The sequence below is a fragment of the Glycine soja genome, chromosome 3 (genome assembly GCF_004193775.1).
Source record: "Glycine soja cultivar W05 chromosome 3, ASM419377v2, whole genome shotgun sequence".
NCBI classification, from domain to species: domain Eukaryota; kingdom Viridiplantae; phylum Streptophyta; class Magnoliopsida; order Fabales; family Fabaceae; genus Glycine; species Glycine soja.
Window position 1 is genome coordinate 38,381,098 of NC_041004.1, and position 261,966 is coordinate 38,643,063.

Consider the following 261,966-nt stretch of genomic DNA (forward strand, 5'->3'; position numbering starts at 1 on the left):
ATGAAAATAATTAACTTTTTTATATAAATAATTTTTATATAATTTTTTTTATGACAAATACTTATTTAATAAAATTTAGTTAAGCTATATATCTAAACACACCATTGTTAAGTAAAAATAGTGATAGATAGATACTAGATACTAAAATATTGTTGGATGGAGAGAAATTGGACTTCAATTTTTAAATAAAAATATTCAGATTTTGAATTTTAGGAATAGAAAAAATATAATTAAAAAATAATCAACTAAATTTTCTTGTAAAAAACAATTATCAATAAAAATAATAAATATTTATACCAACAATAATACAATAAAAAATAAAATAAAAGAGATAGATAAGGAGAAATATGCAAGAATAATAATATTTTTTTATTGATCTGGTATTGATATATGAAATAATCTTATTAAAAATTATGATTAATTATGATTAAATACGATGAGCATATGTATAAAATGAATGTGAATGAATAATGGCGTTGTTGTGGACGCCGAAAAGAAATAAAATGGGAGGAATAAGTAAAAGGCCAAAAAGGCAGAAAGGTTTGAGACCGTTTCCCTTGGCAACTAGAAGGCAATGCGTGGTGCTGTTTGGTGGGCCCCACTCAGAGCCTCTATTGTTGGACGAGGAAGGGAGGCTCAGTTGGGCCCCACACGCACACACAAGGAAACCCCTTTTGAATTATTGTTACAATGAGGCACCACTGTGTTCTAGTGGTTGAATTTTGTTTTTGTTCATCATAGCAAACGACGTCGTAACGGATCCACTTCGGTTTGGCTCGGATTCTAAAAGGACTCCAAAAGTGATTTTTTCTAAACGTATTATTCTTTTGTTGGAAAAGGTCTGCACTTCGCTGCCCGTTATTCTCTTCGTATTGCACTATTGCTGTGCGAGGACGACATAAAGTTGTTTACATCGTTTTATGATTTTATCGAATTTTCGGTCTTTGTAAACTTGTTCACTTTTTAAAATACTCCTTCCAATTTTAAATCATTACTATGCCTTGCATTTTATGTTAATGGCTTGAATTAGTTAAGTTTTTAAAACACTCCTTCCAATTTAATGATGAGTTTTTTTTTTTACTAATTTTTAAAAGTCTTGCTACTTGTTTAAAAGAAATATTTATGTCCACTGTTTAAAAGCTTATCAGGAAAAAACTATTTATATGCACTGTAGTCTAAATATATAAAACTATTTATTGGAAACATAACCAAAATATATTGCTTTCTGCAAATAATTTTTTAAAATGAATAAAAAATCTATTAATTATTGGTTCATGATAAGCTTTAATTAGATTGTTTTCTATCTACAATTTAAAAGAAAATCTTTATTAGATTCCTTCTTTTAGAAGCTTTATTAGATTCTTGGGTAACAACCAGAAAGGAAATGAATATTAAAAGAGAGAGGATAAAGTTACGAAACTATACTGTATAGCCGAAGAAGTTCTTAAATTAAATAATGAAATCATTGGAACAAAAAATAGTTTATATATATATTTTTAAAACACACACACACTGCGTTTTGAATAATCACTAAAACTTGAGACTTGAGAGCGCAGCTAAGCTAAGCTGATCATGCAAGACATAAAATTAAGAAGTGGGACCAATTGTGTAGAGGTTTAATCCTATTCTCCATTAGCCTAAAGGTAAAAGGGTAGACAGTACACACTACATAGTACACACACAAAGATCATGTTAAAAGTTAAAACGATTTTTTTCTTAAAAAATAATATTTGGTGAAAAAATTGAGCAAAAAAGACCATTCTAGAACCAATAGTAAAAAATAACTATAAACTTATATATATGCAAGCAACATAATTTCCTGCTAAAAGTGTATACTCGCATTAACGAAAAACCAGCCTTTTTTTTAAAAAGAAAAATGTCAATTTAGTTTAGAATATCAATTTTCAAGGCCAATTTCTCTTCACACTATGTACGTTCCCATCATAAGAAAATATTCGTGACATAAGTCTACATCAAAGTCTAGCATATACTTTTGAGAGATCCGTGATCCTATGTACGTAGGTATTGAAATTGAGTAATATTTTTTTTTGGGTTAAATATGTTTTATAGTCTTTTACTTCTTATATGACATAAATTTTAACTAATTTACTTAAATAAAATGGTTAATTTAATTAATAATTTATATCATTTTTAAAAAATTATCAAGTCTCATAATTTCTATTATCTCATCTGATTAATAAATATATAAAAAAAACGGTAATTGTGCAATTTATCTTCTCAAATCATAACAAAAGAGATAAAAAAATCATCTTATTAATTTACAACATGTATTATTTATTGACTAAAATATTATGAAATAGTTAAGGATATTTGGTATAAAAAAATCAATGCAAGGGAAAATTTGGATAAAGTCTTATAAAAAAATAAACATAATTTTCAAAATATTTCTATATAAAGGAACGAATCTAGTATGATACGACATTTTCTTATTTTATTTTTAGAGACTAATGCGACGATCCTTTACATTTTCAAAAACTATAATGATAATATATCCTTTCACATATATAACTAACCGAACACGAATTCTCAATCTGAATGTTACAAAAAAAAGAAAAATCTCTATCTACAAATGAAACCAATTAAAAAACGTATTGAAGAAAGAATTTACTAATTTTATAGCCCCCCGAGTGCACGCAAACATTAACTTTCAATATGCTTGCCCAACTACTTTGGGAACTTTGCATTAGAGACAGAGAATCAAGTATACAACCCAAAGACAAAGAGTACTACTTTTTGTTCAAAATCCCATATGAAGTATGGACCATCCAATATAGGTGGAAGTGCCCATTCGTCCTTTTAGGGATGAACATTGCAAGTGCCCTAAAGATGCCTTGTTAGTTTGTCACAGCCATTAATTCATGCATAAAGTGCCATACTTTGGACGATACTTCTAAAACAACATGGTTGACACGAGAAAAAGAAAGGGAGAAAGAAAAGATAAAAAAGTAATGTGCATCATCAAAAGGTAAGAACTATATTTTAGAATCCAATCCCCAATAATCATTATTTTTTTTATCTCTTTTTAATATTTCAAAGTTTATTGTAGTTTCTCTTTTTCCTAGCTAGCTAGTCAAGATTTTTCCGCTAAAAATAATGAATATGCTTAACTTTTCCTCCTAAAGAAAAGAATTCGTAAAACAACTTCATGGAATAAGGTATATATATAATAAATACCATAGTCCATATACAATTTTTTAAAAAATGATTAATGACCTTTAAAAACTTAACCTAAATATATTTCATAAATGATCAGATTATTTTAAAAAATATATTATCATATTATTAATTAGAATTTTAAATTTGTTTTGAAGGAGAATTTAAAATAATTTATTAAATCTAATAATTAAAAATTATCTTTCATATGAATATGTAGCTCTTTAATTAGTTTTTTTTATATAATTTTAATTCTTAAAATTTAATCAGTGACATGACAATACAAATTTAGACCAGCATACGTACTACTGGAAAGGAAAAAAAAAAAAGCTTTGAAAATTTATCGTTACAACTTTATTTTAAATTACTTTTATTTTTATGATCATGCATTGCTTAGCTATCTGGATTAATTCTTAAAGAAAATAGGCAGTTTAACATTTAAATTCCCTAAATTTATATGAATAAGTTACATGTTCAAAGTTTATAAAACGCATAATATTTTTTATTATTTTTAGGGGCTTATATCATACATAAAAGATGAGTAAAAGGAAATATGACTTTTATGAATTTAGAAATAATAATAATAATAATAATAATGTAAATATAAATGAAGTAAAATTTAATGATTATGTTTACAAATTATTCAATAAAAGATTAATTATTAAGTAAATGATTCATTATAGTTTTTTGAAAGCAAGGATCCTTTATATTGTCAGCAGTTTATCCTTTCTAGAAATTTCCTACATTTTGAAGTAGGAAACGATTCCAAATCCTTCACGGGGGCAACCAGTAACCCTTGACCTTTCTTGTGAAAGAAGCCTCTCGACAAAGTTGATGCGAATTCCATATGCATTTCTAAAATTCTGAAAACAATTTCGTAAAATTGTTAATTATTCAGTTAACTTTGGTCTTTGGTTTTTTATTCTAAGATTAAATCTCGTGCTTAATCCAATACTATACATCAATTAAGTTCAACTTCAAATTAGTATATATATTTTAGTATTGATATTTCAAGTTATGTGGTATAAAAAATTAATTTAATTTTCATGTAAAAAATTGTTTAATATATATGTTTGAAAAATATTATCAATGAGTTAATGAGATAGAATAAAATAAAGAACTTAATAGTTAATAACTTTCTTTAAATGAGGTTTTAGATTTAAATCTTTGTAAGTGAAAAATAAAATTAATATAATAAGCGTTTTGTTCCCCAACTAAGTGGGTTTCATTGACTTTATTTAGGCCCAATATAATTTTATATATGGAGAATTTCTGGCTAAAAATTAAAATAAAATAAATTATAATACATTATCATATCCTCAATCATAATTATGATACATTTATGCAGTTTATTTCGAATGTGTGATTTAATTTCAGGTGCATCTGAGTAAGCTTTGAAAAAAAAACACTTCTATCAAATTATAAAACTCATCTATAAAATATTTTGTATTATTAGTTTTAATTATTTTTTCTAAATTACGATTATTAAATAACACATTTTTAAACCCTTTTCCTGGTTTTCTTTAGAAATTCAACTTATTTAATCATTATAATTTTTTAAACCTTTTTAATTATTTTTTATAAAAAATTAATAAACCCTAATTCCAAAGATCTAAAACAATTAAATCATGCAATAAGTAAACTATATGATCAAATTATGATTTAAAATCATTTTTTGAACAACAAGTTGCTTGGGTTTACTACTGAGAAAGAAGTTAAATAGATATACCGTTTTCTCCTATTTTGTTAAAGTGTAAAAAAAAAGGTTGAAAATCTATTTAACAGAGCTTAGCAGTTAGCAACAATAAGTGATTGCCAACAATAAGTTAAAACAATTGATGTTCTTTTTCTAATTTTGGTTCGAACTAAAATTCATAACGTATTGTTGATAAACATTTTAATGCTTGCCATATATTTTTTTTTTTACCAGCATAATTAAAATGAATGCAAATGCAATAAAACTTGATAGGTGTCTATTATATACATTGAAAAATTGGATTTGACTTGTCAATCCGAAAAAACGACATCTTACGTCTTTGTTCGTGGGGTCGTTTGTCGTTTCTTAGTTATTACCCTCAGAAACGTTGTGCACCTCCCTTTGTTCATGCATGTATTTGTCATTGAAGTTGGCACATGCGTATAAGAAAAATTATTAAAAAAACATTTATATATAAATTTTGCTGGAATTAATTCTAATATATTTTAAATTGAATTAAAGATATATTTCTGTTTGTGTTTTGTTCAGTGAAGCGCTCATAAAAGTCCATGGCTTCTAATTTGGAGAGAAAATCCGCAAAGAGTATAGAAAAATTGTGTCTTAAGTTCTCTATATATTTTAGATATGGTAGAGAAGACATGTGTTGCTTTTGCTTAAATTTGGTTCTCGTTGAAATTGCAAAATTGCTCATACAATCGCGAGTTTGTATGATTCTGACCAAGCCTGCATGAGTTTGAACAAGCTTATGCAAAAACAATTTTGCTAGCAATTTGACTCGATGGAGGTATTTAGACTTGTAAACATGTATGATTCTACGAGTTGTATTGCAAGTTTGACAACCCTACATTCAAAGGTCTTATTTTTCTTCAATAATAACATACATAAAGGGAATGATTTATAAGTTTCATCTCTCTCTTTGGAAGTGAGCCATTTGTGAAATTATGACGATGATAATTTTATAAAGGTTGAAAAATATTGGGGCAATTTTTTTTTTCAAAAGTGCAAATGTTTTAAGAAAGAAGGAAAGGAGAAAAATGTCTGATTCAAAAAAATTAATAAAATAATAATTAACATTTAATGATAAAAAAATATGTTTTTTTTCCTTTTCTTCTGGGTGTTGTTAGGTGCACCTATCATTATTGCTGGTGCATCCAACACTTAACATGAAAAGACAAAAATACTCTCATGTATTTTTAAAAATATTTTTGTGCACCTAGCTCATTCAGGTTGATTCGCATATCCAATGAGTTGATTCGCATAGATTTTAGTTGATCCGCAAGTAAATTTTTAAAACTTACGGGTCAAGTTGATCCCCAAGTTGATTTTTAAGACTTACGGATCAAGTTGATCCGTAAGTCTTTTACGAATCAAGTTGATCCGCAAGCTTCTTACGGATTAAGTTGATCCGCAAGTTGATTTTTAAGACTTACGGATCAAGTTGATCCGTAAAAGACTTACGGATCAACTTAATCCGTAAGTTTTAAAAATCAACTTGCGGATCAACTTGATATGTTAAGAGAGAAAGAAGACAGGGATAATTTTGCCATTTTTAAAGAATTTTGGGTGCACCAACAATAATACTAGGTGCACCTAGCAACACTCTTTTCTTTTTGGTTGCAAGGTTAGATGTTGTTGGTTGGTGTCTATAATTAGGGTATGACAAGCACAGGCTGCCAACCCAAGTAGGAGTTTAGGAGTAGGACTATAGTTGGGAATATCTAAAGATCCAAGCCTCGAGTCTCGTAACCAATAAACTATAATGTGCGATGTGTGCCAAGCAAGGGAACTCTGTTGATTATAGATTTATAGGCTGATAAAGAATGCTACTGTGTTGAGTTTACCTAAACAAGTCATTTGGGCTTTAAATGAGATGGTTAGAACTTAGAAAGGTGCCAATTTGACCAATACTGGATTCGAGACTTTGACTAAATACTGTTGTAGCAAAGATCCATAGTGCCTTTGATGTGCATAATGCACCTTCATGCAGATAAATAAAGGGGGAATCATTTAGCTGATACTTGTATGGAATTGTTGTTTAGGGAGACATATATCAATTATTTTTCTACATTTACCTTTAATAAAAAATTGACCACAAGAGAAACAGTATTATAGTAGAGAGAGAAGGGAGGTTGGCCTTGCCAAATGCCTAGAGCATTATATGAGAAGTATCATATGCGTGATCAAAATAGCAAATGTCCTCCTCCTCTTCAATCAATACAGGAAAATCTTAACCCATTAGCCCTTCACATATCAATTTGATATTCACATTGGTCATCACAATGGTAAAAACTTAGAGGATGAGTTATTATTTTTTAATGTGATTTTTCTTATAAATTTCATTCTAAAAGTTACCATTTCATTTAAAGAGTAACCCACTGAGGTTCACCTAGTGATAGATGTAGGAGTAAATGCATGAGTACTTAGTTCAATTCTCGTTGTCATCACTGTACATAAAACAAAAATCTCATTTAAGGCGAATATTTGAATTCTTTAAGTTATTGTGTTAAAGGGCCCAAAAGCCCAAAAAGATAAAAAAAACTACAATCCTCTCCCTATAATATAGGAGTTTGCTGCCTCCTATCCCGCATAAATGATAAACATAAACCGGCTAGAAATTTGACTTCTGACTTCTGAGGCAAAGGAAATATTGTCCACTTTCCAGGGTTAGAAAGAAAAAAAACTGAACTATAAATTTCAAATTTTTGAGTGATGTTGTCCTAAGGTTTCTGATAGTCCACGAAGATGGATCATTTTGGAATTTTTTGTTAATGTTGAAGAGTAAGGATGAAATACTATAAGAAATACTCTTAACTTTTAAGTTGGTCCGAAAGCAAAAAGGCAGAGAAATGAACAAACTTGGTTGAATGCCATAAAAATGTTTTTTTTTTTAAATATAATTTCACACTAATTTTTTCAACGTAAACACTTTTGAGTTTTGTGAGACATTGAAGTCTTCAACCTTCAATACACAGGTGATGATTATCAGAACTAAAATGGCTTTACGGGTGGAAGAAAAATTCATTTAGAGTTGAAATCTGTCCTCATCTGGACAGTTTTAACATATCTATTTATTACTTGGACACTAAAAAATTCGAACACAAGAAATCATAGCACAATAAATTCTAACCCCGGAAAAAGAAATCATAGCACAGTAAAGTAACAAAATAGAAAGGGGGGAGGGGATGAAAAAATTAGACAAAGAATTTTAAAATAATCAATAAATAATGTTCACATCTATATGTGTAGAATTTATACTAAATTCCAGAATTCAAACAGAAATTAATACAGATAAATGTTGAAGACCTCAACATAAGAAATGAGAATTTTTTGAAAGCATTAAATCCAAATTATTTCCCTTAATACTATCACGCTCTCCAATCTCAAATAAGATATGCACGATAGAAGAAAATATCTTCTTGCAAAACCTGGTATGGCCTTATTATTGAATCCACTCCACCCAACAAACACATTGAACAACATCAAGTCACCAACATCGTTTATTAATGATCAACATTCTTTGCCATGCTCCCTGGTTCAATGTTCACCATCTTTAACTCTTATACCCTCTTTTCAATGTACTAGTCTTTCCAACATTTGATGTAGTAGTTCTCATCTTCTTCTTAGAATGCTGAATAAAATCAGAAAATTGGTCTGTATGGTTTTCCATCTTGTTATTCTTATTCCCACTAGTTTCATCTGACACAGAGTGGCTCTGCCCCCTACCAACATTTGACACGGTTCTGATTCTGTGCCTAGCACGTTCAATGTACTCAGTGAAAGTGTCATTGATATCTACTACTGTTTTCTTACCTTGTTGCATTCCAAGACCATGCTGTTCCTTCAAAGGGCCTGTGGTACTTGTATCTTTGCCATTATTATGTTCACCTTTGAATACACCAACTCTTGATCCTTGAACATGCCATGGTTCAGGTTCAACCTTGGCAGATATTCCAACTTGAGGTGAAGCAACTTTTGATACCTGGCCGTGCACCATTGGAGTGGATGTGGGGATTGAGTTATCAAACTTGATGGGGATTTCTCCTTCACCTTTTATATTCTTAGCCTTCATCATATTTTGAGGGAGGTGAGTGGAGGGTGTTAATGATGGAGAATTTGGATGAGTGGGGACAGGTCTAGGTTCTTGGTAATAGTGTTTGATGCGATGATGAATGACTCTGAAAGCAGGATTGGTTGCAAGTGCTTGACGGATTTTCCAGCATATAGAGGAGCGTGAGGTGGTGTTGTTTTCCATAGAAAGTGAAGGGTATGTTAATATGTTATGGTAGGCTCAAACTGGCTTATAGGCTTATACTCTAAACTCTAAGCTCAGAAGATTAGTAGTATTGGTTAAGTGCAGCATGCAATAACTGCCAGAAGCTTGTTTTATAATACTGTTTTATGTGTGTGTGACATTGAGAGGTGTGAACATGACTTGTATAACTCTTTTTTTGATGAACAAATGTTGGCCATTGAACAAGTAATCATTTTTTGTTTTTTTTTTTTTTTCATTTCTTAACCTTCCAACTCACTTTATATGTCGGTCTTGAACAATTAAATGAAAACCAAAAAATCTTTTGAATTTTGATTTTTTTTTTCTCTCTTAACCATCCAACTCACTTTATATATGTCCCACTTGAATAACTAAAAAGAAACTAAAAACATCCTTTGAATTTTGATTTTTGTAGGTGGAACCAATTGAGAAAAAAGAAGCCATCTGAGTAAGATTCCTAACAGCTATTATTGATTGAGCTTTATTTCTTCTCTTATTTTCTACGGGATGTGATGGCAAGGATCAATTCCTTCTCGAGTTCTCGTCCCTTACTACACTCAAAACTAGTAAAGTCACGTTATGGCTTTTGTATGTCAAGCACTTAATTGTAGCCACATTTTGCTGATTAGTTAGTCTCGTTCGGGAAAAAAAAAAGAGAAAGAAGAAAGAAGCACGAGAGTTTTCAAAGTGGCACTTGGCATCAGATTCAACAAAGACCTTTAGTACTATTGGAGAAATAAACAAAGCTTAGGTTCAAATTGCAATGCAAGAATCACATTTATGATAGCTTTCCCACGTAGTTCACGTGGTTTCACTGGTTTTGAGAGGGAAATAATATTGGATTTTTGGTGGAAAACAACTCATACAATTGTTGAAATTAAGCCCAGAGTATGTTAGTGTCCCTCATAACAAAATAACTAGACAAGGAATCCTTAATATAATATTGCTAGATTTCTTTTGCTCTTCAATTGTTGTGCACAAAAGCCAATAACCCCAAGTCCTAATTTTTGTCCCGAAAAGACGAAAAATTGTCGAGTTTAAAGTTCGTTATAGTTTGCGTTTAAAAGTGGATATACCATTACTTTATAATTAATAATAACTTTATGAAACGTGTAAAATTGATTGTGTGTAAAATTTTTTTAAGCTATCCGTATCCCCAATATATCCTTTGGTGTCACATTATTAATAGAAATTGTGATTACAGTAATAACTTTATTAAATGTCAGCATCTTCTAATGATACGACAACACAAGTTCTGCGGTTATGCATGCATGCATTATATAACACAAAATAGCTTTTACTAAAGTTAATGATGCGGTAATCCTAATTTCTAATTATATACGGATACATTTTAAAATCGCAAGCAGTTCTCATTAATGAATGGTATATTTGATTGTTTATGGATAATCAACGGCTAATATTAATTTTTTAAGCGATCAGCGTTTCACAAAAATTAAATATGTTAATCATGAAATCATCCAAAATTTTAAATAACTAAAGAGAGATATATATTCAAGTTCTTTATCGATGGGAAAAACAAGGATATATATCTGCCAGCAAATGGAATATGCTGTGGCTCTAACTTGATCATATACGATTGGGGTGGGTCAGGGAATTGCTTAAAGAAACGAATATCAATGAATCAATTTGTCGTATCACCTCCGGAAAAGGGCAAAGTCATCCCTTGGAGCTCTAGAAAACAATGCAGTGATGCATCACCAATGAATATATATGATTGCAAATTTGGTTAACTTTTTATTTTATAATAAATCTTTGTTAAACTAATATACTTTTAAATTTTTTTATAGATTAACATAAACTTAACACATCTTTTGTTTTGTTAATCAATATTGTATTTTTTTAATTTAAAAATAAAAAATTACCCTTAACTTTTTTTTTTTCTCCCAACAGGTTAGTCTAAAGATAAGGCTAAAATTATTATTAATTTTTATAAAGCAAAAGATCATATATGCTGATTAAATAATTTTCTTAATTAAAATAAAAAGATTTCTCTCAAAATTTATTTTACTACTCATAAATCTCAATCTTAAACTTACCTTTGGAGATTAATATGAGAGGTTGATTTTCCTATTCTACATCCAGTCAAAGTTACTGCGTACGGTTCAAATAATAGTGGAAAATTAAACTGCGATGAAAAAGAGTTTATTTTTATTCCCTATAACAGATAGAGAATTTTTAATTCACTTCAATAGATCTGCATTTTGCTTGCCCAACTATATAATTATAAACTACTTTGGAGCTAATATGATCAAATTCACCTTTGTAATTAATAAGAAACATTTACTCCTTAAGATGCCAAAAGCATTAATGGCAGTAACACACATGAATCATGTTCTTGGTATTTGTTTTAAAGAACTGCCCTCTTACAGATAAGAGAAGAATAGTAGAGTGTTGATCAGAAAGCTTTCAGAAAATATTATTGCAATCGTCTGAGTTCCATTGATACAGCCCAACTATTTATACTGATGCATTTAAGATTCCAACATTTCATGTATGCTTAATTTAATGCTAGCTGATTGCTGAATGAAGGAGATGTACTATCTGCATTATCTGTTGCCCTCGAAATAGACGATATAGATAGTATTAGGGTGATATAAGCGGAAATATAAATCAACGTTAATCAATTAAAACCTCAATGTACATACATCATCAAATATGCAATCATCCAATCCAAATTATCCCCCTCAGCTAAACATTTCATAATATGTTTTAAATAGAAAAATTAAAGAGTATCTGATTGCATGCTTAGGAAGTCCATATTGCACTATATACTAAATACTAAACACTAAACACTAAAACAAATATTGGACGTACCACACGTCAAAGTCACCCTTAACATTACTAATCCAGGCTAGCTCTTTGAAGGAGATGTACTATCTGCATTATCTGTGTGCCTTTTTTGAAGTTTATTTATAACCACGACGACGTCGTATTTTGTTTCAAGATGTAATCAATAACATCCATAGCCATGAAAAGAGCACCAATTATTGCCAAACTCTTAGCTGAAAATTTTAGAAACCTAATAAGAACATTTCAGTCAACTGCCAAAAAGAGACAAAAAGGTATACCAATCCAAAAACACGTAATATGCATGATGCATCTATCCATCAATAAATTAAACAACCTCGCACATCCCTCAAGATTTGCAATGAGCTGATCGATTGTTTTTCGTGATTCTCCTAACTCATAAAATGGCCCATTGTATGGTCGCTGAATTCTAATGGTCCCAGTGTCATCTTTAGCAGCCTTTTAATTAGTACAGTTTAGAGATATTAAAAAAAATATTAAAGACCAAAATATGAATATTTACACTGCTACAAAAAACACATTCAACGTCGGTGCTTCTCGGAGTTCAACGACGGTGCACGGCCGTCTTTGAATGAGATGTTGTTGTAGGCCTCCGGCCAGTCTACGACGGTCTCCTTCCACCGTTTTAGAAACACACGATTCCTGCGACAGGGATGACTGGAGGCCCGTAGTTGCAGGTTCGCCTTCGAAGACATTGCCGGCACGAGGAACGACGTTGATAGGTAAGTTTTTAAGGTCGGGCTATGGCGGCACCGACGTAGTGTATAACAATCAATGCTTGAAAGGTAAAGTCTACTACGTCGTTGCACCGGCAACGACCGCCGTTGAATGGTTGGCCAACTACGTCGTTGCTGCCGTAAGCAACGACGTCGAAAGGAACCTTGCTACATCGTTTCCAGGAGAGGAACGTCGTCTCCATCTGAACACGAGTCCTCTCTAACTTCTTAGCCGCAATCTCCTTCTCCATCCTCAACAGATTACATTCTGCTCTCAACATTTCCGCTTGAAACTTCCACTTTTCTTCCTCCAAAGCCGACCCTTTTGGACTCTGACTTCTGCTCTCAACCTATGAAGCACCAACACCGACACCGACATCGGACACGACACGGACACGGACACGTGGACACCTGAAATGTTGAAAATGTAGGACACGGACACGGATATATATATATATATATATATATATATATATATATATATATAATTCAATAAAATAAAATTACATAAAATTAAATATGAGCGATATGCATAAAAGATCTAAATTGAAAATCAAGATTTATATATTCATCATCATCTCAAAAGAACTTTTCCTACGATAATGAGTCACAAAAAATACTAAAAATTATAAAGCAAGATGATGAATTAGCAACTTCAAGTCTTCAAGAATTCTACAAACTAGCCATCATCATTGAAAAAGACACCCTCTAACTCTGGTTCATCTAAAGACAAACTAGCAATTTCAAGAATACCACAATCATCAAGTGACCCAAAATCATCTCCAGCTACATCCCACATTTTAGTTTCCTCTTGATGATATTGTGGAGTATTCCTTGAGAGAAGTCGTAGGTTGCTATGAACAAATACTAAATCTTCAGCTCTATGTGGTGTCATCTTGTTTCTCTTTAAAGAATGGATAAATGAATATGTACTCCAATTCCTTTCACAACAAGAAGATGAACAAGGTTGCGCAAGTAGCTTAAGGGCAATCTTTTGAAGAATTGGAGCATTAATGCCATGAACTAGCCACCAAGCTTTTGGATCCATTTGACCTCTATCATTTAAAGAATCAAGATCATCAAAACCTTCTCTTCCATCCGAGAAGTTGGCAAACTCAATATTCACTTTCCTTCTTACATCCACATCAAGAAAGAACCTCTTGAAGCATTTTAATCTTTCACGAGTGAGTTCCATGTCTTGATGTGGAGGAACTCGATTAGAATCTTCACTTAACCATTCATGACTATAATATCTACAATTAAAAATAAATATATACATGATTAAAATTTATGTAATTCTAAAAAAAATGTAAGTAAAAAAGTATAGAGTCAATTACCTAGGATTTAAAGAATGAGCTAAACAATGGAGAGGAGTGCTACTCTTAGTCCAACGGTCAATTAATATGGAGTGCACTACCTCATAAAAGGTTGATCCTTCACTCTCCTCATTTCTCTCATATTGATATATGGCATTCTTCACCTTTTCAATCATTGAATCCCACATCTCATATACTAGATGGAGAGATGAAGCTTCTGTATCCGTTCTTCTAAGAACATCATAAATAGGGCTAGTGAAAGAAAGAATATAATCAACCTTATCCCACCATTTATCATCTAACAAAGTATCTTTCACAAATTTAGCCTTTGCAACATCATCTTCCTTATAAGAAGACCATTGGTCACTAATGACCATCTCTTGGAGTCCTTTCTTCAATTGCTTGAATCTCTTGAGCATTACAATAGTGGAGGCAAATCTTGTTGGAGCAATGGATAACAATTTCAATGAATTGAATGAATTGAAAATTGATAGTCTCATAGAGTGACTCATGACAAAGTTTTTCACAAACATTGCATCATCCGCAATTTGGGTGATCCAAGAACATTCTTCATAAGCAACATTATTTTTTTCTGTATTCTTGGCTGCACATATGTTCTTCAAAGCAAGATTTAATGTATGGACAACACATGGAGTCCAATAAATGGAAGGAAACTCAGCCTCAATTATTAAACCTGCTGCTTTACAAACGGCTGCATTATCCGTCACAATTTGCACAACATTTGAGTGTCCAACCTCCATAATTACCTCCCTCATATGTTTGGCAATGAAATCCTTGTCTTTGATCTCATTTGAACAATCAATGGCCTTTAAAAACATAGGTCCACTCTCTGTGACAACCATGAAATTAATAAGAGATCTTCTTTGCGGGCCACTCCATCCATCACTAACAATGCTCACACCCTTCTGGCTCCATGCATTTTTAATTGGTTGTAACAAATTCTCCACATGTCTTCTCTCGTTTTGAAGTAATGTTATCCTTAATTTATTATAACCTGGAGGTTGGTAACCACTGATCTGATTGTTGGCAGCATAGGCAAATGCCTTCCTATAATGAGGATTTCTTGCTAAATGAAAAGGCAATCCCGAAGAGTAAAACATCCTCGCAATTTCATGATCAAGTGTCTCTCTAGCTTGCAAATTAAAGGCATTTTCTACAGATGATGTCTTTCTCTTTTTTGGATCAACACCAAGAGTGTTTGTATCCATTTGGTGTTGAGTAGAAACCGGAGGCAATGACACAGATTTTGTTTTTGACCTCTCCACCCTCAATGTAGCCTCATTGTCTATCTTCTTCAAATCTATAAGTTTGGCAACTGTTACCTTTTGACAAACTCTAACTCCTTTTCCTGTCATCTTCAACAAGTGTGCCCTCACTCTAGTGTAAGACCCATTAAAGGTAAAATCACAAATATTGCATTTTATCTCATAAGTTCCACCACCAGCTACACTTTTTATCTTTGTAACATAGGTCCATAAAGGTTTGGTATCATCATCTTGTTCTTTAGCTTGACTAGGACTAGAAGCACTCATCTCTACAACAATTTAAAAAAATAAAAAATTAATGTAAATAATTTCTAAATAAAAAACAAACAACAAAAAGCAATTTGTAATCAATGTTGACCGGGAATGTGAAAATAAATACATTCCAAAAACATGTACATGACAAATACATAACAAATTTATCTCCAGCTTAACTAAAAAGAATAATAAAGATTTAGAAGTTCCTCGTGCTGCATAGTTCATGTATGGTTTGTTTGAAATTTGAAATAAGATGGATAAATAATTAAATAGTGAAGTTGACTATTTCACAGCAAAAAAAGTAAATGCATTTAGAAGCTCCTAGACGTTGGCATGTCATATTCTAATGAATAAGCCTTTGTAAAGTGGTATGTGTGTGTGTGTGAGAGAGAGAAAACATCCTTTACAATAAAAAACATAAATTACTATCAATTATTTTAACTTTTTATAAAATCATGATTCAGTATTAGATCTTTATACAATAACATATCTCTATGACAACTTTAATGATCTGTGTTTGATTATAAAAAATCAGGTTGAAATATAAACTAACACGAATTTAAGTAAATATTTGACTATTTACTTTCACATTGAAAAATTAATTTTAAAATTTAACTTTAGAAAGAAATTCTAAGTTGAGCATCTTTACATAACTTTTGGATTTAACAAAAAAATTCATTTTCAATTTTACTATTAACTTATTTTTTAAATAAAAATATCCAAAACACATGTGCAAATTGCTTCAATACAACTTGTCTCACAACATTAAAGCACAGGAACTTAATTACGCACAGTACCTTGCAGCCATCCACATTTATAACCAAGAAAAAAACACACACCACACGATTTGGAAAGCGAGAAAGCTGGCCATCACTAACTTTAATTAAAGCATTTTAGAAATATAATCCATTTTTTTAAATTAACCGTAGAAATATCGTCACTCTTTAAATCTCTGAGTCTTTAATTCAGAGAAGCTAAATTCAAAATAGAAATATCAAGAAAGCAACATGTGGGGATCAAAAGTAAAGAGACTACCAAAAAGCATCAGGCATACGTGTTTTTTCAATGAAAAGTTGCTTTTTATAATAAAATAAAAGTAAATGCATTTAAAAGGGAAAAGTTGCTTTTACGTGCTATGTGTGTGTGTGAGAGAGAAAATAGCCTTTGCCTGCTATGTGTGTGAGTGAGAGAGAGAAAACAGCACGTGATGAAAAGTTGCTTTTTACTATAAAATTAAAAAAATGGAGAAACGTGTAATATCCAGCGGGTAATAGCCAAAGAGAAAGAGTGTGTAAATTTTTAAAGAGTAAAGTGGAAAACCAGAGGCATAAGAGGCATGGCAGCAAGAAAAGAAAAGAAGAGTTTGCGGGGAAGGAAAACCAGGCAGCAAGAAAAGAAAAGAAAAGCTTGCGGGGAAGGAAAGGAAAACCATGCAGCAAGAAAAGAAAAGAAAAGCTTGCGGGGAAGGAAAACCAGAGGATAAATAAGAAGCAAAGCTTACCTGCGCGGGGAAGGAAACCAATGCGGCAATGGCGGCGCTTGCGGGAAGAAGAAGGAGAAGACACAGAAAGGCATGTATTTTTTTTGTAAGCATTTTAAAATAAATAATAAAAAAACCTAAGGCTCTTAATGGGCCGCGACGCGCGTGTCTACGTGGTGGGCCGCGTCCAACCAGAGGTGTCCTCCTATTCAACCGCGTCCGGTGACGGCGCCGGCGACGAACACCGCGTCGCACCGGAGTCGTACGCGCATGGGTGTCCAGTGCGAGTCCGACACGGGACACGCCGGTGATGAGCCGCGTCCGTGCTTCATAGCTCTCAACTCTCTCCCTCCGCCTCTCACCCTCAGAACTTTTGTTGTTGTTGTCCAACACCACTATTGGAACAAGTGCACGTCTTTCTCGATCAATGAGAGCTCCCAACCTGTTAGTAGTATTGGATTTAAGGTCCCTCCGGGAAGAGGGTCTCCGACGGGGGTAGTGAAGGATCCTGGGGGTGGGAGGAGGAGGAGCGTGGTGGCACCACCTAGGTCTTCTTGATGCTGCAGTTGCCATGTTTTTTCAAGTCTTGCAACAGCAGAAACAAATGACTATATAATACACAGAGAAGGAGTAAGTGATAAAGAGGTGGTTGGCATGCAACCTCTTCTGGCACTTCTCACATTGCATATCAGCAGAAAGAACAATTTCTTGAACCTGTTCTCAGCAAAAGAACCCAAACATCACACACAAAGTCATGATCAATCTCAAAACTGAAAATACAATAAGGTGTTCACAATACCACTGGCAGGGACAAAGACTCCATAGATGCCAGAGTAGTCCTAGTAAGAGGAAAGCTCTTCGAGATTTTTAGACCAACTTTCTCAAGCTCCTTTTTGGAACCATTTTCAAAAGCCATAACAGCATTAACTTAGCAAAATGGAGAAAAATGGAGAAAGCATTTTGGTGGGATGCTTGTTTTTGGTGGGCAGAAAATGGAGAAAGCATGAATATTCAATATGCCTTCCTAAGTTTTACCAAAAATTTTTAGTTAGAGGAAATTCGTGAAGAAACTAAACTGAGATTATGATTATGTCATGTCATACGATTTATTTTTTTCTAGAATGATGATGGAAAGATCAGAAAACATCTCATGCAAGTACCAATCTTTTTTTCTTCTTGAATCCAGTTATATCATAGAATTGAGCTTATAAACTGTAGCATATACTATACAAGTCTACAGTTACAAAAAGCCAGAAAATTATTCATCTTCGAATAAGATATTTCTTTGCACAATCCATGCAAAAAACTTCTCCACGATCCAGCAAGTGAATTTTCTTCTTTGACACAATGTATCCACAATGCAACATCTTAGAGATTGAAAATCAAGACAGTATGGATTGTAGGCATATTGAATATCTTATCTAGCCAAGATATAAAATGAACAAAACAAAAACTTCCAATCTTACCTTGTAGCAAGCTATTCAATCTCTCCATCCATCAGATTCCTTGTGAAATGCCTTACAAAAGGTTCCATTTTAATAAAGAGAGCTACATTTTCAAGGATCATAAAGAAACATCAAACAGTCCAAAAACAAAAAAGATCAAAAGAGATGCAGCAACCATCAGCCAACATTTACGTAAATTCACCAATAACAAACCAATGATCGCAAATGCTACAACCCAAGATTCATGTAAAATAATAAAAATAATGATGATAACATGATGCCCAAGATTAATATACATAATAGGTCTCATAAATCTATCAAGAACTTATAAAGATTAGTAATATATATAAAATCATCAAGGCATGCATCTATAATAAATTGTACATTAGTTGAAAAAACTAACCCAAGAAACAAAGAAAAACAATAACATTATGAAGAAAAAAGAAGAGAAGAGAGGACAAAGAAAACACAAAAGGAACTAAGAATGAAGTTTGTGCAGGAGAATAGAGATCCAGTCAGAATAATATCTTTCTCTCTCTGTTTGGTTTGGCCTCTTGCTTATTCTTGTGGTCAGTATTTCTCTTCTTTCTTTCTTCTTTTTCAATGAGCTTGGATTTGTATAACAATATGTAATTCAATATTTTTCCATAGTTAGCTTTTTAACACTGATTTCTATTATTATCATGTTTTAGATTTATTTTGAAGAACTCTGTGTTTAGATTGGATTGGAAAACATACCTAGTTCAAGCTTTCTTCGTTGATTTATTATGCAGAATAATCAGATTCCTATGTTTCCCAATTTAGTTTTTTTTTTCAGGGATAGCAATCTCAATACTCATTACTCAACCTCTGAAATCTGTCTTCAACTTATTCTGATTACTGATCTAAGCTTCAATTTTATTTTCTATGGCTGAAGAATGAAAACCGAAGCCTGAAATCAGAAGTACTAATTACTAAAGTACAATTTAATTGTGTCTTGATATTTTTGGTTAGAAGAGTTATAGTCATAAATGATAATACTTCATATGAAAAGTTTTCAGAATTAAATTTGAAAACAAAAATGACTCTGTTTTGATTTCTTTTTTCTTTGGCAGATATACTAGTTTGTATGATCATATTTTCTCGAATTGTCTAGCAAGTTTAGCTCAATTGGACGCTGAACAAGATATGTGAATTATTATAAATCTACTAAGATTATCTTCAATTTCTACAAATAAAAAAAATATTTTATAGAATTTTGAGATTATGGGTAGAAGTAGAGGAAAAGGTAAAAAGTTAACTATTAGCAATGAGGAGGATGCCATAAGTGAAGAAGAAGAAAAGGTTCCTAAGCAAAAAAGAAGAGGGAGGCCACATAAACTGTATAAGGAAGACTTTGATGAAGAAGAAATTGAGGAAATATTAGAAGAGGATGCTACTAGTGGTGACAACGTTATGAATGTAGTGTCTAGCAAAGAGATGAATGGATGCGGTTTTCATTGAATTACTTATTTCTTCTCATGTTTTCAATGGATGCTACCAAAGTGACAAAATCTGCATCTCATGTTTTCTGTTTTCTAGTATTACTTGTTTCTTCTTGATCTTTCTTAATAAATGGATGCAGTTTATGGTTGGTTAGAATGCAAAATGCAGTTTACCTGAACAATCTCAGCATTCAGCAGCAGAATTCAGCAGTCAAGATTCAGCAGATTGCGGAAAAGTGGAAATTGCAGATTCAGCAGCAACCACTGCCTCTAGTGTATGAAGATCAGCTACACCAAGCATCAAATCCTGCAAGAAAATGAAAGCAAAATAAATAATTTAATTCACTAATTGCAAGTTAGTAATATATAGACAGGTAGGTAGAGGGATTATTGATATACAAAGAGAGATAATAGAGTGACTGACACTGACCATTTCACTACCGATTCATTTCCAGTTAGCTCTTCAATATCATAATAGAGTGACAACTAAAGCACGCTCACTAGGTTCAACAACTCTAAACCAACATGCATCTCAAGACAGTCTCTTCCATATTCCAGAATATGCTCTTGAGAAATAACTTTGCCTGCCACCAACGCAACCTTTTATTAATAGGGACTAAGAGAACATGCACTTGTGTCAATAATAATACGTGACATAATTTATGATTTCATGTTTATATAAATTAAGAATCACAACAAACCAGGCAATTTTTTCGGTTTCCTCAATGGTACAAACTTTGCTCCTATTGCCAGTGCAATAGGAGAACCAAAAATGAAACCCCGAGCTTCAATTCCTACAAAACAGAGAAGGAATTCATTTTAACTTTTTTAAGAACACTAGATTGTGGACAAATATTATGTGCTATAGCAGGTGACTCTCAGAAATTGCCAATTTCTATCAGGGCTAGGGAGCATAAACACGAATACATTATCTTAATGGGTTCCTAAAGACATGCATTCAAACATTACTTTTTTAGGGCAAGGCAACATTTGCACAACAACCTAGTTACAACAACATTCCAAGTTCACTAACCTACTTACAACAACATTCCAACTGCACAATAATTACTTCTTCAACATCCACAAGAAATTTCAAACATCCACAACCTTACCTTCAAAACACAGCCGTGTTACGACAACTCTGAAAAGGGGTACTCACTGGCTTGCGCGGTGCCGCCACAAGACGAGACGCCGGACGAGGTCACAGGGGTGCGGGCAAACGCCATAGGTCACGGTAGACATGTGGTTTCAGAGAAACAGGGAAGCGGGAGCTCGAGCGCGTGTGTTCATGAATTAGCGCGAACAACATTATATACCTCAATGTTAACGACAGTGGCTTAAGAACAACGTCTTCGAAATTCAAAATTTCTACCACGATGTTTTCAAGTGCACCGTCTTAACTTACCTGCACGCTGCCTACAAAGACGGGCACCCACGGCCAACGTCGTTGAATGTGTCACGCGCCTTGCACATGGGACTAAAAATGGTAACTTATTTACGGAATTGCCACCGCTACTCCTACTATGACGTCTTTGGCCGGAACGATGTCGAACACGCGTCATAAAATGGTTTTTTTTTTAGTAGTGTTAATGTTGAACATAAGAAGAGACCATGTATTAAAGTAGAAACACCAATCAATGTTAATGTTAAAGTATTTTTTTAACCCAGTATCCGAATTTTGAGTCATGAACATATTTTTTGAAATACAAAGAATTAATTTTTCGAAATCCAAAGATTCATTTAAGAATTGGACATCTACTTGTATACGGAGTAGATATTTATGAGGCACAGCCCTCCTCAATTTATGAGAGAGCACATTTACTTTGTTCACAGTTTGATAACTTATAAGTATGAGTCTCACATTGATGTGTCAAATCTGCAACACAGTTTTCCAATATAAGATGATATACGCTATTCACTTTTCAAGCCATCAGTTAGGTCTATATCAGTTTTAACGAAATGACTGTTAAGTTGAATATTAATGTAAGAATTACTCCTGTTAATTTTTATCCACCATTATACTCCATAACACAGCAAATACTCTCATATATTGATGAAATTGTACAGTACACAGCACCTATGAAACACAAATACTTCTCTTGTTCAAAATGTCACCGTATTTGCCACTTTCTAGACACATGTTTAACACTTCTAATTAGATGTTGAATTAAAAAATTATCTTTTGTTGATTTTGGACACTTAAAGCCAACACTTTTACACAACTCACACACTTACATCAGGCACTTACACCGACTCCTCAATACGAATATAATGGACATATGTTATTAGTATTAAAAGTTTATAGGTTGGATTATTTATATTAACTTTTTAAAAAAATTATATTTAACTTGCATAAATTAATTAATTTTATTTATAGAAAAAAATTATTTTCTCATGCTAAAACTGTTTACAAATAAGTTTATAATCTGATCGGTTATATTATATTTCAACCGGGATGACACTAACAATTTTAAAAAGTCAACTGGAGGAAGAGAGACAGTTTTTCACACCAGATACCAAGGAACTTCTTTACTGTTGGATGTTGAAACATAATCTAGTATCCAGCAACGAGTAACCTTTTTTTGTTTTTGTTACATATATAAGTAGCACCATTTTCCTTTTTTTGATCAGTATATCCTTTTCCCTTTTTGCTACATAAATAGTAACCTTTTCCCTTTTTTTGTTTAACAAAATGTTGTTCTTCCTAGAATGAAAATTGTAACATGAGTTAAATATATATCAATTGTGAAAGACTGAAACAAGATATGCAGAGAATCCTCATAAAATGAGATTATTCATGTTTTTCAGAAGAGAATGTCTATGTACCCTTTCTTCAACTATTACACCCTTTAAACCACCCAACTTGCATTTAATTGGACTTTTGGAGCCAACTCTTCCAGAAATCGTAACTACCAAGGGCGATTTAACAGCGTCTAACAGTTGTGCTACAAAAGTATAATCCAAAGCATGATATCAGACACCACAATAGCACATCTTGAATAATTAATTATAATATAAAAGTCAAGTGGAGAGCCACGTCACCAACCATAATTTAAAAATTAAAACCTTAATATATATAAGTTTCTAAACAGATCTCTTTGCACACCACTAAAACATGTTTTTTATGATGATCCTAAGGATTTTTTTATGACGGTTTGTAACCATCTTTAAAGTCTTTTTAAAAACTATCTTAAAAAGTTTAATTTTTTAAGGTAACTTTTTTAGAAAATTATCTTAGAATATATTTTTTTTAAAATCAAATTTAAAAAATTAAGAATTCTAAGAAATTCTTTTTAAAAATCGTATTAGAAAGTAAACTTTTTAGAATAATTTTTTAGAAAATGGTCTTAGAATATTTTTTTTAAAAAAAATTAAAAATTGAGGATGGGAAAATCATTTTAGAAAGTAGATGATTTTTTAAGATGTTTTTTTTAAGAATGGTCTTAGATTTTTTAAGATGTTTTTTTTTAAAATATCTTAGAATGTATTTTTTTTAAAAAAATTAAAATAATAAAAATATTTTTATTAAAAAATTATATAGATATTATTAAAAAATATTATTTTCTAGAATTATCACATGTGTTTCCCATGATTTGATACAAATATCTAAATACAGCACATGTGTGTCCAAAAGATGCCAAATATGTATCCATGCAAATTAAATTGAATTTGTACAACAAAGTATTTCAAGGATAATGGATATATGAAAAAAATAAGGGTGAAAAAGATGATTCTTATAAAAAAGGAATCATTTAAAGGGAAAACCAATAACCTGCAGGAGTCCATAGAATTGTATTAAATCTTTATGTGCAATCCAACCCAATAATTGATTAAATGTTAATTGAAAATCATAGGATATGGATATAATGCAATTAATAATCAATGGACTGATGATCAACTTTTAAATAACTCAATGTGTTAATTACCACCCAAAAATCAAATAAGTGTCCACTCCCCGATCGAGAGAGGACAATTACTCAACACGTTAATTTAAAATGGTTTCCAATCTATTAAAGTCAAGCAGGACCATAATTAATATTTATTAATTGTTACGTTGATGAAATAATTTCACTTGTATTTTACGTATTTGATCTCATCATCTCATCTCATAGGTATAGTTATACAAAACAATTGCAACAATATTAAGTGTCACTTTGTCACAGCCCACAAAAAAGTTTAGGAGGGACCAAATTCTTAATTCTTGAAAATCATTACCATGAACTGAACATTTTCTCTGCAGGAAACACTTAAATATTCACATTCCTAGAGGTAGCTGAACCATAACTTAAAAAATCTATCTCACAGTGCATCTATTACCAGATGAAAATCAAACATTCAAGATTGTCCAAAATCTCATCATTCATGGCATTATTAATTCAAAATGTCAAAATAATTTTTTGCTAAACAAAAATTAAAATTGAACTACCAAGGACATTAAAGCCTGCCTTACCTGCAAAGTCTCTAGCTAAACGTTCTTAAAACAGAAGGCTAGCGTTCACCACCATACTGAATTTCTCCACTTGATTCTTGTACTATCTGCCTTATATGTTAGAAGGCCTGCAGAGTCAATTTTACAATTCTCACACGTTGATTTTTGAAAAAGTTAAACATAGCTAATTTCATTTAACAAGCAACTAATCTTACAACAATTTTCAATTTCTGAGCCAAGATTTTTGGTGATTCTAAAAATGACTTGGATATCTATCACTTACAAGCAACTAATCTTTTAATCACATACCTTACAGGAAACAAAATCTCTTAACTCCTCCGGAGAAAGAACAGATAATTTCTTGGACAGATTAGCACGCTTGTGAATCGAACCAATGTTAGGCAAAGCAAGTTCCCACAGCTACAACCAGGAAAAAAATAATATATAAAATCTTGCACTAACAAACATGAAATTAGGGAAAGGTAGGCTGAAGAACGACATGATATTACAAGTAATACACAGTAGAATAGAATTTTAGTATATTATTTTAGATTACACAAAAAAAATAATTGTCTAAAAGTACTCCATCTTCCTTCATGTATTTAAGAATTGAATCCATTTTCAGTTCAACCATAATTGCAAGGAAAGAATAAAAAATTTCCCATTTTAAAATATGGAAGCAACTTGGTCATCATTAACACTAAGGATCCTGAAAAATGAACCTCATAGCATAATACGTTTCCTGTGGTCTTCACTGCCACAATGTGTAAATTCAGTAAAAACTTTGTTTAGCATTGGACAATGATATTCTCCTGCAGAATGACAAAGAAAGGTTAGTCAACACAAAACAACTAACAAACTAAAGATTATGAAGTGTATTAAAAACTAAGATAGTTAGAGAGTAATGTAAAAATGATTAAGAGAGGGTAAAAAATGTAGTGTATTCAAACAGTAGGGAGAAAAATGGAAGATACAAAAATAAGCTACAAGTTGATAATCTATATAAACTACCTCGTTAGGAATCAAGAATAGAAATGAGAAAGACAAATTTTAGTGAATTGAATTGAATGGAACAACGGATCACAGTAATAATTCAATGTCGACAATAATTTGTGGGCACACAAGGATTTAAATAGAGGAGCCTGCACATGGCAGCAGAGTTTCATACCAAGCATTGGAAGTGAAGTTATGTAGACTAAAATATCGATTCAAAGATTAATTCAATGATACTAACCTTATCAGTCATTTGAAGATACAAATTTATCCTATGAGCATTTGTGTACGCCTGCAAACATGTGACAGTGTATGTCTCTACCAATATAATATGTTGAGTTGTATTAATTGAATTATTTACCTTCAGGTGGCTGAGCTAGCTTCCGATTTTGTGGATACATCATTTCTTTCTTCAATTGCATCAAAATGTCTTTCATTGGCAAAGAATGACAATCACACTATGCATTAAAGTGTGAGTAGCATTTAATTTTACAAAGTAAGAAGCAAGACTCCATTCAAAATAATAAAAGAGGGGCAAAGGAGAAAGGTAAATTTTTATTTCTCACCACTCAAAAAGAAAGGTTTCTTGAATTGAGAAAATGAAATCAACATTCAGTGTATTGACTGCAGGGATATATAATCAGCATTCCAAAGTGCACGCTAGAGTATATGCTCTTGCTATGGGAAAAGCTTTCATTAAATCTTACTTATTTTAAAAAAGGAATGAATAACAACTAGAAGCCTAACTGTCTGACTTATTTCATTGGAGTCTCTAGTTCTATTAAAGTGTATAATAATCATGTAACTATATGTACATCTTTTGGGGGGAAAATCGGATCCTCTCTGCCTGTTATGTAATATAAGTAATATTACTATAGTTATATTCAATAGATATACTTTTTTTTAATAAAAAAGAACTTGTTCTAATTTACGTTTAAGACCTATTGTTTATATCTGATAAGAATTGTCTTTTTTTCTTTAATATAATTTTATTATCTTTCTTTAAAAAAAACTATATCATGATTGAGTGATGTTAGAAGACCAAGTTTAAAGAAACCACACCTTCATTAAATCAGACCCTTTTCACCTTAAAATTTCTTTGTTTTATTATTATGTTCTTGAAAGTTGAAATTTCAAGAAAATATTGAACTATAAGAAATTGCAATATCTCAAAATTATCATCCTACACAGCATGAACTATAAGAAATTGCAATATCTCAAAATTATCATCCTATAAAAAATTGCATTATACTCCAAATTACCACAGAATGAACTACTCTGGAAAGGAAACCTTTGTAGTTATTCAGCTACCAAAGAAAATTAATTTTGGAAGCCAAATCCCCAATCCCTCTCCACTTTCATGCTAAAAGAAACCCCTCACCCAATGAGATAGTCTCCAAACTGTTGTCGACAAGTGATGTATCATATGGGCAACTGACGTCTTGCAGTGTTAAATTAAAAATAATAAAATCAATATTTGAACACCTGGTAGAAGGAACATTTTCAAAACTTATATACAGTTAACTTTTTATTTATATAGCAACAAATCCTTAGTCCTTAATTATGTCTAGACCAAGAAAAAATCCATAGTCCTTACCTTCCATTCTTTGGGTGCCAAATAACAAGACCACCACATGTTGTTGCTTCATTGGTACCAACAAACTTGTGATACAGGGAGGAGAAAGAAGCACATGAATAAAATGTTAAAAGAAGAATAGTAAAACTCTGCAAAATCAATTGAAATATAACTTGGCAACCATACAGGTAGATTTTCTAATTCCACATATTACTAAAACAGTAATGGCATAGAGTTATTGATTTAATAGAAATTTAGTAACATATATTAAAGCGTCATGTTTTACAGAGAGTCTCCATGGCTTTCGCTCATATTTTTTTGTAATAGTTTCTCTAACATAAAGGAAAGCCAACAGGAGGCCAAATAAAAGAAAAAGATCAAAGAAGTACATAATTGAAAAAATGGACAGGATAGGGAACAAGATAGAACTCGTGGAATATTCAGGACAGGAAAAAGAAATTCCCCAGATGATGTGACTTAGTCCAATTAAGTATGAATTGCTTGCATGCATAAGATTACATTACTGGACAAAGCACTTTCTACATCGATTATTTTTGACATTTTACATTGGTTATGTGACGTCGTTGTAGTGTGTTGTAAAAAGTTGGTGAGACAATCACAACGGTTCATAGGGACCGTCTTAGAATGTTAAAATGTAGATACATTCTAAGACGATCAGTGCGACCATTATCTTAGAATGTACTATATTCTAAGACGAGTGTCTTGATGGGACTGTCTTAGAACATAGTGCTTTATACATCGGTCCGACGAAGAACCGCCTTAGAAAGTATTACATTTTAAGATGGTTATTGCTACGACTGTCTTAGAATGTACTACACTCTAAGGCGGGTGTCTTAAGGGGACTGTCTTAGAATATAGTGCTTTCTACATCGGTTTTATGAAGAACTGTCTTAGAAAGATTTTTTTTAAATCAATTTTCAAATTGCAAAACTATTAAATTAATCACACAAAGATATGCTTCAATTTTCAAACAACAATCATTAAATGTACAATCATTAAATGGACAAGTTGCACATTATATATTGACATACAAAATACGTATATACAAACAAATATTACTATCAATGCCTGTGGTATGTAATTGCCTCTCGATATATCTAAATGTATAAGAGTATAAATAACTTCATTTTCTAAACCAAATTCTTACCAGATCTTGGTTTTCCTGAATCGTTGCCATAAAAAAATCCTGGTGAAAGCACCAATGATGATTGAAGTTTAGAAACTAGTCGTGAAGCTTCTGGCGGTTTGAATTGTGAGTCCAAAGAATGTTCTGGTTTAGCCTTAGAAAAATTGGAATCGACAATAGGCTTTACATTGTTATGCTGAGTTAATCTAGATGCATTCGCTTTCAGATTACTTATTGCCTGCCCAAAATAATCATAACTATTAAGGTAAGCTCCTTTTGGAGTATGGTTGGGGGTAAGGGAGGTTGTGAAATACAAAGGGAAACAAATCTTAACAAGACTCCAAGAATTATAAAAATAACAGCATCTAAATATCTAAATATGAGCTAAAAAAAATTTGACCAAAAAAAAAAAAACCATTGAGAGATGTTTAAATATTTAAACACATATACATAGTTACCAATCCCCGGATAGCAGCACACATAGCAGCCCGCTCAAAGAACACTATAGAAAGATATCAACAACATGTTGACTGCTATTTTAAATCATTATAATACAAATTAAATAATTAATACTCGAATCTATTATGTATCTCGATCTATTATGTTAGCCACCAAATGAATTAAAACTACTTTATATATATCTATGGCGAAAGGGGAATTCCTATTTCATATCCAAATTAAATTCACAGGCAAACGTAAACCATGAGAATGAAACCAATTAAAATTAGCTATGATTCTAATATAATAATAATATATACTGGATATTTTTGGGGTGTACATTCTTAACCAAATAATTTATTCTTTTCCTTTAATCAAACCTTTTGACTTTGATATAATTAAATAAAAATAATAAATCTAACAACTACCCATACGAATATAAGATATAACAAAATATTCAATTAACAAGAATATTCAGTATATCAAAAACAAAAAATAAATAAATTCAATACTTTTTAATTTGGATCACATAAATATTTTCATAAACACGGACATCATATGTATATATTAGAAAAAAGACGTACTACTTCAAACGACAAAAGATAAACTCCAGTAAGATAAAAGTTGATGGAACCTTGTAGAATATCCATAATTTAATTGCCATCCAGTATATATTCTCAGTAAAATAATTATTAATGATGTTGGCTTCGTTTGTTATCATATATCCACTTGCCTTTGATTCCAAAACTTACGAGTTATAGGCATCCAGTGTTCAATGAAATTTCTAAGATCTTCATCAAGTAAAATAATTAATAATGATTTTGAAAAAATTGGGTTCCTATATCAGTGTCTGAGGAAAGGAGCAAATTTAAGTTAACTTACAATTCTATAACTGGTATGAGGAAAGGAGCAACATAGCTTTATATTAAACTACCAGAGAGCCATTAACATCCAATGAATAAACACTACATAAATAATTAATTCCTCTGGGAAAAAGATAATCATTGTGTTCACACATATATAAGAGAAAATGTATAATACCCGGAGTGCAAGACTTAAACCACTGTTGTCTTCCAATGGTAGTGGAGAAAAAGTATAATACCTGGACAAAATTATGACAAACCAAAATCAAGGAAAGCTAAAGAGAAAGAGGACAGTGTTTAATAGAATCAAAATGTCCATAGAAAATTTGCAACTGTTGAAGTCACAGCTACACATGGCTCTATCTAAATTTAAAGGGGTAGAGACCAACTAACACTTTCACTGTTAAACTAGGGATAGAATCAGAAGCAGTTACCAGAAATTGTGATTTGGTAATGCGGTGCTATGAGAATAGCGCTACTCCTTTCGAAATTGATACAACACAAAACACTACAAACTCAACACCAAAGTATTCATTGATGAACCCATAAGAACAAGAACATAAATAAACTTTGGAAAGTAAAATTAAAGTGCTCTCTTCCTTATACTTTTTTAGAGAATTCAGATTTCCTATAGTTTGAATATGCAATTGGATTGGGTTCCTATAATTATAAAAAATAAAAAAGTCCCTGAATCCGAATAAGGCTTGATGAGGAGACAGAGAATAACAACCTACCTCTGGGATCATAAGTTATCTTCCAAACCCAGCTAACTCCACCAGCCATTGTAATACTAAACCAACAACCACTACATATGAACTATTGAAATCTAGTTATTCAACTAGATACACAGTTGAAACTAAAGCAGCTTCCATCAAATCTTAGAATGTAGGTTTCTAAGATAAAAAAATAGAATGACTCGATAGTTGCTATTGCTACTAAATCAGACACTGCTAAAAATATCACATTCCCATTGTGATAATGATATAAAGCCTTGAATCCAGATTTCATACCATTTACACCTTCCATGGCAGTCTTCACCACAGGTTTGGCAGCTACTTCATACACCTCGTCGGAATTCGTATGTGGTCCAAACACTCTATCTGCCACAAATCAATTCAAAATTCTAACATCCGATCCATTTCCATAGTCTCAACATTAAAAGCAAAAACCTAATTTCTCTCCATTAGTTCCCTAAAAAAAGTCACATGAAGAAAATATAGTTTGAAATAAAAATACCAAACGAATAAGCAGTAGCTGGATTATACTCATTGCGCACAATCTTATCATCGTCTGCATACCACGCGATCTTGTCTCCTCTATGGTACTCTCTTTCACTGCAACTATACAACACCATAACCTCTCATTTGATCTTAGATAACTCAACGCGACAAAAATAGAAACAAATCGAAGATTCGGTTTCTCTAAAATCCACAACTAATGGATCTGATTCCATAGCAACAAATCTAAGCATTACCTCAACGGTCTAAACCGAATCGTGACCAAAATGCTATTTCGAGCTCTGGACGAATCCACGAGCTCCGTGATCACCTCCTCGTCCATCCCAAACTCCACCAGCGAAGGATTACTATAGCCGTAGTAGACAGACTCGCTGTGACCGTGACTCAGAGTCATGGATCGTCCACCACCACCGGAGTTGTAAAACAACGACGTGGAAGAGGAACAGGAGCGAGGCATTATGCGTCCGTTCGTGAAGGAAGAAGTGGAAGAGGAAGCTGAGGAAAGAGGAGTTGAGGGTTTGCGGTGCAAGAATGGTGAGCTACTCCTTGCACGTGAGGATGAGGCCATCGAGTTGACTCACCAAGTTGGTGAGTCAGGGGAAACCAGCGAGGTATGAAGTAAAAAGGGAACACGAGAAGAAGAATATTATGTGTCAGAAATCACATGGCGATAGAATGAAAAAGCGAAGAACATTTGGTTCTCTTTTTCTTTTCTTATTTTTCTTCTTTTGTTTGTTTACTTAAGATATGATTATCACAGAGAGAGAGAATGTGTTTCGTCTTCTCTAAGACAAGGTGAGTTGCAGTGTAAGCCAGCACCAACCACACAAAGGCGGTCGTGAGAACAAGACCGTCTTTGTATCAAAATAAGAAATTTACAAGTTTTTCATCGAATGCCTCATCAACGAAGGGTTTGTGGAAACACCGTTGTTGCATTCGAGTTAATTACGAAAATGCTACCGCTGCGCTTTCTAAGATGATCCTTTACAACCTTCTTAGAATCAGTGACGTAAAAGGCTCAATATTTAGTAGTGTTAATAGTTGCATACAATAATGAACTGTGAACTAGTTTAAAATTAAATTTACAATTTTACATGAATTATCTCTTAGACATCACCACTGAAGTAAAAGGGAAATGATTACATTTGAAGTAATACATATTAGTTTAATGACATTACAAAAGGTTAAAAAATTACATCAACAAGGGTGGGGTTAATGGTAGCATATTCTCTCTGGAATATATATAAACCCATTTTGATCTCTCTGGACTAGACTCAACAGATACTGAGAACTTCCTCTTTGAGTTAGCCTTCAAAGAGTTTAAGGCTGATACCAAAATGGGATTTTCCAACAAAGCAAGTAGAATATCCTTTCCTTGTTCATAAGCGCAGAATGCAGGCCTTTCACATGTTTATCGAATGATTCTAAAATCAGATTTATACTTGCATCACCTTGTAATGCACCCAATGAGATGCTAAAAAAATACAACAGTAAAAAATTAACATGTAACACAACAAAAAGAGAAAAAGCTGACAAGCTTCATGGTGAGTCGAAGATGAACCCTTGGTTGCACTCTCTATTCTCCTTCTGTGAAGCAATACAGAGAAAATAAAAACAAGGGTGTGAACATTTTCTTTTGCACAAATTAAAATAACAATGCAGAAATTTAGAAGGCAATAACAACAATGCTATTCAAAGAAGATGAAAACTTACCTTCGGCAGCCACCGCTCCATATATAAAAATGAAATTATCAAGCTATATAGAAAGGGTTTTGAAATAAGAGAAGAAAAATAAAAAGCCTTAGTTCCTTAGGTACAAGTGAGAGACGAGGGTTTTGCCAACAAGAATACAACGTCACTTGACTCTATGTCGCACTCACAGAAATCGAGGAACCCTTCCATTGTCGAGGCTTGCACATGCAGGAAAGGTTCATGAACCCTAATAGCACCGTGAGCAACAACTGTGCCGGACCTCAAACCCCGCACCAGTGCTGAAGCACAGCGATGCCAACCGCTTATGGTAGAGGTGGAGGCGCATGAGCGAGGCGACAAGGGCCTCCACGACAAGGCTCTCGTAGGGACGAGAAAAGGGGAGGTGAAAGGGCAAAAGAGGAGTGAATGATTAAGAGTCTGAATATTTAATTCATAAATTAAAATAGTGCACAAATTATGACGATTTTTGTAAAATCGTCTTTGTTTAACTCTTATTTATAAAATTGTCACCGTCATATATTCTAAATCGATTTATTAGAATCTGACTTTGTTTTGATGTTGTAGAATGCATTCTTTTTAGTGGTGACATTAATCTACACAGTTCAACAATCACTGGTGAATATGATTATCACGTGAGTTGAACTATTGGCATGGCTCCCCAAAGAAATAATCCTACTAGTACTAGATAAAACTAATTTAGTGTATATGAAATGAATATGGAGTTACTCAGCTGAAGTGTATGAATAAATGTAACATTAATCAACTGAGTTGAATTAATGAACGTAAAATGCATTCGGTGAATATTTACTGTGAAATATTGAACTATGTGCAATAGTCTTCAAATGGAGATGCACAACAATTGCTTTATAGTCCTCTATAGCATATTTGAATCTACACAGGAATTTAGCACTTTTAGATTACAACAAGTATGTGGCTAAACTCTGGACTGGATCGGTGTGGCTACAGAAAGTTTGGTCTCAACTAGGCCTATTTATGGCTATTTTTCTTGTGAGTTTTCTCTGATTTGGACTCGATCGAAGTAGTAATGATGTCTTCAGTTTCAATAATGTTGGCTTCACACCAGTAAAATAAATAAAATTACAGGGATATGGTTGTTTACTTACCTAACTGGGTTCCATCAAGAACGTTGATGCCGGTACTTTCAGCGCAAAAATTCAAAAAGTGTTATTTTACTGGACATCAGAGAACTTTGATCTTTTGCACCATAAGAAATGGACATCAGAGACCCGACTTTTGGACTGTCCAACTCCAGCATCAATATGATATAGTCCAACACGAGTAAATTGATTTTATTCATTTTATTTATATATAGTACTACGTATGTAATATCTGAAAACTACTATGTAAACTACATGATTTAACAATTAAATATTATATATATGAATATATTTCAATTAAAAGGCATAAAAACATTTCATAGTGTTTATTAAATATTTAAAGAAAATTTACAATTAGACAGTTTGAGTAATAAAAACAACAATGATGCAATTGCAATATCCATAAGCATAGATCCAGTACTCTCTCCGGTAAGCATTAGAACAAAATCACCTGATAATGGGATTTTGATCAGTTTCTAAAAAGACACATAACTAATTCTTTTAGCTGATTGAGCCAGGTAGCTGATTGGTTAAAACTTTGTTTCGGTAAATGGAAATCCACACAACAAAGTGTTGGGATCCCTCCTTAATTGGAGAGGTTCTAAAAAATTCTAGAGTTTTTTAGAAAAGTGTAAAAAAATTTAAAACGTTCGAGAGAATTTTAGAGTAGTGTAGAATTCTCTAAAAGTTTGTGGAAGAATATAAAATCTGTGGAATCTTACGGAAGGATATGAAAAAGAGTAGAAGAGTATTAGAGACTCCTAGAATATGTGAAGCATTCTAGAGAATTAATCTTTACCTTAGGATACAAGTAATCTCCACCATTCATTGTGGAGGTGAAGTAGTATAAATAAAGGTAGGAGCCTTCATTCCTAACCATTCAAGATAAGAGTGAATCCACTTCATTCTTAACCATTCAAGACAAGAGTGAGAAAACTAGAAAGTTAAAGAGTCTCTATGAAAGAGAAGATATATAGCTTGGGGAGTCTCTATCCTCAAGCTTGTATAGTGGAAGAATTTCCATATTAGAGTATTATAATCGTGTGTTCTCATTATTACATTTAATTACTAAGTACCTATTTTAACTTTACAAAAAGGAAAAGTCCAGTTTTCCAACACAAAGTACCCATTGCTTCTCCCGAGAAAGTATAGAGCACTTGATAATAAGATAAGGAAAGGAAGAGAAAACAATATCTCATGAAGCTCACAAGTAAATAAACAGGGATGGAAGGAGCTAATAGCATACAGAGTGTAATCATACTGAGATGAAGAGAAAAAATGCCAAGCGAAACCTTCTTGCAGTATGAGCTCACTATACACGTAAAAGAAGGCACCCCGGCCAAAATGTGACTATTAAACGATCCAAAAAATTAAGGAGAGCCCTTAAAATATGACTCGTATGGCACAAAGAAACATACCCTTACTTGAGAGAAAAGAAAATACTTTTTTTTTTGTCTTTTTCCTTTCTTGATATTTTCCATTTGTTTGACAGATAAAATCACCATTCAGGTTCAGCATGCCCGTTCCTAGGAATCCCTGCTCCTTAACACAAATAAAACAAAATAACAAGATAGCAGAAAATATAAAATAAAGATAAAATTATATCTAAAATTTTATTCGATCAAAACAAAAGTAAACAAATGAATCCTCATTTCAATTATTTGATTTTACTGTTGATGTTTTTATTTTTCTCATCAATTTTTAATTACTCGAATAAAATTGAATGTTCACATGTAGATTTAAATTTGAAAAGGTTTGAATTAGTTGAAAAAGATAAGATTATAAAAGATCATATTGTACCTAAAAAAATCATAGTGAAATTAGAAAAAAGAAATTATTTAAGGTGGAGTTTATTTGTGTTTTTATTTCTTGATTTCATTTTTTTAGGTTCTTGTTTTCATTTTCTGTTTTCACTTTATAATTACAAAATTGTTATATTGTTTACAAATTGTTTTCTGTTTTTAAAAATTTGTACAGGAAACAGAGAAAAAAAAATTGTTTTTAGCGTTTTTTAATTTGTACAGGAGGATTAAATTATAATCTGGACAGCGACAGTAAAAAAAAAGTACAACACACATCTTTGAAAAAACGCCAATTTAGAATAGGTTGTGGTAGAAATTATTATAATCATATAGGATCATCATTGAAAATGTTGGATTAAGGTAATTAAGATTCAAGATTCCATATATGTTTAATGCTCAATAAAAAAAAATGTACTACTAGCTGCTTTATCTGTCACCCCCAATGAAGACATTATATAGCTTAAATATGAACCGCAAGCTACAGATCGAGCATCAACTTAGACCCCACGAAGCTTTTAATTGTAATTTGATTATGCAATCCTGAATAGATAACGATCGGCTTTGAACATCTCAATTTAGGTAATTGAACAAAATGAAATCTTAATTAGAAAAAATATAATGCATAGTCTTGAGTATCAAACTAGTTTAAGGAGTGGCTTGTTGTTTTGATATTTTAATTCTTTTAACTTATTTTTTAATTTAAATAAAAATAAAATTCAGTTTTAAATTTATATACCAAATCTTAAAAACTATACTGATTCATTTACACATCTTCCGTACAATACAAACACCAATTTCTGTGAAATCCAATCGAAGAAATATGATTATATAAGAGGAAATATATATAAAACAATGTTAAAACCTCAATGTAAAAAGATATCATACAAATATTAATCACCCAAGCCAAATTATTCCCCCAACATTACATATAGTATGCTTCAAATAGAAAAATAAGAGTATCTGCCTAATTGCACTGTATAATGTATACTCCACACACACCATACGTAAAGTCACCACCATTAACTCTTTAGCCTCTCTTGAAGAAGGAACCATTCTTTCTCATGCTTGATGTAGCTCTCAACTTCTTCTTAGCACTCTGAATAAAAGTTGAAAACTGGTCGTTTTGGCGGCTATCCTTTGCATTAGCCTCATCATCTGGCAGTGATGAAGATGCAACGTTGCTCTGCTCCCCATCGATGTGGGAAACGGTTTTAATTTTATACTTGGCATGTCGAATGAAACTGTTGAAAGTTTCATCGTTGTCAAGTGCGGTGTTACCTGAGTACACCCCAGTACCATGTTGTCCCTTCAAAGTGCCTCGAGTCTCTGCCTTGGATTTGCCTATGTATTCATCTCTGAATTTAGCAACGGGCATACCCATCATTGGGTCATAGCTAGGTTCAGTTGATGCAACCCTTGTTACCTGGCCATGAACCTTTGAATTTGATGAGCTTGTTGTATTCCCCATGAATATGATGCAGGTTTGGTTTGGTAAGTGTTTGATGCAGGGTATATATGTGGTTCTCAAACTTGGTTAAGCTCAGAAGAATTTATAAGTTGAGTGAAGTTTGCAACTAGTGCTTAAGCTCGTTTTATAGTGGGTTATGCAGGGTGTCAATGGAAAGATGGAAACATTAGGAAACTAGAAAAAGAAAGAAATAGAGAAACACGTTTTGAATTGTGATCTCTGTGGGAACCAATTGTATTTGCAGAAGCTATCTAGTTAAGATTCCCAACACCAATTAGGTAGTGCTTTATCTATTTTTCAACGGAATAGGTGTTAAACTCAAAAGTAAACAAGTATTATTATTATCACGTCATGGCTTAAAACGTTGTATGCCTTGTAGCTAAATTTGGCGGCTTAGTACGATTGAAAAATAGTGACAATTAATAAATACTTGTATATATGATATTTCTTGGCTTGCTGTTTGCAGAATTTTGTAAACGGTGCTAATTTAGTTGAGTTTTCTCACACAATTTCTTTGCATCGGCTGTCCTCTTTTGATTAAAAAAAAAGTGACGATTAATAAATACTTGAATATATATGATACATTCTATCAATATTTATTATTTCTCAATTTTTTTCTTTTTTTTAAGTATCATTTAATGTTGGAACGTCATGGATAATTTTTCCAAGGAAATGAAAATATATAGAGACACTCATATATTATACATTTTTATCAATACTTATATTTCTTTTTATTTCTATTCATATCACCTATTCTATTCAAAATTTTATTTTTTCTTTAGGTATCATTTAATGTTAGGTGTCAAAGGCTATTTTCCTAAGAAAAAAAAAAAGGGACATGAGAGTTTTTCAAGGAGCAGCCAATGGTATCGGATTCCAAAAGGACTTTTTCAGAGTTGGCGAAATAATCAATAGTTGCAGCTTGCAAGAATCACATCATGCGAGAGTTGCATGTAGGATGCGTATGTGGTTGGTTCTATATATTATCCTTATGGGAAGTTAATAATTTCTTTTTTTTTTCTTTCTCTATTTTTATAGAATATTCATATATTTCATTTTCTAGTGGAAATTAAACAACTCACAATTATTAAACTAGAAATTACAATGAGAGAGCCAGGATGTAAGGGCCCTGTACCATACCAAAAAAAAGAAAAAAGAATCCGCTTTGTAACATACTGCTAGAATTTTTATTCTTGCCCGTATACTGCAAAAACATCAACCCAAATATCAGTTTTTAATTGAATTCAATGTTCATGCATATATAATATAAAATAATTTTATACGATTAACTAATAAGATATTATTATTGGTATGATTTATTGAATTTTAAATTATTATTAAAAAATAATTTATAATTAAATGATGATTTAAAATCATTTTATAATATTTGTTGATCGATAACCTATTTTTGCTTCTTAATTGTATATCAAAAAAGATGTGAGATCTCTTAATTGTCTCAAGTGTTTGTTGATGATTTCTCATATCAATATCTTTAATTTAACCTTTCAAAAAACTATCCTTAATCTAATAATCTAAATAAATTTAATCGAAATTCTAGTTAACTTTTTTTCCAATATTACGATTCCTTTTGAGTTTTACTTGCAAATTTTAAAGACTTCAAAAGTGGCTACCTTTATCAATGAACACATTTTAAATATAAACATATGACAAGCAAATTATAAATACATATAACGGGTTTAAAAGCAAGGATTCTCTTCTAGATCGAATTAACTCTAGCACTCATGATTTTACGAATATATATCTGTGTTGGCCAACTCATTTAAACAGAAGAATTCCAATATGCCATGTCCCTTCAAAAGCCCAAAGATTCCCAGGTCTAACCAAACTGTCTTCTTCTACCACTGATTAATAATATTATTACCTTGTTTTAGAACGAAAAGTCTTATTTCTTTTCCTTTCGTGATATTTTCCATTTGGCAGACAAAAGGTCCATTTGAAAAGAAAAATAAAAACACAGCTAAGCTAAGATTTTTTTTAATAAGTTATTATTATATAACAACTTCTATTATAAGTAGTGCTTAAAATTAAATTTAATAAACTATTTGTGTTTGGATATACATGTTGATAAAAGTTTAAACAATTTTAAAATGTTTAGATGTATATAGCTATATAAGCACTTATAAAATGTTATATCATTTAAAAATATCATGATTAAGAATAAATTAAAAAGTAAGTAAATGAAATGTATTTTTAATACGTAAAGAACAAACATTCTAAGGTGTTAATATATATATATATATATATATATAATAAAATCATGATATATAAACTTAAAAAATGAAATACTATAATGAAGGGAAATGGATCATGATCCATTCAATTAGTTACAACTTTCATTTTTCATTCCCTCGATTTAGGATGTACATAGTGGATAGAGTTTCTAAATTTTAAAAAAAAGTTGGCTATTTCATTCCTACTAATAAATTCAATTGTTTGTGTCACGAGAATTTTGAGATAGAATAAAATATTTTAATTTCAATGAAATCGTGGCTAATATTTATTTTGAGGAAAAAATTTAAAAACCTTTTTAATAAAATGGTCTTTGAAATCATATAAATTCGAGTTAATTACATATAAAAAAAGATATTATCTCCCTACATGCACGTTAGAAAAGGATACATATATATGAAGGCAATACGTGAACCTTGAGTACTAACACTATATCTTACAGGAAGAAAAATATACTCACTTTTTTTTTTAGGAACATGTATACCCATAAATACAATAGTAATTTCAACTACAATCAAAGTCCTTATGTACGCTAAGGACACAGGGCAGATGAGACAAGCTCTTGAATAAGAGTGTAACAAATGCTTTCATTAACTGGAGTTTAATTTACAGAAGAAAAAATATAATCACTTTTCACTTTTGTAATTCGCTGATAAATATGTCCTTGAAAGATGAAAATATAAAATTTAGTTTCCGAAAGTATAAAAAGTAAGAAAAATATATTTGACCGTTAACTTTCGTTCGTTACCATTAATAAAATAATTTACGTGATACAAAGAAACAAATTTGTCACTGAAATGATTGTCAACATAATCATCTCTAATTATCAGCATAGGGACATATTTGTCATAATATTTTTTTGACCTTTTGTCTTTCCACTCCTCTGAAAGATGAAAATACAAACTTTAGTTCTTGAAAGTATAAAAAGTATGACAAATATATTCGGATGTTAACAATAGATTATGACTATTTATTATAGTTTTGAAAAATTTATAATGAATGTGACAAATTTGTAACTGGAATGATTGTCAACGTGATTATCTCTAATTGTCAGCCTAAAGACATATTTGTCATAATATTTTTTAAAACTTTTTGTCTTTTCACTCCGCTGACAAATGCATTCCTAAAAGATGAAAAATACAAACTTTAGTCCCTGAAAGTATAACAAGTGCATCAAATATATCCGGATGTTAATAATAGATTATGACTATTTATTATAGTTTTGAAAAATTTATAATGAATGTGACAAAATTTCCGGAGAGCTATATCGCACCGATAAATGTTTGTTTCCATTATATAATTTTTAAGTTTTATCAAAGGTTGAGACATGTATAAAATATTACCAATGGAAGTGGATTTTTATTACTTTGGCAAATTCTTCCTACTTTTCTTCAACTATAAAAAAAATCAATTTGGTTGTTAACTCTTGAATAAATGCTATCAACATATTTTTTTTTACTGTAAAATGATAAGAAAATCATTGTTTTTGTTTAATCAAACACTATTTATTTAATTTTTTTATAAATTTTTTATAATAAAATATTAATTTCTATCAATATATGCAATGACATCAAATTACAAATTATAATAAAAGTTTGTTGATTTTTAATTTTTTTTAAATCATACACAATTATTTTTTATTGACTCATCATTTAAAAAATTATAACCTTTAAAAAATCATTCCAAATGAGGTGAATGTTTTTTACAAATTAAAAGTGTCATTGTAATTATAATTTTTCCTAAAAATTATTCATGGACCTAATTTAACTATAATGCTTTATAATAAGTATTTTTTTTTACTTGAACCTTTCATCAAACATGAGAGTGTAAAAAAAATATTTATAATTTATAAAACGAGTATTTTCTTTTCTTTTAGACTCAATTTAATTTATGAGTTTGTTAAAAAAAATTGTCACAATCATTATAATTTTTTTTTCAAATTATAATAATTAGTCGCAATCTACTATTAACGTTTGGATATATTTGTTGCACTTTTTGTACTTACGGATTAAATTTTGTATGTTCATCTTTCAGGAACACATTTGTTAACGGGGTGGAAAGACGAAAAGTAAAAAAAATATTATATGACAAATATTTTTTTATGATGACAACTAGAGATGATCAAGTTAACCATCATTTTAGTAACAAATTTATTCCTAGGCTATTTTCATCTTTCATGAATGCATTTGTCACAAGTGACTATTAAAAAAAAACTGTAAGAATTAAAGCTTAATCTGGACCGGTCAACAAAAAAGTACAAAACACATATTTTGAAAAAAAAAAAACGATTTACAGTAGATTACGGTGTAACTTGACATCTTTGTAATATAACTATTTACTACTTGGTGATGTCAAAAGCGTCAATAGGAGAACACGCACGTACATGAATCATGTTCTTGGTATTTCTTTTTATTTTTAATTGCTGTTCTTGGTATTTCTTTTAAAGAACTACTAGAGGTAGTGCAGAAATCATTATAATCATAGGAACATCATTGGAAATGTTGAATTAAGGTCAGATTCAAGATTCTATATTTTATGATTAACGATCAATGAAAGGAATATACTACCTGTTTTTATCTGTCGCCCGCAAAGGCCCGCAAAGAAGACATGCAATATATGGGTTAAATGTGAAAAGCAATCTAGAGCATCATATATTCCACACCCGAGAACGACATTATTAACTTAGACCCGGGAAGTTTTGAATTGTAATATGATTATGTGATACTAAATAGAAAACGATCTACTCTAGGGTCTTTGAACATCTCAATTTAGGTAATTGTGCCAAATGAAATCGTGCAAGGAAAAATATAATACACAGTCCCGAGTCTTGAAGAGGACATAATAATGTATACCCACCCAGTTAGTTTAAGCACTGCCGGCCTTATTTTGGTTCGTCGTGTTTTAATTTTTTGAACTCTTCTGTTGATAAAAATAAATTTAAATTGCAATTCATAGTCAAATTTTAAAAATTGTACTAATTAATTTACACATACACCTACTTGGTACAAATATCAGCAAAAAAAAAATACAAACAATAATTTAAGAGAGTTCCATTAATAGAAGAAAGAAATAGATCAGCGGAAATCTCAATCAATTTTTAAACCTTAGTGTGTACAGATATCATACAAATATGCAATCATCCAACCCAAATTATTCTCCCCAGCTAAACAATATTTCAAATAAATAAATAATTAAATAAAAGAGTATATATACTGGCATGCCTAGTATGTAGGGCCTTATTTTCATGCACTGTATACTCTACAGCAAATATTGGACGCACGCATACCACGCGTTAAGTCACCCCATCAACAAATTTTAATTAAATCCACGCAAGCTCTTTGAGGCTCCTCGGTTCATGAATGATCATTCACAGTCTTTAGCCACTGATCTTGAAGGAACCATTTTTTCTCATGCTTGGTGCAGTTCTCAACTTCTTCTTAGCGTTCAGAATAAAATTTGAAAACTGGTCGTTTTGGTTATCCCTAGGGCTAGCCGTAGCCTCATCATCTGGTGTTGAAGCAGATGCAACGAAGCTCTTCTCCCTACTGATGTGGGACCCAGTTCTAGTAGTTTTATACTTGGACTTGGCATGTTGAATGAAAGTGGTGAAAGTTTCATCGTTATCAAGTGGGGTGTTATTTGAGTACACCCAAGTACCATGTTGTCCCTTCGAAGTGCTTGGGGTCTTTGCCATCATGGGTTTGGCTATATATTCATCTCTGAACTTAGCAACGGGCCTCCCCATTCCTGGGTCATAGCCAGATTCAGTTGAAGCAACCCTTGTAATTATCTGGCCATGATGAACCTTTGAATTTGATGAGTTCTTATTCCCCATGGAGGCAGGTTTGGTTTGGGAAGTGTTTGATGAAGGTTTATGTGGTTCTCAAACTTGGTTAAGCTCAGAAGATTTATGAGTTGAATGTAGTTTGCAACAAGTGTGTGAGCTTGTTTTATAGTGTGGTTTCCAGGGTATAAATGGAAAAATGGAAAGATTATGGAACTAGAAAAAGAAATAGAAACACGTTTTTTGAATTGTGATCGATCTTTGTGGGAACCAATTGTATTTGCATAAGCTATCCAGTTAAGATTCCCAACACCAATCAGGAACAGCTTTTTCTAGTTTTTCACGGAATATGTTGGTGCTAAACTCAAAAGTAAACAAGTACTACTATTATTTTTTTGGTATTAACAAGCACTGTTATTATAACATCATGGCTTGTATTCTTTTGTAAGGTTGTATCTCTTGTAGCCAAATTTGGCGGCTTAATCCTTAAGAAAAAGAGTGATGACATACATACATACATATATCATACATTCAATCATTATTTATTATTTCTCTCATTATATCACTCATTAAATTTTTATTTTTTTATTTCTCTCTTATTTTTAGGTGTCATTTTGTGTTGAATGTCTGTGAATTATTTTCTGAACGGAATGATATGCAAACACACACACACATATATATATATATATATATTCTTTTACCCTTTTGGTTACTATTATATCTTATCATCTTACTGTTATATCGTATCATTTAGTGTTAGATGTCAATTAAGGAAAATAACATAGGGACATGAGAGTTTTTTTCCAAGGAGCAGCTAGCTGGTATTCGATTCCAAAAGGACTTGTACGTTCAGAATTGGCGCAATAAACAAAGTTCAGTTGCAGCTTGCAAGAATCACATCATGCGAGCGTCCCACTTAGGATCGTATATGTGGTTCCATTACCCTTATTGGAAGTTAATATTCATGTCTATATAGTGGAAATTAAATTAAACAAATCACAATTATTTTTGCCCGTAGAAATGTAGTGCGGAAATACCAACCCGAATCCTAATTCTTAATTTGTATATATTTATAAGGATGAGTATCATAAAAAAAATGTGGAGAGTCCCTGAAAATTCTGAATTTTTTAGTGACTGCTGATGATTTCTCGCATCTACCATCCTGAATCCAATAATCTAAGTTAATTTGATAATTCTAGTTAATTTTGTTTCAATATATAAGGTTACCGTTGAGTTTATTACTTGCACATTTTAACGAATTCAAAATTGGTTTACCTTTATCAAATGAACACATTTTAAATATAAATATATGACAAGAAAATTATAAATACATGCATGCATTATGGGTTTAAAAGAATGATTCTGTTGGATCAATAGTTTATGGCAAACCGAAAAAATTATTGGCTAAGTCGCGGACAATGTCACTTTCTTTAAAACGTTTCGTGGCACTGTCAAAAAATGTGCAAGCAGATTATCAACCACGAAATCCCTAGGATAAAACAGCCCAGATCACTGTATAAGATTCTCACTGCATTGAGGAACCTTTTCTAGAATTACACCCTCTTGTATGAATTGAAAAGTTACTCTAAAGCCACCCAAAAATATGACTTGAAAAGTCACTCTAACAGCCAACCGAAAATATGACTTGAAAAGTCACTCTAATAGCCAACCGAAAAGTATGACTTGAAAAGTCACTATTATAGCCAACCGAAAATATGATTTAAAAAGTCACTCTTATAGTCAACCAAAATTATGACTTAAAAAGTCGCTCTTATAGCCAACCGAAAATATGACTTAAAAAGTTACTCTTATAGCCAACTAAAATTATGACTTAAAAAGTCACTCTTATAGCCAACCAAAATTTTTAGAGCGACAGAAAGAAAGAGGGAGAAGTTTGCCGAAAATGCATCGGCTGAAATATGAGAAGGAGAAAGAAAAGTTGAGGAAATGCTTCTCAATTGGGGCAAAGAAAAATGAAGAAAGGAGCTCACTATATATAGGGAGTGAAACACTATTCAAGTGTTTATCCTGAGCGATGTGGGATTTGAAACCTTTTTTTTTCTTCTTTTTTTTCCTTTCTTTTTTTCAAACTTTCATCCACATTCTCCTTTGTTCTAACAATCCCCCACTTGAAATTTGAAAAGAAGATTTTTGAGAATTTCATAAAATTGTGCATAAACAAAGGTGTCATACAACTTGAACATTTACATAGTGAGTAAGATTCAGATTTTACTAGAGTGACTCGAAGTCTTGAACTCTATCTCCGACATCAAACCACACACAACCTTTTCATAGGTGTATTCTACAAAACTCGTGCGTTAAAGGCCATGCACGTCTATCCCGATATAGCTCTAGAAATTTTTGCCCAAAATTTCATATGAAGCGGCCCTCACTTCAACATTCACATAGGTGAATCTATCAAGAGTACTCCTGTAGCCTAGGTACTCCACTCAACGTAGAGTATAAATCTCATTAAGAATTATGAATTTTTTTTTCATAACTCATCCTCTTGTTACTTCAGGAATCATGTTGCTTTCACTTATAATAGCATGTTCATCTCATATCACTTCATAACTTGTTATTACCCATTGAACCTAGTTCTTGGGATCTCCAGTCATTTAGGTCGGGTTACCATCATGAATGATCATCGCAGTAAGGGCAATAGTCTCATTCTTTTAGAAGTGTAATGGACTTTCTCTCTAGCTAATCCTTTCGTCAAAGGATCTGCTAAATTATCATTAGTGCGTACGTGATCCACTCTAATAGCTTCTATTGAGAGTAATTCTCTAACAATGTTGTGCTTACAACGTATCTGTCGTTTCTTACCATTGTAATAACGGTTCTCAATTTTATTTTTATTTTTTATTATTTTTTTTTTTTTTTGCAATAGCCGCGGTACTATCGCAATGGATCAACACAGCTAGTATCGATCTTTCCCATAACGGAATCTCTGCAAGTAAGCTTCTCAGCCAACTTGCTTCCTCACTAGCAGTTGCTAGTGCTATCATCTCAGATTCCATAATGGACTAAGCTAAGATAGTCTGTTTCTTTGACTTACAAGAAACAGCCCCACCAGCTATGCTAAATATATAGCTGTTAGTTGCTTTGGAATCATCTGAAAGAGTGTTCCAATCTGCATCACTGTATCCTTCAAGTATAGCGGGAAACCATTTATAATGTAATCCAAGGTTTATGGTTCTTTTAAGGTACCTCATTACCCTTTCAATAGCGTGCCAATGCTCTTTACTAGGTCTACTGGTAAACCTGCATAATAATCCCACAACATAGGCTATGTCGGGTCTAGTACAATCAGTGGCATACCTAAGGCTACCAATGATACTTGCATACTCAGTTTGTCGTATACCTTCACCAGTGTTCTTAAACAATTTTACACTTGGATCATATGGTGTACTAGCAGGTTTATTTAAGATCTTCTCAATGTAGTGAGATTGATCCAGAGAAATTCCCTCTTATGACCTAGTAATCTTAATACCAAGGATTACACTTGCTTCTCCGAGGTCTTTCATATCAAAGTTGTTACACAACAATGATTTCACATCTAATAGGTTTGCAGCCAGGAGGCAAGTCTACTAAATGTCAGGTCTTGTTAGATTCTAAAGAATCGATCTCATTATTAATGGCTTCTTGCCACAAGTCAGCATCCAAAGAAGACAAAGCTTCTTGGAGGTTTGATGGATCCTCTTCTAATGTATAGGTCATATAATCGGGCCCATACTCTTTAGCAATTCTTGCTCTTTTACCTCTTCGAGACTTTATATCTGGTTCTGGTTGTGCAAGATTTTCACTACTAATAGCAAGAAGATAACTGGATGAAGTACCCCCACTATTCCTTAATTTAAAAGAAAATCAGAAACCAGATTCTTTCTCATCTCTGGAGTATGCATCACATCTTTGAGAATCAAAGTCTTTCCAGAGGTAAACTTTAGTTCAACATCTCCAATTCCAGTAACCGTAGAGGTGTGGAAATCACCCAGCAACACTTTCTTATTCGTGTATGTTTTAAACATAGCACGATCATAGCAGACATAGCGAGAGGCGCCAGTGTCTACCCACCATCCATCTAATCCTCCAATCATATTGATCTCAGTTATCACATCTGTGTATGACTCTTGAGTAATTTTTTGTATCTCGTGGGATTGAGACTCTACTGATTTATCATCAGTCATTTGATACTTGAGGTAGCGGCTAACAACATACTTTTTAGTCCTAGCTTCCTCAATATCATACTTCTCTTCCAGAGCCAACCAAACTAATTTGGCAGACTTATATGGACTATAATCATAGAGATCATCAGCTAACCCATTCAGAATGAAATTCTTGCATAGGTAATCATTTTCATTCCAAAGAGCTAAGTTCATAGTCATTTTATCCTTCACTTCCTTCTCAGCATCTTTAGACATCATTGGAATATCAGTGTTCAAAACACAAGCAACTTTTCTCATAGTTAAAGAAAACATCATCTTTTGTTGCTAACGTTTGAAATGATACCCTTCAAATCTAAAAGGTTTGTTGAGGTCATTGTTGTTCGAGCCAGTAATATCTATGGTAGCCATAGCAGAGCCGAAATCGTCTTAAAATTGTTGGATCAATAGTTTATGGCAAACCGAAAAAATTATTGGCTGAGTCGCGGACAATGTCGCTTTCTTTAAGACGTTTCGTGACACTGTCAAAAAATGTGCAAGCAGACTATCAACCACGAAGTCCCCAGGATAAAACAGCCCAGATCACTGTATAAGATTCCCACTGCACTGAGGGAACTTTTTCTAGAATTACACCCTCTTGTATGACTTGAAAAGTCACTCTAAAGCCACCCAAAAATATGACTTGAAAAGTCACTCTAACAGCCAATCGAAAATATGACTTGAAAAGTCACTCTAATAGTCAAACGAAAAGTATGACTTGAAAAGTCACTATTATAGCCAACCGAAAATATGACTTAAAAAGTCACTCTTATAGCCAACCAAAATTATGACTTAAAAAGTCGCTCTTATAGCCAACCGAAAATATGACTTAAAATGTTTCTTTTATAACCAACCAAAATTATGACTTAAAAAGTCACTCTTATAACCAACCGAAATTTTTAGAGCGACCGAAAGAAAGAGGGAGAAGTTTGCCGGAAATGCATCAGCTGAAATATGAGAAGGAGAAAGAAAAGTTGAGGAAATGCTTCTCAACTGGGGCAAAGAAAAATGAAGAGAGAAGCTCTCTATATATAGGGATTGAAACATTATTCAAGTGTTTATCTTGAGCGATGTTGGACTTGAAACCTTTTTTTTTTCTTCTTTTTTTTCCTTTCTTTTTTTTCAAACTTTCATCCACATTCTCCTTTATTCTAACATATTCTCATCTAGAATTAACTGTAGCACGTACTCATATGATTTTACAAATTTACATTTGGGTTGGCCAACGCATCTTAAGTAAGAGATCGAATTTCAGCATGTCATGTCCCTTCAAAAAAATGACAGAGAGAAAGGGAAAAAAAAGTCGACCATAAAAAATAAGAGAGGATGAAAAATAAGTGCAAGTAATTCCATAGAGCTTTAAAGACATGAAGCAGTCTTAATTTTCTACTCAGGCCAAAAGATTCCCCATCTCGCCAACTATATATCCTCTTCTACCGCTAATTTTTCTTTTTTGGGTACATATGAAACTTAAAAAAAGACAGCAAATGAACAGAAAACATTAAGAAACATGAGCCAAATCATATCCTAAAGCAGCAAAGATGTTATCCAGAGGGAGCTAGGTTCCATTCCTTGTGCCTGATAAGTGTGAGAACCCCGGCTAGCTAAAGTATATATCTTCACAGCTAATTAATATTTATTTATCACCTTTAATAGTAAAAAAAAATTTAAATAATGAATGTTGATAATCCTATATACAACTTTCTATTAGGGGTACTGAAAATAAGTCAGTGATTTAATTTCAACTACAACCCCAAGGTATGCTAAGGACAGCACTCAGCAGGCACATGACAAACTCTTGAGTAAGAGTGTAACGAAGTGCTTTCATTAATTGTATAGTTTTACAGAAGAAAAAAAACTGCAAGGATTAAATTATAATCTTGGAAAACGACAGAAAACAAAAAAGTACAAAACACGTGCTTTAGGAAAAAAACACCAATTTACAATTGATCGCAGTATAACATGCATGAAACCTTTGTAATAATAAATTAATATTTACTAATTGAGATGCCAAAAGCATCCATAGTAGTAACACGCACATGAATCATGTTCTTGGTATTTCTTTTAAAGAACTGCTCGTAGGCAAAGCCAACGAAATTGACTGATGACGAGGTAGTGCAGAGAAATTCATTATAATCATAGGATCATCATTGAAAATGCTGGATTGATCGAGGTAAGATTCAAGATTCCATGTGTGCTTAATGCTTGATGATGGAATCTCCTACCTGCTTTATCTGTCTCCCGCAAAGAGAACCATAGATGGGTTAAATGTGAAGAGCGAGCAAGCAGCACAGCATATCATTCCCCACACCCGACAACGACATTTTATAAACTTAGATTAGACCTCAGTAAGAAACTAAGTTTTGAATTGTAATGTGATTATGTCAAACTAAATAGATAACTATCTACTCTAAGGAGATTTGCACATCTCGATCAACTTAGGTAATTGTATACATAGTGAAATCGTTTAAGAAAAAATATACAATCGAGTCTTGAAGGGCATGTTTTAAGGACTGCCTTGTTTTGTTTTGATTTTTCAAGTTTTTAACTGTTATTTTTTTTAATAATAATAATAATAAATCAATTTTAAATTTTTATATGTGACATGGTAAAAACAGAGTGCAGATCAATTTACAAACCTTCCATTGAATACAAACACCAATTTCTGTGAATTCCAATAGAATAAAGAAATAGGGCGATAAAAGTGGAAATATAAATCAATGTTTAAACTATAGGAATTATATCTCTTAGTTCCAATTTATCTTTTAGTTGTTGCTTAATGTTATCTTTAAATTTTATTTTAAATAATTATTATCTACTTGTTATTATATTTAATTTATATTTCAAATAGTTGTGACTTAGAGTTAACTATTATCCAGTTCTATTGTATAATCATTTCTATATATATATATATATATATATATATATATATATATATATATATATATATATATATATATTATATGGTCTGATGTATTTCACATTACAAATTAATGAAACACATTTTATTCAAATTACTTCTCAATATAAACCTCAATGTATATAGGTATCATACAAATATGCCATCAACCAATCCAAATTTTATTTCAAATAGAAAAATAAAGGAGTATTTCAGTATATGTTTGCATGCCTATACTATGGCCTTATTTTCATGCACTATATACTCGATCGATAACAAATATTGGACACACCACACTTCAAGTCCCCATCAATAGCCGTTCTTGAAGAAGGAATCATTCTTTCTCATGCTTGATGTAGTTCTCAACTTCTTCTTAGTACTCAGAATAAAATTTGAAAACTGATCGTTTTGGTTATCCCTTGCATTAACCTCGTACACTGGTGGTGGTGCTGGTGCAACGTAGCTTTGCTCGCGATTGATGTGGGACACGGTTCTAATTTTACACTTGGCACGTCGTATGAAAGTGTTGAAAGTTTCATTGCTATCAAGTGGGGCATTGCCTTGTTGATATGAGTACACCCCAGAACCCTTCAATTTGCCTGGGGTCTCTCCCTTGGATTTTCCTATGTGTTCATCTCTGAATTTAGTAACAGGCATCCCAATCGTTGGATCATAGTCATAGCCAGGTTTAGTTGAAGCAATCCTTATTACCTGGCCATGAACCTTTGACTTTGACGAGTTCCTATTCCCCATGGATATATATGATGCAGGCTAGCTAGGTTTGGTTTGGCAAGTGTTTGAAGTTGGGTATGTATTTGTTTCTAAAATTTGGTAAGCTCAGAAGACTATATATGTTGAGTGCAGTTAAGCTCAGAAGCTTGTTTTATGGTGTGTTTTCCGGGGTGTAAATGGAAAGATGCAATAAATATTGGGGAACCAGAGAAAAAAAGAAACAAAGAAATAGAAACACGTTTTGAATTAATTGTGATCTTTGTGGGAACCAATATTGTATTTGCAGAAGCTATCCAGTTAATTAAGGTCCCTGGTAGCAATTTTGGAATAGTTTTTTTCTAATTTTTCACGGAATATAATGGTGCTAAACTCAAAAGCAAACAAGTACTATTATTAATCATATATTATAATATCATGGCTTGTAACATTTTATATAACTATATATGTATTGTCGCCAAATTTGGCGGCTTAGTCTTAAAGAAAAAAAGGAAAAACATAGGGATATGAGAGTTTTCCAAAGGAGAAGCTAGATGGTATCAGATTCCAAAAGGACTTGTTCAGAATTGGCGAAATAAACAAACAAGGTTCAGTTGCAGCTTGCAAGAAGATTAGAAAATCACATCATGCGACACCGTCCCACACACCCGTATTATGTCTTTCTAGTGCAAATTAAACAACTGGCAGTTTTAAATTGAACTTGAAATTACAATCAGAGAACCAGAAAATGTAGGTGTCTCCCGTATCATGGCAAAGAAAACAAAAAGAAATCGCTTTGTAAGATAAGGCATATCCAAGGAGGTGATTAATCTAATATCACGAATGAAAGAAAACTCACCTGCACTTGAAGCTGGAGCTGCTTTAAATATTCTATGGCCTCATCTAGCATTGAAGCTCTGTCTGTCTATTGAAAACAAACACAAAGGAATCATCAAGAAAATAATAATTCTAAAAAAAAGAAAATAGTAATATTTTGTAAGATTAATCAAGTTAATGAAGAGGCAGATGATTATAAATATATGTAGAGATATATTACTTTGTTGGAATTTGGAATTAAATTCTCCAAGGTTTTCATTTTCTCCTTAATCTTATTCCTCCTTCTCTCCACACATCATAATCATCAATCAAAATTAGAAAATAGAAAGATTTCTCATAAAATTAAAAGATAAAAACTTAATCTTTTTAGATAAATTATGGAACCCTACAGTTTTACTCCTCTTTGACAAAGAACGGGGTGGTGGGACAGGTTTCGAAGCCTCCACATTCTTTTATCGAAAAAAAAAACTTCAACTCACTAATAGTAAAAGGGTCATCCAAAATGTAATTTTTTGAATTTCCAAAAGATTTAGCCAACTCTGTGTTCTAAAATTTCCTTAAAACTTTGAAGCCAAAATCATATAAACTATTAACAAGGTTTTAAAAAATAGATTTCAATAATTTTAAGCAGAATTTGTACTTATGAGTTATGATATAAGAAGCAAAAATAAGACTAAGAAATTGAAATGTATATCAAATAAAAATCTCATATCTAATGAAAAGAAAGAAGTAGCATTTTCATCCCTCAAATTCCTAATAAACAAACTTCAGCATAGAGGAATCAAAAAGAGGAAGACAATACCGCAACATTGTAGTAGAAAAAGCAACTTGCAAAATCAAAACCAAACCAAACACTAATATCAATTTCACATGCAAAAATAAAAATACATCATAGAAAGGAGAGAAACAAGGGAAAGCAAAAACTTATCTTGTCTAGGGGGTGCATGTGAAGCTCTTCCAAGAGATTGTCATTCGTGTTCTCGTGCTTACTCGATAGTTTTTGTTTCAGATAAAAAAGAAGCACAACAAATGATAAATAGACAGTAGACTTTATTGAAATTCAACTTCAAATTTCAAAAACATAAACTCATCCATCAAATTGAGTTATTTATAGATGAACATAGCAAAATATAGTGGAAAGACAAACAAAATTCAAATTCAAAATGGAACGGATTTTCATGTCTCAAAAAATTATGTCTACAAAGGCATGGAAAAATGAAAGCAGATTTACTTTGCCAAGTGATTCATTTGTAATGTATTTCTTTTGCCTCAAATAGACAAAAATTTGAAAAGCAATTTCAAGCTGACAGAAGTTGACACGTGTATTTTTATTTTTTTGCAATAAACTGTAATTTATGAATTCTCAAGTATTATAGATTATAGATTGTTAAAACAAAAATAATTTTGTGAATTATATTTGTTCTAAAACACGCTCAACCATCGTATTTCCAACTACAAATCATGGATCCTCATCACCTTTGTGCTTATTTTGCTATTTTATTTATTATAAAATTACATTTAAAGTAAAAATAATTTTCTCAATTATATTTGTTCTAAAACAAGTCAACCTGTATTTCAACTACAAATCAAACATACACGAAAATCGAAAATGGTTGATGATATTTTGTTTTTGGACACTTTGTGTCGTCATCAAAAATAAACTGCCGGTTGCAAGAATTGGGCCGCACGAACAACACGGGTCGGTGTCGGGTGCCCATTCTAAAACCCTTACTCTTCACACTCACTCTGCACTTACCTTTGGTCTTCCCGAACCTAAAACCCTCGCTCGTAGTCTCTCTCTTTCTCTCTGCATTCCATTCCTTAGTTTTAGGGCTTTTCATTCTTCACTCTTCTCTTCGCTTCAATGGCTACAATCGTTCTCAGAAATTGCTCTTCCACTTCTCGGCGCCTCTTCCCCTTAACCTCTCAAATCCACTCTTCCTTCACTCGTTCCCCTCTCTCTCCTCCCGTTTTCACCAATGACTCCACATCTTCTTCTTCTTCTTCTTCTTCCAGTTCCAACCCCTGGTGGAGATCCATGGCCACCTTCACCAGAACGTAACTCTCTCTTTCTCTTTTTCGCCACCGCCACAAAAATAATAAATAAATAAATAAATAATAATGATAATTACATGTTTTACTTGTTTTTTTCCTTTTATTATTGTTTGATGTTGTTTTGCTGGCAGGAAACCTCACGTTAATGTCGGAACTATTGGACACGTGGATCACGGGAAGACCACGCTTACTGCAGCAATCACCAGGGTTTTATTATACTCCTTTTCTTTTTCGTATTTCAGTGTTTGTTCAAATGTGTTTTCAGGCAAAGAGGTTTAGGTGTTCATTAGTCCAATTGGATTTGATCAGGTGCTTGCGGATGAAGGGAAAGCTAAAGCTGTTGCCTTCGATGAAATCGATAAGGCTCCTGAAGAGAAGAAGAGAGGAATCACGATTGCAACGGTTCGACTTATTCTTTCAGACATGTCCTTCTGGTCTTGCTATCGATTGTGCTATTTTGTGTCGAGATGTGTGCTTGCTTAATGCTTTAATTTTCAGGCACATGTGGAGTATGAGACTGCGAAAAGACATTATGCTCATGTGGACTGCCCTGGACACGCAGATTATGTTAAAGTTAGCTTTCTAATTTGGTCTAATTTCTCCAAGAATGATGTTATTGACTAGAGTTATTAATTACCTAACACCAGCTGGATCACTGGATGGATAGCTTGAGAGAGAAGATTGAATTATTAAATGGAGGATTGTTAATTGCTGGAATGGAATTTAAGCAATTTAACAATGTATAATACTTGTTAATTGTGAAATTTAACATATTTGGGTAGCTTGATCTTCTATTCAAAATGAGATGGAAAATTTAAGGTAGGGATTTGGAATTAGATTAGTTTCTATCCAAATCATTTTATAAAGAATAGATCACGCAAAATATTGCAATGCCTTAGCTGCATCTGTTAGATTACTGCTTTCCTAGGAACATTAGTGGCTTTAGCATTCCTACCTGGTGGTTTGTCTAATCATTTTCTTTAGTGCGAATCACAAAAATAATTCATATTCGCCCTATGTTTAATAATTGTCTGTTTTGCAGAATATGATTACAGGAGCTGCCCAGATGGATGGAGGTATACTTGTTGTATCCGCACCTGATGGACCTATGCCTCAAACCAAGGAGCACATTCTTCTTGCTCGCCAAGTAGGTATTTTACTAAAGTGGTTTGTAAATAATCTAAGCATACATTAGGTCTACAGTGTCCTCCTGGCTTCTAGATTAATGCACACATTATCTTTTCAAATGTATTATGCAGGTTGGTGTGCCATCTCTGGTGTGTTTTCTAAATAAAGTTGATGCAGTTGATGATCCAGAGTTGTTAGAGCTTGTAGAAATGGAGCTCCGTGGTAGGGTGTTTCTCTAAGGCTTCACCTTCCCTCTCGTCCCTGCTCAGAAAATGAATACACCCACATAAGTTTCTATAGTCCTTGTGTTTGTTAAAAATTGAAAGTTTATTTATGTTAATCATGTGTTTGGCAGAGCTTCTGAGCTTCTACAAGTTCCCTGGGGATGAAATCCCTATCATTAGAGGTTCAGCATTGTCTGCCTTACAGGGTACAAATGATGAGATCGGAAGACAGGCCATCCTAAAATTAATGGATGCTGTGGATGAATACATTCCTGACCCTGTTCGCCAACTTGACAAGCCTTTCCTAATGCCAATTGAAGATGTGTTCTCAATTCAGGTAAAAGGACTTGGACTACAATTTTTTTTTTTTTAAGAAAGCCAATTCATTGAAGTAAAGATGAGCTTGGTTATAATATTCTTACAATATGTTAGTCTTATATTTTTTTTACCATGTACCCTCACTGTTCCTTTGTAAGCACTGCTTAGGTAATGACACACTGCTTTTATGAAATACAGTTAGTATCCTTTTACATTAAATTTTTTTTTTAATTTCCTAATATGCTCCTTCAGTTCACTCATAAACTATAGTAATTATTGGTGTGTCTCAAACACTTGAGGATATGTGGAACAGTGCCTCATATTGGGTCTTCTTTTAACTGGGGACTTTCAAGAATTTATTACTTGCCCTTCTAAATCTAATTAGGTGAAGATAAGGATAGAATTAAAAAAATAGTAATTATGCTGTCTAGGTCCTTTTGAAAATTAAAAAGAAAAAGGAGGTACGTAGTATTTGTTGGGGCCTTACTGTTTTCAGTGACATGATACACCTGGTGTAAATCTAGTATGATGCTTTGAAAGGCATTTTTGCCTAATTTTGAAGTTATTTTTCTTTTCTTGTAATAGAGTATTAAAGTTTTTATTTTTCAATGCTTTTAAGTTCTCTCAAAATCTGCATTGGTTTCCTCATATGTGTTGGATGAAAAGAAACATAAGGGAAATGATTTCCTGAAAGTCATTTCAGCTGCTTTATATTTTAAATTTGTGATGAAGGGACGTGGAACAGTTGCCACTGGCCGTGTTGAACAAGGGATCATTAAAGTTGGTGATGAAGTGGAGGTGTTGGGTCTAATGCAGGTATCTTCGTTGAGTCATTTCCTGTTTCTTGCTCCCCTCTGATTCTCATCATTCCTTTGGATTAAACTGCCAAATGCTGATTTCTTTTGCTGCTTCTATATTTTTATTTGCCACTAATGATGACTGATGATTAGTGGTTTGTACTTCGTTCTTTGATGGGCATTAGATTGTTTCTTTATCAGAGCTTTTGGTAAATTCCTGTGGTATTGGTTCCTAAAACATATTTTTCCTTGGTAGGGTGGTCCTCTGAAAACAACAGTAACTGGAGTTGAGATGTTCAAGAAGATTTTGGATCAAGGACAGGTAAGTGACTGTTATCTTCATCTACAAGGGCTATTTACATAGAGCATATGTTAAACTAATATGGATTTTTAATACATTTTGTTAGGCTGGTGATAACGTGGGTCTTCTTCTCCGTGGTCTGAAGCGGGAAGACATTCAACGTGGTCAGGTTAGTTGAGGAGATCTAGCTTTTGCTTTTTGTTAGACATCATAGCTGCATGCAAGAGAACTGTATATTATCTGTATTTGTTTCGATAAAATTTATAGAATTTCGAATTCAAATTACTAAATTTGAGAAAGCACTTTCCCAATGCTGCTTTCTATTGAAAAGGTGATTGCCAAACCTGGTTCTGTAAAAACATCCAAGAAATTTGAGGCAGAGATATATGTACTCACAAAGGATGAGGGAGGGCGACACACTGCTTTCTTCTCTAACTACAAACCTCAGTTTTACTTGAGGACTGCTGATGTCACTGGAAAAGTAGAGTTGCCCGAAAATGTTAAAATGGTTATGCCTGGAGACAATGTTACTGCCGTGTTTGAATTGATTTCAGCAGTTCCACTTGAAGCAGGTCAGTATGACTAAATTGAGTGAGAGAAAAAATTCAATTTGCAGTATTATTCAACCCGCCCTACATAGATACATTTATCCATATGCTGAATATTATTGTGCCATTCATGCTGGAAGACTGAACTTTGCTTTGCCGATTGCTATTTCTTCTGCAGGACAAAGATTTGCCTTGAGAGAAGGTGGAAGAACAGTTGGTGCCGGTGTGGTGTCAAAAGTACTGAGCTAGTGCATTTGCCATGATTCAAGTTTTAGTCTACCCATTTGCAAAGGGGGTTGGAAACCCTGAGACCTGACTTTTATCTTGAGAAATACAAACATGTGCCAAGCAATATAATATTTATCGGTTGTGTTGGATGAAATTGAGTAAATTTTAGAGGAGTTAATTATCACTGTTCATTTTTGTAGTGCATAATTTATCAACATGCTCATGATCGCTGCAGACTGTTTCTGCTTTATGAAAATAATTTGTGTATCATCTGTGTTCAACAGTCCGAGCCATAGATATCGGGTTTTACATTTTTTTTTTGTTTTAAATAATGATCTTTTTATTTGAAGCTCTATTGTTGATTGCATCTATTGATTTCAGATATAAACAAATTCTTACGATATAGTTGTCTGGGTATCACTTATTGGAAACTCATTTTGTAGTTGATGCGCAAGACCTGAGGTTGTACTGCATAACCCGACATGAAAATTTACTGAATTCTAGGGCATGTCTATCTATCACCTATACTATTAGCCATCTATTTCAATTGGTTAAATCAATTGGCTGAAGGAATGAGGTTGTGAATGCAATTAATTTTAATTTTGATCATTTAAGAACATGATTAAAAAAATGTTCTCATTAGAACCGCCTTCGTTTAACTTAAGAATGACTATTCACAATGAAAAATGTTAATTTTTTGTATTAAACTTCGTATAATGAAATTCATTCAGCCTTTGTTTATTTCAACTACCTAATTTAAATGTGCAGTTTAAGTGCTAACTCAAATAAAAATAGTTTTTTTTTTCCATCATTTATCTAAACTCATTCATACATGCAAAATATTACTGACAATGGATATAATACAGTTTGGCCAAGTAATTTAAGTTATGTCTAGGGGTAAAAATAAGTTAGATTGTTTCTCAGGAGTCTACAGTTAAGTTCATTTAACTATTTAAGGTTTGACTTAACGCATTTAAGACCAAATATTGCTTAACCTATTTAGTAAATAAAAGTCTTTTTATTAAAAAAAACAAGTTGAGTTTAACAGGATCAAAAGTTTTTTTTTGAAAGTGAGGATCAAAATTTATTTAAATCTTTATTTTTTGTTTTTATCGTCTTTTTCTCTTTATTTGTTAAATAAGATAAAATTAACTCAGGATAATATATAAAGATTTATTTTTCATGATCTCAGTTAACATAAAAAATGGACTTTCCTGCATTTTATTTTTACCCTAAGTGCTTACCTCAAAAGCCTATTAATTTTAACATTGAAGTAATAAAGAAAGTCAGTTTATTGATTCCATTGCAAAATTCTACTATATTACAAGCTAACTACAAAACCAAACAATGCTTCCTGGGTTAACTGAAAATACCAAATTAACTACAACACCCAATAGCTGATCAACTTGGTGCCTTAAAGATCTCACCGTGGAACTACTTTGAACCTTGATTCTTACTATTTGCTTTGCCATTTGCTTTCTTTCACCAAAAGCCATCACTGTAGCATCCAACCAGCCAGAAATAACTACATCTTTGGAGATGTTACTCAAGCAAGCCTTAGCACTACCACTGCTAGCAATGCTGCAGCAGTATAGTAAATATCTCTTATGCTCTTATCCAGCTTTTGCATCATTTCCTCTTCTTTCAAACCCAACTTTCCTGCATTCTTGCTGATGTTGACAATTGTGGCCCTTAGCTTATTTACTACCCCAGAAAGCCAAACCAACCCAAGTCCAAACCCGGTGTTGAACAAGCTAGAAGTACAAAAGGTAGCCCTTCCACAAGCTAGGTTACACATCACGGATAGCAGGACTGCAAGGCCAGTACCAGCAATGCCGGCAGAAAATTGTGTCAGGAGCTCAGGAAGCTCAGGACTGGATTTCTTCAGCGAGAGAATTGCCGTTTTCCGACATCGCTTCTTGTCAACCATCAGGGACAGAAGGGTCTCACATGCATGTGAAGAGTTCTTGTAGAGATCCCTCTCCCTGCCTACTTTCTTGGTCTTTTTTGGTGATGGCTTCAGTTTGACTTTCTCAGGACTGCATAATTGACACATTTACCACTAAAGTTAGTTACCAAGAAAATAACTTCAATTAAGAAAAAATCTTAAGAAAATACAATATCACATTGAGACTGTGTTATGTATTTATAATAGCATATGTTTTCTCTAACATATGATTGTGCTCGATTACAGGAACAAATACATACGTTTGAACCAACTCCACTTAATAACAAGTATACCCTCAAATAGACTGTTTTGAACTCAACTAACTAATCATCGAAGCCTTAAATGTTGGCAATAAAGCAGCCTAAATAATGTCTCAATGGTTTCAAGAAGCACCCAAGATTTACTACTGCAATCCACATTCTCCTTGATTTTTTTTTCTTATGGTAGAAAGGGGAAGGGGAGAAAAGGACACTCGTCTCAATCTGTGGCACATAAAAGTCTGCTTCCTTAAATTAACTTGTAAAATTTACACTATAGAAACAGTCTAATGCTCAGCAATTTAGATGCTTGAGGTAGAAAGGAGCATTTCCAACAGCCAAGCCACTTGGGTGACCCGTTCAGCGATTTAAATGCTAAACAAGGGTGTTGGAAGACGAATACAGGTTATCTTTTTACTGTTCAACATCAGCATATCTCAGCTAGAAAACAGGTCAACACAATCAAGGAAAGTACATTCAGCATACCTCTTTAAAGGAGCAGTTAAGGTGGATTGATTCTTCAATGTGGAGGAATGACTTCTCTCTAATTCATTGATATTCACCCTGTCCATATGGAATATCATCAAAAGTAAGTTCCTTGATACAAAGCTAACAATACTAGACTGTTAAATTTGGAGTATAGAAAATGATAGGTCATCTATTTCAGAAGAACAATGATAATACCATAATTAAAATATCAATTGAAGCAGGGAAACACTGTACATATACAAGTTAAACAATTAATTTAAACTGGTTACGTTAATTACCATACAAGTATTCAAATTTTTTATGTTCAAAGACAGGGAATCCCCACAATGTTATAAATTCAACCAACAGTATTATAACTTCAAAGACCAAATTATTCTCACATATAGGGACCAAAGATATTTCTGGTTCCTACATATGACACGTTTTTAATTTGATGCCTATGCTTCACAACGTTACAACTTTGACTAATGGTATTATAATAGTAATAGACTGCAAGATTCAAATAAAAATAATTGTACATATAGGAACTAAATTGAAAACTTTTCATATAGGGATCATATTAAAAACAAATATCATGTATAAGGAGCCAACAATATACTTCAATCTAAATAATAGTGATTATAGACAACTTGGCATAGTCAAATTTGAACAATCATGCACTCAATTTTTGAACTTCTTGTCATGAATATAATACGATACAGTCAACATTGTAAAGGCTTGCAAAGACTATGGTATGTATATAGCATCTAAAAGGATAATAATTTGACAATATACTAGAAAAGATATATATCATTTACAATAATGTTTTGATAAAACAGTTATTGTGATGTTGAATATCTAATTAATGCAGAATGGTTGATGCTAATCCAAAGGTCAACATAATTTACAAAGTAAAATATATTATCACTGTTATAAAATATAAGTGAATGTTTAAGTAAATAAATAGTCCTTCAGATGTCTGGACAATCAGAATTTTTTTTAATTGGTTGAAGTTTAAACAAGTCAAGATGGTCAACATATTTATACCAACTGAAGTGTGGAACAAGCATAGATTGCTTTTCATCCCTTCGTGACCATTTTGATAAGCATGACTCAGCAACTACAGAGAGAAGATCTTTCAACTCAATTGCGGTACCCATAAATGTCATTTGACCATCTGGATGAACCGTGATCTTTGAAGAAAGGGCCGAATCTTGAACAAAATACAGAAAATGCTTTGGGATGTTGAATTTTCCAGTTGGGTAGATAAGAGATGATGATGGTTGCTGGGTTTCATCAATGCCTGACAACTGCAATTTCATCAAGTCTGATAACAAGGATAAATTCCCTCCATCTATCCCTGCTTCAGCAGTCTCAGACATTAGCACCTTTAAAATTTCATCATGCTTAGAGCATTGTTCAACAATGCCAAAGCCAAAAAGAACTGCATTTGAGCAGTTAGCTGCAACCAAAGACAAATGATGTTATTCAGAAGTCAGAATAAGACAAATAATGTAAAAGCATTCATCCCAACAATAAATGCAAACAGAAGAAAAGGTGTCAACCCAATATCTGTCATATGCTTTCCGGTTTTTAACAATGAGGCAAGTTAGTAATACATAACATCTGAAAGAGCAAGCCAACCTTCACTGGTTACTCTAAATTATTGGTCATCAGATTTAATATCTTGCCACTTGTTAGGATCTAATATGGGACTTGAGTCCCACATTAGAAGTATGGGATTCTAGTGTGGGGTTTATAGGGCTTGGGCTCTCCAACAAACATGGCTACCATGTTTTATGTGGTTCTACCAAGGTTATTATCACTGCTAAATTAAAGAAAGATGAACAATTAATAAACAGAGACAAAAACAGGCCATCCTCAATGAGACATTCAATGACACAGGAAGCAATCAGAGAATATTGAAATTCAAAATCTATTTGCTGAATCTTTACATCAAATACAATTTAAGTAGTGTAGCTAGCCAGTGTGATATATTTCAACATGATTAGTCTATGAGAAAAGGAGATAGAATCATTAAAGAGCAGACACAAAAGGCGGGTAGGGGGTATACTGCTACTTGAAATTTTGAGATGTTCTGCACTTTTTACTAATATATGGGAAAGTCCAGACAATTAACTAACATCATAGAAAAAGTTAACAACAAAAAGGTTTGATCAAATATACCTTGGTCATTAATAAGCATGGGCCTTTCAACTGAGAAGTCAACATTGACAAACTTCTTATAATCAAACCATTCATTTTGAGATTTCGTTGACTCCTCACATGGACTTGGATCAAGACAAGGAGACTGATATCTGATCAGGTCTGCTTTTGCTACTGGAGAAGGAAAGAATGTTTGGTAGCCCTGTCTTGAAAAAAAGAAAAAAAATATAAGCAGTTAAAAATTATGCATGCACAATAACCTTTTTTGATGAGTACATGCACAATAACCTAGAAATTAGAAATAATGGCATAAGGCATAAGTACGACTTCATGAAGGATGTTATTATGAGTTTAATTGTGATCCATTACACGTTACTATGTTAGTATATAATTCTTAACACTGTCAAAACCAAGGGTAAGTTAAGATGAAGAGTTTTGGAGGGGAATTTCTTTATCATAGGTGAGCATCTCCTAGTTTAAGAAATTTACAATTCAGACAAATGAAACGATATGCTATCAGTAACCTTTAAATCACCATCATTCATTTAGTTAATCAGTTTATAGTTTCCTACATTTTGAAACTCCCCCCCTCCTTCCAAAGATAGCCTTGATATATTATGAATAAGAATGATTAAAAGTAACAAGAGAATTTCTTATTCTATTCCTTTCATTAAAAAATATATAAATCTATGAAGCACGAACGCACACCAGACCTGATACGGACACTTCGACTTAGCTAATAATATATGACACGAGAACACCGCATACACACACAAAGAGATTCTAATTAAAAGAAATATGAGTAACATATAACAAAATATGTGCTATGTTCATATTTTTAAACCCATTTCCCTGCATTGCCAAACATACACAAGAGTGATCACACCAGGGTTACATAGTCACAAGACTCCCAAGTCACAACCCTTTTGCTAGTACTTAATATTGATATACCCATTTAACAATATAACACCATTCCATTCATTAATATTGCTAAAACCAGCAAAATCAGAACTTGTTGATGTTACCTTCATGGTACTGCAGGGCAAGCCCAGTACTTGTGGATGCAAGACAAGGCCAGGAGGGTAACCATGAGAAGCCATCAAACAGAGACTCTGCACCATTTTTTGAAAGAAACCCGACTAAAGAAACTACTTTCTGTAGCCAAAAGTTTCCTCCTTTCGAGCCCTCGGTCACCACGCCCCCATACCATACACTTTTATCCCTTCTCTCCAGCACCTCAAATCCTGAATATTTTCCACAAACCCAAAAACACGAATATTATTAGGTTTTATTGTGACCCATCAGTTCAAAAAATAAAATCCACTTGTTTAATCCAGAAACTTCCAAATTGGAAGAACCAATGGTACGCACGATCGGGAGAGTCAACGTTCGTATCCCACAAAAGACAAAAACAGCTTGTGGTTGGCTTCGTGACGAGAAAAAATATGTATAAATAAACATAAATAATCACATCTTTTAATATTACTTATTTATTATTGTTACTTAATTAATTACTTAATTGCTTAAAGTAGTATCTACTGGACAAATTTGCCCCCCAAAAAATCCACCTAAATTTTCAGAACTTCATTCAAAATATGAGAATTTCGTAAACACAATAAAGCGATGCTTAAATTGGATAATCTGATAATCACATATTTGCACGCTTATCAAGTAAGATTAAAATTCAAATATTCAATGGATGACTTTTTTTTTCTTTCAGAATCTTCGATGGATAACTCGATCCTTCCTCAAAACCAATTTCAACTGAATATTAAACAATCACATACATTGTTTCGGTGTTAGGGATCGTTGCGAAAAATTAGATTTTGTCAATAATCAATTATAATAAGAATCAAATTTTGTTTGAGTAAATTTGTTCGTTTGATGTAACAAAAATTAGTTTGTGCATGATAAGAGAGTAAAATAACAGCTTAAATAAAAAAAAAAAAAACAAGACCTTATTCGGAATGGTTGGGAGTGTTTAATCTTTTGTTTTCAAATATAATTTTTATAAAATAAAATGTGTTTGACCCAAATATAACAAAAAAAATTTAACTCAATTTTGAAGTAATTTTACGTTTATTTTTAAAATCAATAAAACATATTTATAAATTTAATTTTTAATTTTAAAAGACATATTCTTATCACTAGTATCATGTCATCACGTCAATTTGTGAATGTGTTGTTCATGTATTAGGTCAAGAATTTTTCTTATTTTGTATATATATATAATAAAAAAAATGTTTTTGGTCCCATAAAATTATTTTTTAAATGAATATAAAAAATATAAACAATAAAAAGAAAATAAATTGGTACCAATTTTATTATTTTATTCTTGTAATTTTTTATAATATTGTGAATAAAAAATCATAATTTATTTTAAATTATGAAAATTCACAAATAATAATTATAATAGGTAAAAACTGAAATATTTTAGATTTTTTTATCGTAACATTATGTATTTTTTAAAAAAATTTAAGATATTTCTTTTAAAAAATATTATAAATTTTTTCTTGTCATGAGATTTTTATTTTTATTTTTGAACATTTGTCATCTTTGTTATCATCAACACCAAACATTTCATCACTATTATTGTCCTTCCACCACTATTATGTTTCATAGTGAAGCAAAATAAAATAAAAACAAAAATAATTATTTTATTTTTCCCATCTTTAATTTAAACAAATTTTCAAAAAACCAAGAATAAAAATAAATTGAAACTAAATACTAAAACTGGATATAAATTTTAAAATTTTCAAGACAAAATAAAAAATACCCGGAACGGGCCTAACAGTTCAAAAATAATCATAAGCCAAAAAATTTAAATTCATAAAATCAGCTTTTCGGGAAAGAAAAACTTTTCTTTTTACAGATTTAAGACATTCCGAATTCATTAACACATTTTTTCCCCATCAAAATACCTAAAAATCATGATAAAAATATACTGTGAGTGCTTCTTTATAGGTCTTGTATTCTTTTCTTTGCAGTATTGATGGAATCTACAGTGGTAAAGTAAAAGTAAAAATTTAAACCATTAGATAAATTTATATTTAGGTCTTGTTTTTTATATTTTATTTTATTTTTTTATTTGTTTTCTTCTCTTTATCAATTTTATCCCTCTTTCTCTTTCATCTATCTCAAGTCTCTTACCTTCTCTATTATTCCACCATTTTACTCTGTCGCAAACACTAAGAAGAAGAGCATTGAAATTGGAGAAGAAGAGAAAGACTCGACACTCAAGATTTAGGACCAGTCATGACTCCCGAATCCTTCCTCTTTCTCAACATTGTCACCATTCCCATGTACTTCACCACCATCGTGGCGAAGCAGCCTTGGAGGTGGTGTTGTGGCTACCTGGTATGATGAAGTGTTCGTCATCCGTGATGGTGGAGATGGTAGAGCTTTGACGCAATGAGAGTAAAGAATGAAGGGAGAAAGAAGAGAGAGAAGTTTAAGGTTATGTCGTGGTAGATCATTTTTCCTTCTCTTGCTTTTTGTCTTGTATTTTCATTAAGGACAAAGGTAGACCATAGCAGTGGGAACGACAATATCAACGCCTTATGATGTGGTCACGAATTTGATTGTTAATGTTAGAAAGAGGTAGATGATAGATAACATCAAAGAGGAAAATGATTAATTTTGGAAGAAGATAAAAAAGTGAAGAAAAAAAACAAAAATTAAAAATATCTAAATAGTTGATTTTGAAAATAAAATATCTAATTATCCAATTTTTAACTGTGCAAAAGTTTTTCCTATTCCGTATTCAGTTTTACCCATGCTGTTTCGAAAGGAAAGCGAGCCGATTGAGACAGGTAGTTGGAGGTCTCATCAAATAATTCAATATTCTAGTTTTCATTCTCCCAAAAAATAAAATTATTTAAAGCCGGAGCTGTTGTTATCGTAAGCCTTTATCTGTCATTTCGTTTCTCAAACAATCATTTTTTTTTTCTTCTGCCCCCTTTCTCTCTCTGAAGCGAAACCCTAGAAATTCATCATCTTTCAGAATCTGACAAGTTTCCTCAACCGAACCTAAATTCTCTCACCAAATCCTCACTTATCCAAATTCGATACTCCAATCCCCACCCAAATTCCCCGCATCGACTCCCCTCCCCAAAATTCCCCCATCGCCGGCGTCTCCCGCGGCCGAACGCATCACATCGCCGATTCGGCTACGGCGCTAACAGTGGCTATCGTATGGGTAAGATTCTCCAAGAAACCGCGAAGCCGTCGGCGAATTCCACATCGGCGTACCCCTCTGCGGCGCCCGGCACCACGTCGTCGATGTCGGTGACGGAGACGGTGAGGGGGTCGCACCAGTTCAAGATTACGGGGTACTCGCTCTCGAAGGGGATCGGGATTGGGAAGTACATGGCCTCCGACGTGTTTTCCGTCGGAGGGTACAATTGGGCGATTTATTTCTACCCTGATGGGAAGAGCGTGGAGGACAATGCGACCTACGTGTCGCTCTTCATCGCGCTGGCCAGCGAAGGCACCGACGTTAGGGCACTTTTCGAGTTGACCCTTCTGGATCAGAGTGGGAAGGAGAGGCACAAGGTGCATAGCCATTTCGAGAGGACTCTTGAGAGCGGGCCTTACACCTTGAAGTACCGTGGTAGTATGTGGTGGGTTTTTATTTTTAAATTTTAATCTTGTTTTTTAATTTCGTCTTTGCCTTGCATTTTAATTTTTACGAGTTTTTTTGTGTGTAATATATAGTCTAAAAAATTTATTATTGTGAGTTTCAGCTTAACCAGTGATCTCCAATTTCTATACTGGATATACAGCTTCCATAAATACTCAAGAAAAGATTTGTCATTCATAATGATTTTACCTAGTTTATGAGTATTATTACCTTTCATGGTACATGTCGTTTCTTACAAAAAAAATCCACTATTTGCTAACTTCCATGTAACATTATTGGACTCGTGATAGATTTGCATCATGGCTCTACATTGCGGTTGCAGTGCAGTCATTGTGGCTGCTGCGATGTGAGTTGCAGCCATAGCGGTGTGAAATTATTATATGCACTCAATGTAAAAAAGAATTTTGCAGTTATTGTAATTTTGGTATATTTTTATTTATTTATAAGATAGTATAACTTCCATTGCGGCTATGCTGTGGATGCATTGCAGCATTTTGTGTGATTGAAGTTTATTGCTGGCTGTTGCTGTTGCAGGCAGCAACACAATTGTGGTTGTGGGCTGCAATTTAGAACCATGATTTGCATTACAGATGCTAAACATGTGCTTGCTTTAACATGTGTGATTATTTTTCTTTTTATATGAGGTAAGTCTTGTTGGGTGTTGTATGCTTTACTATTTGTCTGATGGAGTAGGTTTCCGTGGAGTGATTCGAGCGGTGAAATCTTTCATCCCTTGCTAGTTGCTCCTCCCACAAACGCTGTGGAAAAAGGGATGAGGGGGAAATAATAATTTGGAGTGGGGGAAATGTTCATGCCTTTTGATTGGTAATTTTGTATCTTTGATGGAACTACTGTTTCTTTTTTTAGTAAGTGCTAATTGTTTGATGCTTGGTGTTTCAGGGGTTACAAGCGGTTTTTCAAGAGAACAGCTCTAGAGACATCAGACTACCTTAAAGATGATTGTCTGTCTGTGAATTGTAGTGTTGGTGTTGTGAGGTCACGCACGGAAGGTCCGAAAATCTATACCATAGCAATACCGCCTTCTAGCATTGGTCAGAAATTTGGACATCTGCTGGAAAGTGGTAAAGGCAGTGATGTAAATTTTGAAGTTAATGATGATATTTTTGCTGCACATAAATTGGTACTAGCAGCTCGTTCACCTGTTTTCAGAGCACAGCTTTTTGGTCCTATGAAAGATCAGAATACCCAGTGTATTAAAGTTGAAGACATGGAAGCTCCAGTTTTCAAGGTTTGTTAAATGTTCTTTGTGCCCCCTATTTTTTTGTATTTAATTTTTGTTTGTAATGTGGTCACCTAATGTGGTTTTGGTTTTTATTTTTGTCTACTAATCACACATGCTTCATGATTTTGTGCATTTTATCCTTGGTTTTTTCTTCATAGTTCCATTATTAGGAATGTCTTTCTTTATACCCACTCTTATTCTCTGGTTCATGTATTAGTGAGTTGTATTCAGTGTTATCAATGGCGAATGATTGAAGGCCATAATTCTGTCATATAAACACATTGCGGCCTATGGCACTGCCATAGCGGCTATCCCTCCACAAATTGCCTATAACTTGGCAAAAAATCTACCATGCCATTCTGCCATGGCAGCCATGGTGCCGCCATTGAACAATGGTTTGTTTCAATCTACATCTCTTCTGTGTTTCTCCCCTATGAAAAAAAGCACACATTTCATTATATTACCTTTTCATATGCATGGATACTGGTTTGTTTGGGAAGTTGAAAATTCTGTGGTATTTCTGCCCAGATGGTAGTATTATTGACTGTTATGATCACTCATTTGCTGGCAGTCCCACATAGAGAATGTATGGTCCGTTCTCATTTAAATTGGCCATTATTATGAGCTTGTTCAGTTGTTTGTGGTTCCTTAGGGGTTGTTTGGTTTGAGAAAATGTTTTCTGTAATCTGTTTTCATTTTTAATTACAAAAATGGCATATTGTTTTTGCTTTTTATTATTTTCTATTTTCATTTTCCTTTGACAAACTCAAAAAATGAAAATGAAACATGAATTGTTTTCTCAAACAGTCAAACTTTAAGTAAGTGAAGCTCTACCAGCTGGTTCTGACTAGCTGTAATATCATTTGCTGAATAAGAAACATGAATTCAGACATTGAAAGAAAACACATTGTAATGTAACAATTTGCATTTAGAATTGGCAGATTCACTTGGCCTTTTGGCCATGAGAAGTTATTTGATACTTTTTATTATATATGCTTTGGCTTTGAAATTGATTCTTGCTACTACGCTTAATTATGCTAGTTTTCTTTTTCTAAGTGCTACCATGATGCCAACTAAATTGATCTTTAAGGTTAATGAATGTGATTTGATGTTTCTCATAATATAAATTATAATAAATATTTTAAATATGCAGAGAAATTGAGTCAAAATGACAATCGAAGTTGAAACCTTTTTTCTTTTGGGTAGTTCATAGTTGTTGTCCTTAGAAGGAAATGTCATGGTTTTGTTTTTCCGTAATTGCATTACGGGAGTACATGGTGACTCTGGTTTCCATACAACTACAACATGCAAGGCTTGTCTCTAACTCTAATGTGAATGTGTTTGTGACTTTGTGTTTAGCCTGATAACTTACGCTGAGCAATATGCGTGTAGAATGTTTCTTCACCTGTGCCATTTCTCTGTTTTTCAGGCATTGCTTCATTTTATATACTGGGACTCGCTACCAGACATGCAAGAGCTTACTGGGTTGGACTCAAAATGGGCATCAACCTTAATGGCTCAGCATCTTCTAGCAGCAGCTGATCGTCATGGCTTAGAGAGGCTTAGGCTGATGTGTGAAGCGAGTCTCTGTGAAGATGTTGCTATTAATACTGTGGCTACAACTCTAGCCTTGGCAGAGCAGCACCATTGTTTCCAGCTTAAAGCTGTCTGTCTCAAGTTTATTGCTACCTCTCAAAATCTTAGAGGTTTGTTTTTCCACTCTGAACTTCTACTTTTTTCTTTGAGGTCTGCAATTTAAATTTGTTTCTGAATATCAACACTGATGCTTGTCAATTGTTACTTTGTCTGTATTCCAGTTTGAACTTGCATGAAAAAAATGCTAAGCTCTAAAGGGATATGGTTTTACTTAATGTGATGTTTTCTATGTATTGCTAATTAATCCATGCAAAAACAGTACAGTGGTTGTCTCAATTTAAGTTGACCTCATAGTCTTGTGTCACCTGACTCACCTGTTAATTTGTACCAGAAAACCTTATGAATCATTTTTCTCTTTGTGAATATTTAAATTTTGGCTTCTGCTTCCTTATCTCCTATTTTTTTATTAAAAAAAAGAAGGCAAAGAAGGGCCATATATTGTGGAACAATCAGTATACTTCTTCCAGGATTTTGGTTTAAGGGGTAAATTATTTGGTATTCATATTTAAAAACACGTTTGTTATAGATGGCTATTGCCAGAGTTTTCTGTTGTAATTTTCTTGCCAATTCGAATGAAATTGCTGATAACATTTTCATTCTTCATCCAGAAAATTCTTATTAACGAAACTATTTCCTTCTTTTTGATTCTTCAGCTGTGATGCAAACTGACGGATTTGAGTACTTGAAGGAAAGCTGCCCATCTGTTCTGACTGAGCTATTGGAGTACGTTGCCAGATTTACTGAGCATTCAGACATCATGTGCAATCATAGGAATGATGCCCTACTTGATGGCAGTGATATAAATGGGAGGCGGGTGAAGCAAAGGCTCTAGTATGTGAAGAACACTGCACAGCATTCTGTACAACCCTCTTCTACTCTCCGTTTTAAAAGATAGCGAGAGCTTAGTTAGAGGGAGAATATATATATAATCTTTTATAGGATCAGAGGCAATTCTTAATTTTCTTGGCTTATTCATGTGTAAGAGATGTAAATGTAATTTGTGTTGTTGCTGTTACTGTTCTGTTTAACGTGTAGGTTTCCGCAATATCTTCAGTATTACTTTTTACTGGAAAAACATGTCTTGCAAGTGTTGAGCATTACATATTTTTATATATACATAGATACATATATATATATATATATTCTGTATGTTTATTCAAATGTAGTAGCGTAAGTGCTCTTCAAACATTTGGCAGTCCAATTTTGAAGGAGAAGGCAAAGTTTTTCCACACACAGGACAGGGATAATAGGAAACCTTATCATATTAAGCACCGATAGTTGAATCAAGTTTTTTCATAACATTATTTAGAGCCTCTGAGACCTCCTCCTTGGAGACGGGTTTGGTGGGGCAATTTATATCAACACCATCAATTTGGAGCATATTAAGCACCAAAAGTTGGTGGAGGGACTAATGGTTGGTAGAGCATAGAAGTGTATGGAAGAAAGTTGGGGTCTCATTTTGTAAAGCAATATCATTTGAAGTCCATGTACCATTAGGGAGTATAAGCCTGTGAATTTTATCCCTCTTTTTGTTTATTGGTAATTTGTGCGTGAAAGATTGTTGTGTATTGTCCCTAAGCTTTACCCATTTATCTTGACTTTAAGTACCGATGAATCTCTTCCTAAAATAGAATTCGATTATACTCTTATTGAAGTTGGCATTCAAAATTAGATTGATCCATGGAATTACTTGTTTTAGTTTTTTAAATTCATCGAATCTATGCTTCTGTATTTTTTATTCTTCATGAAAATTACAAAAAAAAAAAACATTATGATTAAATTCAATTGAATCATCACATTCCTAAACTAGAGTATCATGAGTTATTCACCTGCACCCATTCCAAACATCCCTCAACTACTTTTTGGTATTGTGAATAAACTATCTAGATTGTCTTAAAATGAAAGAGTCTACTTTAGGGATGACAATGGGGGAATGGGCACAGGTAGTAGCTACCATTACCCACTCCGCTAGAAAATTCACTATATGTTCATCTTATACCCGTGTTTCGTAAATTTTTTATTATCTGTTTGAGTATTTGGGATATCCATAAATATTTACTGAAAAATAAAAAATAATTTAAGATAAACTTTAACTATAATTTTTATTTATTCTAATATTTTCTTGAAAGAAACAGTTTAAAGATAAATTAAAGATCTTGGATTGGATCCATCAAGCATCATCTTGAAAAATTTGTTTGGGCGGGGGCAATTTCGGCACAAGAGTAAAATCTTAATACTACTATTTATTTAATTTTTTTCGGATGAATAGAAAATTTATTTAGAATAGAGCGTGAATAAGGTTAAATAAATTCTCGTAGCAGCGTTTTGTTTTCCCACCACCGCGACCCCTTTCGCTCTCCCTCTGCGCAAACATGGTACAGATTCGTTTCTTGTTTCTTGTTTTCTGTTTTTTGTTTTCTGATTTTCGTTTGAGTGATGAAAATTGGACTGTGGTGGTGCAGTTGTTCTTCTCGTACTTCAAGGATTTGGTGGGGAGGGAAGTAATCGTGGAGCTGAAGAACGATTTGGCCATCAAAGGGACGTTGCATTCTGTTGATCAGTACCTCAACATCAAGCTCGAAAACACTAGCGTCGTCAATCAAGAAAAGTACCCTCACATGGTATCCCTCTCTCTCTCTCTCTAGGGTTTATATTTTTTCGTCTATTTGTATTTAACGTTTCCTTTGATAGTCCGTAGTTATTCGGTCTTCTGAATTTTAGGGTTTATGAAGGTTTATAATTGTTTGGTATTACGATTCAATAGATTTTCGAGTAATCACTGATAGTCTCTATTCGTAAGTTCGTAAGGTTTCTTTCTTTCTTTTTGGAATAAAATCAGGATATTTGAGTCGATTTGTTAACCTCCTCTGCTGCTCAAGGACTTCGGTGTGATGTTGATGTTGGAGGTCTGTACTCACACCAGGCCTCCTTTTATCTTAGTATTGAAAAAACAAAATTAGTTTTTAATAGTATTGTTAAATTTTGGTTTTTAACTGTGCCGAATGTCGAATGGCTTTGTTTTTTTTTTTTTTTTTTGTAATAGAATTGTTAAAATTTAAAAGTTGTTTCGATTTTGTTTATCAAACGATGAAGTGTTAAAGCGTTTGGCACATGTTAAATAATGAGATTGTTCTGTAATGAGTATTCAAATTGAGTATTGGTGTGCCTATGGTTACTGGTTAATTTTGAATTGAGTCGTAGATTATGATTTGAATTGTATATCAGTACATGTGAATTGGAAGTTGAGGTAGAAGACTTCATTTGAAAGTAGTTAAAGGGAACCATGTCCTTGTTATACGTTCTTCTGTTTGTGTGATTGAGACAGTGAGGTGATGCAAGTTTTTCCTTTAAACTCATCACAGGGGTGGTAATATGTTTACACTGCAAGATTTCTAATTAAAAAAAATGAAGAGAAAAAATTATGCTTTCAATGTTTTGATTATAGTGGTTTGATTAATTGATCCAGGATTTCTGGGTTTTATTTGTGTAACTGTAATAGCCTGATTGATGTTAGAATTCTTTGTCTATTGGGTTATTAATAGAAACATTGAAATATATGATTACATATTGTCCACCTTCTTGGTTCCTTTTTTGGGCCAATGTCAGGATTCTCATTTTTGTGGATACTCATAGCCTGTAGTTTGTCATTTGTCACTCTTCTATTTGCCTGTATATACATTTCTATGAAATGGACGTGCATTGAAAGTGTGTGGGTATGTTTGCATCTGATAAGTTGCCTCTGATACTTCAAAATTTTGCTAAATGTCAAGGATAAGTCTAGCAAACAGTGGCTGAAGTTTAAGGATTTGACTGAGGCTGCTAATGCTCATCTTTCCTATTTCTTTTATGTTGAGTATGGAGAGATTGAAATGGTTAAACTTATATCTCGTAGATTGTTGGAAATTGGGAAGTATGACGGGATTCTGGAGTTCATATATTTGGTAGCTGTGTTTTAAAGGGGATGCTTGATTGTGTTTTAAGTTTATGGCCCTTAATTAAGGTTATTTTGGTACACCATTAAGAAAAGACATGAATATAGTGAATTTGATGTTTAGAAGATATAAATACCGAAGGTATGTTGCGATAATAGAATAGATAAACGAGGGATACTCATTTTAAGGATATCATTGCAAAAGGATTTCTGAATACTGCTTTGGGTACGAGAGAATCAAACATTAGATTGAGGGGAGATTTATACCTATTTCTCAAATGTCCTGTTGAATGACAAAATAAGAAAAAATTAGATAGCTGAGTTTTCTTTTCCTAGTTAATTTTGTTAGCCTTAATTTGGTATATGATCTGAGTAGCTTTAATGTTGATTTGATTTTGATTCTCTTTATATATAGTCAGTAATGTGTGACTATTTGGTGTCAGCTTTCTGTAAGGAACTGCTTCATCAGAGGTTCGGTAGTGAGATATGTGCAATTGCCTCCAGAAGGTGTGGACATTGAATTATTGCACGATGCCACAAGAAGAGAAGCTCGGGGCGGTTAATGTCTTCATTTTGTGTTGTAATCTTATTTAATGAGAGAATTCAGTGGGCTTCCATAAGGTGGATGTTATCCTTCCTACTGCAGAAGGAAACTCTTTTCAGATGTTAAGGCTATGTAACTGCATTGCTTTTTCCTTCCCCTAGTGCCTCTATTTTCAAAGAAATATCACCAAGTATAATGCGTATATATATATAGCTAAGTGCGTCAGATATAGGAAGTGATGATTACATCGTCTTTAAAAAGATGGCTTTAATTTCTATAAACGGCGTGTAATTTTTTGCTATTTTAAGATTTTTGAACAAATTAAAAATCTTAATTTTAAAATTAAACAAAATTTAATGTTAATTGTATTATTTTTTTACTTATTTAAAGCCATAAAATTAATAGTGTTTTAAAGGCTCTTGGACTCTTTAGCTTTCAAAGGCTCTTGGACTCTTTAGCTTTCAAAGGCTTGTTTAGCGAGCATGTCTCTCGCTAATTCTCGTTAAGTGAGAGTAAGTGAAAATTTGCATAGTGAATATGGGCGTGTTAAGCGTGAGAAGAGACAACGTCTTTGTTGGGCGGGTTGGCTGTGCGCTGGGCGTGTAGATCTCTGACTTATTCTCTTCTAGGGTTTCTCATTTGCTAAACGGATGCATTTTGCTTAGTTAATTTGTCTCACTAAGCGAGTCATCAACAACTTTGGTCTGAAATTGAGTTGGATTCTACATTAGGTCACAAAATTGGAGTTTCTACTCTATAAAATCACTCAATAAAAAAAATATGTAAAATTTCTAAAAAAGAACCATAAATTGAAGGCACATTGTTATTTTCTTACAACTTTTTAATATCAAACTAACTCATGAATAGCAACTACCAGACACCTGATTCAAGAATTGAAGCTCTTGTACCAAATGATAAACCACTTAAGATCATCTTGAAAACATGTATAAAAAGAAAGGAACTTGACCCTAACCGCGACCTATCGGTAGAACTAATAACTAATGTGCATAAGTATATTATGTAATTAAGACATGTAAGAATTATCAATTTTTTCATCTTTTATTGTTTCTTTTTGTGTGAATCATTAGAATTTTGGCGTCCCCTGAGTTTTTGTGTAGTAGATGCCTAAACTCTTATAAACAAGAGGAGAAAATGGACATCTTGCTGGGGAGCAAAACAAAAAGCCTAGAGCTCGATGAAGAAGAGGAAGACAACCATTAGGAGCCATTAACTACCTCCACACCCATCTTTCTTCCATTCCTCCACACATTTTCATCCTTTTTTTGTATAGTTAAGACTCTCATGACAATGAGAGGCTAAACCACTCATTGTTAGGGTGCTTTCCATCAAACTCTCTTATTGATGTAATGACTCTTACTATTGATAATTGTTGATTATGAGTATATATTGGGGATTAAATTATAGAGGAAGCTGTAATTTTTCTCTTTTTATTTTTCTTTTTTGAGCAAATAATTTTTAAATTAACATCATTTAAGTTTTTGTGTAGAGAATATTAAAAGTGATGAATTTATGAAGCTTAGTGAGTAAAATAAAGCCTATATAAGCAGGAATAATTAAGGAAATCAGAGCTAATTAAGAAAAACAAGCTAATTAAGGAAAGAAAGGCTCTAAGGAAAGAATGACTAATTAAGGAAAAAATACTAATTGAGAAAATAATGACTAATTAAGGAAAACATAATACTTAAGGAAAAAAGACTAATTAGGAAAAGAAGGACTAATACTAAGGTAATCAGACTAATTCAAAAGCCCACTAATCTACACATATAAAAGAAGAATAGAAATGAAGGAGAATACACACATAGACAAATTCCTTATAGAAAGCAAATGCTAGAAGAAGAAGAAGCAAGCAATGAGAGCTTGTCACGATCCACCCTTGGCCATGACCGACGCACAAACTATGACTTTCTTAGTCTGACTAGTCTATCCTATATAAAATAACCTGTAAAAAAACACATAATATATCTAGACAAATATATATATATATATATATATATATATATATATATATATATATATATCATTCCATCCATTTAATATCAAGGTTTCAGGTCACAACACAGACCCTTAGCATATTGTCCAAAATTCACTAATAACAATGTTGATTATAAATACTAGTCATCAAGTGTCTCAAAACATCATAAGTTCATCATCATCATATCTATAAGAGAGAATCATTTACATATCCAAAATAAAGGAATTCTCTCTAAATCTATTACTACCCTGGTCCCTATAGCTACATTATACTAGAGTTACAAACAAAATATCCATCAGATGCAATGGAGACCTACCAAAATATAATCAAATTCCTGGGTATGCTAGCAAATCCCAGGAAGTCAGTTACTCCACTATTGTGTATCTGAGAAAATGAAATAAAAATAGGGGGTAAGTCACAAGAACTTAGTGAGAGCATAATATACAAAGCGGACAGATAGGAGAGCACAACATAGCATGAGTCTTTACATCCAAAGAAATTTAAAAAAAATGGCATTAAATAAATAACTAAATAAAATACACTTGCTTTTAAAAATTAGTACTCAAAGAAATATAATTTCAGAACTACTCATAAACTGGTATTCAAGAATAAACACTTTATAATCAAACATTCATTCCACTATGTGCACATAGACCACATTATCTCTTCGTTGTGGCGAACGGTAATTATATGACTACGACATTTAGCTTGTAGGCTACATTATCTATTCGTTGCAGCAAATGGAACATATAAATATACTATGAGTTTCTTACTCATAGGCTACATTATCTCTTCGTTGTAGCAAATGACAATTATAATCATACTATGAGAATTTTACTCATAGGCTACATTATCTCTTCGTTGTAGCAAACGACAAATATAATTATATTATGAGGATTTTATTCATAGATTACATTATCTATTCGTTGTAGCAAATGGAAAATATATCAATACTATGAGAAATTGACTCATAGGCTGCATTATCTCTTCGTTGTAGCAAACGACAATTATCATAAACTCACAATAATTAAAATAAATAAATAATTCCACATTCATCCTTTTATATAATATCAAAATCTAAAAAAAAACAAATTTCCAAGATCATAAAGAATATATATATTTTTTAAGTTTAATTGCTTCTCCTAAAGGAATTTTAAAAATGTCGCTAAGTAGATTAACTACTCACCTAAATAACACAACCAATGTCTTCCACTATTGTTGGGAAGATCAACCACCGTATTTTTTACAGGATCTAAGCATTTAAAACAATAGAACAAGGGATTAGACGAAATCCCCAGTTTTAGCAAACCTAGGGTTTTGAGGAAACCACAATAAATCCCTAATACTTTGTTTCTAACCCTTTTCATACAACCCATAACTAATCAGTGCTATAAAATACTCATCTAACACAATGGGTCATAAACATTTACCTTAAAGAGATCAAATAGAAAAATCTAAGGAAATGAGTAGTGTTTCCCCCTTTTTCCTATCACCTTCTTGTGCTTGGAAAGACACAAGGATGCAAAAAACTTGAAAATTTTGGAACAATGGAAGGAGATGAGTGAAAGATTGAGAGATTAATTTTTTGGGGAAGATGAGATAGGGTTTTAGGGAGGGGTAGGTTACTGCAAAAAGAAAAAAAAGTTTGGAAATGGGGAGGGGTCTCAGGGTTTAAAACTGGAAGGGGGGGGGGGGGGAGGTCCTGGGTAATGGAAAGGGGGGGTGGGGTTGTATTATTATTATTATTTTTTAGTGAAACGGTGCGTTTCAGAGTCATTCCCTTTCTTGTGCTTAATATTATTGCATGTGGCTTGATCACTCATTTGCATGGTAAGTTTTAGGGATAACGTTGGAAAACTTTATTTTCTAATAGAACTGGGAAATGGTATCTAAAGAAAGTCATCACTAGGGATATGTTGATATTTGTTTAGTTTGTTATACATCTTTATTCTTAATGCAATTTACTATTTTAGTTCTGCAAAGGGATTTGGAAGAGGAAATAGATAAATTAGGCTCTTTTATACGGGGGACCAAAGTTAGAGTATATTAGTAGATGCAGATGTAAATTGAAATAATTATAAATAGAAAAAAATCATTAATATTACATCAAAAAATAGTTCTGATAGGTTAAGTTCCCAACATTCTCATCTTCTGTATTTCCTTCTACAATAATATTGGATTTTCTGTCCCTAATTAATTTATGTTTAATTCTTTTTCTTATTTGATTTAATTTTGTATCAATTTAAATTACTGTTTTTCTACAAATTTTTCAAATCGTTTTCTTAATCAAATATTCATCTACCTAAGTACAAACAAAGTCTCTATGAGTACGATACTTGGACTTCCATTTTAACTTTACTACTTGGGACGCATTGATGCACTTGTCAATCCATTAACAATTATCTGTTTAATGTTATTTTCAGTTTTATTGTATCTTTATGTGCTTATTCACATGGATTTGGTTTGATCACCCATATATATTCTATGTTTAGGGTTTAGACATTGAAAATAATCCTTAGAATTGGAAAAAACATCTAAATGTTTCATTGCTAGGGATAGTGTGAGGCTTTTTAGCCTGTTTATGCATCTTCATTAGTCGTAAGATTCAAATAGTTAGTTCTTGAGTGATTAAGAAAAAAATTAGGAGAATTAGGCTCTCTCATGTGTAGACATGGCAATGGGGCGGGACGGGACAGGTACGGGTATTCTCTCCTCAATCCCTTACCCCGACTCCCTAACATATCCCGATACTCATACCCAATACCCGACGGACTTAAGTTTATTATCCCATCCTCGTACCCGTCGGGTATCGGGTATCCCCGACCCCGTCCCATACCCAATACAAATTAGAAAAATATTTTTTTGTAAAAAAAATATTAAAAAATTGATTTTAGAAAAAATAAATTGATTGTTAAACATTTATTTTTAACTACTTATATATCAATAAATTTATTATAGCGCACGTGTCTACAAAAATCGTTAATAAAATAATATTAAATTATATAAAAATTCTAAAATAAAATTAACTAGTAATAAAAAATCTATGCATTTTGATTAAATTATGCAAAAATTCTAAAGATTTTAAGTGGCGGGTTCGGGTTCGGGGTCAGGACAGATCTAGTAATCCCATATCCGTACCCAACTTTTGGTTATCGGGGAAAACCCGAACCCGAACCCATACCCGATAAACTCGGGTATTACTCGTCAAATTCGGGAGGGATTCGGGCGGGTACCCACGGGTACGAGTTTTCTTGCCATGTCTACTTATGTGAGGAGTCACAGTTAGAGTATATTAATAGATGTAGGTGATAACTTGAGTAATATTAAATTAAATAGAGAAAAATTAATTATATCGCATCAAGAGTAGTTTCGGTAGGAAAACCCCAACATATTCAAATCATGTGTTCACGATCCTTCGCCACTCCCAGTGTTTGTTTTTCTTACTCAACCATGGTTTAGATTAGTATAGTTTGTTTAATTTACAAAAGTGCATCAAATTACACTTCTTAAATCTATTTGTTAATGGTGCAAAAATTGGATACACATCATCTTTAGTACAAGCAAAATCTCTGTGGAAGCGATACTCGGTCTTACCGTTCTAAATTACTACTTGGATGAATTAGTGCACTTGCCAATGAGTTGTCAAGAACCAAAGTTATCAAAAGAAACTTGACCCAAACCGCAATCAACACTATCAGTTTTTTGACCCAAGAACAAAGGAAAAACCCTCAAAATAAAAAAACACTCAAATTTCATTAATCTTTCAATCCCCCAAGTGTTTAAGGAGTCTATTTATACTCATACTAATAATCCTAATTTAGGCCCATCACCCCTTAACGAATATAATAATTAAAAGACTTAAAAATAACAATAAAAGATCGTGCATATTGGGCTTAATTATTATCTAATCAGCCCAATATTAATAGTTCACCAAAATTGATCAACTCAACCCATGAATGCTTCTTGTCTTATAAATTGGATTTTCCAAAATGATTCTTCAAGTTGACCTCAAAACACCTTCGTCGATTTGTACGAGAGTAACCCAATTAGATGCAATCCTTAATTCACGTTGATCTTCTTTCTCTTTGATATTTAGAATCAGGCCTTGCAATGCTTACTTCGTCCTCTTAGTCTTAGACCTTGTTATAGAACCTTCAATCTCTTGTAAAGGATCATTAGACATAATGATTGCACCTCCATCATCACCTTGTCATAGGACCTCCAAACTCTTGACCAATGACGTGTGTCTTTGAGCAAGGTTTTGAGTATTATAAATGAATTTTTTTCTCTATAGTGATAAAGAAGATGCAAAATAAATATATAGTGCGAGTGAAATTGTTTCAAATCCATGAGTAACATATAGGTTTTGAGTATTATAAATGAAATTGTTTCAATAGTTCAATAACCATTATATTTAATTTATATTGCATATAAAGAAAATGGGAAATCAACATTTAGTTCAAGTAAAATTGGTTCTCGATTTTTTAAGGTAAAATCTTGAGTTTTAGCATTGTAAACAAAGAAAACATAATCCAGGCGATTGCTGATTAATAAATATTAGTCATGCACAATGACAAACAATACAAATACAAATAATGAGGATGCGAAATCAACATATATTCAAAGTAAAATTGGTTCTCGAATCTTTTAAGTAAAAACTCGGACTTTAACATATTGTAGACAAAGAAAACATAATTCTGTCAGAGTTCTGATAAATATCAGTCACAGACAATGACAAACAACACAAATAAAGTAGAAGCAAAATCAAATATTTAGTTCAAGTAAATTTGATTCATAAATCTTTTAAATAAACTCAAGTTTTAACATTGTAGACGAAGCAAACATAATTTAATTGAGTTTTGATAAATATCGGTGATCGACAATGACAATTAAACAATATAGATAAAGAAGATGCAAAATCTAATTTTGTTCCAGTAAAATTGATTTTTGATTTTTTTAATAAGAAAAATATTAAATTTCAAAATGGTAGACTAAAAAACATAATTCAGTCAATTTGTAACAAATATTAGTGATCAGCAAAATATGGAGAACAACAGTAATGTGAGTAATGATATATATATATATATATATATATAAAGATGGTAACGGAGGGAAAATCAGAATTCGAGTGAAGGCATGAACGTGGCGAATTAAAGTGAGGGAGAAAGCAAAACGCAAAACAGAAGCGAGAGAATTTTCGTCATCATTTATAAATGTCGCGGTCGAACCGTCCCATGCACAATTCTGCTCTGTACTCAGACTGATCACATTCTCTTCTCTTGTTTTCTCTAAATTCCCTAACAATGGCGCTTCCCGCGCAAACCAGTGAGGTTGATGCATGGGAAGCGGTCCTCCGTCAAACGAAGGTGGCCGTGGATACCAACGCCGATCCTAACGCGTGGGCCTTGGGAGTGACGTCGACGCTTCGCTCCTCCGCCGTCACCCTCCCTTCTGTCGAACTCGCTTACCGCTTGGTCTCTTTCTTCTTTTGGGACAACCACTGCGCCACCGCGTGGAAGCTTCTGCACACCGCCATGTCCCTCAACTTGCTCCCTTCCTCCCTCCTCATGGCTCTTCTCTCCGCCACGTACCATTTCTTCTTCCCTCAGTCATTTCCGTTTTCACGTTCTTCGAATTAATTTAATTGATTTTATATATGTATTTATCTTGCAATTGTTTCCTGAATGTGCATTTTCGGTGGCATATACTTATTCATTAGTATGTGTATTGATTTGAAGATGTAGAATGGGTGAAATTCGTACTGTGACGTCGCGGTTTTGCTCAATTCGGCTCCATACTTAAGCATCGGTGGTTACTAGAATAGATTTTCTGCGTGGTTGTGACGTTGATGGTTAAGATGGAGAAAAGGTTAACTAGTTTTGGTCTATTAGGAAATGAAACTTTGATGCTATTAGAGCATGTTTGGAACTGCGTCAATAACTCCAAATATGTGCGTCTTGACGAACACTCTCCACAGTAGCTTATCCACACTACTAGAAAAATAATATTTTACAACGTTAAATCCATGATGGTTTCTTTGAAACTGTCTTAAAATAAAACACAATGGTAAATTTGTAAATAAAAGTAAATGAACAACGATGGTTTTTGAAAGAATTCATCTTAAAAAAAACAGTGACAAATTTGTAAATAAAAGTAAATGAGCAACAATGGTTTTTGGAAAGAAATCGCCATAAAATAAAACATGGCGGCCATTAAAGACTAAGCGTGTGTTTGTTTAGTTGTTGGGTGGAGTTGAGCCTGCGTTTCAAAGTGTCGAAAATGGCATTCTGTGAGAAGCACGGAGCGACTTGCTTTTGCTTTCAGATGAACATCTGTTACGTTGAGGCGCACGACAAAACAAACACACTATAAGGTGCATGTTTGTTTTGGCGTTACAATTTCCGTTCAATGGAAAACTGACGTGTATTCAAACACGCTAAATTGATGTGAATTTGACCTCTAGAAATGTGTTTCCAAAAATGTGTTTAACCTTTTCAATATGATGGTTTTTTAAAAAAAGGTCAGTAATCGCAATTGCGGCCTCAACATAAAGGATTTTTAACTCACTATGGTCGCAATTTCTAACAATGTTAAACATCGCAAAACCGCCACAACTGCAATTTAAAAACATTCACTGATTTACTTATTTTCTACCCTGGTTATCATTTTACATTTGTTGTTGTATATTACTGCAGGGTTGTTCCAAGCAGACAACTCTACCCTACTGCTTACAGACTTTATATGGAACTCCTCAAGCAACTTGATGATATGCTTGCACGTGATTTCAGTTCTCTATATTATGAAAAGTGAGATCCAATTCCAACTGAGTTTGGTGCAAATGAATTTTATTTGTGTTAGTTTCTGAATGTGTTTAGCATTTTGAATATTCTCTAATTATGTAGGTTGGAATGTGAACTGTATCATTGCACTTGTTCAATTTGAACTGAACAAATCCCGCATGATACAACCGAAGCCTAATCTAGCTAGTGATGTTGCATTGAGTCTTTGCCTGTGTTTGGTTTGACATTGTGAAAGTTGAAACATTTGATCCACATCAAGCCATGTAGCTTTTGTGTTTTTCTTTTATTTGATGTGAAAAATTGAGAATATGTATGTTATAGACATCAATCCAAAACACTGTTCATGTCTTGGTAATTCTATTATAGTAGAAATTTGCGTTCGTAGGAGGTTGGCGTGCATTTGCTACTGCCTAATGTTTATCTTACAGGTTAAAGATTCACCATAGTAGTCTAACTTCCAAAAGAGCACTAGAATATTTAAAATGTTGGCTAGAAGTCTAGAACCTTTGTGTCTTGGTGAATCCTGTAGTTTTGAAAAACTTTGTAATATTGTTGGAAAGTTCTTGTGTATCATTCTAAAGGTTCTGTTCATATAAAAAGAGTTAAGCGACTGGAAGCGAACAAAAATATTTAAAATTTCATGCAAGGAAATTGGCACGTATGATTAAAATTTCCCTTAATAAAGAATCATGCTTGAATGATACTGACATAACTAGATGAATGCATCTGCTATCTAGTTTTCTATTTTAAATATATTATTTATCCATAACGATCATGCTTAGGTCCTGACCATTTGCAATCCCACAACAGAAATTGCTTCTTTGTTATGAATATCTTGTTTCTTTTTGGTGCTAGAGTAAGCTACTTAGGTAAAAGAAATGAAGTAAATCTCCTTAACATTTTGGAGGGTTCAAAAGTCGTGTTATGTAGGCTTTATAACTGAAGCCACATGTTGAGTTGCTGTTTTTATTTTTTAACATATCTGTCCATCAAAGGCTCAAACCATTGACCACATAAAATGAGATAATATTTTAGAGTTTGATATATTATGTTGAGAATGAGGTATTGGGTATATTTTCAGGATATGTATGTGGAAAGAAAGAAAAAATTGCATCTAGTGCATTGTTGCCAAAAGTAGATTTGCTTCTCTTCAGATTTCAATGTCATCTCCTAAGAATATATTTCATCATTTGCTATTAGATATTGACATTATCTTTTACTGCACACTAGTTAACTTGTTGACAGTTGCTTTGGTGCTTGTGGCAACCTTAGAAAACTATATCTAAAGGAACATCTTATCATAATGGAAAAACAAAAGTAGTTTCTTTCTATTTTTTAGTGTGCATTTTTCTCTATCTCTTTTTCAGAGTATGGGGAAGTTTCCTTGTGTATTTCTAAATACTAATGATTACATTTCATACCAATGGGTCCTTAGGATTATGAAATCAATTGATGAAGTTCTTCAGCTTTCTCAAGTATACAGTCAAAAGGTGTGGGAGCCGGGAGTTGTTCTGGTTGATTTTGTCTTTTCAATCGTATGGCAGTTACTTGCAGCATCATTAGATGATGAAGGGTTATTAGATCACACTGCTGAGAATAAGCCTAGATGGCTAAGCAGGTCACATGATATGAATATTGATGGACCTGACAGCTTTACTGAAAAGAAAACTGAGCAAGCAGAGGGGTTTCAGAAGAAAAATACAGCAATAGCTATTGAGATCATTGCAGAATTTTTGCAACAGAAAATGACTTCAAGGATCCTTTCCTTAGTTCATTGGAACATGTAAGAACTTAATTCTGATATACTTTATATTTGGTAAACCATCTAAATTTGAGTGACTCTCAACTAAGATTTTAGAACATTTTATTGAAGGAAAGTTATCTCTGTAGGTCATCACATTGGGGGTCTTTCATTCACCAAATGCAGCTGCTTGTATCAAATTCTTCAGTTTTTAGGAATCTGAAACATATTACTGCAGAGAGCCTTTTGCGTTGGACGCAAAATATCCATGAGGTTGTTTCTCATGAGTTAAAAAAAAAATCTAAGATGGAGACTAACTTAGTCACACCTGCTGGTTCTCTGATGCCTTTGGCTGGTCAATCTTATGGGGATAGTTGGTCTTCACTCTGGCTTCCTATTGATCTTATCCTGGAAGATGCTTTGGATGGAGCACAAGTGGCAGCATTTAGTGCTATTGAAATTATTACCGGTATGCTTATTATTTTTTTTAAGTCATAATGTTGGGTAAAATTCCTACACAAAGAAGAATATCAAATTATAATCAGAAAACACTGAGAAAATATACATCCAAGAGATCCAATGTCATTTTTAAGTTGCCTAAATCACCACAAAAAATGATTTTATTGAATCCCACAAATAGTAATGAATCTATTCCTTACATGAACCCAAAACCCAAGATTCCCAAATATCATATCACTGATAAATTTTGTAGCAGGCCAGTGTTTTACCTACCAGCTTTCATATTACAACACACCTCTCTGTCAATTATTTTCCTTAGTGGTGGAGGGCCCAAATCCCCACATGCATGCACAATCTCTCATTAATTGGCCTTGTTATAATCTTTGTCACAAACTTGAAGAACATGTGCTCAAGTCAGATCCCCTATTTTCTCTTTGACTTCATTTTCTTTCTTTCCTATGTTCAACACCTCAAAATGTATTTTGGAACTAATTCCTCTTTGCTAAGACATGATCTGTTTACTTCCACGACCAAACTCCTTTTTTTTAATTTATAAATTTAAGAAACTCTTATGAACTTTTATGTAGGACCAAACCATTAGGGTACAAAAGACTCTTTCTTGTGACCTATAGTGAAAGTGAGAAGCAGACTTGTCCTTGACAGACCCCCTCCTTGACTAACATAGATTTTCTTGAAATATTTTCTTCCTTGATTTCTCCAACGTCCAATCCAAGTTTTCCTTTTATAAGGCTATAGATAAGGAAGGGATCCTAATTTATAGGATCATGCTAATAATTACTAACAATGATCCTAATAAAAATCAAAACTGGAACTCAAGGATTCTGTTACACAAAATCTTATCAAGACAAAAACCATAAACAAAATTCAAAATGAAAAACAATATAAAGAAATCCTAAATATAAAAAATAATCCTTATCAGCCAAAAATTATGCTTTTCCTCTGATAATATTGTTTCTCCACAAATGCATCCACATCAGAAATATTCACCGATAATAATTCCAGCAATTAAACCCATTCCAGGATTATTATTGGTGAATATTTCTGATGTGGATGCAATTGTGGGGAAACCAATTAATTGCTGGTCCTAACATAGTATTGATTAATTAATAGTATTCCCACTTGAAAGATTCTACTTGTATTATTTTTCAACATCAGTTTTCTAGTGTGGAGAGAGATGGTAGACTGTGAAGTATCAAATAGTTTGAACAGCACTTACCCTTGAATATGGAGTTTTGAATTAGGACTTGCTTTTGAACTAAAGCACTTGGCAGAAAAGATTCTTGGCAGGGATGGAACAAAAAAAGATTCTTGGGGGGGAGGGGGGGGGGCAAAAATTTAACAACAATGACTAATTTTTTTCTTCAAAATCATGATATTCTTTGGTTCTTGATTTGATAAAACTCTTTCGTAATTTTTTGGGTAATGAATGTCTTTGTAATCTCCTTTTCAATATAAATAGTCAAAGTATTTGCATATCACTGGATGTAATCCATGATCACTATATTAATAGCTTTCATTTATTCTTGTTGAATTCTTCTACATTTTAATGTCGTTCATCAAGCTTAGAATCCCGTGATGAAATATTTGAAGCTTGTGGCATACAAGTAGGTTGAGATGGATCAAAGTTATTGTTTTCTTTCTTTTTTGAATCTTTCAAGGATTTATTTTTGGGCTTCCTTTAGAAACTAATAATTTCAAGATCTTCATTATGGTTTTACACAATAAAATTAATACAGATCTTACTAAACCTTTTGATTCAAGTCAAAGAGAGAGTAGAAACTAGAAACTGATATTCCCTTGCCTAAAAAACATTAACGCCTTCTAACATCACCTTGTTGGAAAGCTTCCTTAATTGCGGACACCCCAAGCCCACCTTAATTATGTCCTCTTTGGACTGGCTTAATTGCAACCTCAAGGGGTGTGTTTATCCCCACGTTGCCTAGAGATATGGGTTCAATAGAGCTAATAAAACTTTCCTCACTTTTGTAAGTGAGTTTTGTGTGGTGTATTTAGGTCCTAAGCCCAAATTCTAAGACATCTAATTGTAGATTGCTAGGATCATGCCAAACCGCACCACAGTGACAGCCTTTCTTGCAGACAGAAAGTATTAAAAAATGACCAGCAAATGATCTAGAGAAATGGCAAAATACTGAATGAGGAAAAGGTTATTACAGAATCAAAAACTTGCCTTGTAACAAAGAGAATTGCTGCTATTTCTATAAAAAAAAATTGTTGGAAGATGAAGGGAAAGATATGTGAATAGTGATCTCAAGTTTTTCCTTGTGAGGATTATGACATGGAAAATCAATCCAAATCAAAATGACATCTTTTGAGTGAGAGTTGAACTGAATACTTGATTTGAATGACAAACTTTCTTTTATTCTATTTTTTTCAAATCAGTGTTATTTATTTGGAGTTGTAATTGCAGGTATGGTGAAGACTTTACATGTAGTTAATGGCACTATGTGGCACAATACATTTTTGGGTTTATGGGTTGCAGCACTGCGTCTGGTTCAAAGGGTTGGAATTATTCTAACAGAAAAGGTATGGAGCTGTATGAATTCTCCCGGAAATATTGCTTGATGAATTTATTTGTGTATGATCATTAATAAGGAAAGACTATACTACAAGTCGTTTACATTTTACTTTGTGTTGTCACATGGCACTTTTACATTTAATTGATTAACTGGTTCTTTAAAAAATGTCTAGTCACACTGGAAAATTGCATGCAATTGAACAGTGCATCTTCACATAACAACAATTATTATGCAACCTGTTATTTTAGGAGAGGGATTTAAAAGAAGGTCCTATACCTCGCCTTGATACCTGCATGTGTATGTTACTGAGCATTACAACCCTCGTGGTAACTAATATTATAGAAGAAGAGGAAGGTCAACTTATTGAAGAACCTGAACATAGCCCTACAAATCAAGGGAAAAATAAACTGGCTCTGGGGAAGTGTCATGGGGAATTGATTACCAGCTTACAGCTATTGGGTGATTATGAGTCCTTACTGACACCACCTCAACTTGTTCTTGTGGAAGCCAATCAAGCTGCTGCCAAAGCTATTGTGTTCTTATCAGGAAACCCTGTTGGTAGTGGATGCTTCAAATATATGAGCACGAATGACATGCCGATGAAATGTTGTGAGTAAATTCTTATGTTGTGGTTATCTGTGAAGTTTTTTTTTCTTTTTCTGTAGCATTTGTACTTCTAATTGATATGTATCCTTTTTATAATTTTATTGTTATGTTCTAACTGAGGCAGAGCTAGGGTTAAACTACTGGAGTGGACCAAAGTTAAAATAATCCAAGCAATCTATGGAAAGATAGAAAATCTGTTGGGCTGATAAACTGTATATGCATTTTACAAACAAAATCCAGGTCTTAAATTTTGGGAAGTTTCACCCTCCTTACTTCCTCAAACAGAAAACATAGGTTTCCCTGCGAACAAACAGTCAACATTGCATATCTATTCAAAAATTTCTCTCTCATTCTCTCCCACTCATCACAATTATAGTTATCAGAAGTTTTATTAGTGGCACTGACACTTTTACCTTGGTACTGTGGTATTTAATCATTTTTTTATACGGCTGTGGTATTCAATCATATTTTCATAATTTGGCCATAATGCAATGCTCTTTTTACCTCTCTGTTATTTACTTTTCGTATAAGGCCATCTCATAAAAGTCTGTTCATATGTTTGTTCTGAATCCCTATCTTTTATGTCTTTGGTGTGCAGGTGACACTTTTTTTTATTTTTTATTTTTGTGTTCATTTTTTTTTTTACTTGCAGCTGGAAACTTGCGACATCTAATTGTTGAGGCTTGTATTGCAAAAAAATTGCTTGATACATCAGCTTATTTATGGCCTGGCTATGTGAATACATGCAGCAATCAAATTCCTTGTAGCATTTCTAATCATGTGTCTGGCTGGTCATCGTTGATGGAGGGATCACAGCTAACTCCTGCATTGGTTAATGTCTTAGTTGCGACTCCAGCTTCCAGGTATTCTAGTGACTCATCATTTCATAGTTCATATGCTCTGTGTCTCCTTCAATCCCCTCTGAAATTTGTTTTCAGAAGGGCAAGATTTGAGGAAGGTGGTTGATTCAGGCAAATTAGATGGAGGGGTTTTTCAAATATAGAATTTTAGTGTTTCCAAAATGCTGTTTTTACCACATGACAAAGCAGCAATGACATGGGATATCAGCTCCTCTAGTTGTTTTGCCATTTTTTTGTTTTTTTTTTCTTCTTTTGGCGGTGGTGGTTTTGGGTAGAACACTATTCATACTTTGAATTGTTGACTGCATTCATATTCCGTCAGAAAATTCGTGAAAAGCCTTGGCTCCCAACATTTATGCTACTGACGTAGAACACTGTTCATACTTCAGTAGTGTGTGTATTTTAACAATTTTGTCTGTATGTTTTCTTTGATCTATTTTAATCAATAGTTTGGGATTTAACAATTGATTTACCGTATCATTTTTAAGGCAGTTACAGTTAAAGGGAAATTATATTTACTTTTTGGGAATGTGTTCCTTCTCTTAAACTGAATATTAAGATATGAAAATAAGTCCCCACTCACATTTCATTCTTTATTTTTCTTCTGTTTTATCTCTAGATATTGTCAAGACAAATAGCTAGTTTATTTCTGAACAGTTTACCCTACTTCATTTTGTGTGAGCCAACACCATGCAGTTTTATTAATTTTGAGAATGCATTGTTGATCATGTTTAATGTCATTGGTGGTTGCCTACTAGGTATTGCACCGTGTTCTTTTGTAATTCAAAAGGACAGCTCAACACGACCTTCTGTTACTAGGGAGTTGAAGAGGATTACATGTAGGCAATCCTATCTGAATGAGCAGAGAGGCTTTTTTATTTTTTTTCCCGTGACTAGAATCTGAGATTACCTGGTCATAGAACAATAACCTTTCCGATACACCAATGCTCTCTATCATTTTTTCAATTTCAATTTCTTTATAGAATACTAACATAGCATGAAATGTAGTCATCCTCAAAACATCCTTAAAAACACAGTCATTGGCTGGCATGTGAATGTATTTGAAGCTTTAATAATGTAAATTAAATATGTTTCTATTATAGATATATAAAAGAGTCTTCAAAATATAATTTATAAAATATTAATGTGGTAAGTAAATTGCATAAAATGCAATAAATTTGTATATAATACTAAAATAGCATGAAATGTAGTCGTCCTTAATTTTCCTTCTCTTTATGTGTCACTCATAAACAGGCACTCACCGGTAAGCATATGAATGTAATCTATGCTTTAATGTAAATTAAATATGTGGGTATTATAGTAATGCATAAAAGAATGTTTAAAATTATTCATGTGGTAATAAATTTCATAATATATAATAAATATGGATAATGGAAATAATTTATATATATATACTACATAGTATGAACGGTTGCCATAGAATACTTTTCTTTAATACAGTTTGGCCAGGTTAGTTCCTAAGCTATGTAGCCTTTATTGCTCCCATAGTTCCTGGATAGAGGGACTTATTCATCTGGAAAATACATGGAGATTCTGGTTTTTTAGATCAAATATAGATTTATAATTTATATATACTAAATATGCATACACATTTATGGAGTCTTCGTGTAACTGAAAATGGCAGCTATCTACTCAATGATAGTATAGCATTATACCTGAACTATAGTATACAGATGCGTCCTTCATTTCATGAAGCCAATATTAGATGCCCTTTTTTGAAAACTTATAAGTCAACTGAATTTATGCCCATGGATTTTGATGGAAGCTTGGCAGAGATTGAGAAAATATATGAAATTGCAATCAATGGTTCAGATGAAGAAAAGATATCTGCTGCTACCATTCTATGTGGGGCATCTCTGGTACGTGGTTGGAATGTACAGGTACTGTTTTTGGCTTTCCAATTATTTCAAAGACTTCTACTTTTTTTTGAAAAAGTTTTTTTTAGCTTGTTTGGTTGTCTTCTGTCTCTTCTTTAATTTTGTCTCTATTTTTTAAGTTTACATTATCAATTTTGTTTGCAGGAGCATACCGTTCTTTTTATAACAAAATTGCTTTCACCTATAGATCCTCCTAATTACTCTGGGGCTGAAAGCCATTTGACCAGCCAAGCTCCATTTTTAAACGTTCTTCTTATTGGAATCTCATCTATGGACTGTGTTCATATATTCTCCCTACATGGTTTGGTATGTTCTGTTTTTAATCCATGTAGTTTGACTGACATGTGTAATTGCCAACATTTACCCTTTTTCTTTTAAAGTGAAGTTTTTATGAAGCGTTTGTTTTGTAGTCTTGGAAGGCTCTATCATCAATTATGTTGTAGAGAGCTTGTAGATGTTGCATGTACCTTCTTTGATTATATGTTTTAATTTTGCCGTTTACTGCAGGTTCCATTACTTGCACCAGGACTAATGCTAATATGTGAGGTTTTTGGATCATGTGTTCCTGATTCCTCGTGGACACTTGCAAGTGGAGAAAAACTCACTCATTGGGAAGTATTCTGTAATGCGTTTACTCTTTTGCTGAGGTTCTGGCGGTTTGATCATCTACCTATTGAACAAGTGAGGAGCGATGCAACAACTCCACCATTTGGATCACTACCTAGTCCTGAATGCCTTTTATTAGTTCGAAACTGTAAATTGGCATCATTTGGAAGAACAGAAAAGGATCAACAGAGGCTCAAAAGATGGCCAAAGATTTTATGTTTTTCCGTAGAACCTGTATTCATGGATTCCTTTCCAAAATTAAACTTTTGGTATCGGAAACATCAAGAATGCATTGCTTCATTCCGCTCTGGTCTTGTGCCTGGAAGGCCTGTTAATCAAATTGTTGATGCTCTACTCAGCATGATGTTTAAGAAGGTAAGTAACGGTGTCAAACCTTCGACACCTACTACTTCAGGAAGCAGCAATTCATCTGGGAATGCATTGGATGATGCTTTAATGAAACTAAAAGTGCCTGCCTGGGATATCCTCGAAGCTATTCCCTTTGTGCTGGATTCTGCTCTGACATCTTGTGCTTATGGGAAAACCTCTACCCGTGAACTGGCTACAGGTATGCCTAGTTCTCTATTTGTCTGCATAATTTTTAACTTGTTACCTATCATATTGAGTCAGGATTATAATGAGGAACTGAGACTGATGTTTTATAATCTGAGAATGTCACGAAATCTAAGGATGTACTGCACATAGCTCTTCCAAGTGCGCAACCACTTGAAAATGCTGGATTATCATCATCATAAATCCTATGTCCTGTTAAAAGCAGAACGCCATTTCTGGGATTTTACGCATGTCCTATAAACCCCATTTCGGGACTATATTATCGTAGTACTAATATATCACTTGTTGTAAAGTGGCGTTAAATTAAATATATATATATATATATATATATATATATATATATATATATATATATATATATAAACATTAAAAAATTTAAAACTATAATGTTTTTATAACGTTAATAAAAAGTATTATAAAAGATATAATGTATATGCATATACATTTTATGGAAATAATAATTTATCTATAAATAAATATAGATTAAAGTGTAGAGTAAAAAAGCTGTAATTATCGATTATTTTTACATAAAAGCTTATAGTATAATATTTATTCTCAAATAAAATTCAAAAAGCACGGTAAGAAAGAAAATTGTTGAATTATTTCTTGAAAGTTCCACTCGGACATGCTGGTTTTCGGAAATTTAATTCTGCAAAAAAAAAATCCAAAAGGTTTTTTTAATATCCTTCATGGATTTCAATTCTGAATGAAATGACAATTATCTGAATAATAATTGAAAAAATAAAAAGTGATGTAATCAGCGAAAAATGGTGTACAAAATGCAACCAGCAACTTTAAAATAAAAAATAAGAAAATGCAACCACCATTTTAATCTTAAATGGAATAAAGAGTGATATATCTTGATATTGATATACCCCGGAACAATATTGATAGTGAAAAATATATTTGGGAAATTTGCACTGGGTTGTATTGTAATACTGATTTTTCCAACTTTGTTTGGTACGCTTCTTGCTGTGTAATTTGATTTTCACGTTCTTTTTTTGTTTTTTTTTTCTTTCTCAGGTCTCAAAGATCTAGCCGATTTTCTTCCAGCTTCTTTGGTTACCATTGCAAGCTACTTTTCAGCTGAAGTTACACGGGGCATATGGAAGCCATCTTTTATGAATGGAACTGACTGGCCTAGCCCTGCTGCAAATCTAGCACATATTGAGCAACAAATAAAGAAAATCTTAGCAGCCACAGGTGTCAATGTCCCAAGCCTTGATATAGGTAAATTGGTCTTAGTCTCTTATTTTCTATTCTTTTGGATTTTGTTAAAACATTAAGGAGAATTCAAACATTAAGAAAGCATTTAATCAACATTATTATATTGCAAATACAAAAATAAAAGAAGGTAATGGGAAACATTACCTATTTGCAACAGGAAATCCTTAAAAGACATTCTTACAAAGATCCATAATCTCTCTAGAGAGTTGGTCAGGACGAATTATATTAATCAACTTGCTGTATGGTTGACCAGTGAATATTCTCTCGTGCGTACAGGCGTTTATTTTTATGGTGGATAAAATTCGTCATATTTTTGGATCTTTTTAAGTATTAAGTACCTTCAAATGATATTTAAAACCTATTAAACACTTCCAATTACTCAAGAAAAGTAAGTAATAATTTTTCTTAATACAACGGATGCTTTGTTTTTCAGTAAAAGTTATCTACTTTCATTTCATTATCCAGTGTTCTTGGAGTGCTTGATAGCATTTGCATTAATATTATAGTATGTGGAAACAAAAGGTTCATTATTTTGACAGTATTTTTAATTCCCTGTAGATGGGGATTCTCCAGCTACACTTCCTTTTCCTTTGGCAGCTTTTGTAAGCCTCACATTAACATATAAACTCGACAAGGCCACTGAGCCATTCCTTGCACTGATTGCCCCTGCTATGAATGCCGTTGCTTCTGGTTGTCCCTGGCCCTCCTTGCCCATTGTGACCTCTCTGTGGATCCAGAAGGTGAAGCGTTGGAGTAACTACTTTGTGCTCTCTGCTTCCAGCACTGTTTTCCACCACAACAAGGATGCTATAGCTCAACTACTAAAAAGTTGCTTCACATCCACCCTTGGGTTAGGCTATGGCAGCATTTATAATAATGGCGGTGTCAGTGCCCTCCTTGGTGATGGTTCTGTTTCCCGAATATCCAATGGGATCTCTCCAGTGGCTCCAGGAATTCTTTACATAAGAGTGTACCGGTCTATTGGAGATATCACCTTATTGATTAAAGAAATTGTGCCTATTTTAATGCTTTCAGTTACAGACATTGCAAGTAGTGATTTGATGCCCAAGGGGGTTGTAAGGAAACCAAAGAAAACCAAGTTTGGGGTAAAATATGGCCAAGTTTCTCTTGCCAGATCCATGGCACGTGTCAAGCATGCCGCTCTACTCGGGGCTTCATTGGTTTGGATATCAGGTGGACAAAAGTTGATTCAATATTTGATGAGGGAGACTCTGCCTTCCTGGTTTTTATCAGCTACCATGTTCGAGCAAGATGGTGGAGAATCTGGAGTTATGGTTGCTAAGCTCAAAGGTTATGCACTGGCATTTTTTGTTTTTCTTAGTGCAGCATTTGCCTGGGGTATTGACAATTCGTATTCACCAAAACAACGGGCAGAGGTTGTCGGCTTGCATTTGAAATTTCTTGCAAGCACCCTGAACAGGAACGGAGCAATGTTTTCTCGTTGTACTACTTGGAAAGCCTATGTGTCAGGGTTAGTGAGCTTGATGGTGGGTCAAGCTCCATCATGGGTTCGGGAAGTCGATGCTGATTTGTTGAAGAGACTGAGCTGGGGATTAAGTCAGATGGATGAACACAAGTTGGCTCTTCGCCTTTTGGAAATTGGAGGAATAGGTGTCATGGGTGCAGCAGCTGAAATGATAATTGGATTTGAACATAGATCTTAAATCTATCTGAACTTTCAAACTATTCTGTAGTTAGACTAGAAAGATTGGTCAGATTGACTATCATATCTACCAAAATAGAAGAATAATGCAAACAAGATCTTTGCAATGAATTGGTCTACATGCTTTTTTTTACATTTCAATACACTTCTCTCGTCAAATGGCTTTCATATTAGTTGTCAGATGTCGGTTTTTCTTCAAGTTGTCCGTATCAATATTTTTTAGTGTGATTAATTTTTCGTGGATGATAAAAACTTGTATTTGTATACATCGTAAGCACATGCATGCAACTTCATTGCCGTAATCCACTAATTATTAGTCTACAATCTTGACTGGTGGTGTAAGCATCAAAAAGACCATTTCGAGCGCCCCCTGAACCTGATGAAAATCTGTTAAGAATGGACTTTGCGGGGGAGGTGAACGCATCGCTGCAAGAGATTCATTCAGAACAGAGTGCAAGTCTCACTAGGGAAGAGAGATACTACCAATACTCTCTCTCTCATACTCTTTATTATTTGCTAAAACTTGTTTACGATCACAATTTTGCAAGTCTCACTTCCTATTCAAGAGTCTCGCTTATGATTTTGAGGTTTGTAATAAAATTTAATTAATAGTAGAAGGAATATATAAGAGAATTTGTTGCTAGCACTCCTTTCCAAGCATATCATGGATTGATCTACAGTATTTTTTACCTTAAAATTTAATAAACCAAACACTGAATTAAATGGATAAGAGGAAAAAAATTCTGGAGAGACTTTGTCTTTAGAATAATAAGGATATATTTTGTTCTGAAATTAATACTATATATTAACACAAATAATTCAATTTCAAAAATAAAGACAATCCATCACTGAACATAAGAAATCACTACAATGAAACTGTGTATATATACAGGATTCCAGCAGACACTGCCTGGTATGCATTCTCACCAATTTATTATTATATCATTGTAATTATTAATTAATCAACAAAACCTATAACAGGCCAACAATTACTTGCAATGACAAAAAATTTATAGAGGTCGAGGGAAGTCATGGATTGGGGAAAGTATTTCTTTTAAATGGTACTATTATTTGCCTCAAACAAAGTGCAGCTGTAAGACTTCATTCGATAAGTAAATAAACCTGCTGTCTGCTCAGGAACAACTTCACCACTGGCCGAGAAAAAGCCAGGAAATGGAAGAGCCGTGTCAACTAAACGGTACCATAACATTCCTTCTGGAGGCAAGGGTAAAACTGCAGTTTCTGGATGACCAGCTGCATTGAAAGCAATAAATAGATCGCCGGATATATCAGAAGATACAGAGCTCTCTAGAAACTCCTTTTCTTCGGCCTTCAAAGCCATGGCTAGGAACTTGCAGGATAGGTCTTCCCATCTTGGTGGGGCCCCATCACTTCCATACCATTCAATGTTTTCTTCTTTTAAGAAGCTCATCCTCTGAAGAAGATCACTTCTCCTCCTTCTAAATGAACTTAAAAAGAAAATGAATTGTGAGGTTTGTTTACCGAAGCCTGTTTTCAAAGAACTCCAACTGAAAGGCTTTATACCATCATATGCAGTAAAACCACCAGAAGACTGGCCACATTCATCTCCCATGTTCAGAACAGGTACTCCTAATGACACAAACAAGATGAAGAGGAAATTACGGATTTGCTTGAGTCGTCTTTCAAGAATAGCAGTGTTGTTTGTAGGTCCTTCTTCTCCACAATTCCAACTTAATTCATCTGTACTGCTGAAGCTAACCAAGTCCACAAGAGAAACTCCAAAATTTCTGGCAATGTAATTAAAAGAGAATGCGGGACCTCTTCCACCAGAAAATATGTCCCCACTCCCGCAAAGTCTTGTTGCAAGGTTGCTAAGAAGATTTTCACCCCTTAAAAAGTTCCTCACATCGTTACAAAAATTTGTATTTATTTCAGCCCATCTCATCCAATGAGGAAAGCGAATTTCCTTTGCTACCATGCCATGGGGATCCCAACAATCTGCAATGATTTTAGTCTTGGAGAGTACTGGGTCAAAAGCTATAGCTTCAACTAATGGAGGTCTAGTCAAGTACTCCCCATGAAATCCTCTCAGAAGGTGTGAAGCATTTAAGAAAGAGAAGCCATCAATGTGAAACTCAGTCACCCAATGCCGAAGACTATCCAGAATCAAACTTTGCACTATAGGATAGTTACAGTTCAGAGCACTCTGCCCCTTCAAACCACCAACTCCATTTGCATAATAGTAGGTTGAGTCGTCAATTCCCTGTAGAGCACCAATCTCAGCGGTATTGGAGAAAACAACTTCCACAAGAACTTCTATCCCATTGGCATGCATAGTTTTAACCATCTCTTTCATAGAGGCAATAGCAGATACAGGACCACCAGATGGCCCATAAATGTGCATCAGAGAAAAAAAGTGGCTAGGAAAATATGGTCCCTTTTTCTCGTCAAATGTGAAAACCGGCTCCAGAAGAATGGCATTCACTCCTAGATCTTTAAAATGCTGAACCTTCTTAGCCAAACCAGTAAAGGTCCCAGCTAAACCACTCGGAAGTTGGCTGGACTCGTGCTGCGTAAAGCGCTTCACATTCAACCTATAAACCACCAGTTTCTCCATGGACAAATCCAGATGACAATCACCACCCCAATCAAAATCAGGTTCCTTCCCCAACCATCCAAGATTCTTCACAAATCCAACACCATCAGGATAAGAATTCCCAACAATCTTAGCATACGGATCCAAAACAACGTGCTCAGCAAAACCATCATCCTTGTTCCTCTTAAGAACACCCCCTCTGCAGCTATAACCATAGCTCATGAAACCCTTGGCACTCTCAAACGAGACATGCCAGATATCACCTGTCCTATTCACATAAGGATCCAAATCAAGCTCCAAAGCAGGCTTCTCCATGTCATTCTCATCATACAAGCATAAAACCACACTCTCAGCACGTCTCGAGAAAATAGCAAAATTCACAGACCCATCAGGAGAACAAAAGAGCCCCAAAGGACCCGGGTACCCCGGAAGCAACCCAACCGGCACGCAAAAATTCGTTCCCCTATGGCTTCTAATCTCCATCCCTGCATCCAAAGACGACATCAAGAAAAACGACAAGTACAAAGGAACATGCTTTGCATCAAATTCCAATTCAACTGCAAAGTTTCCATCAGAATTTTGCACCAAGGGACTAACATTCATCCCCGTCGCCGCATTTTCTCTCAAACCTATCGTATCCAGATCCACAAAACACGATGAATCACTTCTATACACACCCCAACACAACAAAAGCGTTTCACCAACACTACCACTTATATCCAACGATGAAATCTCAGTGTAAACAAAATACCTATCTTTTCTCTTTGTGACATAAACTTTCACCAACCCGCCACCAGTTTCAGTCCTAAACAAATACGCCGATGAACCTTTTAGGTATTCGGGTCGGCTCAAGGTTCCAAGTTGCTGCTCCGTTTCCTCAATGGACAAGCGTGACGTGGCACACAATTTTGAAGAAGTGGGGTTCCGAGAAAAGGGGGAAATGGGGTTTTGCAATCCAAGTTTGGGCCAAAGGTGCTTCCTTTGGATAAAGGGTTCGTGAAAACAAGAGAATTTGGGTTTGCTGTGGTGACTCCCAGGAATCACTGAGAATGAGAAGCGTGGCGCGAGACTTGTCATTGAGAAGATGAAGCTGAATCTGAGGAAGGAGATTCGGTGGTTGCTAATTAGAGCATTGCATTTTTTGGATTTGGAACAGACATTACATGTATTATAGTTAAGGTTTGAGTGATGGAAACTTATGATGTTTCGATATGAGAGTGAAGAGTAACTGAAAGAAAGAACAATACAATAAGGCAACGATTTCGGTGAAGGCAGTGGCGTGGCACAATGGTGATACTTCTCTTGCTGCCGTCAGATATGTGAATGCTGTAATGAACGGTTGAGATGTTTGACGGGCAACTGGTTATTCTTGTTGGAGTGGATTTGCAAAAACTGGATAAAAAATTGCAGTTTGATCCTTCCGTTTGATGGGTCTGTTACCTTTTTATTAGCCAATATTTACTCATTTCAGAATTTAATATTGTTTTAATTGCACGTTTTGTTTTATCACTCAGCTATCATCATTTCACAAACCTTATCATTCAAAAAAAAATATTCCACATATTTTACAATTTTTACACATTTTACAAATTCGTGAAATGAGTAACGGAATGTTGATGTATCCCTATTAAAAAGAAGAAGAAAAAAGGAACGTTTTGTTACTAATATTTGTAAAACAACGGTATTTTAATCCTAAGAATTAAGGACAATAAATATATTAAAAAACTAAAATTATAACTTGTCAATTATTTAGTTCAAAGTTACATTCTATCACGTGACTTACCTGATAACATGTATTTAGAGATCAAATTAATAATAATTGGTTAAATTTAAGAACTTAGACGAAACAAATTATAAGTTCACGGAGTTTTAAAAAAAATATTATAGAATATAACGACTAAAGTGTAAATGAATCACAATTTCAAAGATTAATTTAGTCATTTATTTTTAAGTTTACAGTGTAAAAAATTTACTTTGTTAATTTAATAAAAAAAATGATAAGTATAACTTTTTAAGTAGTTATTGTTAATTTTACACTGTTTTCACTTTTTTATTCTACATTAAATTTGTAGTTGCTTGACTATTGATAAAAAAAAAAAACTATTGATATCTTGAACCTCTTGGGTGCATAAGTTTGGTTGACTAGGCAGGAAACGAGGGGGTGGATAAATCTGATCGAGGCCACAGATTATAGACTAAAGGAGGCACAATACCATAACAGATCTCTTTGAGCTTTGGGAGATGTCATTGCTTTCCTTAACAAATGATCTTCTTTCTTTCTTTGGATTATACATGATGAGAATGCTTTTATTATGGTGTGGCAATAATAAATAAAATATACTCTTTATTTATGAACAAAAGTGCAGGGAAGAAAGGTCAGTAGAATACAAGCAAGACCCTATAGTTTATACTTACCAGATTTGAATCCCAAGATGTTGAACGTCACAGTAAACTTTAGAGGACTTTATTAGCTATGATATAAAAAATTTAGACCCTTATAATTTAAGATACTTTGAGGATTTCTTTGCCAAATGAATTACTTCCAAAACCTGTAATAACAGGTCAACTATTCTTCACCGTCAGTGTACTATTTTATCTGGACATATAGCTTAACCCAGCCAAAAATAATTGAAGATGAAGGGGAATGAGATAAGAGATAGTGTGTGTGCCTTGTGCTAATTCACATAATCATTCAAGGGACCCGAGGGCACATTCTGTTTGCGCTTTTGAAGAAAGAAAGGACACGTCTTTGCTGTCTTCTATCAACTCTCACTCCTCACCGTTGGGTTCCCTATCAAAAATTATTTTTAGGTTGAAACAATTTTCAGAAACAAACATCTCTTAAATAATTTTTCAATGCTTGATTCATTCTATCTATTAAAGAGTTTTGACATGTGGGAAGTGTACAAGACTAAAAGCACAACCAAATGAGCCAAACACTTGTGCAATAAATTGATATAAATTTGACAGGTTATGTAGTGTAAAAAACTCTAAAGATAAATTTCTTTTTGAAGCATATATAATTCTCAAAACTCCTTTTTCCTATCACAAATGAACTGGACGCTTATCTTTATGTCGAAGGATCTTCTACTATGCCGAAGGGTCTTACTGATGGCTCATTGTCGATATGCACCGGGTCAATCGCCTTGAAGTCATCTAACTTAAAGGTTATGGGGGGCATGTTAGGCACTCGGTGCCGGGAGACCTTATTATTAGACCAGACTTGTTGTATGTGCCTTTTTTGCACAAAGGCAATAACCTTACCTCCAGGGAAACCTTTGGCGATGGTGCTTATGACCAACTTTGGTTTGTCAAGGGGTCTTTCCTTTTTTTCCCTCGAGTGACTCCGGCTCCTCCGCCTTTCTAACCGACCTACATGTTTTTGGTCCTTCCCTCGACTTGACTCTAGTTTGTGTTGATCGTTGGGTCTGTATGACTATGGCTTGTGGATAAACTCCTTTAGATGACCAAGTTTGATGAGTTCTTTTATTTTGTTTTTCAAGGCATTGCATTCTTCCATTGAGGGACCGCGATTGTGGTGATACCAGCAACGTTTTGATTAGTCGGCTTTCTGTGGGGTGTTGGCTCTCTTTGGCATGGTTAAAATGTCTACGACCAAGGCCTGATCCATGATATAAGATCTATTGACGGTAAGAGGAGTGCAGTGAGCATAACATGATTCTCGGGGTGGCCAATTCTTCCTCTCGTCGTTGCGAGCTTTGTTGAAGTTGGGCCTATCATTATCTTTTTAGGTTGTCACGGCATCAGCCCATACTTGGTTTCGATACTCAACCAACTCCTCCATCTAAATGTACTTAGTCGCTCTCTTTCGAAGTTTGTCGAGGTCTGATGCTGGTTTTTTGCATAGGTTGTTCACAAAAGCTCCTAGCCTTAATGTTGTTATCAAATGGTGCATAGCCACTATTGGGTCAAAGTTTCAGATATTCAATGCAACTTTTCTGAAGCGTTCCATGAAGGTTCGCAATGGTTCCCTCTTCTCCTGTCGGATGTTGACGAGGGAAACAAATGTTAAGTGGTGAGGTTGGCTAGTGGCTAATTGTGTGTCAAAACGAGCCGCCAAGGTGTCCAACAAATCCACAAAGTTGGGGAAGTCACATGAAGCAATGAAGGGTCTACCCCTTTGGTGAAGTCTGGAACACCCGACAAAGGATTACATCGTTTGTGGTGTGGAGGCTTACTTAGGTGATGTATACGTCCAAGTGTTCGTCTAGGTCCGTGGTACCATCATATTTTTCAATTATAAAGTTTTTCCGGTTGAAGGGGAAAGTCGCCTCCATGATTCTAGGGGCAAAGGGGTTCTTAAATTGCAACAACTGTCTTCCAAAGGTGTTGAGGGATGGGGGAACAGTGCCCAGACGCACACTTGAATTAGTAGCTTTGGGTAAGCCGATTGTGGTTGACTCGGTTTCTCTCCCTTCGAGTAGGTTAGCCCCAGTGACCTATGAGCTCCCCATAGACGGGCATTCTCGCACCAAAAGGCAACGACTTTTTCAGCATGATGCTTTTGCATTTTCGAGACCTGAGCTTGTAACCTCCACACTATCGAAGACAAGTCGGTCTGGTCCTCCATATGAAACTCTTTGTTCCGTTGATTTGCCGGTTGCTCTATTGTTGTTGTATTCGTTCTAGTTCTAGTTCTTATTATTGCCATAATCTCTTGGGGTTGGGATATATCTTACTCGGTCGACCCCATGGTAGGCACCAAAATGTTCTTGTCACAAATGGACCAGACACTTATCCTTATGTTGAGGGGTCTCATTGATGGCTCCTTACTGATATCTCCGATGCATGCAAATCAGAGAGAGCCAAGGGGGGGGGGGGGGGGGGGGGAGGATACCTGCAAAAGGCATTCCGACACTTAAGTAAGGGGTTTGGCTAAGAGCTGTAGATGATATCTAGTGAATGCTTAAGAATAAATCAGTCTCCTCTTACTTGGAGAGCTCTTCCCTTTATATACTAACCTTACTGGGTCCTAAGTCTATGGGTCTGCATGTTCTGATTACCAATTAGGTAATACTCCTCTTAATCCTACTTTGGTACTTCTAACCAAGTAATTATCCTTAATTGGGTTTATTGATGATAATCATGGCCAATGGTATTTGTCACTTGCATATGTTGAAGGCCGAGACATTGTGCGAAATATGTGGACATAGACTGAGAGGGTACTCGACTTCATAAAATATATCGCATCAGGGATCTTCTCGTCTTGATCGGATACTTATCTGGTATAATCCTTTTTTGAAGAAAAAAAAATCACTAAAAGTTAATTTCATCCAGGAGGGTTTGTTTCTGTTTTATTGGCTCAAATGTATACATATTTTTCACTAACTGTATATATTGAACAGTTTTTTCTACATTAATTACCAGACAAAGCATACATGTATATATACAGTAGGTAACATTTTTCGAAGGCAATTGAGAGCAACAGAATGTCACTTAAGCCTTTCTGAAAGGTAAGAACGTTGCAATTGGTTTTTGGAATTCTGCTTGCTGGCATCTCACAATTTCAACTAAAAATAGTTGACTCATTCAAATGATTAATCACTCCAATCCATGGTCTTTCCTTGGAATCTCAAATGGCAACTGTACCTTAGTAACTGCCGGTTTCACTATCAGATTCTGGCTTGCTACCCCGACGAGAAGCTCTCGTTGTCTGAATAAGCGGATTGTTCTCTTCATCATCAATGATTGCTGGTTTTTGAAAATCATCGCCCTTAAAACCTGGGTGCACGTAAGCATCCTGAAGATAAATTCTCAGGTTTAAGTTTGGCTCCACAGCCCGCTCAAGTGTATCCTTCACCATTGCTTCCTGTCAAATCTCATATATGTCAGCTAATACAGGATCACCATATATATTTGTCTCCCAAAACTCAATCTACTTAGACCGATATACATAAACAATGGTAAGAAAAAAAAAAAAAAAAAAAAAGGTAAAATGCATTGAACTTCTCTACAAACTAAAAACAACTTATTTCAGAGAAGTTAAATAAGAAGAGCTTCTATAATGTGCATAAATTGATTTTAGTTTATAATTTCAATTTATTTTACCTTTTCATTTTCTTATAAGTATTTATGAAGAAGTTTATCCAAACAAATTACTAATTTAGTTACTCTAACAACAGATATATCCTGAACCACGTGTATGCATACTTATAATCACTTAACCAACCTCTAGTGGAAATTTTACAAATGCAGATTCAAAACGACCTTTGCAGTATCTGTGGAACCATAATGTCAAGATGGGTTGCGCAATAAGCACTAGCGTCGACTTATCTGTACCTCTTGTACTTAACAAACCCATCAGAAGAATTTGAGATATAATCAAGCCCGAAATTACTCGACCGTGGATATCTGGCCAAAACGATCCTCCACTCTCATATTGCTGGTTATACACATTGATAATCTTGGGACAAGAAAAAGAAGCCAATATTAAGCATTACAAGAAACACGATGATGCTTCCTCAAATGTTTGTGTAGCAAAAAGAGGTGTAATGCAATGTTACTAGGTGAAGCAATCAAACATCAGTTCAATAGAATTTTTCATCTTATTATTTCTTGGGCTTGTTTAGATATGCAATTATACATAAAAAGAAGTGTTAATAATATATTTTCTAACACTCTTTTGATGTTACTTTCTATTATTGACTTATATTTGCTACAAATCACAAAAAACTTGTGGATCTCATTTCTTATTTAATGAAATCTACTCCAAGAGACAAAGTATTGCAGCACACTCTATGAATAGCTCACCTGGTGCCTAAAGATCATGTAGGCAAAAGCAAAGAATACTACAATGAAGGGGAGAAGAAAAGGTGTGACTGGAGCATACACATGCCCCAACATGAAATATAACTGGATGCGAGGTTCAGATGTGGCAAATTCCAAGCTACCAGGATCCATAGCATTCTGTCTGTCTTGTTCTGTCTTCACCAAGAATGTGTTTTTCACGTGGAACGTAATTAACGGAGCTAACCTGAGGATCTCTGCAGCTATTCCAGCCCAACCGTCGATCATTATGTATGTGATGAAGAATGTGGCTTTCATGGGGATTGTACTGCCAACAGTTTTTGTGAACCTGCAAATTCATACTCCATGTCAGTTGCTGCCAGTTTGGGTGCCCAAATAAAAGCTATCAAAACTCAACAAGCTCAGAGCCTACTCTGTAGAGGGCTGATTAATAAACTGCCCAAGTTGCTGAAATGCTGTTCCTGTTATAACACTCCCAAGGAACACATTGACGAGAACAAACAAGTAATATTTGGAAGCTGACCTCCGGTCCAAACCTGAAAGCGAAGTAATACCTTCCATTTTGGACATCGTCATAAGAATTTTTGGAAGCATTATAAGAAATATCTTTAATGCTAGCCCTGGCAGAAAGCCTTGAATAACAGACTTGATAGATGGCCTGCAACGAGTAACTCAGTGCATGAAACCAAATCCATTTCAGAAAGGAATGACGCTTTTGAAGACACAAAACATTGCATAGTAAAGAGGAAAAAACTCGGATGCAATTTTCTAAGTGCTTTTAGTGTTGTTCTTCAGTAAGAATTGGAATTTTATACTTTGATCGGCAAACGTCAGTAAGGATTACTGAGGTGAAACTTCAATTTTGATTGAAAAACAACACCAAAAATACTTACTGAATCTAAAATTTGACCAAGTTGGAAAAAAACTTAAAATGCAGTTCATGAGTTGTTTTTGGTGGTGTTCTTCAATTAGAATTAGAGTTTTACCTCGGAGTAATCCATGGAATAAAGGTTTCATAGCTCTCAACAAGGATTACTGAGGTGAAACTTTGATTCTGGGTAGAAGACAACACCAAAAGTACTTATGAATTTGCCTCTAAGTTTTTTCCTAGTAAAGATTGAAAAATGAAATCAGTAAATATGTTTAGGGTTTTGCTAACCAGTGGCACTGGTTAAGAAATTAAAGGATAAAGGTTTTAATACAAATCATATGAAAACGCATTTAAAAATTATAAGGTACACATCTTTTATGCATTTCAATAAAATACTTTTTCTTTTTACTTCAGTATATATAACTTAATAAAAAATTCAAATTATATACACTGTCAGTGCATAATCCTTTATCTGTCTGCCTGTCTATATATATACCCCTTATTAATTAGAAGGGTTATATAAATAATCCGAAATACAATATTGTTATATTTCTACTACTGAGCTGAAAAGCACTACAATTAAACAGCCTGCCGTATGAAATTGCTGCATTTCTCTCTCTGCATTCAATTTTACTGATAGCTCAGCCACATTTCTACATCTTAGTAAAAAAGATTGATTTCATGACTTTTGGGGAAAGGATAAACGTTTGATAAAAAAAAAAGAAGGGGCGGGGGGAGATCATTGATGAAAATTGGTATACTAATTAGCTGGTATGCTTTACCAAAAAACAAATTAGCTGGTATGAGATTGAGACCTCTTACTTTTCAATTATTGGCTTCAAGAAAGGAAGGACCTTCTCAATTGCCTCAATGTTGGCCAGAGATTGGACCAGTGCTATTGGTATCATAAAGAAAAAAGTTAGGAAAAATAAAGCAACTGCCATGAGCAATCTTCGCATGTTGAGGTCAAAATATGGAATGGCAAGATTTTCCCAAAAGACATCCCGAGGCTCAGGAGCCCATTCTGTGAGCCAAATAGTAGGATTACTAGTTTGTTGAGTTTGAGCACACACAGCTGCTGCCCATCGTGTTTTGAATGAAACAAAAGCTGCAGGAATAACAGCATTCGGATTGTTTATGATACTTTCTCTTTCTTCGGCTTCCTGTTTGAAATGAACACTAAGAAATTAATCCCCGTATGAACATGTTTTAAGCAGACAGACACAAATAAAAGCAATGGAATATTAAGCCAGTGGTAACAGTTGTCTCTAATCTGTTTTCGCAGACTATTGATATCATGACTAACTATCCTTTTTTATTCTTCTTTTCTTTTTTTTCCTCTAGCAGCCTTACATACCTTGCCCTATTGGCATAAGATGAATCTCTGCAATCAATATTGATATCATGGAAACTAGTTCAAGTAGCCATCATTACTCATTCCTGAGATTATAATAAACCAATAAACTAATCATATGTTCAGTTTACGAGTAACTGCAACAAAAAAAATGAAACCATACATGCCATTAACAACTTGTACATGTAGCACTAGGAGTTGGCCAACCTAATTAGCGACATAAACCTAAAGATAATAATCAATAACAAGAACAACCTAATTAGCATGTGAAACAAGAGCAGAGAATCAAGAGAAAAGTCCAAAATGTTCTGAAGTCCCCTGACTGAACTATTAAAAGCATAGCCCATTATCTCCACAGAATATAACAATAATAGCCAATTGGCATAATTTGATTACTTCAAAATATTATAAAATTAAGTGATAAGGGTTGGCAAAATGACTGGATGACAAAATCTGTAAAGAAATAGTTACAATTACAAAAAAGGATAAGAAGGGTGACATTGACATATCCATTGTATAATTTGATCAGTACTTACTTGTTTGCTCAAATTATCAATTATTGCAGTATAATGATCAATAGCATCAACTTTATTCCCCAAGAAACCCAGGAAACCTGTCTATAGATAAGAAATCAAATCGTGAAACATAAAAGGTTATTAGTTGATATCACCAATTATGGCTATTCCTGTGACAAAAGAAAATGCTAAAAGGAAGTCTCTTCTGAAATTAGAAAAAGTAATTTGATAGTATATCATGAAAAGAAAGCTACCCGAGTAGTTGGCCTCTTGGAAGGATTTCTTTCGTATTTGTTTTGGTAGTAAACATGCCAGTTTATTAATTTCTTCTTCTCTGCAGCTATGCATGCAAGCTTGTTCGCATTATATACAACCTACCAATAATTCATAACAAATTATTCTTGTTACACTAGAGAAAATCACAAAAGTAACACAAATTCACAATTCATAATAGAAGGTCCTCAATCAGTTGAAGTCAACCTCAGTAAATCACAAATCCTAATTCCTAAATCCTAAGAAGAAGGTCAATGTGTTAAAATGTTGGGTTTCATCCAAATTCTTATCCGAATGATTATTGAAGGTTTCCCACTTTTAAGTTGTAACTTGTAACGGAGTTATAAGGCTGGCTTGGTAGTTGAAGGGAGAAAGGGAGGAGGGAGAGATCGTGGATTCAAATCCCTTCAACTAACAAAACTAACAGGCTAACAACAAATATTTACCGATCCAAAAAAAAGTTGTAACTTATAACCATATATCAAGATAAGTGAAATATATGTTTTTTTAATAGAAAACTGGTGGTAGGATAGTTCTTATCCTGGTACGGAAAGTGTGGGATTTGTTATTGTTCCTTATGTATCAAAGTATTGTAGCTGAATGATGATAAGAATTGGTAGGAGGATGAGAATGAGAATTAGGGACAACATATTCTGAGTAATGTTGGAGGAGGGTTAGCAACCTCGTCCATAAAAGTTGCATGGACATAAGGTTTCTAGCTTTGTCTATAAAATTGTAATATCAGTGTGGATGAGGATTTGTAAATTTATCCAGGAAAAAGTTGTAATAGTAATGGGAGAGTATTTCTCTTATTCAAGGATATGGACATGTTAGAAAAAACCAGGTTAAATTTTGAGTATTTATGATGTGCTATTGCATAAACTTATCTTCCTGACCCAGGTAGCCCTTCATTAGGGTTTGTTTGTGAAAGCACAAGAAGGGGGAGTGGTACGTAATTCCCGACACGAACAACTAAAAACAGTATACAATTTATACATGGTCGAAAGATTATTTGTAATTGCAATTAAGTAACATGCCTGATGCATCAGATAGTGATCCGGATGGTTGACGCAAAAAAAATGTTCGATGTGCTCACTTACTGATTCATCGGGATCTGGGGGAACATTCCTTACCAGGACCTGTGAAAAAATCCAAGTGGTTATTACGAAACAATATTCAGCTTGCCACAGGACAGGTGGAAATTGGCTGCAACTAGTAGCTCAATTCTTCCAATATCTGGAAGAAAAAATGCAAATATACAAAAGATAAATGAAAGCCGCAACCTAAAACTCTCTTGGACAACATAGAAGACAACTAGACAAGCATCTGAAAAGGATAGTTTTGCTAGCAAGTCTCCTATAAATACTAAAATACAGATACTTACTTTCTGATTATCAATTTCTTGTCAAACAAATACAAGCTGAAAGGCTATGTATCGAATTTAATTGTAGAATGCATGGCAGACTAGAAATCCCAACCAGTTACTCATCCCCATGCATGCACATGGGCTGCTGGTATATGCAGCCACGGGAACACATCCTGTCATAGTCATAGATATTCCGAATTTTTTTCAATATTTTACATGGATGCAACAGAACCGAAATTTTAACTAAATTGCCTCCTTTGAATTACAAGATAAAACATATTCAGTCAAATGTTTGATTCACCGATCCAGGGGTATTTGAGGGAAATCAGAACAGGTCAAAGAAATACCATGGTAATTGGTAAGTCGGCCACAAAATAACATATAGAATCACAACATGTTCAAATAAGGTAAACTCCCATAAACATGAGTAATAACTCTCTTCATATCGGCAGCAAAATGTATTTGTAGGAGCTAGAGCACCAAAAATGTAGAAATTTTGGTACTGAATCTCTAAGTGTTTTTTTTTCCTTTATCATGAAGAGCAGTGATGCAGCAAAGGGATCTCAGTCAAAATGAGACCAACTTACAGTGAATTGGTCTGGACGACGACGTTCAGCTGCCAAAAATCGCAATCTCATTTCTGCTATAACCTTGTATTCCTTATAAAGACTATAGCATGTCCAAGATGAGAATACATATGACATTACAATATGCACCCAAAACCTGGAAGAAAGTGACAACAAATTTCGCAACATAACATGATTAATGACACTAAATAAGAGTCTGAAACCCTATTATAATAAAAGAAAATGAGCAAGTTGATTCAATTAATATTGAAACTCTTGGTGGTACTCTGGTTTTCTTAATTAAAAGGCAAAGATCAAAGTTGCAATCACATTTCCAACACAACCAATAACTCCTTTAATTTGTTAAGAATCCAGTGTGTTGGAGCAAGAGAGAGAGAGAGAGACTCAGAGCTAGGACAAGATTGTCATAAAGATCATCTCACCTATCTGATCCAAATGGGATGTTTGATATTGAAATCTTGTCAATACTGCTAAATGTCAAATCCTTAGGTCCCCGTGCTTGCAATGTTTTCCCGAACCAGTTAACAGGAACCAAAACCATAAAAGCAAGTAAGGTAATTGGAGCAAATATTTTGACCCTGTACATGAGTATTCCCATCGGAGATAAGAATATATCAAAAAGAAAAGGATCAAACAATTAAATTCAAAACAGTAGATAAGCTATTGCTGTCTCTTTTAAATTATGTCCATGTGCACATGTAAAGTTTAAATGAGAAACTTGGCGTACAACTCACCCAAGAAGATAAATCCGAATGTACACAGCTGAGTCAAGTCCTGCATGATCAATAAGCTCAGGTTCTGGCATATGCAATGCTGCAGGCATCCAATTCAGAAACCTGATGTAGGTCCCAAAGTCCAAATTAACAAATTTCTTTACCCTATTGGATCCTGTTGGACTGCCTCTTATCCCCTTCAGATACCATTTTGGGAAGTAGACCCTATCGTTAAAGGGCTGAAGTCGCAATATTCCAAATGCAAACAGGAACGCCAATGCAGACAACAGATTGATGGATGCCGAAACACAAATATCCCCAATAGTCGCCATTATCTTCTTCCTTAGAAGCGCTTAATCTGTATCATACACAAACATCCCAAATTGGCTTTCCATTTTCCAACTAGCAAGCCATACTACATTTTATCTATTTATCCATATTGAGTTGAATTATAAATCAATAACTTCCTAATTTGTTATACATGTGCTTGCATATTTATCACAATCTTGACTGCATAAATGGTTAGTAACTGCATTTTATCCTGCATTTTAGAAAAGCCAAATTCAAATAAAAAATTGTTTAGTTTCCAATTTCCACACCACAATTGTTTAGCATCAATGTCGTAGTTATGTAATCATTATTCAAGCATTCAATTGTTCTATGCTCTATTCAGCTAAAAGAACCATTATCAACTGCGTTTTATTTTTCTTAGAAGCCAAATTCAAATTATAAATCAATAATAACATCATAATTTATTATACACGTGCATGCATTTTATCACAATCTAGACCATCATTAACTGCACTTAATCCTGCACTTTAGAGGAGCTAAATTCAAAATGAAAAAAATATTCTCTAACCAGTTTCCATTTTCTACACCCCATATCAATGTCGAATCGCATTATGCATATGTTTTCTGGCATTCAACTATTCTCTGATGAACCAGAGCAAAATTCAGATAAGGAAAAAAAACAGAGAAATAAAGAGAACCTATCAATTTCATCAACTTCTATTATTGTCTTAGCTAGCATGCACACGCATTGCACGCAAGAGCAACGATTAGTGGCAAAGGAATTTCAAAATAAGCAAATGTCTGGACCTAAAACACGAGATTGAGAATTGGAAACGGGGAAATGTACATTTGTAGGACAAATTCACGGTAAAAGCCTCTGTCCGGCGACGAATGCCAAATGTAGAGGCATGTTTGGTTGAGAGGAAAATAAAATCCGGCACGACTCGGTGGTTTCTCTGATTTGTACAACGAGAGAGAGCAGAATTTGTTTTGCTCTACGGCGTTTTGGTGGTGTCCAAACAGCGGAGAGAGAAACGGGAACTGAATTTTGGTTTGCAGAGAATGAATTACCGTTCTTTCAGCGCAGAAAAAGAGAGGGATTGAGTTGGCGCCAAAAGGTTCGGAGGCATGTCAAATAGTTACCACCCTTTTTTTTTTACCGTTTTTTCTCCACTTGGACTTACCGCTTAGTGCTTACTAATGCCACACTACTTACCTTCGATATAGGGCAACTGGGAAAAGACCGAAATAAATAAGTTTTTTTTATCAGCACGAAATTAATAAATATAAGAAAAACATGTTTGGTGGGCGTTATTTTTAGTAGTGTTTGATAATTATTTTCATCTTTAAGAATTAGTATATTAGTTTATTCTATTGATTACATAGGATGAATATTTGTTTTTATGTAATTAAATTTTATAATAAATAAATATTTAAATATATAAATTATATGATAAATAATTTATTTTGTGATTTTTCTAGACTTGACCCAACTAGATCTAGGTGGGCATAATAGGTTCAAGTAGCTCTAAAGCAAAACCAAGCAAATTGAGGACAAAGAATCATCCTGTAAGATTTTGGAGGAACATTAACTTCCTTTATCCTCCCATCAGAGGATAAGTATCCTTGTGAATAAGAGATAACTTTCATTTCTTGCTACCGACAAACATCAAAACAATCAAAACAGCAAAACTTATTATATATAAAAAGCAAACTTCATTGACATGGCTTGTAGTTTCTTAGACTTATTATATATATATATATATATATATATATATATATATATATATATATATATATATATATATATATATATATATAATACAAGAATAAAAAGTGCATTAGTCATATACGGAAGAGGTAGAAAGCAAGAAACGAAGCTTAGGGAAAATTTTTATATTTTGTAATTAATGTCGATTAAATTAATTTTACATAATATTTCTTATTTGTATTAATATATTAAACAACCATTGAGAGAGGTAACTAATTTTAAATAAAATTTTCTTCTTACTAAATAAATTATAATTTAAAAGGATATTGAAAATAATAAAAAGTTACCAAATCATTTTTTCTTTTTTTTATACTCTTATTTTGAAATTTAAATTTAAATTAACTTTTAAGAAAAATAAACAAAGGCCAAACATAGTCGCATTTTAGAATGTACTTGGCGTGTATGTTATTATGTAACAATATACTAGTACATATATTCGCAAATTATTTAGTGTATGCTTTTTGATGATAAAAAATTACTAATATAATTTGTGAATTCATAGATGATTTTTTTCACTTTAATTGTCTTAACGTATTAATTGCCTTAGATATGAAAAAAAGAAAAGATTCATAAATATTATATTCTGGTATTTAAAGAAAAATTAATAATTAAAAGTTGAAGTGTTATAATTAAAAATTAAAAGAAGAACAATAATCTTGTTTTATATATTAATGTTAATTTAATTTCCTTAATCGTCTTGATTTCAATCTATAGAAAAAAATTCCTTAATAAATTGTTTTGTCTTGATTATGTAAAGATGTAAATATAAATAAATAGAAAATATTATTCTAATCTAATTAAGAAAAAATGGTAAGATGATGTATTGTATTAGGATTTTAAAAGACTGTTTTGGCATAAAAAAATCTTGTGGATTTTTAAAAAAATTGTAAGAAAATAAGGGTTTTTAAGATTTTTTTAAAAAGATTTTAATGGATTTACAAAATATGAATTTATAAGATTTGAAAGCACATTAAGTATTTAAGTATTTAAACGAAACTCGTGAGTTTTTTAAAAACATTTAAAATTACTAATAACATGTTCATGAATTTCATCCACCTAACAATTTAAATAAAATTCTTCTTATATAAAAAAACCTTAAATATATTACATGACGAATCAATTTTTCTAAGCATATTTACAAGCACAATAAATTCATTCCCTTTCATCCACAATTATGTTAATTGTATAAAAATTATATGTCACAATACCTGTTAATAACATTAATATTTGTAGTCATTTTCACACTGACAATTTCATCAAACAAAATAGATGTCCAACAATTACTTTAAATCTCATTTATATATTTATCCACCTATACACAAGTCAACTTCTTAAGTTTATTAAAATTATATATTTTTCATGTTCATTTATACATATAAGTGCGTAATCAAGATGTCACAAATTCAAATAATTGAAAAGATCTATCATATCTGATGCTTCAAGGAATATTAATAAATGATCGAAAGAGAAAAAATTATGAATATCTTCCTCTTTTAACAAAAAGACAATAAGAAATTATGTGTGATGGAAAAAGAAAAAATATGTCAATTGACAGAAAAAAAAATTATCGTGAAATTTCATAAGTTTATGTGAGATTGTTTAATGTGTATTCTCTACTATTTTTTTTTATAAAATATATGATAAGAAGAAATCCATCAAATTTTATATATTTTTTGAATACTTTAAATTTTTTAAGTTATAAAAAATCTTAATTGAATATTTTAATTTTTTAAAAAAATCATTTAAAATCCTAATTGAATAGATCTTCTAAAACATGAAATATATTTTAAAAAAAATATCACACGTTTTCAGAAATATATATATCATGCATATTTTTTTAAGATTTATTTTGTATTGTGCTTGTCAATGTTTGTTTTTTGAGAAAGAAATAAGTTTCTTTCCACCAAAAGATAGAGTTAAACTATTATTTTTTGTTAAAACTAACCTAGACTTAATTAGGCCACACATTCCTAACATTATTGACAGCCTTAGTCACTAATTAGACCACACATTCATAACATCATTGACAGCCTTAGTCACTAAATAGAATAATTATTTTCGAATAGAACCAAACGTAAATTCATTATTTTTTTTATTGAAGTTATTAAGAAATGATATAAATAAAAGTAAAAGCTATACAAAGAAATGAAAGAAAAATAATAAAAAAAAGAACAAAAAAGGCCGAAGGGTACATGTCCTATTTTGGTTATACAACAGTATTTGTTCAAAAAAAATTAAAAAGAAGAAACACTGTAAAATTATGATTTTATAATTATTCATAGTTTATAATATATATATATATATATATATATATATGTATATATATATATATATATATATATATATATATATATATATCAAAATCAGCTAATCACATTATATCCTTGTTCACAAGAATCAAACCAAGTATAATAAATAACGGATATTTATAAAATAATATTATTTGCAACAAAATTAAATAATACCACTAATATGTATTTTGACTTTTGAGAGGAAAAACTAAAATAATATTTATAAAAAAATTAAATAATACCACAAATATGTATTTTGACTTTTTGAGAGGAAAAACTAATAAAAAAATATATTATCATTCAATCACGAACTCAATAAATTTGGAAAATTATCATAATTTAGCTCATAAAAAATAAAGAGGATGAAATATAGTTTTAGAAAAATATCATGCGTATTTTTTAAAGATTTATTGCTGTGTTATGCTTGTTTAGAGAAATAAAATTTTCTTTCCTCCAAAATATAGACTTATTTATTTTTGTTAAAATTAATTAGGTTTATAAGTTAATTAGGTCCAAATTTCAAACATTCTTATTTGGTGGAATACAAATTTTAAACATTATTTACAACCTTTTTTTTTTACTGAAACATATTCATCTCATCTCATTGCTTAATTGTAACAAGATAGAAACTATAAAGATTAAAAAAAAATAATTTTACTATTTAATTTATGGGCAATTCCATTGGCTTGTCTTCTTATAGAGCCTATAGAAAATGTTGGATTTTGTTGAATCACACTTCTACAAGCTTGAATTAAATTACCAAACTCAGCCTTAGTTACTAAAATAAATAGTTTTCTAATAGAGGCAAGCGTAAATTCATTATTGTTTTTATTAAAGTTATTAACAAATGATATAAATAAAACTAAAAGGTATATAAAGTGAGGGAAAAAAAAAGAAGGAAAAGTAAAGTAAAAAAAAAAAAAAAAAAAGCTGAAAAGAAACGTGTCCTATTTAATAACAGGGGAGTATATATTTACAGTGTGCGCACACGGTGCACGTTAGTGCACTTCACGGAGTGTGAATGCATATACTCTCACCTCTTGGACCTGGCGCACCCTAAGCCACCACACCACCACTATCACCAGCGCAGCAGCTTCTTCTTCTTCTTCATCCGCCCCTCCTAACCAAACACAAACACTCTTATGTCATGTTTTCTGTCACCCTCTCTCTTCCTCTGTCTCCAATTAGGGTTTTCCCCATTCCCAATGCATACTAATTCTTTCTGCCTATTCGCTGCCGTTCCAACTCCTTCGATTACTCTGCGAATTTGCTTTCTCCTTCACTCTCGCGCTTCGATTCGGAGAAAATCGGGCGCTATTGCTTGACACTGGTTTGGTGCCATGCCGCCTAGTCGGAGGAAGGGCGGAAAAAAAAGCGGCGGCGGTGGTGCCGCCGCCAGCCGGCAGTTTAAGCTCGGCGATCTCGTGCTCGCTAAGGTTAAGGGATTCCCTGCTTGGCCTGCGACGGTTAGTGCTGCTTGTTAATTTTTAAGTGAATGCTTGAAATTTTTTGATTGATTGTGCTGTTCTGTCTAGAATAAACAGAACACTCCCTTGGATTGCAATTGCATGTTATACTGATTTTCTTCTGCTGAAGTATGGTGTAGTGCTCAGTGTTTGCCTGGTGCTAATCGATTAATTCGAGTGGTTGCTTTATTTTTGTTTTGTTTTTTGATGCGTATATTAGATTTTATTGAAAGTTTTTGGGTCTGACCTTGATTATCTGTTTTGCCTTAGCTTAAGCTTGTAGTTGTACTGTCGAATTTTGATGTTACACGGAGATTGGGTTTATCAAATGATTATATTGTGGTGAATTTTTTATTAATGACTTGATCGGGGCCTAGAGGCTCCCGGAATTTGATTGGGAGGAGCTGTGGAGAAGGTAAGAGACTAGGGACCATAAGTTAAACTATACAGATCTGTGCTTTGCGTTTTCTATGGTCCTGTATGGCTTATATGTTTGTTTTGGACAGTTGGGCACTTTTTTCCCCTGCTTTTTGATTCTCTGTTATGAAGATTTTGTTTGCTGATTAAGTTGCTCTGTTTTTTCCTGGGGCAGGTGAGTGAGCCGCAGAAGTGGGGTTACTCAGCTGATCGGAAGAAAGTGTTTGTTTGCTTCTTTGGAGCCCCCCAAATGTATGTATTCAAGTCCATGTCTCATTTGATTGAGTTGCTATTGGTATGCATATCGTGTTCTTGTTTGATAAGGAATTGAATTGACATGAAGTTGCTATTGGTATGCATACGGTGTTCGATAAGGAATTGAATGGACATGATAAAATTTCAAAACCTGGTTGTTTTGAAATGATATAGTAGATATCTGATATTGTTAATGCCACGTTGTTTGACCTAGGGATATTGTAAGGTCTAATTGTTGTATTCTTGTTTATATGTCAATATGTCATTGATTTGGTGTTTGCTAGAAAGTCATTAGAGATTGCGGTGTTAGTAAGTAATTTTCCTTCTATACTTCCGTTCTTTCTATTACACTGATGATGCATGTATAGATATTACAATATTCACACATCAGGGTGGCTTTCCTTTTGTGTGCACAGTTGGATTATTGAATGTTCATTGTCTATATTTGAAGCAAGCTAAAACTGGATGGTTTCAATCATTGTAGTCCACTTGTGATGATAATGCTTATTGATGACATGCTTGCATTTTTCAGTTAGCTTGTCCTTTATGGCATGCATATATTATGGTTGTAGCCATATTTAAAAGATTTCGTTGTGTGATAAATTTTCTCTGAAGTTTGAGTAGATAATAGTAGTTATGAGTTTTGTGCATATGTGAGGTTTCACCTTTAGGGCATGATTCTTCTAGTGAGAAATTGAGAATCAGATCATTGTGACTATTGTAGTAGCGTCTGTTTTACCTTTTTAGTTCTTATGAGCAGAGAAGGGATAAAAAAAATGAATGCTAATGGCTCTTATCTTAGGTTTCCGGTATTTGATTATGGTTTGTGGCATATTGCAGCAAAGTGAATTTTGTTGCCAACACACTTGTGTTAGGCCAATATTCTGCATACTTGATTTTGGATAGTGTTTATAAAAATGCTTCTGCAAGTTTGTGGTTGCCAAAATTAGTGTTTTTGGTTTATATTATAAAAAATATAAAGGTATTTCTATAAAATATACACCCAAAGTGATTTTCTACTAGAGAAGCAACAAGATGTTGCTACTTGTTGTCAATAGCCAAAATCATGTTGGTATGGCCTGTCATAATTCATGTGCCAAATTTGCTAAATATGTTGGATTGATTTCAAGGCACATTTGATGCATCAAATCTTTCTCTAATTCAAACATGGAATCAAACATGCTCCAATATGAGCATGCACTCTTCACTTCATGTGCTCTCTGCATTCCACTTATAAGTACAATTCTATGTCGGTGATCTTTCAGCTGGCTCAGTTTGATCCATGCTCTCTTCTCTCTCGTGAAGCATGATTATACTGTAAAAAAATAAAGAAAATATATTCATTCCCCTGTTATTTCTATCTGGGATACCAGGCATCAGCTATAAGATTCCACCTTGTCACTAGAGGTTCATGTAATAACTTTGTCTTCTATCTCATTTTTGTCATCTCTCTCTCTATATAAAAACCATCCAGCCTCTGCCATGTGTTGCTTGCATATGCAATCTGGTCCCGCCTTTTTTTTTTTCTCTTCATGGTCGTGGATAGCACAGGCCTCTGCTCTAGTTTAGTTATTATCATTATTTTCCTAGACTTACTTGATTCTTCTTGGTGTCAGAGCACCAAAATTCACAAAATAACCTGGAAGCTTACTATATTTTCATTGTGAATTATAGTCCAAGCAAATATTATCCTTGTGGAATTCTAGTTGCATGAAGCCTAGAACACTACCCAATTAAATATAATTTCACCCAGAATTTTGCAAATAGAATTTTAAAACATAACATTGATTTTCTCTGAATCAATTCTTGCAAAAGTGGCTCTTTAAAGTCTGAAATCCCAAAATGGTAAGCTACATAATTGGATATGGAGTGTTTGGTGCAACTTCTTTTTCCTTTTCTTACAGAGTTATAGCAATGGGTAGATCAAGTTTAGAGTTTTGCTCAACAGGTAAAGAGAATTCCTCCTTGCCTGGAGTTGAGGTTTCGACAGAAAAGAGGACTAGACTTGGTTTCCATAACTGATGATTCTCTATGAGCTTCAGTAGGAGTTGGATCCAATGACTGAGCAGGCTGTTGAATAGAGCTGAACTTTTCTCTCCTCTAGTTCACTATGAATGAATAGCGATTCTTTGGACTTTTGGACATGCTCTGTTTTTCTGAGTATGTAGGAAAGGAATCGATTAATTTTGGATGAATATGAGTTGTTTGAGAAGCAGATGGAAGATTGGAGAGTGGAAGGTAAAAGAATAAAGTGAAGTGTAGATAACTAAGTTGTGAAGAATATTGTGGGAGAGATTACAAAATGTAACATCCATAGAAACCAGGAATTTTCTGGAGGATGGATACACATACCACTGATGGACATTGAAGTATCCTGAAAATGATTGAATGTGCATGAATTTTATTTTTAAGTTAACTGTAAGACTTTTCATAACTGTTTCGCAATGTGGAATCTCTTTCTTAACATATAGTTATTTCCCTATGTACAAGCCTTAATTTTATTTACCTTACAGTTTGTCTTAGTTTGAAATGCCATTTGGTTTTGCAGAGCTTTCTGCAATCATGCCGATGTTGAAGCATTTACTGAAGAGAAGAAACAATCTCTTGCCAAACGTTCAGGAAGGGGTGGTGAATTTGCTTGTGCAGTAAAGGAGATTATTGAATGTTATGAAAAGTTGAGGACGGAGAATCAGGATGGTGACACTAGCTCTGGTGGTGAAGTTGCTATTGCAAATGTGTCGTATTCACTTGATCCATCTGCCAACACAGGGTTAAAGGATCAGACGGATGCTCCTTTCACAATTAATTCACAAATGAAATCTTCAAATTGTGTGATTGACAGACCTGAGGATGCTGTTGCATTGAAGGATGAATCTTATAATATAGAGGCATCACTGGAGGAAGCTACTGATAATGCTATTATGACTGCAACTGTAAAATCACCTTTTTCAATAACCCAGAGAAATGCACCAGTTCGAAGGTCTAGAACTAGAAGCACATTACAGGTCCAAAACTTTGTTGTACCTTGTGGTGATGGTGGAAATAATGTTGGCAATAGTGATGACAACATATCAGCTGATGCAATTCAGGATACATCTATAAGGAGTAAACGTATCAGGAAATCACCTGACCTTTTACGTTGTGATGATACTGATTCACCTGCATTTGCCCCAAATGTTAGCATGGAGGACAATGGTTCTGAAATTATTACAATCAATTCTGATGCCTTTACTTTAAATGAGGGAAGTACGATAGATTCTAATTTAAAATTTGAACAGTCTGAGCCTATTGTTTGCCCTGAAGGTGAAGGTCTTGATCTAGAAATAAAGGCTGTAATCAACAAGAATAAAAGAAAACCAAACCAGAAGAAGGAAACTAATGATTCTGGTGCTCAGAATGCCAGCCAAAGTTTGCAGAATATGGGTGGAAATTCGAAAGAAAGATGCCCTGACCAAGATGGAGATGAACACTTGCCCCTGGTGAAACGAGCCAGAGTTAGAATGGGTAAATCATCCACAGAGGCAGAACTCAATAGCATTTCTCAAGTTCAGGTTAAAAGTGGCGAGGAAGATATTACTGACTCACCACATCAGATAATCACATGCTCAAATTGTGAAAATGGCCTTGCTGAAGGAGGCCCATCAGTGTTGAACAGTACTTTGGTTAATGTTTCTCCTTCTAACTTAATAGCCTCGTATTCTGAAAATGGGTCTCAAATTTGTAAAATTAAAAAAGACCAAATGTTTGGCTGCTCTGTGGATGATGAAGCTGCTTTACCTCCATCTAAACGCATCCATCGTGCTTTAGAAGCAATGTCTGCCAATGCTGCCGAAGAAGGTCAAGCTTGCATGGAATCCTCCTCCTCTATAATGACATTTAGTGGTAGATGCTGTATATCTGCCATTAAGAGATGTCCTTGTATGACTGTTAATAATCAAGGAGTTAATGAGTTAGAACTGCAAAGGTTGGTTTCTTGTGGCATTGATTCTTCTCATGTTAGTGTGTGTAGTTTCTCAACTCGTTCAAATACAATTATTTCCACAGAGAATGAGTTATCTACAGAAGTGGATAAGCATTTGGTCAAGTTCCAACATGAGTCTGGGAAGGATGTCATCCCAGGTGCTAGTCAGCAAGGTGGTGAAGATATTAGTGATTCTGTTGTCTGTCATCCTGCCAAAATAGATTCACTAATACAGTCACATGGAAAAATTTCTCCTAATCTTGATGTGAAATGTTGCCAAGTTGGAAACAATAAGGATTCACCAGGTCCATCATTGTTACTAAATGATGATGACAATGCCAGAACTTCAAACCATTCAGATGCATCTGATACAGTAGAGCATGTTGGAATAAGTCTCGATCCTGTGGCAGGCAACAGTGAAAGTGATAAATTGGTACCTAAAAATAGTATTAATGTGACACAGAATGTGGTGGTTGCTTGTGAGGATATGATGAAGCATGCAGTTGGTGACAGCAGCAAACCTAATGACACGTAAGCTTCTTTTAATGTTCCTACAATTACTAGATTCTGATCACTCATATCCTTGGGGAGAAAAAAAAAAGGATTATGAAAAAAATAAACATTTTTACTTCTTATTTAATTATTCGTGAAATTTTATTGTTATTTATTTCTTTAAAGAAAAAAGCTTTTATGGAGAAGCTAGAAATTTTAGCTTATGAGTAAAGCACTAAACAAGCTGTTTTTAGCCTATTCTGAAAACATTGAGTTTCACCAAATTACTCATCCAAATGTCCAAAAAGTTATAGCCTTCACAAAATTCATGCTCTCCATTCTCTGTCATGCTTAATATGTTCATTAATCATTATAAAATTTTAGCTTTATGGAGTTGAGCATTCCTAGCTTAGGTCATACTTGTGCAAGTAGTTGTGTTTTGCGACCTAAATAATTATAGGAACGACTGATTAAGAAAAACAGAAATAAGGTAAACTCCTTCTGACAGCTCTGAAACTAAGAACATGAATGGAGCTAGATCTCCTTACACAGGAAAACAGAAATGAAACAGAAAGAAGATAGTTTTATCTCGGAAAGATTTAGATATATCCTGTATGATCCAAATGATTTTCATGCCTCATGTCTCCCTGTATCTTTCCCTTTCCTGATCATTTTCCACCTTTCCCTCCATTTGTTTGTTGCCACCTATTTAAGTTGTTCTTCTATCCATTTCCACCAACTGCCCTCTTGGGCAAATTTGTCACCCCTTCTGCTATACACACGTTCTATAGTTTTATTGGAATCTATCAAATTCAGTTACTGGGGTTCAGTTTGGTGGAGTTGTATATATTTTAATCAATCTGTTCAAGGTAATGAAAAGTGAAAAGAGAACAATTGTGTGATGAAAATAATGTATGCTGCATTTCTTTCAATCAACTAAAGCTCTTGCTATCATTTCTTTTCAGGCATGAGGTCATCAAAGAGGTAAAATTTAAAGGACAAGAGGAGGATATGAATTCTGTTTCAATATCAAATGATTATTCCGATGAAAAGGGTAATTTGGGCATTCTGTCAAGCCCATCCTTGACTGATGTGAGAGTTTGCCTCCCACTAGGTTCACCTCCAATTACATCAGTTTGCAATATTTCTACATCTGACAGTAGTAATATCCTTCAAAATGGAAGTTGTAGCCCTGATGTACACCAAAAGAACACTTTATCTGGTCCTACTGATGGATGGAAAGATGGGATTGTGGAAAATGAACAATCAAGATCTGAGGGCAAGTCAACTGAAGCAGGAGATGCTGCATTGTTGTACTTTGAAGCAACGCTTCGAACATTGAAAAGGACAAAGGAAAGTATTGGTCGAGCAACACGCATAGCTATTGACTGTGCAAAGTTTGGCATTGCAACTAAGGTAATGCGATGGTATTTTTAAATTTTTATTTTCTTCTCCGTGCCTATAGGAAATGTAAAATCATGAATTGTGAATGCTTTTTGATTAGATTAGTTTTTTCTTTCTTCATTAGATTAGTTTTACTTATGACATGATGAATGCCTCTTTTTAGTGTTTTTTTGGACCAGTATGATTTATTGTGCTATACGAAACTGCTCTCATTGAAAAACCAGAGTATTTCTATGCATCCAAATCTGAATATGGCTCAAAGTCATTTGGTGGGTTGGACTTCGGTGGTCGATAGCAGGTTGCTGAATGTTGTGCCTGCTGCCCAATTTTCCGATGTTAATATTAAATGGTTAACTGCCTGAATCCAAGATCCCAAGCCTGTTCCAAACTCTTCAAAATACCTGTTAATTCAGCCATCAGAACATTCGAGGAGCCTAGATTGTGGATAGCCAGACTTCCACTGGCCCCAATGATCCCTAAAGACCCCTGCACAGCAAGCACTCTGATCTTTAACAGGCCCATCCACATTGCATTTAATCCAAAATTGGGGTCTCAAAAAGAGAGCACCTCAATGTTGAGTCTGATTCTAGGGTGGTTATTGAGTTTAGTGTAAATGGCTATCCTATACAGCACCCGTACAGAAACCTTGTTAATACAATAGTTAGTTTAAATAGTAGGAATTGGCAGATTCAGTTTTCCCATGTGTATGGGGAGGCCAATTTTGCTGCTGATAGTCTTGCTAGAGTAGCTTATCAGTATTCTTTAGGGACACATGTATTTCTGGTCCCTCCTTTAGAATGCTCTCTCTTTGTCCTGAAGGATGCTATGGGGTGTGCTACCCAGAGATCCATTAGGATCTTGTAGTTTCTTGTCGGGCTTTAACCCATCCTCTGAATAAAAATAAAATAAGGGAATTATATTGTGCTAGCTTCTATAGTCAAGAGAGGGGTCAGCCTAGTGGTGGGGGTTTGGGTAGTAAGGTAGTTTGCAATTTGCATGTCGTTCTGGGTTCAAATATCATTGCCGTGGTTCTGTCATTGTACAAAAAAAAGCTTTCATAGTCAAGGGAGATATCCAATTTATGTTTTTTGAGACCTCATAGTTTTACCTTTCAAGCATGTTAACTTTCTTTATTTTGTCCAAATTTAAATTGATCCATGAATCTTGGTGCATGGGCACCTTATCTACTTAACTACATATGGTATTAACTGCATAGTGAGTTTGAGCAATCTAAATTTACCAGATGCATTATGATCATGGCCTTTTGGATACTTTTATCTTGTGTCTTGGTAGAATTTGAATTTCTTTAGGAGGGAACATATGGTTGTTAATTAGGCCTGGTTGGATCTTGAACTTTTGGCATCCCAGGCTCATAGAGGAACTTAATTTAATTTGTTTGTTCGAGTATAACTAAGTTTGCACCTACAAGTTTTAATTTCAATCTTATGCACCTTGATGGGAATGATAACAATTTAATTTGCTTTATGGTTATTTCCTACTGAAATCATTGTACATTTCCCTTAAAAGCTCATCATGTCTTTTCTTAATGGTATATCCATTTGTTGGGGGGCTGGGCTGTGGGTTGTATTCTAGGTGATGGAAATTGTTGTCCACAATCTGGAAATTGAGTCAAGCCTGCATCGGAGGGTGGATCTGTTTTTTCTTGTTGACTCTATTGCTCAATGTTCTCGAGGGTTGAAAGGTAATTGTTTATTACTTGGTGATTCTTGAGTCTTGCAAGCAAAAACAAAAGAATATGTGCATGTGTATCTGTTGATGTTGTAAACATATCAGAATCTATTCATTTAGTATCTGTCAATGTTGAAAATATATCTGATTTTTCAGGAGACATTGGTGGAGTATATCCATCAACTATTAAAGCAGTCCTGCCACGCCTCTTGTCTGCTGCTGCTCCTCCCGGAAATGCTGCAAAAGAAAATCGTAGGCAGTGTCTTAAGGCAAGTAAATGAAATTTCCTGTTTACTGAAGTTAAAACATATATGTTCTCAAGTCTTCTCTTATAATTGTTAAGCTTTCCTCCCAATTATGTAGGTATTAAGGCTGTGGTTGGAGAGAAAAATCCTTCCTGAACCCATTATTCAGCATCATATGCGGGAGCTAGACTCATATAGCAGTTCAGTTTCTGCAGGTGTCCACGCACGCCGTTCATCAAGAAGAGAGAGGCCTTTTGATGACCCTGTTAGAGACATGGAGGGTATGCTTGATGAGTATGGAAGGTATGAAATTGTTGGAAGAAAATATTGACTTTATGATTTTCTCATACCTCTGCAAGTGTGTTTACTGTTTACTCAAGTTGCATTTGGTCTTGCAGCAACTCAAGTTTTCAACTACCTGGATTTTGCATGCCCCGAATGCTTGAAGATGATGGGGGGAGTGATTCTGATGAAGGGGAGTTTGAGGCTGTCACACCTGAACATGATTCTGAAACATATGAAGTGCAAGAAACAACTCATGCAATTGAAAAACACAGGCATGTGTTGGAAGATGTTGATGGTGAGCTTGAAATGGAAGATGTGGCTCCGTCTGTTGATGGTGAATTGAATTTGATTTGTAATATTGATAGAGGAAATGCCACAGAGTTTGAGAAGAATCTTCCTGTGTCCTTTGGCCCCCCTTTACCACAGGATTTGCCACCGTCTTCCCCACCTCCACCATCATCCCCTCCACCACCACCACCAGCTCCTCCTCCTCCATCTCTACCTCTACCTCCACCCCCACCTCCTACATTGCACTTCAAGTCAGCTACCTCTGATCAATATCATGTTGCAGTTGATTCAAAAGGTTTTGAAGATTCACTGGTATGTTTCACAACTTTTGCATGGGATTTTTACACAATGGAACAAGTTGCAGCATGTGAAAACTAATGTTGTAAACCTTTCGTTTCTACTTGGGTTTTGGTTCATTTTTGCAGACTGTGGAAGCCAATGTACTCCATCCTATGGCCCAGCCCTTAGCTGCACCAAGAAATAGTCAATCTATCGGTGATGCAGTGCAGTATACAGTCCCTGAATGTAGAGACATGCCAATACAAATGCCAGAGTCTACTTGCTCTTTCAACACTTTCCCTGTACAACCAACAGACAATTCCAGGAATACTGATGGTGCTACTATGCATAATAAAGGTTACTCGATACCACCACCTCACCATGTGCCATCCAATCAGTTTTCTTTTGTAAATGGGGAACATCAAATGAAGTCACGAAGGGAGGTTCCGCCACCCCCTTCATATTCCAATGGGCACCACTTTATGCCGAGTATGATGAGAGAGTATGGCTATGACAGTCATGAGAGATCAAGACCACCATATGATTACCAAGAGAGATGGAATGTTCCTCCTCCTTGTTCTGGTAAGACTGATAATTGATGCTTTTGAATTTTGATATTTGAGGTGAAGGGGTTTGCTTTGGTTGTGTGTATTAATTACTATCTTTCTTGGGATTTCTGCTTTCAGGTCCTCGGTATAGTGACCGAGGTGTGCCTGCTCCTTATGGTTGTCATCCTAGTGAATCAGTTGGTTTTCCAGGTCATGGATGGAGATTTCCTCCCCCATCAATGAATTACAGGGACTCCTTGCCTTTTAGACCCCACTTTGAAGATGCAATTCCAGTAGCAAACCGAGGTATATACCCCCTCTGACAGATTATCATCAATCATGAAAAATTCTTTATTTTTTTATTTACTTTGAATTCTGGAATATTACTTGAGAATATTGAATTGAGGTTTAAGATAATTATGTTTCAGGCCCAGGCTTTTGGCAGCCAAGATGACAAAAATTACCAATAAATGAAGGCTGGCAATTGGCATACTTCTGTCTATCCGCAAGCCTGTCTGGTTATCCTTCACCAATCAGTATCTTTGTTACTTATAATTCACTCATGGAATGTTAGATACAACCCACTTTTTGTCGTGGGCCCTGCCTTTGTTTAGAAGAGGTGGTTGTTGTGCCCTCTTTCTGTACATGCAAGAAAGAATCTTTAGAGGTCCGCAGAATCTGCACAGGATCTGGTCATAATATGCTAGAATTTGTATATATACATATATATTGCAGCCTCTTCTGCAGAATGCAGAGCAGGAAGAGTCATTGTAGAGTCGTTGGAGAGCTGTAACTTATCTTTTGGCTGTCAACGTATCAAATTCTTTTTGTTGCAGATTATATAATTTATTTCATGGAAACCCTTACAGATGTTCGATCAAAGTCCATTTAAATTTTTAGGCGCCGTTTCTTGAATTTGTTTTCCTAATATAGAAAAAATACCCCTCGGGTAACTAAGCTGGGTTAGTTGTATTCTTCCCCCAAGTGCTTGGCTTTTATTTATTTCTCACAAATGCCCTTTTTTTCATGTGGATTGTGAGTACATGTAGCCTGTAATTTGATGTCTCACGCCAAAACCTTGCCTTACATAAAAACGCGTGTGGGGCATTTGTAGCCACTCTTGGTTTAATAGAATTTATTAAGGTAGTTGGTACGTCCAACTACGCAAGTGTTCCGTCTCATGAAGGGCATGACTTTCTGACTTAGCATTATAATTTTTGGAAAAGCTTTCTCTGAAAAATTATTTTTGAAGTGAAGAAACAAATATTTATTTAATAAATTAATTACATATGTTTTAAATTGAACTTTAAAGTATATACGCAAGGATAATCTTCTGTCACTCGAGGGCACATAATTTTTTGAGATAGTTATCTTATTTCTCCTTCACAATCTACAGCCTGTCGTTTATGCTAGCTGTTCAGTGAGTTGGGACAAATGTCGGCGTAAATAAAAAGTTGCATTACAGGTCGTACATAAATAATTTAATTATTTACTCCTTTCATTTTTAATTATAAGATTATTTTTAAAAATTTATTTATTCATTTATTTAATTTTTAAATATATTAATTATTATTATTTTTATATATTTCTATTTAATTATTCTTTTAACATTAATAAAAAATACGTAAATAAATAAAATGAAAAAAAATATAATTTTAAAATCATAATATAAATAATTGATAAATTTAATAAAATAATTACTTATAATTAGAGACAGAAAGTATATACGATATGCAATGTAAAATTAAGTTATAAGACCAAGGAAAAACATATAAATGAGTTAACAGTTTAAAACCATGATTCTGCTGTTTCGGATATAGTGACCAATTCGCTTTTTTAACGATATAAACTGTGAGATATTTACTTTAATAATTAATTTTTTAAAAATATCTTTCGAAAACCATTACAATGATTTAACTGTAGTATAATAGTTTTGGATGTAACTTCTTCTGTAGAATCTGTCTGCAGCATGTCTTTTGTCTAAGATTCTTGATTTTTAGAACTCATTTTTACGTTCTAAATTTGTTTATTTTAGTGAATTCGAGCAAAATTATTACTTGTTCTCTTCATTTTTAAAATTTTAACTCAAGATAAAAGAATTGAATTCTTTCTTTTATCACTAAAAGGAACTGCAATTATGATTAATCATTACCAAACAAAAGTGAGGATAGAAATTAATCATTCTCGCTCTTATTTACCTAGAATTACAAGGCGATGCTGTAATTTCCAGATGTAAGAGCATATATAACGGGGGTTGTTTATCTTTTCTTCTGGAAAAAGAAATCGTGACGTGGAAAATCAGTTGCTTTGATAGTAACAGCTAGTTCTACTATTTTTTATCCATTTTTTTTTACTGAGCAGATGTAGAATCTGAGATGGCATGAGAGATGACCTAAGAAAACCTATTAATATTTAGAATAATACAAAATGCTCAACGTTGATTAGTTTCATTGGTCGTAACCACCTTTAAAAACACACGGAAAAAATTAACTAAAACATGGATTACTGTGGTTTTAAATTTTTTATTTTTGGCTAGTCAAGCAAAAAATTATTTGATATTGGGAGAAGCTTTATCAACTTTAGGATCCGTTCGATTGGGTAAAAAAAAGGTGAATTAAAATAAAAATTTTAAATTAAAATAAAATATAAAAATGTATATTCTAGATTATTTTATATTTCATTTTTTTTTTATCATTTTTTACTTTCTTTCCTGACAAACAAATACACAGACAGCGTGTTGAAAAGAACATGAAAGTTGTCCAGCGTGTGTTAATTGGTAAACCCAAAATATTACCATAGACAGAGTGTAGCATCCTAAATTAAGAAAAACAAAGAGAGAAAATTGTGAGAGGAGTTTTCACGTCTTTGAGAAATGGGTGCTTCGCTATCGGTCTCGGAAAAATCCATCCATGAATTCATGGTCAAGGTATACTTGAATCTCAACAACAGAAAACCTCAATTTTTTTATTATTTCATTTTTTGAAGAATGATTATAGAAATCTCTTATTATATTGGTCATGGTTGACACAGGATGCTAAGGGCAGAGACGTGAACCTCAGCATCTACAAAGGGAAGGTTCTTCTTGTAGTAAATGTCGCTTCAAAATGGTATTTTTACACACACCCTTTTTTTCTAACCCAACTTTTTCCATATGCTTGCTGTAAAAATCCAATCTTTCTTTCTTTTTATCCTTTTATTGCTTTTGGGTTAGCTGATTAACTCTTTGGGTGCAAATTGCAGTGGATTTACGAATACCAATTACACCCAGTTAACTGAGCTTTACAGCAAATACAAAGACAGAGGTATGGTTTTTTTAGGTTTACAGAGCAGTTGGTGCACTTGCATGTTATTGGATTCTAAATTTGTGCCTTTTCGGTGACCAAATACTTTTGAACTTAGTTAAACTGAAGGATTATAATAAATTCTTAAATTGTCTCACTTATGAATGTTTTATTGGTTGATCTCAGGCCTTGAGATACTGGCATTTCCATGCAACCAGTTTCTGAAGCAGGAGCCTGGGAGTAGCCAGGACGTAGAGGAATTTGCCTGCACAAGATACAAGGCCGCGTATCCCATTTTTGGAAAGGTTGTTGGTTGTTTATACTTTGTGTGGGCATTTGGATCGTCTACTGATTTTAGGATACAAAGATAATAGTAAACTGATTTATTCGTGTGGTTTTTCTAATTATATTTTGTCATTAAATGCTGATTGATTCAGTAGTTTTATGTTAGTATTAGTAATGATTAGTGATTTTAACAATGGGAAGAACTAAGAGGGAACATGACATACTGCATGAGTATAAGCTATTCTGTTAGTTTTTGTTTAACTCGTTGCATCTACAGAATACCATGTAGGATCCTTTAAAAGTTAAAACTATGTTCAAGTTTTGTGTTTGTCTAATAGTTATTATTATTATTATTAGGCCTAGTGAGCATGACCAAGATATCGGCTAATGGATTAAAAAAGTGTATGATAGAGAGGTGCCTAATATTAAAGAAGTGTGTGATATTTTTTATTATACCATTTTTAATGCCGCTTAACTTAGTAACAAAACATTGAGATACATAATGTGATGCCAAGAGTGGTGCTGATTGAAGTGATGACAGTACTCTGAAGCTATATATATCACACTTCTTACTTGCAAGTTGCAATCATAGAGTAAGTAAGTCTGCATTGATCAAATTGGAATGAGCAGGGTAAAGGATTAAAAAGAAAATAACTAAAAGTTAACTGGATTAGATCATTGAACACTAGGATGTAGAGAAAAGGGAAAGGTACTAAAAATGTAAAATAAAAAAATTGGAATAATTTTACTTGGAGTGATATATCCAATGTTTCAGGCAGCTTTAGTTTGATTGGATGAAATGTGAATCATGTTTGTGGAGTCAGGCTGTGTCATAGTCAGAAACATTGGGATTCTAATATGAATAAAATTACTGCTGGTGGCTATGCCGTTATTCACTGTTGGAGGGGTGCATTCATGGTCAAGATATGACAGAGCATGGGCTTATTATACCAAGAGCAACAAGGTTGGGATGAAATAAGAAGCTTTACCTGCTGCAGATGCATTGCAGAGATGTGATAGAACATAATTTGATAAAAACAATAAAAAAGTATCCTGATTCTGTCCTGTATCCCCCAAATTGAGAGGGAATACAAATTGAAGGTCTGGATGCAATGGATTGGAATCCATTTCATTTTTTTCTATTCCATTCTAATTTAAGCAACCCAAACTATTAGATACAGATAAACTGAGAGAAGTAGAGAGATGAATTTAGAGAAGAACTGAGGAATTAATGATATTTTCATTAAGTCTCTGTTTTGTACGCCCAGGGGTTTATATACAATGATTTCCAGCTGTTAATCAGTTACAACAGTAACAGAAGCCCAATTAATTGAATACCAACTGGTTTTTCTTAACTACTAATTGAATAACTACTTGACAGCTGGGGTTACTGAACATAGACTATGCTAACACAAACCTATCCTCAAATATCTCCCCCTCAAACTCATGTGGGGTTGACAAAGAGTGAACTTGTCAATATGAGTGACTGAGGAAACTGACAGGTATAAGTCAGGGTTCCTTTGAGATATCTTAAAATGTCCTTGACATCCTTCCAGGCTTCCAGTGTTCCTCCAAAGGCTGAGACATAAACTGACAGGTCTTATTTACAGCATAGCTGGTTTCAGGCCTTGTAATAGTAACATTGTACCGGACACCGAAAATAGATCTGTAAAGAGTAGAATTAATCATATAGTCAACACTCAACACTGTGTTTGGATAATTTTAGGTTGGTGACCGTGGGAGTGGAAATCCCTTTAGCAGTGGTCATCTGAGCCCAGTCAAGGAGATCTTTAATGTACTTAGTTTGAGAGGTGAAACCATCAGGGAGAGGCTGGACTTGAATCCCGAGAAAGTAATTAATGGAGCCAAATTGTTAAGCAAATACAGAATGCAGCTTGGCAATGAAAGCCTGAATGAGCCATAGAGAATCACCAGTGACAATTGTATCATCAACATAAACAAGGATAAAAATGCAGTGAGGTCCTTGATTTAACAAGAACAATGAAAGATTGTGCTTGCCTTGAAGCCGGAGGCAAGAAGTGTTGTGGTCAGCCTTTCAAACCAAGTCCTTGGGGCTTGTTTAAGGCCAGGGCTTTATGGAGTCTTCATACCAAAGATTTATCAGCAGCTTTGTAGTGGTATCCAACCATGCGGGACAGGTCTAGAGTTATCATTCTTTTTTAATTAATAAAAGGCAACACTACACAAAAAAAGCTTTGGCATTGCGCTCAGTTTGCAGTCCTTTGGTGTGTTTGGTTGGAAAGAAATGCTAGAATTTTCTGTGGTTGATGGTCTTCTTTTGAGCTCATTTGGGATTGAGTATATTTTTTAGCTTCCTTGTGGTGTTTTGCTAATGGTCTTTTCAGAGTGGTGCCTTTGTTTGATGTTTAGAGAGATTGACATGTTATCTATTTTCCCCTTGAGGATTTCTTATCCTCCAATTTTGTGTCCTGCTCTTAATAAATTCTATTTATTAAAACAAAGTCAATACTATGTCCTGCTAATGAGCCAACATAAAATGTATTGGTGAAGGAAATAAAGATAGGAATTTGTTCTTGTGTTGGCATCTAGACTTTGAAAGTTATTAAGAGATGCCAAGCATGTTGGCATTGTGGTTATGCTTACAAATGATGATTCAATAAAATACGAGATTTAACTGTTTATTCTTGGATGATTTTTAAGTGAGTTATTCATCTCTATACTATTACATATGGCCGTATATTCCATTATTTAGCATTGGGTTGTTAACCGCATATATTAAATTCCTTTTTATTTGCAGGTACGTGTCAATGGACCTGATACAGCACCTGTCTACAAATTCCTTAAAGCAAATAAATCAGGATTTCTGGGTTCTAGGATAAAGTGGAATTTCACCAAGTTTTTGGTTGACAAGGAAGGGAATGTCCTCCGGCGTTATGGTTCAACCACCTCACCGTTTTCCATTGAAGTACAATCTCTCTCTATTTCTCTCCATGGAGCTTATGTGAGATTATGTTCATTCCATTTGGATTTTGACGTCTCAGCCTTGAACAATGCCAAATCCTGTCACTTAAGGCTAAGATTTCAAGATACCAATGGAGCGAGGCAATCTCACATAGCGCTCCAAGGATATGCAACAATTTCTTGTGTGAATGTGTGTGGCTATTGCTATGTAACTAGAGGCTTGGTATGCAAGTGTGAAAAATGTTGATATGTGCTGCAATTGAAACTTGAAATTATCTCATATGTTGTTCCTTGTCGCCTTTACAGAATGACATCAAGAGAGCATTGGGGGAGGCTTGAAAAACTCTACAATCACTTCAAATTGGTGCTCTTGTTGAAGATGATTGAAACATAAGGAATGTATATTTGTAGATGTTTCTTCTAGTGATTATTTCTTAAAAATTTCATGTCTAGGTTTTTTTGTGTTTGTTGTATTAGAAATCTGTTTTGGAATCGTTATTTAAAACTTAATTAATGGGCATTGGTTTGAGTTGTGTTAGAAGTGTGTTTTCATGTATCATTTAAAATGCATGTAATGGTCATGGCCTCATGTGTATTAGTGTCGAGGAAGTTGCATCACTTATTATAATGCTAGGGAACAGTCCCTACCAAGTCTATCAAGACTCAAGAGTCTATATATATGGATGATATGAAAAACCTATGTACTGCATTTCACCAGAACAAAAAGCTTTTCATTCTCTAAATTCTCGCAAGATTTTGTTTTCTCTCTCACCTTATATCTCGCCCTCTAAATTCGCTAACTTACTGTTTGTCTGTTCTGGTGGAACTGGGAAGAAAGGAAAATCACGAAGAATTAATCCTTCCTTCATTTGGTGACTGCAGACAAAGGAAGGAAGTTTCTCTGTACATGAGTCAGAATACTTTTTTGGCTTTTGTCCATGATGGAAAGTTGAGGAAGGATTTTTTTTTCAATGATAAATATACCCTTATTTATGTCATTTTTATTGAAGATATTTATGTCATTTTTCACATTTTTTCATTTAATTTTCAAAACAAACTAAATTAGTGAAAAGAAAAAACATATCTCTTTTATTTCATTTCTCTTATCAAATAATCTAAAAAATCATCTCACATTTTTATTTCTCTTCCTTCTCTTTTCTTTCTTTTCACTTTCTTCCCTAAACCAGACATACCATTAATGTAAACATAAATAGAAGCGTGAATATTGTTTTAGGCTGGTAAATGCAGTAGTCAATCAATTAACTAGGATGGCAGTATGTACAAAACCGTAACTAGAAGGTTTTAGGCTTTGTAGCCTACAAAATGAAATAAGAAAGCACAATGCTCATGAGTTGGATCAACTCGTTTCTTTTTGGTTGCAAGGAGAGGTAAGTAGGTTAAAGTGCAGGCTAAATAATCTAATAGAATTCAATCAGGGGATCAAATAATTCTTGAGTTGGACTTTGGTGTTGCTTGAGCTACAACTCATAAAAATCGTGAATGACACATGTTGAAAGGAAATTTCCATATATTCTCATAACCACTCGGATTCAGAAAATCGTGAATGACCTTGTTGGAATATAATGTTCACATGGGAAGATAAATATTGAAAGAGAAATGTTAATAATGCATTCTTTGACATTTTCTTTTTCAATTTACTCTTTATCATTTTGGTGCATTTCATGTGAGCCATATATTGAATACTAATAATGATTCAAAGTATGAAACTTAAACGAATTTTATTGGATAATAAAAAGTATATTGGGAAGGATATGCTGTGATGTCTAAATTCTAACAAGTAAAAAATTAAGGCATCAATCACATGGCAGGGAAGAGATGAAACTTACCAAGACCTGGTTCCACTCTCTAAAGGGGAGTGTCACTGTCGCGTACCTTAGAGGGTAGACAAAATCATACTATTGCACCACTAACATCTTATCTTTTATGATTTTTTTTAATCCCTAGTCCTGTGGAGATAAGGTCTTGGATGCTTCGATTAGACAAACCTCCCAAAATTATTTCCAAAAGGTTTAGCTAAGTTAAGAAGAAAGCAATAATGACAGCGAGTGAACCATCTCACTGATGAAGATAGCAATAATGACTTGAACTGAACCATGTGAGCGATTAGGATAGCAATACTAATATAATATGACAATGATTCAATCATGTCATGCATATACGTTGTTTAAAAGAACTCGCAGAGACTTTATTTGTCTTGATTAGTGAATAGTTAATAGTTTCAGTGATAAAAAAAAGTTAATATATAGTTAATTAATGATACGATCTAAATTTATAAAGTGTTAAATTAATCGTTAGGTCTTTGAATTATTTGAAATTTTTAGTTAGGTTTCTAAAACAAAAATTTGTAATTGAATCTTTGATTTTGTAAAATTTTTGTAGTTGAATCTCTAGAGTTAAGTTTATAGTGAGTTGAAACCACCAAAAAATGACAATTTGTGCTGGTTTTAAAATTTCTAGAAACTCAATTTAAAAAAATTACAAAATCAAGGATCTATTACATTTTTTTTTTAGTTTAAGAATCTAATTAAAAATTCCCAAACAATCCAGAGACTTGCTCATTAATTTAAGCTTTATAAAAAGTAAAAAGAAAGAGTAGAGTTTTTAGTTTTTTCTTTTTATAAAATTGGATTGTTTTTTTAGTATTTTTGTATTGTAGTTGTTCATTAATCGAAATTTAAATTTTATTTCGATAATCCATATAATAAAGATTTAAATTTACATTCTAGGGTCACCATAGGCTATCCAGGTGAAATTTCAATTATGATGAATGCTACTAAGGGAGTTTAGTTCCTACAGCACATGAAAATCGTGAGAGTCAAGCACATGGGTCGGGGCCCAAACGGAGAGATATGGCCCTGAAATGAAGCCCATACACGTGTATAGGCTCAACCCATTAAGTCATAGAGCCTGGCCCAGTGATACCCAAGTGTGTCTACAGTACTACTTCAGGACAAACCCATGTGGGGCCTGCAATTAATTGGGAGAAATGAAACGCACTTTGTAGTTTAATTAATTAAAGTTTGAATTAATTCCTGAGAAAAAATGAAGTTTGTGATTGTGAAGATGAAAGGATGTTGAAACCTTCGACTTGGTGTCATGGCTGCGGGCAAGCTGTGTTGAAAATGACAAGGTTTTGGTTCTGATTTGCAGCGACACAGTACACGTGACTGTGGACTCTACTGTGTAGGCACGCATGCATAATATAAATTATCAAGTCTCTTCATGACTTAGAATCATATCATGCATGATTATATTGTGGCCTCGTGTGAAAATGCATCGTCTTCTCATATTCAACTACAACATGAGGATCATACAATTAGATAGATACATCTGCTTTATCATTGGTCTATGAGTGTCCAAGATTCTCTCCCTCCGTCCACATATTCATGTCAAATCTCAAGCCAGTACTCTACTCAAGATTTTTATTTTCTCAGTTGTGGTACATGTTATACCATGAAGTGTAAAAGTATCGTGTTTCCAACTTGAAATATCTGAGTTGATGGTGATGTTGATTACTGAGAAAAGTGTTGGATGTACTGTATTTAGTTTACTATGTGCTTGGTATATGATTTAAGCACATTTTATCTCTAATTTGGGATGGAGATTAAAAAGGATATATCTTTTAGACACTAGTGTAAAGTGGGAGAAATATTTGGATAGATCTATTTTAACTTAACTTGTATAAGCTGAATTATGCCGATATATTTAAAGAGACTTCGACATTAGAATCAGTATTTATAAAAACAAAATAAATGGTAAAAGTTAGAGAACTAATATGCCATTGATGCATATCTCTAGCTATAACCTATTTATTCTAGTAACCCACAAAGTTTCATATTGTTTAAGTGTTAAGGTCATGAATCATTTATAAATATTTTTTTTTAATTTATTAAGTCAAATTTTATTAAGAATAAAATCGTTACGGTCGATCGAGCACTTAAGCGAACAATAACTTGAATACAAGGGATCTTAATGATGCAAGCTTGAGGTCGAAACATTGACGCTAGAATCAAAGTCTAGATCATTCTATTGCCCATTAATTTCGATTGAGAGACTTATTTCGACAGTCCACAAAGTGGTATATTGTTTAGGAGTCGACATCATGAGTCGTTTGTAAACATTTTTCTCTTAACCTATTAAAATATTTTTTTTATTAAAAATAAAATCATAATGATCGATCGAGCACTTTAAGCAGATAATGATGCTTTTGAGAAAGAAACACTATTTATGTTATTCATTTATTTTGTTATAGACTATAGTAGTGATTATTATATGATCAGCATGAATAATGTCTATGGAGATCGAAGAATCTTCCATGGTATTAATATTGGAATTAGTTTAGACTCAGAAAGTTCTCAATCCCTTAAGTATATTAGATCTGACAGACTAAATATTAAGCTTATTAGTATTATATCAGCCTATTAACTTTTCTCTTTGATTTAACGCTAATTAAACCTTCTCAAGAAGTTCTAGAACAATATCTAAGGGGACAAAAAGAAATGTCTATCATCCACAAGCATCGGTTAGATGGTTCAAACCCAATAATTGCCGGTTTGTCGGAGAAACGCCTCGGTTTGAATTTCTTTTATGAACTTCTTTAGATTTTTATATCCTATATTTGTTTAAGCTACTCGATTACGATTATCAAATACTTTATTATCATATTATTAAAACAATTTATTTTCTTTTGCAAACAAAGACAATTTTATAAAGTATTTGATAAAAAAGAGAATATACATTTACAGAATATTTCGTTTTAGTGAACACAGACAAATTAAAGGGGCACTCATGGTTAAGGATATTTGTGGAATGGGTTTACCTACATTATTACTTAGGTTGAAGTTCTGATACATCAATATTCAACCTAATTTGATTAAGATCCGATAATATTTGAGATAAAGGTTGGATTATTATTTATTTAAGTTAAGAAATTATATTATTAATATATAATTATTTTAAAAGTAATATTATTTTAAGAGAATATATATTAGAACAAGTTGAGACAGTCAAAGTATAACCTAATCTCATCTTAAAAAAGTATTAGATCTAATTTCTTAAATTCAAATTTATCAAAAGTTTTCTGTTAAATTTGAAAGAATTGGTGAAATGAAACGATTTATAAACACTCTTCCTCATGATGTAATATTTTTTTTACATTAAAATATTTAGGTGAGTTACATCCCAGAGTCATCAAACTCACTGCCAAATATTTTGTTAACTCAATGGAGTTAAATTTTGCATAAAATTACATCATTTTTATTACAATTTTATAAAATTAGCTTCATTTTAATTAATGGATATTTTTAATTTTGCTAAATCCAAATAAATAATCAAATATTATTTCGTATGTTTTTTTTAAGCAAGTATGTTATCATCATTATTATTGTTCGATTTCCTTGAGTGGATAATGTATTGAATCTTAATGTATGGTAAACGTTTAGTTCATAATGTTTATCTCCATTTTAATATTTAGAGTACAGTAACCCAATTAAAATTGACATTGAGCAATTTAAGTTGGATCAACGGGGGAAATAATCTTCACCCACCAAAATCTTGCAGATTTTTTTTGTTGTTGCGGTGGACGTATATGCCAACAGGCAACAGCTGTCGTGTCAACTTTTGTTTTTTGAGGTGGTTATGTAATGTAATTTTAACTTTTAAGCAAAAATGCGAAAATTATTTTTAATATTGTTTCAGTAGCTAGGCTTAGAGAAAGAAAATCTAATTCAAAAGCATAGTGCAATATGTCCTTTTAGCTAGATCAAAACGTTAGGATTTATATAGAAATATATTTGTAACTGATATGATATTCTTGCAATCATCTATCATATCTTATCACATCAAGATTAACTTAATATATATATATATATATATATATATATATATATATATATATATATATATATATATATATATATAAAGTATAATTTAATTTTACTTTTATTATTTATTTTTCACAAAGTTTGATCAAAATAAATAGTTGTCTTTTACCAGTCGGATTAATTAATGAAGTTCGTATTTATATAAAGTTAATGAATAATATATGAAAGTAGTAAGTTTTTTTATTGTTATAAACTAATTATTTTTCTTCTCTCCCTCACACAGGTGCACGCACATAAGTTTGATAATATATTTCCGTTGGTATTTTACTTTTTACAAAGAGTATGTTAACAATTCGATTTGTCAAAAATTCTCAAATTTAGCTTATCGACAAACTTTTTCAAAAAAACAAGCTAGTAAGGTTACTTTAGTAATGTAAGAAAAGAGAATAGTTAAGGTTAATCATACAACTCAAATAAAATCAAAGTTAATTGTATATTCGTACAACTATATAATTAAAATTAATTGTTCTCAACCATCATGTTCTCACCTGGTACAATCATTGAGGGTGTGTGAGAGAGAGCATGCTTGCTAATGTCTATATATAGTCTATACTCTAAATATGTTTTAGTTTTAGTTTTTAATCACTCTGACATTGAGTGAAGTATCTACTGGAATCTAAAATTTTAATTAACAGGATCGAGTTGTGACCCAATAATAGGCTTGTGTTTTAGAGGATTTTTTTACAAGCTAGCTACTTCAATATTTTATTGGGAGGTAAGGAAAAATTGAAATATAAAAATTAGAAGATATTATTTTTTAAGGCTACTATATCAATATTATTAAAAAAAAGAAGCACAAGAAGTGCCAACCAAATATAAAAATTAGAAGATATTATTTTTTAAACTCCCTAACTATTTCTGATCCCCTTAAACCCTTTTTTTCATGTTTTTTTTTTTGCTGAATGCCCTTAGGCCTTGTTATTGTATATAAATTAATTACTCTTGCTATTGCCAAATTAAAAAAAAAAAAGAATATATAAGATGTAAGATTGTTTTCATATATAATTTGTAGATAATTAGGATGTTTAGCTATCTAAAGTGGAAATTATATTTGGGTATCTTTCAATTAGAGTTGCTTATGAGATTTTTATAGTTGAATAAGTTCTTATACAATATTACCGTTAATATTCGAGCAAGTTGAGTTGGTGACGTGAAAGAACGTTTTTTCGGCAAGAATTTGGTTCTTATATATATATATTTGCAACTAAAACTACTAATTAAAATAAACAATTTTAAGTTTTTCTGTAGATCATACTTCGCCTTTAGACCTCTACCTTTCACCTAGTATATTGACCGATCTTGTAAGACGAAACACCGACATTCACAAATATATAGGTTGATAGCTGACTTCCATCTCATCATGTCTTCGCATGATTATCAGGCAGGTCATCTTTGTTGTAAGGGTAAATGATCACTTTTATTTCTTAATAATTCGTTAAGAAATATATTTCAAAAAGATAAAAATATAAAATTTAATTTTTAAAAGTGTAAAAAACGATAAATGTATTCGATCATTAATGTCCGTCCGTTATATCTCCAATTGCCAACATAATGACATATTTTTCATATAATATTTTCTTAACTTTTCGTCTTCTCACTCTTTGAAAATATGAATACGATAAATAGTTAATTTTGTTCCTGAATGTATAATTCGCTCACAAATGTGTCACTGAAAGATAAAAATATAAAATTTAGTCATCGAAAGTGTAAAAAGTGTAACAAATATATTTGGTCGTTAACTTTCGTTCGTAAAATAGTCAAGATTTGAAAAAATAAAATATGTGATATATTTATCTTTTATTTATAGTAACTAATTATTATAATTTGAAAAAAATTATAATAATATAATTTGGATAATTTCTATTGTGACACACAAATTATGGTTGATAATCAATATTATTGTTGTTATTATATTTGTTTTAAATTATATTTGTCAATATATTTTTGTTAAATGATTATTGTAATATTATGTTTATAACGATAAAAAAATGACAAAAATTTATCCTTAAATGAAATGAAATTTCAAGTCTAATAAATTAGTCCAATAAAAATATACTGATACTTAGGTTCAATAAAAAATTATTCACATTTCCGTCAAATAATGATAACTTATTGACATTTTGGTTTAATGAAATTTACTGACATTTAGGTTCCAAAAAATTACTAACATATTCTTCCAATAAAAAAAAATAGACATTTTTGTCCAACAAAAAATTACCGACTTTTATGTCAAAAAATGTATCTTATTGATATTTTCGTCCAATTTAATTAGCATGACCATGAGGGTAATCATTTCAGTGACAAATTTATCAGATAGATTTTCCTATTAATAGTGACGGACGAAAATTAAGGGTCAAATATATCTATTACACTTTTTACACTTTTAAAAACTAAATTTTATATTTTTATTTTTTAACAACGCATTTAATGAATTATACTTTCAGGTAAGTAATTATTTATCCTTGTTACAATGAAATAGCTACTTTTCTAAATACTTATTGTTATAGAAGACATTACATGTCTTCCAATATATTTAATACTTTATTTTATTCATTTCTTATGATCATTGACTTGCGTGTTAAAATATTTTTATTTTTACAAGTAATCACTCATGCACGTTTGTATTGTCACTCGCCAATGTCATCTCAGCCTTGCAGTGTTAAACATAGTTTGAGTTTTAATGAATTTCAATTAAAAGACTAAAGTCTCGTAGAAAAAATTAAAAGACTTATTTATCGATATGTAATAATAAGAAGTAATAAATAGTTGGCTTTAAAAATTAAAGAACCAAAGGATTTGTTTTATGGATTTGGCTTAGAAAAAAATATGTAAAATGAGAAAGTGAAAGTTCTTAACACTAAATTTCAGCCATATCATCTTAAAAAAAGAAGTTTGAGACATATCTATATTTTCTTATCTTACACACTTTTTTGTTACTTTATTCTTACTTTTTTTTTTTTAAGTTTGAGTGTTTATTTCTCTCGTACTACATATAATATTTTTTATTGATAAATATTAATTATTATTATTAGTATGATTAGTTTTTGCTGGTTAGAGAATTTAAATCCGGATTCTCCTATTTTTTTTTTATATTTTATTTTTATCACTAGTTATACATCCTTAATCCATATCTATCCTCATCACACGTTGGATATATAATGTGACAGAAGAACAACAAATTTCTTAAAACTAAGTCAGGTATTAAACTAATCAAGACCCTCTCAACAAATTTAACACAATTGAGTCCCTTGATTATACTCTCGGACGAGCGGATACATATGTGTTGATTCCTCATACCCTGCTAACTATATCTTGATAAGAAGAAGCTTGAAGATAAAGATAGAAACAGTATGGTAGTAAGAGTACTATAGTAGTTGAATAGGTGCAGAAGCAATATCCCACAAAAGTATAGGGATAGCGATTATTCATTGGAGGGGGACAAGGAAGACCCTTACTTAGTAGAAGTGGATGAGAAGTCCTTCTCAACTGGGTTTGGCGATAAGGAGACAAGCTCATAGGTGTCACTTAGATATCTTATGTGGACAGTGGGACATGTCCTATTTCTCTGCACCCACGGGCCACATTTTGCTAATCCACCACAAATTCCCTTCACTCATATCTCCAACGTTCCCTCTATATATACCCACCTTGCTTTTATTCTCTCCCTTGAGACCACAAGCTCATCACCTTCAACTTCAACTCTTCAATTAACAACTTCTTCTCCCACCTACCCAATTGAGTTTTCATTCAAAGTACGAAATATGTCAACTAGTAGTGGTGTGTTCTCATCACTTAGGAGTTCTAAGGTTCGACCATGGGGAAGGTGTTCCAAGTACATTCGCCAACAGAGGACCAGGCTTTACATCATTTGGAGATGCACTGTCTTACTCTTGTGCTGGCACGAGTAATTTTTTTTTTTTTTTGTACATATCACATGTATGCTTCACCGGAAGTAAAGTAATCTGCTCAAGTCAGACAAACAATAATTATGAACGACAAAGTTCTCCCTCTAAGTATGTCTGGCAAGAGTAATTAATTGATTACAAATTATCGCTGCTTGGTGCCACTGCAAGTTTAAGTTTGGGGTTCCAATTTTTTATGATTACTTGATCATGATTTGTGTTTTGTATGTAAAGAAACTAGATGAAGCAGGGTACCTCCTGATTAATGTGTAAATTAGTATATATATATAGAGAGAGAGACAGTAAAGAAGTCAATGATGTTAAGCTGAAGTGATTGTAAGCTTGGCTTCAGGCCCTTTCATTGATTCTAGTTTTTTACATGACACACCTTTTGTAAATGAACTTCTTCAGTCTTTGCTTTTTGGTTTTATGATAAATTAATGCCACTGTACCAAAATCAGAGGGTTCAATTTCTGGGTAGTATAACATTATGATCTATTAATGTTTCTGGAAATAATTAGAAAGTTGGCCTTGGCTTCATTTATATACAAGTATCTAACTGAATCAATTAATGCTTAGAAAGTGCAACCATCTAGCTCCTATTGTGAGCAACGGACAAATTGGGTCAATGGGTTACAAACCATATCTCTCATTTCATTTGGAGTGATGTAGAATGGATAAGCATTGCACATAAATTATTACGTTATTATTAGAAACCTGTTCGATATGTTTCTCTTCTTTTTTTTTCTCTCTCTCACTATGTTAAGATTTTATCATAATTTTATAAAATAATATTTAGTTAATTAAAATTTATCTAGCATTATTATTTTGTTACATGAGTACTCTAGATTTTTTTATTTCATATTCAGCAAAAAAAAAGAAAAAAGAAGAGAAGATTTTTTATTTCACAATAAATTGAAACAAGAGTAAGGATTGAGTCGTTGAATTTTGTTTTGGATTTTTTTGTTCGTCGTGAACTTCAAATTTTTGTACTGCTTTCCGTCATTGACGATGACGAGATATATAATATCGTGGCTTAATTTTATTTTTGGGTTCTCCTATTTCTCAATTTTATGAATTTTGTCCATTAATTTCTTTTTGGCAATTTTAGTTCTCTTATTATTACCACTTCTCGAATTTGGTCTCCATATTTTTTAATGGTGTAAATATGAGTCAATAGTCAACTGCTCATTATATAAGTAATAGAGATGATGATTATGTCTTTTAAAAAATTGAAAATAAATAAAACTTGGTCAAATAAATAAAAACTTAAACCTCATTATGTGAGACAAACTACAAATGTTATTATTTTTATCTGGTAGTCCTAGTGTATTGTTTTTGGAACATCATTGCCTGAGGCAAAACACAAGCTTAGCCATGATTCCCACAAACACTCTTTCTTTTAAGCATTTGATTCACAGTTGTTGACAACATCTTCTCCTTAGATCCATTCTTGTCCCCCACTAATGGCTTCCGAACGAATAGAATGATATATGATCTATAAAGGTGGATGTGATGAGAAGGTTGGGAGGAAGAAACATCTTGTCTCCATCTAAGAAAAAGGGATGGAGTTGAAGTCTCATTGTTGCAAGCTTCCTTCTACAATTGGAGTGTAGGTGTTGTTGCCTCGCATAGCTTTTGCTTGCTTTGATCATATTATGTTTTGATGATTCCATATTCTTATATTTTATTTTGATGTAATTTACTATTTTCTTAAATATTAGATATTGAGTACTTTTAGGTTTCCGTATTGGATAAGTTGATCTTATCTTTCATCATTCATGATGACTTTGGCATGACATTTCTTGAAAATAGGTTTTGATATCATATCTTCTTATGAAAAATGACTTTGAACTCATAAACTACTCTTTTATAATTATCATTTGAGAAGAATTTCAAATTATCACATGAAGACTTCATATGCACGACTAGATAATCCAACATCTATTAGCATATTTAAGAAAGTCATTTATCTACTAATAACATCAATATGCTATAATGTATTGTAGAGAAGAGTTAATTAGAATGATAAGAGATGAGAAAATAAGAGAGGAAGAAGCTGGCAACTCTATAATTAAAGCTTTAGCTTTTATATATTTATATAGATAAATACAAATTCTTAAAAATTCTTTTCCATTATGTATAAAGGTAATGTATTAATTAATCTTTCAGCATAATGCAATTTTAGAGTTATGATAAACGGTTGAGATTGCCTATCATACGAGTTGTAAGATTCCCTGGACAGCAAATATCAATAATATTTTTTCTTGTTGGGAGAATTTTGTTTGAAAGCAAAACAATCAAACTTTAAGTGTCGATCAATAAAGCTTTTGTTTGAACAACAATATTTTGTATGTATCTCTTTCTCTTTATAAATATTTAAATAATTTTCAAATGTTTAAAGTTATGTTCATTAGGAGAAATTAAAACATAATTTTATCACATTAAAATTTAGAAGAATACTCATAGCTAGATGTCTTCAAAATATTCATTAACAAATCGAAAATATTTTTCAATATTATTTCGCTAGATAAAAATAATAATAATATCTACGCAGTACCTTCACATCATAATTTTCAATACAATTTCGCTACAAATTTTAAAACATTAATCTTTATTTATTGATACTTCAATTAGTACCTTAGAGTACTGGCCCTACAATTTAACGGGTAGATATCCCTTTTTATTTCACTGCATATAAATATAATTGACTTCTATTCTATGTAAACTATATGGAAGAATTGATCTGCAGCTAGCGACTTATTACATCCACCTAGAAAATGTGGATTCCATAGGCCGAAGGTTATTAGACTCTCACGGTTACTGACACTTTATATAAATTCCTAGGAGTTTAATAAACTTAAATCGTGTTGTAAGAATTCATTTTATATAAACATAATAATAAAATATTTATAAATAACATATTAATCAAGCATTTCAATAATATAATAAAGTAAAATAATAAATAATAAATTTTACCATATTTAAATAATTAAGTCTAGTAATGTATCACTATTAAATAATAAATTATCGATGTTATAGTAGTGATAGAGTATTTCTATTGATGGTCTAATATTATTAGAGAACAAGAACTTTATGTTATTAAAGATGAAAATTTTTCAATTTAGGAACAATATATTAAATAGAGATATTTTGAACACTAAACAGATAGAAAATAATTCAAAATAATTTATTTTATTATTTAATTTCCTTAACTTACTAATTCGTTAACTAATCAACTTTACTAAGAAGATACATACGAATCAATTCACATATTAAAAATAGACTAATAAATTCATGAGAATTAATGAATTAACTTGTGAGATGGATAATCATATTAATTTTTAACTTGCAAGGAAAATCTCAATTCACTTTAGCCTTGGAATCTACTGTTGACAATCCATAACCAAAAGAGTAATAATAGATAATTGAAGTGAATGGTTTTGCTGTTGAACTTTGCACTCGAGATTTTTAGCCTCTGATTTTTATGAGATTCGTGGTGACGTGAGTACCGTTAAAATTTAGAACAAAATCTTGCACATTGTAAGGAAGTTGAGTATTTTATTATATAATAATAACCCCCGATTTTTCGTCTATAAAAAGACAACATGATGTTTGGTCACAATCCTAGCACTGGAGCAACCAATCCCACACTTCGGATGTGGACTTATTCTTACCCCTCCTCCAATAGTCTTCCTTTCATTCAATGGTCTTTTCATATCTCTTTTTTTCCCCCTTCAAAAATATGATAATAATTAATGATGAACTGTTCTGATATATTATCAAGCATAAGTAAGTAGCGATATAGTAGTATGGTATGATTCGTATATATGAGTAATTATTGTTGGACAAAATTTAAGTGTAAGATCTTTAAGTGTTTGTCATGTTATTCTTTAGTTAAAATTGAGATTTAATCTTAGTAACTCGTATATTAAAAGTTTATATTTATTAAAGATAAGCGTGACTTATTTGAGTGAAGCTTTAATTTTAATCAAAAAGCAACGTCACACTAAAGAATAACCCAAATTTTGTTTTACAAAACTGAGTTTCAAGAAAAAAATTTAATGTGTAAATATATTTTTAAGAATAATTAAGTAAACATATCACGAAATTAAATTTATTTTCTTTTGAAGGGGAAACTAAATTTACTTTCGAAAAGTACATTCAATATCCAAAAATACTTTTTGAATGGTTAACCAAGTATATGTTCTAACTTTTTAGTCTCAGTTTTATTCTTATAATTTAAATTTTAAAAATTATTCACAAAAATATTAAATTTTAACCAAACACTTTAAGAGAAAAAAAAATAGAATAGATTTCTAATTATTATATTCTCAACATTTATGACCATACAACTTTAGAGCTTGAAACAAACATTCTCCGAATTTGTGAAAATTGTCAGACTTCGCAATGTAATATTTTTATTAAAATAATGGTCCAAAGAGCATAAAAATGTTTTGGCTGATATTATTCTATGATTTCATTTTTCTCTTGGGGATAGAAAATCAGAGAGGAACGACTGAGTTATTGAACTTGTATTTTCTTGTCTGTGTAGTAGGATATTTTTACCAAAATTTTCGGCCAATGACATTCTCTCTGTCTTCCTTAAATTTTGTTGCTATAACTAAACTCATCAACTATTGAGATTTTGTAATGCGATGATTAAAGAGGAGTTTGGTAGGAGAGGATTCAAACTGAGTGTGAACATTTTTACTGATAATTGTATAAGATTTTGCTACCCTTGAGGGATGGATAAACATTTGATAAAATTGATTTGGAATATAATTGATTTTATAAAATTTATTTTAGTTAGAATTGATTTTGAAGTTATGTTTGAATTTTTTATTATAAAATAATTAGGAGTAAAATTGAATGTAAAATTTTGGATATAAAGTAAAAATTATTTAAAGTTGTTCAGGGCATAATAAATTCTGGACCCATAATTAATTTTAAAATTTTCTCCATTATGAAACCAACACATGAAAATATATTTAAAATTAATTTTAAACTTAGAATTAATTTTACAACGTGAAACTAAATGCACACTAAATTTTTTCTTATTTTGTAATTATTTAAATAATTATTTAATAAATAATTTTCTTACAAAATATACATTAACTGGTTATACACAAATTAAAAAATTTATTTCAAACAATAAAAAAGTAAACGTATCTTAATTTGTTTTAATATATTATTGCTAAAAACTCTGGATATAAGAACTTAGTAGTTATCAAATCTTGCCACTATCAATGATATATATAAAAATATGTTTATAATATAATATTATATCCAATGCTATATATAAAGTATTAACTGCAGGTAGCTGTTCTTCCTCCTTTAAATACTAAAGCTTTTCGACTAATTTATAAATACAATTATAGTTAACGAAAACCTGCCAAAATTTTTGAGACAATTATTATGAAGTTAGCACTTATAACTTATGATTTTCAGCCACTGCTAGTTATTCCAGGAAAAGGTACTCCACATAACTCTTTATTTTAAAATAAGATGTGTGAGGGGTCAAAATGACCAAGGTATTCTATTTTCAAAATTATCAAAATGGAGGTAAAAAATTTACGAATTCAATTTTTTTTAATACGGCTTTGAAAACATAATTATTTTTAGTTTTTTAGAAGTCATAAATTATTTACCACTTCAAAGTCATAAATAATTTTTTATTTTAATATTAACTAATTAATGTATTTTTTTTTAATTTTATTTAATATTTTTATATTTTTATATTATTTTATTTAATATTTTCTATATTTTTTTACTATTGTTAATGACAATTATTTGTTTTAGCATTGAAAAAATAATACAAAAGACTTAAATTTAAATAAAAATATTAAAATGTACTACACATATTTATTTAACAAAAATATTAAGATGTTTTGTTATTAATATTTTAAAAAAATATTAACCTATAATTTATTAAATAATATTAATTTTAAAATTTTTAGTTAATTCTTACCGTTATCATTAAGTAAATTAATAATTTCTTATAATAAGATTAATTAGAGTATCTATATGGAGCCTTTATCATATTTACGATTTTCACGCTATTAATACCCTAAACATTAATAGTACTGTACGAGATTATTAATTTACTTAAGATGGTAAAAATTAATTAATAAATTTAAAAGTTAATATTATTTGTTAATATTAATAACAAAATATCTTAATATTTTTATTAAACAAATATTTATATTATATTTTAATATTTTTATTTAAATTTAAGTCTTTTATATTTTTTCATAACTAAAAAAAATAATACTTAACATTAGTAAAAAAATATAGAAAATATATTAAATAAAATAATATATAAAAATATAAAAAATATATTAAATAAAACTAAAAAACATTCATTAATTAGTTAATAATTAAAATAAAAATTATTTACGACTTTTTGAAGTCGTAACTTTGAAGTCTTAAATAATTTATAATTTCTAAAAAAATAATTAAAAATACTTACGACTTTAAAATTGCATTAAAAAAAATTAAAGTTATAAACTCTTTTACATAGAAAAAAATAAAATAAAAATCATAATACAATTTACGATTTTTAATTCAGAAGTTATAGGTTATCTTATAACTTATGTTTTTCTAGGTACTAATTTAAATTTCATCTCCATTTAGTGATCTTGAAAAAAAAAATAAAAAAACCTCCTTATTATCATTTCATCGTGTGAAGGAGGGGGAGGGAGGCCTGTGCCTTCCCCTTCTCAATCCATTCGTGACTACCCTTATCTTTTGTCACGGTGTGACATATTTACTTACTATAACCTAATCTTTAACTAATATAATACTGTTATGAGCAGAATTTCTGTTCTATGGTTTCTAGAATTCGAGGACTACGAAACCTCCAGAAAAGGGGATTAAAGAGAGGGAATACTGATTATATTTCTGCTTGCCTTTTGCATTGCATGATTGTGTTATTTATAGGCAATGAAATGCTACTCTGATTCAAGCTATTTTTGCAAATCCTAAAGGATAATGCTAGCACTAACGAATTTGGATATTATCCTAACAGAAAGATGCTTCCAGCAGACAAAATATTCTAATTGTCCAATGCTAAGGTGCCAGCTCAGCATCCCTGGTCCAAGTTTGTTATGCAGTCCCTACGTGTGCTGTGCCATTTTGATCCTTAGGTGAGTGCTTGTCTCCTTCTTGTCTGCTAGTAATTCTTCCTTGCTCTGCTGTTTTATAACATTCCCTGCTGCTGGTGCTGCTTGCAATGGTGGCTCATGTGTTATGTCCATAACAAATACACACACATGACACATAATGAATTTTCTTCATTAATGTGGGTTGTGAATTGGACTAAGATGGATAGAATACCCATGAGTTTAGATTGTCATGCCTAACTTTATGTCGTGTATATCATCACCTTAATTTAAAAAAAAATCTGAAAAATGTGAATTAATCATTTACATTTTTCATTTTTATTTTCTCAATTAGACCATTACTCAGAACTCCAAACACCCAATACTTATATAATATAGTAAAAAAAGAACTTTTGAGGTAAAAGTAATTTTGTCAAAGGATTAGGATCCTTGTTTTTACTTTCATTTTGTTTTTTTATCCGTTAGATTTATATTGGAATACGTGCACAATATTTTTAAGTACAATCCAAACATGCACATTGTTATTTTTTTGGTAGACTACAAATCTCCACCTCTACTGGCTTTAATAAATATAAGAGAAGTTAAAAAAAAAAACTTGCAAAGATGTGATAGGAAAGGCTTGTAGTACCAAAGAAAGTGGCTGGATGATATATGGAACAGTTCACGTGAACAGAAAGTGACACAGCAATTTCCTTCTAAGAAATAGAGACAACCGAAGCCAAGATACTGGTATGTGTCTGTTAAGAGACAGAAACAGGACTTTTTCATGGCCTAGTTTTCTTTTTATTGCCACCATAATCATCATTCATCATCCTTGTCATACTATATCTAGCCCCAACATCAAAAGCTTAGTTACAAACTGACAATACAGTAGCAATTAAGGGGTACAGGACATAATTATTTGTAGCAATTTGAGCTCAGCAAGAAAGCAACGTAGCCATGAATCTGATAGGCTAAAAATGTGATTGATTCAAACAAAATTGCTAAGAAAACAAAAATGTCAAATATAAGAATTTATTTTCCTTAATACTATTGGACCTACATGTTCATATAAAGACTACCAAAAACAAAAACAAAAACAAAAAAAGCATGACCAACATCTCCATGCTGTACACCAGTGGCCACACAACTATATGCAGTGGTCAGATTGCCCATCAATGATCCTTAGATGAAATTCTTCTTAAATGTAAATCATTCTTCGTCGAACTTTCACCCTCCTAAAGCAAAAGCAACATTATTTCAATGCAAGATATCTAAAAATTTGCATTATCTCACATCAGCAACCATAATAGTGTGCAATAACTGTTACCAGAACCGTTTCAATGGAAGCATCTAGCATAAAAGTCTCAGGTATATTTCGAAAGATCTTTCATTAAAATATAATTTAAATGACTTTTGATGATAACTTGTTCCTAAATATTGGCACAAGAAGAAGGAAAATTGATTTGGCAAATGGCAGTTTCACAGAAATTTACTATAAGAATATCTAGATTACAGATCTATAGCATGCAAGGAATTTATATTCTGATGATTTTTTAGCTACCAACATTAGTAAAACTAATTTCATCTGAGAGAATTGCAAAATTTTTGTAAGGGAACATATATTTACACTTCAAAAAAATATTCAAACTCTTGTAATACCATTTCCAAATACAAACCCATTTTTTTACATTAATTTTTAAACAATGAATTCTTTCAAAATTCTGCCAAACTTAAGAGAGGTGGATCCATAATGGTCATCTTTCTATTCCAAACTTAAATTGAGAGAGAAGAGACTACAAATCTGATTCTGACTTACTACAGGCTTGTGACCTGTAAACTTTCGGCCAGATGGAACTAGTGCCACAGATGTAGCAGCTGCTACAGCAGCCACACGTGTTCTGCCAAATTCATTTATTCAGTAACCACTTAAAAGCAATAGCAATAGAGATGTAGAAAAATAAACCAGAAAGTTTAGATCACCTTCTATGTACATCTATATAGACATCAGTCTTGTCCACGATTTCTTCCTGCATGGATGAAAGCTATTAGCAAATTTTCTTCATTCTAAGGGCAACAATTGTATTTTCTTTGATGCACCAATAACGCACAACAATCCCATCTAACTGACATAAGCTAAACGGGAAGATAATAAATATAAGTGCATAAGTGAGCTGATTGCAGATAATCCATTCTATCTCAGTCTTGGCAACTAAAGACACATACAAGATGTGATTAGTGCAAGTGGAGGCTACCTGCAGGAGCTCTTCAAACACGTCCTCCAGGGTGATGATGCCAATCTTCCACATTGATTTCCTCCCCATCTTCAACATTCTGAGGGTTGCTTCTCTCTCTTATAACCTTAATTACAGCTGCCATATGACTGCTTCCTTTTTGAAACTCGTTGAGGATATCATATAGAGGCATATCTGCTGGAACCCTGGATAATTTTTTAACAATAATTTAGTTCAATAAATGAGTTAGAAAGACGAAATACAAGGGCACCATTTGGTCAAACCTAGGAATTCTCCGGATGGAAACAACACTAACTGGAGTCTCTGTTTCAGCTCTTACAGTGAGAAGGTTTTTTACCTAGCAAATTAAGAATGGCAAAATGTTTTTAGCAGCTAGTACCAGAAAAACATTTTTTAAAGAATTTTGGATACACTATATATAAATACTCACTAGTGAGAGGCCAATTATATTTTTGGGGTTTACACACGACTATGACCTCGTGCAAGAATTTTCCCAATTGCTTCCCTGTGATAAAGGAGAAAAAAGAATCTTACCTGAACTCTAAATGTATACTTATTGTCAGAAATAGGGCATAAGAAGGAAGGGTAACTAGGTGACCTTTCTCCCCTTATTTTGGGAATGTTATCCACAAAAGTCAATTACCTTATTCAAAGAATTGTTCACTAGACGTGACTAAATTTCAATTGAAAGCTAATCTCACTATCTATTGTACTAAAATGGATAACCTTTTTGACATACTCTGCCTCCTCAATATAAATCATGGAAAAAGAAAAAGAATGAGAAAATATTCACATACATAATTCAAATACTCAAGTCCAGTTTAGTAAGAGACTGCTAAAGTGAGGTAAATCTAAGTCAGGTAAGACTGACATCAAGTAATCCACATTCTGCAATACTTAGGTTAGAAATAACTGGACCTTCTGAGACTGCTGCTACATAGATCTGAACAGAAACACTAATAGAAACAAACGCACCAGTCCAATTTGGAAGCAACATCCAAGGAAAATGTAGATTCAATTGGTGTCATAGCCTCCTGTGCCGTCTGCATAACAATGTACAATAGTTTTGTATTATAGAGCAAAGCCAATAAATATATCTGGATTTTAAGTTTATCATGACACTGAAACAGCGGAATGGCCTGAAAGAGAAGGAAAATTATAACACATCCTTAGACTGCTATTACTGGGATTGTTATGGTCAAATAATAAAGAGAACCCAGCTCATTAAGCTCACCAGAACATGTCAGGTAGCTAAGGAACTGACATGGATGATGAAGCAAGGACCATACATACAAATGTAGATTTCAAATTTGAAAAGTCAAATGACAGTTGCTTCTTTGCCAAAAACATGCCCTCCTAACTTAAATGCTCATAATAGAGTCTTATTTTACAGCTTCATACACAGCCAAACACATCATAGATTTATGGGGTTGTCTCATTGATACTATATATTTTTACTTTTCCAGGTATATCACATGAAAATTTCATGACATTCATATATTCTGATGTAGGGAATTTTTAAGGAAATGACAACTGTTTAACTTTGTTAAAGATAAATAGCAAGAGATGGAACTATCAAGATGCCTTTCTCAAAATTAGAAGTAGCTACCTTCTCTGTGAGATCTAGTGCTCCGCTGATAATTGTTGCTTCATCATGAGTGAGTTCACCCCCTTTACCAGCCTTAAATGGTCAAGAAAATGAAGTTAAGGGAGACAGAAAAATACTTGAAAAAACATTAAAATTTGTTGTGGTGAAATTAGAAGCATTCCTTTATAAAATGTATCAAAATTGTTTTTAAACATGGTAATAAATAAAAAACTATTACTATAACATATTTTCAGGAAAATCCAGTGGTTGCTCATTTTGAATAGAAAGCTGTACAAAATGGTGGTGATTCAAACAGATTACCTCTTGGCTATGGATTGAACCAAGAGCTTTCAGTTGTGCTCGCCTAAACAGTGCATGATTGTGTCCAAGTAAAACATCCAGAACCTGGAATCATAAATGTAAAGATCTACAACACAATTTGTTTTGAATAAAAATCTCCGCTATTATGAACTAGAACTATATAGCATATGCCTCCAGAAAAAATAAAACAGCTTAATATGACTACTGAATGGTTCAACCTAAGATAACTGATCCAAATTGTCCCAACACCACCCTTTTACTATATAGGGCGTAAGGTTAAGGTTTCATTTTTGTGTTTCCTTTCCTGCTGGGTTTTGGTTTGTCTCGACAAGATTTTTCATCCTGTTGTAGCAGTAGTGTTATCTGACTTTTGTTCTTGCTTTTGGAGGACATAGCACTGATTTAAGCAGGATTTAAGCAAGGATTTAAGCAGGACATAGCACTGATTTTTACAATGCCACTTGGGGATAGGTTATCCCACAAGCTATATGCACAAGATATGGGCTCTATGTTGGTGCTAATTTTGTGGGGCTTGTACTTGTCCGGCCTCATTGACCTTGAGATTCTCCCGCCTAGTGGTTCATCCACTAAGAAGAAACAAAGCTAGTAACACCGTACCTGGTGCTTTTGTTTTTTCAGCTGCTATTTTGCCGGTTGTTTAGAAACAGCATCAGATGCTTGTGACCTTGTTACTTTGCAACTCCTCTGTCATGGAGGTATTTCCTAAGTTCTTTATTTTTTTTGGAATTAGAGAAGAATTTCCTTATCTTAATATCTTTAGCAGTGGAGTAGAACCATCTATCCCAGACCAAAACCTTGGTAAGATGGAGTCCCGACCATGCAACTTCTAGAAAGATGCAGTGATATTCCATCTGGGATCATGTTTTGTCTCACCCTTGGATTAATGTCTCTAGGCCTCATCGACCTTGAAATTCTTCAGCGGTTCATCCACAGAGAAGAAACAAGCTGGTACTTAACATTCTCAACTTATTATTATTATGACAGTAAACCTTGGTGCTTTTATTTTATTTTTCTTTCTTGACTGTTTTTTGGTTGACACTTCAGCTGCTGCTATTTTGCGGGTTGTTCAGAAACAGCATTAGTTGCTTGTGACCTTGTTACTTTGCAACTCCTCTGCCATGGAGGTACTTTCTAAGTTTTTTTTTTGGCAATTAGAGCTGTGAACCAAAAAAAATGATTGAGAATGTCAGGTAAGGTGGTACCAGCTTGTTTCGGATGAACCACTCTGCTGGAGAATCTCAAGGTCAATGAAGCTCAGAGACATTAATCCAAAGGTGAGACAAGACATGATCCCAAATGGAATATCATCAGCATCGTTCACGAAGTTACCTGGTCGGAACTCAATCGTACCAAGGTTTTGGGATAGATAGTTCTACTCTACCGATATTAAGAAAAGGAAATTCTTCTGTGCATTTGGTTACAGAAATCGAAAACATATGATTGTGAATCACATGCATGATTAATAGAACACTCAAACCTATGTTATAAACAAATATTATTATTATATATAACACTAAAATTTCTAATTTATATTGCTATGTAAATTTACATAACAAATTTTGTAATGATTATTTTTTATATAATAATTAATTTATTTACATATATAAATTATAAATAAAAATGATAGATTTAATAAGTATTTATAGATTAAAAAAATATCAAATTTATTTAGTTATCCATTGCTATAAAAAATATCTAAATACATCATTAAATTAAATATCATATTTATTTAATTTTTAATCATTATAATAAATATCTAAATACATCATTCAATTAAATATCAAATTTGTTTAATTATCAAATTTTGTAAATAAATTAAATGAATAAAAAATTTTAAAAGAATAATTTTAAAAAAATTAAAACATATGGATTAATAAATAAATTTTAAATCTTAAATTTTGGTTTCAATTTTTTTATAACTACCAAATTCGATATATTTTTAAATTGGATTTCTATCATTTTCTTAAACTAACAATCTTATCATATTTTAAATATTAAATTTTGGTTTCAATATTTTTTATAACTACAAAATCAAATATATTTTTAAATTTAATTTTAATCATTATCTTAAACTAACAATCTTATCATATTTTAAAATTTCGTTTCCATATTTCTTATAACTAACAAATTTAATATATTTTTAAATTTGATTTCAATCATTATCTTAAACTAGCAATCTTATCATATTTTAAATTTTAAATTTTGGTTTCAATATTTTTTATAACTAAAAAATCAAATATATTTTTAAATTTAATTTCAATCATTACCTTAAACTAACAATCTAATCATGTTTTAAATTTTGGTTTCCATATTTCTTATAACTAACAAATTTAATATATTTTTAAATTTTATTTCAATCATTATCTTAAACTAACAATCTTATCATATTTTAAATTTTAAATTTTAGTTTCAATATTTTTTATAACTACTAAATCAAATATATTTTAAAATTTGATTTCAACCATTATCTTAGATTACAAATCTTATCATATTTTAAATTTTAAATTTTGGTTTCATAATTTTTATAACTAACAAATTTATTGTACAATTAAGAATTATGTTTCAATATTTTTATAACAAATTTTAATTATTAAAAAATTTCGTTTAAATATTTATTGCAACTAAAAAATTTAAATTATTTTTAATTATGATTTCAATATTTCTCATAAGTAACAAATTCAATATCTTTTAAATATTTGTTTCTATTTTTTTTTAAGTTAGACAAATATAATATAACAAAATTAAAAATTAATTGTTTCACCAATCTAATCACGGGAAGTGGAGGAAGAAGAAGAACCACAAGAGGAAGAAGAAGAACCACAACGAGGAGGAAGAAGCACAACACGAAGAAGCAGAAGGAGAATGAAGGAGACCACCACGAGGAGAAAAAAGCACAGCACGAAGAAGCAAAAGGACAATGAAGGAGACCGCCACGAGGAGGACGAAGCACAACACAAAGGAATTATTGTAGCCATATTTATATTAATAGGGTGAAGGGCATTTTAGCCCTTTCACCTAGGGTGTTGGGTGTCCCAACAAAACTACTGGGTGTCCAAAGTAAATGTCCTTCACATTTTCACGGATCGACGATTCGTATGATTTTTTTTAACTCAGCGATTCGTATGAGTTTTTTTTTACGGATTGTTGAATCCGTAAGCCCAACACGGATTGTCAATCCATACCTGGATCATAGAATTTTTTTTTCAAAAATATAATTTACGATCTAATTTAAAATTAATGGTCAAAATAGGAATCAAACTTGTGCCTCCTATATTATTAATAGAACACTCAAACCAATTGAGCTATAGACAAATTATGTTATAAACAAATAGTGTCGCTATATATAATAACACAAATTATATAATGAGCTTTTCAATATATAAAATATAATTAAACAAATTTGATATTTAATTGAATGATATATTTAAATGTTTATTATAATGATTAAAAATTAAATAAACATGATATTTAATTGAATGATGTATTTAGATATTTTTTATAGCAATTGATAATTAAATAAATTTGATATTTTTTTCATATGTAAATACTTATTAAACCTATGTTTTGAATTTATAATTTATATATGTAAACAAATTAATTATTAGATAAAAAATAGTCATCATAAAATTTATTATGTAAATTTATATGTACATTAAATATAAATTAGAAATTTTAGTGTTATATATAGCGACACTATTTGTTTATAATATAATGTGTTTATTAAGTTCGGCATTTAGCAATGAATTCGCGAAGGTCTCGACGCAAGGCCAGTGAAGCTTGCCTGAATGCGATGACGTGTTTTTGTGAATCCCATGTGTCCTCCAAGTGGAGAGGAATCGAGCAACATAAGTGGGGGAAGATGGCAGGCATGGATTGCTTGAGTTGATCCAAGAAAACAAAATGCAGAATGGATAAAGAGAGGAGTTGGCCTAGTGGTGATGAAATGCGTGACAGAGCATCAGCTACTTTATTAGTGGACCCAGGCTTATACTCAATGGTATAGTCATAGCCGAGGAGCTTGGATAAGTATAATTGTTGCTCAAGGGTCTGAATAACTTGCGCCATTAATTCCTTCAAGCTTTGGTGGTCTATGCGGACAATGAACTAGTGTCCCAGGAGGTAATGGCACCATTTTCGTATCGCTGCCGTAATCGCATGTAGTTCCCAAACATACATTGATGCCTTTTGAAGTCTGGGACAGAGTGGCTTATTGTAGTAAGCAATTGGATGGAGCTGCTGCAGCAACACGACTCCCATGGCGATCCCAGATGCATCGGTTTCCAAAATGAATGGAAGATTGAAGTCGGGCGTGGCTAAAATTGACACCTGTGTCATTAGAGTTTTCAAGTGTTCGAAGGCGTTCTGGGCCTCATAATTCCAGTGAAATTGGTCTTTGCAGAGCAAGGCATTCAATGGACCCGCTATCGAGGCATAGGTTTTGATAAATCTCCTATAGAACCCAGTGAGGCCCAAAAACTCGCGCAATTTTGTGGTGGATGATGGACGAGGCCAGTTGACCATGGTCTGAATCTTTTTCAGGTCGGGGGCAACGCCATCTGTGGATACAATATGACCCAGGTATTGTAGTTGACGGCGAGCAAAGAGGCATTTAGAATGACAGAGATAGAACTCTCCGTTGGTCAGGGCTTGCAGAATGAGCTCCAAATGGTCTAAGTGACCAGGCAACGACGTGCTATACCCTAGTATATCGTCGAAGAACACCGTAGCAAACTTGCGGAAGAAAGGCTTAAGGAGCTCGTTCATGGTTGTCCGGAAGGTAGAGGGTGCATTACACAAACCAAAAGGCATAACACAGAATTCATAGTGCCCGTGGTGGGTCCGGAACGTCGTCTTAGGAATGTCTTCCTTTTCCACGCGGATTTGGTGAAATCCCTGGCAAAGGTCAAGTTTCGAGAACCAACAAGCACAACCAAGCTCATCGAGAAGTTTGTCGATGGTGGGCATCGGAAACTTGTCGCGAACAGTGACGAAGTTGAGAGCTTGATAATCCATGCAGCATCTCTAGGTGTCGTCCTCTTCTTCACCAATAGGACAGGTGAGGAGAAGGGGCTCTGGCTCAGGCAAATAAGACCCGCTGAAAGCATGGTCGCCACCTGTTTCTTCAGCTCGACTTTTTGGGAATGTGGTTAACGGTACGGGCAGACGTTTATCGGGGACAAGTTGAGGTGAAGATGGATATGGTGGGTGATGGGGCATGGGGAAGGGAGGGAGGTGGGTTTAGGGAAGATTATCGCGAACCGAGTTAATAAAGAGGTGGGGGCAGGTGGTGGTGGGGTTGGGTCGATAGCAGGGACGAACAGGTTATCAGGGTCAGGGGTGGTCGGAGTAGGTTCAGTGACGATGGCAAGCTAGAACAGGGCCGAAACACTCTCGGTGTGAAACAGGCGGAGAAGTTGTTGGGCTGAGGCCGGTGTGAGCTGGAGTGGGATATCAGCTTGTATAGTAATGGGCTGGCCCAAAAACTGAAATGTCATGGTGAGATGGTTGTAGTCTGTGGTAACAGGTCCGAGATCCTAAAGCCACTGAACCCATAATACTACATCAGGCCGTTGAGGGGTAAGGCGTAAAGGTCAACCTCAACCGGTGGCCTTGCATGTGGAGAGGGACCTGGAGATAGTACTTGTCGCAGGTCATGGTGGTGCCATTACCCATCATTAAAAAAGATAGAGGAGGGGTATTTCTGGCATTTTTTTTAAAATGTTGGGTGCACCAGCAATAATGTTGGGTGCACCTAGCATCACCCCACAATAAACTTGACCTGTGCCCAACACAATAAAAACGTACCTAAGTTACTAACTTAAAATGAATGTTAGATAACGACACATTATTATGGTTATACGTAACGTGTGACACGATGAAAATGATCATAGGATTAGGATGGAAGGTATATTTAATATTACTATATTTACATTTTTCTAAATATTATTATTATTATTATTATTATTATTATTATTATCATTATTATTATTATTATTATTATTATTATGTCATGCTCTTTGTTTGTTCTGTTCCTACACTACACCAGAGTGAAGTGTCAGTTTTTTTTTTCTCTCTTTTCTGAATCGTTGTTAGAGAGAGAGAGAAAGCATGTTGTTGATGCATGAACATAATGATAGCAATAACTAGGGCACATGAAGTAACAAACCCAACAGAGTAAGGACCAGACCAGCTTACCTTAGTGATTTTGTGGACTCATTGGGCCTTCAGTGCTGCTTGGTTCGGCTGGCCATGCTCACCACTACTCTGCCTGTAGTTTGTTAGGATTTGAAGTTGTAACCACCTATAGAGAATTCCAGAACAATTAGATATTTTTAATTTCTGTAACAAACTATTGTTAAGCAGTTATAAAATCATCTATATATGTAATAGTGGATTAATGAGTAAAGGCAGAGAAGAATTTCCTTATCTTAATATCTTTAGCAGTAGAGTAGAACCATCTACCAAGTGGTCCGACTTGCCACCCATGCCTGACCACAATATGCAACTCTCCGCCACCGAACGACTGGAGGAAGCGGTGTCGAGGCTCACCCAGAATCAAGCCACCCTCACCTAATCCCATTCCGCCATTAACGACAAACTGGAGTCTATTCTGGATCGTCATGTTGTCATGACCCTTGCTTCCCCTTCCCCTGCCCAGCCACCTCCGACCCCACACCATCACCCTCAATTGAAATTGGAAGTCCCATGGTTCGATGGCCAGGACCGGAGCGCCTCACGGTGGTTTCCTTCTACATGGAAGGACCAGTACTTTGCTGGTATCAATGGATGACCCGTAATGGGTTCCTATCCACATGGCCCGCTATGCTCCAGGCGTTAGAATCCCGCTTCGCACCATCGTACTACGACGATCCACACAGCGCTCTTTTTGAACTCGAACAGCGCAGCCTCGTCAACAATTACTTGATGGAGTTTGAACGCCTAGCCAACCGCGTCGTCAACCTTGTCCTGTATAACTCATACGGATCAACTTGAGTGAAAGACATTTTCGTCCATTCACTTAAAATGCTGGGTGCACCTAGCATTACCCTTTATTGTGACTACCTGTTAGGGTAGCCCATTTTTGTTGAACTTTTCATTTTTCTAATAAGTTTATGGATGGTGACATGAGGCCTCTTTAGTTTTTTTTGCTAAATGGTACTCAACTCATTTTTAACTGACCCAAAACAAACTTAAGATTTGTTTTCTGTACCATTTTTAGCTTCCTGATTGGCTAATCAAATTATATTTCGATTGATTACACCTTTTACATTGTGGATTGGCTAATCCGAAAGGTAAAAAAAAAAAAAATTAAAATCTGAAAGATGTAGGAAGCAATTTTTGGAGTATAGAAAGCAACAGCCAAAGAAACTTTATCTTTTAGAACTGGTCTGTTTAAATGAGTTGGGTGCTCTTTTCTTTAAATATGAGAGAGATAAGTCCAGGGCTAATACTGGGAAAGAACTAGCACAGTTTACACTTTAATTGTTGTTTGTTGAGGGGCAGTTATTATTTTAGAAATAGCTGCACATAATAGTTGCGGGGGAACTTTAAGACCTACCCGTTATGGTAATGAAAAGTGATACAGTAGAAATTGAAGGGAAGGAATATTCTAACAAAATTATTTGGTATGCACATTTTTTCGTACCATTGGATTAACCTCACTATATACGGGGTGTCGCATCATTTTCTTTTCCCACAAATTCTCATGTAATCCAATGTCTATAGGCATATTTTGTATCCTCAAGACTCGGAAAGTTTGTTCACTCAATATTATCCTCCAGTGTTGGTGAAAAAAAGCAGAAATAATACTTCTCTAGCTCAATAGTTAACCCCTGCCACATGCATGACTACATAGTTTACAACTACATTTGTTTCTTAAAAACACTCCTAATATATACAAAACTTTTTATCACCCCCTCATAAATTCTGCATGTTGATTATTTGTGGATTATCGTTTAACTACACCCCTCACCCATAGGAGAGTAATTATTAAAAAAATTGTTTAGGAACAAGGTAGGTGGTTTGAACTCAATTTATAACCATTTGCATGTCACCTACAAAGTCATCACACAAAACAGATGAGAAACTTTGAACAAGAAGAAAAAAAGCCATTAGAAACAAACATCCCTACGAAATTGCAAGTATATAAGCAGGTACAACTTCTAAGGGAATTCAAGAAGAGAAAACAGCATGGAGATTTTCAACTTAATAGCATTGGCTCTGACATTATTCCTAGCAATAGTGCCAAAGATGGAGAGCCAAATAAAGCCTATTCCAAAAACCCCTCGTCCACTTTGTGCATCTCAATTTGCACTAGTGAACTACGCTTGTTCGAGGTTGCCATTCTCCCCCGGTGTCCCACCGGATTCCCCGTCCCCTGACGAAGAAAACAACAACCACCACAATCGCAGCCACAGACATGGCCATAGACATGGACACAGACATAGGCACCACCAAACCCCTGATGAAGATAACTGTTGCCGGTGGGCTAAGGAAGTTGACCACCAATGTGTGTGTGAACTTCTACTGCGCTTGCCACCCTTCCTTATTAGACCTTCGCATCAGTACACACTCAAGGTTGGAGCATCGTGTGATATCACTTACTCATGCGGTGCACCAATATGATTCAATGTTCTCAAACTTGCATTTTAAGTCATCCAAGTTAAATCACTCCAATCTTGTGTTCAGTTTTAAGGACTAACATCATACTTAATTATCGTTTCTCCAGGGTTCTGTAGTCTTGTTATCTAGCTGTTGTTTGTTTGCTCCCGTATGCTAGCTGAGCCGATAGTTGGATACTATGGCTTGGTTAATTGTTATTTGTATAACTAGATTTATTTCGTGATTCATGAATTATGAATTATATGTTTTAAATATCAAATAGAATATAAGATGTACTACTTTGTTTGTAGACTTATATGTCAGTGAGTCTAAAATGTGACAACAGTTAACAAATTAAAGTTCTCACTGATTATGTTATTAAATTTGGGTGATATTTAGTTAATTTCTTATTGGTCAATATTTTGGAAGAAATGATCAAAATAGTAAATTTTATAAAATTGAATGAATAAATGTTTTTAATTTTAAAAAAATAATTTGATGGAATACCTATATCATCGTCAATTTCTCCACCAATGTATATAACAATGATTATATTTTCATCTAAAACTTAAATCTTCTATAATGTAAAAACAAAATATTATTGAGATATATTTATGCAAAAACAATAAAAATATATTTTATTGATGATATTAATGATAAAAAAAATATAAAAACTATTTTACATTAAAAATATATTTAAAGAATCAGTTGCTTATGGAATTTATATAAAAAATCTCATTAAAAATATTAATTACACGAAGAGGATAGTAAATTATAACTAAAAATTATTTGTTCAAAAATAAAAAGATGGATATATATATATATATATATATATATATATATATTTTTTTTTTTTAAATATCATATGTAGACATCGAAATTGATTGTGAAATCCTATTAGAAATGGAAAAAGAGTTTAATGGGCCAAGATAAGAAATTACAAAAATTGGCCCATGAAAATAATAGTCCATTACAAATAAAATGGCAAAATTGAAAATACACCTAGTAAAATATTAATATTTCTTATGAATAGTGAATTTTTTATGAATAAAAAAATAAGAATTTAATTTTATAAAATCATAGAAATATTAAATATTATAAAAATATTTACCAAACTGGCCAATTTAAAATATTGATAATTCAATTACTCAAATAAAATTTGTTTAATTAATTTCATTAATTTATATAAAAAATATTTCCCGTCAAATTGTAGATTTAAAATTTATAAATGGTAAAAAAAATACACAAATTTAAATTTAAAATTATTATTGAAATTAATATTTCTTAATAAACCATTATATCTGAATTATTGTTATTATTCTTATAGGAATACCTTATCAAATAAAAAAAATTGAATAAATTTTCATTTTTGATCCACAAAAATAATTATATTTCCATATAAAACTTAACTCTTATAATACATTTCAGGAAGAATTTAAAAATAGATTTATTTAACTAAATTTTATTTTAATAATTACTTGTATAAATTTATCATTTACTTTACATAAACTAACATTTTTATCCATTATTATGCTTGTTAATATACTAAATATCACATCGATAATATTCTATAATTTTACTATTATATGTTTATAGATCACATAATATAAATTCTTATGTTTATAAGAAATTATTATATAAAAATATTATTAATTGAATATCTGCTAAAATATTAAAACAATACTGTAAATATTGCGAAATTATAATATAATGATCAAAATGGTCATCTTGAGTGAGATTGGAAACTTGACATGTGGGAAGATAGCAACGAATAGTAAAAAGACTATCCTGAATTGTAAAAGTTCTAGACAAATAGATTTCATTACATATATATAGAAGAACACTACCTCGAAACAATAGTATATTTAATACTTCATTGTGATAGTTGAAATTTTCTATTATTTGAAAAAATAAACTCTATGTTAAAAAAAAAATAAGAATAAGAATTTTCTATATTATTTGCTCATTGTCGATGATTTTAGGTTTGAATAAGAAATTAAAAAAAAATATATTATTGATTGTGAAATCCTGTTAGAAATGGAAAAGGGGTTTAATGGGCCAAGATACAAAATTAGAAAAAAAAATGGCCCACGAAAAGAATAGTCCATTATAATAAAATGGCAAAATTAGAAATACATGAGATAATATTGGTATATTTCTTATCAATATGTCTGGTCCGGATTATAGAAGTTACAAATTAGGTAGTGAATTAGTGATAACCTCATACTCTCATAGGATAGGATGGTAATCCAATCTTCCCGTCATTTTTTTATCAGCAAAAAATATAGATATCATATCACTAAGAAAGAAAATAAAGGGGACATTTGATTTATAAAAAAATATGATATTAATCAGGAAAAAAAGAATAACACAGGATAAAAACATAAGTTATATCACAACTTTTTATCTTATATTTTTAACGAATAATGGATAATATAAGTAAAATGATATAAAAATTTCTAAAATACTTAATATTAATCATCTTAATATAATTTATATCAAATTTAATATTTTTACCCAAATAAATAAAGAAAGAGAAATTAGAATTAAAAAAACTTGGTATTTTATTTTTTAAATGATTACATTGGTTAGTTATTATTTTTTAATTATTAAAGAGATAAAAATATGAATGTATGTGTTTTTTTCCTACTTTATACTTGAGTCACAAAAGTTGTTTCATGGTTTTTTGAGTAACAAAAATTTGAAATTTTGTCATGTTTTCATTTGTGATGTTCTCTAATTCTTTTTTAAATCAAATGTGGAACAAATTTTTTTGTTTGATGAGTATCATAATTTTTAATGAATCAAATAGACCCTAGTACAAAGAGTACTCACCCTTACAAAGCCAAAACTACCAACTATGACTAAACAAACTAATAATCTATTTGCAAGATATCCTTAATCGGGTTATCCTAACTACGGGTGTTCAGAGGTTGATTTTGGTTGAATTCTTACCCAAAACGATCAAATTTTTACGGTTTGGATTGGGTTGGGTTCGTGTAACATTTTATATATTTGACCCAATCCAGCCCAATGATAAACATGTTGGGTTAATTGGATCTGAATTTTAAAAAAAACATAAAAATTATATATTTTTTAGAATAATAATTTGTTTTTGCTTAAAGTTTTATAAATATGTAATAACTAAAAATGCTTAAAAGAGACCAAATTGTAATAATATTTTAGTAATAGAATTAATGATTTTAATGCTAAAATAATTTTTTTAGATAGAAATAAAGTATTATATTAGCATGAAAAAACAAATAAAATTAAGACAATAATAAAAATAACAAGTTAAAAAATAAAAAAATCATGTTAATTTAATTCAATAATTTAATAAAGTAAGTGTGCTAAAAGCTAATGTGTTTTGTATTTATTAATTAATTTATATATAATAATAAATTTAATTATATTGTATGAGTTGAGTCTTATGAAAAAAACAAAACTCGTTATTCAACTCATATATGATTGGATCTTAATTAAATTAAGTTCTATTTAATCACTTAAAAAACTAACTCTATATAAATAGACTCGATTGAGTTACAGGTTGACTCAGACTCTTTATTTCCCTAAAATCCAACCTCCAACTTAAAAAATTCTTAAACTTGATTGGAATTATTTAGCTCAATAATTCCATTAAATATGTTTAATATAAACTGTATGCTAACCTATAACTACCCACTGTCAACCCACCACTGAATATCCAACCTCCCACACTATTTTCCTAACCATCATAACCACTCAACTTATCCTTCAAATGTTTCATTCACTAAGAGCTTCCCAAAAAAGAGACATATTAATATATTATCAGATCGACCACTAGAACCCACCCAACTCTTTCAAATAACCGATACACCGAGGTTGACCAACCATAACGAGAAGCAGTAATTAAAAGAAGGCATAAATGTTACCCTTCAACCATGAACATGCGAAGAAAAAGATGTCTTGCATGAGCGTACTTTTATCAAATGTTCCTCCTCCGAAAAAATGCAGTAATTTATGTGCCTCCAAATGCTCCTACTAAATACTAACGTCATTGACTCAACTATATCCCTTGTAAATTGTAATAATCAAATTGTTCTTATAATCACGTGTAATCATTCGTGTACTAGGGTATGGGATCAGGGGAAGGAATTCGATCCATCTGAAAAAACGACGAGAGTGAGTCATTTTTCTTTATTGTATCATTATTATTAATCTGTCGAAAAAAATTATTTTAATTTAATAGATTTCTCCTTTTAATAATACTTTTTACATTTAAAAACCTTGAATCCAAGTTCTTATAATCACATGTAATCATTCTTGTACTAAGGGTATGGTGGGATTAGGGGGAGGAATTCGATCATACTGAAAAAACGCCGACTAGGTCATTTTTCTTCATTGTATCATTATTATTAATCTTTGTCGAAAAATTTTACTTTCAATAGATTTCTCCTTTTAATAATATTTTTTACATTTAAAAACCTTGAATCCAAGATTGCTTACCAAACTCTGACATCACTCAGAATAAAAACTTGTTGGCCGAAGAGAATGAGCCATATATTGACACAGGTTTTGTCATAGTAGAAAAAAATATTAAAATGTAAATTTTCAAATATGGTAATAAGTGTATCAATTGTGTTAAGTAATTAAATTACGTAGCATTCCCTCTAGATTGAGACAGGTGTCAAGTACTACCTAGTCAAATTATTGGAGCCAAATAGCAAAATCATGTTGAGACGAATGAATTGAAATTGATAATTCAAATTATGTTGAGCAAATTAGTAGAATCTTTGTAAATTAATAAGTAATCAAAAGTGACTAGGGCACAAATTGTCTCTCTATGCAAGTGAATTCAATTGAGTTATAATATGATTTTGTATGTAGCTCAAATCTATAAAATTGAATTAAGCCCAATTCCTGGAGTCAAAACTTCATGGTAGAGGCTAAGATCAATAACCCTAATTGTAAATTCAAGGATAAACTTAGGGCCATTGAAGAGAGCTCTCCGCATTTTATGCCGATCGAGATGGGATTACATATTGATAACTGCTCTTACATTTTGGTCAGCTAATTTCTTATTCATTCTATCACTATGTTACTCTAGCTATTTAATGTAATGCTCACTTGAATGTTATAACTTAAAATTCCTTAAAAGTATTATCACCTCCATCCACCATGCATGTTCAGCTATGTGGCAAAGGAAAAGTCTATTAAGAAATCCTAGAATACGAGTTTGGCCTCGTATTTAAGTCCATTTGCTAAGATTTATTTTAATTAATTATAACTAATTACAAATCATAGTGTAATCAGGGTTAAGGTTATTCTTTTTTTCTTCAAACTTCACAGACTTCATCTTCTGTTTGGATTATCAATTTCAAAATTTTAAGAGAATTTAAAATGTTTAAAATTTGAATTGCTTTGATTTTAATTTCCTTCATTTTTCAAATGCTTTATTTGGATAAATCAATTCAAATTTCTTTAATTTAAATTTTGTGTTTGGATAGGGCAATTCAATTTCCTTCATATGCAAAATTTTAATTTTATATTTTAAATAGATAAAATTTTAATATTAAACTTTAAAGAAAACAAACACAATCTAATTTTGAAATATTAATTAAAAAATATTTTTTTCATTTTTAAAAATTTAAAAATACAAAATATTGATAATTTTAATTAGGGTTGTTTTGTCTGACCACAACTAGTAATGTTTTAAATCGACATCAACCAAGACTATTTTTTTATCGACATCAAATAAGGTTTTTTTTGTCAAAATATACTGAGAATATTTGTCAGCTGACGTTAACCAGAACTATTTTTTAGCTAACGTTGGTTAAGTCTATTTTTCAACTAATGTCGAATGACATTGACTAAGGCTATTTTTAGCCAACGTCGGCCTAAAAAATTCTAGCAGGTGTTGATAAAAAAATCTACCTAACATCGGCTAAAAAATAACTTGGTCGATATTGACCAATAGAACTTACCCGATGTTGGCCGAAAAACATCATTGGTCAAACGTTGATCGGAAAATTCTTAGTCGAAGTTGGCTAAAAAATAGTCTTAACCAATGTCGGACAAAAAACCCTACCCAACATCGGCTGTAAAATAGCCTTGATTGATGTTAGCTAAAAAATAACTCTGACCGATGTCGACCTAAAAAACTCTTGTGGATGTCAACTATAAGAACCTAGTCGATGTCGACTAAAAATAGTCATGTCCGATATCAGTCAAAAATACCTAGCTGGTGTTAGCAGAAAAAACCCTAGCCAACATCAACTAAAAAACCTAGCTAATGTGGTTAAGAAATATCTCTGGCTGATGTCAGCTAGAAGACCCTAATCGATGTTAGCAAAAAAAATCATAACCGACGTCGGTTAAGAAAATCTAGTTGACATCAGCCAAAACATCCTAGCTAACATCAGCTGAAAAATAAACCCTAACCGATATTGGTTAAAAAATAGCTTTGACTGATGTTGGCTGAAAAAATCTAACTGACGTCGACTGAAAAACCCTAACAAGTGTCTACTCAAAAGTTAGCCATGACTGATGTTAGTAGAAAAAATCTAATCAATATTGGCAAAAAAAAATCATTAGTCAACATCAACTGAAAAAATCTAGATGACAACAGCCAAAAAAATCCTTGGTCAACGTCAGCAAAAAATTCTCATGATTGACGTTAGTTAGAAAATAACTCTAACCAACATCATCTTAAAATAATCTTAGCCAATATCGACAAAAGATAGCTTTGGTTGACATCATACAAAAAAATTTTGGTCAAAAAAACATCGGTCAACGTCAGTGAAAAACAACTTATGTCAATGTCGGTTGTAAAAACTTTGATCACCCGTAATTGTGACTATTGAGGGAGAAAGAGTCACGAACAAGAATGTGAGTTAGAATGAGCCTTTTCGAAAAAGGAATTTCAAATTTTATATTTTTTGAGAGAATTTGAAATTTCACTGTTTTAATCGATCAAAATTATTCATAAAAATATCAAAAATTAAATTTTTTAAAAATATTTTATTCAAATAAACTATTCTATCATGAATCAATTTAAATTCTTTGAAAAAATGAATTTTTTTATTGAATTGTTTCATCCAAACACACTATAAATCATGCACCCTCTGCACCTACCATGTACAGTGCCCCTGTCCCATCACCTTTCACCGGCCATTACCCTTAGTTACTAGTATTTCTGCATTGACCAACACCAATAGTCGGCAAGTCCGTTTGTTGCTTATAGGTACAGCATTCCCATGTGATTCAATAATTAACATAAAAAAAGAAGTTTATAGTCTTCAAAGCAATAATTATTAATGAAAACAAACTACATTTCCATTTGGGTTGGTGCTTTTATCAACAAACATTCCCTTATGATCCGCTTAATTTACGTACGTTGCAAGAACTTCCGGAATTACACCCGACAACTATTTATAATAGTTGAGGTCGGCACAAAAACATTAATAGTGTTTACATAAATATAGTGTTAGTTTGCCAATGCCGGGTAGCAGCTATCAATATATATGATGATGACAAAGGTGAAAAGCAGTCGTGTCTCGTAATCTTACTTAGATCCTGTTTAGTTCCAAATTTCAATGGTTTATTAATTGCATCCTGAATATGGAATAGGGACATCTCTTTCTTTTCTTTTCTTTTTTTCCTGAAAGTAAAGTATCCTCATAATAAGTCACAAGACTAACATTCCAAACATAAAAATTAACAAAATGTTATCATTCTTTTCTTGTTGAGCATCATGCATGTTTCATGTCCACCAAATTAAATGCAAAGTTTGTCATGGTGATCAGTACGGTATGAATAGCAGTAATGTTTGACTAGATTTAGACTTACTTATTAATTATAATTTAAAGCATTTCTTTTAAGAAATTTGTTCATTTTTTCAAAGAGAAAAAGTTATTACTTTATTACTGCAAAAAAGAGTATAATTTTGATCCTTATAAATGAAAATGAAGAAAATCTATCTAAACTAAAAGATAGACAGGGAAACACAAGCTGAGTGGTTGACAAACCACTTATTTATGAATTTTTTTTATTGACAAATATTAATTATTATTTTTAAAAAAAAAAAAATTGAATCCGTGGTTTTTTTCTTTTTACTATCCAATTAATTTTATAATTCCTTCTTATTTGTAAAAGTTATTCCATTATGCAGCTCCTTATTTTATTTTATGAAAACATACATACAATTTATTATGTTCAAATATATTTAAACATACTAACACTTTTACTGAAATATATATCTAGAAGAAAAAAAATGAGAGTGGTCAGCTCAACGGTCAGCATGGTATCCCGCATGCAAGTATAGTCTACAAACAAAAGACTCAAAGTCAAAGACCCGTTAGTAGTCAATAGTCACTCACGCGGAATTCTTTTTTCTCCTTTTATGATGTATCTGATACTTTCACCGAATATTATCTTTCTGTTCAAAAAAGCTGCATGCATGTTTGAACATGCCTTTCAGTTTTGAACGTATATATATATATATATATACGAAGTTGGAAGGGTTACAGTATATAGTTTAAACATACCTTAACTACTATTTTATATTTGTTAAATGAAAATAATGAAGACGTGACTTTTCAAGACATGTTTGAAAGCTAAGTTGTGTTGTGTGATTGAAACATGTTTCAAAAAATTCTTCAAAGTATGTTGAAAACTTAAGCCGATATATTTATATAAGATTTTTTAAAACTTATAAAAAAGAGAGAAAATCCAAAATAATTTCAAATCTTAGATATTAAGTTAATCCTATAAAAGATTAAAATGATTTTTTGAAAAAGGCTGAAGTTATTTAATAAATTTATAAATCTTTAACTTAAATATTATTTCTGAGTTAAAAAAATTGGATTGCAATTTTCAAATCTGTAAGATTTGGAATAAATAAGATATAAGTGAAGGAAAAATTCCTAACGTTATTTTTATTTAACTTTTAAATTTTATTCATTTAAAAATTTAATTTAATTTATTTATAAAATTGTATTTGTTTTGATTTTTTTAACGAGAAATATTTAATTTTTCTAATACGGGCTATAATATTTTTTTTATCAAACAATTAATAACTTTTTACATTTTTTGAGAAAAATATTTTAAAAGTTAAAATTAGATTTTTGCAAGTTTAAAATGAGGATTTTATTTGCTTTGAGTTTAGCCGGCCTTGGGAATATTGTTGAAGGTTTTCAAAGCCTTGAGGTTCAAATCTTCTTTTTAAAATGATGATTTCATAGGAAGTTAAAGTAAAGAAACTAATAATATGATTGCAACTTGTGATGTGAGGAATAAACATTTAAAAAGTTATAAAGTAAATGTAAAAATCGATGTTTGAAAAAACCCTGAATTAATAATCAACAATCAAGCTTAAAAATTGATCAGAAAAATATTTTTTCACGTTTTCTTTTTCATACATCCTTTTATTGTAAAAAAAAGTAAAAGAAAAATTATAATTAATTATTCTTTTCTCCCCCACCAAATGATTTTGTTCAAAAAGTTCATGCATCATGAAAATTTTGCAATATTTGACCAATCAGAATTATAATAATCATACAAGGTGTGGGTGAAAAAGTCAAAAGTTGAATTTTGCCAAAATCAATACACCTTAATTTTCGTGTAATTCATACGAAATATTTTCATATCATCTATATCTTTTCTTGAGAGAAAAAAAGACATGGAAGAAGTAACATAGAAAAAGTAGTGACCAACTCTTGTTAATTAACCCCACCCCTAAATAGCTAAATAGCTTAATCATAGATTTTTTTTCTTTGTTTCAAGGTGCTGTGGTTACACGTTTTTAATTTTTTGATTTTAAAACAAAATATTTTTAGCAAAAATGAAATTAAAATGATTTTTAATTTAATTTTAAAATATTTTTACATTCTTTTTAAAACAATTTTTTAAATTTGATTTTCAATTTTAAAACACACTCTCACATCATCTCCTTCATCATTATTACACTATCGTTGTTATTACCACTAGTACCACCATCATTTCACCTTCATCGCCACTATTCCATCCCCAACACCACTATCATTTCAATCCCACCATCACTATTTCACCCCACTAACATTGTCATCCACCATCATATATCATCATCATCACATTTTCACCACTGTCGTCGTGATTGTCACTATTACATTGTCATTCTTATTGTCACCACTATCACTATATCATTATTATTTTATCACTATTATTGTTGTTGTCATTATTATTATCATCATTTCACTAACGTCATTATCACTACCATCACCACCTTCATTGCTACAACCGTCACTCACCTACCACCATTATTTCTTAGTAATAAAGTGAGATAACTAGAAAACATAAAACATTTAACTCATTTATTTTATTCATCTTCAATTTCCAACCTTTTTAAAAACTAAACAAACAAAAAAATCTGAAACTAAAACTCAAAAAGGAAATTTATAAAAAATTTAAAACTAAATTAAAACGAAAAATCATCCCGAATGGGGTCTTACATCGTATTTTTTTTAAGTAATAATAAAAGGAAAGAAAAGTGTTTCTATTCGTACACAATTTCACCACTTAATATTTCTTCAAATTTGTATGTGTAAAATTATATCAAAACTTTTAGTATACAAATTTAACTAGCATCAATATTATACGCGTTTATAATATTTTCTTATTATCTATATCATTACGATGTTTTATATATAAAAAAAATAAAAAGATAAATATATATTCATAATTTTTTTCATCTCTGATAAATAAAATTATTAGTAGGAAGATGATATAAAACTATGAAAACTAATAACAACTAATCGATCCATGTTAATTGAATGACAAATTATATGAGAGATTTACAAATATAATGTTGAGCGTAAAAATGATACAACTATACTTAATGTCTTTTTTTTTGCACCCTAGGTATCCAGAATCTAAACCCAAAGACTAATCATTCGAAATATGAAGATTAATTCCAGGAAAAAATCATTATAATGATAAGGACCATGGTGATATTAAACAATCTTTATGATAAATAATTAAATGTTATTAATTTTTGTTTTTGTAAATTAAAAATTAATTTGATTATTTATCACATAAAAATTGATTATGACCATATACACGTAGTAGTGGTATGAAACTGTATATTTAATTTTTTTTTAGTATTTGAAGAGTTGAACTCTTCTAATAGATATGTTCTTCTAACGGAGGTTGATTAAAAAAATTGAACATTTAACACAGTACTTGAGAGACAAAATATCTGTCAAATAACTCGATGTCACGCCAAGATTTTAAATTGTAGTTCGTAACCACAATTATTGTAGCAGCAACATAAAGGTTTTTGGAGTCACTGCATTCACATAACGATTGCATTTTGCTGGAATTTTCGGTAACGACGAGCATCATGAGGAGATGGCAACTCGCAATTTAGAACCATGTGTCACACACACCATATAGGTTTAATGATCATTTTGCTGCAAAGAAGCCGGCACTCTCCCAGCATTGTGGAAGTTATTAAACCTGAGAATTTAAGTAGAATTTCATATACTTGACACATAGACTTTAACTGATGGATTCCTACAAGTCTATTTTATATAAAAATAATAATAAAATATCTATAAATAATATACTATTAAATATTTTAATATAATAAAATAAAATAATAAATCATAAAGTTCAGAATATTTAAATAATCAAATTTAGTAATAATACATTATTATTCGATAATAATTTGTAGAGGTTATAATAATGTTAAATAATTTTTGTTTGTTTAATGTTATTAGAAAACAAGAATTTGATAATATAAAGATAAATTTTATATTTGAGAATAACATACTAAATGAAGGTATATTGAATACTAAATATACAAAACATAATAAAAAAATAACTTACATTTTGATTTAATTTTTTTAATTTATTAACTAGTTGGCTAAGTGATAAACTCAAGAGTCTACCAATAAACTCATAAACTCAGGAGAATTAACGAATTAACTCCAGAGGTTGATAATCATGATTTGCAGTACTATAGAGAAAATGGGAAACTATGGAGGCACAAGGCTGCGCCACAATGTTCTTCCACGCATCATTCGCTTCCTGGCCACGTTTCTGAAACACGGGAGTGGCACAAACACGGTGAATCTTCCACCCCTTAACACTCCTCAACCTGTGAATCCTCCCAATCTGCTTGCATGCTAGGTGGCACGTGTTCCTCTTCACATCCCTCACCGCATCCTGCAACAAACTCACCCTCGTCTCGTTGCTCGAAAACGCTTCCCTTCGAAAATAGGCATCAAATTCCGGCACCCCAATTGCCTTTCTTATCCCCTTCGAGTAATCCCCGTTGGGACTGAAAAAGGGTCTCAACTCGTTCACCATTCCGCCACCAAGCATGTGATCCACGCGCTGCGCAACGTAGGAGTGAAGCACGGACGTGGAAACATCAACCCAGAGACAACACCAATCGTAACGTGGCCCGAACTTGTCGACCAAGGCTTCAATGTATGAGTTGGAGCCTCCCACGATTATTGGAACCTTCTCGCGGTGAGTGATGGATTCAATGGCGTGTGATGCCATGTGGCAGAAGTCGGAGGCTGTGAACTCTGTGTTTGGGTTCTGTGTCCCCAGCAAGTGGTGTGGGACCCCACGTTGTTCTTCTTTTGTTGCTTTGTTTGTGACAACGTCCAAGCCTGAGTAGACTTGTATTTTGTCGGAGTTTATTATTTCTGATGGAAAACATGTGGCTAGGTCGATCGACAACCTTGTTTTGCCGCTTCCGGTTGCTCCCATCACCAACACTACCTTCTCTTTTGGCCTTATTATCTGGTTTTGGCCACTAATGGAAGAATTAGAAGGAACGTTTTTCAGTGGTTGTGTTGGCCTACACATCACTCTTGACATGGTCATAGTCATCTAATTAAAGGGGTAAGAAAATCAACTGAGAGTGAGGAAATTGAGAATCGATGGGAATAAAGGGGATTGAGTTGAGAAAGTATCACGTATGTTCAAGTTTTTGAAAGGAACTTAGAATTAGAACAGTATTTATATAGCCAAGGGCATGCCGAAAGTGTTGGAAATAAGGCTTTTTATGTTTAGGAAAAGTGTTTAGGAATATTGGAGACTTTGAATAGAAACTTGATAGGAAGGAGAATTCTTTATGGAGGAGAGAATTTTGTATTTTTGCTTGATACAAATGTGTAGGATTACATCTCTATTTATACTACTCTAAGGAGAACTCTAGACACACTAATTTTAGAGAGTTCTCAACTCTAGAGATCCAAAGAGTATTCTAGAGAATATTAAAATTATAAGAAATATCTAGACACTCCAAACACTACACGAATTCTCTAGAAACATGACCCATAATTACTTAAGCCCAAAATAACTAAGTCCAAGGAACCAAATAATTAATTTGGGCCCAAATCAAGTTTATATTTCAACATCCCCCCTTAAACTTGATTTGTGACTCCAAGCATACTCCTTAGCTTCACGAAAGTTTCCAACTTAAGTGGCTTTGTGAAAATGTCGGCAGCTTGATCTTGAGACATCACATACTTCAACTTTACCTCCTTCTTCTCAATGCATTCTCTTATGAAGTGGTAACGGGTGTCGATATGCTTACTTCTTTCATGAAAGACTGGATTCTTTGCCAAAGCGAGTGCTGATTTATTGTCAACACATATTTCCATAGGTTCTTCTTGTGACATTTTTAACTCTTTCAACAAGTTCCTTAGCCAAATTGCATGACAAACGCATGATGTGGCAGCGACATACTCAGCTTCACAAGTTGATAGTGTGACTATTGGTTGCTTCTTTGACATCCATGTGAAAGCAGTATCTCCCATAAAGAACACAAAACCAGTAGTGCTCTTTCTATCATCCAAGTCTCCACTCCAATCGCTATCACTATAGCCAACAATGTTATAATTGTCAGAAGAGTAATAGTGCAAGCCAAAGTTTGTTGTACCTTTGATGTATCGAAGGATTCTCTTTGCCGCCTTGAAGTGAGTTGTGGTTGGAGCTTCCATGTAGCGACTTACTACTCCTACAACATAGAGAATATCCGGCCTTGTACATGTCAAGTAACGTAAACTTCCAATCAAACTTTTGTAAAGAGTTGGATCCACATTCTCTCCTTTTTCATGCTTGCTCAACTTGCTGCCACATTCCATCGGGGTGCCAACTGGATTGGCGTCATCCATCTTGAACTTCTTAAGGACTTCTTTGGCATAGCCTTCTTGGGTGATGAAAATTCCTTTGTCTTCTTGTTTTACTTCGATGCCGAGATAATATGCCATGAGCCCCATATCCGTCATCTCAAATTCATTTGACATATCTTTCTTGAACTCTTCGAACATGCTTGGATTGTTCCCTGTAAAGATCAAGTCATCTACATACAAACACACAATCAAAATATCTCCACTTTGCGCTTTGATATAGAGTGCATGCTCATATGGACACTTGATGAAGTTCTTGTCTTGAAAGTACTTGTCGATTCGAACATTCCAAGCTCTCGGTGCTTGCTTGAGACCGTACAACACCTTCTTCAACTTCAAGACTTTTTCTTCTTGCCCTTTTACTTCATAGCCCAGTGGTTGCTCAATATAGACTTCTTCTTCGAGAAAACCATTCAAGAAGGCTGACTTCACATCCATTTGATAGATCTTCCATTTATTTTGGGCTGCCAAAGAAATGATTAGTCTAATAGTTTCAAGACGAGCAACAGGAGCAAATACCTCATCATAGTCAATTCCTTGTCTTTGACTATAGCCTTTAGCCACCAATCTTGCTTTGTATCTCTCCACTTCTCCTTTAGCATTCTTCTTTGCCTTGTACACTCATCTTACTCCAATTGCTTTGTGTCCTCGTGGAAGTGTAGTAAGTTCCCACGTATCATTCTTCGTGATTGACTTGATTTCTTCGTCCATGGCGTCTTTCCACTTTATGTTTTCCGCCGCTTCTTGATAGCTTAGAGGCTCACAATCACCAAAAAGACAAAAGAGGTTAATGTCGTTTAGGTTTGTGGTTACCTCATAAATCTCTTCAATGCTCTTTAGTCGCGGTGTCCTCTCACTTGAACTTGTTTCATCCAGCCTTGGTGTCGGTGAGGCAGGTGGTGTAATATGTTCCTCTATGATTGGTTGTTCAATTTCATCATCTTCTTCAAAATAAGGAAGAAAATCATACTTATCTTCTTGAACACTCCAATCCCAACAATCTTCTTCGTTGAACTCCACGTCGCGACTTATGACGATCTTTTTACTATTTGGATTATAGAGCTTGTATCCCTTGGATCTTGAGTCATAACCCACAAACACGTACTTCTCACTTTTATCATCGAGCTTTGTCCTCTTTTCGTCTGGAACATGGGTATAGGCAATGCTTCCAAACACTTTGAGGTGAGAGATCCCAGGCTTCCTTCCACTCTATGCTTCTTGTGGTGTCTTCTCATGCACGCTTCTTGTTGGGGAACGGTTTGTTAGGTAAACTGCACATGCCACTGCTTCAGCCCAAAACTCCTTCGGCATCTTCTTGCTTTTGAGCATGCTTCGCACCATGTTAAGTATGGTCCGGTTCTTTCTCTCTGCTACTCCATTTTGTTGTGGCGATCTTGGCACTGTCAGTGGGCGACGGATTCCATGGTCTTCACAATATTTGTTGAACTTATTTGAAGTGAACTCTCCTCCTCGATCAGATCTCATGGCCTTGATGGAAAGACCACTTTCTTTCTCCATGAGGGCTTTGAACTTCTTAAAGTTTTCAAACACTTCTGATTTCTCCTTCAAGAAATAAACCCAGGTTTTTCTGGAATAATCATCAATAAAGAGGAGAAAGTACTTATTCTTACCAAATGAATTGGGTTTGATTGGTCCACAGACATCGGTGTGTATGAGCTCTAGCGGCTTTGTTGCTCTTGTTGTTGATTCCTTTGGAAAACTTTTACGAAATTGCTTCCCAATTAGACATCCTTCGCAAAGTTGGTCTGGGTGGTTGATGCTAGGCAAGCCTCTCACCATCTCCTTCTTCGCTAAACGTTCTAGACCGTCGAAGTTGAGGTGCCCGAACCGTAGATGCCATAGCCACGAAGAGTCGATATAGAAAGCCTTGAGACACTTTGCCACATCATTTTGAATGTTCAAGAGGAACATTCTATTCTTTGACATAGGCACCTTAGCAATCAAGTTATGTCTACAATCTCTTAAGAAAAGACTATGTTCTTTCAAATGGATGTCATAGCCTTTCTCTAATAATTGTCCCAAGCTCAAAATATTATTCTTCATGTTAGGCACATAGTAGACATTGGATATGAATTGATGACTCCCATTCTTCAAACGTATGAGAATTTTACCTTTGCCTTTGACTGGTATCTTTGAGTCGTCTCCAAATGAGACATCGCCAGTTGCTGCTTCATTGATCTCCACGAACATGCTTTTATCGCCGCACATGTGGTTGCTTGCGCCGGTGTCGAGGTACCACTTGTTTCTTTTCTCTTCAAATTTGTTTTGGCACGCGAGTAGCAAAGTTTCTTCTTCTCCGCCTTTTTCTTCTACAAAGTTAGCTTTCTCTTCAACCTTCTTTGAGAATCTACACTCGGATGCGTAGTGACCAATCTTGTTGCAATTGAAGCACTTGATTTGTGATTTGTCATACCTCGACCATGAATTTCCTCTTCCACGATCTCTTGTTACTTGTGGATTCCAACTTCTTTCTCCATTGTTGAATTTGTTGAAGTGGTTGTTGTAACCACCTCTTCCTTCTCCTCCATGTCCTCGTCCACGTCCACGATCTTGGCCGCGACCTCGTCCTCTTTGGCTCTTGTAATTTGCATAGTTTGCTTCCTTTACGTTGAGTTGTAGTAGTTTCTCTGTAGCCTCCTTTTGTTTAATTTTTCTCTTTTGTTTTTCTTCGTATGCTTGTAAGGAACCCATGAGTTGCTCAATAGTCATGGTCTTTAAATCCTTGTTTTCTTCAATGTTGGTAACAATGAAGTCAAAACTTGGATTTAAAGTTCGAAGTATTTTTTCCATGACCTTCACCTCATCAATATCTTCACCATTTCTTTTAAGTTGATTGACTACGGCCAATACTCGAGAAAAATAATCAGAAATTGACTCAGACTCCTCCATAAACAAACGCTCAAAGTCACCTCTAAGAGTTTGAAGACGAATCTTTTTTACCTGCTCAACTCCTTTGTTGCAAGTTTGAAGCTTATCCCATGCTTCTTTGGCCGTCCTTGCGTTGGATATCTTCTCAAATGTATCTTCATCCACCGATTGATAAATGAGAAAGAGAGCTTTATTGTCTCTCTTTCTTGACTCCTTCAACGTCTCCTTTACACCTTGGCTTAGCGAGGCTTCATCTTGTTCCTCAAAGTCATTCTCTACGATATCCCACACATCTTGAGCTCCTAGTAGCGCCTTCATCTTGATACTCCAATTATCATAGTTGTTCTTTGTGAGCATCGGCATTTGGAAAGGAAAACCTCCATTCGCCATCTTTTGAGGATCTTGATGCTCTGATACCACTTTGTTGGAAATAAGGCTTTTTATGTTTAGGAAAAGTGTTTAGGAATATTGGAGACTTTGAATAGAAACTTGATAGGAAGGAGAATTCTTTATGGAGGAGAGAACTTTGTATTTTTGCTTGATACAAATGTGTAGGATTACATCTCTATTTATACTACTCTAAGGAGAACTCTAGACACACTAATTCTAGAGAGTTCTCAACTCTAGAGATCCAAAGAGTATTCTAGAGAATATTAAAATCATAAGAAATATCTAGACACTCCAAACACTACAAGAATTCTCTAAAAACATGACCCATAATTACTTAAGCCCAAAATAACTAAGTCCAAGGAACCAAATAATTAATTTGGACCCAAATCAAGTTTATATTTCAACAGAAAGGTTTATGTTCTAATCATACTTTTTTTTATGTATGCTTAATGCTTACTTCTTAAAAATACATTCTAATATTATTTGTTCTTATCTAGTTTTATACTGACCTGTTGAAAGCTATATCTTTATTAATTCGAGCTTCTTTTTTTTTCTGATGTGAGATAAAATACCTAGAAAAGGACTCTAATGATAAAATCAATACTTATCTAAGATGTGTATCTAATAAAATGAATGTAACTTACATTCTTCTGTCGATGTATGCTTAAAAGCTATCAAGGTTGAAAACTATCTCCACGTACTCCAATATGGAAATGTGTGTGTAGTGTTAGTCGGTTGGTTAAGACTGATTACCTGTAGTAGAGTACAATATTATTAAAAGACATTAATTTTTGTTACCCTAATTTGTGTTCACTATTTTTTGTGTGCTCATCAATTACGAAGCTAGGTCTTCAAAGGTCCAAGGGGGGCACAAGGTTCTTCTTTCTATAGTGGGGATGTATAACTAAGGGAGCACAAATTAATATGCTTGGAGTATATATGTAGCGCCATGATAAGATCAGTTATTCCTTTCTTTTTATCTCAAAATTTGTCCCTTATACACGTATAGAAGTTTCAGCTTAGCTAGCATCTAGCGCTTATCTCACAAGATCATACGAATATTGCCTTAAATATATTGCCTTTTACACAATGGATTCATTGACAGGGCACTCCATACACAATACCAGGATAGACTTCAAAATATTGGCTTTATATGAATCAGAAATATTTGAGTTTGTACGGGATTCTCTTTATTTCAACTTTCAAGTAGAATTCAATAGTACGGATGGAATATTTATCTAAGGGCATTGATATTGATACATTTCAAATTATTGTTGCTTTTTTTACAATTACTTTATCATTATTATTTTCCTTTTTATTGTTTTACTTGTTATATTTCTCACTTCTTTTTTTTCCTTTAATTTTATCTTTCTCTCCCCCTTTCACACTATTCTCAAAAACGAAATGTACAATAATAATTCTCTTCTATCAGTCAATCTTTTTTTATACATTATCCTCTATCAGTCTATCTAATATATATAAATAAGTATACTCATTTTTAAAATCGAGATGAAAATTAAAATTGTATGAAGACATTCAATGGGGATAATAAATATTCAAAAGAGATAACTTAAGCATAAAATGCAGTTTTTGGGTGCATTCAATTTGGAATAATAACATAAAATACTTGATATAACCCATAATTACATGTTTCATTATATTTAAATGTAACAAATTTAAAAGAGAGAAAAAAATAGCTAATACGGGCATGTGAAACAAACAATGATAATACCTTAAGTCAAACAAACAATGACTTTTATTAATTAGTATTCTAAAAACTTTTGCACTGATAATTATTAAACTCTTAATAAAAATAGCAAATAAAAAAATTCTTAAGAAAAATGAGCACGTACGATAAAATAAAAGTCTTCAGCTAGCTTTGTTACTCATTATACTAGACAAAATAATTTGGTCCCACACATAAAATATAATTATCCAAAAGTTAAAAGGAAAAATTAAATATTATTAAAAATTAATTCGTACTTTTCTCTTATTTATATTTTTATAATATTATATTTATTATATTCCTATAGTGAATTAGCCTTCCAAAAAAATATTCCTATAATGAATTCAATATAGGGTAGTAAGTATGTATATAAGCAACCTTTTATTTATTTATTATTATTATTAGAAAATGTATTGTGATAAATTGATTAGTTTTTTTAAAAAAATATATTAAGTAATGCAAACAAAAAGTTTTAGCACTTAACAAATTTGATCTATAAAACAATTTTCTCTATTATTTACGATAAATTAATATACAATAATATTTTACCTATTATTATGGAATTAAGAAATTATGGATAAAAACTTTTATCTATTAGTTTTCAACTATATATGGTTTTTAACCATTTTATATTATAAATTCAAAATTTATCTCACTAATACACTGTCTTCAATAATGATTGCGTGTGTATACATATGTGTGTATTTTTTTTAACTGCATATATGTGTATGTTATACACCAAAAACATACATGTGTATGCATTTAATTACAAATTTAGCTGTTAATTGTTTTATCTATGACTATAAATCTATTAAGATGCAAATTTAATTAACTGTATTAAGCACCAGTTTTTTTTCATAATGGCTTAATTGATTATAGTCGTCCATCTTCCATGACTATATTAGGAATGATAATGTAGAAAAGAAGATCAATCAACAATGACCTTAATAAGCATGGTTAACTAAGGAAACTGAATTGTATTAAAGAAGGGAAATAAGATTATAAGGTGGCCTATAATAATTAGGACACGGTACATGGTGATATAATATATCTTCATTATGTTGTTATTGATGTAAAATATTTACTAATTTTTTATCCATGATTAATTTATGTTCAAAAACTTAATTAACTCACTTTTAAGTAAGATTTTTCTTTTTAATTACAATAATTTCATTCACACAATTTAAACTCAAGACTTTGCTGAAATTGAACTCTATTTCATTTGAACAAATCACATGTGGGCTCATATATATCATATATGCAGTCTATATATTCAGCATGTGAGCATGGTTTTGGTATTCAATGAGAACAACAGCGGCAAGACACGGTCAATAGCACATGTTTTCTGTTTTGGCGAGATGCACCGTGGCTTGCGAAGGAAAGCAAGTGCATCAACGATTACCTTGGATCAAGTCATTCGTGAAACATTGTGTTTTTAAATCCAATTGATTCTGCTGTCCATGAAGCATGACTCCACGACATAATCGAAACAGATTTTTTTTGTTGGAAATTTTATAATGATGAAAAATCTTTAAATCACTATTAAGTTATTAACGGTTGCATCTACAAAATCCCTTCGATTTTTTTAAGATAAGTCAAAGATTTTATTAAAATTAAGTGAGCATAACAAATCCTCAGTTGACGTAAGCTTCAAAAGTCAATACAAAGTGAATAAAACAGTAGAAAAAGACAAAACACCCTCCCATGTGGACTGTGGCCTCAACCTAACATATTCCAAAGCTGAAACAAATAGCGTACAGAGCGTGTGATCGCATGTAGTAACCAAATTGTGTTAAATTGGAACTGCAAATCAACAATTGTGTAGCTTCAAAGTCAAATGTAGCAATTGTAGAAACCAAATTCAGTGCTTGATGGCACCGAAATAGAAAAGTGGCAGCCTTCTTGTTACATCATGGCACCGATACATTTATTTCGTGATGGCACCGGAGTATATAATACTTTAACACAACAACATGGTTTGCTTCTACATTTTTCAACCCAACATGTTCTCAATGTTCCCCAGAGGGTATGATTGTTACATGGTTTGTCACCGGAACAGGGGAAAAAACAGAGATAGTACCACCACTTGTCTTCGATGGGTTTGAAGTCGCTTTTACTAGTTATGGAATTTATGGACCACTAAGATGAATCTTCAGGCAACATGCATAACTAGAAAAAATGATATTTGAATTCTAAATAATTATTAATTAGCCGTTATCTAATATATTAAATCACTTTCTATCAACTGTTCTATTCAACTCGACAAACTTAAAAATATAACAACATAACATTTGTCACAATGACTTACAGTGATGGTGTAAATATTTCCCACCACTGCGAGCAATGCACTCAAGTCTTTTAAAAATATCACATTTCAAGAATTAAGTGAAAGTGTAATTCCTCTTTCATGTGAAACCCTTTACACAGTTTCTAACTTTGTCATAACCTCTCCATTAGATAAATTCATCAAAGAGGAAACACGGTTTTGAACTAGCTTTCAAACAAATGCTTCTACCTATGTTGACACAGAACCTCTGCTAAAGATTTATAAAAATTGAATCCCTTGAACTACAACAGAATTTATTAGCAATTTGTATCCTTATATGTTTATAGTTTGCAGCACTTAACAAACTTTCCAAGACTCTTGCACCATATCCTCTTCACATTGGGAAATTGATCTCCTCTATTTCCATATGAACCATATCCATTGTCACACCCCCTCCTCCCTCCCAAGTCGTGGAGAAAGAACAAATATATATCTCGCCTTCAAATTAGGAAGAAGTATCTGCTTTAAGTAATTTTTTGTTTTGCAAATATGCTTAATATGAAAAGCTCGTCAGTTTTTCTTGGTCTTGGCATTGGTTTAGTTCTAAGGTTGGGAAGGTTTATGCTCCTTTTCCACAGTGGTGTTCGAATGCTTTTGTCTTCTATTCTAACGTACTAAAAATTCACAAGTTGATATATTTGGGTTCGAGTACCCATTGGAGTATCATTTACACTGCCCCATTTCCGGGGATTATTTTGCACACCCAACGATTTTTTTGGTACACCAAACAATTCTTCATTTTTCCAAAATTACCCCTTTTTAAAAACATATGAATTTGCAATCCGTAATGGTGAATTCTTCATATGCCACCTCCACCATGCTGCAACACCACCACCTCCTTCATAGCCATCTCCTCCCTCTGGTCACCTACGATGCGAGGCTGCTGAGGTCACCTTTGCTCCCCCTCAAGCCGCGCCACAAGGTCCCTTCCCTCACGTCGCACTATGAGGTCCCTCCCCCTCATGCTGCGCAACGAGGTCCCTTCGCCTCCCCCTCATGCCGCGTGGGTCCTTTGTCGCCGCCAACCTTACTGTAGAAATCCATGGCCTTACGGATTGTGAATTCATAATGACCTTACAGATTGGCAATCTGTATAGGTTATACATAAGGGTGTTTTTAGTTTTTCACCCTAAATATTGGGTGTACAAGAACAAATGCAGGGTGTAAGAAGAAAAAGCCCCCATTTCCCATGCTATCGGGATTTTAGGCCCAGCCAGAGAGTGATGTCGTTGACAACAAAATCTGAGCCGAAAAGCTTCTACATTTGAGGTCCTGAACTCATATATGTGTTTTGACATGGTTTTGGTATATTTGAGGTTCTGTTTTTGGTAGGTTCTGTCCGAGCAAAGACGTGGTTTTTGGTAGCTCATGGTTGTGTTATACTTGAAGTAGTGAAGCCCGCATTCTTGAAGTGATTTGACTTGCTAAATTTGTGCAAATCAGTGGAATCAGTTTGTCTCATTCAGACTGTGTGGAGTATATATATTACTATCAAATTTGGAGTGCTTCAATTGGTGTGCAATTGAACCAGTAAGGACAAGAGACTAAAGAGTTTTTTTTAATTAATATTGGAAGTTTATTCTCTTTTTTTTTGGTGAATTAATTGAATTTTATTCTATTGCATCTAGATGATAAAGGAAGTGTGCCATGTATGTTTATTCTATGCAGCAACTCTTGTATATTTGTTCATTTCCTCGTTCTTGGATGAGCATTCCTTATATATTCATCAGCATCTTCTTTTATATATATAAAAAATAAAAGTGAGATAATTGTTCCAGGGATTTGCTCCTTTAGCTAGAGTCAGAATTTGACTTCTATAGTTAATTCTTCAGCCAGAAAAATGGAACTAATGTTGCAAGTGGCTTATATTTTCTGGTAGTAATGTAATGTTCCTCCAATTGCATTGGCAATGCCTTGTCAAATTTGCAATTATGATAAAGTCCGGAGGAGTTCCATTTTCAATTTATAATCTGCATTGTTCCTTAAAATGCTACTCCAACAAATTCAGTTCCATGTTTTTTATAAGAGGTCAGACATGCCAGATGGTAACCAACACATAATAAAAAAGCAATACTTGGAAGTTGGAACATTTGATTACAACATGTAATAAAACAGGTAATAGTGTTACAGAAAAAATAGAAACAATCAAATTACCTATACATATTTTTTGAATTGGAATTTATTTAATTCCATTTGCAAAATTATTGACCTTGAGATTAGAACATTTGGCATCCTGAAGCAAGAGAGTCGAAGTGAAACCGAATCTATTTGAGTCAAGATCAAACTGCATTAAATTATCCTCCAACTGATGCCCTCCGATTACAATGGGAGTTCTCCCGCGGGTCCCACCGTCCACAAAACCCAAACACCACACATCCACTCCTCCCTTCGCAACCCTCACCATCGAATTCCCGCCAAAGATTCTCCAGAACACGTCCTCGCTGTGCATCACCAGATCAACGGTGGGCACCGCGGGTCCAACTCGTGTCTCCGTGAGATCCCCCGCAGGGTAGCACACGCCAAACGGCTCAACTGCTTCCGTCACCGTCAAGTTAAAAGCAGAGGACTCGTTCACAAAACGCTGAACAAATAGTCTGTAAATAGAAGTTTCTAAAACAGTGTAGGGTTCCGCAGTGCTTATCTTGGTCCCACCGAAGCCGGTCTGATCAACGGTGAGGATGGAGGAGTTGATATAAAGAGGCTTACCGTTGATTTTGATTGAGGTTAAGTTTATGAAATACTCATCAGACGGTTGTGGATTGTCGGTGACGACGGTGTCGGCAACGGGGTTTACGATGAGTTGTGTGTAAGTAAGGTCAATTTTGGAAGAGAAAAGAAATGAGGAGGCAGTGGAGGCGAATATAGCTGCCCCTGTGTTGGCTGATGAAGCTGGCAGGCAGAGAGTGAAAGAACGAGGTGAGGTTAATGAAGTGCTGATTTGGGCCGGGAGGGAGTAGTTGGACCGGCCCAATGAGGCGAGGCCCAATGCATTGGCGGCGAGGCCCTGGAGAAGATGGGCCGTGGCGCAGGAGAAGATGAAGTCGGAGATGAGGACGAGAGAGGAGGAAGCGTCGTAGGTGGGAAGAGCGAGGGAATCGATGAGGGCGGTGTCCAGGAGGGTGTTTCTTGTGACGGGGTTTTCGGGGAAGAGGGCGCAGAGGGAGGAGTTGTTGGAGCATGCGTTGGAGGGGAAGGAGTTGCAGAGAGGGGTGTTGCAGGGGATGTGGTGGGAGGAGGAGGAGGTGTAGGTGGAGTCGCAGAGGACCCAGCTGAGGGAGGAGCCAAGGTGGAGGTGGAGTTTTGTGGGTTGGAGTGGGGTTTTCAGGAACACGGAGAGAGTGTAGAGTTGGGTGGTGTCGTCTTTTGAGATTGGGGCTATGAGGGGGATTTGGAAAGTGGGTGTGAGGAAGAGGAAGAGTATCGCCAAGTTGAAGTTGCAGAGAGATGGAAGAGGAGGAGGCATTTTGGTTTGCTTGCTGGAGCAAGGAGATAAACAAAGAAACAGTGGTTGGTGTTGGAGTTAAAGTGTTAAACAGTTGATGATATAATTACGAGGGGACGGATTCTCGGAAAAATAGCCCCTTGATGGACCAAATTAATTGCGTCCACCCGTGTACAAATATTGTCGGTGCAACTCATCGTTCTAGTTTCATATGCTGCATGTAGTAGTATAAAGTACGCTAGTATAGTGTGGCGTGGGCAAACTACCTTATCAATATGGATAAAGATGTGCAGACACATCCTAGGAAATTTACATATCTTATGATATTTGACACTTCAAGACAGAAAAAGAAGTGGTGATAGGAGTTATGAACCATAACAATACAGAAGCGCAAGTGATGACATATAAAAATTACAAAAGTTTATGAACCATCGTAACATGATAGTGATACCACAGATTTAGGAAACAAAAAGTCAAAAACAAACATTTCTATATTTTGAAATTCTGAAAATAAGAGTTGTTTTTTTATAAAAAGAAAAGAAAACGTTCTCTCAACTCTTGACCAAATGATGAAACAAATGGCTTGAAGAAGGTGCAGTAATACTATACAACAAGACAACACACCCTTTTGATCTATAGATGTATTTTGATAACACGGCCTCAAAAATAGAATTAGAATATAGATAAACGAAATAGTGTAAACTTATTTTAACTTTATTTTAAAGAAATAATTATTTTTAAAAGACTTGCTTAAGTTAAAAAAATAATAAAGTGAATAAAGGCATACAGCAGTACACGGTCAAATGGTCAATTAATGTACTTTTCACTGAACGACTGATGCCAAAACAAAGTAAAAAGTAAAACTAGAACAAGTGGGAGGTGTCCAAGAGCCGCACTCTATCAAGTATCAAAAAAGTTCTAGAAAAATAAAATGGTATGAAGTTGCAATATTTGAATTACTGTAACCTATCAAAGCCGTTTTTATTGAGCTTTTTCCAATATGATCTTGTGAACTTGATATCTGCAGTTAAAAAAGAAATACCAAAAAGGAATGAAAATAAAAGAAATAATAGGCAAAATTGCTAATATACAACAGCGACCAAAATCTTGTTAGCCAAACAAAACCATATAACCTAAGCTTCTTTCCTATGTGATGCATGAGCCGAACAATGCCGTAGCACAAATACAATCTCCTAGAAAAAATTGTACAGCTTTTCTGCTGGCACTGCATTCAGGAGTCTTTGCTAGCTCTTCAATAAAAATACGATGTCGTTCGACATGCTTAGCTTTTATTATAACTCACTTGCGCCGCGAAGAGATCATATGCTGGTGAGCCTTGATATCCCTTTGTATTCTGTCTGCATACAAGGGTAGGCGAATGATCTGATTGATCTCATTCAATAAGACCTCTTCTGTGATGTTATCCTTTATGCTTCGCATTACCTGTGTTAAAAAATTAACAAAAACTGTTCAGAAGGCTTTTCACATGAGCTAGTTAAACAAAAGCATAGACAACTTAAAGACGCTGGCAACAATAGAATGGAAAAATTTAACAGGTATAACCTTTCTATAGGTATTGATATCATTTGGAGCGGCTTTGTCTATTCTGATCCGCATACAAACCCAATGATGCTCCGCGGAATCCCAGTAGCATTCAATGATCTTCCCTGAATAGGAAGAAATGTCCGATGCATCTGAAAATCATTTGGAGCCAAAAATTGCAAGCAAATTATGGTTTGATTTTTCCAGATATTCGGTTAAATCAATTCGAGAGTTATGTTATAACTAACTAAAGACAGAATCAATTGCAAATGGAGTCTTGTATATATATATATATATTTCACTACTAATCACAATTCAAGTATGGCCAAAATCGGGTAGTTCATGCAATTAGCTGTCATCTGGACCAATTAATAATAACAATAGTAATAATGCCATTAATTACATTATAGTGGTATAAAATAATAATGATGGTCTACAAGTTGTACAACCTTTAAAAATAACATTCTCCTCCATTAACTTCTTCCTTCCACGTTCAAATAGAAAAAGCAAGGGACGATCTCCAGCTCCCACCTGTCAACAAAGATGGTTTCAACATAATTGGATTGTCATGTTAGAGAGGAATTTAACACCACACTAAGCCCATTTTTGAACTTGAGAAGTACTTGTACAACCTCACAGAGGAAATCAACAGAGTTCATCTCAGGGTATTTCCACTTCAGAAGACCTTCATGTGTGCGAGGGACATATGGATCATCCCAACCCTGATAGAATCCAACATTATTAACAACAAACGAGTACATAAACCAAACAGCATATATGAATATTTGTAAATGGGATGTTCTCAGCCAGTAAGTATTCTCTATAAACCAAAAAATTACATCCTTATTTAGATTTCTCAATCGTCAATATTGACTCAATACAATGAAAAACAAGAACTGAGAAATTTGGACTGTTCCCTAGTAGAGCATCAATTCAGTACATCATCCTCAAAGAACTGGTGTTTCCTACAAGCCAAGTGTTCATTGATCCAACTATCCTCTACATCCAAGCTCAACTTGGGAGGTTCGATCCTCTAGAGATACTAATCATTACCTGGAATACAAGACCATCTGATGAATGTGATAGTTGTGGAATGAATTTATGAAGGAGCTTTGACACAGTAGATAGCAACCAAAAACCCTTCCTCCTCACCTGAAACAAAAAATACAAAAAAATAAACAAATAGCCGATCCCACTGGAAAATGTTTCAGAAAAATAGAATAGTAAAATAATCACTATACGTACACTAAATGGTTCCAAGTCATATCTATAATAAGGATTTATACTCTTTGAGAGGCCCTCGCGTTCCATGTTACGAGGTTCAATTACTTCTTTCTCCAGCAATTTCCACCTTTCATAGAAGGGCAGCTGCGGGCATTTAGACCAAATGGTCAGGTCAAAACTCAGCCAAGCACAAGTGTGAACATCAATCCAAGGACTTAAATGGTTCCAGGCATGCATTATCTAGTATTCTGTCATTTATTTAATGTTTTAACAACTACCCAAAACTCATGAGAATACATTACATTTGCAGCCAGACTTCAATTGGATCCAAAAATATGGATTACTAATAATCCTGGGTTTTCAAACTTGATAAGGAAATGACCCATAATTCAGAGGTAGGTTCAAATCCAACTAGAAGCTTACAGGCGCTCATTTTAATGCGGGATTGTTGGGAGATACTTTAATTAACTGACAAATGCAAATACCGTAATTGGAACACAATTTGGTTTTTGGTTGACCACTAAATACAGCAACTCGAAATAGCAAACATAAACAAGAGGAAACCAATTTAAATTTCTTTACTTCATATAATATAGTAGGTGTAGGACATTATCCACCAAGAAGTCAATAATATCTCAACAGTGCAGTTGTTAATAAATGTGTACCTCTGTCAAAGAAACTTGATTGATAGCCATCAAATCATAAATGAGGTATCTTCTCTCTTGCTTATGTGTATGCGGATCTGTGTCAATAATCATCTCCCCATCAAGTAATGTGTAGTGGTGATTCCTCTCGGGTGTACCCTTGAAATGATTGTGATTGAAAACAATTGACTTATCCATTAGAGAATCTAAAATAAAATTTACAAAAGCCAAGACACAGCTTCCTGACATCCAAGATACTCACTTAGCAACCAAAGTAAATTGAATAAACATACACACCCCATTAGTATATCTGCAAGGAAATCGCATATTGATCCTTTGGAAAAAGAATTTTCTGTCAATCAGATAACATACATCGCAAGTAATCAGCATCATATATCGTGTCCCATCAGCTTTCCACGTGGCATAGTAATATCTTTGTCTTAAGAGTTGCAGATTGTCCCTGCAAAAAAAAAAATCTTAAGTCAGTTGACAAACCAAAGTAGATAATTAACAAAGATGAAAATTTAGATTTACAATCAATTTTTAATAAATAAATCACCCAACTCAAACTCAACTGCATCAAATGAATATTTTGTTCCCTTTTTAACAAAAACTGAAAAATGATAGAATTAAGGAATGCCATTTGATCACAGAACATCCATTAACTTGACATATCAATTGCCAAATCTGGGCCAAACAGTACTTTGAAGTTAATGGTAGCATATTTTGCAAATACAAAAGATTCATGTAATTTACTCTCAAAGAAATCATAGTAATATGAATCAGAAATAATTTTGATAGTCAATGCAGAAATTTGTTTAATTGGCCAAAGCTAAATTAAAATATACACAGGATAGACATCTGGAATTTGAACTCCCATCATGTTAATCTATAGAAATTAGTCTGAAAGGTTTTGGCAAACAATGCATCCCAAAATTAAACAAACGTACAATATGAAACCATGACTTCTTCATTGAAATCCTAGTGTAAGAATTAATAAATCACAAAGATCCTGTTACATTGCTGACAGTGTTAGTTATTATTATTCTCCATCAGATTCTATTAAAAAGTAGACAGAATGTTTAATGTAGTGAAAAAAATGTCAGCCACTCCATTTACTTGAGAATTTCTGCAGAAAACTGATGTTAAAAATATTTGTTAACAGCATAAGATTCTCTTTACCAATGAAGCACATTTGCAATTAAACAGTTGAAAGGCAGGTTGACAGTAGAGAACACATACTTTAGGTACTATTAATTCTTTAGACTTGGTAGATTGGAAAAACAACTGATGTCCATCTCAGTAAAATAGCCAAGTCCATCCTGAAGTTACATTTATTTCTCAATGCAATAGAAAACAAAATGATTAAATGTGGTAAGATTGAACCTGTTCAGAGAAACAGGGTGTGATCCAGGAAACGAGCGTCCTCTTCCCTAAAAAGGGATAATATTAAATTTGAAAACCCAAAAATAATGGAATTAATTCATAAAATAATTTTATGCATAACAAACTAATGTTTCCAAATCAAATAATTACTTGGCTTCAAACTTCTTTTGGAATTTTACTGAGATGCATCAAATACAACCCATAGCACCCGACATGCATAACTTTATTTGTGTAATATTGATATGGTTGTTTGTGTTGACTTTAGGGGGAGACGAAAGAGATAAATAGAGAGATAGGAAGTATTTCTTAAGTGAAATTGATTGATTGTGCATTACAGTACTTAGGTTATGCACAAAATCTATACATTTAGACTCTTAATAGACTAGGTGGGGATTATTTCCTGGGCAGAGTGAATGGGTGCTACTTCCTGAACACTAATTCCTATGAAAACTAAATCATACATGTGATGCATGAATTCATTTAACATGTGATACAAAAACGGCATTCATGACTATCCAGAGTATGTTGAAAACTTGAATGTAAATCATATTCAAGAAAAATAGATAGAAATCAACAAAAAGCCAATTCAGAGACCCACCCCTGTGCCCAACTTGAGCAGTTGATAACAAAGTTCTTGCATTGGACGCAGCTGGTTTGGAGGAATTGGATCTCCCAAAGCATCATCACTTGTTAATACCTCATTCCTCACAATTCTCTCCTAGAAGATCAAACCAAACATAAGGAAAATCCACATAATATCTCCCAGAAATAAATTGTGAACTGATTTAAGGTTCTTAAAAAAAATCATATTTCTATTTCAGTAGAGCACACAGACGTATGCAAAAAATGAAAGTGATATGAGGAAAACAATTCGATATTAATATGACCACATATTAATCTCATAGCCTGTTATTTAAAAAACTTCATAAAAAATACAAGCCATATAAAACAGATAACGTGCACACACAATAAGACCACGGAAGATGACAATTGAAAGAAAAAATACAATCATTTTCTATTTTTCTCTAACAATAAAGAATATTTCATAACTTGTTTAGCGTCATGGGAAATAAACTGAAGTAAAAAATTATACATCAAAGCAAATTAGCAAATAAAAGGTATTGTTATCAGAGTATACATCCAAGTCTCAACAAAGAAAACAGAAAGATGCAAAGGGTGCAACCAATTCTATTTTCAGGCCATATCAGATACGCTTCAACAAAATAAACCTAAAATAAAATAAAGCATAACTAACTGGCAGATTCATGCTCGGACAAACTTGTTGGAAGTAAATTACATGCCAAGAAGTAAGGTATTCAACCCAGTGGCAGCACTACAAATCCATATCCACTAAGAAGCTAAATAAACTGAGTCAACAAGGCGAACATACCTGTTCAGGAATGTGTGCACTATTGTCCACAGCTGGAACAGCTGTGCCATGAAAATCAGGATCAGAAATTCTCTTCCATTCAGGAGTTTGAGGACAAACAAGATCTTCAGGCTTCTTTTCATTATAAAACATGTAAAGGGCATCAATGTAGTCCTGCTTGTAAATTCCTGGGTGACGTGCACAAGCAAATTTATTTATCGCCTGGGAGATAACAAGCACAAAATTGCATAACACATTAATTACCAGAGTCAAACAGGTATTGAAAACAAACCTATGAACTGTCCGATTATTTTACTCACCTCAGTAACAGAAAGAGATTCCGTGCGCACAAGAAAGTGAACAATCATATAACCTGTACGATTATGCCCATGTGTGCAATGTACAAGTATATATTTCTTTGTGTTTGTTCTTTGGGAGCAAAAATCCAGAACCTAAAATGAATATCTAACAAGTATAAATCATAAAACCTCAAGTAAGATGTCAAGAATTGTACCAGCATTGCTAAGAACACTAACAAGAAGACAATACTTGACTATCAAGTGTGAGCATTGAGCAAAAGAATGAGTAGAAGTAATGCTCATGAACTGTACAGTGAACACCGTCAACACTACAAAAGGAAGCTACCTTATCACAAAAGAATTTTACGGATTCATCATCAGGTACAGCATCTCTTCCTGTGCATCTTATCTGCCACAAGCAAATCAAAAATCTAAACTCAATTGCAATTAACATTTCATAAACAATAGGACGAAAGATAATATGCTACCTTGACATGACCAATCCCTTCTTTTGTCCAATCTGATACAGGATAGTAGCGAGTAGTATTTGTCAGATCAATCACTAAACCAAGCTGCAAAATAAATAAAGCTAAGCACTTTGATGCTAGTTGCAACAAGTTTATATGCAACACTACAAAGAAAACAAGTAAAAGCCCCCACAATGTTGCAAATTTGTCCCTTTCTGTGATTATTCATCTTTCTGCTTATTAGCTCAAACGAAATATAAAGCATTTACTATCCTCATTCTTCCTGCTTCTATGTCTTTTTCATCAAATCCTAAAATGCAATCTAAGCCGTCTTTTTGTCAATAGAAGTTCCCTAAGAACACCAAATTCATGTAAAGCGCATCACATTGTGACATGTGTGAACAATAGAACAAGTTCCTCTAAATGTTGTGAAATAATAAAATGATAAAATGTTTAACATGGCCAATTAAAAAGATCGGTCACATAAAAAGATGTTGAAAAGTCACATCAAAATATATATCAGCAGCTTGTGCACACCAATCTATTATTATCTCCCTTTATCTACTTAATAAAAGTATATTTATCTTCCCAAAGAAGAACATACTAATCTAGTAATCTGAGTTATTGATGATTACTGTGCATTTGATGTACTTACTTCTCTACCTAAGACTCTTTGTTGATGAATTGCTTGCTTGGGAGCATATTTTTGACTTGGAATGTAATCATTGAAGGAATCACCAAGTGGAACCTTCGAAGGGATTATACATCCTATTTCTTGCCCATGTGGTGGGCAGTCTAACCAACCTGCATTACATGGATCGACTAAAAATGAAAATCTATAAAAAAAAGCACATCATAGAGTAACATTATTGCAAGAGTGAAGATCAGTAAAGAGATTTCAACATTGTAAAGAAAATTGTAGCCTGAAGCCACTATGAAAAAAGAACTTGTAAGAAAACCAGGCATACATAGTATATACTATCACAAAAATAAAAATGGCAAATTAGTAAAGAAAAAGGTCTTGTTCATGCAATAGGGACTTGCAATAGTGAGTTCAAGGGATGTAATCAACTTAAATTTCCAAGCAAAATAATGATAGCTAAAAAATAAAGTAGTTTGTAATAAAGGCCATGGACTATACCTGCATAGTGTATATCACAGTTCCTACAGCATATAGTTAACACTTCCACAAAATAACTTGTCCATGCTGAACAAGTGAGACATTTAACGCACACAACCATCTCCATATAAGCCCACATTTGGTATAGCCTTTTTCATGGAATATAATTGTTCTTTTTTTTTTTTACCAAAAAGCTCTTTCATGGAACTGTTATGAGGGGGCAGGGGCGGGGGGAAAGATTATCTCTCTAAAATAAGTTGAACCAAAACACACTAACTCTAGTTTGTGCAGGGAAAAAACAATCCTCCAATGCCAAAGGCAACTTTTAGCTTCATTTATTTACAGCAAGTCCTTAATTTGTATAGTTAAATCCCTAATGCAAAAGAGAAAATGAATATAAATTCCAACGTTCATACACTACAGTTAGATTAAAGTGCCGGCCAATATCTTCACAATGTAATAGTCTATAATTGACAACCAAATCCGTGTGTATTGTATATAAAATAGATAAATAAACAAATAAAAACAAGAGCCAACCATCAGGAACCGTGTTCCGATCATAAGGTCTAGAATTCGTATTGTATGGCCTCCGTTCTTGCCCTCGATCCATATGTGGGGGCTTTCTTTTCAAACCTCTGTGTGTATCTTCATTATTATGCTGCATAAAGAACTCATAGTAAGAAACAGCACAGGAGCTATCTCAACAAAAATGACAAAAGTTACAATTCAACAATTATCTGATAAAATGCATCACGTAAGATTGCCAGGAGTAAAATGACTTGAACGAGCATAGCTGAAGAGCAATACTTATGCTTCCAAGCACACGTGTATATTTTTTGGGGTTAGCATGTTATTGTTACGAAATATTTGGTACGAAACATCCACTGACTTTGCCGATTGCCGATGACTAATATCCGTCGAAGAACCTAACTGAAAACCTTTAGTGGAATTCTCGTCTTCCAACCACATTTTTTTCATCCACAAAGTTTGCACTTAAGACCTTGCTTAACATAACCAAGTCTAGTATCACTCACAACAACCACTTGTTGGTAACACACGTGTATATGAGAACAAGCAAAAGGTGCACATAATTATGCACAGTGAAGTTCATTGAAAGCCACAACATAATCGAGGTGGATTCAAAATTCAACCATTCATGTGTCGGTGAATTTGAGAAACCGTTTACATTAATTTTTTAAAATGTGACATCACATGATGCATTTCATCTATCAATAACAATAATCCGGCAAGAAAACAAAAAACAGAGAGAAAACACGGTGTCCTTGATTCTAGGAAAAGAATAGCATTGGTTTAGCAGAGAAGAAATAACGCGTTGTTGATTTTTCGTACAAGTCACGAATCGTGATGTTTGGTAATAAACCTAGATTGAAGTTTCAAAGCGAGTAACGAACAAGTAAAGAAGTAAAAACAAAAATATATGTAGAAAGTAACGATTATGGTTCTGGAAAAGGATGAATCTACCATGTGATAGCTCATAGCAGTAACGGATTGAGAAAGAGTAGGAGAGTGACGTTGGTTAGGGTTTTGGTTGGAAGAAGAAAGCAATAATCGATCTTAGGAGGAGAGGAGAGGAGAAGAGAAGAGAAGAATTGAAGGATCTGTTTGTTATGTTGTTGTGCGCCACCATACATATCCGGGTCTTCGCCCCGTGGGGAGAACCGACATAGCCACCCCTCCTTTATCTCTCTTTTTTTTTATTCTTTTTCACTTGTTTTTTTAGTTTTTTTTTCTTAATGTTTTCCCATCAGTTTTTCTTTTCTTTTCATTCAACTTTATATTTTTTAATTTATTATGTAAAAAACATCTTTTTATTAAACAAATTATTTTTCTTACTGCAAAACAAATTAATTATGTTAAAATTACCTTTCAACCGTCATTATCTATAATATATACCTATTATAATGGCTCCCCTAAAAAAAAAAGAAAACCTATTATAATGGCAATTAATATCTCAGTGCACACATTTCCCTATGTAATCTATAACTATATATAAATAATATTAGGTATTTTGATGTACATATTTTTATATTCATTTTATTCATATAACTACATTCATTATTATTATTTTATCCCTATAATAACTATTACTTTCACATTACCTATTAACTTCTATTATCTTCCTTTTTGTTTTAAAAAAAATAGTTAGATGCCTATTTCTCCTAGTTATTATAATGACAATTATCTCTACATATTTTTTTAGACAATTTTGTACTCTAATTAATTCTGAAAACCACCGCAACACTAGATGATTATTATAAAAGATAATTCTTAAACATGACGGTTATTTACATCTTTTAACCATTTTTTATTTTTAATTAAAAACTAAAAACAAAAATATATTGTTGATTAAGGCACAATGATAATTTTAGAACCAGTTGAGTATAATTTTCGCAAAAACATATCCTTACAACTATAAATACTAGGATTTACACTAAGGCAAACATTGTTTTATGATTTTGTTACAAAAAAAAAAAGCTCACACACTACTCTAAGCTAAACTAAAATTGTTTGATATATCTTTTTTTTAACCACAACAATTAGGATTTTTTACTCTTTTGTGAGACTTCAAGATATCTCACAGACTTCAATCATTTGGATCCAGTGTTGATTTTTCTTTGATAGTGAACTTAATCACAAGCCTATCATTTCTCCCAAATATGCATTCTATAGAGATTAAACCTAAATCTTTCCTTACAATCTCAATATAGGTTGTCAAATGAGTTATATTACTACTATGTTTTTATCAATTGTGTTTACACTTTTCGGCTGACAAAAACATTATTTCATTAATTAAAAAAGCTGATTAAACTTTGTATTTTAATTACTACAAATAAATGAGATAAGTATTTTTTATATGCAATTTGTCTATAGTATACTAGAACAAAATATCTTCAGTGATAGAGAACGGCAAGTTTAGTAAATGGTATAAGTTTTGGGTTTTATTTGTTGTGCTGCAGTGGGAATTATGTTCTTGCTTTTTCTAGTTTATTTCAGTGGGATAGAGTTTGATATTTTCATGTTGTAATTCGATAACAAAGTATTTTTACCTATTTTGTTATCTGGAAAGTATTTTCTCTATCTCCAACATGTCTCATGCTATGCTTAGTCACAATAAAATATAAAAAGACTTACAATATTATGTTAATATATAAGTATGTGACAGGCAGTAGGATGATATTTATTTTGTGTCATCTATAATAAGGATATATGTAGAGTAGTTTGAATGTTTTATATTTTGTCACGAAAGTAGTAGATATTGATTTAATTAAATTAAAATAATATTTTTTTAACAAAAATATAAATAATTTTAAAGATACTCTTTAAAAAACTATATGTAATTTTAATAAAATGATATTTTTAACATAATTTGTATTTTATTCCATCTTTATTTGCTCCATGTTAAATATAAGACAAGATAAATAATCTAGATAGATAGAATAAGTATCATTTGCTAGAGACAATATTCATCAACTTATGACCATGATAGACAACAGATTTTTTTTTTTAGTATTTATACACTACATATTCAATATTCATATCAAGGAACCTCTAATTAAAATAAAACAACACATGTTAGTTGATCAAAACATTTAATGATGTTTAGCACATGACTTATTTCAACATATGGTGACAGGAGTTAAAAAGGGACATCCTCATTTACATTATTTTAGCCTTGTGAATGAAATATTCTCAATATTCAAACTCAGTATTCAATGTTGTTGTATATTGAACTCAAATTTAATACCATTGAAAAGTTAAAATATTTTGTATCAATTGATTCACATATGTTCGGCGATTAATTTCTTACTTCTGTTAATCAATACTTTTCAAGTTTTCATCTTTATTGTTAATTTGAGTTTTATTTTTAAAAAAAGTATCATAGTTAAAATTAAAATGACCATTTTTCATTTTATTTCTAAATTATTTAAAAAAAATCAATAATTAAAAACATTTTTTATTAATAGAAACTTATTATTATTAATTTAAAATAGGATTTATATGTTAGAAATATTTTATTTATTATAAATTTTAACTATAATATAATTTATATTTAAAATTATTTATTTATTATAATTTTCAGATATAAAAAATAATCTATAAATTGAATACATTTGACCTCTTTTATTTATTTTTATTATTTTGGTTGGGGGTTTGTTTCACCGAGGATAGGACAGTGAGGACTGAGAACTACTACAATACTCAAACGCTGTTGAAGCGACCGACGAGTCTTGTGTGTGACCTCAAAACCCTGCCGTCAGTCACCGTCTTCTCTGCCGCCATGAAGCTTGTCAGGTCTCACATCTTCATTCTCATTCCGCGTTTCCCTTTTTCTCACTTTTTTTTTTTTTCAATTTGAAGCTAAAATGTGTATAAAACTGGAACAGGTTTCTCATGAAGCTGAACAACGAAACCGTTTCAATCGAGCTCAAGAACGGAACAGTTGTTCATGGCACCATTACAGGTTCTCTTCTCTCTTCCGTCCTTCTCCGAATCTTTTTGTTCTTCACCGCTCCATTTTGTTGCTGCTTTTGTTAAACCCTAGTTTCGTTTCGCGCTTAAACCTTTTATTCTAAGATTTAGCACTAAAGCATTTGGTCTTCGATTTAGTTGCTAATGTCATGTTGTAGCCTCGTAGGGATGCTCGCTGTTTGTTCAATTCCTAAACCTAATGCAATTGTTCACTGCATTCTCTAATCGTTACCCTGGAATTTCGAAACCTTCCTTTTGGGGGTTTTGGGAATTAGATAGCATTTTTTCTTCTTCTTGTGCATAGCATTCAAATGATTAGATTCAACACGTTATTCGCATAAAATGAGTATGACTTTGTGCCCAATGGATTTCTGTTTGGATACCTTTAAAATCATGGTGGCTACCTCAAAACCACGGTGTCACCATGATTTTTCCTAAGCAACAATGTGTTGCTTCACACTCACTGTGGTTTCAAAGTTGAATTTGGTTCACCTGACCACCACCCCAAACATGCTAGAATAGATTTTGTTGTCATAGTCAAAAAAAGGTGAAGCCGAGGCTGTTTTGTCTTCTTTAAATAAAATTACCCCTTCTTTTGTGATGCTACAATTTGACACCCACCCAAGCTCTTTCTCTTGTGTATAGAACAATAGTCTATAATATAAACTACAAAGATTCTGATTATTTATAGTTTGGAAGATTAATTCTAAGGAAATCCATGGGATTTTTTTAATATATTCTTCTATGTTATCAAGTGTCTGCGTTGCTAATGGAGGTAGGTTCAACATAATCAACAATCTCTTGTCCCAAGAAAAAAGTCGTAATCATGTATTACTTGCAAAGCATTACCGGCGATGCTTAAACTAAGATCCATTTTTTAACTTCATATATTCCTGTTCAACTTTTTTGCAATGGTTGGTATTTGACTTCTTTGCTTGTAATTCCTCTGTTAACAACTCTGTTTCTTGTCAAAGTGAATAGCTAATTAGCCTGTCATTCTCTAAGAGACAACAAGATGGGAACTCTGTCATAAGCGTGATAGGTTGCATAACTAATACGATCAATTTTGAACTTTGAAATGTCTCTAATCTTATTGCACCTAAACTAGCTATGGGATAGATTATTTTTTGGTGGCTTTTCATTGATGAGCTGCTATGGCTTTTCAAAATTCCTGAATTTTGACATGATAGAGAGATTGAACAGCTTTCCTGAATCTGTGAATTTTTTTTCATGTTCTCTTCACTGTTATGCCTTACATTATGAATAGGATGTTTCTTGTCTTTTTCTGTTTTGAGCAATGTCCCGTCCTCTAAGAGGCTCAAACACTTCTAGATGGTAGCAATGTCTTATCATATTTGTGTCCTGTGTTGTATGACTTGTATCTATGCTTTCTAGCCTGTTTTCCTCTCATTGTACTGACCCTAATTTCTCCTTTATAATATTGATGTAAAAAACGCAACTAATTTCTCCTTCATTAGGAAAATGTCTGTTGCTTATGACATTTTTGTATGAGGCACCTTGAATAGGATGTTATGCCTTACATAATGAATAGGATGTTTCTTGTCTTTTTCTGTTTCGAGCAATGTCCTGTCCTCTAAGAGGCTCAAACACTTCTAGATGGTAGCAATGTTTTATCGTATTTGTGTCCTGTGTTGTATGACTTGTATCCATGCTTTCTAGCCTGTTTTCCTCTTATTTGTACTGACCCTAATTTCTCCTTTATAATATTGATGTAAAAAAAGCAACTAATTTCTCCTTCATTAGGAAAATGTCTGTTGCTTATGACATTTTTGTATGAGGCACCTTGAACTCTAGAGTCTGAATACCTCACTTACGAGGCAAATCTATTGCGATTTAATTTTATGGCCCCATGACAGTATTGGACCTCTTAGCCTCTGGAACAAGTTTCCTTAATGCTGTAATTTAGAATAGCTATACTTTACCTCTTAGAGTCTGAATTCCGTTGTCTTTAATTGATGGATGAATATGAGCTTATGTCTAACAAAGAGTTTGACGTTTTGTGTCTTTAAGCCTTATTTGGGATGCCATTAGAGAAGTGTTTTGCAGCTTTAGTTGTACTGATCCATGGACTTGATGCTATATCACAGGTGTTGATATCAGTATGAATACACATTTGAAAACAGTTAAACTAACTCTGAAAGGGAAAAACCCAGTTACTTTGGATCATCTCAGTGTGAGAGGCAACAACATTCGATATTATATCCTTCCTGACAGCTTGAATCTTGAGACTTTACTGGTTGAAGAGGCTCCTAAGATCAAGCCTAAGAAGCCAACTGCTGGTATTGTATATTATTTGACTGTCACTAAAATGTTTATCAGAAGTTAATTATGTTCAGGTTGACTGTTATCAAGGGATATCTGGTTCTCAAAGTTTTGATTTTATTTGCAGGGAAGCCTTTGGGAAGAGGGCGGGGGCGAGGACGTGGACGCGGCCGTGGTCGTGGGCGTTAAGTTGCACATCACAAAATTTGTGGCATTTGCTTGTACCTTTATTGTAGGGAATTTTTCGGAGAGAAGTTTTAAAGACGTTGCAGGAGTGCTGTTGTTAGTTAGTCATGCAGACTTTGTTCATGTTGCCATTTTCTTGCATCAATAATTTGAAGTTCTCGTGTATAATTCCTTCCTGTTGGATAATTGCCATATCTCTCAAGTCTCCACTGAAAGAAACTGCCTATGTATGTGTAGTTTCACAAGGTGTTAATTGAAGAGTATTTTTACATATATTGGATATTAAACTTGACTCCATTTAAGAGGGAGAAAGTAAGCCATAAAAGCCGCTCTAAGAATTGATTTTACAGTGAATATATCAACGTTGATGCAATATCTGGTAAAGATTTTGAAACGAACTAAACTAGTTAAACCACTTACATTAAAATAGATACGGAGTTTTGCTTTTTTAAGTCAAAAAAAGAGGGTGAGCAACGGTAGCAAAAGGGTTGAGGTCATTCCAATTAGATTGGCACCACTGCCACCACCCATGAATATATTTTTATAACATCTGACTCAGTAATTAATTTTATATTATTTTAAATTATAGACAATAATTAATTAGAATTAAATAGGACTTTTAAAATTATTGTTATAAAGATGATTATTTTTTATCATATATGGCAATCTAGGAATAAATTGTGGATAACATAATTTTTTACACTATTAATATATTGTAATTAAATGATTTTTTATTTGTATTTGACATACTCGTGAGATACCAAAACATTAGAAAAACGTTGTTAGTCTTCTGAATTTAACTAAAATATATTAAGAGACCTCATATATTAATGCTGTAAAAAAGGTTGTTAAAAGCACCAATAGAGAGACTTAGAATATTGAAAGAAAATAAGAATGTTGGAAAAATGTTTAAAAGGTCTTAAATAATATCCTTAAAATTGTTTTTAGTTGAGCTCAATAATACTATCCACGTAATTGATTTCGGATTTGAATCTTCTTATTTATTTAGTGAAATCTCAATCTTAAATTATAAACTAGTGAAAGAAAATTTAACTGATGAAAAAGATATGGAGTTTTGATGGTGGAGATTTTTATCCAAGAAAATTCAAGTAAAAATTTCACTTAAAATGATTCATTTCCAAATGACTTTACCTAGTAGTGGAAAACTTTTGCTATTACACTCAAATTATAAATATTGTTTTAATAATCTAATTATGATTTGTGATAATAAACAATAAATATTCTTTATTAAAACTTAATTTTATTGGAGTCAAATAAAATTATTAGAAATAATAAAGTTCTCATGAGTGTTTAATTGGACATTTTGAGATTTGCCGAAAAGCTTGCGAATAAACGTTCATCAATGGATTTCCCCCCTACTTTCTTCAAACAATGTTTGATCTACCTCATAATTCATATTACCACAAATGAAATTGAAAAAGAAAAAAAAACAAACGTACTGTAATACAAGTGCATACTTACGACTTCAACTGGAAATTACTGTAGAACAATCTTATGTTAATTTTTATAATAATTAATTTTTATTAATTAATTAATTAATAATATAATCAGAATCAAAATCATATTTTATCCAATGAGTATAACTTAATTCACAACACACATTTAATTTTTAATCTCGACAAAATATACACAATACGAAGCCTAAAAATTCCAAACAGATTACTGTTGTTATTAAAAAAAAAAAAAAAAAAAAACTATTGTTATCATTAATAGTTCAAATTGGTGGGTAACGTTACGTGTGAAAAAGGAAGAATGAGCGAGTGGTCAAAGTTAAAGTTGCCCCAAGTTGTGTGTCTTGTTTAAGAAGAAGCTAAGGTTTACGAAATTGTGGTGGTGGCTAAACAGTGGGAGCACGCAATCTTTGCATAAATACAGAGAAGAGATAAGAGAAGACAAGAGTTTCAAAATGGGGAAGGCAAAAGAAGCGGCGGTGGTGGCGGGAGCCCTAGCATTCGCGTGGCTCGCTATAGAGCTCGCTCTCAAACCCTTCCTTGCCAAGGCACGTGCTTCGATTGACAACTCCGACCCGCCACGTGACCCCGACGACGATGCTCTTCCTAAAACCACCACTGACGACGTTCCCGACGCCGCCGATTCTAAACCCGCCGGCGACGTGCCTCCCGCTGCTGATACTATAACCACCGACGCCGTCTGAAGTGGTCTCTCATTCATGTTATTTTGAATTTCGTCATATCTCAAAACTACTGTCCAAATGAAATAATATTGTTAGCCTGTTGTGCTTCTGTTAAATTTGTATATTGTGTTGTCGGTAAATGCTCTGTTTGGTTTGATTTGGTTTTAGGATTGAAAAAAATATCAGGTTGTTCTATTCTGCTTGTTTCCCTTGTCATTAGATATATGTGTATATTTGATTTATAGTTAAAATTATTCTGACGTGCGTTTTAATATAATTCAATAGATAAAAATGAAATACATAAAAAAAAAAAACAAGAGTTTTGATTCTTTTGCAAAAGTATTTTTCATATTTTTACACCAGATTTTCAAACACTAGGATGTACCAACCTAAATGCCTGTCTATATTTTTTGTTTTTTATTTTGGGAGGAATTAACATTTTAGGAGAGAGGATGGTGCTTAATGCTTATTGTTTGACCATTTTGATGCTTTGTGCTCCTTTACTCACCACAGTTAGTTATTATTTAATTTGGTGAGCTCCTCTCCTCAGGTTGTCACATTAAATTGGGAATGGAACAAATGCACAGATCAGAGTGCTACTCTTGTTAACCATTTAGCTATACCTGTGATATTTTTTTAGAACTACTATATTTATAAAATAAAATTATACAAAAGCTTATGCAACAATTTAGGCAAGATTCATAGATCCCATGTTTCTAAAGCCTAGGCTAGACTACCATCTTCTCTACGAGGGCAAATATTGTCCCATGGTAGAGGATGAGCTTTACCCCAAATAAAATCTCTCCCATAGTTTTTCAATTGTCACATAGGCTCACAGGGATCAAAGAAAGCTGCACGACATTACTGGGGATACTTAACAGTTAACAGAGATGCCAGGGTTGAGTGGAATAATGATAATTACTTAATTTCCCTTTTAATTCTCTCTCTCTCTTCTTCTTCTTTTTTTTTTACTTTAATTAAATCTGAATGTCCGATTTTTGTGTTTTTAGTTTTAATAACTAACTTGCTGGTTAACATTATTTGAGAAAGATATTCTAGAATTAGCTACGTTTACCCTCTTGCCCAAAACATGGCAAAAGGAGGCCAGAGTGCTATTGGTTTAATCTTTAAATAAACCATACAAAATGTCGTTAAATTAATTCTCAAATTATTAGAATTATGCTCATTTTTGTCACGCTACATATTATGGACTGGCCAATTCAATCATTGTACCAGCCTTGTAATTGGTCTAGTTGACATATTGGATTGGTCAAGCTTAATGCACCGATGCTACACGATATGACTTGGGTCGTTTTTGGAGAAAAATAGTGATTTGGTTGGTTTATTTGTATTTTTTTTATAAAAGCACCCATGTAGAAACAAGTAGAGTCAGAACTTTCACGAACTTTAGTAGAATCACTTCGAACAGGTCTGGTACTTCCCTCGTCAATCCATCAATCTAGCAACATTCATGGCTTATCATATCTCAGCAGCAGTTGTCTTTCACAGTCGCAACCTAACAAAAGGGCGAAGCATGTGACAATAAGGAACAAGAAAGAATGTGGAAATCTCAACCTAACAAAAGGACGAAGCATGTGAAAAGAAGGAACAAATGAGAATGTGGAGGCAAAAAAAAAACAACAAAAGAGATTGAAGATATGAGGTGTATGTGTTGTTGCTAAAACGAAAGATGAAATATAATAAGTAAATTGAGTGGGAATTTGACTTTTGGGGGGCCATCTGGCTGGAGTTTATTAGTAACTAACTACCTTTAACCCAATAAGTTCAATTAACTTAAGGTGAGTTTGGTACGATGAAACAAAATAAGTGAAAAATAGAATATTTTTTATTTATTTATGAAAATTAAAGACAGTACAAAAGATGAGTAATTTATATATCTTGTTTAATCAATTGAGTATATATTTGATAAATAGAATGAATAAAAATACAAGAGATGAGTAAAAATAAATAAGAAATAAAATAAAAATATAGGTGTTGAATTTATTGTTTTGTTTGGTATTTCATAAAATAAGGTGAAAAGGAAAGAGACAATAAGTAAGAGCGTAGAAGAGACAATGAAGTTTACTCGTTTGGTAAGCATGAAATGATGTGGACAAAAAATGAAAAAAGAGTGGAGTCCAATCTGCAGAGCTTTTTTTGTAGAAAAACGTGGAAATAATCATTGTTTCAATGCTTTGCCAAAGTTATCCTCCTTGTGGCACTCGTGAGTGATGACAACATTACATTTATGGGAGTGAAGAGAAGCTTGCACCCTTGTTGCTCATCTTATATGTATATTCAGTATTTATGCTCTTTTTTGTGGAGTCAATCAAATTGCCGCCCCTACGCTTCAACGAAACTCCCATGCACTGAGATTTGAAGTACCAAACATGATCGATTATGCTTACATGTATTGGTGATAAAAATAACACTAATGTTGCAAAGGTAAAATGATATTTTTATTAATATTCTATTTTATTCTTTTTCTTTTTTAAAAAATAAACAACCTTATCATCTTATTTTCATCCCATTTCTCTTCCATTAAACCATATCTTATTATATTTTTTACATATTTATCTTTTTTTTCTTCTTTTCTCGCCTACCTATTTTCTCTCTTTTGTTTTCTTTCTCTCTATTGAACACAAAGAAAAATTTTAAAAAAAAATCAAGTGAATGGAAATAGACAGAAATGAAGTAGAAATAAGCAATAAATTTTATATAAAAAAAATTCTTCTTTTATTTCCTCTCAACCAAACATTAACTTTATTTTCATATATTTCTTTCCTCTTCACTTTATTTCTCCTTTATCAAACAAAGTACCAGTTTATTTAACTACTAAAAAATTATTAAGAATATCTAGTTGAGAAAATAATAAAAATGAATATTCTTCAAGTATTTTAATTTATAATGAATTTAATATGTATACATTACTTGCTTAAAAAAATTACATTTGTCAAATAAGAAATCTTTGTTGACATTATACAATATATGATTGAGTCACACTATAAAAGTTCTTTTACATTGCGATAATATACTATTTACTCATTTATAATATAAAAAACTGAATGTTCATCTATTATTTCCATTAACAATAATTTATTTAATTTATATTCGAACCAAATATATAAAATTATCTGTCTCGTAAAAACCTTTATACGGAAGGCTTTCGTACCATTGATAAAAAAAATGCACTGAAACGGTAATCCATTGATTTAGTACCCAAATTGAGTTGAAAATTAGGTCAAGTTTAACAATTATTGAAGAGAGGTGTAATTTATCATTTTATTTTTCCTTTCATCGTATAGTTTAATATTTTCCAATTCAAACAAAGCATCTTACAACATTGAAAGGCACAACCTCAACAGGTTTTAGAAGAGTGTCTATAATATGTCTTCTATCACATTTTTTAAAAATAATTTTTAGATTACTATTTTTTTTCTTAGAATCACAACATTATGAATGAGATTAATTAAATAATAAAGATTAAGATCGATATCATTTTATGGCTCCCAACAAATTTCAACTAAGAATACAAATAAAATATTAAAAAATACCTTTTTTTTTTTACCAAAATAAATACCTTTTAAGACATTATATAAAGGATTAATACATCTTTACACTGCTTTTCAATAAATTTTAACCGTAATTTTTAATGAAAAATAACTATGAATTCTTTAATTAATATCTTAAGTAAAATAATCAGTATTCTAATAAAAAATTAAAAAATTATGTTCATAATTTTTATTAATTTATTTTGGATATCCCACACCCATGAAACGTCGTGGAACTTGACAGTGGCAAACGAAATAGGTATTTTCTTTATGGCGAGACAAATAGATATTTTCCGCTTGTTTGTTTAATGGTCCCAGAAAACATAAACAAACAAACAAACCAAAAGTGTCGTTTTTTATTAATTTTTTTAGAAAGATTTTTATTATTGAATAATATTACGTATAACTAACTTGTGTAAAAAAAATATAATTACATTAAACATTCATAAAGTATTTAGTTGGGTATACAAATAAGTATCAATATAAATTTTCGATGGTTTTAACTTCTAAATATATAAGTAGATTAAATATTTAAGAGAAACAATTAATTTCATAATAATTCTATTCGATTTCAATAAAGTTACTTCTCGTAAAAAAATAATTAGGATGTTTGTTTCAAGATATGATTTTGCATTATCATAAATCATAATTCCAAAAATATTATTTTCCTGAAATATTCAAAAATGTGTTTGGTTAGATTATTTTAACTTGTTTTTTTTAAAAAACTTTAATATTCTTAGAAATATTTTTAAATAATTGAAATTAAAAATAAGAGTTGAAATGAAAGTTATAAATGGGTTAAAAAAACTTTGTAAAAAAAGAGTTAAAAAATAACTTCTAACATTTTCATGAGAATTTAACTTTCTCACTCTTAACCATGAGAATAAAGATAAAATAAATCATTTTGTAATTAGATTTATGGAAATAGAACAATAATTAATAATATTTTTTTCTAAAACTCCAAACAAACATAAAAATACTATATTCTTCGGTTTGTATATCTGGGAATGAGTTTTTAATCATGAAACATATACAATACAAAATTGAAGAAGAGAAAAGAAAGAAATATAAATAGAATGGGATAACAAAGATAATAAGAGGTATTAAGAGAGAGAGAAAAAAAATTGTGTAAACTATGATGTTTTTTATGGAAAAATTTAATAATTTATATATTGTTGTCATTTTAGTATGAGAAAAACTTGAATAATTTTTTGAAACTTTCAGAGTTTCATTTAATCACCTGAAATCAACTTTTTTTCTTTTTCTTATTTTGGTACATAGTCCAAAGACTTAAATTATAATAATAACATAAATTTAGAAATTAAAATGAAATTAAGAGTTAATTTCATAGAATCAAACAAAACTCTAAAAAATGCTCATTGACTTATTTGAATTTTTATTAATTTTAAGAACTAAACATCAATGGAATACAAATTTAAGACTAAATTTAATGTTTATTTTTTTCTTAAATACATTTTTATATCGGTATCATACTTGTTTTTAGTTTACTATCTATTTTTAAAAAAAATTATTTTACTTTAAACTTTTACTTTTAATATTTATTATTAGTTTAAATTCATTAAATAATAATGCAACAATATATTAATCTATCAGATCATTATGTTAGTATACTACGTCATCACTTAATAAATAGATATTAGCATATAAAAAACAAAAATTTGAAAATATCAGTTAATAAAATAAATAAAAAATAGATGATAAACTAAAAAATAGGTATATTACAACTTACAATTATTAAAAACATATTTTTTTAAAAAAATTATTATTTATGTAGCATTAGGTGGCAAAGTATGTGTGGTTGACTGATGGGGCAGTTCAGAGAGTTGATGTGGGAGACGCGCAGTAAATCGCTACCCCACCCGCTCACTCACAACCCAACCCGTGTTTGTGTTTCAAAGTCTCCCTCTCTCTGTTTTCATCTTTCTTTCGCTTCAAATCTTGCATTCTATTTTCACTCCCTCAAATCCTCTCGCTGTTTCACCTTTCTCATGCCGTTCTTCTCTGTTATTTGAGGTCACAACTCTCTTTCCCCTTTCTCTCTATACTCAATTTTATTTCTGTTTTTTTTTTTCCTACTTTGTGGGTTTTTATATTTTTTACGCAATTTCTGGATGTTTCAGCTAAAGGGTTTACATTATGCTTTAATTATGTGTAGCCCTGCAACAGTTAGTTGTTGTAGCTACAAACCCTACACCAAAATCCCATATTTTTAATGTGGGACTCAAGTCCCATACCATGCCTTTCAATTGGATCCTAAGTTAAGAAATAACTGATCAATGCAATAATTTGATTGCTTCCTATATGTATAGCAACAAGTTCTAGAACAGGTCTGTATATTTATTTGTCTATAATCTCCACATGTATTATTTTTGTAATTGCAATGTATGCCACTACTCCTTTTTTTTTTTTTATATCGATAAATGTTAGTTGTTAGTATTGATAGTTTTCTGTTAGCGGGGGATTCGAACCCCCTTCCCTTCTCCTTTCACCACTAGACTAATCTTATATCTCCTTGTATGTCACTACTTGCTAACATCCACCTGCTTTGCAGCATAGTATTGGAACTGAATTTCAACCTTCTGATTTGCAAATGAACTTTTTAGATTACCAAAGTTTTATGAATTTTTATTGCAAGTTAAGAAACTTCTGTAGATTTAATACTCTTCCTTAGGAAATCATTGAAATCAGAATTAGTCTTAATTATGTCAATTTGATCATTATCCTGTGTGGCTCCTTTCCCTTCCCTTTCCGGACTTTTGTCTGTGAATAGTGATTTACTATAGGGAGTAGGTCTTAGAAATTACAACCTCCGGATTCAAATATAAGCAAAAAAAAAAATGCTTTGGTCTTGGATTTAAATATAAGCAAATCTCAACTAATTTTACTTCATTTAATGAGTCTCTAAAATATCGTTCATTTACTTGGAGTTTTAATTCCAATTACTCCTTTTTTTTCTTTCATGATATCAAATTCTAACTGAAGACACTTTAGGAAAATAACTTATTTTTTGATTGAGATTGGTGCAATTTATTGTTGTTAACAAACCTTTTTAGTTAGAGTGAAACAATTTTTTTTTTTGCTTATATTTGAATCCGGGGTAAGTACCTAGGAGACATCTCCCGTAGCCATAGGTTTTTTTTCCACATTTAACTTTCCCTGGAGTCTAGAGTACTATCTAACTGTTTCATTTATTTATTTTTGTTCAAATGAGGTTTCCTCACATCTTTTTGGGATATTGTGTTTGAAATATATTAAACCAAGTATACCATCTGCCCATTCTCATGCTACTATTATGCTTTGATGTTAAACATTTAAAAATGAACTTGACATTTTAAAGGCTGTTCATTTTATCATAATGGAGTATTATGCAATTGTGAAACATAATCTTGAAACAAGCATAGCTTTATTATTTAGTCATAATTTAAATTTTGGATTGATGAGTTATATAATTTTTCAGTTCAGATATAATTTGTTATTGGTAATCCTAGAGAGCACTATGAGACACTACATACTTTTGTGTTGGCCATGTTAGCAAAACATTTTATGCCTTTTTATTGACTAATTTCTGAAAGAAAAAAAATGTTTTTACTTTCTTGTATTCAAAAGAATGCAGGTTTCTTCAATTGTTTTTTGATTTAAATTATGTTTGCTTGGCAGTCAAAGGATTATCCCCATGTCAGTTGCACCAGTTGACGGTATTCCCTCATTAAACAGTGATCTCTTCTATGATATATTTCGTCGACTTGATGGTGCAACATTGGCTAGTGCAGCATGTACTTGTGCAGCGCTGTGTTCCATCTCAAAAGAAGAGAGTTTATGGGAGAACGTATGTTCCTCTATGTGGCCTTCAACCAATAGAGAGGATGTCAAAAGTTTAATATCTTCTGTTGGTGGATTCAGAAAATTCTATGCAGATTGTTTCCCACTTATTGTAAACAAGGAGGTTGTAGGGTATCAACCAAACAACTATCTCGAGTACCCGGACAATTGGACTGAAGCTGAATATTATGGGGACATGAATGAATCTGAAAGCATCTCTCCATCAGATTTTGTTTCTATAGTAGATATTAGGTTCAAGGGGAAACCAATCTGTTCCAAAGTTCTGTGGGGAATTCCAAATGCAAATGGCTATGATGGTTGGTTCTATAACTGCCCTTTCCGGATTGATATTCTCACTTATGCAGATAGAGATGATAACAATGATGGAGCGGTTCACCTTTCTGTATCTGATGGTCTGCCACCAATTACATCCTTGGAGAGGGAAAGGAAAGATGGGAAGCTGTGGCGGGAACTCCGTGAAGGGCTCCAGCTTAGTTGGATTATAGTAAACAGGAAAATAAAGCAAGCTGCAAATCTTGCTAGCTGGAGCCCTCTTGGTGGTCAAAGACACTGGCCAACCGATAAGGATTTTGTTATCCGCTTTGGATCAGTTCTACCCGCCAAGGACATTCTTCCTTGTCAGGTAGCAGAGTGTATCCTTATTATGAAGTTTAGAGTGATTCACACTGAAGAAGATGGGTTTCAAACAACTCTTAAATTAACAGAGCTGAGCATGCAGTTGGAAGACATGGAAGGTGCTCATGTTAATGGAAGAAACAGTTTGCTTATACTTAAGGAAGCACTTAGCAGCCGAAGGAGCAAAAATTATGGTGAAGTACTCGAGTCTTGTCATATGTATTCAAAAGTACAGAATGAGTTGAAAGAGGAGAAGATGAGAAACGAAAGTCGGTTGGACAGACTTTGTATTTTAAGTGGCATTGCAGCATTTATGACGTTCTGGTACTGTGTTTTATGAAATGGTAGCGCATAGTCATTTAGTGGAATATGCTAATGTAGCTCTAACAAATGCTGGACCTTGGCACTCCTGTGTAAGATGTGGTTTTGCTTACCATAATAAACAAATCAATAAACAGCAACGCCCCTGGTTTGAGATTTATAATTCTACCTGTATGATCATTTGTACAAATTCAGCAGAGGGGATTACAAAAACATTTGTGTTAAACCTCACTCAGACTACGAAGTAGGAATGTTGTTTATGTGGAGCTATTTTTAAATTAAGTTATGCTATAAGCATAACAAGAGCTAAAAAATATACTAACAAGATTCATTTTATTAACTTTATTCAATCTTCCACTAGAATCGCTTCTGTTTGCTTAAAAATACTAATTCTGCACTTGGTTTCCTTCTTCGAAGTTATGAAGCATAACCATCTTCATTTTTGTTTCTACAGTAATGCCCTACTTTTAAGAATGTCTCTCACTGCATTTATATTTGTTCTTTGTGCATTTTTGGTTTAGTTTAATATTGAAAAGATTACCTTTACTAAAAGTTCTTTTAAGAAATAAAAAAAATTAAGTTAAATTAAACATAGCTAATAATATTCCTCTGCAGTCTGCAACTTGAAAAACTTTGCAGGGCTGCTTTTCCGAGCATGGCAAACAAACTCACGCCATGGGCACTCGCCCAAACCTGTTTAGACTTTGAGGAGAAAAACCGGTTTTGATGATTATCTAATATTGTGTTTGATATAGATAAGAGAAATAGAGTAGATGGAAATAAATAATAATAGAGTAAAAATAGGTGAGAAATAAAGTTGTTTGGTTAAAAAGAAATAGAAAAAAGATGAGGAGAGAGATGGAAAGATGAGTAGAAATAATATATGTAACAAACACAGCGTAAGTCAGGGGAGGAGACATGATAGGATACCCGCTTTAGGAAATTACAAAACTGGTCTCATATATATGAAAACATGTTAGGTTTATGTGATCTAAATGAACCATGGCTACCATTTGAATGTGTTCTCCTTCTCCTTCACTCTATGACTCTCTTTCACCCGCCACTGCCCATTGTCAGGCGTCAGTCACCATATGTGATATGCCACTGCTAGAGATTTTGATTCTTCTCCCACATTGTTTTATTATTCCTATTTTTGGTACTTTCAAGTCAACAGTAGCATTTTTCTTCATTCTAATATCATTCTTTGCTTTTATGCAGTTTTTAGTTCTCTGTCAAATTTTTAAGCCTTCTATATAATAGTGTATCTATGCAACCATTGTCAAAGGAGAAATAAACCAATTATCTTGATTCAGGCTCGCTTTTCAATATGGTACTCACCTCTTTAATTTTCTGAGCAAGTGGTGTGTATCTATATAATTGGCAATTGTCTTTTTTAATTGGGATATGGGTAGGAAGACGAGCGTAGTTTATGGTTCATGTTTTGAAATGTTGACTTCCATATTTATTCGGATTTTGTGCTATATGGTTTTGGTGGTTGGAAAAAATCAATGCTACAAGATGAAGAAAAACACGTTTGGTTATCTAGCAGGGGCTTATAAGTGGGGGACAGTTTGTTAAAAGAAATTTTCATGCAGTTGGCAAGGGAGAAAGTATTACAGCATTTGCTATCAGCATGTCTCTTTAATTTTCACTAAAATGTCTGTGATGGGATACAATTTTGCTATGTGCAAGTAGAGCTGATAATTAAATGTTTTAATGCAATCTCCTATCTACTCTTTGAAGTATAGACTGCTTTGTTGTAGTTGTCAGTTTAGTGACACATGGATGCATGCTCATTTGCTTACAACAAATTGGTGGGGGAATCATCATAGATTGTCCCTGATATCTCTTGCATTCATCAGCTTAATTACTTGGAAATTTTGCAATGGGAATGAATATTATGGGTATGTTATGAAACTAATATGTATGTTTTATTTGCTAAAATCTATCCGTCATGGACCTATAACGTATTTGATTATGAACTTGTTTGGATAAACTTATTTATAAGTATTTTTAAAAGAAAAAATAAATAAAAAAATAAAATAAATTTTTTCATAAATTAAAATTAGTTTATGCATAAGCTAATGTGTAGAATCTCTTAAAGATAAATTTTAGTTTATGCATTAACTAATTTAACTTATTGAGATATTCATTATTTTTTGCTTAGAAATGCTCTGGTTGGCTGAAGTTTATCCAAACATAACTTATAAGGGGAGGTTTAGTAGACGAAAAGTTTATACTTTATCAAGAATCATAAATTGAAAAACTATGATTCTCACATTTGGTTTGCAATTAATAAAAAAAAATTGTCAGAAAACTAAGATTCCCGAAAAACAATTTTAGCCCACATTTTGGCAAAAACATTTTCAAGGAAAAGGGTGAGAATCCAACTTACTTGAGTAAAGGAAAAACTTTAATTACATATTTTATAGAAATATTTAATTCACAGGAAACATATTAAAATTAATATTTTACACATTATAATAATCATGATTATCAGGAATTAACTTTTCTGGTGATCATGATTCCCAGATATTAAAGAAAAAAAAATCCCTGCCAAACACTCCTAAGTGGAATTTGACTGGGGGAGTGTACAGCTGGGTGGACTAGCCCAAAGCAAAGGTATAGAATTATGCTCGAATTTGGGTTCTTGCTGCTGGTCATCACACAGGCCAGTGTTCCTTTTTGTACGGATTCCAATTTTTGGGTCAAACTATGGATTGATGGGGGATCAAGGGCAGTTGCTTCTTGTACTTCACAAATTACTTCCTGCACCTCTTTAACATTCTAAAAATGCTAATTGAGAATGTAACATTATATTCTGGATTAACATTTACATTCCAATTAGCCTTTTCGATAGGGGAGGCAAAATTCCTGACCAAGAAAAAAAAATCGAATCATGCAACCTAATTTAAAGGGTAATAATTAAAAATTAAAATGGCAGTAAGAGTGTGTAAGCAAAAATTGAATCATCCAATCTAATTTAAACTACATTTTATCATATTCAATCGATTATTTTTTTCTTCAAAAAAGTAATTTAAACCAAATCAAATTACAAATTATTTTAGTCTTTAGATCGAAGGACTCAAAATCGATCCAAACCCATCCGCAATTTTTGCTTCTATTGGAGATAGAGAAAGTATCATTTAATTTACGGCAACCATTTCGACATTCGAGCTTCGTGCATCTAGCAATAAGGCTTCATAATTAGATTCGGTGGATTTTATTTTTTAAAATCAGCGTGTCTGTTATTCATTCAAACTTGGCAGTATAATTTGGCTTTATTTATGATTATGATAATAATTAAAAGAAAGCCACATCAAACATGTGGGGATCTCGTAGGTTTGGCCTGTCGGTGGTACAAAACTATTAGTTACATGTTAAATCTCTTGTCAACAATTTCTGCAATGGATGAAGGAGCCTTGGTCCTTAATGCCACCACTTACTGAATTAATTGACCACTAACATGTGGGAAAAAATTAGGTTCGTTTTAGTATAGTTTTTCTTCTTCTTTTCTCTCATCTAAACTTCTCTATACTCCTTCTGAATTCTAATATCTCCCAAGTTACCTCAATAATATTTCTTTTTATTTGATAAAAGATTACATATCATTCTCACACGTCATTGTTAACATATAATTTATGTTATTTGCATAGGCTAAAAGGTCAAACATAAATTGCTCCTAGCTTGCTCGAAAAAACTTCTTGTATGTGTCTCCTTGACGAATAAGTGGAAACAAAAGTTGGTGTCATGTGGGATTTCAATTCGTGTCTAGAATATGTTATCCAGCTTCAATTCTCAATCATCTTGTTTATTCATCGAAAGTGGCAAGCATGATATTGTCCCAAAAGGCAGAAAGCCAAAACCAAACATGGACGCTAACATGACATATGTGCCATGTCTTTAGTATTTTTCTTACAAAGACTTTCATCCAGTTTATCTAACACAATAAAATCCTTAATAGTCGCATGAAATATATATTTTTATCAATAAATATTACTTAATTATTAGTTTTTGTTAATTTTTTTTATCATTGAAAGATTCGAACTCATGATTTATCTGTTTCTTGTTTTATCTTTTACCAATAAGGCAATCTTTATATCTTTAATAATATCAAATTTTTTATCTCTCTTAATGCATGTTTATGTTTTTATTTAATTGTAGAAAATTCTTCTTTTTTTATAAAAAAAATATTTGCAAATTACTTTTTAACACAAAATAAACAAGTCATCCATACCCTAATTGTGTCCCTTATTGTCTCAGCCAATAAAAAAAATGTCATGTTTAAAACATCCACTTATATTTTTTTTTCTTTTACTTTGTCCTTAATGCCCATATCATATTTCCCTTATGTTAATTAGTGTTTCCTTTTTGCATTACACCCAACGGCATTAGTGACATCCACCGCATTAAACTAATAAATTTCTCCACCTTAATTTCCCATAATGCTAATCAATTTCTCTGCCCAGGCTCCCCTTTCTCATTACGCTAATAAAGTTTTCGGCCATAAAAGCCCATCTAAGTCCCTACAAATCACAAAAAACAATGTCATTCTTAACATAAATGAACATCATACGAGAATTCAAGAGTAATTTGTCATCCTCTTCCTCGCTAGCTTTATTTCATATAACACTGATGTAATTTGCTCCCGGCTTTGTAAATTTGTAGGAACATAAATTATTGTAGTTCCAACACAAATAGCATTACTTAACTAACACCATCATACACAACTACCGACCACTAGCATCAGTACTACTGTCACCATCTTCCTTGAACAGAGGATGCAGAGATGAGGGATTGGAGTTTATTAACGTAAGTAAAGAGAGATGAAGGGTGTTAAGGCAATGAAAAAAAAATATAGGTTGGTATTTTTTTATTTATTTTTAGTATAAATCATAAGTATCAATCAATAAGACTATCGCAAGTAGCAAAGTTGTTTCTCTAATTACTTATTTACTTTTCTTTTTCTTTTTCCAACTACTTAACCTAGCACAATTAAATGAGATATCAAATTTTCATTGGTGGAATAAGAACAACAGCACAATTATATCAGGATCACTATTTTCCTCGGCATCCAGATAAAATAAATACATGATATCACGATAACTGAGACCATACAAATTAAACAAATATAAGTCAATTGGCCACACGCCATTTTCGAGCGTGACCATAAAATAAATTATTTCAGGATAACATTATAATAAAGTTAGTAATTAATATATAAAATTATTATGTTATGTGAAAACTTGGGAAAAATATAAATATATGCAAATACGAACGAATTAAATGATATAGTTTGTCTTTTTTCTGAATATATATAATTAGTTATTTTGTTTATATGATTTATGTTATAAGAAATGAGTACATTAATTGTTGCTTGATGTAAATATAACACGGCCTGTATTATAAATCTATTTGTATATTGTAAATTAATTTGAATTTTAATCAGTAAGTGAGAGTATTATATTTAAATAAGAGTGTTTTTAATATATATTATATAATATATTTTTATTTTTACTAAGGATATCCCCTAATTGTATATTTGAATCTTCATACAATTCACTAAATAAACACCACTTAAGTAAAAAAAAAAAAAAAAAAACCAGATAGTGATATTACTCTTCTTTAACTTTGGTTGGTTCAAAATGACACACTTTTATGTTAAAAAATATTGTGATACAAAATAACAGAATAAAATTGTAAATTAGAGTGATATAAATATTATTTGTTGATTGAATTAATTTATTTTAAAAAAATTCTCTTTAATTTTAAGAGATCCACTTATTTCAAGAGAAACTCTTTTAGAGTTACTCCTTATTCTCATCATTCATTTTCTTAAGATCTAATGATTAAGATTAATTGTTTATTACACTAATTAAATCTTAAGAAAATAATAATGAGAATGAAAAATAATTGTAAGAGAATTACTGTTAAAATAAGTGAATCCTATATATATATATTATTACCAAAAAAGAAGTCTTCATCTCTTCAATGAATGGGTTTATACTCACATATCATGCCAACAATCTACTCAAGAGTAAAATCTTAAATATTTTAAAAGTCTTTCTTAAAAAATATAATTTTACTATTATTTAATAACAATGATATTTTTATCTAAAACAATTCAAATGATATTTTTATTTAAATATAAAATACCTGTATAATTGGTGAAAAACTTTCTAGTTGCCTAGTTGGCTAAAAGTTGAAGAAGGATATATGAAAATATTACTATTATTTTAATTGTAGTGATGGGAAAGTGGAACACATGTACACAATGCACGACCTAATTTAAATTGAAATGTGCAATACTTTAGCTGTCGAATGGAAGTGAAGAATAATTATTGAAACTACTTCTTAGTTACCCTGTCTGTTGTGCTATTCAACCACATTTTTCATCCACCCATGCCTATTAGATAAAATTAATGTCAATCAAGTAATGAAGAGAATGAACCTGAGGAAAATAAAACCAATTAATAAGCAATTAGAAGGTTCGCAGGTCTATTAGAACGAGTGCTTAATGGCTAACTTTCTTAATCACATCATGATTCATGTGAAAGTTCAATATAATCTCCCCTTGTGGGGTCTCAGATTAAGCAAGAGATTAATAAAGGGATATACTGGTTCAGTTACTAGTTACCTTAACTCAAATTGTTACAATAAGGTCTAAGCCCCATGTTTATATATGGATAAGTTCTGATTGCAAATTGGAGAGATTCCAGATAAGCATGTGCTTTTCGATTATTTCAATTAATTCCAGATTTCTATTTTGATTGTTGCCATGTTGAGTTTTGAAATTTGAACTTCTTCGTCTTTTTTCTTCAACAGCATACAAATAGTCAAATACGGTACTGTGTATGTGTTTGCTGAAGAATAAGACAACTATTTCTGTACTGAGATGCAAAATTGGAATGGAATAAAAAATGAGAATATAAATGCATTCTCTAACATGTTCCCACTTCCCAACATAATATTCATTATTAATTAAAATTTATATAGATCCCACTATTATGAGAATGGGACTACTAAATAGGAAATGTGATCCACATGAATGTTTTGTGAGATTTATTCGAATTCTAATCAATTTAAAAAACGTGTTATCAAGTGTAAAAAAAAATGTGTTGCTAACTTTTTCTAAAATATAATACTATACTTGTTTTGTTGCATCAAAGAGATATACAAAACTTAAGGATTTTGTTGAGTTAGAAAAACAATACCTTTCTCTTATGTATAGTTACAAAGGTGTATTTTAGTTGTAGCTAGTTTTCCTTATTTTTAATTACTTTTATTTTTTTTACTGTTTTTTATATACAAGTTTTAAAATAAAAATAGTTTAAAAATTTTATAACTATTGACTATATACCCCGTCCATGCCTGCTTGCGTGCGTAGTTGGATTGAGATTGGCTGTAGAATTTTTAAAACGGGAGATTTTAGTTAAGGTTTGGAAAATATTGAGTTTTTTCATCTCAACTAAACGTGAGTGTGCATATATTAAGGAGGGAGTCCATTTATTTTAAGAAATAAAAATAAAATTGTCGCAATATAAATTATTTAAAAGTCACCTTTCAAACTTTCAATATCCCATTTCGTTATCAATTATTTTTTTTACCATTTTATTGTCCTCTAACTTTGCTTCTTACTTGGACCACACCCACCTTTTTAAAAAGAAATTGATTTACTTACATATTTGTGTTTAAATAAACCATATATTAAATTATTAATCATACTTTAATTCAAATAATATATAAAAATTAATAAAGAACACAAATCTTAAAAATAAGATAATTAAGAATTTAAGAACTGAATTATTGTTTTAATAAATTTTATGATTTTAATTTTATTTATTTAATATCATTAAAATTTAATTTAATTATTTATTATAATAATCAATAGACTAATATGACAACAATAAATGTCAAAGTTTAAGAACTAATATAATATTTAATGTCAAATTCAGGACATTAATTGAAAATTTTAAGACTTGTCGCAACTAATTCTAAACTCTTGAAAATAATCATATATGTTATGTTGGAGAAAATTAGTTGAAAAATTAATTGAAAATTGAAAAAACTAGTTAAAAGGTGAAAAGTTAATTGAAAGTTGAAAAATTAGATTATTAAATTATAAATATTTCATAAAACTAACTATTAAAGTAATTAAAAAATATAAAATAACTAAAAAATGATAAAATCATAATTTAAAAAAAAAAAGTAACAAGAGAAATATATATATATATATATATATATATATATAATAAAAGTAAAAAAATATATAAAAAGTTAACCTAAAAATTAACATTTTAAAAAATGTTATTTCAAATAACTTTTTAAGCGTATTTACCAAACAGTGAAGTTAGTAAAAAAAGTTAAAAACTAACAAATATTTTTCCAAACATAACCAAAATTATAGAATATGTGAACTATACAGATACTCCATTAAAATTAACATCACAATATTTAACAAGGAACTGACTCTAACGACGATTCACATATTTATAAAGTATTTTTTTTCTTCATTATATTCAAAGAATAAAATGATAGCACTTGCAACATTAATTTAATTTTTTTTATAATTTACTCATTAATTTATGTAGGAAAAATCATATTCCCATATAAATTTTTAAAACATTTTATAACTATTAGAAATAAAAAAATGTAATATATTTTTATTGGATAAAAGACTATTTTGGTCCTAAAAGTATAAAATATTATCATATTACTTCTTAAACTTAAAAAAGTTTCAAATAAATCTTTGAATTTTTCTAATTATTTTTATCTAATTTTTTAAATTTAATCACTTATTATCAGTTAGTTCTTAAATTCACACAATTTTTGAATTTTAAATTAAATAAATTGACGAATGACACTTTTAAGTTCTAAGAACTTTTTTTAAAATTTTCGTAAATTATATGACAACATAATATACACTCACACCAAAATGGCATTTACTTCTTTTTTTTATTACTCAAAAGAAAGAAAGTAGCACAAGAGTGGCATAGGTTTTTGTTCTTTCAAACTGTAGTCTTATATGATACGTCAAACATGTAATTCTTGTGAAAAATAAAGGAAAGAATATAAATAGAGCGAGCAAACAGCCAAAGCCTTGTGACTAATCTGATGGCTGTCACAATTAGACGGGTTAGATTTTTGTTCTTTGTATGACCTATCAGTATCACAATGGTAGAGCCAATATAGGCCACACCCTGAAAAAGTGAATATTTATATATATTTTTTAAAATAAATACTTATGTATATAGATTTTTTTTTTACATGCTCAATATTTTATATACCTTGACTTTACCAAAATAAAATAATATATCCCCACAATTATCGTAATAACATTGATCTTTTAATTTTATTAGTATTTTAACTTGTGTATCGTATATGGTAAATATTATTTTATATAATAAAAAATATTTTTAAATATATAAATTGTATTATAATTAAATTTATAATAAATAATTCTTTAAAGTATATAAATGATGTTTTTTAATTTACAATTAAAATGTTTAAATTATGATATAAAATTATTTTTAGCTATTAATATTTTTTTAAAAACAGTTATTGAAATTCAATTCAGAAATTAAAATAAAGGATGGTAAATTGAAAAAAAAAAGAGTAAGTAAATCAAATACTCAAATTAGTATAAAAAATAATTTGATATGATTGAGTATTTTTTTAATAGTTATAAATATAACATGTAAAATATGGTTTAATTATCTTTTGTTTCTTATAATTGTAACAATTTTTTCTTTTAATTGGTATAGTTTAAAATATTTTATTTTAACTTTTAAAGTTACAATTTTTAATTTTTTTAATCCTCCTGATCTAAAGTCGCTTAACATCATTACGTGTAATTCCTTTAAAACTTTACAAAATAGGAACAAACAATTAATGTATAACTGCTAAAAAGATTTTAGCAATTTTTAACCACCATAATAAAAACACAAAGTCTCTTTCTCCTTATTTTTTCCCTTGTCATCGAGGATTTTCTTTTCCTTCTATTTGCTTCCAAATTATCTGTCACACATTTCGGTCATTCCAGATGCCCTATACCATCCTCTCACATTCATAACTTCTTGACGCTTCTATATGATGTTGTGGTAAAGACTCTGACCTCCTTCGATGACTCAAACTTAGACATGGCAAGAAAATCCGTACATGTGTGTATTTGTCCGAATCCGTCCTGACTTTGACGGGTAATACCTGAGTTGATCGGGTATGGGTTCGGGTTCGGATTTTTCCCAATAACCAAAAGTCAGGTATGGATACGTGTATGGGATTACTAGACCCGTTCCGACCTCGAACCCGAACCCGCCCTGCCACTTAAAATCTTTAGAATTTTTGCATAATTTAATCAAAAGACATATAATTTTTATTACTAGTTAATTTTATTTTAGAATTTTTACATAATTTAATATTATTTTCTTAACTATTTATGTAGACACACGCGTTATAATAAATTTATTGATATATAAGTAGTTAAAAATAAATGTTTAACAATCAATTTATTTTTTTCTAAAATCAAATTTTTAATATTTTTTTACAAAAAAAAAAAATTCTAAATGGTGTGTGGAACGGGGTTCGGGATACCCGATACCCGACGGGTACGAGGATGGGATAATAAACTCAAACCCGTCGGGTATCGGGTATGGGTATGGGGATATGTTAAAGAATCGGAGTAAAAAATCCGAGAAACAATACCCGTATCCGACCCGCCCCATTGCCATGTCTACTCAAACCTTCGCAAGGGATGCATTGTTGGTTTGTCATTCGTGATGAGAGGTGTAGTAACTACTATGAGAGACAATACGTTGTTCTAATGTGAAAAGCATTTTATGCATGATTGCTGCAAGCTCCATCCCAATGCCAAAAAGGCTCTCGACTCGTTCTTGAAAGTCACCATGCGTGGATCTATCTTGGTCATGGTGGACACTAGCCTCGTTTACTAAGAGAGGACAAGAGTCAACAACAACAAAAAAAACCCTAAAAAGCTTAAAGTATTCAAATGTAACGATGTTAAATAAATTTAGACAGTGGAGATCAAAAGGATTACAAAATTGAGAGTATAAGAATCAAAATGAGATATTTTATAACCCATAAAACACACTTCCAAAAATACCAAAATAAAAAGATATTGAGAATATCTAATTAAGATAATAATAAAGCACATAAGCTGGAGTGTGTGTATCAAGTCTATAAAGATATATGGTGTATTTGTTACAACATTCAAAGTAGGACTTGAGATGTGCCTCTATCGATATGCTTGAAGGCTTGAAGGAATCATTTGGGATGCGAGTACTTTAGTTTAATTTGCTTTTGTCATAATTTCCCACTATACCAGAAGAAAATAAAGATGAGAATCTCATTTTATAACATGTGTATTTTCATTTTCAATATAAAAATAAATTAAGAAAATAGGCTATATATGATTATCTAAAATAATTTTATATTATTATATTATTACTAATTATATGATAAATTTATTATCTTTTATAATAATTATTTTAAAATTCATATAAAGCAATTTATAATTAATTGACAATATATTTTTTAATATTGACAATACAAAGTTATTAAACTCAATTAAATTTACCTATATCTTTAAAAAGATTTAACTACTCTAAAATGAATCTAAATAAATAAAATCCATAATTTTTTTATTAATGTTAATTGTGAAAATTACACTTACTCCTAGAAAATAATACATTTCTATAACAAATTGAGTAATTTTTATTAAATGATTTTATTAACAAATGAATGTTTAAAGATGAGACATATAATTCATTCTCGATTGTAGGTTTTTTTTAATCAAACAAATAATTTTATAATTTTTAACATATAAGATAATTGTTTAATACTTAATGTATATAATAATAGTAATTTTGATAAAGATATCCATTTTTAATCATAGTAATATCATATAATGGTCTATAAGATGATTTGTTGGTAAATTTTATAATAGTGTTTTTTATTTAAAGATTATTTTTATAATTATTTTGATTTTGATAGTGATTTTATAAGTAATCATAAGTAGATATTGGAAGTAAAGATTTTGAGAAAAAAAGGCAATTGAAAAAAGTAAGAAATTTAGAAAGATGTAACAACTCTGAGAGATGTTAATTCATAAAAGGTGGGGATGAATACATGCAAGATCACCTTTTTAACTAGTAATCAATTTAGATGTGAGATGTTGTCATTGTTAAAAGAGTTAAGTAATATGATTCATCCATAAAAAATTTTGACAATGATTCATAAGTCTTATGTATAAACTTATAATACTAAAAATTGAATTTTATGCACGTGTATAAAAATATTCCTACATACACAAATCTAATATTATTTGATGTTTCCATATAACTTCTTTTATAACTAGTCGAACTGATCTTTCGAAATTCAAAATAACATTATTTTTAATGCCTTTAAACTCCACATGTGCTTAAATTTGTTGAAAACGTCAATTTCTATCAAAATAAATTCCTTCGACACATTCAACTTCTTGAATGTCATTTCATATATTGATCATTTTTTAATGCACTCCTGTATTTCATAACATTTAATGTTTTACATAACAAAAATAACAACATGCATATAATGTTTGTGATTTTTTTTATCCATGGAATGCCAGAAAGTTTCCAATAATTGAAGCATCATATTTAATCAATTGAACTAGACTCCTTTATTTAATTTTTTATCCATATTTTAAAATTTCCATTTACAATTAAATTACTTATTTATTCAATATTTTTATGATAATTTATTCATTATTTTTAAAAAAATTATTCTTTGACTCTCGGTTGACAGGGATATCCCATATTCATAAAAAGAAAAATAATTATTTATTTTATCGTCTTATTTTAGTAGAGTCGAACCCCATTTAAATTAATATAGAAAAAAATTAAAATATGAAAAAATAAATTATTTAATAATAATATAAAATAATTTTATATTGACATTTTATTATAATTTATCATATATGTTAAATTTATTGATTTTGATAATAATTATTTTAAAAAACATATTTATAATAATTTATAATTAAATGTTAGTAATATAAACTCTGGGAAAGATGATTAAACTAATACAATATTTAGTTGGTGTTTGAAATTAGAAGAGACAATGGGTTGCTTCAATTAGGAATCCATCTCTTCGAGTTCACACATTCACAGTCCACATGATTAATATTCATAAAGATAGTCATTTTGTTTTTAAATATATAATTAGTTGATAAATACATCTATAAAAGATAAAAATACACAGTTTAGTCTCTAAAAGTGTAAAAAGTGCGATAAATATATCTTGTTGTTAATTTTCGTTTATCACATTTAATAAAATAAACTACGTGACATAAAAGAACGAATTTGTTACAAAAATGATTGTCAACGTGGTGATCATGCTGACCACATTAGACAAAAATGTCCATAAGATGTCATTTTTGGATTTAAATGTTAATAATTTTTTGTTTTTATTTAAGAAAAATGTCAGCAATTTTTTTTGGATCTAGATGTTAGTACGTTCCATTGAACAAAAAATGTTAATAAATTACTATTATTGAATGAAAATGTCAATAATTTATTATTGAACCTAAATATCAATATATTTCTATTAGACTAATTTGTTAGACCCAAAATTTCGTCTCATTTAAGAGTAAAATATAATTTTATCATAATTTTTTGTCATTTTTTATCGTTACAAACATAACATTACAATAATTAATTAAAAAAAATATATTGACAAACATAATATAAAACAAAAATAATAGTAACGATAATATTGATTATCAATCATAATTTGTCTATCAGTAGAAATTATTCAAAATAAACATTATACCAATTTATCCAAATAAAATAATAGTATATCAATCATTACAAATTTTTTCAAATTATCCTAAAAAATAAATATATCTCATATTTCACTTCTTTCCTTGACTATTTTATTAATGATAACGGACAAAATTTAACGGTCAAATATATTTATTGTATTTTTTATACTTTTGGAAACTAAATGTTATTCATATTTTAGGAACATATTTGTCGATAAATTCAAAAATAAAAATAACTATTTATCCATTCATATTCACGTACAAAATAAAAAAGTAAAAAAAATATTATATAGATATTTCCTTGTGTTGAATAGGTTGACATGATATTTATTAACCAATTACACATTTAACAACAAAAATATTATTAAATATATTGCCGCCATTCTCCCTAAACACCAGGACCTCGCCTCTCACACGTTACTCAGTGCCTATCCCAAAACCCTGCCTCCCACACTGTTCCGATCACTTTCCCTCAAAAAACAACACCTTTTTTAAACCTCCATTCATTCATTCATTCTCTTCTTCATTACTCACCACCAGCAAACACAAATAGCAATAACCCCCCAAAACCACTTTTTGAGAAAGAAAAAACAAACGAACTACTGTATACACTCCTTTCCTTCTCTGCCATTAATGTCTTTTTTTTTTCCTCTGTGGACCCCACTTCTTCCTCATCCTCACTCTCACTTGTGTCACAGCCCCACCCTCCTTTAAGCCGTTGAGCAGAGCATGAATGAATGAATGAATGTTTTTTTTTCCTTCATACCCAACGCGATGAACAAGAGCAAGAGCGCAATAACACCAAAGGACTCAGGCGACAACCCCGTGACCCACTTGGATTTTCTCAAGAAATTCAAACGCTTTAACCCTCTCGAGTCTTCTTTAGGAGTACTCGCCTTTTTCTTCGTCGCTTCTCTCTTCATGGCCTCCTTCTTCTACTTGGATTACAAGGGCTTCCGCTCCAGAGGCACCACCATCATTGACTTGGATTTTTCATCTTCTTCTTCTTCTTCTGTTTCTGTTTCTTCTGCTCCGGTTCAGTTTCTGAGCCAAGATGGTGATAAATGTGATGTCTTTGATGGGAATTGGGTTTGGGATGAGACCTATCCCCTTTACCATTCTGCAAACTGTTCTTTCTTGGATCAAGGTTTTCGCTGCTCCGAGAATGGCAGGCCTGATACTTTCTACACCAAGTGGCGATGGCAGCCCAAAGATTGCAACTTGCCCAGGTTTTAACCAACCCCATCTTTTTCATTTTTCTGATTTGTTCTTTTTTCGACGTTAATTTTAGATTTTGGGTTGGTTGGTATAAGACAGTGCTGAATAAATGAGGACAAAAGAGTAAACCTTGATTTTGTTTTGGTTTGTGTTGTTTCTCTGAACAAAAAATGATTTTGGAATTTTGTCTCGTAGTGGATTGCTAATGGATCACCTCCCTTCATGCGCGAATTTGTTTTGTTTTGATGAACTATCCTTTTTTGTTTAACTTTGATTTGATTAACTGTGTTATTTTTTTTTTTTTTTTACTTCGTGTGAATTGGTATGAAGGAAGTGCTTGTTCCTTTTGTGTTTAACTTTACCTCATGAGTTGGTATGAAGGAAGTGTTTGTTCTTTTTGTGTTTAACTTTACTTAATATGAATTGGTATGAAGGAAGTGTTTGTTTGTTTTTTTTTTTTGTTTAACTTTACTTTGAGTGAATTGGTATGAAGTAAGTGTTTGTTCTTTTTTTCTTTTTTGGATTGTTGAAAACGGGAAAAAAAGGTGTTGGTGTGAAGTAAACTTAGGGTGAGTTTTTTCAGCGATTATATATGAAAGAGCGTTTCTGTTATTGTTCTTTTTACTGGCGATGATTCCTAACGTCAGTGTCATCTGTTGCTAGTTTCATTTGTCATTATCTGTCTATCCATAAACTCTGGCGTATTGCACAAGTTCAACAACTACTTTGTGTATGTTTTTCTTTTTCCAAAGGAGGAAAAAAATCATTTTTGATTTGGGGGTAGGCTGTTATGGCCTTTCCTGCTCTTAATTGGACAGCTTGTTCTGTTTTTGTTTTGATTCTTCTTGGGTGCCTGTAATCATCTGCTATTGACTTACATCTTGAGTAGCATTTTGCTTGTGCATACAATAATATGTTAGGTTCTTTTAGCTTGGTTGTTGGAATGAAATATAATGAGTGACTGTACTCTTGCAACAGATTTGATGCAAAGAATATGTTGGAAAAGCTACGGGACAAGCGACTAGTGTTTGTTGGTGATTCGATTGGAAGGAACCAATGGGAATCACTGCTTTGTATGCTCTCTCCGGCAATTGCAAATAAGGCTAGGGTCTATGAGGTTAATGGGAGCCCAATTACAAAGCATACAGGCTTCTTGGCATTTAAGTTTGAAGATTTCAACTGTACCATTGAATACTACAGATCACCATATCTTGTAGTGCAGGGACGGCCTCCTTCTGGTGCACCTGATGGGGTAAGAATGACTTTGAGAGTGGATCATATGGACTGGATTTCTCATAAGTGGAGAGATGCAGATGTGCTGATTCTCAATGCTGGACATTGGTGGAATTATGAGAAGACTGTCAAAATGTAAGGACTTTTTTTATCTGTTATTCCTTTGTTATTCTTAACAATAAAATCTTAAAGTGGCACCTTGTTTTGGCGTTTTAACATGTAAATGTCGAAGAAGGCACTTCACTAATCATATGATGCTGATACAGTTTATAGCAAAAATGATCAGGTTTTTAGTGCATATTTGGATTAGCTTATTTGTGGGAAATGCTTGCATTGTTTTTGGCAGCTTTTAGAGAGAGCTAAAAATAATTTGATTATTTTTCCTGAAAAATAATTTGCCGAACACAGTGATAGCTTTTTTTTTTTATCAGTCAAAACAAAAAAATATATTAATAAAAGGGTTCCAGAAGTACCATGCCAAATACAAAAGAACTTGCTTTTGATCAAGTTACAAATGAGAAAATCACCTAAACGGACCTCTATCTCATCATAACTCACAAGGACCAAGTATATATTGTGATTAAAAATCACCCAATGTATTAAACCCCTGTACCCACCACGGGCATAATATATGTCTTTCAATCTTCTTGTGTTGTGTTAGATTGATATTCTTTCCTCTTACCATAGAATACTGCAAAGGATGGATCCTTCTGTTAGCAAGATGAAGGAATGAGTTTATATAAAGGCTGTGATATACGTGTTTAGCTTAGATAATATATTTCTAAAAAGTAGCAACTATTCTCATTGCAGTAAAAGCTTATATAAAGGGACTAGGATCTCTTCTGATTCACTTGTCTTGAAGTAAAGTTCAATATACAAAAGTTGATTATTTATGCTGTTTTTCTCCATGATATAGAAATCTTGGGCGTAGTCTAAATTACTTTGTTAATAGTTTGTGCTAATATTTTGTGATTAAACTATCAACATTGAAGTAATTATATATCACTTTGATCTTTGGCTATTTTATTACTTAGGGGTTGTTACTTCCAAATAGGGGAGGAAGTGAAGATGAATATGACTACAGAAGACGCATTCAGAAAATCAATAGAGACAGTAGTTGATTGGGTTGCCAATGAAGTAAACATAAACAAAACTTATGTCATTTTCCGAACTTATGCTCCTGTCCATTTCAGGTTTGCCTAAACTTTCAAACTGGCTTACCTGTACTTGTATCTTTATTTGCTCAAAATTTGTTTGCCAATAATTTTTTAATGGTGAACTCAGTTACAGTGGTCTTTCTCCAATAAATTTATTAGGCTTGATGTAAACTTAACTAAATTTATACGATCACTTGGCTTTTTCCAGAATTTTCCTTTCACTACACTTTTTTGCAAACATTTTTTATTTATTTTCAGAATGTATTTTTTTTTTGGTGTGGCATAATGTTTAAAGACTCAATGACACATACTTACTGCCTCTTAAAGAGCCGTCCATTTAACAGATGCATATGTTATACTGACTTACCACATTAACTGCATAGTAGGTGGCGTTAATGACTTCAGTTTTCAAATTCTTCCTCTTCTGATGATGCTAATGATAGCTGGGCATCTTTCCATTGAATGCTAGGAAAACTAAATTTTAAACAAATCTTAAATTTGTATGCATTACTTATTTGTTGGTTATTCTTTTTCTGGTATATTGGTGCCTATCCATATTTTGCGTGGCTTGGGTCATATCTTGCTGATCTGGTTTTGTCTTTGCTGTTAATTTCTGAATGGTTTCTTTTTGAACAAACTGTCTATACCTTTTTAACAACAATTTCTAAATCTGCAATTACTAAATGACTGCTAACATATGGAAGATGAGTGAGTCGTTAACACTTTCATTGGATGTGGCAGGGGTGGTGACTGGAATACTGGTGGTGGTTGTCACTCTGAAACATTACCCGATTTAGGCTCCTTGCCAACAGTATCTGACATCCATTTCAGAACTCTCATTGATGTCTTGTCAGAACGCACAAATAAATCTGAAGTTTTGAATCTGGACTTGCTTAATGTCACCCAAATGTCACAACGCAGAAGAGACGGCCATGCATCTATTTACTATATCGGACCAGACAGCACAGCCTCTATGCAGCGGCAAGACTGTAGCCATTGGTGCCTACCTGGTGTTCCTGATTCATGGAACGAGATTCTTTATGCACTTCTTCTCAAGTGGGAGGATTTTTTTGAATGGAGACAGAATGCAACAAAAATTTCTCAAGTTTCACCATAATTGGTCTATAGAGTTTGCAGAGAATGGTCTAAGTTATACATACAAGTCTTTCCCTACCCTTGCTGAATGAGAAGTTGCAAGTTGAATTTGAGATTTTTCTGGTCAGTCCCTAGTTGATGCATCTAACTATTTGTTAGTGTGCTTAATGTTTACAAAATTTTATTCTTAGCAACCAAAGAGATTTAGCTGTTTTAATTTCCTTCAAAATGATTGATTGGCCATCTCTGTAGTGGTCTTCCATTGTAGGTGAACATATCTAGATGGGAACTTAATTTTTGATGGTGAGTTTCAGGGATATCTTGTACAAAAAAGAAAAAAATAACCACTGAGATTCAAACTTGATTGATCAGAAGGCATACACCATTTTTTGTTGTTGTAAATTTCATATTATGGTCAGAGTCAGAGACCATGAAGTTGCTGGTTGTTGTACATTGTATATAGAAAGAGTTTGTTTTTTGTTTTTTGTTTTTGGTTCATTGTTTTTAGTTATTTATATTGACAAATACCCTGGAGTAATTCATATGCATGATACTAGTTGGAGATATTACATTTACTAGTGATTTGATCAAATTAGCGTACTAATATTAAGTTTTTAATTCAAAAAGTGATACAGAAGATTATGGCTCAATCATCGATTCACACATGCAATCTGGATCAAGTTTCAAGAATTTTTTGTATTTTCAAGTTACTAGTGTACGTTATGTTGCTTTTTCTTGAAATTGTCATTCTACACTGCGTGAATCATACTCGGTAATGCCTTTAATCGCGTTTGAGCTTAACAATTGGGTTTGAATATCAACTGAGGTGTTTCGAGTGTTTTTTTTTGGCAGAGTTTTGAGTGTTAAATTAATCAACTGACTCAATTTTTTTTTAAATACACTTAACAACAGATTAAATGATTGAATAATAGTGGAAACAAGTTTTGTTGTGAGTAATGATCTTATTAAATTTGATTTGGATTAGTTGGATCCTTAACATTGATACTATATTATTGGCGTTCATATTTCCTAGAAAGAAAAACCATTATCTTTTAATAATATCAGGCAAACAGTTCCGAAAATATTAAATTTTCATAGTACCCAAATATATATATCCAGGCAAAACCTTTTCCCTATTTTTGATGCATCATCTTTTCCCCTTTCTGAAGTTAAAGTCACGCAACTGATATCTCAACATGTAGACAGAATCATGTAAGTTTGAACCCATGTTATTTACCATAAAAAGGGGAATAAAAAACATGTATATCATAAAAAGAGAGAAGGATAAACCTATCCCAAATCATTTTTGTTCACCCCTAATTGAGAGAGATGAATCCCGTATCAGAGAAACACTAACAAAAATTAAATGTTTTAATGATCAGATTAAAGATATTTTGTATTTTTAACACTTATTATAAGAGAAGCTTATTATACTCCTTTTTTTTTAAAAAAAAATCTTTCTCTTCAATAATTTGACATTTTATAGAAAAATATAAAGAAGTATCGTGCAAATATCATGCCTTTCATGAACTCCAATCTATGTGATCAACCCTAGGATCGGTCCAAACATTTTAGGGGTCCTAGCGGAAGAATATATAAGGGTCCTAATATATATATATATATATATATATATATATATATATATATATATATATATATATATATATATTATGTTATTTGTAAGAAGTATTTATTGATTTTACTAAAAAAATTTATCAAAATAATCTAACATCATCTTTAGTGAAATTTTTTTTCCAATTACTTTTTTAATATAAGGTTCCAATATAAAATTTTATTTAAAAGAATCATAGTTCAACTTATATATAAATATTAAAATATATAAACATATTTTGTATAAGAAATAGACATGTGATTTCATTAAAAAAAATATATTTGATTACATTCATCAAACATATGATTTAAACAAATTTCAACAAGATGCATTACATTTTTCATTTAATTTATATCATCCAAAAAATTACATGCACACAAATATTTATATATAAAGTCAAATCTTAAAAAAAAAGATATACACAATATGTATATATAATTTTTTATGCAATTTTATTTCTTAAAAATCTCCTTGATTTCGTTTTTCTCTCTATTTCTCTTTTCTATTATCTCCACATCATATATTTTTGTTCTTTATTAGCTTATTAACACTTTTTTTTTTACAATTAGAATTATTGCATGTGTTTCCAATCTTGTTAAAAAAATACTTTAAATTATTATAATAGATTTATTACATATTAATCTCTCACACTTACTTGGAAATTTATTTAATATGAATTTATAAATATAACATATTAGAGAAAAAAAACTAAATTTTTGTGCTTTCTACTTACATGTTGTATTTTAATTTGAATAAAAAGAGATATATAGTGATAAAACAATTCCAACGTATTTATGAAAATAATATAAAAAAATAATCATATAATTATAATTTTTTTGGGGTGCCTTTTAACTATGCATCCTGGCAGTCGTAGTCCTAAACTATGCCCAGAGCTGGTCTTGATCATCCCAAATATAACAAAAACAAAAAGAAAACTTTTGCTGAATTGCCTGGGAAAAAAACACCCAGGCAAAGAGATTAATTAATACCCAAATGAGAATAACTTAAACCAATATCCTCCTCCTCAAAGAAATTAACAGCAAAATTAGGCACATTGTTATAAAAACAAAACTCATTGTAAAGAGAAGCCTGCTTTCGCGAAAGAGTCTGCCAACACATTTGCCTCTCTTCGAATATGCACCAAAATGCATTGCTCAAATAGAGATTTGACTCCTTCAAAAAAAAAAAAAAAAATAGATTTGACACTCAAAACCTCTTCAATAAGAGCTGCAACTCCAGCGTTATTGTTATCCTCTAGCATCCTGACAGCTTCAAGACAATCAGACATTACTTGCATGTAATTAGCAATACATGGTGTGTGTGTACAAATATAATATACGATAAGATTAAATTTAATTTAAGAAAAAACTACTAAAAATATTAAATTTCAAAGTAAAACATTTGGTCTCATGAGACTAGAAATCAAGGTAACATTTAGAGTTATGTTGATTAGCTAGCTTTGGATAGGAATGCAATTAATGGAGGTGTAGAACAGTATTAATAGACACTACACTATTATTATGATTTTTAGCAGTTACCACCAACCAATTACTCTATTAATAGTATTATATTTAGAAATAGATAAGCTGACAATGAATGAGGGTGATGAAATTAACTCGAAGGCAACTTATTATAACAGAAATATAATCTATTGATAAAAATATAGAGATTAATGTCTATATATTTTTATCCAATCATAAATCATTATTTAAATTATTTTAAAAGTTAATTAACTTATCATTAAATGATTATGCAGTATTTTTTTTTACAACTGTGAGTGTATTTTGAAAAATATATACATCAAAATGTATTAAATTCCTATTAACAAATTATTTTTGTTTGACAGACTATTAACAAAGTATTTTATGCCATGCTCATAACTAACAGCGAACGGTGAATGAAGCCAAATAAATTGGCGCCATTTCCCCAAAATAGCACTCTCTCTCTCTCCCAAACTCTCACCAATCAACTCGCGGTCACACGTTACGTTAGTGAGTGAGTGGCTGTCGTTTCCAAACCAATTGCAAAACCCCCATACCTTAAACATTCCGATCACTTTCCCTCAAAACAAAACCATTCATTCATTGTCTTCTTAAAATGTTTTGTTCCTTCGAACGATATGAGCAAGAACGCAACACCAAAGGACTCAGGCGACGAAACCGCGACCCACTTGGATTTTTTCAAGAAATTTAAACGCTTTAACCCTTTCGAGTCTTCCTTGGCCGTACTCGCCTTCTTCTTCGTCGCTTTTGTCTTCATTGCCAGCTTCTTCTACTTGGATTAAAAAGGCTTCCGCTCCAGGGCACTGCCACTGTCCTTCACTTGGATTTGTCCTCATCATCATCATCATCTGTTTCTTCTTCTTACCCAGTTCAGTTTCTGAGCCAAGATGGTGATAAGTGTGATGTCTTTGATGGGGATTGAGTTTGGGATGAGACCTATCCCCTTTACTATTCCGCAAATTGTTCATTCTTGGATCAAGGTTGTCGCTGCTCCCAGAATGGCAGGCCTGACGCTTTCTACACTAAATGGCGCTGGCAACCCAAAGATTGCAACTTGCCCAGGTTCTAACCCACCCCACCTTTTCCATTTTTCTCATTTGTTCTCTTTTCGAGTTTAATTCTACATTTTGGGTTGGTTGGTGCTGAAAAAATGAACACAAAAAGGTTATCTTTCGTTGGCTATCCATGTTCGTTTTGTTTTGGGGTTGGTTGGTATATATAAGAATAAGACAGTGCTGAAAAAATGAGGACAAAAAAGTAAACCTTGATTTTGGTTCGGTTCGGTTCGTATTTTTTCTCTGAACACAAAATGATTTTGGAATTTTGTATCGTTGTTGATTGCTTATGGGATCGCCCCCGTAACCCCGTTCATGCGGAGTATTTTGTACATGCCCCGAATTTGTTTTGTTTTCATGAACTGTCCTTTTTGTTTAACTTTGATTAACTGTGTTTGTTCTTTTTTTTTTTTTTGGTTAACTTTGTGTGAATTGGAATGAAGGAAGTGCTTGTGCCTTTTGTGTTTAACTTTACTCGTATGAATTGGTATGAAGGAAATGTTTGTTCTTTTTTTTTTTTTTGTTTACTCCCAAATCAAAAATGATTTGTTGTTTCTTCCTTAGGAAAAAGAAAAACAGACACGGAGATATGACAATTTATTAAGTTGTTTTGGTGTTTCCTGCTCTTAACTGGACAGTTTGCTCTGTTTTTGTTTTGATTCTTCTTCGGTGCTTGTAAGGCTGTAACTATCTACTGTTGACTTACATCTGGGAAAGGACATATATTTAGGGAGTGTACTCTTGTTACAGATTTGATGCAAGGAAGATGTTGGAAATGCTACGGGACAAGCGACTAGTTTATGTTGGCGATTCGATTGGTCGGAACCAATGGGAATCACTCATTTGTATGCTCTTTTCGGCAATTGCAAATAAGGCTAGGGTCTACGAGGTTAATGGAAGTCAACTTACAAGGCACATGGGCTTCTTGGCATTCAATTTTGAAGATTTCAACTGTACCATTGAATACTACAAATCACGATTTCTTGTAGTACAGGGACGGCCTCCTTTTGGTGCACCTGATGGGGTAAGAATGACTTTGAGAGTGGATCATATGGTCTGGATTTCTCATAGTTGGAGAGATGCAGATGTGCTGATTCTCAATGCTGGACCTTGGTGGAACTTTCAGAAAACTGTCAGAATGTAAGGACTTTTTTATTTATCTGTTTTTATTCTTAAAAATTCAATCTTTGAGTGCCACCTTGTTTTGGCGTTTTAACAATGACGGGAAAGAAGGCACTAATCATGTGATACAGATACAGATTGTGCAAAAAAGGGATTTTCTTAGAGCATATTTGGATTAGCTTATTTGTGGGAAATAATTACATTTTTTTTGGAAGCTTTTGGGGAGATCTTAATTACATTGTTTCTGAATTGTTTTCCAGAAAAATATATTCGCCAAATGACATCGAGTGATCCATGTAACCAAACTCACACGTTGAGATAAGGCTTTGTGCTTGTTGTTGTATCTGGTGAGTCTCACTAGTTGATGCATCTAACTCTTGGCTAGTTTCCTTTATGATATAGGATTTTATTCTTAGTAACCAAAGAAATTAAGCTGTTTTAATTTCCTACAAAATGATTGTTTTGTAGAATTGTAGTGGTCTGCCGTTGTAGGTGAACATATATAGATGGGAACTTAGTTTTGGATGGTGAGTTTCAGGATATCTTGTACAAAAAAGAAAAAAATAATCAGAGATCCAAACTTGATTAGTCAGTCTCTCAGAAGGCATACATTTTTTGTTGTAAATTTCAAATGATGATCGGAGTCCATGATGTTGCTGGCTGTAGATTGTATATAGAGAGATTTTTTTTTATTATTGGTTAATTGTTTTTATCATACAAAAGTCAAATACCTTAGAGTAGTTGACTTCAAAAAATTTATCTAAAAAAAAAAGTGATATGAAAAAAAGTAGTATATTAGTATTAATTGTTTAACTTAAACGGTTATATAGAAGATTATTACGGCTCAATTTTCATACAAGCAATCTGGTTCAAGTTTCAAGATTTATTTGTATGTTCAATTTCCTTTGCATAATGCCTTTCGAAAAAAAAAAAAATCCTTTGCATAATACTTACGTACGAACCATATACATTAGTCTATAACTTTTCTTGGAATTGGCATTCTGCACTTTGAGTGAACTATACTCGGCAATGCCTTTGGTTAATCGCGTTTGAGCCTAAAAACTGGGCTTGCATGCCATTTCAATTGCGGTGTTTTTAAAATTATACTTAAAAAGTGATTATATTCAATAATACTGAAAACTAGTTGAGTTTTTGTTAATGCAACTTTTGAAAACTCAGGTGAGTTTAGTTGTCAATAATGATTTTTTCAATTTGACTTGGATTAGTTGGATCCTCAATATCGATACTAGAATATTGATGTTCCTAGAAAGAAAACCCATTTTTTTTTTAATATATCACGCAACCATTATTATTTCAAAATTCCCAAAAATATATCCAGGCAAGCGAGGCATTTTAATATTTTACCTTTTCCCTATTTTTGATGATTTTCTTTTCCCCTTCGGAAGTTTTAAAATCACGCAACTGATCTCTAACTCAACATGTAGACAGAATCATGTAAGTTTGAAGTTTGAACCCATGTTATGTACCATAAAAATAGGATTAAAAAAAATCATACTTTAGAAATGAAAGACGAAGTATTTTGACTTAGTTAAGGCATAATTATGGTACACTATATGGTATGCATTTGCATTACAATTACAAACTTACTAAGCCTTTCGGATGTAATCTTGAAAACCCAACTGTGTATGCATGTATGAATTTGGACAAGTGTCTGCGAAATTGATTGTGTAAAATTGATTTTTAATTGGCATAATTTGTTATGTTTTATTCTAAAAATAAGTTAATAGTATAAGCTACTTACCCTCTGTTTCGAAATCCATTTAGTAATAGATCTGAGTAAAGTTGAAGCACATAATTCTTGTTTCTGCGTCCATTTAAGAATTTTGACACGGATTTATTTGGACTCAGAAGTTAGATACACTTAAAAATTATTTCAAACTTTAAATGAGTTCTAAATTTAAAATCTCCCATTAGGTAAGTCACATAGTTCATATAATGTCATTCGACACAATTAAAATTTCAAAACATAAAACCAAACATGTGAAAATTTTAGAAAAATCACTTTAACTAGTTTTCAATAAAATTCTGGATGATCCATACGCGTACTATGACTTGACATACAAAACCTGTGCAATCGTCACGATAATTTATTATGATGGAAAGTTGAACGAACACCAAAGCTCAATGTTCAATTTCTAATCGTCAAATGGGTATTGCTCGTACTTGATTGTACAATCATAGAGCACAGAACGAGCCCCGATCCGTGGTGTCTGGCATGTGCTAAAGAAGGCCGTTTGAGCAGCACCAAGACATGTTTTGCAATCAGAGGATGTCAGATTAAGGTTACAAGTAGCATGTCCATAGGCATAGGCATTAGGATAGGGTGAAATGTTGTGGTAGTCATAATTCCTCTGTGCTGGTGTTTCTTCCTCTAACTCCCCTGAAGTGTACACCCCATTGTTGCAGAGAACGTTGATGATGCTGGTGTTGGGAACACTGTCAGCAACACAACACAGGCACAACAAACCAATTGCAATTGTTACGCATTTTGTTGGATTAATGCCCATCTTGCTTTGATTGAATTCTAGAACACGATGTGTTTTATCACCTTAATTTAGAGGCGTTTACTCTTATGTGAGGTGAGGTCCTTCATTGATTTTTTTGGTTTATCTGCTGGCTGCTGCTATATCTATGTTAATGTCTAATATTCAATACTAAACATTGTCCGTGTTACATCAGAATATTATTTGATATCCCACCACAAAGAATACAGGAAGATTAATTGGATGTGAAATAAGAAATCATAAGTAACTTTTGACTAAATTCAATAAGATTGTTTGGATGAGAAAAGGAAATTAAAAGAAAGAAAAAAACGAAATACTGATTTCTTTTATTATTTGAATGAAGATAACAAGAGAAAAAATATGAAGGAAAGAAAAATAATATATTAAGATAATTTAACCCATTACAATATAGAATAAACAAAATGTTTTTTTTTTCACACTCCCATCTCTGTTTTTCATAAATTCAATAAAGAATACTATACTATTAACTAAAATATGTGGAGTCCACGAACTTTTATTCTTTCCGTCAATCTTATCAGCTACATATAGTGCTATACCAAACAAGGTGAAATAACTTTAATTCTATGTTTTCTTTTGTGCATGCACTACCAAATGAAGTGTTGGAGAAAGTTTCAGGCGCTGTGCTTGATAACGTCATTTAGAGTCACGGACAGCTTAAAATTTGATCAAATAATTTGGAATGTTAAAACTTTGGATTTCAAATATATATATATATATATATATATATATATATATATATATATTTACTCTAAATTTTATTTATATGTATGATAAAAGGCTATATCACTTTATAAACTAATAAAACTACTAATATATTTTATATTATTTAAAAGATTAAGTTCCCTTTTAAAAGCTGATTGAATCATATGAATTTGTGATATGACAGGGTGACAGGGTGACAGGATGTAGCGGAGGTTGCAAGTGGAGAAGTGCTGTGTATTGTTGCCGGCCATTTAAACTTTGGTATTTTGTGTTGATGAACGGATTCGTGACGTATCATTCAACCTCAATTGGTTTGTTTGTTCAATATGATAGAAGGTTAATTCTACAGAACCCCGTCCATTCATTTTGCTAATTTTTTTCAGATATTTTTATAAAAACTGTGTAAACATAACATTGCGTGAGTGATAGCATAAGCATGATGAAATATAAATACCTGTATAGACTAATATTTCTTTTTTTTAAAAGATACAGTATATAATATTATATTCTTACAAAATAATATGAAATAAAGTATAAATGAGTTATAAAGTATTATAGAAATAGCAATAGACATTGATGTACTCCTGAAAAAAAAATTTGATCCATTAGTTTTTTTTTGTCTTTATTGATCCATGATGAAATTAATTTTTTAATTTAATACATGAATATTTTTCTTGTAATTTTAAAGTAATATTCTCCGAATTAATTTCATAGTGAGAAAAAAAAAGTGTTTTGAGTCTAGGCCCTGTTTAGCAGTTATGACACTTCATTAATTTTTTTTCATTTTCATTAATACAAACACAGTTAAATACCTAATTGCATCTGACCTCGATTACTATACCTTGGATGATACACTCAAATACATATTTCTAATTCATGACCCAAAATTGGGAAGTGGTTTATACATACTATCATTGTATACAAAGTTGGTGTCTACGAAGACAATGAAGTTGTGGTGGTGCGAAAACCAGCAATGTCTCCTAGCTCCTCCACCTCTTTGACCAATTCCTCAACCTTCCCTACCACTTCCATGAGCAAGAACACGAAGCTAGCAATTGCTAGCACTTGGCAATCCTCAAGCTCCACCATTTTGGATGTGGAAATTATCAAGCTTAAATCTTCTCTGGCATTTTTCAACTGGTCCCAAATGTTGTCCTTTGCATCACATTTCCTCATTTGCTTCATGCTTTCACCAAGTTCTCGTAGAATATACACAACCTTCGTCTCAACTGCTTCGCATGTTTCTAAATGGACCCATTGTGACTGCCTCAAAGATGCCATGGGCTGACAAAAAAAGATTCATTGAACCCAAACAAGTGAGCCCATCAAATCTTATTTTTGTCGTTTTGCAACTTTATAAGATACCCTTATGACTTAGATATGGACCCAAAGAAAAGAATAATATTAACCTACCTCTTTTGATGCTTCAAGGCAGTGTCCTGCTGCAAGAATAAATGCAGCCAGTTCTCGAAGAACTTCACCAATCTTTAAGTACCTTCCCCAAGGGTAGGAAAATCCGAATTTTCCATGCCAGGGTTCCCATTTTGCGAAATTTGCCTGAAAGAAAAACACATTACTTAATATATAGTTTTTTTTTATTCAATTTTAAGAAAGATATCTAATTGAAAATCGACGTACCAATGATTCATCCTTTGACTTGGAGTTCAACACTGACTTGCAAACGTTGAAGCTAGCACGGGGTTGGTTTTCCTTTCCACTAACGATTTTGGTACATTCCCCAAAACAACCTACAATGAAAGAGGATAAATAAATTTCTCTCTGGCTTAGCTATAATATTGAATCCCATCCACACTTATTTATGTAAGAGTATATGGATCGGTTTGTACTGAAGAGTTACATCATTTACTGGTGTAGTTGTTGAATAATAACGATTTATCATCATGCATGATCGTTTATGCTAAATTTTGTAAAAATGGAATAATAATAAAAATATAATTAAAGCTACTTATCTTTCTATAGTTTAAATGTATATGTAATATCGATCTTGATATTATATATATATATATATATATATATATATATATATATATATATAATATTAAATATATTTATACTGATATTAAATAAAAAATATTAAATGGGGTAAAAATACTTATGCAAGGCAAGACTTTGGCCTCTCTTAGTTTTTCTGTGTATATATATTGAAATAATAATAAGATTTATTTTTGTATATTATGTATTATGTGAAAAACCTTTTTTGTTAATAGATAAAAGAAAGTAGTTCATTTGAAGTGATTTCACCAACAATATTTGATTTAAAAATCTCTCTTCCCGGGACCCATCATATGATACAGGGGTCACATCCTGATTTTTGATACATTACGTAAATATTTGTGGCTAATATTTTTTAAATAACTTTTAAAAAAATCAAGTTATTAGTAAAAATACAATTATTCCTAAGGAAATTCAGACTATGTATTTCATTCATGTTGACTAGAAAAAATTACTAAAGATGAGCTCGTAGTATATACCTTGAATTGTATTGGCAAGGTCCAGGAATGTTGAGACTGTGGAATCGTGAAGTTCATCGCTGGCCCACAAAGGGAAGACGAACAAAGTCACACAAACGCACACAATGAAGCCCATTAGTATATTCAAGAGACGCTCCCTGGCTAATTCCCACACTTTCACATCCCCACGTACGCCAGAAACCACAACTAGATTGAAAGTCAGCATGAATATCATTACCCCATAATCGTATCTTTTCTTTATGCTTGGAACCAGTCGAAGATATGTAGCTACTGATCCTGAAATTAACCATAACGCATAATGTTCAAACACCAACAGCATTAACTAGTTACTGCTAACTATAATGCTTGTTGGTTCCATTTCTGAGTGAAATCATACTCAATTTTCTCAAGTAAGGTACGAATTTTTTGTTGTGGATTAAAAAAGATGTGATTAAAAGAATTTTTTTTACTAAAATTAATCAATGAAGTTTTTGAAAAAGAAATTAGTTATGAGTAAAACTATGAATCACTCCACCAATGTTACAATGACTTCCCAAAAAAAGAACTAGCTACTACTAGAAGCCTAGAACATTAATTATAAGAGATATTATTTATCAAAAGCTCACCAAATATAAATACTGAAGCACCGATTATAATTGAGTTGCCAACCCTGCCAATTCCAATGCTTTGGGCAAAAACTGCTGCCAAGCAACCTAGTCCTCCTCCTATAATAGTTCCTAGTCCACGATTGAAGCCCTTTCCTAGTGTGGCTCCTGAAGTGTTTGATCAAATTAATATATGTACATTAGTTTCATTTTTTGCAATGAATAATAAGAGTTAATTGAATTGAATGTTGCTGAAAGTACGTACCTGCAGAGAATTCAAACATGACTACAACTGTCATGATAGCCCACATTGCATTTTCTCCAACTTGCTTAAAGAGAGGGTTCAAGAGGTATAGGAGTGAAACCAAAACCAAGGAGATTCCCACTTTGATGCAGTGGATTATCTTCCTCGTGTCATGGCCACCACTTTGCACCTGCTTGTGTCTGGGATTGGAAGAAGTAATGGAGACACAGTGGACTTCATTTTTCCCAAGATGGGAAATAATGGGTGGAAGTTGAAATTGGAATGTTTTATTCTCTTTTGATGAACGAATCATATTCTCTTCTCCATTTGTAATGGCTATTACGTGTGTGGATTCCATTTTTGTCTTTACTCTCTCAGTTCCTTTCCCTTTTCCTTCTAGGAATTTTATATCTCATTCTCTTGGGGAAACTCTATTTGGACAGATATCCAATTTATACTATGGCATATAAGTGGAGACTGATGGTGATGGGAGATCAAACTCTAATTTCTATAGGATCCAACAAATGCTACGACGACATTTATTAATTTGCCTAAAATTATTAAATGATACTATTGATTCCTTTTCTTCTGGACCTATTAAAATCTAGATTTAGATTCACACTAAAGGAAAAAGCTAATCCATTAACTTAATACATTAAATATTTGGACGGAAAATATTATTATTAATAATGATCTTACCTGACTCAAATTGGATTGTCTCACTTTTGATCCAGGTAAAAACAAATTACCATAATTAAGTTTAATAGTAGCTCATCATTTTTTAACCTTACATCGAATACATATAACCGCAAAGCATAGGATCTAATATACAATTAATAGAAATCAAAGGATTAATTTTCAAATGTATTTCTTGTTAGAAAATAAAATAAAATAAAAGAAGTAAATAAGAAAAAAAAAATGCAAAGCCTTCAATTAGATGACAAAATAATAATAGCAATATAATTTTAATTGACCCCACATGAATTAACAATGCACTATATCATATAATAAACACAAGGAAAAAATAAATTAGGAAAAGAAATAATTAGTCTGGGTTGAAGCGCGCAAATGTTATCCTTAGAGAGAAAACGTCCCAAGTAGGAAAATCTGATATACGACAATCCATTAGTTCTGATCGTGTGCAGCGAAAGGATCCCCAAATCTTTTGAACACAAATGCTTTTGCTCTCAAAAAATTTTTATAAAAGAAAGAAAGAGAAAAGTTTAGGGAGAAAGAAATCGGCTTGTGATTGTGTTGTGTGTTTTCTAGAGAGGAAGAAAAATATATATAAACATAGACCTCCTTATGCAACAATAAGATATGATCGTTGAAAATAAGATATGACCGTTGAAAATCAGCTTACAAGTGTCAAAACAAACAAGACAAATTATTGACTCATCAACACAAAATCTTAAAAAAATAAAAAATCTAATTTTACGTAACAGATTCTAAAATAAATATTTTATTTTATAAAATAAAATTAATATAAATAATATATATATATTTATAAATTTTAAATTATAATACAAATATTTACTAACATTTCTCATGTCTCAACAGCAAAGAATCATTATCATGTTTTTTATAGAAAAATAATGTAAATAGAGACATCGAGTATATTTTTTAATTTCCATACTCTTAACTTCTTTCAAACACTAACTTAACTGTCCAAGTCTTTATATACATCATGGAAGTTTGACGCGTAAAGACTGAAAATATTCTATTAGAAATTTAGAATAGTTCTTCCCTTTAAATTGGTATTGAATACCTATAAATCTCTTGCTCTTCTTTTTGTCATGAATTTCAGATAATTTCCATCTAATACTAACAAGTATGTTAAGAAAATGTTATAAAATGTATCATTATTCCTCGTGAATTGTGAAGCACGAAATTAGTGGACGTCCAACCCCAAATACAAGACATGACTATTAGAGAATGAAATGAAACAAGTTCCGAGATGATATCTTTTATGCACATTATACCCTCGTTTGGAAGCAGTAGGGCGTCCTTACTTAGTGACCTTAGTGGAACACGCATATTTGCAAACAGACTTAGTGTACCTTATGAGGGGAATAGTGGTCCTCTATCTAGAACAAATAAAATTACCTTTAAATTTAATTACTTTCTGTTTCTTTAAATAAAATATACTAATACTTAATTATTGATCAAGAGAAAAAACGATACCATTACAAAGAAAGAAAGTTTTTTTACTGAGATATGGTTTTCAAATAGATAGATGAACATGAATAGAAGAAATCATCCAAAGCTTTAACACGCCCCTTATCTTATTGTGCGGAATTCCGTATAGTAGGGATATACTTATCTGATGGCCTAATGGGATAGCTAGCTAAAAATGTAGACCTAAAATGACCCCCACTAAGGCATGCAGTCTAATAGATGTTGCTCACAGAAATACCACGACCCGACACTACAATGCTCACAACTTTCTGAAACTTTCTGATTAATTGTTATGCGAACCTAGTGGATCAGCCAGATGTTTGTCTTTTTTTTTTTCTTCTTCTTCTTCTTTTCTAAACAGCCAGATATTTGTAATATGTACAAACAATTCAACATATTATCATATTTTGGGTGACCTTCTGGTCAAGAATGTCTATCATGATCAGGAATGCGTAAAAATGCGAAGAACTACGTGAACCACTATAATATGTATGCCTTAATTTGCCTTGGTCGGGAATAATTCTAATTAATATTATTTTTTTACAACCAGGAGGACTTCTTATTCATCCATTCGCCTATTTTGGGAAAAGTGGATTGATATTTATTTTTATCCCACTCAACAATTCAATTCTATTTTATTGTTTCAAGCAATTTTGAGCAAAAAGAAAACTGAGAAAGTATTAAAAAAATGTAAATTTTTGCACAAAAAAGAGAAAGATGGGAAGAGAAAAGGAAAAAAAAAGTAGAATTTACTTCTTTTTTTTTATATTGTGATATAAAATTCTACATTGTTAATCAAATAAAACTAGATATGATTAACTTTTAAACTAATTAGTATAAAGTTAAAGTTAATAATTTTAATTACATATCAAATACATAATTACATGAAAGTATACGGATAAAAAAGTCACATGAAAGTATATTCCAATTAAATAAGTGTAACATAAAAACATTTTTGGGAAAAGTATGTTTGAGGTCGTTTCTGTAAAATTCAATAAATATTAAAAATAAAACATAATTATTTTTGGTATGGAGCGAGTAATATTTAAGATTATTGGTTCAACATAAACTTACCAACTATAGTTGTAAATAGGAATCTTCAATTATTATTTTTTTTAAAAAAAAGGGTCATCCATCCCTCTCCCACTTAATTCATTTTTGGGTTGACTTATAAACTAGATGTAAAGCTAGATCTTCACAAATTATTTTTAAATTAAAAATGGGTCATTTCACTCCCACATAATTTATTTTTGGGTTGACCTGTATCATCACACTACCTACAAATTAACTTATCAGTTATCACACTTTGTGCAACTTTTCACGGTATGTGATCAAAATGGTTTATTATTTCCTTTATATATATGAATTGCAGTAAATTACATTTGTTTGAATTTTTATTTTTTTTATTTATAATTAAAAATATTATATTTACTTTATTTTTTTAAAATATTTATATAAAAATAATAAAATATCCTTTTCATAATTTTTCTTACTAATAATTAAAAATAAGAAATTAAACAAAAATAATGTATTTTTTATAATTATTAATAAATAAAAATGAAATAAACTTTCATAAACCATGCATCATATGGGCCTGAGGAATATGAGGACTGGGGGCATCAATTTTGTAATTATGCAAATCCATATTATGTCGCGGAACAAAATCGTAAATCGGGAGAAGTGGAGAATATAGTCTTGCAATATGGTATTCGATCGGTACCTGAGTTGTGCAGATACATATAACATCAGTTGTATAAGGGACCTCACCCTGTCATCCATCAAACTTTTGTAGCATTATTTTAGAGTGCCACTGCTACCCATATAAATGCCGCAGCAGTACTTTTTTAAAATAAATTAAGAACAACTCATTATCATATACTAATAGATTTACAACCACCAACGTACCTGTTCAATCAACAACTGAGATAAACCTTCATTTCATAAAATTAAAACAAGGACCATAATTATTATAATAAAAAGTAAAGATAATACCATAATCAATATATAATATCATACCCAATATATTAAAAATAAACAACAAAATTAGGAGTTTTTATTGGTTAATCCCATCAAACCAAATCAATTAAGTTGGTTTCTTTCTTTTCTTCTTTGGTTGGATCAGATCCGAACATACCAACAAGACTTAATTTTTTTACTTAATTACTGTTTTAGTCCTTGACTTTGGATTTGTGTTTATTTTAGTCTTTAAAATTTAAAAAAGCTTTTTTTAGTCCTTGAATTTTGAAAAATTAATTTTTTTAGTTCCTGAGATAATGAATTTGACACTTTGTGGTGATTTTTAAATATTTTGTGACAGATTTTTTTTATCACTTTGTGATAGTTTTGAAATACAAATTCAAGTGACTAAAAAGTAAAAATTAGTTTAAAACAGTTAAAATTCGTCACAAATTCGTCACAAAATGTTAATTTATTATGTCAAAAATTAAAAAAAAATATTTTTAAATTTCAGAAACTAAAAGAAGAACATATCCCAAATTTAAGAGCTAAAATAGTAATTAAGCCATATTTTTTTATGACTAAGGAGACCTGAATACATATAAGATGTGTTTTTTCTTCTTTAATATTAGCAACTCACTTAATATTTCACATAAAATCTGAAGTCAAACTTGGATCACTTAATTTAAGGACACAAATTATTATTATTGTGTCAATCATTGTCTGTAAAAATATGAAGTATTAGGTTTATGTTTCACATAAACCTAATCCATTTTTTAAAATTTCATTTTTGCTGTTTTTTTACGAGCTATACGCCCTAAACTTAGATTTTAAATATTTTGCTCCCTCTCCGGGACTTCATATTCAGTGCTTTTAGCACTATCAAAAGGTGGTACTTTTTTTTTCTCCAAAGACAACAAAAATAAAATCTACTTTCTGCACATTACCTTGCCAGCATCAGTACAATTGACACCTTGAATGCTTCACAAAGGGAAAACATCAATATCAAGTACGGAACGTGAATTGGTTAATAATTTTTTTTAGTTCGAATTGTTGGTATTCAAAAGTTACATTTTGTTTTGTTTTCTCACTTAAACAAAAAAGAAATTACATTTTGAGTCCTATTAATTTGTATTAAATCGAGTAAATTTATTTTAAAATAAATATTTGATAATATTTATTTTGTTTGTAAAAGTTGAATTCATAATTTCATTAATTAAAAGAAAAGTAAATTTCTGATCACTGAAAGTAACATGAGTTAGTGCAGTGGTATATAATTTCATGGTGAAAAGCATGCACTAAAACTTTAGGGCTTAATGTGTACTATATCTGTACGTCCATGCTAGGGTCAACACACAAATGAGATACGTGCACGCGTTAGCTATGTTGGCCGCTAACTTTTTGAAATAAGAAATAAAGTAAAAGAAAAAAGAGTGCAAAGTAGTGAAATGAAAGGATTCACTTGTTTAATTTAATTAAATGTGAGATATAAGCCTTATGTAAGGTTCAGCTTCTGTGAGTGTTTGCCCTGTTTATATTGTCATTAGATGCATATCATAGTGGCAGAATTCGGTCTGTCTTAAAATTCCACCCACCCAAGAGCAAAATTAATGTAAAATCTATTAATATAAGACACATGGATTCAATGGCGCGCCTCTTTTTTCCAAACTTGGTCTATCTTAATCTCAATCAATTTAGCATCGACATTTTTTCATGAATTTCATACAAAATCATCATTCCCTCACAAACATAAATTCGAAAAAATGGCTCTTTTTTTTTCTTTCAAAATTACAAATGGTTACGTGGAAATTTTAATTTCTTAGGATCCATTTATTTCTATTTTCACTTTTAATTTACAAAATTGTCAACTTATTTTCAATATTTTTAAATATTTGTACAAGATATAGCGAAAACAACTATTTTCCTGTTTTCTCTGTTGTTTACACATTTTAGAAGATAGGAAACATATTAAAAATAAGGTGATGGATTTATAAATTAAAAATGAAAATGGAAGTAAACATACTTTTATATTGTCTTTTCATATCAATTTTCAATATTTTCACAACCACCAAATAATATTGTAATGTTTTGTGGGACTACAATGGATACAGGTGGGTATTCCATCGATAAAATGAGTCGATGTTTGAGTCTCAAGTTCTACTATTTTTTGTCTAATAGATTTAAAATAATTCAACTATATATTTTTAATGAGAACAAGCAAAACATATATAAGGATGTTATTGCATTGAATCTAACTTTTGTACTAGTACGCATATATAAGATTGATTGACTACTTCATCGGACTAGAAAGAATGTGATTATATGTCGTTTAGAACGAACTTTTGGAAAGGTCCAATCCTCAAGGTGTGATTTTCTGAAATTCTATAGCACCGTTTAATTAATTTCACCATATACTTGTTTGACATGCCCACAAAGCAATCACACTAGTCACTAGGATATCATGAACACCCAAAGGTTCTTGAGGCATGTTCTAAAGTAATTCCAAGAGATAGTACGTCTAATCATATTTAAGACTTAACGTCTTCCTAGAAACTCCTATATAAACACTTTGCATGGCACATCACATTTTGCATTCTAACATAAAGTACCTAGGACAACAAAACTACATTCGTTGATCTAGGGAAAAATAGTAGACATCTTATGACTATTTTCATCTCACACCGAAATGCAATTGCTAATTATTAACACCAACATACTTGGGTTGGTAATCACCATTCCTAAGAACAACCACTTCCTCTATAAAGATTAAGACTCTGTCCACCCACAAGTATCTTCTCCTGATCCTATTACTCTACCCAAATTTCATATTGAAGTTATATTGTAAACGTTATCACTTTGTTTACCATATAGACTTGCGCTCAACTACTATTAGAGTAACAAATCACTGAGAAAATAACTTTAAGAGTGAGCCTACTATTTGGAACACATATGATATCGATATCTATGTGAATACAACACAAGCACATATTACATGCATGTGTATTTCTTTGGTGGGTTTAATATACGATTAAGCTTTAGTTTATAAATAAAAACGAAACATCTAAATAAATTAGTATTTAAAAAAATTAAAGAGTACAAAATTTATTAGTTTCATTCATTTTTTTCTAATAAGATATTTTTTTGTTTGGTTATGAACGCCCTTGATTACTAGTGTTTGACACCTCGGAACATATATATGCTACCTACTTGCGAAGATAAGCTTAATTGATAAAGAACCAGACCACTTTGAAAGTTGAACTTTCTGACGAGGACTTTGAGCCCGTCTACGTGTGCAACCCCATAATTCTGAATATGACAAGACACTGAGTGCATGTAACCTACAGAAAATTATGTTCACTTATAATTGTAAAGTTGCATGAATAGTTCAAGCAACAATTTATATAATGCACGCCTTTTTCACCTCAAAATTGAAATAGTCATCATCTGCCAAATTTATATATACAGATAAATTTTTAAAAATTAATAACCTTTTGAATTTTTTTTTCTGTATTAACTTCTACTAGTAGTTTATAAAATTAGTGTTTTTAATAAATTAATAAGGTAATTTTTTAAGGCTTAAATATTGTTCTCACATTTTTTAAAATTTTATCTTAGTCTCTAATATTTTATAAAAAATTTCAAGTCCCTAATAAATTTATTTTTGCTTATAAAAAATTATTTTGATAGCTCTACAGGGACAAAATTTTTAAAATAAATATTAAGAACTAAAAATAAAATTCAGAAATTTATCAATAACCAATAATATTTTTAAGTCATTTTAAAGATCTTTATATAATATAGTCCAATCAATATCATCAATTAATATTTTTAATATAATTTAATAAAATATAAAAATGCCATATTTAATTTTAATCTCGATAAAATGGACGAGTTTTGATTTTCGTTCCTTATAAATTATAATTTTTTCTTTACTTTTCATTTCTCAAAAAGTTGGCAAGTTATGTTTTGTCTCTACTAGTATGTAACATTGGTTAATTAGCTATGTATGGCCATCCTAGGTGACACTCACTAATGTCTTTAGTACCATGTCAACATGATATCTCTAAAAAAAAATAGATCCTTAAATAATATGTTATGTATTTACCGTAAAATTTAATTTAGGACCAAAGATAATGATTTTAGATTTCCGAAGGATGACATCAAATAAAAATGTTTCCAATGTACCCCAATCAAAACTTAGTATTTTATAAGAGCAAAAATAATAATTTCAAATATTAGAGGGATGAAGAATATATTTATTTTATTTTATTTTGTAAAATAAAGAAGCAAAGTTCAATATCAAAACTTGCTCATTTCATATAGGAGCTAATGAAACTCATTTCAGCTAAAATAAAAACAAGAATTTATTGTCATTTTCTTTTATTGAAATTGAAATTTAAATATATTTCATCTCTATCTAATCTATAGACATATTAAATTTGGTAGATTATAACCAATATTTAAAATATTATATATAAATATTGTTTTATAATAATAAAATAACATTATAAAAAATATTTAAAATATCACAATATATTTTTTCTTATATATTATAATGTTAAAAATGAAAATAATATAAAACTTATAATGAATATAAAAATATTAGATAAAATATGAAATAAGAAAAATTAATATATAATCATATAAAAAGTAAAATTAGAGTTACTACAATAATAATATAATTGTCTAAATAAATAGTAAGAAAATAATATTAAAAAGGTAAAATAAACATGAAAGGTTTTAAAATATTACTTTAAAATATTTTAAAATGATAAAAAAATATTATAAACATGAAATTTTTTAAAATATTACTTTAAAATATAATGTTTTTTTCTTGGAAATTCAAATGTAAAGTTTTGAAGTTGACGAAAAGATAAAACTAAATTATTTAGGTAGGAATACATCAAATTTATTGTATAGTACTGTGTTAAAGTTAAAACATTAGAAATTAAATAAAATTTAATACTAATTTATATTAAAATTGTCCATGATAGAATAATAAATATCTCTTCCAGTAAAAAAAGAAAAACTATCTCATGACAATACCAAAAAAATAATAATGAAATTATGGCAAATATTTAAAATATCATAAATATATTAAAAATAATAATGAAGATGTTGACTAATATTTATAACGCAAAATATAATAATTATGAATATAAATAATAGTATTAAAATACAAAAAAATAATAGTAAAATAATACAATAATCTTAGGGGGAAATGTCAAAACAATAATAATAGTCTAAAATCTACAATAGTAGAAATATAATATTATAATATTAAAATAAAAGACACAATAATGAAATGTTATAATAATAAAAAAATTACTTAAAGATATAAAAAAGTTAAATTGATTACAAAAATATAAAAGTATTTTATATAAGTCAAAATACACCAATATAAAAGTATTTTATTTAAATCAAAATATCACAAAAACAATTTATTTGTATTCTTGTGTAGGTAGGGGTGAAAATAAATTGAATCAGAATAAATCCTACTAAATTCGATCCTAAATTCGATCTTACTTACTCTATATTTCTACAACTCTAATATGGACCTATTAAATATTACATATCACATGTGTCTATATTTAGATATGACCTCATTTGTTAGTCTATTTAAAAGTATGATTCATATTAACAAATGTAAAAAATTATTATCTAATAGTAAAATTATTATGCATTGAAGTATTATAGTGTGAAATAATAATTTACATATGTTACTGATATAAGACTTTGTATTTATATTTCTAATATTATACTCTCATTATTATTTTCATTTGTAATAAATATGAATATTTTTATATTACTAATTTTATAGAATTTTCGTGTATCAAAAAAATTAAAATAGGTATATTATTATTTATATTCATAATTATATAAAATATTTATTATAAAATTAATACTGATATTTTTAATAATAATAATAATAATAATATTTTAGAATAAAAACTAAACTATATTGTAAAACCTCTTTATATTATGATTTTTAAAATAAAAATGTAAAAAGCTGCAATACATTTTTATTGTGTTATTATTATTTTTATTTTTATTTGGAATATTTTATACTTAAATATAATTAATTTTTTTAATTTTAGATTTTTGTGAACTTGCAATTTTATATTTATTAGATTGATTATATATAATGAAATTAACACACAAATATTTGGTTGGTCGCAGATTACTCATACAATATTTTAGCGACCAATCATAAAATAGCACTGGTGTTATTATATTTTTTAAAAATTAGAGACGCAAAATAAATAGTCCCCAAAAATTAAATAACATTAGCGATTGAAACTTTCGGTAGCAAAAAAATTATATACATTTGCGACTAAAAATGTCGGTAGCAAACAAATTATATACGTTTGCAACCGACATGTGAATCTCTACTTCCATCTCTGAATCTCGATAAAACTTTTGACTAAAACAAAAGCGGTCTCTGAATTAGTTGCTATTGAGACCGAATACCGCAATCACAAATATTTATTCACTAAATCGATTTTTTTTTTGTAGTCTCATGTACCAAGTCTCTTAAGGCTTCGATACAAGATGAAAAATGGGGTGCAAAAGTGGAACTCCTTTAGCATTGTGCAAGAGTTTACGAGAGAAAAGTAAGAATGATGTGGTTCGTTTGATACAATTATTTTTTTAGATTAGTAGAAGACTATCATGGAAGTGTCTACACTAGATTAAATTATTTTTTTCTTTTTTCTTCTTAAATTTCCCCACCACTATCTTCCTCATGACTCTAGTACAATCATGAGACATTGTTTGTTCACCACATGCTACTATAGAAAATTTTTGGCAACCATTTCCTTTCTTTTCTCAATTTTATTTTTCCTACTTCCCTACCCCACATATGGTCACCATGGTAGTGATGCAACCATGCACACCACCCACCACATAGATTTGAACATAAGTGAGGCCACATTCCAATTAAACAACTTTGAGAGTGTAAAACAATAATAATGTGCTTAATAAACACTTGGTTAAACTCAAATCTATAATAACAATCATTTCTTTCATAAAAATAATAATGCATAATGTTCAAATTCATATCTAAGATACACAAAAAACTCATATCTACAAAAATCGATACATAAATCAACAACAAATCCAAATTTGTTTTTAATTTTTTATACGATCTGTGTTTTTGCTGGAGATGTTGCAATGTCGACCACCGCTCCTTTGCTAGTGACCCCTGGCAATAGATTTGGGGTGTAAATCAAAGAAACATGCTCTTCGAACAAAATGCATATAAGATCGTTCTCCCAAAATGCTTTGGATTTTTCACTGCTTCTACAACCATTATGTCCCTTTGGACTTTCTATTGCTCCCACCGCCATCATGAGGAGGAGTTCTTTGCGATTCACACTCAAAGCTTTCATCGTCACCGATCGAATTTTTGGAACACCATTCTCATGAAGTGGCCAAAAGCAAAAAAATGTTAAGATTTGGTCAGAAATAATGAAAGAGAGAGAAGGAAAAAACAATTGTATGGTGTAGGCACTTTAGAATAAGCCCATGATAATCTTATCTTAATATCTAAAAACACTTGAATCGGACGGATAAAATCCTTTTCAATTTTTTATTGCAAACTTATGCATGATGCATAAGAATTTTGGGTCACACACCCTAGTCTTCATCTCTATACAAAAATTCTTTTTCTTTTGACTCTTTAGGCAAACTCCACAAGTTTGTTTTTTTTGTTTTTGTCTTGTCTCTTTAACTGTCCTCATAAGTATTCTCTTCTATCAAAGTCTCTTCAAAATTTTAGTAAATTCACTAGAAAATTGTTAAAGGTAAAATAAAAATACTTTTGTTATACTTTTATCTGGCAAACAAAAGCTAACAAGATTACACAACACTACTATAGGGAAGGGAATTCACATTGGTTCAGGAGATATTCTACATTAATTCCAAAAGAAATGTAATTAAATTGCAGACTTCATATAAAGTGAGACTTTTCTACATTGGTTATAAAATAAAGATTCATCATAATCATATAACATGCAATAACAAAGTGCAAAGTCCCATGGCTTTCTTTTGTTCTTTCCTTTTTGAAATTGAACCTCATAAATTATTTAAATATCAAAGTTAAGATGCAAACAAGAAGATCATTTACAAAAATCCACCCAATTATCAAGGCAAGATCAACATATTAGGGTTTCTCCTTCAACTGTGGAGCTTACTTCTTGAGCTTTGTGGTCTTCTTGTGGCAGGACTTGCTTTGAGGTTTGATTTAATGATTTCTTGTGGTGGAATAGTTTTGGTTGGGGAAAGGGCATGTTCGAGGGGTTTGAGGTTGCTAGGGTTTTGTGTGGAAGTGGAGAATTGTAGTGGTTGAGGGTTGGGTTAAGGTTTTTCTTGGCAACAAAGGGTGGCTTGTGCATGACTCGCATCGCCATCACACAATTGAAGTAGCAAGGCCACAATGATGACACAAAGTTTTGAGTGGTTAAGTGTGAGAAGGAAAAGTAGACGAGAGAAGAAAAAGGTGACACAAATAGGTTCAAGGTGACGACAAATGAAAAAGACGGAGGCACAGGTTTTTTTAGGGTTCAAGTCACATAACGTAATGGCATATTGAGACAAATATTATTATTTTAACAATCTTTTTACATCCTTTATTAAGATAATTGATGCAAAAATGTTTTAATTATTTACAAAATTATTATCACACATTTTCTAATATCAATTATGGGTGAACCTATGTAAAAATCACCATCGCATAATGTTTTTTTTTCTTAAGTAGTACAAAGATATAAAAAGATAACTATAAACTAGTTTTTCTCATAGAGTTTTCATTCAAAACTCGACCATATATATATATATATATATATATATATATATAATATGCTTGTTCGGAGATCATGAGTATTTCCAAATCTATTGGATTAGAGACTAATTTTGTTCATGATATGTAATTGTCATTAACCTAAAAGAATTTTGCATACAGTGAAAATTAAACACGGATTTTTTCGTTAAATAAATCATTTTTACTCATATAAATACAACATAATTTTACATTATCATGCCAACCCTTTTTTGATTATGTTCATGGTTTAATTAGGAATGGACTACCGCACTAGCTAGCTAGTGCCATCATCTAAATAAAATTGAGGATGAATCATATTCATGAGCGATACATTAGGCCACACTAGTGGTGAATTAGGTAAACATATGTAACAATCTAGAACAAGAACGAATACTCGAAGGAATCCGATTCAATTCTTCAAGGGTCTACATTGAATCCTGCCAATTATCTTTGAAATGATAGGAGACTAATTAAAGACAGAAAATTAAAGTTTATAAACTTTGCAGAGTGGTAAGTGGAGAGGCCACTAAATCACGGAGTTTTATAGTATGCTGGTGCTACCGAAGAAAAAATGGCGAGCTAGCTAAGAGCCATTATCATGATTTTTCGACTGATCATGATACACCATACATATTATCTTCACGTTTTGTTTTCAGTCAACTATATAAGTTACTTTTTCGTGGACAACAACTTGAATATAACAAATGTCAGCCATACTTTTGAATAGTTTACTAAATAAATGATTTTACTTATTTTGTTACAATGGGAGACCTTCTCACGCATGTTTGCAATTATATCATATGAGATATTTTCTTTCTTTTACACTGTAGGAGTATTGAAGGAATTTATTTAAATAAATGAAAATGACACATACGATTTTTTTATATTTTAATAATTTTTAATAAAATTTATTAAAGTAATATATTTAGGTTATTTAATTTCTTTTAAGTCAAATATATAAATAAGCTCTGATATAATGAGAGGTTATTAATAATTATGTTTTTTTGCTTACACGAGCATGTCTTGCGTATATATAGTTACTCTATTCTTTGAATTTGAATAAGTTTTGTTAAAATTTATTAAAGTAGTATTTTAAGCTTATTTAAATGATTTTTTTTAATTCAAACACAAATAACTCTGATATAATGAGAGGTTATTACATAGTTAAGTTTTTTTTGCTTACATGTATCTTACGTATATAATTACTATATTCTTTGAATTGAAAAAATTATCACTAGACTATTTACTACAAAAGTATTTTTCATATATTCACTTCTATCTATTGAGTTAAAATATATTTATTTGAAATTGAAGCAGTTTAATTATATATATATATATATATATATATATATATATAATTACATATTTAAAAAATAGGACGTACTAACATTGTTTTTCTTTTTAAATAGTTAATCAACTTTTGTATTTAATTACATATATTAGGGTTAAGAGTACGTAGATAACTTTTTACAAAAATAATAAAATGTTATATCATTAATTCCAAATGAAAAACTAGTGTCGACATATTAGTTCACCAAGTCGACGCTAGTTCGTTTCAAAAAAAAAAAAAATCTGATCCAAACACAAATTAGACAAAATCTTATCTAAATTAAATCGATAAAAAAAAAATCACAAATTTGATATGATATGATCGGACCCCGTGTCAACCTTTAATTAATCACTACAATCAAGACGTTTTCTTGCTGCACCCATCCTTTTTCTTTTACACCTAGTATATTTTTTACAATTTCAACATAATAGGTCAATTATGCTATAAAATAATTAATATCATATATATAACACTAAAATTTCTATATATAAATTTACATAATAAATTTTGTAACAATTAATTTTGATTCACAATCTGAATTTACAATTCGTATGACCTATACAAAAAGACAATGTTGAAATTGTTAAAAATCTGCTGGGTGTAGAAGAAAAAAAATCTGCTGGGTGTAGAAGAAAAATGATAGGTGCAAGAAGAAAATACCTACAATCAATTAATCAAAACCATATACAAATATACGGCTGTTGCTGCATTCAACTTCTTTTTCTTTTTTCTCTCAGAATGACCAATCCGAGAGATAAAAAAACACATTTCAGAAAGGGTGCAGGAAACAACCTGAATGTGCAGGAAGCAACAGCTTAAATCCGCTAGTGAATTTACTCCTCACATCCCATGGGCTTCTTTCCTTGCTGATGGGGCCTCTATAGGTTACATCCTTGGTGTCTCACAAGATCAGCATTCATCCCGGGGTGTTGCTATGCGCACCATGTATTTTGTTGGTACACCTAACATAACTTGTACAATTTTTATTTTGTCATTCCTTAAAATTGATATGGATTGGTCAATCCATAAGTGACCCAAACGATTTTTTAATTTTTTTTTTCAAAAATGTGTTTTACGAATTAACTTAAAATTAATGGCCTAAACAGAAATTAAACATGTGACTTTCATGTTATTAGTACGATATTCTAATCAATTGAACTAATAGTCAATTATGTTATAAAATAATTAATATCGCTATATATAACACTAAATTTTTTAATGTATATTTAATGCACATGTAAATTTGGATAATAAATTTTTTGACAATTAATTTTGATCTAATAATTAATATGTTTACATATATGAGTTTATGTGAAACCTATAATTTTTATTTAAAATTTAATGTAAAAAATACATTATTAGATCAAAATTAATTATAATAAGATCAAAAAATACATTAGTAGATTTATGTTAATAAACCTATGGTTTTTGTTTATAATTTATATATGTAAACAAATTAATTATTAGATCAAAATTAATTGTTACAAAATTTATTATCTAAATTTACATGCACATTAAATATACATTAAAAATTTTAGTGTTACATATAATGACATTAATTATTTTATAACATAATTGACCTATTAGCTCAATTGATTAGAACATTATGTTAATAACACAAAAGTTATAGGTTTGATTACTACATGAGCCATTAATTTTAAATTAATTTGTAAAACATACATATTTTGTAAAAAAATTATTTGAATCTCTTACGTATTGGATAATCCGTAAGCATCATAAGAAAGGACAAAATGAAAATTATACCGAATGTATCATTAATTTGCATAGTGCCCATAGCAACACCCCACATCACGTTCTATTCGGAAGCCCATGTGGAATTATTTTTATCTATCATCTATTTTTTAGTTTTCTACTTTTCGTTGTATATACGTATTTATAAAATATACTCTAAAATCAAAGGAAATAATATTTTAACACATAATATAGTTTCAAAATATACATAAATATGTTTAGTTATAAGATTAGATACCAATAAATGTTCTATTTATTTAAATTTTAGCATACATGATAATTAAAATAATATCGCACGATTAAATAGCTGATTTATCAAATTTGTATTTTATAAAAAAATTAATAAACAAATAAGTATCCAAGAGGAAATACTTGTTATTTTTTATGACGAGAAACACTTTATTTATGCCAATCTTTAAAATAAATTGTACTTGGCTTCCTATTTGAAGGGGTTCAGGAAAAAAATAGAATTCTTAAAATTTAACTAAATGATAATTTTTTTCCTTCTATTAAAGTATTCTCATAGTAAAAAAAAAAAGATGAAATTAATTCTTCTAAACGTGAAAATCACCAAAATCTTATCTCTGATCAACAAAACATTCACATACACACAATCAGAGAATAATGTTTAGGTATACTCATTAAGGAAGTTCACATCAAAGTGATGAAACCTTGGAGTAGTGTCAATGTTTAAGATGCTCTGATAATTGCAGAGGTGAAATGCATCCCTAGTCTTTGCCCGAAAAAATTGAAGATACAACAGAAGTTAGTGTTCATATCCATCATATATAATACTAGGGTACAGTAATATGTTGTAGAAACTGACGTCAAAACAGAGACAAATGACAAGACTCCCCTACCTAGTGAAAGCGTTACGCTGGTCAATCATTTCCTTTTATAGTTTCCAACCAACGAATGCCCACAAATTAGAAGGCATAAAATAATATTAATTATGGCGTCTCTCAGAAAAGCAAATCAATATATGCAAAGAAAAGTAGCCAGTTACACTCATATATTCTACAATTATTTACCTGTACCTGTCACGGTTAATAAATTCTACGATTTCTGATTGCTTATAGAGAGTTACGGAAGAAGAATAAATTTTATTTTCAAATTATTAGAAATATAAGGTAGAACTGAATAATTGAGCTGTAGTATGATCATTATCTTGAAAGCAAAACTTCGATAGATCTCCAATACAACTATATAACCATATTTTCACTTTAAAGATAACACAATAATGCCTGTAAACATGCACGTGCACTTGAAGTGAAAACCGCAATAATAGAGCCTTCACTATATAATGTTAAAAAAGAGGAGAAAATAATGATAGAAAACTATGGCAGTGGGATAGGAGAAAAAGGAAGAACAGTGAAAAAAGAGTTTCAACACCAAAGAGTGGAACATCTTTTGCTTTTATAGTGTTCAGAGGAGTGAACTAATGGGATAAAGATGAAACATAGATTAAATAGTCATAATGGTTTTGTCTTCCAATTGCAAAAAGACTAACAGATGAATTAATTACAGTTTTGTCTTGATATTTTTAATGGCAAAATGAAAATTAATAAATTACGAATACTAAAATGCCGCTATATTAGTTTGAATACATAAAAAACAGAAAGGTAGTTTTAAAATAAATAAAAACTAAACAATAAATATGAACATATATGTTTATAAGAAAAAGCAATAATAAATATGAGTATGGTTCAGAACTTAATAGAAGATGCATGATGGTCTAATAAAATAGTAATAATAGATTCAGACATTCATTTTGTCGGCTACTAGAAGAAGGAATATTATAAATTTAAATCTTTATCTTTTTTTATTACATTATTTATTACATCTATCAATTTTTTTTTTTTTTTTCGTATTTTCATCTCAATTCACTTTAAAAGGATGGACTTATCACTACTCAATACTCAAAAAAAAGGAAGGAAAAAAAGGAGAAAAAAATGTCCTAAGATAACTTAGAGAATCGTCAAAACCGAATAAATATTCGTGATATAATTTTATATTAAAAGATATTATTTGGATGAAAAATGACAGACATAAAAATTTAGCTTGTACTTATTTTTCTAGAGGTTTCTAGTTAATACATCATCATTCAACAATAAAAAAAAATCTGCAGGTGGTTTATCAAGAAAAAGTGAAAGGAGAGAGTAATAACAAAAAATTTCCGAACAATTTTTTATCAGGAAATTAAATTCCGAACAATTAATTATATTGTTGTTTAATCTATTTGAAAATATTTAAATTTTTTAACAAAAATATGCCAAAAAAATTTATTGAACAAATATTCAAATCAATAAAACTAATAAGTATATCTTGTATTATATCAGCATTTTTAAATTTAGATAAAACTAAAAATAATTAAGAATTTTTATAATTATAACATAAATATATAATTAGTTTTAATCAATTTTAAACATATATGCATACTTTTAATATATATTTTTAAAAATAAACAAGAAGTTAAGAATAACATTGGGTCATTTTTTAAAAAGAGAACAAACTAATATGCAGTATATTTCTTATTCAAGATCCCAACACCTAGTCAAGCTACTACCACCTAATTCTCTTATTTCTCCGGTGACATAGGCATCATTACGCAGTATATTTAATTTAAATTTATTATATGATATTTAAATTAAACGAATTAATATATAACACGATATGTAATCATTATGTTATTCATAAATTTTAGTAAAAAAATGTTATTCATAAATTATTATTATTTTTATTTCTATTTGAGTCATATTTCCAGTGATTGAATAAACTTCATACGTAATATATAGCTGATTTAATTTTTATATAATGTTAAGCATAATTTTTAAAAATTATGTAATTATATTATTTAGTAAAATTAATATATTTCATTATTATTATTATTATAATAAACAAACCTAACATATACTTTCTTAAGATAATTAAGTAATAATTTCAAAACAATTATAAGTTAACAAATTCTTTTATCCGTCAAAGTACCAAAAAATTTATAACACTCATATACATTATTAAACTAATTAAGCTAGATCCCTTATTAATTAACTAAATGATTAAGTATTATCGATTCTTACAGAAAATAATTATTGATTAAACTTTATTTATAATCTCTTTTTAGTTTAATAATTTAAGTACATTAAAGTTTATAAAATTTTTCACACTATCATTTAACTATAAATTATAATATATGATAAATTTAAACTTATGCCACAATTATCTTAAAAGTAATATCTATTATAATAATATAATTTCGTATTCGTTCACAATATAAGTTTTTTCACGCGCATGATACATAAAAGTTAAACTCA

At 32.1% G+C, this 261,966-nt stretch overlaps 20 protein-coding genes, 3 long non-coding RNA genes and 2 pseudogenes across 25 annotated transcripts; 12 read left to right on the plus strand and 13 right to left on the minus strand.

Moving 5' to 3' along the window:
* Positions 1-14,211: 14,211 nt before the first annotated feature.
* Positions 14,212-17,616, minus strand: LOC114405246. Its single transcript, XM_028367861.1, has 3 exons — positions 17,181-17,616; positions 14,340-15,577; positions 14,212-14,253 (listed from the first exon to the last, which is right to left on the minus strand). Exons 1-3 carry the CDS (start codon positions 17,614-17,616, stop codon positions 14,212-14,214), a joined length of 1,716 nt encoding a protein of 571 aa, XP_028223662.1.
* Positions 17,617-19,733: 2,117 nt separating this feature from the next.
* LOC114405247 lies at positions 19,734-20,272 on the plus strand. Its single transcript, XM_028367862.1, has 2 exons — positions 19,734-19,959; positions 20,121-20,272. Exons 1-2 carry the CDS (start codon positions 19,734-19,736, stop codon positions 20,270-20,272), a joined length of 378 nt encoding a protein of 125 aa, XP_028223663.1.
* Positions 20,273-20,425: 153 nt separating this feature from the next.
* Positions 20,426-21,198, minus strand: LOC114406832. The gene is made up of 3 exons (XR_003665515.1): positions 21,064-21,198; positions 20,653-20,745; positions 20,426-20,535 (listed from the first exon to the last, which is right to left on the minus strand). It is a non-coding gene; the product is annotated as an uncharacterized LOC114406832 (long non-coding RNA).
* A 2,406-nt stretch (positions 21,199-23,604) lies between these two features.
* Positions 23,605-26,412, minus strand: LOC114406831. Its single transcript, XR_003665514.1, has 3 exons — positions 25,103-26,412; positions 24,690-24,800; positions 23,605-24,508 (listed from the first exon to the last, which is right to left on the minus strand). It is a non-coding gene; the product is annotated as an uncharacterized LOC114406831 (long non-coding RNA).
* A 430-nt stretch (positions 26,413-26,842) lies between these two features.
* On the minus strand, positions 26,843-32,788 carry LOC114406833. Of its 2 annotated transcripts, XR_003665517.1 has the most exons (4): positions 30,408-32,788; positions 29,576-29,636; positions 28,118-28,334; positions 26,843-27,035 (listed from the first exon to the last, which is right to left on the minus strand). It is a non-coding gene; the product is annotated as an uncharacterized LOC114406833 (long non-coding RNA). The 2 variants fall into 2 exon arrangements; XR_003665516.1 differs by having other exon boundaries at positions 26,844-27,035; positions 29,576-32,788.
* Positions 32,789-53,152: 20,364 nt separating this feature from the next.
* LOC114406834 (elongation factor Tu, mitochondrial-like) lies at positions 53,153-57,370 on the plus strand. The gene is made up of 12 exons (XM_028369661.1): positions 53,153-53,474; positions 53,603-53,678; positions 53,781-53,873; positions 53,970-54,044; positions 54,514-54,618; positions 54,731-54,821; positions 54,955-55,160; positions 55,874-55,957; positions 56,195-56,260; positions 56,346-56,408; positions 56,571-56,811; positions 56,966-57,370. Exons 1-12 carry the CDS (start codon positions 53,281-53,283, stop codon positions 57,034-57,036), a joined length of 1,365 nt encoding a protein of 454 aa, XP_028225462.1. The 5' UTR covers positions 53,153-53,280; the 3' UTR covers positions 57,037-57,370.
* A 913-nt stretch (positions 57,371-58,283) lies between these two features.
* Positions 58,284-63,131, minus strand: LOC114406835. The gene is made up of 5 exons (XM_028369662.1): positions 62,880-63,131; positions 61,876-62,056; positions 60,736-61,150; positions 59,707-59,784; positions 58,284-59,054 (listed from the first exon to the last, which is right to left on the minus strand). Exons 1-5 carry the CDS (start codon positions 62,973-62,975, stop codon positions 58,562-58,564), a joined length of 1,263 nt encoding a protein of 420 aa, XP_028225463.1. The 5' UTR covers positions 62,976-63,131; the 3' UTR covers positions 58,284-58,561.
* Positions 63,132-65,752: 2,621 nt separating this feature from the next.
* On the plus strand, positions 65,753-70,499 carry LOC114406836 (BTB/POZ and MATH domain-containing protein 2-like). Its single transcript, XM_028369663.1, has 4 exons — positions 65,753-66,476; positions 67,397-67,745; positions 69,169-69,445; positions 70,049-70,499. Exons 1-4 carry the CDS (start codon positions 66,049-66,051, stop codon positions 70,225-70,227), a joined length of 1,233 nt encoding a protein of 410 aa, XP_028225464.1. The 5' UTR covers positions 65,753-66,048; the 3' UTR covers positions 70,228-70,499.
* Positions 70,500-71,638: 1,139 nt separating this feature from the next.
* Positions 71,639-74,053, plus strand: LOC114406837 (sm-like protein LSM2). Its single transcript, XM_028369664.1, has 3 exons — positions 71,639-71,770; positions 71,858-72,016; positions 73,770-74,053. The coding sequence occupies exons 1-3, from the start codon at positions 71,768-71,770 to the stop codon at positions 73,887-73,889; spliced, it is 282 nt and encodes a 93-aa protein (XP_028225465.1). The 5' UTR covers positions 71,639-71,767; the 3' UTR covers positions 73,890-74,053.
* Positions 74,054-81,011: 6,958 nt separating this feature from the next.
* On the plus strand, positions 81,012-94,986 carry LOC114405248 (mediator of RNA polymerase II transcription subunit 33B-like). The gene is made up of 13 exons (XM_028367863.1): positions 81,012-81,450; positions 82,559-82,641; positions 82,766-82,881; positions 84,208-84,446; positions 84,779-84,873; positions 87,313-87,428; positions 87,670-87,975; positions 88,670-88,890; positions 90,674-90,788; positions 90,930-91,091; positions 91,293-91,959; positions 92,988-93,194; positions 93,750-94,986. Exons 1-13 carry the CDS (start codon positions 81,167-81,169, stop codon positions 94,874-94,876), a joined length of 3,738 nt encoding a protein of 1,245 aa, XP_028223664.1. The 5' UTR covers positions 81,012-81,166; the 3' UTR covers positions 94,877-94,986.
* Positions 94,987-95,678: 692 nt separating this feature from the next.
* Positions 95,679-98,695, minus strand: LOC114406838 (isoamylase 2, chloroplastic-like). Its single transcript, XM_028369665.1, has one exon. The coding sequence runs from the start codon at positions 98,528-98,530 to the stop codon at positions 95,930-95,932; it is 2,601 nt and encodes an 866-aa protein (XP_028225466.1). The 5' UTR covers positions 98,531-98,695; the 3' UTR covers positions 95,679-95,929.
* Positions 98,696-102,731: 4,036 nt separating this feature from the next.
* On the minus strand, positions 102,732-110,232 carry LOC114406839 (CSC1-like protein At4g02900). The gene is made up of 11 exons (XM_028369666.1): positions 109,922-110,232; positions 109,610-109,765; positions 109,188-109,323; positions 108,272-108,373; positions 107,216-107,335; positions 106,983-107,063; positions 105,915-106,255; positions 104,634-104,879; positions 104,225-104,549; positions 103,644-103,877; positions 102,732-103,283 (listed from the first exon to the last, which is right to left on the minus strand). Exons 1-11 carry the CDS (start codon positions 110,230-110,232, stop codon positions 103,065-103,067), a joined length of 2,271 nt encoding a protein of 756 aa, XP_028225467.1. The 3' UTR covers positions 102,732-103,064.
* A 5,014-nt stretch (positions 110,233-115,246) lies between these two features.
* LOC114405249 (protein HUA2-LIKE 2-like) lies at positions 115,247-132,834 on the plus strand. The gene is made up of 16 exons (XM_028367864.1): positions 115,247-115,719; positions 116,312-116,388; positions 118,940-120,883; positions 121,810-122,260; positions 123,842-123,950; positions 124,094-124,206; positions 124,301-124,485; positions 124,581-125,067; positions 125,181-125,616; positions 125,721-125,888; positions 128,450-128,508; positions 128,613-128,689; positions 128,823-128,884; positions 129,050-129,168; positions 131,928-132,095; positions 132,398-132,834. Exons 1-16 carry the CDS (start codon positions 115,594-115,596, stop codon positions 132,428-132,430), a joined length of 4,614 nt encoding a protein of 1,537 aa, XP_028223665.1. The 5' UTR covers positions 115,247-115,593; the 3' UTR covers positions 132,431-132,834.
* Positions 132,835-149,754: 16,920 nt separating this feature from the next.
* On the minus strand, positions 149,755-158,197 carry LOC114405250 (annotated as a pseudogene).
* Positions 158,198-161,373: 3,176 nt separating this feature from the next.
* Positions 161,374-161,951, plus strand: LOC114405523. The gene has a single exon (XM_028368010.1). It carries the CDS (start codon positions 161,375-161,377, stop codon positions 161,807-161,809), a length of 435 nt encoding a protein of 144 aa, XP_028223811.1. The 5' UTR covers position 161,374; the 3' UTR covers positions 161,810-161,951.
* An 11,650-nt stretch (positions 161,952-173,601) lies between these two features.
* On the minus strand, positions 173,602-174,844 carry LOC114406840 (adenylate isopentenyltransferase 3, chloroplastic-like). The gene has a single exon (XM_028369667.1). The coding sequence runs from the start codon at positions 174,644-174,646 to the stop codon at positions 173,717-173,719; it is 930 nt and encodes a 309-aa protein (XP_028225468.1). The 5' UTR covers positions 174,647-174,844; the 3' UTR covers positions 173,602-173,716.
* A 10,494-nt stretch (positions 174,845-185,338) lies between these two features.
* Positions 185,339-186,943, minus strand: LOC114406841 (gamma conglutin 1-like). The gene has a single exon (XM_028369668.1). The coding sequence runs from the start codon at positions 186,742-186,744 to the stop codon at positions 185,461-185,463; it is 1,284 nt and encodes a 427-aa protein (XP_028225469.1). The 5' UTR covers positions 186,745-186,943; the 3' UTR covers positions 185,339-185,460.
* A 730-nt stretch (positions 186,944-187,673) lies between these two features.
* On the minus strand, positions 187,674-196,463 carry LOC114406842 (mRNA-capping enzyme-like). 2 transcript variants are annotated; one of them, XM_028369670.1, is made up of 17 exons: positions 196,257-196,463; positions 195,312-195,432; positions 194,310-194,458; positions 193,676-193,759; positions 193,534-193,596; positions 193,209-193,340; positions 192,910-193,110; positions 192,118-192,237; positions 191,520-191,566; positions 190,506-190,593; positions 190,155-190,292; positions 189,511-189,633; positions 189,319-189,417; positions 188,898-188,987; positions 188,715-188,796; positions 188,287-188,417; positions 187,674-188,166 (listed from the first exon to the last, which is right to left on the minus strand). In XM_028369670.1, exons 1-17 carry the CDS (start codon positions 196,269-196,271, stop codon positions 188,023-188,025), a joined length of 1,827 nt encoding a protein of 608 aa, XP_028225471.1. In that variant the 5' UTR covers positions 196,272-196,463; the 3' UTR covers positions 187,674-188,022. The 2 variants fall into 2 exon arrangements, with proteins under 2 accessions (XP_028225471.1, XP_028225470.1); XM_028369669.1 differs by having other exon boundaries at positions 190,431-190,593.
* A 2,466-nt stretch (positions 196,464-198,929) lies between these two features.
* LOC114406843 (small nuclear ribonucleoprotein SmD1a) lies at positions 198,930-202,021 on the plus strand. Its single transcript, XM_028369671.1, has 4 exons — positions 198,930-199,088; positions 199,181-199,257; positions 201,374-201,565; positions 201,676-202,021. Exons 1-4 carry the CDS (start codon positions 199,075-199,077, stop codon positions 201,735-201,737), a joined length of 345 nt encoding a protein of 114 aa, XP_028225472.1. The 5' UTR covers positions 198,930-199,074; the 3' UTR covers positions 201,738-202,021.
* Positions 202,022-203,503: 1,482 nt separating this feature from the next.
* Positions 203,504-204,092, plus strand: LOC114406845 (outer envelope membrane protein 7-like). Its single transcript, XM_028369672.1, has one exon. The coding sequence runs from the start codon at positions 203,662-203,664 to the stop codon at positions 203,908-203,910; it is 249 nt and encodes an 82-aa protein (XP_028225473.1). The 5' UTR covers positions 203,504-203,661; the 3' UTR covers positions 203,911-204,092.
* A 5,177-nt stretch (positions 204,093-209,269) lies between these two features.
* Positions 209,270-212,573, plus strand: LOC114406846 (F-box protein At2g27310-like). Its single transcript, XM_028369673.1, has 2 exons — positions 209,270-209,474; positions 211,119-212,573. Exon 2 carries the CDS (start codon positions 211,135-211,137, stop codon positions 212,254-212,256), a length of 1,122 nt encoding a protein of 373 aa, XP_028225474.1. The 5' UTR covers positions 209,270-209,474; positions 211,119-211,134; the 3' UTR covers positions 212,257-212,573.
* A 13,870-nt stretch (positions 212,574-226,443) lies between these two features.
* Positions 226,444-231,328, plus strand: LOC114406847 (protein trichome birefringence-like 10). Its single transcript, XM_028369674.1, has 4 exons — positions 226,444-227,285; positions 228,253-228,642; positions 229,542-229,700; positions 230,406-231,328. Exons 1-4 carry the CDS (start codon positions 226,798-226,800, stop codon positions 230,779-230,781), a joined length of 1,413 nt encoding a protein of 470 aa, XP_028225475.1. The 5' UTR covers positions 226,444-226,797; the 3' UTR covers positions 230,782-231,328.
* Positions 231,329-234,576: 3,248 nt separating this feature from the next.
* Positions 234,577-236,645, plus strand: LOC114406848 (annotated as a pseudogene).
* Positions 236,646-238,206: 1,561 nt separating this feature from the next.
* On the minus strand, positions 238,207-238,578 carry LOC114405251 (antifungal protein ginkbilobin-like protein). Its single transcript, XM_028367865.1, has one exon. It carries the CDS (start codon positions 238,576-238,578, stop codon positions 238,207-238,209), a length of 372 nt encoding a protein of 123 aa, XP_028223666.1.
* Positions 238,579-240,046: 1,468 nt separating this feature from the next.
* On the minus strand, positions 240,047-243,021 carry LOC114406849 (aluminum-activated malate transporter 14-like). The gene is made up of 6 exons (XM_028369676.1): positions 242,640-243,021; positions 242,396-242,542; positions 241,791-242,066; positions 240,937-241,046; positions 240,712-240,855; positions 240,047-240,582 (listed from the first exon to the last, which is right to left on the minus strand). The coding sequence occupies exons 1-6, from the start codon at positions 242,974-242,976 to the stop codon at positions 240,232-240,234; spliced, it is 1,365 nt and encodes a 454-aa protein (XP_028225477.1). The 5' UTR covers positions 242,977-243,021; the 3' UTR covers positions 240,047-240,231.
* Between the last annotated feature and the right edge of the window lie 18,945 nt (positions 243,022-261,966).

Bases quoted from the DNA above. Each gene is read 5' to 3' on its own strand.
- LOC114405246 (XM_028367861.1), bottom strand. From the start codon at position 17,616: ATGGCAACTGCAGCATCAAGAAGACCTAGGTGGTGCCACCACGCTCCT. The intron at 15,578-17,180 runs GTTTTTTTATTA...AAATTGTTGTAG, and splicing joins CGGCCCATTAAGAGCCTTAG to AGATGAGTGCTTCTAGTCCT. The intron at 14,254-14,339 runs GTGAAAGATACT...TGATGTTCTTAG, and splicing joins ATGTTGCAAAGGCTAAATTT to AAGAACGGATACAGAAGCTT.
- LOC114405247 (XM_028367862.1), top strand. From the start codon at position 19,734: ATGGGTAGAAGTAGAGGAAAAGGTAAAAAGTTAACTATTAGCAATGAG. The intron at 19,960-20,120 runs GTTTTCATTGAA...TGCAAAATGCAG, and splicing joins CAAAGAGATGAATGGATGCG to TTTACCTGAACAATCTCAGC.
- LOC114406834 (XM_028369661.1), top strand. From the start codon at position 53,281: ATGGCTACAATCGTTCTCAGAAATTGCTCTTCCACTTCTCGGCGCCTC. The intron at 55,161-55,873 runs GTAAAAGGACTT...TTTGTGATGAAG, and splicing joins AAGATGTGTTCTCAATTCAG to GGACGTGGAACAGTTGCCAC. The intron at 56,409-56,570 runs GTTAGTTGAGGA...TCTATTGAAAAG, and splicing joins AAGACATTCAACGTGGTCAG to GTGATTGCCAAACCTGGTTC.
- LOC114406835 (XM_028369662.1), bottom strand. From the start codon at position 62,975: ATGGTGCAGAGTCTCTGTTTGATGGCTTCTCATGGTTACCCTCCTGGC. The intron at 61,151-61,875 runs GTATATTTGATC...CTTTGGTTGCAG, and splicing joins CATGCTTATTAATGACCAAG to CTAACTGCTCAAATGCAGTT. The intron at 59,055-59,706 runs GTATGCTGAATG...TCAATTATGCAG, and splicing joins TTAACTGCTCCTTTAAAGAG to TCCTGAGAAAGTCAAACTGA.
- LOC114406836 (XM_028369663.1), top strand. From the start codon at position 66,049: ATGGGTAAGATTCTCCAAGAAACCGCGAAGCCGTCGGCGAATTCCACA. The intron at 66,477-67,396 runs GTGGGTTTTTAT...TTGGTGTTTCAG, and splicing joins AAGTACCGTGGTAGTATGTG to GGGTTACAAGCGGTTTTTCA. The intron at 69,446-70,048 runs GTTTGTTTTTCC...TTGATTCTTCAG, and splicing joins TACCTCTCAAAATCTTAGAG to CTGTGATGCAAACTGACGGA.
- LOC114406837 (XM_028369664.1), top strand. The intron at 72,017-73,769 runs GTATCCCTCTCT...ATTTGGTGTCAG, and splicing joins AAGAAAAGTACCCTCACATG to CTTTCTGTAAGGAACTGCTT.
- LOC114405248 (XM_028367863.1), top strand. From the start codon at position 81,167: ATGGCGCTTCCCGCGCAAACCAGTGAGGTTGATGCATGGGAAGCGGTC. The intron at 84,874-87,312 runs GTATGCTTATTA...TTGTAATTGCAG, and splicing joins TGCTATTGAAATTATTACCG to GTATGGTGAAGACTTTACAT. The intron at 90,789-90,929 runs GTACTGTTTTTG...TTTTGTTTGCAG, and splicing joins TACGTGGTTGGAATGTACAG to GAGCATACCGTTCTTTTTAT.
- LOC114406838 (XM_028369665.1), bottom strand. From the start codon at position 98,530: ATGACAAGTCTCGCGCCACGCTTCTCATTCTCAGTGATTCCTGGGAGT.
- LOC114406839 (XM_028369666.1), bottom strand. From the start codon at position 110,232: ATGGCGACTATTGGGGATATTTGTGTTTCGGCATCCATCAATCTGTTG. The intron at 109,324-109,609 runs GTGAGATGATCT...ACTTTCTTCCAG, and splicing joins ATCCCATTTGGATCAGATAG to GTTTTGGGTGCATATTGTAA. The intron at 108,374-109,187 runs GTAAGTTGGTCT...ATTTTTTCACAG, and splicing joins GTCGTCCAGACCAATTCACT to GTCCTGGTAAGGAATGTTCC.
- LOC114405249 (XM_028367864.1), top strand. From the start codon at position 115,594: ATGCCGCCTAGTCGGAGGAAGGGCGGAAAAAAAAGCGGCGGCGGTGGT. The intron at 125,617-125,720 runs GTAAGACTGATA...TTCTGCTTTCAG, and splicing joins TGTTCCTCCTCCTTGTTCTG to GTCCTCGGTATAGTGACCGA. The intron at 129,169-131,927 runs GTTGTTGGTTGT...TTTTATTTGCAG, and splicing joins CGTATCCCATTTTTGGAAAG to GTACGTGTCAATGGACCTGA.
- LOC114405523 (XM_028368010.1), top strand. From the start codon at position 161,375: ATGGAGATTTTCAACTTAATAGCATTGGCTCTGACATTATTCCTAGCA.
- LOC114406840 (XM_028369667.1), bottom strand. From the start codon at position 174,646: ATGACTATGACCATGTCAAGAGTGATGTGTAGGCCAACACAACCACTG.
- LOC114406841 (XM_028369668.1), bottom strand. From the start codon at position 186,744: ATGCCTCCTCCTCTTCCATCTCTCTGCAACTTCAACTTGGCGATACTC.
- LOC114406842 (XM_028369669.1), bottom strand. The intron at 193,597-193,675 runs GTAGCATATTAT...TGCTTGTGGCAG, and splicing joins AAGGGATTGGTCATGTCAAG to ATAAGATGCACAGGAAGAGA. The intron at 188,797-188,897 runs GTTGTACAAGTA...CTTTGTTGACAG, and splicing joins CTGTTGATTTCCTCTGTGAG to GTGGGAGCTGGAGATCGTCC.
- LOC114406843 (XM_028369671.1), top strand. The intron at 199,258-201,373 runs GTTCTCTTCTCT...GCTATATCACAG, and splicing joins TGTTCATGGCACCATTACAG to GTGTTGATATCAGTATGAAT. The intron at 201,566-201,675 runs GTATTGTATATT...TTTTATTTGCAG, and splicing joins GCCTAAGAAGCCAACTGCTG to GGAAGCCTTTGGGAAGAGGG.
- LOC114406845 (XM_028369672.1), top strand. From the start codon at position 203,662: ATGGGGAAGGCAAAAGAAGCGGCGGTGGTGGCGGGAGCCCTAGCATTC.
- LOC114406846 (XM_028369673.1), top strand. From the start codon at position 211,135: ATGTCAGTTGCACCAGTTGACGGTATTCCCTCATTAAACAGTGATCTC.
- LOC114406847 (XM_028369674.1), top strand. From the start codon at position 226,798: ATGAATGTTTTTTTTTCCTTCATACCCAACGCGATGAACAAGAGCAAG. The intron at 227,286-228,252 runs GTTTTAACCAAC...CTCTTGCAACAG, and splicing joins AAAGATTGCAACTTGCCCAG to ATTTGATGCAAAGAATATGT. The intron at 229,701-230,405 runs GTTTGCCTAAAC...TGGATGTGGCAG, and splicing joins TATGCTCCTGTCCATTTCAG to GGGTGGTGACTGGAATACTG.
- LOC114405251 (XM_028367865.1), bottom strand. From the start codon at position 238,578: ATGGGCATTAATCCAACAAAATGCGTAACAATTGCAATTGGTTTGTTG.
- LOC114406849 (XM_028369676.1), bottom strand. From the start codon at position 242,976: ATGGAATCCACACACGTAATAGCCATTACAAATGGAGAAGAGAATATG. The intron at 242,543-242,639 runs GTACGTACTTTC...CAAACACTTCAG, and splicing joins CATGTTTGAATTCTCTGCAG to GAGCCACACTAGGAAAGGGC. The intron at 242,067-242,395 runs GTGAGCTTTTGA...GGTTAATTTCAG, and splicing joins TGCTTCAGTATTTATATTTG to GATCAGTAGCTACATATCTT.